We start from the raw sequence: 288358 nt of genomic DNA, 5'->3' as shown, positions 1-288358 counted from the left end.
CGACAAGAATCTGGGAATTCTGTATGGGAGAGTCGCCCGAAACCAAGGTCACAAGGAGAGAAGGCGGGACGTACACCCAAACCTTATACCTTATCATATAATGACAGCGTGCCCACTATTACATGGGGCAGACACCTTGAAGAAAATCTAAGGTCTCCTAGGGCCAATGTAAATTATTTGTTAAATGTCCCGAAATTGGCCCAAAATAGTATGGAGGACGAGGACTCCCTAAAGAATAAACTTATTTATTGGACCAGATACAAACGTCATTGCCTATCCCTAATCCGCTCAGATATTATGAGGGTGGAAAGAATGCCGGGAGAGATTGGGAAGCAAGATGTTATCATCGTGACACTAAGGGATGAAAGATTAATCGAAGGGTTGATTACTGTAGAGCAGAGAGCCAGTGCTCCCCAAAAAAATGTCATGAGATTTAGTTTGGATCCGTTTACCTGTAAGCTTATAGCTCAGAGGAGCAACCATAGAAATGGGGGGGCGCAAATGATAAAGGGAGATTCTTACCTTGAAGCAGTTGATTGACTAACTCAACCAGACCAATCATACTTGGGACTGATTAGAGATCCAATGGTAGTAGAGACCCAGGAAGAAAATAACCAACAAGTTACAGGGGTAGGGAGTATTGAGGGGCACTTGCCTGGTAGTAAGGAGCCGATTATATCTCAGAGTCCTACTACTAATGCTATGACCTCAACGGGAAAGGGACCAGTTACCATGGTCTCCTGGAACGTAGCAGGCCTAAAAAGTAAGCTTATAGACCCTGACTGGCACGATTATATTGAACAATTCCATGTTTGTCTTTTCCAAGAGACCTGGTTAAAGGACCCACCATACAACTGGGTTACAAAACTTTTTTTATTAGTGCCACCTCCGTAGCAAGAGGGAGGCCGTCTGGGGGGTTGGTTGCATGCGTGAAAATGTCCCTTAATATTGAGATAAACAAACATGATACAGGGTCTGCTGACATTTTGTGGATGGAACTAGGGGACAAAAACAAGGCGTTATTTCATTTATTCATTGTGTATATAAGGCCCAGAAGACCAAATCAGGAGTCATATGAAATAGAAATATTAGATGGCATGCTTAAGAAAATCCAGATAGGAGAAACAATCCTGATAGGGGGAGATTTTGATTGCAACTATGAACCCATAACTGGTCTTGAACACCCAGTAGAAGATGAAGATTTAGCAGGAGCAGTCCCCCTCCTATCTACTGAAGAGGCAGTCCCCGGTACGGTTGCTGCCCTGCAACTCATGGGCCTTACACTAAAGTATGAATTGAGGGCTTGTAATGGTAGAGTGCGACAATGTGGTCTTAATATGGACACTTTCCAGAGAGGTAATGCAGGTTCAAAACTGGATCATATCATGCATAGCACGATTACATGGGAGAGAATAGTGACCTTTAAAATAGATAAGAGGAAAGAAAGTGATAATTTTCTGCTAGTAATTGAATTGAGGGGCTACCTCCTAGATCTAGACTGCATGAAAAAGGATAAGGTGGAGTTTCAACCTACCCTTAGTAATAATCGTAGGGCAGTAAAATGACCAGCGATATTGGGCAACTTGGGTGTTATGACGAATATCTATAACATATACTCAGAATTGCTGGAACCCCATGCCCATAAAAATTGTATTGACATTCCCATTATAGATATTCATCAATCATTGAGCACTGCTTTGAGACCCTATCTTACTAAACAGAAACAACAAAAACACACACAGGGCAGGGAGCAAACTATTTAATCTAATCCCTGGTATACCCCTGAATGTAGAGGGAAAAACACTACTGGTAGAGGCTCTAAAACAGAAAAATCCAATAGCAGTGCAACAGGCAAGGGCCGGTTATAGGAAAATCCTGGCTGTAGCACAGAAAAACTGTGAAGACCAAAAATGGCACGACCTCTTAGAGGCAGCCAAATGCAATGATGTAGTAGCCTTTTGGAAGATGGTTACTCACGGTAGGAAAGAGGGGATACTTAACACCGAACATCATATAGATCCCTGTGCGTGAGTTAATCATTTTACAAAACTCTATTCAGATTCTTCCGAGCATGATTTACATCTTTCCCTGCATATAGAATTACCCTCCTGGGTTAGTTTACCTGACATACAATTTAGCCTGGAAGAAATGGTGACTACCATAAAAGCGAGTAAAATAGGCAAAGCCCTGTGACTGGATAAAATCCCTGGGGATCTGTTTAAACATAATATAGACGTATGGGCACCCTACGTAAATCTACTTAGCAATGCTATAGCAAGGGGAGAGCCAGTTCCTGAGACATGGGAAGGAGCGGAAATAATCCCAGTCTATAAAAAAGGATCTAGGGAGGACCCGGAGAATTACAGGCCAATCAGCCTAATTGATGTTATGCAAAAAATATACGCTAGGCAGCTGTTGAATAGATTATCTAGCTGGATAGAGGAAAATAATATTTTGACAATATACCAGGCAGGTTTCAGGCAGAAGACAAGTACAATTGACCATGCCTTCAGGCTATTATCCATAATGTGGAAATATTCAAAACTAAAGAAGGGTCATCTCTACATCGCGTTTGTGGATTTGCGCGCGGCCTTCGATTTTGTCCCAAGAGACACTCTATGGGCCGCATTAGGGAAACAGGGTATGCCGGGGAATCTTTTGCACCAGATAAAGAGGCTGCACGAAAAGGCTTATGCAAAGGTACGGTGGGGCCCAAATGGAGAGCTGACAGATCCAATACCCATTAAGAGGGGAGTAAAGTAGGGTTGTGTGCTTGCCCCAACCCTCTTCTCACTATACATCAATGATTTGGTTGAGTACCTTAAACAGAGCAATCATGACTCACCAAGATTAAATGGAGGCCCAGTTCCTGCTCTCCTTTTTGCAGATGACACCATCTTATTATCTCAAACTCCAATGGGCCTACAGACTCTTTTGGGAATGTTTAGTAAATATTGCATATTGAAGGGGCTAGAAATAAATACAAACAAGACAAAATATTTGATTGTTAAACCCCACAGAGCACTTAAAAGAAGCATCCTGATCAATGGGCATGAATTGGAACGAGTTAAAAGTTTTAATTACCTAGGGATATTGCTGGATGCCAAGTTGTCCTGGACGCCGCATTTTAACAAAGCTGTAACATCTCTGGTCCACAGCTCCACGGCGATAAGCAATAATTACAAAAACTCAAGAACTGAAATTGTCTCACCTGTGTTCGAGGTCTATAGATATAAAGCGTAGGCCGCTGCTTTATATGGCGCCGAACTCCGGGGAATTGCAAACCTAACCCCACTAGCATCCCAAGAAAACAGTTTCATGAGGGGGGTACTGGGACTGCCACCATCGACTCCATTGGTCCCTCCTTCTTACGACTTAAATATGAAGCAAATAGGTAATATGGCAGTTTTGAGGCCATTGCTTTATTGGTGTAGGCTTTGGTCAACTCCAGATTTGATTCACTATAGGCAAGCACTAATTGAGATAATGGATATTGATAAATCAGTTTCCCTTCCTTGGCTTCACCATATAAGATCCTGGTTTTATAACCTAGGGCTTAAATCCTTTTGGGACGAACCCCATACCCTTACAACACAATCTAAGATTCGGTTAAAGCAATTTTTCTGGGATTACTCCTCGATTAGTCTTTTCCATAGTAAGGATCTGGGTAGATTGACCTCGAAATTTGGGGATATTAAGCCAACACCAAGATCTGAGGAATGGCTAGATACAATTCAGCCTAGGCGAGCAAAAGCACTATTCATGAAATTTTGATATGGAATCCTCCAGATCAAGGCATTCACCACCAAATGGGGCCCCCAGAGCGAGAATATCCATGATTCTAAGTGCGGATTATGTAATATGGAGTCTACTGAAACGGTGGAACATGTTCTATTAATTTGTAAAGCCTATGATAAGCCAAGGAGAAAATGGATTCGACCTATTTGTAGGAAATTAGGAATCAGAAATTATAATGAAGCGGCAAGACTATCTTAAGGTCTAGTACTACTCCATCTATTGTTTCTGGAATAAGCCGCTTTCTCCTAGCATCATAATATATTAGGGACAGGGAGGCCCTGAGGTTCTAGTGAACCTAGATGTATTAAACACCCATAGACAAACTTAATGGTGTAACAAATGGCTAACGGGCTTCCCCTCTTGTAAGCTAATAGATCACTGGTATTTAATTTGATTAGGATGTAATTTTAGAATTTTCTAATATAAGGAATGAATATAATTATTTCCCAATTTCAGGAATTTTATTCTATACCATGTAATTGACTTGATCAAATGGCCAAATGGCCTTCTGTCTTGAAAGTTAATAGAACAGTGGTATTCCATTGGGTTTGGACTTATTTTTAGAAATTTTAAATTTTTTAGTATAAGAAATTATTATAATTGATTACTCTGTGTTGATTATAGGAGTATTACTTGTTATTTATGCAACTGAATTTAGTATCTGTAAGATTATTTGTTATTTTATGATGTTTTGATTGTATTATCCTTTATGGCTAATAGCCGAATAAAGGTTTGTTTGATGATGAAAACTGCATCCTACTGAGCCATTCGAAATCCCTTTAAGAACCAGTCCCTTGAAGACACTTAAAACGTACCCTGGCCAGTTACAAGTGAGTAAATGGTGCTTTGATTGCAAGAAGTAAATAGCCCTAATTTGAGTTGGTGGGTTGTAAAATAAAACTGGCTAGACTTGGAAATCTATAAAGTAAGTGCATGTGAAAGACAGAAGCCTCAAAAAAGATATAGATTCCACTTTGTAGTTCTGATTGTAGGGATCGCACTACCTACTGGACCCTGCATATGTAGCAGAGATTGATAGATCAATAGGAAAAATATATCTTAATGAATGAGACATTATTAAAGTAGATGGGATAATAGAGGTACTTGAGGAGTGTGTCTGGGGTGTTTGGTACTCCAACAGTAGGTTTTGTTTACAATAACACTAACCACACCCAATGCGATGATGGCAATCCCAGGACCATATGAAAATGGGTGCAGATTAAATAAACGCTTTAATGTCATACTAAAAACTGACATTGTAAAATAGAGTTTAAATCTGATGCACAGCAGTTAATTTGTAAAAATATATAAACACGTGTAAACGTCCAAACATTTTATTTGGAGCACATCACTGCAGCCAAATGCCATAGTTGGAGAATATCAATGCCACACAGTATTTATTCCCCACCTCAAGCTTTGTTCTTCCACCACCCGACACGTTATGGCCCAGATTTAAGAAGGGCCTAGTGCCACATTTGTGTCATTTTTTTATGTTAATGTGTTGTTAGGTCGGCAAAAACACTGCACCAAATTTACAAAGTGGTGTAATGCACGCACTGCGCCACTCTGTAATTCCTTGCGCCACATTATGCCTGTGTTAGGCATAATGGCCCTCATTCCGACCCTGGCGGTTTGAATCCGCCAGGGTGGAGGGCAACGGAAGCACCGCCAACAGGCTGGCGGTGCTTCCAGGGCTATTCTGACCGCAGCGGTAAAGCCGCGATCAGAAAAGGGGAACCAGCGGTTTCCCGCCAGTTTTCCCCTGGCCCAGGGAATCCTCCATGGCGGCGCTGCTTGCAGCGCCGCCATGGGGATTCCGACCCCCTTCCCGCCAGCCTGTTCCTGGCGGTAAAACCCGCCAGGAACAGGATGGCGGGAACGGGTGTCGTGGGGCCCCTGGGGGCCCCTGCACTGCCCATGACATTGGCATGGGCAGTGCAGGGGCCCCCTAACAGGGCCCAACCATGATTATAGCAGACAGTGAAAATCGCGACGGGTGCTACTGCACCCGTCGCACCCCTGCAACTCCGCCGGCTCCATTCGGAGCCGGCTTCCTCGTTGCAGGGGCTTTCCCGCTGGGCCGGCGGGCGATCTTCTGGAGATCGCCCGCCGGCCCAGCGGGAAAGTCAAAATGACCCCCGCGGTCATTTGACCGCGGTGCGGTCTTTGGGCGGTTTCACCCCGGCGGGCGGCGCCCGCCGCCCGCCGGACTCGGAATGAGCCCCAATGTGTGCAAGGTGGGTGTTCTTCCATTAGAAGGCCCAGAAAAATGGCGCAGTGGAATCTATGAGATTCTGCTGCACCATTTGTGGTACCATTTGTAATGCCCGTTCAGAGCAGGCAGTAAATTGGGACACACCATTGTTTAGAATGGGCCTTTAGATACTTTGCAGGACTAGCACCAACATTTTTTAAGCTAATCAAGCAAAGCTATTGATTCTAACGTGCGCCATGCCGTATCATTAATACGGCACACACATGGTGGCATTGTGGGGGGGCACAAGAAAAGTGGCGCTTCATGTAATGAATCGCCACTTTTCTTAAATATGGGCTAATGTCTATTAATCTCACTCGTGCATGAAGCAGGTGTTTTTGTTATCCACGCTTTCTTGTTTCCTGTTTCCTTTCGTCTTTCGTTCTCTTTGCTGCTCTGACCCATTTTTCTGAAGATGAACAAAACAAATATCGGTCCCCAGAAAAAAGTGTCTGTGCCCACTACATACAATCACCGGCACAAAATAAGCTCTATTCTGCACTTAATTCTGCGTCCCTCCAACTTCCTTCTGCAACAACTTCAAGCTAAACAAGTTTGAATGACCTCGCCAAACCTCCACGTCTGGATAATGGTATGTAGCTTATTCCAACAAACGTCAGAGGCATTTTATGGCAGGCAATTAACACTAACAAACGATACCATGGTCTCTAAACTTCCTTACAACATCCGTCTCTATATCGGAGGAACTGCTGGTGACTCATGCAGCGGTAAAGTGACTCCGTACGTGAGCGATCCAGAGTATCGTGCGTCAATAAGAGTCGTTTTTTATTCATTTATTTTGGTGCCTTGCATGGTGCCATATTCATGCACCAGGAGTCTGCAGGATGCAGGGACACATGATTCCGCAGGCAAAGCCATACTCGGATCTTCCATTGAGGTTAGATTGGAGAGAGGATGTGGCCTAACAGCTAGAGCTGCCCACGTTGGAACTAGGGAACCAGATTCGAATGTCATCCTCGCTCAACATCCTGTGATTCTGGGCAAATAACTGAATCTCCCCATGCCTACCAAAAATGAATGTGACCTTGTGTAAAGTAACTCGTGCTCATGTAAAGTGCTCCAATATCTTCGAGGTGATTTCACCCTATATAAAACAACAAAAAGAATGGGTATTTGTCGGCTGGGTGGGGTGGACTAGGCGGGACATTGATAAGAAAAGATGAATCAGCTTCTGAAAAAGACAGTCACAGAACATTCAGTGAGGTGTTTAGCAAGAGTGAGTTCAATCAAAGGCTGCCAGGCTCCCTAATTTGTTATGGAGATGGGGGTCAGCTGAGTTACTGCAGAGGATTACCACTGGCTTGTTAGGGGCTACTGTTTTTGCCCTTTTGCAGATATGGCTGTCAGTGTGATAAGGGTTGCTCACAGACAGCTATCATTTAGTGCAAATAATTACCGTAGCAAGCAAGGACCACACAGGTGTGCAATCACCTGTCTCCAAATCATAGGGGGAATATACTCAAAAGAAGGAGCACATTTTACCCATCAACCAGAACAGAGGTTTTGAATCTTAATCTCATAGTAAAATCACCAAACAGAATCCTCCACTGGTCGAATGGACCTTTGGTTGTCTATTTGAAGCATTCAGAGGGAGCTAAAATTGAAAATGCATTTCAAATACCATGAACCCAATGTGGCTTTACAGAAAACACATAGTAGATGGTATTTAACCACAAAGGTATATTGTCCAAATACTTGTCAATTCACAATCAACGAAATTGGCAATGATGAACGAAGTATATTAGTACAGCCAGAATATTAAGATGTTCAAGCACTCTAAATTTAAGTATTATAAAAATACAGAATGGTAACACTCAATATCTAAAGAATTAAGTATATCAAAATTAGGTGTTCCATAAAGAAACTTGCCCTGTCTTTTTTGAGCAATTAAAGATTCTGGGGTTTCTGAAGAGAAGGGAAGATGTCAGAATAATGTGAACCTCAGTAAAAGTTCAGATAAAACAAAAGAGTGTCTTCCATGAAGCTTTCCGCTTGAGGGAAACCCATCAGAGAGATCTGCTCTCCACGAAGTCAGAGTATCAAGTCTGCCCCAGTTAACTATGAGACACTAATTAAAACACAATTGAAGGTTCCAGAACATCCTTATCTTGCCCTCACACACTTGAGAAAATCCCATGGCAGCATTTGCCAGGAGCCGGTGCACTCCCTAAATTCCCAACCTCACACAATTAGGTACAAATCTGCTTGACCTTGAGAGTTGCATCTAGTGTACCTGCTAGCTCAGATGGTTTAATAAAAATTATTATTGAGTGTTCATGTATTTTGAATAAGGGATTTGTGTAGAAAATTTAATAATGTAGAAAAATAATGCACACATTTGAAAATGTGATTAAGAAGCGTGGCTGCCGATGTTCACGAAGTGCACTTACTAGAGAATTAATATTATGAAATCTTGAATATATGTTTGACTAATGTAGTAGTATGTCATATTAAGGGTTATACATTATGCTCCAGCTTTATTAATTATAGGCCTTAACTTAGCGAATGTCTGGGCCTACTGGCCAGGCCACATGTCAAAGCTGTATTTCTTATCGTTTAATAAAACGGCTGTTCTAGAGAGCTAAACTGTGATTTCTATTGTATTGTTTAAATGTGCTCATAACCGAAGCTTTCCCATGAGAATCGACTGCTGGAAGATGCTGTTCTCCTTAATATAACATTTTGTGTGTAATGTGTGTGAAACTGACTTTCTCAGGAGAAAAACAATGGAGATACTGACTGGAGTGGAAGCTGCAACAATATTGTTACCTGACAAGCCGAATGATGAGGACATTGCAGGACAACCAATCAATGACATGTTAACAGAGTAATAGTAGAATTCATAGATTTGGGTTTTTAGTTTTATTGGACAAAGTTTGAACATGCAATTAACTGACCAATAGCGATTTGGGAAGTAGTTTTAATATAACAACATTGCCCTGAGAGAAGACACCCATTGCCCATATGCTTGCTGGCCGTAAGGTCAATATTTTCTTGTGTGTCTTGACAAGAGACGTGATTAACTTTAATGCTTAAAGACTTTGCATTTTCTGAACTTTGATGCTGAATCCTGATGCCTTGCTGATTGACCGATGTCCTGAGGACGAAGACTGACTCTGCTTGCTGATCCACACTGAGGATAGGTATAATGCAATAGACTATTGATGATTATGCATATTTGCTTTTCTTTCTAGGTACCAACTGTATTATTTGATAGAGCCATAGTTAGATGTTTTCCAAATTTGTGTTACTAAGACTTTTTGAATGAAGCCCAACATGCTGATGCTAATCTGGTGTTAGTTAAGGATCCTCACTAATGAAATCATGCTAATAGGGATCAATGCTTGATGAATTTCTCTGCTAAACGTAATGTACGTGATTACATTGACGCAGTTGACTTTGTTACTGATTTGCACCATAACCTTAGAATGTGTTGTAGTTCAAGCTTTGATTAGATTACGTTTCTTCTGCCGCTTTGCACAGCCAGTATTGTTTCTGCATGTGTTTCATTTGATTTTCAAATTAATCAACATGACATTAGCCTTGTTAATATAGGGAAATAAATATTGTAGCTTTTACTAAAAGGTGTGGCTATTCATGACTGAAAGGTCATGGTGTGTTATAATTACTGACTCCATTGATTATTGATGTTACTGATTGCTAATGATTATTGATTGTGTATTTGTTATTGAGTATGTACTGGAGCTATGGTAAGAACATCTTAGTTGCGAGTCAAAAGGTTCATCAACCTATTCGCGTCCCCTTGTAAGTTTACTCATTAAGGTCAGAAGCGCTAACAGATGTGGTAACAGACTGATGGTTAGTCTCCTTAAGAGCTTATCATAGACGTCCAGCACAGAGTAACAGGTGTTCCGGGAGATTGTTGCAGCTTGATCAGTTGGTCCTTTGAGAGTTCATTATTGAGATTTGGATTTTTTTTTCAATGATGCTAATTGGAGAGAAAATGTTCCCTTAAGTCCAGAAATGACTTTCCCAGAATCTTGGATCCTGCTAATGGTTGTTTGAGGATGTTCTCGGCGTTCTAGTGACAGAGTGAATGAAGTAGGTTGCGCTTGCACACCTTATGCAAATTGCAGGTGAATTGTAAGGTTTGTGAGGGTTTTAGAGAGTTTGCGTACTCCAAATGAAGTTGTAAAAGGAGTGTGCGTACTCCGCAGTGTGAGAGTAGGGAAGTCGTCGAACTTCACGTGTGTGCAGCTTTGTGCTCAAATATTGTCCACATGGTTGTTGATGTACGGACCCTGCGAGGTCTCCGGAGTATATTGAAAAAGTGTATGAGACACTTGGGGGCATATTTATACTCCGTTTGCGCCGGAATTGCGTCGTTTTTTTTTCCGCAATTTCGACGCAAAACTAACTCCATATTTATACTTTGGCGTTAGACGCGTCTAGCGCCAAAGTCCATGGAGTTAGCATCATTTTTTAGCGTGGACACCTACTTTGCGTTAATTATATGCAAGGTAGGCGTTCCCATCTAAAAAATCGACTCCGAGGCATGTGCGTCGGATTTATACTCCCGGGCAAAAATCACGCCCGGGAGTGGGCGGGTCAAAAAAAATGACGTACGGACGCTTTTGCGCCGTTTTTTAGCACCTGCAAAAGGAAGGCGTTAAGGGACCTGTGGGCTCTGAAGGAGCCCAGAGGTGCCCACCCATGCCCCCAGGGACACCCCCTGTCACCCTTGCCCACCCCAGGAGGACAACCAAGGCTGGAGGGACCCATACCAGGGACATTAAGGTAAGTTCAGGTAAGTATTTTTTTTTAATTGTTTTGTGGCATAGGGGGGCCTGATTTGTGCCCCCCTACATGCCACTATGCCCAATGACCATGCCCAGGGGACAGAAGTCCCCTGGGCATGGCCATTGGGCAAGGGGGCATGACTCCTGTCTTTGCTAAGACAGGAGTCATTTCTATGGGGGTTGGGAGTCGTAAAAAATGGCGCAAATCGGGTTGAGGCGAAAAAATTGCCTCAACCTGACTTGCCCCATTTCTTGACGCCCAAGCTCCATTTTCCCCTACGCCGGCGCTGCCTGGTGTACGTCGTTTTTTTTAACGCACACCAGACGGCGCCGCCGGCTAACGCCGGCTAACGTCATTCGATAAATACGCCGCCCGCATGGAGCTTCAGAATGGCGTTAGCCGGCGCTAATTATTTTGACGCAAAACTGCGTTGGCGCAGTTTTGCGTCAAAAAGTATAAATATGGGCCTTGGTTTTATGTTGTAATCTGTTTGGTTTAGTAGGTTGATCAGGCGTGATCAACAAGTCAGAATGTGTGAGTAAAGCGAGTGAAAGAAAAATTTAGACTGAGATTTGGCGAGTCCTATGTGCACCGGGACACACCCATTGATCAGTTGAGAGTAAAATTTGTGGGTAGAATTTTGCTTGCGAATCTGGAAGACTGAGAAAGAAGGAGTAGCTGTAAATGCAGGAAGAGCCATCAGTGAAAAATCCATAAGGTTTCTGAAGTGATAGTGTTACCTTTCCTGTAGTAAACAAGCAGATTTGTTTTTGGTTAGTGCTCGCAATTTTTGCATTAGTTCGTGTGAATCTAAGTGAAGGAAGACAAGCCGCAAGACTTTGTCAGATCCAGTATGTGTGAGTGTGACGTTATTGTAGCCGCAATGGGATAGGTCGGTTAGTGAGAAGGGTCGCGCATGGATTGGCAGCCGTCCGTGAGAGGCAATTGGTTAAGAACGTAGGTGAAAGGAATCTTGGGATTAAAAGTCACTTCCTGATTTCATTTTGAACAACAAAAAGGTTGAAAATATTACATTTTTTAAAGCTTTGAAAAGTGCCCTAAGGGGAGATAAGTATATTACAACAAGTGTAGGCGAGGCTACACCGCCAGAAGGCACACCAGCTTACATTGTAATGGAAGAGAAGGGTGTTGCACCATGTCTTTGGCTAAAGCAATGGTGCAAATTGACAGAAAAGGACAGGAACTTAGCATTTCCTACAAATGGGACGTTCGATTTGAGGGTTTTGGAGCATTTAAGGATGGTGCTATATAAATCGAAGCCCCTTCCCAGACCAGCACAGTTTGAGACATTAGAGATTTGGGAGCTAGTAGCCAGACAGCACTAGCAACAGAAATTCAAGAGGAGGATGAGAAAGGCAGAAAAGACTCTAGCAGAGGCTAGATGGGATAGTATTCAGAGAGCATGGAGGATGGAGACTTTGTACGGAATTAAGCTGTTTCCGGCAATTACGCAGGACAATGAGAAGGAAGGAAGGAAAGCTACTAGGAAGACTAACAAAGGTCCATCCGAGAGTAAGGAGGGTAGAGAGTCTTCAACAGTAGAGGAGGAATCTGGCGATGATGAGTTTATTACACAGTTATTGAGAGATCGCCCACCACCATATACAGTGCATGAGAGTGTCTGATGCAGGTTAATGCTAGCCTGACACAGAATGCGATGCAGAGTGGTCTTTATGTGCCTACTACTCCTGTAGTACAAAACCAGGTGCATCCACCACAGGTTCAGAGAATTTATCCTGAAGTACCCATTATGGAAACAACTTCGAACTTAATTGTGCCTACGGAACAGGCTTACACAAAACCGATATTGGTTCAGACTGAACCAACTCCACTTTTACTGGCCCAAGTGCAGCCTCAGGTAATGCCAAGATTTACTCCAGTAACAGGGACACAGTCAGATATGACTCCAATGACAAATCAAAATATGGGAGTTACCAGTGCCAGGACAACCCCAGATGCTATATCGCTACCTATTAGTGTTGGTCCAGCGGTACCCTTATTTGCACAAAAGAAACCTACTGTAGGTGAACAGGGAGCAATGTCCCAGAATATAATAAGGGGAGGACATAATGAAAATGTTCTGGTAGACTCTACTGTGGGACAGATTTGACGGATCAAGATTATTGTTAGACCTTAGTCCATTTGTAAAACTTCCAGATACTATGGCAGGGTCAAACGCTAGTCAGAGTTTGAAATTATTGACACCTCAGAACCCAAATGTAGTTGCACAGCAGGTGCCACCAGCCAAGCAAGTAACATTTTGTTGCAAGGATTGACAGCTCAGCAGTTGACTGAATGGTTAGACAAGCTGAATACCCCACAGAGTGCTCCTAAGAGAGAGGAGTATTTGAATTGTGCTAGGCTAAGCATGGAAGTGGTGAACTCATCAAGGGAACTATGGGGGTGAATAGATTAGAATCTTACAAAGAGGCAGAGTTGAGATATTTGTGCCTGAAGGTTATGAGAGAAGTGAGCAATGTGCATCAGAAACTATCAGACTTGGCATAGAAATATGCCATAGAAATAGAGAAAATGAAGCACTTGAAAAGGAGTTACAGATTAGATTTTGAGACAAACGATTTTGAACACATGAGATCTGCCAGAATAAAGGCACACCTTAAGGAATTACTTCAAAGTGCTCAGACCTGGGGAGCATTAGACAAATGGGAAGGCAGATGGGTAAAGAAAAGAGACAAGAGAAACAAGGATTCTTTGGAGCTGACTGCAAATGTGCAACAGGAAAAAGATCCAGTGGAAATGTTACCAATGAGTGTTAGAGGACGGTTCTGACCATCAGATCTGCCCTGATTTATCGCTTTTTGACCACCTGGTTTTTGACTTTTTACTGTGAGGGAGCCTCCTATGACGGGACTCACGCACAGTAAACACATGGTAAAATGGACTGCGCATGTTTACCACTGGTGCTGCCGTGCTAAGGAAAGGCTGCTGTGACGCAGCAAGGGCAGGATTGCTGGTGTGCGCAGCCCAAGAACTGCGCTTAGGTAAGCCTGGTGCAGGAGGAACTATGCAGAGTCGGTGGTGACCTGGAGTAGGTCTCATGAGAGTGTTGTACACATGTGAGGGAGAGTCAGTGGGCTTACTGTCTTTTCACTGTAGAGACACTCAGTTAAATGCCAATGTTAGTGTGCTTAAGGTATTTGCATTGTGGGGATACTCCATTAAATGTCAATGGGAAAGGAGGGCCTAGGGTGCAACTCCTGTTTTCTGGGGTCCACCAAGACCTTAGTCACACCAAAGTACACTGTAACCTGTAAGAAAAGAATGATGCAGTAGGTCACGAGAGCATAGTTGTACAATGTATGGGTCATCCATGGATGTCATCTTTCTCTGACTCAGTTTAGGATTAGGATTAGGGCCAATTACTGCTCTGTCCAGTTGCTTGAGCAGAGCCTGACATCAATCTGCCAGCTGTAATTCCGTGCCAGGAGCAGGCTGGAGAGGCCCTGCGAGGAATGTCAGTGAGGAGGGGCTGAGACTTTCAGAGCACATGTGGCAACTAACTCCTGGAGGATGCTATTTTAAGCTATCCCAGAAGACTGTGCAAGAAGGAGGGGACGGGGGCAAGGAAGTGATGTGGCACCTCTGGATAGGCCAGAGGTGCAGACCTGCTGGACACTTCTGCCCCCACTTAAAAGGTCCTGCACAGGGGAGAGCTCTCTCTCTTGGCTGTGCTTCACTGCTGGACACTGGGACTGCAGACGGGTGTCATAGACAACTGGAAGGAAGAACCCCCTGACTGCCCCTGGGGCAGGGACTCTGCCCCTGAAGGACTCCAGGCCAGCGAGCCGAATGCCAGGGCCAGGCAAGCTGGCCCTCTTACCCTCCCAGAGGACTAGTTGGGGGAAGGACTGGGCTAGCGCAAGGAGAGCACACTGCCCAGAAGGAAAAGAGGGAACCCAGAGGAAAGGCTGGCGCAGGGAGTCAGTGGGACTGGCTTCCTATGATCTGGGACACTTCGAGGCCAGGAGGGCTAAGGAGAGTGCTCCTGGTAGCAAGGGCTTGTCACCAGGAGCGAAACACCGGAATGATGAACATCGGCCCTTGGGGGCCTGAGATATCTAGGGAAGAAGGATTGTGACCTTTGACCTTTTGAGAAGCAGCGACAAAGCGCTTGGGGCTCTGCCGCTGCTCCAGACTGTGCCCCTGGGGTGGGCCAGTGCCCGGGGGCTGCCCCAGGAGGAAGAGGAGAGAGGGGGGTGATGTCACACTCCCCCTACGAAAGGGGCCCTGGACCCCATCCCAGGGCCCCATGAAGCCTGGCCTGTTTTGATTTGATGGGGGGGGTGCCGCCGCGCACCCCCCCTACTGCAGTGGGTAGGGACCCCAGACCCCATCCCGGGGCCCCTGTGGCCGAAGAAAAGTCTGGGAGCACTGTTGCGCTCTCTGTGAAAATGGTGAAGAGGGGACCAGACCCTATCCCGGGGCCCCAGGAAGAAGGAGTCGGGGGGGGGGGTGCAGTCACGCACCCCCGCAAGATGGCAGCCGACCAAAGAAGAAGCCGGGGAGCGCCGTCGCGCTCCCCGTGAAGATGGATTCGAGGGGCCCCAGATCCAATCCTGGGGTCCCAGCCAAAGTCAAGTCAGGGCTCCAACAGGGAAAGATGGAGGCCCCGGACCCCATCCCAGGACCCCAGGCGGAGAAGGACATCTAGAATGCTGTTGCGCTCCCCGTGGAGGTGTGGAGGGACCCCCGGCCCCATCCTAGGGCCCAACAGCTGTCGTGGAGGAAGGGGGGAGTGCCGTGGCACTCCCCTAAGCGGCCAGTCTAGCCGCAAGCCTGCACGCGTCTGCCCGCTGGAGCGGGCAGACAGCACGGAGAAGGCCGCCTCCTGCGGCAGCACACGGAGGTACTGGCCGTGCGGGGAACCGGCGGGGCGGCCAGAGGTGGGCTCCTGTGGTTCTAAAAATTCTGGACCCATGTAATTTACTTTGCCACAGCAGTACGATTTTAGTATCAAAAGACCGATAATGACTAGTACACTAAGCATGAGCATTTTCGCTCAATTCCAGCAGCGTTTTCACCTCGAAATCACCCTTTTCGTCCTGCACTCGTGGCTCCCATTTTATATACGGCAGCCATTTTAAAAAGTTGCCCTCACATAGGCTTATAATACAGTCAGATTTGATTCCAAGGACACGTACACCTTGATTGACTTTTCTCTGACCTGGGCAAGCTGGAACCATTGCCTCAGGCCAAACCTTTTTGGTCAGTCCCTCTCCCAGTGGCCGAATCAGATAGCATCAAGGAACACCATGCCATAAAACCCTTATTATCGCTCACACACCCTGCCTAATCTTGCTCACACCTGCACCTGCTCTTTTCTTCTTCTTACTTTACGAGGAGGAGGTGCCCGTTTTTATTGGGGGTCAACACTTATCTGATGTAAAATACTAGGCCTTGCCGGGTAATTTATTATGGGTTGGATGACATGAAATATGAGGTTTCATCATGACACTGTTTTTTCCTTTGTAGTGAAAACATGTGAATGACCAACCAAAATGTCAAGAATGTTTGCCTGAAGCTTAAAAAACTGTATATAAGGAAACCTGACTTTGCATTGACACAGTCTCCTAAAAACATACAAACCGTGCTGTTGTACTTCTAGGACGCTTGTTACTTGGCTGCAGCCAATTAATTCGATCTTTGACTTCACCTAGAAGACTCTGAGTTTCTGTGGTCTGAATCAGGAAAGTACCCGAGGTCTTTGGGTGTACCCTGGCACCGCTGGGTTACCGGATCAGTACCGGTTCTGAAAAACCCAGTACCTCAGTTGGCGCCCAACGTGGGGCGATACCAGCGGTACCGGTCCAAGCCTGAGGTCTGTGAGGAGCCTCGTGTGAGAATTCTGGAGGAAGGCCGCCACTTCATCGACCCCTGCATGTCGACGTGGTCCGAAAGTCTTTGCTACGAGGTTCCCCGCTTCCCGACGGCTACAAAGGACTGCTGCCCTGGCTATCGCCCTGATTTGGACCCTTGATGTTTGGTAGAGCGAAACGATAAGACGAGTCTTCTGGTGACGTCATCGATATTTTCAGTTAAGTATAAGTGGAGCGTCTCCCATTCCTTAGTTGGACACTTGGTTTGGTCCTTAGTTGGACATTTGGGCCCTCATTCCGACATTGGCCGGCGTCGGTCGCCGCCGGCCTGTCGGGGGCCGCCAGAATACCGTTCCGCGGTCGAAAGACCACGGCGGTGATTCTGACTTTCCCGCTGGGCTGGCGGGCGGCCGCCTTCAGGCCGCCCGCCAGCCCAGCGGGAAAGAGGCTTCCACGATGAAGCCGGCTCGGAATCGAGCCGGCGGAGTGGAAGCTGTGCGACGGGTGCAGTTGCACCCGTCGCATATTTCACTGTCTGCGAAGCAGACAGTGAAATACATTTAGGGGCCCTCTTACGGGGGCCCCTGCAGTGCCCATGCCAGTGGCATGGGCACTGCAGGGGCCCCCAGGGGCCCCGCGACCCCCCCTACCGCCATCCGGTTCCCGGCGGGAGAACCGCCGGGAACTGGATGGCGGTAGGGGGGGTCGGAATCCCCTCGGCGGCGCAGCTAGCTGCGCCGCCTTGGAGGATTCCAATGGGCGGCGGTACACTGGCGGGAGACCGCCAGTGTTGCCGGTCCGACCGCGGCTTTACCGCCGCGGTCGGAATGCCCATTGGAGCACCGCCGGCCTGTCGGCGGTGCTCCCGCGGTCCTCCACCCTGGCGGTTTGAAACCGCCAGGGTCGGAATGAGGGCCTTGGTTTGGTATCCCTTCGGGATCACTTTGATTTGGAACTTGCAAGTACCAAAGCCGAAGGACTGTATTCACGAGACTATCGTAAACGATAATCCTTTGAAGTTTGAAGCTAGACTAGTGAGCGAAGATGCCTGGTCTTAGCAGACTTGGAAATTTGTTTTGTCTTGGTTGTAAAAGGGACTCCCGGTTGGAGGACTCATGTCCGGTTCCTCCGATTGGAACTCCAACCTATGAACTATATGTGAAGCACGGAGTAGGCCCCATCACGTTTAATAAAGTATGGGTCCGCTATTCTTGGAAATAATTGAGAAAAGTTTTCTTTTTTTTCTTGTAAATATGACTTACAACTAGGATCTGCAAACGGTTCTGTAAGTAAATTGCGACGGCGCTATTTATGAAAAATGGCTAAAGCGCGCTGTATTGTGTGTACTGAGTGTTTTCTGTTTATATCTGAAATGAGCTCAATGTGTGTTTGTGGGTCTTCTTGATGTTTACAGTTTGTTAAGTAAAATGTTGGTTAATTAATATTAAGTAGAAACTTAGAAAAAAATCCAGAAATTAACCATGTGATGTGCTAACATAGCTATATGTTGCTCTTTAATTTATAGAATGAGCAATTGTGCACATATACAAAGCTGCCGTTAAATTCTTAATAAATTAGAAAACACATTCAATAGATATAAATAGGGCCCCAAAAAAAACGAAATTATCTATTTTTGCAAAAAAAAAAAAAAAAATTACAGCATTTTTCTTAGATGCATTGTATTAGATGTTCACAGGCAAACTTTTCAGCTGCAGTATATTTGATAGGAATGTTCAATTCAGCTAGCACTTTCCCAGTTAAACACGGGTGGAATTTTGCATAACCTTCCTTTTAAATGAAAGTGGCGCAAAAATGTGACGCATTTCAAGTTAGGCTTATGCGCTTAGGCTTGTGAGTTAATGTATCCCAAATAATAGGCAAGGGATGCAGCTTGCTTTTATATGTGGAATTATCACAAAAAAAAGAATAATTGTTTTTTTTTTTTTTTAAAGAAAATGATTAATTATGGAAAAATTATTTAAAAAAAATAAGTGCCTTTCAAAATCGTTTTGTAATATTTATAAAGCTTAATACCTATACTATGACCTCCTAGCATAAAAATTTACTTTAAGTTATGTTGCACCGCTAAAATGACATTTGTATGTGCAATTTTCCCTTAGCGCAGGAGCAAACAAGCTCATTTCTATAAAGTATAAGTTAATATTTTCAATGGCTGACTCATGGATTGTGTAATAGACATTCTGGTAATGCATATTATGCAAGAAAATTGTAGGATATTGATTTTTTAATGCCTAAAATATCAAAGTCGATTTTGGGCAATAGCACTGTTTAAACTGCATTTTCTTTCATTCAGAGTACATTTTAAAGTGTCTCAGGCTTCAGTAAATGCATACATTTAGGTTTGATATATATTTGCAGGTTGTGCCTTCTTGTGATTCAATGAGTCAATGTGCCAGTACAAAGGCTTGTTTTAATATCAAGGTTGAAAATTCTAACTTCAGCTGGGCCTACTGAGACGTTCATTCATTCGAGGTTGATGAAATCTGTACCATTGCATGGGATTGCAACAAGCATTTATTCTAACAACTGGTATGTGTGTTATTAAGGTTTGTGAATTATTCACAGTAAATGTAGTTTAATAATCTGGAAATAGAGATAATTTTTTTTAGCGCCTAAAAAGGAAAAATTATTTTTTTAAATTGAGTGAATTATTGCAGGTTAGAAGGAAAATAGGAAGGCCTACTGTCTTTGACAGATTCAGAGTGGCAGAAGCTAGGAGAGCTACAGAGGCTGGCTCAAGTCACGCTGCTGAGATGCTATCTTTAGTTTTCCCATGAATGATGGAGGAGGCTGTCATGTTGACACTTGTGACCTTTTAAATTAGGGCCTTGTCTCTGTGAAATGCAGAATGACCCTACGGGCCTCTAAAAGTGGGATTTCTGGTTTCTCCAGAAGAACATCAATACAATTAAAGAACTTAATTCCAAAGGGAAAATATAAAAAAAAGGGGTTTCTTCGAAGGTCCCAACATCATGTTAAATGCTCTGCAGAACTGATACATTTGTGTCTCTGCTCTAAAAAAATAAAATGATGCCTGCTAGTTGCTTTTATTTGACAGAAAACGAAGTGTTGCATTAAGTCTTAGACAGAAAATAAGATGCAGCCCTTTTCTAAAATTTTGAAGGCTACATGCCTTAATGAGAACGATTTGACAATTAAGACTTATTTTTCACAATGGAAATTGTAGGTGCCAAATTAATATGGAGTGTCAGTGTAACAATTTTTACTTTTAGAAAGGTAAAACTAAGGTGGCTTGATGTTGCGAAGTAACTGACAAGAGGGTAACAGTTAAGTAATGGAAATTTATTTTCGTGTATTTGGTCCTATCATGAATTGTTCTTGCTGGTCCTGTATTTTAGAAGAGAAACAGTAAAGTTATATTTGACAGCAGATTTCCATTGCCTGGTGATCTACTGTCAAAAGGAGGGTAAGGATTTTAAACCTGACAAATTAAACAGGCCCAAATATTGGGTTTTGGGCTGCAGGTTTACAGTGCATAAAGTACATGACATGGTGTTGTGTGTCACCGCTTATTCACACATGCTATTGTTTTGTCTATGCTTTTTGTGCTTGATACACAGCAAGTATATCTGATGGCTTGACGTTTTGTGCGTTTTTATTATTTTTTATTTGTTTTTTGCATGTTTGTTGCTGCTTTTGATACTATTACAAGCTCCCCTGTGTTGTGAGGGGATGGTCATGACGATGCCCATCGCTACGCAACAGTTGGTTGAACTTGTTCTGGTTACTAAATTCCACAGGTAATGATATTTCATGCTGTGAATATAAGAGACAACACTTCACCAGTGCATGTCTATTTGGCTATAATGGTATTGAAGGAAAATAAAAAGAGATATACAGGATCAAAGTGCGTCACCTGCAGTTAGTCACGTTACTGCCCCTTCCCTTAAAGGAACAGGCAGCCCTACATTTATGTAGCCTTGATTGGACCTAAGGATGAAATTATAGATCTGTTACTCAAGGTGGCCTAATTTCTATATTACATTAGTTAATGATGTTCTGTTTCCTAAGTAGCATATGGCTTTTGTTTCTTAAAAGAAAACCAGGTTTTCATTTTTTCCTGAAGAAGGAACTGAAACATTAGCTAGGAGTACCGTATATGGTGTAGTCGCCAACGGTAGAGTTAAAATTTGTGTAACTTTGGCCTTTGTGTATCACCCGTACTCTCGGTGTTGTGTCACATGCCTGACTATCACCCAAATAATTTTTTGTTCTTCCTATAGATTTTTTCTTTTGTTACTTCCCCTGACCAATGTCGCATCATGCTTAGTTAAGGAGAATTTTAGCTATGTCCTAGTCTCATTTCTCTTTTTCGAATTCCTTTCACCAGTCAGCCCTTTTATTATTATTGATGTATTGTTCAGGTTCACATTTCCAGACTGCAGAGATGTACCAGGGACCCCCATGTTATGTATAATTCCCTTTGGTATGACCAGACTGGTTTTCAAGAATTTGCCTTAGGCCTGCTTCAATGTTTTCCAGCCTGACTGTCAGGGTAGCGATAGACTGGTTAACTGACTCAATATTATAGTAAGACAAGTTTTCCATCTCAATAGGAGATATCTTATGTTTACCTTTTGAACATGACAAATTTTCAATGTCTGTTTTAATTTGGTTTTCGGTTCCCTTCTGTTCCTGTTACTTTAATTTTTGGTGGGATCAGATGTGTCCTAATCATGCAAATGTCAGGACCCTCTAGTTCTTGTCTTTTTGTTTGCACATTTAACTATTAGCCTGTGTATTGCATAGTGCACCTGATGCACAGTTTTTAAAGGAAGGTTTTCTACATGTCCCTGATAATCGGTATCATGTGATTTCTCTATTGAGATGTTCTAAGATAAGGAGGAACACCTAGACTTAATCATTGAGGAAAATATGTGTTTACCCCATTAGACAATGCCACTGTGTGAGGAAATCCATTCAGATAGAATTCTCATGTAGCTATAGATGGCAGAGAATAATGGAAAGAACCCAATTAAAGATGCTAGAGACCCTGTTTTGCCCTTCTGCCTTTGTCTTTGTATTTTATGCCCATGGTGTATGGCTACTCCTTTGAAGTTTACAGACCACCTGCTTGCAGTCCCCTTGTTAAAAACCATGAACTGTTTTTGTACTAAATTGAAGGAAACTAACAACTGTGGCACATTTCCTATGTCACTAGATTCTGCGGGTATCAAGTCATAATAACCTGCAGGACATTGATTTAAGCCTAATTCCCATCAGTGACAGCTACAGATGAAAGACGGACGTCTTGGCCCTACAGTCTCAGCACCCAGAAAGTAGCAAAGCTGGACAGCGATCGCCAGCGCATGGTATCGTACTTGCTCCATCAGATGGCGTTGGACATCACAAAACCAAAGTTTCAGTGTAAAAGAGCTAAAGAGAAGGATTCCTGTTGTTGATGGCAGAGCTGTTTTGAGGTTTCATTTCTCTACCTGTCATGTGCTGGTAACCTCTGACAGTGTGCAATCCCTTGACCCCCTTGGCTTGAGTTTTGGCCACACCCCCCCTTTTCTTTGCTCCACCGGAAGAAGGGCAGTGCACCGGAGATTTCAAGTTTGCAAAAAGGCACTATATTGTGGTGCCCATGAAAGAGCAGCTTGAGCGTCCTCTGACACTAAATAATGAGTGTTGGAGTCTGAAAGTGCTGCTCAGCTTGAGCTATTTCCCAATTAATGGTGCTTGGGTCTGCACGAGATGATTTGTGCCCTTGATCAATGAAGAGCACATTGTTTGTAGTGTCTGCCACAGAGGAGAGACACTGGTGCATTGCTTTAAGACATTGAGACTTTCGAGTGAGCTGTGGGTGTTTGCCAGGAGGGCACTCCAACTAAGCAGTACTTTTCTCACGAAGAGGCCTGAATTGAGAGGCCCATGCGAAAGAAAACAACAAAAGAAAATTTGATGGACAATAGAAGCCTGCCAGAGAGGCTTTTTGAACGGACTCTGGGCATAGTTGGTTTCACAAGAGGTTTCCGTGTGATTGTATAGACTAGGTGTTAGGAGACTGATTGTTTTGCTGGCATTGTTTTAAAGTACTATTCTGTTTAGTAAAAGCAGAACAAAGTCCATTTTCTGTGGAAAGAGTACCCCTTTTCACCTTAGAGCATTGGTGAGAGTCACCACTGTTCCACCTGAACATACAAAAATTACTGAAATGCAGAGGAGCCCTAAAAATGTTACTAGATAATTTTAGGATTTGCTTTTTGGTTAGGGTTGTGAAAAACTATTATTTCATTTGTAATAGTGGTCACTACTTTCTCCCGTTGTCTACATGTTCTTAATAACGTGTTTTCTAGTGTCTTTTAAACATGACGATGTCATTTATGGGTGGGATTGTTTTTCTCTACTCAATTGACTTCTGCACCCACTTCCCAACCTATGTCTTTTCCTACTATTGTTTCTTTGCACTCTTTTCACCCTTTTCCTGAACATGAGCAGCTTAGAAGATCAGAATTCGTAAGCAATTCTTTTGTACAGCTTCTGCATCAACACTATTTAGTAGTGAACATCACTAATTGTTGGGTGTGTGATCTTATGCCACCTACTGCAGATAGAGGTATTCCTTATTTTGTCCTGCCATATGTGGCCTTTTGTGCTACTTCATGTTCGAGGAGACCTGTCCAGAAGAGAGTTACCAAGTACTAGAATTTTGCTCCAGCAACATCTCAACGACTTTAGAAACATAGACCTGGACTCAGATTAGCATGAGAATAGGTTTATTGCCTATGTAAGGGCAAAAGGAGGGTTTGTGGTTCTAAAAATTCTGGACCCATGTAATTTACTTTGCCACAGCAGTACGATTTTAGTATCAAAAGACCGATAATGACTAGTACACTAAGCATGAGCATTTTCGCTCAATTCCAGCAGCGTTTTCACCTCGAAATCACCATTTTCGTCCTGCACTCGTGGCTCCCATTTTATATACGGCAGCCATTTTAAAAAGTTGCCCTCACATAGGCTTATAATACAGTCAGATTTGATTCCAAGGACACGTACACCTTGATTGACTTTTCTCTGACCTGGGCAAGCTGGAACCATTGCCTCAGGCCAAACCTGTTTGGTCAGTCCCTCTCCCAGTGGCCGAATCAGATAGCATCAAGGCACACCATGCCATAAAACCCTTATTATCGCTCACACACCCTGCCTAATCTTGCTCACGCCTGCACCTGCTCTTTTCTTCTTCTTACTTTACGAGGGGGAGGTGCCCGTTTTTATTGGGGGTCCACACTTATCTGATGTAAAATACTAGGCCTTGCCGGGTAATTTATTATGGGTTGGATGACATGAAATATGAGGTTTCATCATGACACTGTTTTTTCCTATGTAGTGAAAACATGTGAATGACCAACCAAAATGTCAAGAATGTTTGCCTGAAGCTTAAAAAACTGTATATAAGGAAACCTGACTTTGCATTGACACAGTCTCCTGAGAACATACAAACCGTGCTGTTGTACTTCTAGGGCGCTTGTTACTTGGCTGCAGCCAATAAATTCGATCTTTGACTTCACCTAGAAGACTCTGAGTTTCTGTGGTCTGAATCAGGAAAGTACCCGAGGTCTTTGGGTGTACCCTGGCACCGCTGGGTTACCGGATCAGTACCGGTTCTGAAAAACCCAGTACCTCACTCCCTGGGCCGCCCTCCAACGAAGGGAGCACTTACCTTGTGTGGGAGTGTCCGGGTGGGACCGGGCACCCCCCTGAAAGAAGCATCAGTTTTGCCGGAACGGCGGCTCTCCCCGGCGCAGCGGGAGAGCCGCTCATTCCATATGCAGCCACCCCAGCATGCTTTGCAGGCATGAGCAGGGGTTTAGTCCCCTAAATCAGCTTGTGGTGGTCCCAAGGAGATGGGGCCACCACCAAACCCATGCCCATGGACAGGGGGAGCTGCAGGAGCAGCGCAAGCCTCCCCCCAACGCAGTTTGTGTCCCAACCCTAGGTAGATAAACCCCCCAAGGGTTCTACATGTTGTTAGAGCACAAGCTTATTTGGAATTTTGTTCTGGCTTGTGGGACTGTGCCTACTAGAGGTGTAGGCTGGTATTACCCAATGTGTTCAACTGTTATTTGATGGTCAACTTAGAGTATTTTGAAAATAATCCAAAAATAATTCTAATGGTTAAATTGCTTAAATACGGTCTTATATGTTCACTGTTGATGCTAATGTGAATAATGAGACTGAACGCCACCTCTTGGCAAGCTAGATGTACTTAATTGCAGATGTAGGTGTGTTCATTCCACATTACTGTCAAATATTCAAATGTTGCAGGGAGACACCGGGGATTGTTTTGCCAGGTGGGTTGTTGGATTATATCCTCCCTTGGAGGAGACATGAGAGATTACACAATGCCCTCCCAGAGTGATTCCATCACTTTTGTATATTTTATAGATTGTTCCATAGTATTGAGTAGTGTGTGCCTGAGTAATACATCTTCTTTTACTTTATCAAAAGAAAAAGCACAGACTGGACAATCATTTATTGAGAGTCATGCTTGTGTACTTGTGAATGGGGATTACTTGCCCACACCACCTCCCTTGAGTAAGCCTTGGCCTGCTCTGCAACGCTACCCCATGAGAGTTAAGTGCTACAATGGGGTGTTTGGTTCCCAGTGGCGGCTGTGTGCGGACTCATTAATTGTGCAGGCCACACAACTAATGACCCACCTTCCAACAATGAGAGAGATTCCAGGAGGGAATTTTGTTCATGTCCCGTGGAGCAGAAGTGACATTTTGTCATTTACAAATGATTAACCAAAACTGAGAGAAAAGCCAGTAGAGTGGTATCAGCAGACAGACAGGTTTGTGAAACTTGTGAAGTGCCTGTGGGAAGACTTGAACACATTACTAGAGATAGTGGTTCCAGCTGACTTGTGGATCGAGTGTAAGAGGAGTATAGATTGGCCAACAAGTGAACCGGAGAGAGACAAAAATACAGGAGCACTGTCTCCTGAGGTAATGAAATATTACTATAAGGTGATTGAATTTTTGAAAATGAGAATTTCACCCAAGAATATTAATTGGCAGAGGATTGACAGGACAGCACAGGAAGCAAATGAGTCGATACATGCCTATTATGAAAGATTGTTGCAGGCGTTCAAGCACTACAGTGGTATAGAAACAATCGAAGCGAAAGACGAGCTTCATTTTGTGTTCAGATTTGTTTAAGGACTGAGACCTGAAATTAGCCAGATGATTAAGTCATTTGATTTGTTGGCAAGCAAAGCAGATTGATGAGGTGTTGCAGTATGCAAAATACTGTAGTGACGAGATTGAGTTGAAGTAGAAAAAGTTGATGCTTCCTACTGATTTGCAGGGAATGGTTAAAGAGAAAGTGTGGGGTCTGACAGGAAAAAAAGTAGGTCTGATAAAGGGAGTTGAGCCAGTTAAAGTTACTGTGAAGCCGAATGCAGTTTTTCCTCAACTTCTGCAGTACCACATGCCACAGGATGTCCTTAAGAAAGTAGCCCAGATAATTGCAGACTTTGTAAAGCAAGGGGTTCTGAAGGAAGTATTGAGCAGTCCATGTAATTCACCGATAATGGGTTTGAAAAAGCCCTGTGGGAAAGTTCGAATTGTTCAGGATTTAAGGAAAAATAAATGAGATTGTGGTCAAATGTTGTCCCGTGGTGCCAAATCCAGCTGTGATAATGTTTCAGATGTCATGTGATGCTGAGTGGTCACCGTCATTTATTTGTCACAAGCCTTCTTTTCTGTGCCTCTACATGGGGATAGTCAATTTCTCTTTTGTTTCAAATTCCTGGATCGAGTTTATTGCTGGTGCAGAATTCCTCAAGGGTCTTCAGAATCCCCTTCCGTATTCAATCAGATCTTGAAAAAGAATTTGGAGTCGTTGGAATTGCCTCACTAATCGACCTTGGTGCAGTAAACTGATGATTTGCTGATTGCATCCAAAACAAGGGACGAGTGCAAGTATGATACAATTGCCCTGCTGAACCATTTGGGAAAGAATGGTCACAAAGTGTCTCCTCTTAAATTGCAGTACTTTCAGAAGGTAGTGAAATATTTGGGTCACCAGATTGAGAAAGGATCAAGAAAGATGTCCAAAGAAAGGATTACAACCATATTGCAGATAAATCCTCCGACCACACAGAGAGATGTCAAGATGTTGTTAGGGATGGTAGGCTATTGTCGACAATGGATTCCAAATTTTTCAGTCATTTCCAGACCATTGCAGAAGCTAACTCATAAGGAAGTCACTGATCCCATAGTGTTAGACCAGGCTGAAATGAAAGCATTCACTGAATTGAGAGAGAGTCTGTGCAGGGCTCCAGGGTTGGGTATGCCTGATTACACGAAACCTTTCACATTGTTTTGTCATGAGCATGATGCATCTTCTTTGTCTGTCTTGACACAGGTCCATGGAGGTGTAAACAGCCCAGTAGAATATTTTTCAGCTACTTTGGACCCAGTTGCAGCAGCCTTACCAGGTTTTTTGTGCGTAGTTGCAGCAGTTGGTCAGAGCCTTACGCAATGTGAAGGCATTGTGATGGGACATCCCCTGACTGTAATTGTCCCTCACTCTATTGAGATTTTACTTACAAGGACGAAAACCCAATATTTGACTGGTGTGAGGTGGACCAGATATGAAACAAGTATTTTGGGTCACCAAATGTGTCATTAAAAAGATATACAGTGCTGAACCCGGCAACCTTGCTACCTAATGAAAATGTCAAAATTGAAAAAGTAGAAGATGTTGAGCATGATTGTCTTGAAGTAACTGACATGAGCACACAACCAAGACCTGACATTAGAGATACCCGATTGGAAGAAAACTACCAAATTATTTTTGTTGATGGTTCTTGTCTGAGGGACAACACAGGGTCACTGAGAGCAGGATATGTGTGCACAATTACTGGTAGTTTAGAAGCTTCTTGGCTTCGAGGAGTGTATTCTGCCTAAGTAGCAGAACTAGTAGCCCTTACTAGAGAGTGCCATGATGCTGCTCAGTTGAAAGTTACAATCTATACGGATAGCCAATATGGATTTGGAATAGTCCATGATTTTTGTCAGTTGTGGTCACAGAGAGATTTCATGACCTTTTCTGGTTCACCAGTCAGAAATGGTGAGAGAATTAAAGAATTGTTACATGCTATTCAAATGCCTGAAAAGACTGCTGTGGTGAAATGCAGTGCACATCTGAAGTTGCAGGATTTTGTGCCATAGGGAAATAGATATGCGGATCAAGTCGCAAGGTTTTGAGTATTGAACTTTGAACTGTATATCATTCAAAGACAAGTGGGAAATGTTTCCCTGAAGAAGATGAAACTTGTACAAGCTATGCATTGAAAATAATTGACACTGTGGAAGATGTGAAAATGTTGCAGGATAATGTTGACAGGGAGGAAAAGTGTTCATGGAGCAAAATGAAATGTGTGCAAAGACAGGATTAATTGTGGGTTTCCGAAGAGGGTCAATTGGTTTTGCCAAATAGCCTGTTGTCTCAAATGGCGAGGTACTATCTTGGTCAAGCACATACTGGGGGGGATGCCATGATTCGTTTGCTCAAACATGATTGGTTCAACACAAAGTTTAGACAAATTGCTGAAGAAGTTTGCCATCTTTGTGTTGTTTGCCAAAACTGAACGCTGGAAAAGGGACAGTGGTTAATTTGAGCGACATTGGAAGAGCGGGAGGTCCAATCAACAGAATGCAGATGGATTTCATTGAGATGCCTGTGTGTGGAGGTTTGAGATATGTGTTGGTGATCGTTTGCATTTTTACTCACTGGATTGAAGCTTACCCTACACGAAAAAATGATAGTCTCACAGTAGCAAAACTACTGCTTAGGGAACTGATACTGCGTTCAGGGTTTCTGATCTCTTTAGAATCAGATATGGGAAGTTGTTTCAACAATGAAGTAATTAAATTATTGTGTGCAGCTATAAACATTGGGCAGAAGTTGCATTTTAGTTACCACCCTAAAGCATCAGGACTCGTGGAACAGATTAATGGTACCTTAAAGTCAAGAGTTGCAAAGATGTGTGCGTCCACAAATTTAAAAAAGGCCTGACACATTGCCTTTAGTGTTGATGTCAATGAGAAACGCACCTGACAGGAAGACAGGATTGTCGCCGCATGAGATCCTCATGGGCAGAGCAATGAGGTTGCCAAAGGTGCCTGCAAATGCACTTGTCAACATTACAGATGATATGGGGTTGGATTACTGCAAAGGTCTGGCTGATGTGGTTCACTCTTTCTCTCAGCAGGTGGAAGCCACCACACTGCCACAGATCCATGACCCAGGACACAATCTGAGAGCTGGAGACTGGGTTGTTGTCTGGAAACACGTGAGGAAGACATGTTTGGAGCCTCATTGGAAGGGACTTTATCAGGTAGTTTTGACAACTACCACAGCTGTGAAGTGTGCTGGAATTCCGAACTGGATTCATGCAAGTCACACGAAGAAAGTGGCATGTCCACTGGATCATGAAGAAGAGTTGTTGAGAGTACCAACAACAGTGAAACAAGTCTCAGATCCAGAAAGAGAGCAAAGGTGAACTGAGGCCGGATCTGAGCCCGTTGAGGATGGTTCAGTCACTCCTGTGAGAAATGAAGGAGAAGACCTCCAGGAGGGTGACGGAGAGCCTATCTCAATTGAGGCAGCAGGAGAGCCTAGCCAGAGGAGGGCCTTCCCAGAAGCAGACAATCTTGAGAGACAAACAGAGCAACTGCCGAACCCAGTGGAGAGAGGAGTTGAGGTGGATCAAAGTCACTGTGATCTGACTCCTCTTGAACCGGTTGCAGGTCAGTCGAGAGAAAACACTGCAGAACAAGGATAAGGTTCAAGTTCGACACTGAAGATAACACTGACAAAAGGTCCACTGAAAGGAGACAAGGGGCCAGAGTCACAAGTAGAAATAAGAAAAGAAGTGGTTGTTGAGACCACCATAGAAGAGGAAGTAGATACCACAAGGAGAAAAGATCTAAGTGAAGGAGAACTGGATGGTGATCGAAAAGTGAAAAGAAAGAGAATAGCAAGTCGAAGATACATAGGTCCTGAATGGGCGTATGCAATTACGAATGAATGGCAGCAAGAGTTTTTGTCTTTTTGTTTTGATAGAGATTCGGGGTCAGTATTTTGGCACTTGAAGGAAGCTGATGACCTGAACTACTGAAACAATCTGAGACATTTTTTTGAGAAAGGGACTGTTGAAAGTAACCGGAAGAAACATTGATAACCTGATTTGACTTTCGAAAACTGATTTTGACAAAGCTGCTAACCAATTTTGACAAGGGATCCTGGAAGTGAGACTGAGAGCTGTACATAACCGCTGAAAGAAAAGTTGTCTATTTTTGATTTTTCTGCAAGTTTTTCTAAATTTTCTTCTGCTTTCTGATTCTTTACAGATCATGAGTACCATTAGTCAACAGGGTAGGAATAATGGGCGCTGTCAATATATGAGAATTGGTTTGTGATTATGTGTGGGATATTGTTTGTGGTGTTCATTGTGGGTATGTCTGTTCTTGATAAGAGTGAAGCCAACAATACTTCAGCTTTTGAGATGACTACTGCACTAACAGCAATAGAGAAGTTTAGGTTGGATGAGAAATATTTGCATGAGGATACTAATGCAGAAGGAGAACTTTCTTCTAATGTTTTCTATCGCTTGTTGAGTGAGTATGTTGTGACAATGGATGCGAAGAATTGTTGTGTGTACGCAGATTCCTTCATCAGTCGAGGAAGGAGTCACCTACCATAGCTTGCCACTAAGTTATGGAATAAGTTGTAGTCTGCTACTAACAAGATTTTATAACCAGGGGTACATTCAGTGCTTTTACTTGAATTATGATGTTGTGTTTTCGTACCTATAATTAGGTGTTGGAGTAGAGTAGCTAAAGATAATGATATAGTAATAGTTACAGTTTTCTTTGAACCTACATTGACATTTGGCACAGCTTATGCACACCGCAATAATCTGATACGCTTGCTTACACCTTTAGAGAAAAGCTTCTTAGATCACACAGATGACAGGAGAAAGGCATTAAAGGAGAAATTAGAAAAAGGCTTAGAGAAAAGGACTTACAGGAATGATTATGCTTATAGTGCAATTAAAACGAAAGGGAAATTAGCTTTAGATGCACAACAGGTAGGAAAACTTTGTCTATATAGGCCTAAATCGCACACTGACAGTTTATTTATGGGAACAAGTGAATGTAGGCATGTGTTTTTGTTTCATAGTAATTGGACATTTATGTTGAATGGACAGGACCCTGCTATTCCTGGGATTTATTACATCTGTGGTCTTAATACTTATTACCCTCTTCCAAGAGGATAGTATAGGACATGTTATTTGGGGATAGTTTTCCCACAGATCTATCAAATGGAGGATTTGAAAAAGTTTCCGAAAGTGACCAAATTACATCATATGAGACAGAGGCGGGAGTCCTCTTCTGGAAGAGTGTGAGATATATTTGGACCAGTGATTCCTTCAGTGGGAGTCATTCTGAATTTGATAAAGATTTGAAAATTGTCTACTACTGTGGATAACATGATGACAAATTTTTCAGGAGCCATACTCCTGATAGATACTGAGTTAGCTGCTGATGGACCTATAACTCTTCAAAATCATCTTGCTTTAGCCATTCTTTTAGCGAAGGATGGTGGAATCTGTAGAATGATTAATTCTAGGCATTGTTGTTCTTATGTTCTTGATAATAGAAAAGAAATAAGAGGCTTAATTACTAATATGACTAATGAAAGTGCTGATTGAAAGAACCAGGGGGGTCATTATGACCCTGGCGGAAGGCGGAGAAGCGGCGGTAAGACCGCCAACAGGCTAGCGGTCTTTTTTTTGGCATTATGACCATGGCGGTCACCGCCATGGTCAACCGCCGCTTCTCCGTTCCGCCCGCCGGGCTGGAGACCTGGGTCTCCAGCCCGGCGGCCGTCGCTATACTGCCGGCGGTATTTTGACCCGGCTGACCGCCATGGATTTCATGCGGTTTGAAACCGCCATGAAATCCATGGCGGTAAGCACTATCAGTGCCAGGGAATTCCTTCCCTGGCACTGATAGGGGTCTCCCCCACCCCTCCCCCACCCCCCACCCTGACTCCCTCCCCTACACCCCCCACCACCCCTGCCACCCCCCAAAGGTGGCAGGGCCCCCCGTCCCACCCGACCCCCAACATAACATAACTCACACACACACGCACACACACCGACATACATGCTAACATCCACACACACAGTCAAACACGCATGCCCACATTCAAACATACATGCCCACATCCATACAGACATACCCACAGACATACACGCACTCATTCCCAAGACATGCAACACCCCCGCAAGCATACACGCACTCACACACACCCTCTACATACACAGACGCACACCCCCATGCACACACACAACACCCCCCGCCCCCCTCCCCTAACGGACGATCGACTTACCTGGTCTGTCGATCTGCCGGGAGGGGACAGGAGCCATGGGGGCTGCTCCGCCGACACCACACCGCCAACAGAGCACCGCCACGCCGAATCACAGGATGTGATTCGGAGGGCGGTGTTCTGTTGGCGTGGTGGTGGAGGTGGAGCAACCTCCACTTCCCCCCCACCCGCCACTATGGCTGTTGGCGGCTCTCCGTCCAAAAAAGGACGGAGAGCAGCCAACAGTCAAAATACGCTGAGCGGCAAACCGCCACTACTGGCGGTCTTCCGCACGGCGGTCCCTCGGCAGTCTTGTAAAAAGACCGCCGAGGTTGTAATGACCACCTAAGTGTTTGGGAAAAGATTGGCAAAGGTTTTGTTTCAGTGGGTAATTGGCTCAGCAACATTCGGAATAGGATTCTATTGAAAATATTGCAATGGATATACATTTTTGTGGTTTGTCTAATTGGAATATGGGGATTGGGTAAATTGTGCAAAATAATTAAATTAAAAAAGGTCAAAGATTAATCAGAGGAGGGAAGAAAAGAAAAGTGAAAAATTGTACAGAGGAAATTCAAAAAGGGAAACAAAAATATGAAGGGATTGAATTGTCAATTTTAGCTGATGCAAAAAGAAAAAATTGTGGATGGCAGTGTGATGACACATTTAGTCATCAGAGGAGGGATTGCTAGAGCAGGTGGTTTAATATAAATTATAAATGAGTGTTCATGTATTTTGAATAAGGGATTTGTGCAGAAAATGTAATAACATAAAAAAATAATGCACAGATTTGAAAATGTGATTATGAAGAGTGGCCGTCAATGTTCACAAAGTGTATTTACTAGAGAATTAATATTATGAAATGTTGAATATATGTTTGACTAATGTAGTAGTATGTCATATTAAGGGTTATACATTATGCTCTATCTTTATTAATTATAGGCCTTAACTTAGCGAATGTGGCCTACTTGCCAGGTCTCATGTCAAAGGTGCATTTCTTAGCGTTTAATAAAATGACTTTCCTAGATAGTTAAAAGGTGATTTCTATTGTATTGTTTAAATGTGCTCATAAGGGAAGCTTTCCCATGAGAATCGACTGCTAGAAGATGCTGTCTCGTTAATGTAACATTTTGTGTGCAATGTGTGTGAGATTGACTTTCTCACGAGAATAACAATGGAGATACTGACTGGAGTGGAAGCTGCAACAATATTGTTACCTGACAAGCCGAATGATGAGGAAATTGCAGGACAACCAATCAATGACATGTGAACGGAATAATAGTAGAATTCATCAATTTGGGGTTTTAGTTTTATTGGACAAAGTGTGAACATGCAATTAACTGACCAATAGGGATTTGGGAAGTAGTTTTAATATACAAACATTGTCCTGAGAGAAGACACACCCATTGCCCATTTGCTTGCTGACCGTAAGGTCAATATTTTCTTGTGTGTCTTGACAAGAGACGTGATTAACTTTAATGCTTAAAGACTTTGCATTTTCTGAACTTTGATGCTGAATCCTGATGCCTTGCTGATCGACCGATGTCCTGAGGATGAAGACTGACTCTGCTTGCTGATCCACACTGAGGATAGGTATAATGCAATAGACTGTTGATGATTATGCATATTTGCTTTTCTTTCTAGGTACCAATGGCATTGTTTGATAGAGCCATAGTTAGATGTTTTCCAAATTTGTGTTACTAAGACTTTTTGCATGAAGCCCAACATGCTGATGTTAATCTGGTGTTAGTTAAGGATCCTCACTAATGAAATCATGCTAATCGTGATTAATGCTTAATGAATTTCTCTGCTAAACTTAATGTACGTGATTACATTGGCGCAGTTGACTTTGTTACTGATTTGCACCATAACCTTAGAATGTGTTGTAGTTTAAGCTTTGATTAGATGACGTTTCTTCCGCCGCTTTGGACAGCCAGTATTGTTTCTGTATGCGTTTCATTTGATTGTGAGATTAATCTACATGACCTTAGCATTGTTAATATAGGGAAGTAAATATTCTAACTTTTACTAAAAGGTGTGGTTATTCATGACTGAAAGGTCATGGTGTGTGATAATTACTGACTCCATTGATTATTAATGTTATTGATTGCTAATGATTATTGTGTATTGGTTATTGATTATGTATTGGAGCTATGGTAAGAACATCTTAATTGTGAGTCAAAAGGTTCATCGACCTATTCGTGTCCCCTTGTAAGTTTACTTATTAAGGTCAGATGCGCTAACACGCCGGATAAGGAGGTTCCTTTCACCATCATCCCTCCTCATCTGCTGCCAGCTTTCCATTCTAAGGCCTCACTATCAGTCTAATACATAACAATAAACCTTCTCTCTAACTAAGAGGAACCTGATAATACACCTGCAGAGGAAAGAAAACGGCATACTAGCAAATTTTAAAATGGGCAGTGCTCAACTAAGGTCTAACATGAAGCTAAGTGAACTCGCAAATCAAAACAGAATTACATTACAGTGTTATTAATCATTTAAATTTGAATGATCATTTTTAAAATTTAAATAGAGTAAATGCAGTTACATAGGTATTATGCAACTCTGTACAACTATATGTGACTTCTTAACGTGCTCAAAAGTGGTAACCTACAACAATTTTTGAAGGTGAAACACAAGTTATTGAAGTTAAACACATGTTGAATACATAAATTACACACAACTGCTCAAAATGATGTATAAGTTATCATAGGTAAATACATCTTCAAACTATTATTATCAATGTAAACCTACTTTAAAATCCATAATAGAGAGCAATATTCCACATGGAAGCAGTGCATTGTGATCATCAAATAAAATAAACTACAGGTTACAGTACGTTAATACAGCTTACGACTGATTCCAAGAGTTCTTTGTGTCTGGTTGTCCACGCTACGTTAAAAAATTTGGATACTGCTATCACTACCATCAGTGAGGGATCGCTCTTACATATTCTTTAGGCAGATACTCACTCAGTTATGGCTAAGTTTTTAAAGAGGAGCACTATCCATCTTCGCCTAGGACCAGTATATCTAGGGCAAAAGAAAAGCAACTGCTCTGCTGATTCCTTCGCCAGATGACAAAGTTTGCACTTTTTGTTTCCCACTTTCAGAGAATCCCAACCTGCAGTGAAAACAGCTGTGGGCAACATACCATACCTAAATTGTAAAAATAGTGAACGTGCACGGGCAGACCTAATCACATCCAAGAACTGCTCTTTAGAAGGTTCACACTTATACTGCAGGAAATCACTAACCAGTGTGTCACTATTACCTGCCTGAAAATTTCAAAGAGAACCCATCTCCCAAGATTTCCGCTTTGTAATTTGTGCAGCATTTGGTGGTAAAGATGCAGGAGTGGCCCAAAATTCTGCGAGATCTAACATTACCCAAATGGGCCTCAGTTTCCTCAACCATTATATTTTCTTTAGCGCTCTCAGACATCTTAAAATATTACTAATACCAGCCTTTTAGTTATGCAGTTCATTCATTCTCGATATGCAAATCCAATAAAGCAGAGTTTTTAGAACTGCCACATCTGATATTGATTGTATCCCTAGATCGAATATGATGGCGGGGTCAAAGGCGTCCTCTTCCCCAACCCTGTGATGCCCCTAACGACGGTAAGAGCTAGTACATTGCTGTGTCCTCACAGCTCGGCCCGTACAGGGCTGCTACCCTCCCCTACATTTTATAGATGTCTATATCAGGGTTTTACTGGCACTTTATTTGCCATCCTAACTAATCCAGCCCCTCTGTAGCTGATGGCATGCAAGCTTTTCATTATTTGGGCTTCCCAAGCACTTGAGTCCACTAATCTTATTCCTAAATAATCAGATTCAGTGACCCTTTCTAAAGTTTCAGTATTCAAGGTCACCTTGGCATTTACTTTCCTCCTCCTAGTGTATATCGTCAGTTTGGTTTTCATTACATTTATCTCTAGTGCAAAATTCTTGCAAAATTTGCAGAAATTATCTACTTAATTCTGAAGACTCCTCCTGGTTTTAGCAAGTAGGAGAGTATCATCTGCATTAAGCAAACTTGGTATTTTTTGCCCAGTTAATGTGGGAGAGTCATTGACGAATCTAATCAAAAAGCCAATACAACTATTAATAAATAAAAGAAAGAGAATGGGTGCCAAGACATACCCATGGCGAACTCCCCTCTCTACCCTTACTGAATCAGTTTACTCCCCCATATAACCATACCTAATATGTGCAAAAGTGTCCTTATGCAGACGGATGATGAGGTCAAGCAAATCTGAAGGAACACCTGTCTCTTGTAATGTTCTCCAAAGATTCTTTCTCTGAACTGGGTCAATAGCTGCATGAAGATCTATGAAGGCCACAAACAGGTCCCCCCACCTATATCCACAGCCTTCCAATTAGTCAAGAAGAATCTAAAAACCTGATCAACAGTACTAGTCGCTGGCCTAAAGCCTGCCTGCAGGCTTGAGATGGCATCACTTTACTCAGTCTATGCCAATACCCAGTCCAAAATTTGATTACAGAAAATCTTCTGCAAACTGTCAAGCAGATTAATTAGCCGGAAGTTGGACGGGTTGCTAGGATTACCTTTTTTAAAAATCGTCACTGTTTCAGCACCCTTCCACGTAGGTGGAATCGAGCACCAGCTGCAATCGCATTACAAAAAGCATTGATGTAAGGGACCCAGATGTTTGTATTGGATTTATAAAGGTCCCCAGGTACTTTATCAAGACCTGGGGACTTACCCAATTTAGATGAGTTAATAGCTGATAAAGTCTCATCGATGGTGAATTCTAGGAGGGCCGTAGTCTCCTTCCTGGGTAAGCTGTCATTTTCAATTTGTGGCTTCTCAGAAATTGAATAAAGGGAGCTGAAATGTGACATCCATTCGCCAGTATTGAGAATCAAGAGAGGGATAGTGTAGCCTCATGACAATTGTCTACCAATTTCCAGAAATAGAGCTTCCCATTTAACTTTCCTCCTGTTATTAGTCAACTCAAGCTGCTGGGAAAAGCCATTTGGAACACCAGCATCAATGCAGGGGAAAAGATTGTGGATAGTAAGTATAAGCAGGTCCTGGTCACTCTCTTCATAGACCCTTACCTCCATATCATTCATATATTCCCACAACCGGACATCAAGAAGTATGTAATCTATATGACTCTCACAGCTCCCTCGCCGGAAAGTGGGGGCCAAATGGGCATCCGAGCGTGAGCGCCTATTACAAGCCTGGAGCCCGTGTGTCAAAGTGATGTCCACTAAATGCAACACTACTCTAGCTAGCTTGTGATTGCAGAACATGGATGGTTCAGGTATCCCCCACAATCTATCCTCGTCCACACAGAGTTCCTAGGCTACTGAATAGGGCTCTAAAGTAGTGTTAAAATCCCCTGCCACTATCAAACAATAAATTCCCTTGAACTCAGCAAGAAGATTATCTAATTTGCACAATATTTCTGATTCTCTGCTCTCCCCCCACACTTCTGTTGTATAAGTTGATCAGTAACACGGTAACCTCTTTGTTAATTACCAAAACAAGGCCCTGCAGATCGTCTGACCCCAGCTCCAATTTAGTCACAGTACATTTAAGGGACCCACTAATCCAGATTAGTAGTCCTCCAGAAGCCCTCCCAGCTACTGACCTTCCAGTAGGTACCCAATAGCTTTTGAAACCGGCCTAAAGCCCAAGTTTCCTGAAAGGTACAGATCTGATGTTTATCTAAAAAATCCCCCCATCACAGATTTGCAAGCTTCAGTTCAATCTCTGCTCCATTGCATCTAAATTGTTTACAGTTCACATATGTGTGATTGCCTGGCATTCTGGTTGGAAGAATAGTTTTTGACTCCCCACATGATAATCCCAACGACAGGGAATGAATTGACTCGGTCCGAGGCATTAGATGCGATTCCTGCACCTCAGCAGAAAATATGTCACTACTATTTTGAATCTCCAAAGGCAGCCTCCCATCAGTAGTCAGGGAAAAATGAAATAACTTGAATCCCTGTACACCCTGACTATTCACCTCTCGGCGTCAATCCACCTCTGACAGTGAGCGGCAACACCTAAGTTGACAGTTCTTTTGATGAGTATGGTTATTTTCCCTATCTCGGCATGCAGTAATCAGCCAATGACTTTGCTGGTCCCCAGGAGGCTGAATAAGACCTAACCTGGGGTGCAAAGCTGCAAGTGGTTGCAGAAACAAGCCCCTATGCCTTGGATCCATCTTGTGGCAATTAATAAAAAGCTGCTTCACTCTCAAAGGAGAATCAAAATTAATAAGGATACATTCTCCCTCACGTTGCTTTGCCATTGTGCCCACTCATTCCACCCTCCTCACCATAAGTATAGTTGGTGCCAAGTAATGTGGAGAATCTGCATTAACATGTAACAAATGGAGCACCTTGTTTTTCAATTCCAGAAATGATTCTGTTGCACTTCAATGTAAACTAGGTCCATTAACCAATACAGCCACAAAGGTACTTGCTTCTGGAGGAAAATTAGGTATATTTAGCCCTAGTTTCCTCCTGCCGTTTTCCCTGCTGCCCTTAGACTTTACACCACATCACTGGTTCATGCTTCCTAGGTTCACCTCATTCTGGCTAGAACTACATCCACTCAGGGTGCACACCCAAAGGCCTGGAACGCTCAAGTTGACATCGGGTGTGGAAACATTGAATTGAAGCTCTCCTACATTGTTAACTGTCGCCAAAGCCAGAACTAAACTTTGCAAGGGGGTACAGGGTATAAAGTTTGAACCGAATCAGTAAATGACTGAAAGGGTGTTCGGTAGGGTACAGAGTTTAACACAGGTTCATGTTCCAATACTTTGGCTAAGTTCCCCAATGACTCTTTGACGGCTGAAAGTCAATTTATAACAGGTCTCAATCTTTTCAGAAAACATTCCTAAAAGTGAGGCAAATATACCTCCAGGACAAACCTTATCAACCCCATTTATGATTTGATGTTGGTCATCTATTATACGAGGGCATTTAATCTTCATGCTTTTTTCCACCCTTTTCCTCTTTCCCCTCGTGTCCATATTGGCAGGCTGCATGTCTGTTACCTCAACCTCTTTCCCCATGAACACTTTAGGAGGGGGACCCTGTGGTGTGTTATCCAGAGTGGTAGGTTGGAACAAAGCTCCATGATTCGCCGAGAAACAGTTCCTGGGGGGGATCAGAGTAGGAGCTCAGATTGAAAGGCACCTCTCAGCCGACTCAATCTCCTTGTCCAATGCACCAACTCCCCTCTGTGGAAACCTGTCCAGCGTATTGGTAGCCGTTAGTTTATCAGCTGGTGCTCCTGGTTTATGCTTTCCCATTTTGGCCCACCAATGAACCAGACACTACAGTGTTGCAGTCTAATATATTTTTCTGCCTTGGCCAACCACAATCACAAAAGGGCAAATAAAATTCCACAGAGCTTAAGTGATGTTCAAGAATCACTTACTGCAACAGACAGGCTCAAAGCAGAGGAAAAGGGGGGGTGACCCAGCCAAGCCTCTTCCGGGTGATGACGGGCAAAGACGGGCCCGCTCTTGGCCCGGTCTTCACCCAGGCACGTCCCGAGCTGTGGGTTTGGGGTGTTTTATAGTGACCCCAGGTGCTTAGGATGTACTCTGGGCCTCCACCGCGGGAGGTGCTGGGTGTTAGAGTCCCTATCCATCACCACAAGGCAAAACAGCATCCCGCACCGCGGGTTTGGCGCATTGCTCTATAGCGCCTCCAGGCGCTCAGGATGTGCTCTGGGCCTCCAACTCGTGAGATGCTGGGGGTTGGAGTCCCTCTCCACCCCCACAAGGAAAAACAGACACAGATTTGTTGTATTTATACCATTGTTTTATATATGTCCTGATACAACTGGGGCTCAATGCACTGAATTCTTTTGGACTGACTCCTCTCTGAAGCTTGTGACTAAACTCATGGGGTGTTGGAAAGCCACATACACCCAAGAGAGCTTTGTGTTATCAGTTCAAGCAATCTCTTAAGCCGGCTTTGAAATATACTTCACATGAGCATTGGTGCAGAAATTGCCAAATCTCACCAACACCTCAGAGCATGACACTCCAGGTCTGGATCATGATTCATTTTAGGAGTATGAGCACAAAAGCTATGTAGGAGTACATAAAGTTATTTTACTTACCTGGAAAATGGATTTCATAAAACCTCTGGCCTGAGATCTCTGCGTATCTTTTCTCTATAGAAGCCTCTGTCACAGTGTTGGTGATCTCTGCACATGTATGTGTTTGATTTCATGGATTATAATAGTAAATGTGGAAAGGACATGGGGAGTGGTTAGAAAAAGGGGACTAACCTTACCGCAATATAAATGGTATGAAGGAAGTTTGAAGGAGGGGTTTAAGAAGGGACATGTTGATATAAAATGTGCACCCACATAAGAGTAAGACAATTGCAATTTACAAAATACACATTTAAACCCACAATTGCAGTAAAAGTATCCATTGTACCCGTGATCAGCAACACACACTCATAGAAATCAATGGAGTCAGGCAACATCACTAACCTATAGAGAAACATATCAAATAAATTAAATGAAATACCATTTTAAATTAAACTTTATTTAAACTAATTATTTTAAAATAAAATCATCATGGTAATATTTTAATATGCAAATATATTTTAACTGCTAATTTATTTTTTAATTGAATTATAAATAATATAATACATAACTTACATCCAAGACTGTGATCCATTCAATGGAAATTGTACTGTAACAGGTGAGGGAGGAGAAATAACATTTAATGTACTTTAATTTGATTTGATTACATTTTTAAAAACAAATTAAAAAAAAAACTAAGATGTAATAAGTTAAGTTTTAGTGCAATTGTGTTGTCCCTTGTTACTATAGCAGTTGTAGGTAGATAGAAATTTGTGAAATGTGTTTCAACATTTGCTATTTAAAAACAATATATATTTATTTGTTTAATTTAAAATTGATTTTCTTACAATTCCCTTAAATTATGCTTAGGGAAATCTCTGCCACGGTGACAGATTTCCACCCTGATTTTAGAGATCTTCACAGACAGGCCAAAGGCTACTAATAGCAACCTTTATAAATAATTTTGTAGAGGTCTACACCACTAACTTGAGAGTATGAAGATTCATAAACCTAATCCAGGTGTAAAACTATAAATGTGAATGGGGGATTCCATTGATGAGAAAATTTACACCTAGGTGTAAATGTAGATCTACAAAAGAGGATGTCTGTACTTATAAATTTACCTTTAGGAATAGGGTTCTTAGAGAGCAGATCACCTGTCCTTCAGGAAAGCAATGAGGAGGCAATGTGAGATCTGTGGAGTTGTAGTGCTCAGAGACTTGAAGATTATTCATAAGTAGGAAGATTAATCAACCAAAAATTCTGCACTCTTCTGAAAGTTGTGCCTGGTATTGTGTACTCTAAGCAGTAACGCTTTGTGAATATAAGAAATTATTATTATTACTCCTATTTTCATTATTATCCTTCTGCTGTAATGGATGGATAGTCCTCAACATAACTGCCAGACCCAAATATTTCTGTGATCCCTCTTTTTTTACATCAAAAAGTACTGTTAGAAATTGGGTCTCTATTTGACAGAGGTATGCATCCTGTCCAAGTAGGGATCACGATCCTAGTCAGGGTAAGTCACAACACAACATAAATAATCCTATGCCCACCCTTCGGTAGCTCCGCAGAGAGCAGGCAGGCTTAATTTAGAAGGCAATAGGTAAAGTATTTGTGACATAACTCCTACAGTAACACAGTGAAAATAACACAAAAAGTACTCCAAACCAGTGTAGAAAAATAGATAATATTTATCTGAATAAAACAAGATCAAAAAGACAAAGGTCTAATATACGTAGATCAAGATATCACTTTTTAGAGGTTTAAGTAGTTCTTAATCTATAGGAATCAAAGGTTGTATCTTTTTAGCACAAAGTACCAGGGCTGTGCCAAAAACAAAGATGATGCAGGCCACAGGAGAGGTGAGGCGCCAAAAGCAAACACTCATCCCCAGTCACAGATCTGGGTTTAATCCATCATTCTTTTGCTCACCATACCACCCCAGTTTGGAACCAGCCATATTCAAATCAGTCTGGACCCTCTTCCCCATTGGAACAGTCCAGCCCGAACTGCCAGGCCAGCTCCTCCCTGGACCAGAAACATTCATCCTGGGACCAGTTGCAGGGTATCACCTTTCATCAGCCAGGCTAGCTTGGATCCAGTGGCACAGTAAGCACGGTACCCACGTCTGTGCATACCCTTCCCTCTATTGGCCAACTTTATCAACACAAAAAGATGGATGGAGTGCCAAAACCTTTCAAACATTCACTCCCCCAGTCACAGTTCTTGGTTTAATCCATTGTTCTTTTGCTCACTGCTGGGGTTCAAACTAGGGTGGCATGGTGAGTAAAAGAACAATGGATTAAACCCAGATCTGTGACTGGGGGTGAGTGTTTGAAAAGTTTTAGCACTCTGTCCATCATCCATTTGTGTTGCAGACCCACTAGTAGCAATTAATTTACCGGCCCTGGGCGTATGTAGTGCACTTCACTAGGGACTTGCTTGTAAATTAAATATGCCAATTGGGTATGAACCAATGTTACCATGTATTGGGAAAGAGCAAATACACATTAGCACTGGTTAGCGGTGGAAAAGAGCCCAGAGTCCTTAAGGCAAGAAAAATAAGGTCAGAAAAAGAGGAAGAAGACAAAAAGTTTGGGGAGACCTTTCAGAGAGGGCCATTTTCCAACAAGTACTAGTGCGCAATGAAAGAACAGCAAAGCAACAATAAATATGTACAGAATTCCACCAAGGAAGACATTTAAAGTGGAGGACAAATGTCGCAGCAAATCCACAGAAATGTTAAGATGCAAGCGTATAAGTGAGTGAGTAGTATCTGTGAAGGTCAACATTGCAGTCTGACTTAGAACCACCATAGAAAGTTAAGTCACATGTGCAATTTACGTGCTCTGCCCTTTGCTCACCAGTACTAGGTACAAAAAGATTGGAGCACAATCACAACTATGTGGAAGGGTTTGCAGAAGAGCACTCTGTGCATGTCCAAATGTTTCCCCATTACTCACAGAGTTCGAGCTGGACCCTCAAACGGTGCTATTCACCATCGATTCCCCTGGCTAAAGCCAACCAATGGAGTATAAACAGACCTCTAAAATGGATTTAGGGAAGAATTCAGAAAACCTGAGCACATAGGCAGTGGCCAGCGAGGAGGCAAAGAAGGGATATGTGAGATTGAGGTCCGGCGTTGAAGCAATTCAAGTATGTTTTCAAAAATTAGTCAGGATATCTGAAGTATCTTGGTGTAGGTAATGGGCCAATAAACCTTTGCAGTAACAGATCACCTGTGTATTGGTCAAAGTAGATGCTGTCCACCAAGGCTCTTGAGTTTTACTGTAGTTTGACTCTTGCTCTAGGCAAGACTCCTGGTTTAAGGGTGACAGTACTTATGTTTGTAGGTGACTATGCCAGTCCTATAACAAGTCGCAACTGTCGTCCCAACCCTCCTGGCTCACAAGCAGCACCTCACCAAAAACCCCAACAGTAAAGAAGGTTTGTGCAAGCCTTCACGCATGGACTCAAGAGTGCAACATCTCAGAGGATGACGTGGTTTAACGGAGATTACCCCTTTCTCACATGAACAACATGTCTCAGTCAACACACAGGCAATGAAGGAGATGCAGCGAAGTTTTCAATAGGTTTTATTAACAATACTGCAATCTACGATAAATTGCATGGGCTGCAATGATTAGGATAATGAATAGTGCAAGAAACAAAATTGTGAAAACAAGAGTCATTAGTACAAAGACCTCCACCACCGTGCAATAGCATGAAATGACTTGAGATAAAATATGTCCTAATATTCTGATAAAGTGAACCTAATGCTTAACCTAAAGAGAGCTAGGTGTGATAAACCTAATCTGCCAATGCTGTGTCCATGAGAAGAGCCTCCCAACCCACGTTACCTTGGAATTAGGTTTCTAGATCAGACTCTGTGGGGACACGGAGACTGGGTCAGTGTCAAGGCGACGTGCAGCATCGATAGCAGCGATTGTATCTGGTCAGAACCTCTCTGACTATCTGTCTGTTTGAGATGCACTTATACAGATCTGATCGGACCCCTGACGTAGGTATGTTCCCAAACAATAGATAACAATACATGCTTAGGATGGCAATTTATGTAAACAATTCCCTCGAAGGCGTAAAGAGGGAAAGTACCTGATGTGAATACATACAGTTTGTTTATCTTTGTCACTTGATAGTGACGCCGTAGCACGGTGGCACTGATAACGTGAAACTAAAATGTTGGCCTAACTAGAAACAATGAGGCCATCTTGGAAAGATACCATTAAATGATTGCGCTAAAACAGAGAAAACTAAGTAGGTTAAAAGTCAGTAGGTGACATGGGCACGAGTCTACAAGCAATAAGGCTAAGCTAACTCCATTTAAAACGCGATAGGATTAACTACACTCTCCCCATTGCCGTAACAAGTATGACGCCAAAGGATGATGCCACCGAAGGTGAATGAATCCAAGCTAAAAAATGCTCTGGACTAAAATAAGCTAAAACCATTAATAACTGGCTAAAAATCACATTTAAAAACATGTTAAAAAAGCTAAAAACATACAAAGAGATATAGGGGGTCATTACAACCCCGGCGGTCGGCGATAATGTGGTGGTAAGTACCGCCAGCCACCGCCACATTATGACAATGGCAGGATGGCTGAAGCCAACCTGCCAATGTACCACTCCGACCGCCACGGCGGTAGCAGCGCCGGGCTGGAGATATCCATCTCCAGCCCGGCTGCCCCCATTGTGCCGCCTGCGGGATTATGACCCAGCCTACCGCCATGGTTTTTGTGGCGTTAAAACCATGGCGGTAGGCCATATCAGTGACAGGCAATTCCTTCCCTGTCACTGATAGGGGTCTCCCCCCTACCTCTCCAGATCCCCCCACCCTCCCTACCTCTCCAACGCCCCTAGTCCCCCTACATCCACGCCCATTCACACTAACACACACACACACTCATTCACACATACATACATGCATTCATACAGCCAATCGCAGACACATCCGCACACTTACAAACATACACGCAGACACGCATTCACATTTCACAACATTCACCCACTCACACGTCCGTTCATGTACACACGCATTCAACACTAAACACACACCCGCATACACACACACATACATGCACACACCCACACACACACACAACACCCCCCAGCCCCCTCCCCTGTCGGAGACCCGACTTACCTGGATCCAGGGGGTCTTCCAGCAGGAGACGGGACGAGGCACTACTACTGCCAGCAGTGCCCGCCAGTAGGACACTGCGAGGCCGTATTATTTCTCATAATACGGCTGGCCGCGGTCTACTGGTGTGGTGCTGCTGGTGGTAGCAGCGCCACCTTACCGCTGTTCGCCAGTATGGCCACAGCCAGATTTCTGCCATTCTTGTGGCGGAAAGCCGGCTGTGGTCATGATATGGAGGACGGATGGCAGTCATGGCGACGGTCTTTTGGCGTCCGTCGCCGCGGCGGTAGGCGGTTTTTACAGCCATTCTTAAAATGAGGGCCATAATGTCGACCATGACAAGCACAGCAGGCAAAAGTATCAAATAAAATTTTGATTTTAGTGAGATAAGCCAATCACCGAATCCATGTAACATTAATCATGATCTTGAAGAGTGTCTATGAAGTCATTAAACATAAAGGCCCTCAGAAAGGAGGCCACATCGTCTGATGTTAGATCAATGACAGGATAGGCAGATGGATCCACGGAGCAGTAGTGCGTATCAGTCCCCTGCTCATGTCCTCCGGAAGGGGCGGCATAAGTGGCCTCACGAATTAGCCATAGTCTCAAGGGGCACGACCGCGAATGAGCCCTCATCGGGAACATCAACAGCTCTGGGTCTATAGGAGGTACTGGCATAACAGCAAGGCACCCAGTAGGTAAATGTTCAAAGAGGCACCACACGCAGCGAAAGACTGTCTGCACGCACCAAAGGACTGGTCTGAAGGAAAATGACCAGTCATGCTCCAACTCTTCCAGCAACGGAGCATCAAAGAGCTGAACCATGCGTTCACAGCACTGCTGGGCTGGTGGTAGTGGCTCCATTACTCCGGTTAGCTGGAAAGGCACAACCACTGTGAATCAGAACCAAAAGCAGTATTATTGCACCTATTAATCCCAAAATTATAGGAAAGCCACCAAACACTTGAAAAGAGTGAATGGATGGCTGACAGAATGACTCCGAAGACAGTCTGGAAGATGGACATGAATCCCGACCTAACAGCCTTAAAGAAATGGACAATCACCGTTGTGCTTGAAGCATTGAAAACTCTGGATACCAGCTCACCAAAATGCTTGGGGAAGTTGGTATTTAATATGGATTGTAGCTCGGCTGATGAGCTTGCTATCTGGATAGCATACGTCTCTCTAGCCAATGTCAACGCAACTTGTTTTTGAAACAGTAGCACCTTTAGTCTGCTCAGCTTGTCATAATTTACATTAGTAGTATCAGTGTGAGGCCACATTTCTGCTACTCTTATCTCTCAAGTCGGGGGGAATAAAACATGTCCGCAACACGTAACGACCTTAGAGACTGAAATTGCATTTGCAATTCCTGGTCACATGCCACAGCAGCTTTGGTCGCTCAGCACCACATAACTTCCATTTGAAAGTACATGAAATGCTGGTAGAATCAAAGGGGCAGAAGTACCCTTCAGAAGACAGGCCAAGTTTGTGAACCCCGCACTGTAAAGGCCGTGAAGGGACACCTGTTTGCAGATCATTGAATGACTAACAGTATTCTCTCATTCGCTTCCCCTAAGAAAGACCTCTGAATCACCATTCAAACATTTATATTGAAAGGGCAACTACCACTCTTTTTTAATATAGCTATCACTTAGCCGCTCGTATCTGCCCACAGCAAAATGTTTCAGGCATTTCAAAAAACAAAAAGTGGAAATGGGCAGATTTATAATGCCATGTAGAAGCCATTTCATTGATGGACTTTTTGCAACAGTAAAAGGCAACTTTTCTAATCTTCCCATGTGAAGCATGGTGAAACTCGCTTCCCTTTTAGCCATTGTCAGTTGTTCCTCTGATAAATTAAAAGCAGCAAACAAGTCACTATCGTTAATTTAATTCCATGGAACAAGGCCATTTTTTAGTGTCTAATGTCCAACCTAACTGCATGACGGAATGCAGCTGAATTTGTCCATGGTATAGAAGGGACATGTCTGTCTGAACGATGTCAATTGCAGACAACACTATGGGGGTCGTTAATATGACGGTAAGTACTGCCAATAGGCTGGCGGTACTTACCGCCATATTATGACATTGGCGGGTTGGCTGAAGCCAACCTGCCAATGTACCACTCCGACTGCCACGGCGGTAACAGCCGCCCTGCTGGAGATATCCATCTCCAGCCCATCGGCCGTCATTGTTCCGTCTGTGGGATTATGACCCTGCCTACAGCCATGGTTTTCGTGGCTTTCTTAACTCCACGGAAACCATGGCGGTAGGCACTATCAGTGACAGGGAATTCCTTCCCTATCACGGATAGGGGTCTCACCCCCTCCCTCTCCAGTTAGCCCCACCACCTGCATATCCAAAGCCCCCCACACCACCTACATTCACACCCCCTTCACACGCATACAGACCCATTCCCACATGCATCCACACATGAATACATCCATTCACACACACATCCGCACACTTTCATACATACACGCAGACACGCATTCACATAACACAACATAAACACACTCACACCTCCATACATGCACACACGCATTCAACACAAAACACACACCCACATCCATGCACACAAACATTCACACACTCCCAACACCCCCCTCCCCTGTAGGAGACCCGACTTACCTGTGTGCCGGGGGTTTCCGGAGACGGGACAAGGCGCTGCCAGCAGAACACCGCCAGGCCGAATTATGGGTCATAAGACAGCTGGCGGCAGTCTACTGGTGTGGCGCTGCGCCTCCTTACCGCCATCCGCCAGCATGCCCACAACCGGATTTCTGCCATTCTTGTGGCGGATTTCTGCCATTCTTGTGGCGGAAATCCGGCTGTGGTCATAATACAGCAGACGGCTGGTAGCCGCGGCGACAGTCTTTTGGCCGCACTCGCCACGGCTGTAGGTGTTTTTTACCGCCAATCTAAAACTGAGGGTCTATGTCTGTTCGGGAATAAATCCTGTTGGACAGGGTGTTCATGCCATTGTGGACAACAGCCAAAACTTTTTCTAAATTTACTTTGTCTACCTTCCTTAAACATGCAGCAGCTTCTATTTGAGAAAGCTTCCAGATATCATTGCATATGGCATAGATAAATCTTTTACAGCCTGGCTTTCTTGGACCTAAGAAGAAGTCCTGCTCAGTTTGCTCACACTGTATGTTGTAACTATACCCGTGTGCTGACCCAAGACAAAGTGAGGGTCTGGCTGGCTAATTCTGAAACCCCCTGAAGAATTCACAAAATGTGCTTGACACCCATTTGTGTCTTTTGGCCATACTAACCACCCACTGGGACTGGAAAGTGAAGAGTTATAGGTACCAGCCTGAACCTTTGCATCTGGCTCTTTCTCTGTGACATTCAGGAAGGATTGCCAGTTATTACATTTTGTTCGTGTGGGGATACTGGGCACACTAATTTCCTTCATTTTTACTAATCCCAGATAGGATGTCTGTAGAATGGAGTCATTTAAAAAGATCATTTGCACTGGTATAAGGCATGCTCTAAATAAAGCTTTCCTATCCTGTATTTGCCAATCTTGTGTTCCCCATACACCTTTTACATCAATAGTGTTCTTCCAGTATTCTTTTTTTTTTAGATATATTTTATTGGTTTTATATTTCCGATATACATTACAAGTCGTAACATCATCAACCACAGGATTACAATATATCTGCTTAAAAGAAAACATGTGATAACCCTACCCCCCTCACACCCCACACGTCACGGACCACTGTTAAACCTTCAACATCATTCCTTACTGCGTTTAGCGAAGACCTTAAGCGAGTGCTAATTAGCTAATGGGTAGACCCCATATGTGGCTAGTATGGGCTTTTTGTTGCTGGGACTGTATCGCCAGACATGCGGTAATGGCTCGGAATAGGGCCTGCCGCTTCCAGAGAGTGCGGAGAGTGGGTGCTAGCCCATTATGCTGTGTTTATTCGCGTGTTTACGGGACAATAGGCAACTAGTTTGTTAGGGGGAGGGGTATGCAAGCCGTTGCGGCTTTGTATATGCGCACGTGGATTGTGCAATTTGCGGAAAGTGCGTAAATGTAGACATGCTGTCTAATCTATCATTGCATTCCCGGCTCATGGGGGTTTATCATCGTTTTTGGCCTCGAGTTTAGCTACTAGTGTCTCCCATACGGCACTTCCTGTATGCTGTTGTCCCTCTCGCGCCATCTTTTTCAATACTTGATGTTCCGTGCGGGCCCAGCGTAGTGTTAATATGCAAATTTTCTGAACGGGTGCTGTGGGAGCCTTCTAATGCATAGCTATTAATCTTTTGTACATTAAGCAGGCTAAATCTACAAATTTATGCAGGTGTCTTTGTTTTTTGGATCTCGTCCTAAGCCCCAGTAGACAGGATTTGATTTTTGTTGACAGAATTAGCCCTGTTAATTCGGAGATCTCCTGGACTACCTCCTACCATGCTTTTTGTATGTTAGGGCACTCCCAGACCATGTGATAGAAGTGAGCTAGCGGCGCTTTACATCTAGGGCAGGACGGGTCTGAGTCCGGGAACATGCGCTTGAACCTGGCTGGGGACAGATATGTTTGGTGTGTGTAATTGAACTGGGTGTATCTAAATCTGGGATTCCTTGACACTCCACGGGCGTGGTGTAGGGCGTTCCGCCACTCAGCCTGTGTGATCTGGTCGGGGAGGACGGAGTTCCATCTCTCCCTTGCTTTCTCTGCATGCGGCTCGGGAGGTTTATTCAGGATTTTATATAGGCTAGATATTTCTTTTATTTGAGCGTCATATTGTAGAATATGGTGGATTGTAGGAGAGGATTCTGGTTCACTGTTGCCCTGCCCCCATGTTTTTTTGATTGCATGGCTTATGGCATGATATGTCAGGAATTGGCCAGGATTTATCTTGGTGAGATCCTGTATTGCCTCGAACGACATGAGCCTTCCGTCTTCAAAACAGTCGCCCACTGTCTGCACCCCCGCCTCTGTCCACACTGCCGTTACTTGCACGCACGCTCCCGACCACTCCGGGAGGTGGTCCAATGGGATGTATGGAGAATAGGGGAGTACGAAACACCCTCCCTGTACATATTTGACCCAACAGGCGTGCGCAGCCTCCATCAGTGGGCTGGTGTTTCTTGACTTGGGGTGTTTGGACGCCAACCATTGTAACAAGGGGACGCCAAGTCCACATCCACGTTGCTTCTGCCATTGCCGGTCTGTGGATCCAATTCTGAACCCACTGCAGCTGTGCGGCTGCGTAGTAGCATTCAAAGTTGGGGGCCCCAAGCCCCCCCACTTCCACCGGACGCTGCAGCATGTGAAGGGCCACCCGAGCTCTGCCCCCGCCCCAAATGAGCCGCGGCAGGACTGAGTTCAAATTTCCCAAGAAGCTTTTGGGAATAATGATCGGTAGAGCCGCGAAATAGTATAATAGTCTGGGCAGGATCAGCATGTTTGCGATCAGCACCTTCCCTGGTGGGGAGAGCGGCAGTTTGTTCCAAAATTGCAACGAGCCTTTTATAGCGGCCAGCGTCCTGCCCAGGTTGCCGTCTCTGAGATCTACTGTGTCATGGTATATATTAATCCCTAGATACTTAAACGTTGTAGGGCACCATTTTAAGCGCCCGAGTAGGGGAGCCCCTTGTCTCTCGGGCGGCCACTTTGCAAGTGGGAACGCACATGACTTTTCCCAGTTCACCACTAAGCCTGACAGATCTCCGAACTTGGCTAGCAGTGATATTACTGAGGGGACAGCATCCTGCCCTTTCCGAACATATATTAATGCATCATCTGCATATAACGAGATTGGATGGTGGACCCCATTTCTAACTATCCCCCAACTGTGTGCCATGGAACGTACCCTTGCCGTAAGTGGCTCCAATGCAATTGCAAATAACAGTCGGGATAGTGGACAACCCTGTCTTGTGCCTCTTGTAATCGAAAAACTGTCGGAAATCACCCCGCCCGTCTTCACCCTGGCTTGAGGGTCCGAGTATAATGTCCGAACCCAGCGTATGTAATTGGGGCGATTCCCATGCGGCCCATTGTGGTCAGCAGGTAGTCCCACTCGAGCGTATCGAACGCCTTTTCAATATCCAGCGAGAGCACCATTTCTTCGTGTGCGTCTGGGGGGGTAACACCCATTATGTACAACAATCTACGGATATTTAAGAAGGTGTTACGCTTTGGTATAAAGCCATTTTGGTCGTCGTGTATTATAGTGTGCATGATAGGGGCTAGTCTATTTGCCAGAATTTTGCCTAATATTTTACAGTCTAAGTTTAGGAGCGATAGTGGTCTGTAGGATTTAACTTCTGTGGGGTCGCGCCCTTGTTTGGGGATCACCACTATCAAGGCTTCTCTCTGTGATGAGGGGAGGTTCTCGATTGCCCACGCTTCCTCAAACACCTTCAGCAGATGGGGTTTTAGGGAGGACGAGTAAGCCGTGTAGTATTCCAGTGGGAGGCCATCTGCGCCTGGTGCTTTATTCCTGGGCATCTGCGCTAAGGCTGATTCTATTTCTCCCAGTGTTAAGGGGGCTTCTAACAATTCCCTGTCGGTTTGTGTTAGCTGTGGTAGGGCAGAGCCCGACAGAAAGGATTCGAGTTGCGAGGGGGTGCACGAGGTGCGTTTGGTGTATAGCTGTGAGTAGTATTCTCTGAACCTTTCATTTATCTCAGCTTGTGTAGTGGCCATATCATGTGTGTCGGTTCGAATGGCCCCGATTGGGGGTTGCTGTCTATCCTCGCGTAGTAGACACGCCAGCATTCTGCTTGACCTGTCCCCTTCTGTTTGTAGACGCATTAGGTGATAGTTATAATCGTGACAACGGAGTTTGCCGTCTGCCTCATTATATTTTGTGCGCCTTGCTTTTAGGACTGTGTAAGGGATCTCACCATGTGCTACTGCTATTTCTGCCACTCTTAGCTCTTTTTCTAGTTTGCCAATTTCCATCTGTAGTGTACGTCTTACTCCCCACGTAGACGATATGCAAAAACCGCGGACCATTACCTTATGTGCATCCCACTCTATCACGCGTGACGTTGCCGTCATGGCATTTGCCTCCCAGTATTGGCTTAATGTGGATTTCAGCGTTACAGCAAATGCTTGGTCCTGCAGGGCTGCTACTTGAAATCGCCAGGTGGGAATCGCCTGCCGTGTCTTGCCCCAGTTCAGTATTATTCTCAGTGGTGCATGATCTGACAGGGTTTTTGCTAGGTATTCTGACTCCCCAAGCAATGCTCCTAAATCCTGAGTGCCCCATATTATGTCTATTCTAGTGTGGGTTTTGTGCTGGACGGAGTAGAAGGAGTATTCCCGCTATTGCGGGTGTCTCAGGCGCCATAAGTCATATAATCCCATAGTACCCGCCCATTCCTGCAAAGGACCTGGGGATTTCCTATGTATCGTGGAGCTCGCCAGTGCGTGGGATCTATCTAATGATGCATTCGGGGTACTGTTAAAGTCCCCTCCCCAAAGGGCGGGAGCCATTGGATTAGTCAATAGTGTCGGTGTGAGAGAGCCCAAGAATCCTACAATCCCGGTGTTTGGAGCATATACCCCAACCACCGCTAGCTGTCTGCCATCTAATTGGCCCTCCGCTACCACGTATCTCTCGCCTTGGTCTATCTTGTGAGCCGATACGTGGTATGGGACCCCAGGTGCGATCCAGATCAGCACCCCCCTTGCAAAGGCCGAATACGTGGTACCTATAAGCTGACCCCCCCATCTTGCGCGTAGCTCTCGCAGGTCCGGCTCTAGTATGTGCGTCTCTTGCAGTATGGCAATGTGTGCTCCCAATCGCCTAAGGCGTGCATATACTCTGGAACGTTTGGTCCGTGTACCCAGTCCCCTCACATTCCATGTTACCATAACAAGCTGGTTTATATTGTTACGCCTGTGTGGCGCCATTTGGGTGTCTGGGGTGGCACGCTGTGCTTAGGATGTGGTCTCTGTGCCTAGCCCTCTTTATCAATGCCCCTTTAGCACTGTCTTTTATTAGAGGGGTCATGCGCAGCGTTTTCCTCTGTGTTTTAAGTGAATCCGGCGTGTGTGTATATACTAAACTACTGAACCCAACCTCCCGAGAGGAATCCCCAACCCCGCTAACTATTTGTGTACAACTTCTAAACCTATAAATGTGATATACAACCCGTATCCGATTGGATTTCCGTGGAGGAGTGTACATATATTCCAGATGTGGCTCTTTTGCGGGGCTCACATCTTACCGCAGACTGAGTCTGCTAGTATCATTGGGCGTCCCCCGGTTTTGTGTGCACTCTGCGCTCCGTCCCTGCGCCCCCCTCAGGCCATCCCCTCCCGGTTGCTTATACTTTCATACCAAAGTTACTCATTGCTGGTTGTGCTTTCGCCTCCGCGCTCGTCGTCTCCCCGGAGTGGGGGGCACGCCCGGCATTGTAGAGCCTTCAGTGCTGATGCCGCCAGTCCATTAGAGCAGTTGGGTGTGTTTAGAGTTCGTCAGCTGATCTGGGGGGGATCCTCGGCCCTCCCAGCTCGCCTGTTATTGTGGATACGGAGCTTGCTGCATCCGAGTCTGTGCCCGTCTCAGGGGGTTTTCTGGCCGAAGTGAACCTACTCTGCATTAGCAGGGGGGTCTCTTTCAGTATTCTTGCTCTTTCTTCTGCCGCCTGACGGTCGTTTGGTTGGCCTCTAGTTCGCCTCTTGGTCCGTTTTCTTGAGGTGGGTGTTTGCCATTCCTCATCTCCTTCCGAGTCTTCTCTTGTTCGGGCAAGACCCTTGGCGTGCAGCCAAGTCCAGGCGTCTTCTGGTGTGGTGAATATGTGGGTGCGGTCTTCTGACACCACCCTCAGCTTCGCGGGGAATAGCAAGGTGTACTTTATATTGTGTTTCTCGTAGCCGCAGTTTAATTTTTGCATAGGAGTTCCGTTGGTTCTGTACCTCCTGCGTGAAGTCTGGGTAGGCATTAATGGTCGAGTCCTCGTACTTGTAAGGGCCTTTATTGCGGAACTGTTATAATATTGCGTCTCGGTCCCTGAAGTTGAGGAATCTGGCGATCAAAGGTCTAGGTGACTGGCCTGGGGCCGGTGGTCTGCCCGGCACTCTGTACGCCCGTTCTACCGAGAAGAACTTGGATGGGGCTCCGTTCAGCACCTCTTTGATGAACAATTTCCGCGTCAGGTTGCCGCATCGTTTCTGGAAACCCTAAAAAGCGAATGTTATTGCGGCGCGCCCTGCTCTCTGACTCTTCCGATCTTCTCCAGAGCACTTTCAGCTCTGCGTCCATGCGCTGGATCTGTTTTCGATTATCTTGGGCCATGGGGGATAGTTCGGATAGCCCTTCCTCGTTCGATTTCACTCTTTCCGCTAGATTGCGGTGATCTACTCGCAGGAGGTTCAGGTCTTGTGAAACTGCGTCTATCCTATTTTCCAATGATGATTTAGTGTCCATTACTGCCTGTAGCACTTTCTCAAACTGCGCAGAGTGCGCCACTAGAGTGTTCTCCAAAGACTGTAGGGACGGGTTGGTCTGTTGGTCGTTGGGCGTTGTGCCAGTAGTGTTGCGGTCCAGGTGTTTAGTTGATTTGGCCCTTCCAGCCATTCTGACTATCTAGGAGTTTCCTTGTAGGATGTTGTTGTGTGCGGCTTAGCACCAATTCCCCGAAGGGGGATCAGCCTCTTGACTGCTGTTCTCCAAGTGGCTTGCTCTTTTCCGCCCCCTTTGTGGCGTTGGTTAGTAGAGCCCCAGCTGGGTTTATTCTTGGCTTCCGAGTATTTCCAGTGCAGCCTGTGGAGGGGAGGACGCGCACAGTGTCAGCTGTGCCAGGCCCTTGCAGATTAAATTGCTGCTCCCGCTGCGTGGATGAGTCCGCTGTGCGCCTAGTTAAGGTTCAGCTCACCACCAGAGCTATGGGAGCATCAGGCATCAGCTGTCCCGCAGGTCGCCCCACCAGGCAATTCGACCGGTCCCGGTGGTGTCTCTTGCGGTCGCCGGCGGCCTACCGGAAGAGCAAGACTCCCACTTTATGGGAGGTTAAGTCGTGGGGGGGGCACAGGCAACTATCTTCCACCCCCACCGCGGCCCTTTCCAGGGTGCACCTCTCTGTGAGGCTGGGGCCGACGCGGCACCGCCCGTGTGTTCAGAGGTGGAGCTCCACTCCAGGTCAGGCAGCCTCATGCAGCTTGCTGGAGCCCATCATCTGCAGGCAGGGAAGCCAGGGGAGGGGGGGGCAAACAACGGTATCTCCCCTCAAACTGGGTCTTAACAACCCCAGGAGCGCACTCTCCTCACCTCAGCATCCCCCGGTGAGCGCCGCCGTCTCCCTCTCGGGCCCTCCTGGGCCTGGATCCACAACAAGTGCCTTCGGTTCCCCTGTAGAGCCGTCTTCTCTGCCGTCTCTGCACTCCCCCCGGGCCAGAAAAAGCCCCCGTGGGACCCGAGCAGAGCCCCGGCGACTCCGCCTCCACTGGGGTGGGGACGCAGATCCTTTGTTTTGCCACCCTCACGGCAGGCACCAATCGGAGGACGGGGGTGAAAGCCCACGCTTCAATTTCCCGGCTCGTACGGGCGTCCGGCTCCGCCGGCCAAAAGCTGTTGGCGTCGGGTGCCGCCCGATCGCAGCGCACTCGGCTTAGCCGCCGCGGCCGCCCCCCACGGTCCGCGTGGACAGGCCGGGGGGCGCGGCCCAGCAACCTCGTTCTTCCAGTATTCTTAACCTTCAACTGCAAGATGGGAAACAAAGGAACCTGAATAAATCAGTTTTGTGTCAGTGAGCAAAATTTTCCTAATTTTGGAAGGTGGTAAATTGAATTAATATGACTCTGAATTTTTTGTATCATGCCCAGAAAAATAAGTACATTTATCCGCAGAATGTTTTGGGCGTCCCACAGGTGGAGTAGGGCAATGTTCCCACTGTGTGTAATACTACTGATCTATGTCTAGTTGGACGGTGCAGGTAGTAATGTCCCCAGTTGTTGTAGCAGAACATTTCCCCACAATTCATTGTGTTGGTATACACATCATCACTTTCAAATACTGAATAGTCCTTCATTTCAGCTAACATAGAATCAACTGCCTGGACATTGCAATCATCAGATACAAACACCAGGTGTAATTACATCAGTCTCAGAAATGTTGAAGACATATGGAATTTGAATGACCTCACTAGGCCTGTGTGTATCAAATGGAACTTTGTCCCACATAATCCCATCAGGAATTGGTCCAACCGAAATATCTACAAGGGACGAGTCTCTTTGGACCTTATGTGAGGAATAATATGGAGTTAAGACTTCATCCACAGACTCAACAGAGGAGCGTTCAGGAAGGTAATGACCATTTATAAGCAGAAAGAAAACAGTCACAAAACCAATCCATAGAAAAAATTCAAATAATGTAAAGAATAACCAAAGATAGTTCCATGGGTGAATCAAATAGTTATTTTTAAGCCACATATACAGCTTACGTGTCTTTGAAACAGTTTCAATCGCAGGAGCAGGTGCATTACCGGTGGATGGATCCACTTCACATGGAGGTTCATAGTAGACGATGTCGTCAGTTTGTGTGGTGTTGGAATGGAAAATAGCCACATCTTGGACCGGTGATGTTGTTGAGGTGGTGACAGGAATCAGCAAGGGCTCATTTTCCACCGTCCCCATGGTCGAGGAGGTAATTGTAGCATCGTTAGATATGCATGTGTAGTCGACAGTGTTGTTTTTTCTGCTCTGTAGAGGTATGTCCTGTTGGGTAGTGAGAGGGGACCGGGAACTACCCAAGGGACTTCTGGGTATATTGTGCAGGATCGGCCAGATGGTGAAGTTTGATGTCATCAATGGAAATAAACCTATTCGCTCTGGAGCCTGCCAGATGTGGTAGAATGACAGTTCTGGCACCTTGTATTCCCAGGACTGGGACCGGTGCTCTGTAGGATGGGCCGAATTCCTTCTTCACAGCAATCTTCTCACAAATGATCCCCAACTTTAGGAATCCAGCCAATAGAAGTTGTTGGTAAATCCCTTATTGCTAAGGTGGCAGCTCTGGCGAATGAATTATCACGAGATTGCTGAAGCTCCTGTAAAACAGTGAGGCATTAATTTATATGAAAAGGTGCATCTGCTGCCACCATACCAGGGCCATCAAGATATGGGACATACATAGGTATCCCAAAGAGAATCTCATAGGGATTGCGTCCCCCATAGGACCCTGTTGGCAGATTATTCAGTGCTCTCTGGGCCCCATATAGGTGATGAAGCCAACTGCGGCCTAAACCTAATACTCTTGCTGTTACGGACTGCTTTAGATCACGATTCCTTCTCGTCACAACCAAATTTCTTTCAGGATTGTATGGTGAGGAGTAATGGAGTTCAACACCCATTGTCCCTATGGTGTTCCTGAATGCCTTGGGGGTAAAGGCAGGCCCCTGGTCCGAATAGAATGCTGCAACCGCATATGTACCGATAAAGATCAGCAAGTCTTTGGTAACAGTTTGAGCATCAGCTGACCTCTGAGGCCATACTCACAGGAATCTAGAACAACAATCTACAGCAACTAAGATGTATTTGTGTGCACCATCTGGTTGGAGTGGACCACAATGTTCCAGGTACACACATTGTAGTGGCCTGCTGGACACAAAGAGGGATGTCTGCAGTGGGAGTTTGATGTTGGAACCCCTAATTTGCTGGCAAATATCACAACAAAGGACGTATTGCTTTGTCTGTTTGTATAGACCTGGCCACGGGAAGCATTTTTATAAGAGTGTTACTGTGGCCAAGATACCAGCATGAGCAGATTGGACACACTGATGCACTGCATTGATGAGATCTAATCTCTGGTCTTGATTGGGGATCAATCGATCTCCAACCCCAGGAAACGTTGCATAAGCAACATTCTGTGCACTGATGTGATATGAGTATTTTGTAGGGTATTTTTTTGGAGAGGCTTGCCTTCAGCCGAAGCTTTTGCGTCAGTCAGAATTTCATTATCCAATCTCATCTGAGAACAAGTCACTGCAGCCAGAGAAACCATAACTACTGCAGATTTGGCTGCTTCATAAGCCAAGGTATTGCTGATAATGTGTTCTCCTACATGTCGATAGCCCAATGTATGTACTACATGGACACAAGGTAGCTTATCCTTAAGATCACCCACCCTCCCCTACAGAGTTCTGTGTTTTATGGTGTTCCTTTTGGAGTCTCTGAACCCATTCAACTTTCAATGATTAAGATAATCATTGTAGGACTGGACGCCGTAGCATGAGTCACAGACACCATGATTAAGATTATCATTGTAGGACTGGACACAGTAGTATGAGTCACAGATAATCAGAGTGAGTAGTCCTGGCTCTGTGTGTTCTAGTGCTAGAATAAGGGCTTTAAGTTCAGACAGCTGGGATGTGCAGTCCCCTACTGTATGCATGTAGGCATTGTGAGGGTGGAATACACAATCCTTCATCACTCCGCTCACTGCTGCGCAAGTGGCTGAGTATTGCTGTCTGGTACCTACAGCTGGTTGTGCTGAATCATCATTACAAATGACAATGTGATATCTGTAAGTGGCAGGTTATCTACAGGTGCGAGGTACACCTGTTCGTATTGAAAGATTCTTGTGCCTGAAGTTTTGGATCAAAGATGTAATCTACATCAATGGCAGTCAGGGAGGTTGCCCACTGAATCCAGCATGGATGCAATGCTTTAGCATTAAGAATGCTTGCTTTGGTGACAGCCTTTAAGGCTGGCACCGGAGTAACGACAATAATGAGTTTCTCTTGTGCAAGTGGCCTCTCCTTGATGACAGCCATCTGTACAGCAGTTAGAATTTTTTCTCTGGGTGCAAAATGTTGTTCTGCATTACAGTATAATTGTGATTTGTAGGTTATGGGCACTGTGTCGCCTTCGTTGAAGGTGACATAGGGGAACACAATGGCACCAGCAAATTTGTTTTGTTATCACATGTGTGAAAGTGGTTTGCTTCTGGCATGTCCTTTTGCAATTCTCTAAGGAAGCGTGTGTGTTCAACTGACCACTGTCTGCTAGAAAAATAAGGGAGTATTAAGTGGCTTGATACATTGTACATAGTTAGGAATGTATGTTCTGTCAAAGTTGAATAAACCAAGTAAAGACTGTAGTTTCTTAATTGTATTTGGGGGCTGGAGTTGAACACATTTTTCTAGAAAGTGCGAGGCCAGGCTCTTGTCCTGGTTTTCTAGCTCGTATCCCAGGAACAATAAGCTGAGAAAGGCTATTTTTGTTTTCCTCAAATTAAATCTGTAGCCTAGGGCTGCGAATCCTAGTACGATCCGATCAACCCTGGCAAGATGAATGTTTAGGTCGTCATCTGTGAGATAAATGACCTCCACATAAGACAATACCTCACAATCAATATCATGTAATATTGATGTTACACGGGCTGAGAACAGCCCTGGGCTATTCTTATAGCCTTCGTGCAAACGACAAAAGTGTTTTTGTGAGTCAAATGAGAATGCACTCAACTTCTGACTTTTGTGTGCTAAGTTTTGACAGAAAAAAAAGTTTAAGATATCCAAGGTTGTTTTGCATTTTTTATGCACTATGTTGTTAAATAGTGCTGTGCTGTGTGAATTTTGGATAGCGTATGTTCATGTATGACTACTTAAATGTCTGTAATCTAAGACTATTCTGTATGAATGATCTGGTTTTGCAACAGGGAATAACGGGTTATTCATCGCAGAGACACAGGGCTCAATTACTCCCTGTAACTCAAGCTCAATGAGGATCTCCCTCATGGGAGCTTTTGCATCATGTTTAACAGGATATTGTGGCTGAGGCTGGGGGGTAGACCTGAGAGGTATTACATGGCAAGGAGAATCATTGTCCCAACCTACATGGTTGCGGTATAACGCAGGTGCCTGCGCTAGAGCCCAGTTGACAGCGTAGGCTTGTTTTATTGCTTCTGGAACAAAATCAAAGAAGGCGGCAAAATTACATCTTCCCCATGTGGGAACTTACGGACGAGTTCAGGTGGTCAGTCCCTTTTGCCCAGTAGGATATCACTTAGGAATGCTTGCTTTGGTGACAGCCTCTAAGGCTGGCACTGGAGTAAGGACAATAATGAGTTTCCCTTGTGCAAGTGGCCTCTCCTTGATGACAGCCATCTGTACAGCAGTTAGAATTTTTTCTGTGGGTGGAAAATGTTGTTCTGCATTACAGTATAATTGTGATTTGTATGCTATGGGCACTGTGTAGCATTCGTTAAAGGTGACATAGGTGAACCCAATGGCACCAGCAAATTTGTTTTGTTATCACATGTGTAGACCTCAGAGGTATTACATGACAAGGAGAATCATTGTCCCAACCCACATGGTTGCGGTATAACGCAGGTACCTGCGCTAGAGCCTAGTTGACAGCGTAGGCTTGTTTTAACGCTTCTGGAACAAAATCAAAGAAGGCAGCAAAATTACATCTTCCCTATGTGGGAGCTTACGGACGTGCTTAGGTGGCCAGTCCCTTTTGCCCATTAGGATATCACAACTAAGTTCCTCCCAAAATATCACACAAAATATCGCTCCACTTCTCCCTTAATTTTTATTTTCAAATCATAAACCCTATCGGGTGGGAGGACGCACCCGTCCGAAGTCTCAACTGCAATGAAATCGCTAGTTGCTTTCGCATCCAGATGTTCTTTCAGACTCTGGCAACATATCGTAACCTTTGCTGCGCTGTCTAACAGTGTCACTGCCCTCGTCTTGTTCTTCAGCAATGTTCTCAAGTGTACTGGCATTTTTAATTGACAGTGCTGCCACCATTTTCTTTTTAAACTGTGACTTTTGTTGTGGGGTCTTCTTTTTTGTCTGAAGACTGTGGCAAGTCTTCCTTCTGTTTCACGTCTTCAGGACGTCGATCAAGACGGCCCCCCTCTTTCGCTATGTCTATCCGGTGCATCCTGAAAGGAACAAGAGGGATGAGAATCAGTATATCTGTCAGGAGCTTTTATATTTTGTCTATTTCTGAGATTAATGGCCCTCATAATGACCCTGATGGTAAATCCCTCTTACACCCACGCTGATGGCCGCCAACTCATCGCCGTGACAGCAGATATCCGTTCACTGTATTATGACACACACAATAATCCAACAGAATTCAGCCACAGACAAATCCGCCAGACCAAAGGTCAGTGATAAAGTGGCGGTATCAAAACCCACACCGTTATGCCAACAGAACAACGCCTACCACATTATGACCCACGAATCACCACAGCGGACATTCAACGGCGGTAAACCATTGGCAGTACATACCGACATGCTCACAATGGACACCCATAGACAAAACAACACCACATTGGACAATTCAAACAACACACACCTGACACCCATGCACACACCACACCCACACCACTATAAAACATACACCCACATTATACACAACTCCTGACCTATACAAATCATTGGCACAAGACTGACACCAAGACCACCGCCACAACTACATACTCACACCACATACACCCATACATTCCTCATGCACCCCACTTCACACACCCCAACACATTACCCAACACACCCTCACCAAAACACATCACAAGACACCCATGGCACTACAAAGGAACCCCTGTTTCACTGAGGAGAATTTAAGGGTCATGGTGGAGAAAATTGTCAGGTTAGAGCCACAGCTATTTGGAGCACAGGTGCAGCAGATATAAACAGCCAGAAAGATGGAGCTATGGTGGAGAATCCTGGACAGGGTCAACCCCGTGGGACAGCACCCCAGAACAAGGGATGACATCAGGAAGAGGTGGAATGACCTACGGGGGAAGGTACGTTCCATAGCAGCAAGACACCAGCTCGCTATACAGAGGACTGGCAGTGTGCCCCACCTCCTCCCCCACAATTCACAGCATGGGAGGAGCAAGTCTTGACAATACTGCATCCGGAGGGCCTGCCCGGAGTCAGAGGAGGACTGGACTCTGTTAAGTCAACTCTCTACTATTATCACCCTCCTACCTGAATGCCATCACATACCCTCACCCTCACTCCCATCACTCCACTACATCCCACACACTCCACCATCACATCTCCTCAATCCCAATGCCAAGCCCTGCATGCTGTACCAATGCATGGACTCCCCTCACAGCCCTGCATGGACACTCCCCACTAAAGCATGCACAGCATAGAGCACTAACAATCCCACCATACACCAACATACACAAGTAAAAGCTGGCAGGGCCACACCAACCACAGAGGGGAAGCCAGAGATGTACAATATGCCATCCACATTAACCATAACATCATTTACTTCCCCACAGGTACCCAAGCCAATGTCACTGGAGAGGAGGTTTGCCAGCACTATGTAGGCCCCCAACTGAAGAGGCCCACAGTGGTGACAGTAACTCTTGTCTTCAGGACCTGGATGATGTATCTGGCCCATCAGGGACCACTGGACAGCCGGTTACCCAAGCCCAGTCATAGACCACCACAGAGCCTCCCCATCAGGAAAGAACACCACAGCACCCACCCAGCGTCCCCAAACCTCTATCCCCAGGACACGTCAATCAGCAGTGTGCCTACCTGTACAGGGGCCTCAAGCCACACCTCGCACACAAGACAATCAGGGACCTGGGGTCAGTGGCAGTGGGCAAACAGTTCAGGGGGCAGAGGCACAGGCCAACATGGACATTGGGAGGACTGCTGTGCACCAGGGGGAGGACAGGCCCAGGGAACCGACTCTCCAGGTGGCGCTCTCTGAGATCCTGGGAGCCTAGCAACATTCCCAGGACACGATGGGCCAGATCCTAGACAAAGTGCAGGAGAACAGGTAGCTGCAGGAGGAACAGTACCAGGGGATCAGGGAGGACTTGCAGGCCATCAACAATACCCTGCTCTCCATAGCAGGAGTACTGGCAGACATGGCCAACATTATGAGGGAGGCAGTGTCACAAAAGTGAGACCCTGCCCTAGCCAAGCATCTGAACAGCCTTCCACTTCTGCTAGTGGCCAGGAAGCTCTGCCACAGGACTCACAGGCCACCAGCACCCCTCCCCCTACGGAAGGTGACCCACCCCGCAAACGTTCCTTGCGATCCAGACAGAAGCCAGAGACACTTGCCAAGGCCCCAGCCAGGAAATTAGACTCTCCTGATTGTCCCCCTTGTGCCCCACTGAGTCACCCTGTCCACCTTGAACTGCCATTGCTCCCCTTCCTATGTCCCCATGGACAATGCACCTGTGATACAAACAGACTGGGACAACACCCTGAACTTTCCTCCATCATCACCCCATCCCATTGCACTTTCCACTCTATATATTAGCACTACAATAAACACCATTTGATATAAATCTATTTTGAGTATGTCATGTATTTCAAATATGTATTGATTGAAACAGGTACAACCACTGTACATAGAATGAGCATAGAATTAATGACCTGTAGCTGGCTGTTATGATCACACCAGGAGTATTTGTCAAATCACCCATACCTGCAAAATGAATAGCCAGATGGAACAGTAAGTGGGCATAGAAGTGGGAAATACCACCATGCCAATGCCACAGAGAATACAACCAAAGTCATTGAAATGTAAAGTTGCACTGTCTCACCTGTGTGTCATTGGAAGTACTGACTGATTACAGATGTTCTGTTGTCCACATCCTCATCCTCTGCCTCCTCATCCTCACTGTCCACAGGGTCCTTTGGTGCCACAGGGGCATCTCCAGTCTCCTCCTCCTGCAGAAAAGGGACATGGCATCTGTGGGCCAGGTTGTGCAACATGCAGCAGGCCACGACTATCTGGCAGACCTTCTTGGGTGAGTAGCACAGAGATCCACCTGTTAGATGGAGGCACCAGAACCTGGCCTTCAGGAGGCCAAAGGTCCTTTCAATTATCCTTCTGGTTCACCCATGTGCCTCATTATAACGTTCTTCTGCCCTTGTCCTGGCATTCCTCACAGGGGTCAGCAGCCATGATAGGTTTGGGTAACCAGAGTCACCTGTAAATATTGAGGGACAACATTTAGCCACACACTATCCTATATGGCCAACATCATAGGCATACACAACATATACTCGGTGGAAACCAGGGCTCACCTATTAGCCACACCCTGTGCCTCTGTAGTTGGGCCATCACATTTGGGATGGTGCTATTCCTTAGGACAAAGGCATCATGCACCGACCCAGGATACTTAGCATTGACGTGGGAGATATACTGGTCCGCCAAGCACACCATCTGCACATTCATAGAGTGGAAACTCTTACGATTCCTGAACACCTGTTCATTCTGGCGGGGGAGAGGGGGACAAATGCAGTATGTGTTCCGTCAATGGCCCCTATTATATTGGGGATAAGTCACATTGCATAAAACCCGGGCTTCACAGGGGCCAAATTCTCACCCTGGGGGAATGCAATGTAGCTGCACATATGTTTAATCAGGGCAGACAACACTCTTGTCAGCACTATTGAGTACATTGGCTGTGACATTCCTGCTGCCAAGCCCACTGTCACTTGGAAAGAACCAGTTGCCAGGAAATGGGGAACTGAGAGCACTTTCACAAGAGCGGGGATCCCAGTGAGATGACGGATAGCAGATATCAGGTCAGGCTCCAATTGGGCACACAGCTCTGTGATTGTGGCCCTGTCCAGTCTATAGGTGAGTATTATGTGTCTGTCCTCCAGTGTAGCCAAGTCCACCAGCGGTCTGTACACAGGGGTATGTCTCCATCTCCTATTCATCCGCAGCTGTAGGTATCTAAGTGACAAAAGAGTGAGGAGGCTGTCACAAACTGAACAATGGAGCCACAACAGTAGTCTACAATCTGTAAACATGTTACGAGACAGTGTGATATGTCATGTATGCACCTATTTAACATGTGATGCAGCATTATTACATAGGCCTGTCCCCCCCAAAATGGTATCCGCCTGTCCTGTGTGGAGGGACAGGTGGAAGTGAGGTAATGCCGCTAACGTTCTGCGCCGTGGTGGGAGGCGGTCGGGAGCCGCCGTGCAATTCCTCATTGGTTAATATTGGGCCCTATGGGGTACAGTAGCCAATGGTGATCTATGCTGGCGGTGACGGTATGCACCGCCTCAGACGTGACTGCCATTTTCTATCTGATCCCTCACTTGTTTCCTGACCTTCCACAGCAGAGGACCTACACTGCATGTGCTGCTGTGACCTGTGTCTGGAAGCTACCATGGCCCGTGTGGCCAGGGAAAGGGCCCCAGCCTTCACTTCAGAGGAATTGGAGAGGCTGGTGAATGGGGTCCTACTCCAGTACGGACTGCTGTATGGGCCTCCTGACCAACAGGTGAGTACACTGTGGTCACGATGCATGTGGCATGAATGTATGGAGGTGTGTGTGAAGGCATCGTGTAAGGGGGGAGGGATGACCTCTTGGCTGGGTACACGTTGAGTGCTGGGCTATGTGTGTGCCAATAGTGGTGGAAACGGGTACAGTGGGTCATTCGTGTTACAGGCTTACTGTTTGACTAATTGTATTTTCTGGTGTGTATTTCCTCTGCAGGTCAGCGCCCATCAAAGGAAGGGTATATGGCATGCCATTGTCAAGGAGGTGCGGACCCTGGGGGTCTATGGCAGGTGGAGCACCCACTGTCGCAAACGTTGGGAGGACCTGAGATGCTTGGCACGGAAGACCACAGAGGCCCAGCTGAGGATGGCCTACCAATGAGGAAGGTGTGCCCGTCGAACCCTGACCCCCCTGATGGCCCGCATACTGGCGGCGCCTATCCAGAGCTGGATGAGCGCTTGAGGTAATCACAGCAGCCACAAGGGGTGAGTACAGTGGCCATCATTGAAGGAAACTGTTGAAGGAAACTGTTGGAGGGGTGGTATCCGGGTGGTGTGTGTGTGTCAGTGGGTGCCCCTAGGCCACGCCAGACAAAGCAGCGTAGGTATTCTGGTGGCTAAGGGTCTGAAGGGGCAATACTGCCTACCTAGCTTGTTAGCATCCACTACTGGTCAGTGCTGTGTGGGTCCCAGGTGTGCTGCAGTTGGCGGTGTGTGCTACTCCTCATGCCTTGGTGGCTAGCAATGCCACTGGTAGTGCAATGCATAGTGCGTAGGCCTGTTTCCTGTGTGTGAGGGTGCTGTGTGTGCCAACAGTGGAGTTGGTGCAGTCACTGAGCCAGTGTATCCTTTGTCTCTCAGTCCCACCTCTTGTTTTGTAATCCTGTCCTTATGTGCATTAGCATCATCTGGCAGAGGTGCAGAGGCACCTGCGTCAGAGGGAGCTGCATCCCACAGGACCCTGGAGGCACAGTCCACCGATACTGAGGGCACCAGTGAGACGGAGGGTGAGGGGAGCACCACGGCAGAGACTGGAGGAGACAATATAGACTGATGCCTCCTCCAATGGGAGCTCCCTGGTGGCGGCAGACACCTCTGTGACCACCCCAGCTACAGCCGCCACCCCCGTACCAGCACTGCCCTCCCAGCAGCCCCTCAGCGAGTTGCCCGTGCCCGCTCACCCAGGAGGGTTAGCATATCCTTCGCCCCAGGCACCTCAGGCCCTGCCCTAGTGAGCCCTGAGTGAGGAGGCTATTGACCTCCTGAGACCCATCTTTGTAGGGCAGTCAACCACTGTGAATGCCATCCAGGGGCTGGCAGCCCAGATGCAGCAATCTAATGCATTCCTGGAGGGCATTCACAGTGGATTGGCGGCCCAACGGAGATCGATCCAGGCTCTGGCCTCCTGTCTGATGGCAGCCATTGTCCCTGTTTCAACCGTCCGCACTCCAACTACCATGTCAACACCAGAGCAGTACGCGCTATACTGGCGATAAAAAAGCAAAAACCCAGCACTCTCAAAACAACGTAATTTATGTATTGTGCTGATATGTTGTGGTTTAACCTTTTGCATTGCAGATTTCAATCCTGAAAACTTATTTTTAATATGCTTACAAATACTGTTCCTTTGCAATGTATTGCTGCAGGTTTTCAGAGTGTGTTAGGGTGTGGCCCCTTTCCAGGGCCTTCCAGAGACTTTCCCTGCAACATGCCTGGGCGTGGTTCTGGGCTGGGCCAAGACTCTATAAAAGAGAGCCAGCCCAACTCCCAGTGCTCACTGTTCAGAGGTCCCGGTGCAGAGCAGCAGCTTTTTCCTGAGCTCCTGTCCCGGCAGCCTATTTGGATCTTCTAGACTTTTGCCCTTCATCCTTCATTGGTGATCATTGTTCCAGGCGGTAAGACGGTGGTTGGACTGTCCCGACACCGTTATTGAGAATTTTCATATTCTTGTTTTCATTCTTAAATGAGTAACAGATTACTTGCACGCTACCATTTCTTGCCATTTATATGGTAGTTTACAAATAGGCAAGACGCACAAATTATTTCATAAAGGTTTGACTTTGTTATTCATTGCGTGCTACCATTTCTTGACATTGGCATGGTGGCTTAAGAATCGGCAAGACGCGGAATTCGTTTTATGGTATTTATACCTTGTTGTCCATTGCGTGCTACTATTTCTTGTTATTTACATGATGTTTTACGAATTGGCAAGACGCACAACTCAGGATTTAACTTCGTTGTTCATTGCGCGCTACCTTTTCTTGACATTTACATGGTGGCTTAAGAATCGGCAAAAGAAGCGCGATTAGTTTCTTTGTACTTTGATCTTGTTATTTATTGTGAGCTGTTATTTCTTGACATTTACATCGTGTTTTACGAATCGGCAAGACGCACGATTCGATTAATGATTATTTGACTTTGATATTAATGGCATGCTACCATTTCTTGGTATTTTACATGGTGCCACTCGAATCGGCAAGACGCACGATTCTTTCCTCGAGTTTAATTCATGTTGTTTATTGTATGCCACTATTCTAAGATATTTATAATGTAATATTCGAGTTGACAAGTTATGTGATTTGTTTCCTGAATCCGTATTGTGTTATTCATGGTGCACAATCCTTTTATGGTATTTACTATATATATATATATATATATATATATATATATATATATATATATATATATATATCTGCAATATGAGCAATTTGTGTTGAAACATTTTAAGAGTACACAGAAGGCCAGAGTTTCTAGATGCAATATTGTATGGTCCTAGTATACATTCTCAAAACAGGATTTATATGACTGGTTTAAAATTTAGTCAGAATGTTTTTTTCTGATTCTCATGTAAAGGAAAGTACTTGAATAAGAAAGTTTTCATTTAATTAATCTTGAGTCCCCTACAGGTATCCGGCCATCTTGAAACTTAGTCATTTTAAACTTAACTCTTTGATTGTTCATGTTTTCAGAGTGACTAGGTTTAGAATCATAGTCTAGTATTGATTTTTGGAGATATAATTTTCATATTATGTGTTCTAGCCTTTTTCTTACTACAGGTCTCCTTCCCAGCTGTTCCCTTCCTAATCCCCTCTTCCCCTCTTGAACTCTCTCAGTCTCTGTGATTTATCTATCAGAGTCTTGGAGCTGTTCAGTGGTGGACGTGTTGGGAACGTGCACAGACCCCGAGGATCTGGTGACTCTGACATACCACTTCCCAGTCCCATTCTCCTCAACCCCAACCCATCCCAAGCACACAGCCAGACGAGCATGCACACAGGACAACACCCAAGAGTGTCACAGGCAAACACAAGCACAACACTTCATCCCACAGGCACTCACACAAACAGCATTCATTTGTAGGCACTACAACATTCACAGCCTCCACTGTCTCCTCCTCCTCCTCCTCCTTCACCTCCCACCCAGTTACGTCCACACTCACACCTGCATGCACTACATCAATATCCACTACTAGCATCATCACCACACCTAGCAAAACACACACCTCACTGGCAGACACCTCCACAACATCCATGCACACGTCCCCTGTGTCATCTCCCACTGTGTCCCCCCTAAAGTACAAAAACACATGCATTCAGACAACCAACAGCCATCCACCTCACAACGCCATACAACCGATGCACCTGCACCCAAATCCAGCAGACAAACACCTCCAACAACCACTCCCTCATCCTCCTCTCCCATTACTTCTCCCTCTTCCCGTCCCAATGTCCCTAAAAAGCTTTTCGTTTTTCAGATTGACCTCTTCCCTACACCCTCCCTGTCCTGCACTTATGGCCAGGGTATCAAGGACCCAGCCAAGCACCTCAGTCAAACAGTCAATGGTCCCATTTTCATCAGCACCAACTGGTGGTGTAAAGGATTCCAGGCCACAAATACTGGAGGAGAAAGAGCCTGCAAGAAGGGGAAGGAGCCTGCACCAGCCAGCAAGAAGGGGAAGCAGCCTGCACCAGCCAGCAAGAAGGGGAAAGAGCCTGCCCCAGCCAGCAAGAAGGGGAAGGAGCCTGCACCAGTAGCTGTCACAAAGCCCCCACCACCAGCCGTGGTTATGCAGCCATCAGGGAGTGCAGGGGCTGAGCAGGAGCCTCCCACAACCACCAATACAGTGCAGCCATCAGACGGTGCAGAGGCTGAGCAGGAGCCTCCCACTACCACCACCACAGTGCAGCCATCGGAGGGTGCAGGGGCTGAGAAGGAGCCTCCCACTACCACCACCACAGTGCAGCCATCAGAGGGTGCAGCGGCTGAACAGGAGCCTCCCACTACCACCACCACAGTGCAGCCATCGGAGGGTGCAGGGGCTGAGCAGGAGCCTTCCACAACCGCCACCACAGTGCAGCCATCAGAGGGTGCAGGGGCTGAGCAGGAGCCTCCCACTACCACCACCACTGTGCAGCCATCGGAGGGTGCAGGGGCTGAGCAGGAGCCTCCGACAACCACCACCACAGCGCAGCCATCGGAGTGTGCAGGGGCCAGGCAGGAGCCCCCTACTACCACCACCACAGTGCAGCCGTCACCGCCAGTGGACGTCATATGATCCAGCCTCCATGGTCTGCTGTGCAGCCTGCTACCACCAGAACCAGTGGGCAAGTCACCCACTCGAGAGACTGAGGCCTTGCACTCCCCAGGACCAAGCACAGGGCATGTTGCTCCCTCCAGAACCAGTGGTCAAGTCACCCACTCCAGAGACTGTGGCCACATCACTCCCCAGGACCAACCACAGGGCATGTTACCCCCTCCAGAACCAGTGGCAAGTCACCCAATTGAGAAACTGTGGCCTTGCACTCCCCAAGATAAAGCATGGGCACATTGCCCTCTCTAGAACCAGTGGGCAAGTCACCCACTCAAGAAACTGTGGCCCATTACTCCCCAGGACAATGCACAGGGCATGTTGCCCCCTCCAGAACCAGTGGTCTTGTTTCCGCATCCGGCTGAGGTGTCCCCCTCCCCCTGAGGTGCCTGCCTATTTGCCAACTGATGCCCCTGCAGTGTTCTCTCCGTATCGGTGCAGGGATCGAGTAGGGCCCTGGACTTTGCCCTGTGGCCATGTGGCCCCTGTGGACTGGGCAGTGTCACTTTTTTGTACATTTGTACATATCTGTTGCATTACCACATCAACTTATTATTTTTGATACAGATCTTATTACAATCACTTTAGTCAATTCCTGTTGTCCTTGCATTATTCAGCCAATTTTTGGGGATAACTTGTTTTCTTGTGCAGCTGGTTGTGTGTATGGTGTGTGTGTATGGGGTGTGTGCTGTGCGTGTGTGTGTGTCACTGTTGTTTTTCTCCCATCCTCCCTTGTGTGCTAAGCGGCTGTACTCACCGTCATCATCTTGGCCGGCGTTGGTGTTCGTGGTGGAGCATAACATAGAAGATCATCGGAAAGACTTGCAGTTCTGGTTCCATGGCGGCGTGATTCTTCCCTGCATCTCCAATGATGAGTCCTTTGACTTCTGAGCTCTGTTTGTGCCAGGTTTTTTAATGCGTTGGTATGCTGGATTGCCATATCATAATATGGTGGGCCGAACTTTGTCTTGTGCCTGGCTGTAGGCGGCTACCACCGTGGTGACTATTGTTTCCGCAGTGGTGCTCGGTGTGGTACAATGTCTGTCTTTCAGAGATATCACCCCCATGGTCATAATTTGGCAATAGTTACCGCCATCCTGTTGGCGGTATTACCACCACTTTATCACCGACCGCCAGGGTCGTAATGAGGGCCTATATCTCCGATTGGAGATCTCTGGGTTTTGAGAATCTGCTCTATGATTTTGTCTGTCTTTAAACTGTTTTTGTTTATCCCAGCGCTTTTAAGAACCCTCCTGTGCTTGTTTATTACCTTCCTTATTGGTGGTACTTTGTGTTTCAAGTTTCCTCGGCTTAGCTTCCAAACTATCCCGTCCTATACTGGTATAGGTATCGGAAATGATCTTCAGTAGCTGTTTCTCCTGGTCCAAATGTGGAATCTTTTGGAGTTGCTCGTGTATAGCCAGTGCTACTGCTTCCCCTGTAATGTTACTGAGTATTATTGAGGAGACTGCGAAGGTACGCATCAATTTCATCCCCAAATCTAGGGCTGGTGCAGCCCGTGCTCATTCAGAATTTGTTTTAACACTTCCGGTAAATTTGCAAGTGTTGGGGTACCATGTGTGGTAGTGTAAAAAGCAGCAAAGACTATATCCCATGTGGCGCAGTCATCCACTGAGGAAACCATCACGAAGGGCAAGCACATTGTGAGAATTCTATGTTTTTTCCTGTGGTCCCCTATGGGGGAAACACAGCTTCCAGCTGATTAGTTTTCTGGGCTATCCAGAACGGGATTTTCTCTCGTTCTGTTGGCACTTTACCCGTAATGGGATGTACTGTTTGTGGATTAATCCCAGTAGTAGACAATTGGTATCCAGCAGGTGCTGGTAATGCTGGAAGCGCTGATGTAGTGTTCAGAGTTCGCATTACGAACTGAACAAGTCGTCTATATAGTGTTACTAGCTCAATGTATAAGTTGCACAGATCAGCTGCCTGCATTGTCTGTATAGCTGGATGAGGTCTGTATGTGGCAAACATAGGCCACGTTGGTCCGTCATTACCTAAGGGACCTGGACTCACAGGTTGTATTACATGTGGTAGGACTCCATTAAGCTAATTTTGATGTTCTTGATATGTAATTGATATTTCAAGGTACTGGTATGCTTGGTACCGTAGCGGTATGTTCGCAATGCTGTTTGTGTGGAATGTTAATGTAGTGTTCTCTTCCTCAGGAAAGGTAACCCAAGAGTTAAGTGTTTTTGTTTGGTAAGCTTCATTAACTTCTATGATGAATGTGACATCCTCGCCCTCATCTGTGAAGCCATGCCCTATTAGATGTAATGTTAATGCATGTCTAACATTCTCAGGAATATCTATGGTGTAAGCCATATTGTGTATTGGATAAGGAGATGGAACAACAAGTGGGGAGTAAAGTCCTTTTGACAGTTTGAGCTCGAACAACCTTCAGTCTAGTCAGGTGCTCCTTTTTCAGCTGAGGAGGATTTTCCCCAAGACCACGGACGTCTCCGCATAACGGTACTTAGGGTACCTTGTGTTCGTGAGACAGTGATAATCAGGGTTTCTGTAAAAAAAAAAAAAAACACCATCGTTGGTGGCACCATGTTGTAGTTTGACTCTTGCTCTAGGCAAGACTGCTGGTTTAAGGATGACAGTACCTATGTTTGTAGGTGACTATGCCACTCCTATAACAAGTCGCAATTGTCGTCCCAACCCTCCCGGCTCACAAGCAGCACCTCACTAAATACCCAAACAGTAAAAGGTGATTTGTGGCGGGCTTTTTGCATGGACTTAAGAGTGCGACATCTCAGGAGGTGTTGTGGTTAAATGGAGATTACCCCTTTCTCACATGAACAACGTCTCAGTCAACACACAGGCAATGAAGGAGATGCAGTGAAGGTTTCAATAGGCTTTATTAACAATACTGCAATCTACTATAAATTGCATGGGCTGCAATGACAAAGATAATGGACAGTGCAAGAAACACAATTGTGAAAACGAAAGTCATTAGTACAAAGACCTCCACCAGCTTGCAATAGCATGAAATTACATGAGAGATTAAATATGTCCTAATATCCTAACAAGGTGAACCAAACCCTTAACCTAAAGAGAGCTAGGTGTGATAAACCTAATCTGCCAGTGCAGTGTCCATGAGAAGAGCCCCCCAACACCTGTTACCTTGGAATGAGGTCTCTAAATCAGACTCCGTGGAGACACGATGACTGGGTCTGCGTCAAGGCGACATGCAGCATTGATAGCAGCAATGGCATCTGGTCGGAATCCCTTTGACTACCTCTTTGAGATGTACTTATAGATCTGATCGGCCCCCTGACATAGGTCTGTTCCCAAACAATAGATAATAATACATACTTGGGACAGCAATTTATGTAAACAATTCCCTCGAAGGCATAAGGAGGAAACGTACCTAATGTGAATACCTACAGTTTGTTTATCTTTGTCACTTGATAGTGACGCCTTAGCGAGGTGGCACTGATAACGTGAAACTAAAACATTGGCCTAACTAGAAACAATGCAGCCATCTTGGAAAGATATAATTAAATAATTGTGCTAAAACAGAGCAAACTAAGTAGGGTAAAAGTCACTGGGTGACAGGGGCACGAGTCTACAAGCCGAAAGGCTAAGCTAACTTGTGCTTCCCATTTAAAACGAGACAGGATTCACTACAGTTTGTTTTGAAGTGCGGTTCTACTCTGGAGCACTAGAAGGCATGGAGAATCAGTGTAAGTTTACAGTGCATACTGAGGTTGGCGTGATATGACAATCACTTCTGGTCCACTGATACCTTAAGCTAAAAATTAAATGAAATTTTTCTTCTCACCAAGTGAACACCAATGTGCACTTTTCACTGCTTAATCAAAGAAGTCAAGACAGTTTGACTCTAGGAAACAGGTTTTTGTTACACGATTCACAGCTGCTTGGGGGGTGTTGGGCTGAAGTCCATTAGCTGCAGTCCTTTTCAGGGAGGAAATTGTATCTTTTGCCTCTGAAATGAGAGAAATGTCCTAGTGGCTTAGTGGGACAAAACCTGCTCACTTTTAGATCAGAGGCAATATTAATGCACCTTCTCCTGTCTGTGCTCATGTCTCCAGTAGGTCTTTCTGCTACTGATACTCTGAAGTCCATTGTGAAGCTGCTTTTCTCCTGCACAATACAATTGAACCACTCATACCTTTGGCAACATTTATGTCAGACCAGATTGTTCATCTGTATTAAAACCGGTCTCCATGTATGGATGATCTTTAGATGGTTGGTATGAAGGGAGATCGAGTAAGCTGCACTGCATTTATAGAGAACTGGGGCCTGCTCAACTAATGTGATGTAGAATACATTTTAAGTGGGGAAGCGCTCTTATCAGCTGGATCGGTGCATAGTATTGTCAGCTAAAGAATCCATTTCAGCGATGAATAAACATGGATGATGGGAGTTTTTTTTTTTAAAAGAGCGGTATGTGCTACACACAAGGACATTTAAAAAAATGTTCCTTTGGGGGCAACAAGAACACAGCACATTTATGCAAGAACACGAGCATTTACCTTAGGTAGGATTTTAAGTGAGATTGCAGGTTGTGTACTAACAACAAATTGAAAATATGCCCTGGTACACACAATAGAAGCAACTGATCCATCTGACATGACCTGAAAATAAAAATGAATGCACTACTAGTGCTAGATCCATCTACCACCTTTTCTAGAGTACACCATCAGGCCCCATTATCAAGACAAGAAGACCTTAACCTCCAAGGAAACATCCTAGACTAGATCTCTTCCTACCCATACAGCTAATCAAACATCATTTCACAGCCTACAGTAACTTCAGCTCTTTTCACCACCTCTGATGTACTTCAATGGTCAATCATCTTACTAAGCAAACATCCTCTACCGAGGAGCTCCTCTCTGCCTTTACTGAAGGCTGAAAGGACATAAAATGTGGTAGCAAGACAGCTTTTACAGGTTCCTTAATGCAAACACATATAACTGGTTCCCTGTGGCCAGAAGTCCACTCGAAGGCCCTCTTCATTGACCACAGAACTATCCACAGCCTGAGCCTATTCTTCTTCCAAGTAAACCTCCAAAAATAGATGTGGTACGGAATATAACAGAAAGAATAGTGAATGGTCACTATACCGCGATCAACTGGTTATGTACGGATGTGGTATACTTAACTCCACATCTACATACCATGATGATTGTTGGACTTTTTACCTTTTGCAGTGTCATCCCCAATCTTTTTGCCTCCTTCCTCGTAATTTTTCTGATCTGTTTTTGTTGGCTTTAGGACTCTGAGCACTTTACCACTGCTAACCAGTGCTAAAGTGCATATGCTCTCTGTGTAAATTGTATTGTTAATTGGCATATCTGATTTACTAGTAAGTCCCTAGTACAGTGCACTAGAGGTGCCCATGGCCTGTAAATCAAATGCTACTAGTGGGCCTGCAGCACTGGTTGTGCCACTCACATAAGTAGCCCTATAAACATGGCCCAGACCTGCCACTGCAGTGTCTGTGAGTGCAGATTTGAACTGCCAATTTGTCTTGGCAAGTGTACCCACTTGCCAGGCCTAAACCTTCCCTTTTCATACATGTAAGGCATCCCTTAGGGAGGCCCGAGGTAGCCCCATGGGCAGGGTGCAGTGTATGTTAAAGGTGGGACATGTACTTATGTGTTTTACATGTCCTAACAGTGAAATACTGCCAAATTCGGTATTCACTGTTGCAAGGCCTATCTCTCTCACAGGTTAACATGGGGACTGCCTTTAAATATTATTAAAGTGTAGATTCCTTTAGTGAGCAGATAGAAATATGGAGTTTAGGGTATCTTACCTCACAATTTAAAATTACATCTTTTAGTGAAGTTGGTTTTTAGATTGTGTGTTTGAAAATGCCACTTTTAGAAAGCAGGTATTTCCTTGCTTAAACCATTCTGTGACTCTGCCTGTTTGTGGATTCCCTGTGTGGGTCAGTTTGACAGTTGGGCTGTTTGCACCTTCCTCTAGACAGTGACACAAAGGGAGCCTGGGGTGTAGCCTGCATATCCTGATGAGCCATCTGTGCTAGGAGATAGGGGAAGAGTGGTCACTTACACCTGAAAGGGCTGTGCCTGCCCTCACACAATGCAGTCTCCAACCCCCTGGTGTGGGCCTGGCCTGGGCAAGGCAGGATCTCACAAGCAAGAGAGACTTTCCTTTGAGTAGGCCTACTTCAAAGGCAAAAAAGGATTATCAGAAGAGGACCCCAAACCCCTGAAAATTAGATCACTTCTGGAATCAAGAGGAACCTCTGCCAAGGAGAAGAGTTGAAGAGCTGAGGAGAAGTTCTGCCCTGCCTGTGACTGTGCTTTGTGGGGCTATCCTGCAGTTGCTGCTTCTGCCTGTGAAAGGGGACAAAGACTGGACTTTGTTGTGCATTCTTGCTTGTGAAGAATCTCAAAGGGCTTGAACTGAGCGTGCCTTCTGTTGTTTAAGTATCAGGGCCATCAAAGACTTCCCCTGCCAGCACCTGAACTCTCTGCTAAGACTCCTGCCCTACCAAGTGGTGCCCTGTTCAGTTCCTAGGCCCTTGAAAGGTGAAGCTGGCAGACAAAGACTGAAAATCCATGCACAGACCGCCGTGCACCTTCTGTGACGCAGCTGATAAACAATGCTCCACCGGCTTCGCGGCTGGAAGATCGGCGCAACGTTGCTGTAGAACCGACACGCAATACCCACTAACGAAGGCTGATAATGACACAAACCCCACGTAGCGCGGTTTTCAGACACTGTGCGATCGCATTTTCAACGCAACATCGCTGTGCGCGGAAAAACAACACAAAGCCTGCCCGGACCTGAGTGCCTGTCCAGATCGACGCATCGCTCTCTTGCGAGAGAGAAGAAATGACGCACACCTATCCGACCGTTTTGCTTGCAAGTGAGAAATCGATGCATTGCTGGCCGTTTTCAACGCACACCCGCCGGTCCAACTTTATTTTGACGCTACCCAGGGACCTTTTGAAATAATAGTATTCTCACTGTTTTCGAAGGATTAAGACTCTTATTCTTTGAAAATTCATAAATTGACTGGTATTTGTTGGATTTTTGTCATTTTGGTCTTGTTTTGTTTAGATAAATATTTCCTATTTGTCTAAACCTGTGCTGTGTCATTTTGTAGTGTTTTCACTGAGTTACTGCGTGTGTTGGTACAAATACTGTAAATTAAGCCTGTCTGCTCATGTCAAGCTACCAAGGGGGTGAGCGGGGGTTAACTAAGGGTGATTCTCCTTTACCCTAACTGGAGTGATATATAATATAGATGTGGAGTTACGAATAGCAAATCTATACCTCCCTATGGGCACTTATCTCATCGATATTTTGGGTTTCAATATTTGAATCACAATATTGTGGACATTTAATGTTCCTTCTGTGATATTCCAGACTACAACCCAAAATATGCATTCTTGACCAGCACCTCAGCTACTCATCCCCTCATATACAATAAGAAATGCACTGGTGAAACTAATGCTTTGGTGGAGCTACAACATTCTGGAATTTTCTCCTAACACAAGAAAAATATATTCAATATCACTTGGACTTCAGGAATAAGTAAAATCTGACTATTTCCAAACATACTGACCCATAAATAGGCCCACATATGGATATCAAATGACTCAGGATTACAGCTACCTAAGAACTAAATTGTTTTCCCTGACATAGAAGACAAGCATGGCCACACAACTATCTTTCACCCTGTTTCTTTCTACTCCGATTAGGCACAATCACAGTTACAAAAGAAGCACAATTCAATGCTTTTGAAGCACAACCCCAAAGAATTCCTGCTTTGCTACACACTCCTTAACCAGTCTTCTTCCAACCAGACACAGCAAGGATATGAAGTTCAAGCATTCTACTCTTAACTCCTCTTTGCACCACTACACACCTAAGCTCAATAACATATGTCAGGATGTGAATAGAACTCTGATCTTCACGCAAGACACCAAAACACTTCCCACATAGGGCTTGCTGCAATTTATCATTGCTTCAAATAAGCACATCCAGTGGACCTTTGTGCCACCACTGTGAAAATGTGCACCTCTCTAAGGGTAGGACACACAATATAAATGCAACTAGAATGCAGTACATTGTGCTAAAATAAAATGAAATACAATTAACGTTATAGTGGCATCAACACCTGGAGCCAGTCTTGAACATGATCATGACTAGAAAGTGCAAGTAGAGACTTTTTCAGATGCCATGAAGAAACCCCTCAAGAAGTTCTAGCTTGTGTAATCGATCTGGTGGTGACTCATAGCAAAATCTTCACTTTTTCCAGTTGCCAAGACTACAGATGTCACCCACACACTGTTAAGACTCATGGAGCCTGAAGTATATATTATTGATGGAAACTTTTTGTTGGTTTCTACAATGCCGTACAAAGGCATGACACCGAGGCACAGCAATTCTCTGTGCAGGCACATGGTTGCCCTGGCATTACAGTAATTTCCATCCAGAATAGGTGTGTGCTGAGTGGGATGGGTGGGGTGCTCTCAAAGGTGTGGCATTGATTAGAAAAGGTGACTCAACTTCTGAAAACTACACAGTCATTGAGTGGTCACAGGCTAATTCACATGACCGTTTTCAAGCAAAGATTGCCAGATTCAACTGTTTGTTTTGAGGATTAACTCAGCTGGGTCACCAGATAGAACACCAATCAGCATTTTAGTTACAATAATATGTACCTGTGTGTTAGACATGAATGTCCCCTGCATGCTACACAGGTGTGTTTCAATACTCTGCCTTCCTGGCCGTATGTTTATCTAATACCCCAGTTTTCGTTTTGGCCCAGACATTACAATATTCTAGTGTATCCGCAAAGGCCTAGGCCTACCCATGACTATCGGAGATTGTTAGAAATGGGGTCTCTAGTTGGCAGTGGTTTGCACCCTGTCCAGGTAGGGCCCCTCACTCTAGTCAGGGTACGGGAGTCACACGGATAAGATAACCTCTGCTCATCCCCTTGGTAGCTGTCTGGCTTATCAAAGAGACAATGTATAAATGAGTTACACACAGTAACCCAGTGAAAACACCACAAGAGTACTCCACACCAGCCCAACTTAGAAACATAGCCAATATTTATCTGAGTGAAACATCAAATGCATAATGAACAGGGCACTCTGGTATAGGCATCTGGCCAACATGAGTTCCTTTCTATGTCTGAGTCGGGAACCATTAGTAACCATGGAACATACCACCCACTGAGCAAAGCTGAGTCAAAATAATAACTTTAAGGAAGGACTGCAGTAGCTCAAGGTACAAAGTTAAGGAATGTCCTTAACTTAACTATGAGCATCCAGTGAAACTAGCTCACCTCACACTACAACCTGAACTCCTTAAGAAGGTTTCTGACATAATTGTGAACCATGATAGTTGGTGATTCAGGAAAACTACCTCCTCTGTGCAGGTACCATAGACAATTCACAGTATCCGATCTGCTCCTGTTCCTAAAAATTGATGACGCTCTGGGCCCTATATTTCTATTTTACTTCTTATGATGGATCTCCTAGGATGCTCGATTTGTAAAGGAGAGTTAAAATCAACCTTTTGATTCAATTGACTGCGTAACCTAATTGGTCACACATTAAAGTCCAGGAGGCAGTAGATAAGGTCTATTACAAATTAAGAGCCTAACTGAGGTAAATGAATCTCAGAAACATGCTATATAAGTACAATATCACCAAAGGTGAAGTAAAGCATTGAATTAAGTTAAATCATATAAGCATAAGGCACACAAGAATTTTAGTTGAGGCAATACAAAGGATGAGAGACAGAATCTGATGATCTGTATATAGATGTTGGTTGTCTTGTCTAATCATTGGAGAAACTAAATTAATCTAAATATCCTAAACTAAACTAAAGGGAAATTATATTTAAGTCACAAGGAATACAGGAAAGTGACAGCATGACAGAAACCTCCATAGCATTCCTGATAGGGAGGAGTTGCACAGCATAAAGTCACACAAAGGAATAAAGGATAGAGAGCTCTATACCACTGCAAATTTCAAAGGAATCTGCCCTTGCCTAACTAGGTGAATACCAATTAAACCTACAGAACCTTTGAGAAAGCCATGTCATCTATGCCAGTAGTTTTCCATCCTCCTTCCACAGTTGAAATTAGTGACTTTCCCTAAAGTTCTCATCCCACAAATCAAATATCACGAAGACCTTGAATGTTTCCAGGTGTCTGATACACAAACTGGAGTATTTTCTTCTCATTCATTAAAGCTCCTTGTCCTTGCCAAAGTATCCTCCTGTACCCCACCATCTGCAACACACAATATGTCTTTCATTAATTGTAAACTAACACAAATGCACCAGCAAAGAAAGAATATTGCAACATAAGCAAACTCCACTTTGAAGGTTAAACACAAGAGACCAAGGGCCAGATGTAGCAAGGGTTTTGCGAGTCGCAAACGGCGAAAAACGCCGTTTGCGACTCGCAAAAGCCACTTTGCTATGTTGAAATGCATTTTGCGAGTCGGATCCGACTCGCAAAATGCATTTCCGAATCGCAAATAGGAAGGGGTGTTCCCTTCCTATTTGCGATTCGCAATGGTATGCAATTCCATTTGTGACCGCGTATGCGGTCGCAAATGGAGTCGCAGTTACCATCCACTTGAAGTGGATGGTAACCCATTCGCAAACGGGAAGGGGTCCCCATGGGACCCCTTCCCCTTTGTGAATGGACCCCAAAACATTTTTTCAGGGCAGGGAGTGGTCCAAGGGACCACTCCCTGCCCTGAAAAAACCGAAACAAAAGGTTTCGGATTTTTTGAAATGCAGCTCGTTTTCCCTTAGGGAAAACGGGCTACATTTAAAAAAAAAAAAAAAACTGCTTTATTTAAAAGCAGGTCGCTAACATGGAGGCCTGCTGACTACAGCAGGCCTCCATGTTAGCGAGTGCCTATACTCGCAATGGGGTCGCAAACTGCGACCCACCTCATAAATATTTATGAGGTGGGTCTTTGCGACCCCATTGCGAGTTGCAGAAGGTGTCTGAGACACCTTTCTGCATAGCAAATTGCGACTTGCAATTTGCGAGTCGCACGGACTCGCAAATTGCAAGTCGCAATTTGCTTTCTTCCTGCATCTGGCCCCAAATGTTTCAGACCTTTAGTTATGCTAACCTAATAAAACATCCAATGCACATTCGAAAAACATGCTTATAAGTGCATCATGCAATTATAAATGAAAGAAGGAATTATAAATGAAACTTGATTATATGGCATTCAACATAGCAATATATAACAAAATGTAAGGATATAAATGTGGGTGAATACTACAATTCAGCATCTGAATGTCAAACATTAGAGCACACATACATGAACTACTAATCCTCTACTGTGAATGCTTAGCTTTATATTAGTAAGGTTTTAGAACACAAGATATGTATTGTTGATTACAATTATTATGTCACTCCTATAACGCATGATGGTACAACCACAATTATGCGGCACTAGAATCTACTCCTAAACTTCCCACACACTCCTTCAACAATCTACTTCAACCAAGAAACTTTCTGAGCTTGTCTAAAATCCTTCTGTATTTCCACCTCACTGAAACCCTAGCAGCCCATCTTATTGGTCTTAATTTCCCATCCTTTTTAGGTTAATCAGTATTTTATGTTTTGTATCGAGAAACATGCATAATAAACAATAATTAAGGCCCTGATTTAGAGTTTGATGGGCCAGTACTCTGCCATAAACATGACAGATATCCTGTCCACCTTATTATAGGTGCATTATTAGCAGTATATTATCCCCCAATGCACTTGCAATGGACAGGATATAGGTCACAGATTCCCCGTCACCTGACTCTAAATCAGGTCCTCAGTGATCTACTATTAGTAGGAAATCATTAACATTCTAAAAAATTTGCAAACCAATAAAATGTTACTCTTGCTATCCAGATGAGTGTGTAGTTGTGTCAGTTGTTGTGGTTGTTCATGTGTGGATGCAGTGTGAATAATGTGTGTGTGTTGTGTCATGGATGCATGGCAATGTGTGTTTACGGCATGTACGTGTTGTGTGGTGTTGGAATGCCAATGGGTTATAGTGTGTGTGTGGTGTAGTGTGTTGTGCAGGAGGATACATATGGCTAAGGTACAGTGTGTGTGTGAGAATTTCTTTTATTCCATTACCACTGCTTTAGTACGATGTCAATTGGGTTCATCTACGGGCCCCCTCCATCAGCAATCTGCTGCCAGTAGGACTGTAACATCTAACTAGAGTCAGCGGGAACCCGTCAGCCTGACAGCTAGGAAGAGCACTCTGTTGTGGCGGTATGTGTCTTTGCCGCGATACAATTAAATACGGCGGGCAGAACACCGTCAAATCAGGTCCTAAACCACAGCAGATTGGCAGGACTACCGCCAAGATCAAAATCAGGCCCTTATATTTTGGCGGACCGGTAACTGTCACAGCGATGGCGAACATCCCGTCCAGCAAAATCTAAATCCCATTGTTTCCTACGGGATTTAGACTTCGGCGGACAAGATATCTGTCACCGTTGTAATGGAGTAACCCCTCTGCCGAAATTTAAATTAGGCCCGAAGTGTTTACAGTGTGTGTTTTCTGCATCACTGTTTTTTAAAGAGATGGCCTTGCTGCCTGGATCTACATAGTTTATAGCCTGTCCGTTAACATTTTAGGGGACCTGTACACATAATGTAGTAGTGATTTGGCTTCGCCACTCCAAGGAATCTGCACTACTTCACACAGAGATTGTCTTTGGGAATGCAGAGTACTGTAATCTCTGTTTTCACCCACACTGATAAATTCCTCTTCTCCAATAATAGATTCTGGCACTTGGTGACGTTTCAGCATCTTTTTTCCATCTGTAGGTTGTGGTTGTTCATAAGTTGGTCCAAACGTTGAATATAAATATTGAAACAAAGGGAAATAGTTACCGGTGCAAGGGTTTACCATTCCGGACCCTATGGTGAAAATATAATTACGATTGCCTGTTGCCCTTTGCCCAGAGTCAGGAGGACTTTTCATATAATAGATATTGAGGCGTTGTTCCCTTTAGGGGCTGACGCCAAATTAGCGGTCATGAAGTAAGTTTAGTTCCCCCACGTGAATCTGTGTTTAGAGACCTCAGTTACAATATTTTGCTAGGGTAAAGGAAGTTTGATATTGTGTTTTTTTCTTAGGCATCCTCCTTGAATTAGCTGTAGGGTTTCAGAACGGAGGTACTTGTTGCACGTTTCATGCTAATAGATACTACAACATTAGAGAGCACAGCAGTCAAAATGTTTTCAATCTCAGAAAGATATGATGCCAGACACTGCACCTATAACCTGATGTGTTAGATGTTAAGATCTGAAAGGCTAATTTGCTCCTCTCTTCAATGGTTACAGTTTTGAATAAGCAAAATGCTGAGAAAATAGTGGGTAGGGCTAGTAAAGTGTTTTGATTGGTGTGGATGGTTGCTTACATTCTCTCAAAAATTCGTTATGTATGGTCAAAAGGTGACACTAACATCACACTGCCAATTGGTCTGACAAAAGGCGCTTTAGTAAGTCTCCATTGATGAGGTTAGTAAATAACGCCCTATTCACGCCGTTGGCTGCTATATGGTATCATCTGTTGCTAGGTATCCATCACTTGTTGTCTCACCTAGAGCTCAAACTGACATCATCAGCTCCCGAGTTTAAGGACTGTCTTTTTTTAGGTTGGACAGCAATAAGTTGTGACATTGGTTAGTGATTGCCTATGCCTCTTTAGTGTGACAGAGGCAGTTTTGTTCAGTGTCTTGATATGTTATTAGGGGATGTTTTTGGGAGTATTTCTAGGTCTGTGCTGTTTTGTGTGTTAAACTGTGATGTACAAGTTGTGGAAGAGGTCATTGTATAATTTCTTGAGTCTGTTGTTTTGTACGGTCAATGAGTGACAAACGAAGAAGCAGGAAAGTTATCATTGAATAGCCTGACCAAGAATGGGATCATGTGGGCTTGACCGATGTTTCAATATTGTAGGCTGGTCAGTAGGGTTGATCAATGATGTGAGTGGCATCTTTAGGCAAACTCCGGTGCTGTCATATTTTCTCAGAATTATATTGTGAGTTTGTTTTTGGGTATGGTCATTCACAGGACCTCTGACGGTAGGATGTTTTGGGCAGTTATTAGGTTGAAGAATTGCGCGCCAAAAAAATTCTAATGGTTCAGTGTGCGATCAACACTAGTGTTTACAGTGTAACAAACAGCCCCAGCTTAGAAGACCTCAAAATGCTTTGTTCTCAGTACAGGAAGGTCATTAGTAAATACCACAGCTACTCCCTCTCCACTGTATTTTTTGTAGATTAATGTGTGTTCTGAAAGAATCAGCTCAGCCACTATTAATTAAAGTGTTATCCCAAAACCAAATTTTCACCAATTTGAGAAATTGCCTCCTAGTTGCCAGCCTTTGGTAGGATCCCCCAGTAATGTTTAAGTTCAGTCAGTAGTATCTCCATCTCTGAGCACAAGAGCAAGGGATGGCAAAGACATTAGCCCTGGCTTTGATCCTGAAACCCCTGTGTCTCTGACAGTGAGTGATGGTGCCACGAGATGAGCTTAAACGTTCAGTCTGTGCGGGGCTCTTTGCTCTCTGCTGCTACCTAGGCAGTGACCCCCGTTGGCTAGACAGGCACTGAGCAATGCAGGTCAAAGGGAAAATAATGCCCAGCAGCCTAGGGATAGAAGAACTCCTTCTCTTCATCACATGCAACAAGCCAGGCAAATGTATGCCTAAGCGGAAGTGCCATCAAGGCCACTATGTAAACTTACTTGAACAGATGGGCACTTGAGACTCGGTGCTAACGTGCATGTGCTCTATTCCCTAAAATGTTGTATGATTGGCTTACACCTGTTTAGCATATTTAATTTACCTGTAAGTTCCTCGAAAAAGGGGTAAACCATATACCCAGGGCCCGTACATTAAATGCTACTAATGGGCCTACAGCACTGATTGCACCACCCACAGAAGTAACCCACCAAACCTGTCTCAGGGCTGCCACTGCAGGGCACTCATGCAGAGTTTACTGCCACATTGACTTGGCAATTCAAACTACTTGCAAGGCCTAAACTCCTCTATCAGTACACCTAAGTCACCCCTAAGGTAGGCCCTACGTAGCTCTATGGGCAGGGTGTTCTGCATGTAAAAGGTGGGACCTGTACTTTTACGTTTTGCATGTCCTGGCAGTGACAAACAGTCTATTTCGTTTTTCACTACTGTGAGGGCTGCTTCTCTCATAGGTCAGCATTGAGAATTGCTTTATATATGTCTAAGTGGTAATTTCCGATCGGGAAAGAGTAGCGTGGGCATGTTAAGTATGTTCGGATTGGAAGTGAGAAATCCTGCTTACTGGTGTAGTTGGATTTTACATTACTATTATAGAAATGTCACTTTTAGAAAGTGGGAATTTCTCTGTGCTTATAAATATGTGCTTTGCTGCCTGACTTTAATCCACAAGTAGGGCAGAGTGACAGCTACACTTTGTACATACTTTCCAGACAGTAATCACACAGGAGGGGATGGGTGCATCTGCATACTGATGGTCTTCCTGACCAGGGAGAGAAGAATGTCAATAGGCTGTGTTCCTGCATCACACAATGGGCTGATTTATCCACTACTGATTTCTGGAGCCAGGGCTCAGTTGAAAGGGGTTGTATTACACTTGAAAGGGTCCCTTTGAAGTCACCCCTGAACAAAGACATTTTGGAGTATAAGTACAGAGGTTCTTACCCCATGATGTTTAGAGCACTTTTGGAACTTGGACTGAATCTTTGTCAGAAGGACTGCTTTGCTGCACAAAGAACTCATGTGAATTGCTCTTCTGCTGTTGCCCTGCCACTTACTACTTGTTGGGTGGCCTAAAGGACACTGGATTGCTTTTCTGCTCATTGCCCTGCTGCCAGCTGTCCCATGACTCTGGCTTCATTGGCACGGCTGGACTGCCAGGTGGAACCGCCATTTTTGCTTTGATGAGCTGGCCTTCTGCACCACTACTGCCCCCATCCGAGTGTTCGTCTAGGGCTTGGTGGCCAACCCTGTGTCTTTCACCTTCTAGCGCGTGGTGAGCACTGTGTGTTGCTCCTAGCATTGTGAGAGACTGATCTCTGTACTTCTCAGCGTGGCACATGTGATGGGTTTCATTGGTACTGGTGATAGAACGAGGCGAGTCCTGCCTCATTAGAACCAATAGCGTGCATCGAGAGCTTCTCATTTGAAAAGACAGTGGCAGGTGTTTCCCCCAGGGCGGACCCTCCTGCAAAGGAAAGCACACTGTGCAGCAATCCTCGGCAGGGTTTTATGCCCGAAGCACCCGCTCCCCCTTGCTAGCACCGTCCTCATCGTCTATGCGCTCTTGCCACACAAGCAGCGCGGGCTAACCCCCCCACCCCTCTTCAGCGGTGGCCACTTCAGCAACCAGGGAAAGAGTCGGCCTGAGTCCTCGTGTGGTGGTATGCCCCCCAAGCTGCATTGTGGGTGAGCAGCTCAGCGAGGGTGGGTTTAAGGAGGTAGACCTAGCCCTTGAGGGTCACAGAAGTCTTCCCCCAGCACCGTTAAAGGGTGCCCATAAATTAGAAACATCCTCCGAGGTTGGGCATGTCCCCACGTGGAGCACAGTGGGTGAATAGGGCTCAGGGGGAACAGAAAAAATAACTGCCCACGCTCCTTCACGGGAGGCTCTAGAGAGTCATCTGAGGTCTCCTGCATGTCCCCCTGAGTTTGGGCTGTTCAGGTGGCAACACGCACTCGCGGGCCACGGCCCCCTTGTTGCATTCTGCATGCAAGGGCACTAGGAGGGTTTTCCCATGATCCTCTGCCCTGTGCGTGCCCCTCCCCTTGCAAACATAATTGGGGCACTTGCTGGATGACACCTTACAGGGGAAGTCCCCAATGGAGGCCTCAATCTTGTTTTTCCCACCCAACACCATAATTACCATATTAATGACAATAAGCCCGCAGGTGCTGCTAGGCCCCAGGGTTGGAGCCCGATTACCACCTAAAGTGTAGTAGGAGTGCAGGTACGCTGCTCCCTATATGTATAGAATGAAAATTTATGATTTACGTGTTATCTGTTGGATTCCTTGTACTCATGCGTAGGATAGGCCTCCTGGTAGAATCAGGCCAACAAGTTTGTTCGCAAGGGTCACAGTGACGCGCTTAACTCAGGCTCACTTTGGTAGTGATTCAGTCACAGCAGTGTAGTCTGCTTTGGCACATTTAAGGACAGTGCCTTGGTGCAGGCTATGGTGCAGGCCAGTTTCAGGCAAGAGATTTGACACTCCGACCCATAAGCTCACCAGTCCTCTCTCCCGAGTTCCTCTGGGCATTTGCACCTTCATGTCTGGTGCTCTCATTCTCACTTCTGTGGAAGGTCAGCCTCCAGGTGCATCAGGACAGCTCTTTCTTCCAGGTCAAACATCAGGTGATGTCCCCTCACCTATGGGAAGCTGGCTGGCAATCAGACACCAGCATTAGTTGCAAAGTCTTCCTCTGGGTACTATGGGGAGCACCTCTTTATATGGTCAAAGAAAACTTGGAATGAAACCCTGTGTGTGTCATCGGCTCCTGCACTGATACAGATGAAGTAGAGAGGGGATGTGGATTATCTGTACCTTCAGAACAGTTTGAGTTGGTCCTTCTTTCATGTGTTCTTTCCAGGATATCTTCAAAACACAACATTTGTGTAAAGTGATGCTCCTCACAGCTGACTCATCTCCAGTGTGGTGTATCCACAACAGAGACACAAGGAGGTCTCAGATTTCTGCACCAAGCTCTCAATAGCAACTAATAACTGTGATCAGGAAAAAAGTATAAAAAGAATGGCCCCTGTTGGAACAACCTTCATCTCCGCCAACTACTAAAGGCAGCACTCAGGAAGACTAGTCAGCAGCTCCTTGCAGCAAAAGGACCTAACTTAAGTTCTGAAGGGAGTCCTGAACCCTGTTTCGCCCACCTCGTTGCCTAGGTCTCCATGCTTCAGTTTCAGGAATGCCAGAAATACACTTTCACTATCTGAGAAAAGAATCTCACCTCCATCCTGTGCACATGGACAGGCCAGGAGCTTCCAGAATGGAACCACTGCCTCCATTAATTTGGTTCATTCATACACACGATGTGTGATCACATAGGCTACACAAGCAAACATGCACTGGGATGTTAGCACTAGGTCCTGGGTGATGTATAGCTGTGGAACTTTATGAGTGGGCCAATAGGCCTCAACTCATGTGACAATGATAAAAAAAAATGGTATGGTCATAACCACTGATTCATAAAACATGGTGCACTGCTAGTACCAGTCTACTTGATATACCCATTACAGGAGTGGTCGGCCACTGTTAAATAAAGCAGAGTACGTTTTCTGCCCCTTCCAGGTCCAGTACCTCAGTCATGTCAAGGCCCAGGCCTAGACTCTCACAAAACTATATTAGAAGAAACCTAGGGCCTAAATTGAAAACCCGAATACTAGATACTCACAGTTGGACACTCAGGGCAGGGAAGTGTGATTGTACTCCATGCAGGAGATATTCCCATCCCAACATCCTTGTTAACGCCTGGTTCAAGGAGGCATTTGTTATGCAAAGCCTGGTCTGGCTTTCCCAATAGCTCAGACTCAGCATCAGAATCTACAGGTGTTTGCACCATCTGCCAAAGTAACACTCTAGTAAACCCTCTTGATGCAAAATGATAAAAAGTAGCCCAAATCGCTTTTTGCACTGAGAAAATGGCATCTTTCCATAGCAAAACTCCTTTTGCTCTGGAAAGGAAATACCAATGAGTCACTCTGCAATAAATCAAAGTATTAATAAACCTGGGCCCCCGAGCTTCCAATCAAAGTCATCAGCATATGGCCTTGCCCACATTTTCTAGAAAATACAAGGTAAACCCAGTGTAAGATTTGACAGCTGTCCAATGAAAGCAATAAACCCCAGACATATCAGGAAGAGACAGAAGCATCTAGCTACTCATTAAATTAGTAGGTTGTGCTACTTGACAATAAAATGGCTGCAGTGCAAATAATTTGGAGAATATGTCAGATAGCATATTTTACAATTACAGATTGGGCAAAAGGAGTCTAGTGCGCAAATTTACCTTTTTTATTTTCCCCTACCTTTCACGTTTCGAGAGATCCTTTTCCCATCTCACACTTGCACAGAAGACATTCTGTCTATTTGATGGAGTTCCACACACGTAGACTGTGGAATTACTCAGCCGTTTCATCGTTAACCCCTGTCAGGGATCTTTCTGTGGATTCCTGATATTCATAAATCATTACTTATTTTACTGTAAAACATAGGCCATAAATGTCTTTCCCAATCCGGTCTCATGTGTCTAATTTGTTTTGACAACTATGCATTACACTACTTACTGAAATGTATGTGCATGTATGCACATATATATATTTTTATGCCATGGCAGTGAAACTAAAGGTCGCCAATAACACGTCATTTAAAGCAAATGTTCTAAAAGACACAAGTTCATGTATTTATTGCTATATTGCAAAGGTCAGAGTCAACTTTATTAGACACAGTATGGCAAAAGCGAAACAAGAATTACAGTTTTAGGGCCTCAAGGATTTTGCAGGTAACAATACATCATCACTACTCAGGCAGGGGAAGGACATCATTACCCACTCCACACACTCATATATTACCTAGTGGCCGTCGACACAAGGAAGTTTATTTTTTATTTGTGTTCATTCGGTCTAGAAACGTAGACCATTAAAATTCAAAAATAACAGTCTTACATGGTGAATTTGAGCCGTTAAAATTCATAATAACAGTCATACATAATACTGATAAAACCCAATAGCCAGCAAACGGGTAAAATGTTATGGGGGAATCCTTAGAACTTAAGCTATGATCATACTTAAAATACAATAAAAGGGACATACAAAAATAAAAGAACTTTGATAAAACACTTGTGTCCATCATACAAATATATACAGCTATTACCTTCCATGGAACTTTACTCAGTATCTTAGCTAATTTATAAGCAAATAAAATTCAGTGTCATATATAAAATGTTTTATCAAGTGTCGTGGCAAATTTTGGGTGGAAGTTCATCTCTATAAATTTATGGGGTCTCTACTACTCATATAAGAGACCATGAGTTCCTAATAAGGGGCCAGATGTAGCAAAGGGTTTTTCCCATTCTGTGTCAATGGGAAAATGTGTTCGTACATATGGCCCTAGATTCCTAAAAAGACCACATAGAAGTTGAAAATTTTTTTTTTTTTTAAAAATTCACCTCAATATCAAATTGCATGACACATCTAAAAGATAAAAAACAGAGAAAAAGATGTCTTGTTAAAGTCTCCTTCTGTAGGCAGGAGAGGTGCCTAACCGACTCAAGGACCCTTGGCTGAGATATACCTACGGCGGATAAACCAGGCTTCAGATAGATATTTGGTGACTGAACAAACTACCAGTGTAGATGTATTGTGTTTGCATATTCTGATAGCGTTGGCTCTGTCCTGCAGTAGTACATTTTTACAGAGGGGAATGATCCACCTCCCTCTGGGGCTCTTGTATAAGGGGCAGAAAAACAGCATATGCTCAGTTGTTTCCTAACAATGGTGGCAAAGTATACATCTATCAGTTGAAGAGTTGCTTGGGGACCAGCGAGCCATGAAGCTGTTAATAGGCAGGGTGCCATATCTTAGCTGGAGATATAAGGCATGGGCATATGGAGGCATAGGGAGATTCATGAAGTTCTCGGGCCAGCGTTCATGTTTGAGTTGAAGAAATTCTATTGTTAGCCTGCCCGCCCTATTGTGATGCAGGGAATCTTCATTGATTTTCTCCCAATATCTTCTTTTGACAAGTTGCCTTGCATTGTTAGGGATCAGTTCAGGGTGTTTCCAGTAATGGGGAAATCCTATTTTGTCCCAGGCAGATTTCATCTCCTTCAGCCAAAGGATTTTTTCCGGTCCCTGGGGAGATGCTATGAGTTCTCTTATCGCCACCCTGAATGGTTCAAGTTCGACAGTTTTCCATAGACGGATCCAGTAAGAGTGGTCTCAGGCCAGCTATAGACACTAGGAAGTTATAGTTAGGACTCAGTTTCTATAGAAAAAACGTTTTTGTTTTGCTAATAACTTTGGCTCGGTTTGATGAATGTTCAAAATATTTTACAAACAAATATGATGCTCACTTTAGCGTCTGTCTGGAAAGGTTCAGGGTGATCTGTCAAGCGGGGGCCGAGAAAAAGGAGGGGAGCCCAAAATGCTTTTTGCCGAGGCATTTTTCCATAGGGATTTTGAACAGGAATAATGCCCGAACGGTTGGACACATTACACCAAATTCGTCCGTAAGATAGTTCTTGGTCCAGAAAGCGACCTTTTTGTTATTTGGTGTAAAATTGTTCAGTAGTTTTGAGTAATTAATGAAAAAATGAATTTGTATATATAAGGACCCAAAGGCTCCATGAACCCTCCCAATCTTGTGCTGAGCTCTGACTGGCTGCCAACACTTCCTGGTTGAAGACTTTTGGAATAGGCTTCAGCTGAGTCCCAGAGAAAAAGATTGAAAGACCCCTTAGCTGTGGTCCCAGAAAGAACACCGTCACACACACCCTGAGCACAAATACATCATTTTAAAAAAAATTGGCAGGCGTTGCAGTAGATCCACGGATCTAACCAAAGGTTACAGGGACATTATAGTTAGGCTCACATTTTAAATGTACAAAACCACAGAAATTCGCCTGTAATAGTAGTTAGAGTTATCTCAAGTAACTATAACTCGTGCCCTAAGGTAATGATGCAGAGGGGGCCTATTACAAGGTGAGCTGGTGGTTCTTTGATGTAGTCTAGGATAAAATATGGAATAGAAGCAAAAATGAAACAATAGCTACTAGCTAGCTATACATTTTCTACAGCTGCAGTTAAGAGTAGTTAAGATCAATGATGAATGTCTCAGGTTCACTCTCCAGAAAGGTATCCTCTCTTATTTGCACTAGTGATAGAACCTATTTCTATAAAATTTTGATCCTGAGACGCACTTAACGAAATACCATTAGCAGACGAAGAGCACAAGCTGTGCCTGATCACTGATATCATATCACTAACTGACCCAAAGGGATCACTTCCAGCAGTTCTGGAAGAGTGTACTCTGCTTGAAAAGGTGTCAGGATTCCAAGTCAACATACAGAAATCTGTTATAGTGAATGTAGGAAGCTGCTTCTCTATATAGTGCACTAAAATGAAGTATACTGTGCACAAGGGTCCAGTGGATCCCCAATTGGTATTGCAGAGGTAATAGTAGATAGGACTAATGCTATATTTGTGGTAGTGCGGGCGAGCAGTTAGGCTTATCAGAGGTAGTGCCAAGCATTGTTGTACTCACAGAGGCAATAAGAGACACACAATCAAAGAATAAATCTGAGATCAATTTAGAAAAATAAAATTTCTGTTTATATATGTTTCAAACCCAAAAACTTCATAATCAGGTAAGTAGATTTTCAACCATAAGTACTTTGGACTTTCAAAGTATTCACTTAGTTACATTTTTCAGTTCAACAATGTTAACCTATGGGAGGTAAACAAGAATGCAGTTCTGCCTGTAAGTATATGACTTACAAATCCAGTCTTTGGGGTTTTAGGTCAACATCAGACAAGGATCAAATAAGTACCAAGAGTGCACCCTCAGTGGCACAGGGGTATCTGGGTGCAGAGGTCAAATTTGGAGGCGGATGCCCAATGTTAACCAATTGAGACTGGGGGTACACGAAGATGTGCTGCTCATGGGTGAGTAAAGCGGCATCAGAGGTCGATCTCCTGGGGTTGAGGTAAGCTTAAGGGGGGCCACAAGGCAGCACCAAACTTACACCCTCAGCAGCACTGGGGAAGCTGGGTTCAGAGTGCCAACACAGCATCAGGCGCCCAATGTTAACCATTTGAGACTGGGGGTAACCAACCAAAGACGTGTTCCTACCAGTGAGTAAAGCGATGTCAGGGGTCGGTTTCCTGGGGTTGAGGTAAGCAGGGGGGGCACAAAGCAGCACCAATATTACGCCCTCAAGGGCACAGGGGTGGCCAGGTGCAGAGTGTCAACCACGCATCGAGCGCTTAATGTAAGTCAATGGGGGAGATCAGTTTTGAAAAAAGGCTGCAGGCTCAGGCCAGGAGGCTGAAGGAAGAAAACCCAGAGCTGGTCAGGTAAGGTCTGATACTAGGGGACATAGGGACATTGACGGCCCAGCTTCCCAAGGCCCAGGGGTTCCCACTACAGGGGTGTCTTTTGGTGTTGGGAACCGCTTAACAGGCAGGTTGTGGCTAGGGGGAGTCATGGTTTGAGGTTGCAGCATTTGAGGCAGAGTCCGGCAGGGGTCAACCCATGGTGGACTTAATCACTGGGGAACCTTCACAGAACTGGTGGGCCACTTGGACTTGGACGTCGGGTGCAGAGGTGGATCTAGAGGCGGTTTTGTTGTTCCTCAGGGCAAAGTTTTACTAATGAAGTTGGTTTCTTCTTGAACAGGTCCGCAGTTCTCGAGAGATCTAGATCTTTGTCAAAGGCAGGCATGCCTCTCAAAGCTTTAGAGGTCGTTGGGCTGCAGGGAAGGTCATCTTTTGGTGCACAATCATTGAGGGCTGCCGACAGGCCGGTAGGACAGGGGCCAAGTCAGTTGGTGTCTGTAATCTTCTCTGCTGGTGCGAATCTGTAGTGTCCAGCTCTTCTTAGGTAGTCTGGAATCCGAGTTCTATGGTTCAGGGGTGCTACCTAAATACTGCGTTTAGGGGCACTACAGGAAGTGCCAAGTGGTAGCTAATGGGCTACTCACCTTTAGGGCGATTACACCCTTTTTAGACCACTTCTTTTGGGAAGTGGGCATAACTCTGACCCTAGTGGCCCAATTTCTTCCAAACAAGATGGAGGAACTTAAAAATTTGTGTCCACTTCAAGCTCGTCCACCTTTAAGGTGGGACTGGCATGAAGTGGGCACTCATTCTAATTTAACAAATTTTCCCACCTGTGCTGGTGCCAAAAGTGGGGTCAGGACAGGGGGGTTGGTCATCTCCAACATCTGGAGAGACCTGGGCTGCATTACAAAGGTGGCAAGGCCTTTGAGGCTCCCCGCCCTGGAATGTCCATCTTGCCTGGGACAGGAAGTCACACCTCTGCCCAGAGCAGGCCTTTGTTCAGAGCCCTTGATAGCGTTAGCTCTCACTTCAGGGGGCCAGAACTCTGTCTAAGGTGGCTGCACTGGTTTTCACCTGCCCATGTTGACGGTAGTAGGTGGTAGGTCTTCAGGGGACACCTCCAAGGTGCCCTCTGAGTGCATGTATAAATAAATCCATCACTGGATTCAGTGAGGCATTATTAATACAAAATGTTTGGTACCAAACATCCCTATCTCCAGTGAAGCCATCATGTAGCTGGGGAACTCCTAATGACCAGTGCCCAGCACATGTACTTAAAATGGCTTCCCTGTTCACTTACTATGTCTGAGAACTGACAAAGACATAGCAGGGGGATATCTGCTCATGCAGGTAAGCCCTCATATGCAATATAAGGCACCCTGCCTTTAGGGCTGGAAGACCTACTGGAGGGGTGACTTACATATTTTGCATGCAGTATAAAGGGGACAGGGCACACAGACTAGGTGCCATGTCATGTTTTCATTATAGTTCTTCACAAAGACACGCAGCCTTTGAAAGCAGCACTGTGTGCACTTAGTGAGAGGGCCCCTGAGGGTAGCACAATTTATTCTCCAGCCCTCTGGGGCCTTCCGTTAGTACCCCATGCCCTAGGTACCAGGGGTATCATTTATTAGGGTCTTAGTGTAGCTGAAGGTTTGCCAATTGGGACACAATTACTGCAGTTTTTGGGGAAGAGAGATCTAGCACTGGGGGCCTGTTTAGCAGACACCCAGTGCACTTTCAGTCAAAATTGCACCAGACACCAGGCAAAAAGTGGGTGGGTGACCATGTCAAAAGAGGCACTTTTCTACAACGAAAGAGGATGAAACTAACCCTTCCCAGGAAAGTCTTCATCTTCTAAGAGGGTGAACCTGGAATGACCATCGGCATTGGCATGGTCAGTCCCAGGTCTGTGTTCCACTGTAAATTCCATTCTCTGTAGGGTGATGAACCACCTTAACCATTTGGGGTTTTCACCTTTCATTTGCATCAGCTATCTGAGAGGCCTGTGGTCAGTCTGAACTAGGAATGATAACCAAACAAGTATGGTCTCAGTTTCTTCAGGGACCAAACCACAGTGAAGGCTACCCTCTCAATGGCACTCCAACGCTGCTCTCAGGGAGTTAACCTCCTGCTAATGAAAGAAACAGGTTGGTCATGGCCATCATCAATTTGGGACTGGACAGCTCCTATCCCATGTCCAGAGGCATCTGTCTGCACAATGGACTGTTTAGAGTTATGGGGTGTTTTTAGAACAGATGCTAAGGGCATTGCTTCTTTCAGGGTGTCAAAGGCCTTTTGACAGCTGACTGTCCAGTTTACCTTTTTGGGCATCTTCTTGGATGTGAGTTCTGTGAGGGATGCCACAATGGTGCCATAGCCCTTCACAAATCATCTGTAATACCCAGTCAAGCCAAGGAATGCCCAGACTTGGGTCTGGGTTATTGGAGATTCCCAGTCCAGAAATGTCTGGATCTTGGGATGAAGTGGTTGAATGTGGCCCTACCTACTAGGTGTCCCAAGTATATAACCTTACCCTGCCCTATCTTGCACATGCTTTCTCGATAGTGAGGCTTGCACTTTTCTAAGCATCGAGGATCTTTCTGAGGTGAACCAGGTGATCCCGCCAGGTAGAGCTGGAGACAGCAATATCATCTAGATATGCTGCACTAATGTCTTCTAACCCAGCAAAGACTTTATTCACCAGCCTCTGGAAGGGGCAGGGGCATTCTTGAGACCAACGGGGGGCATAACAGTGAACTGATAATGCCCATCAGGAGGAGAGAATGCAGACCTTTATTTTGCTCGTGTAGTCAGGTCAATCTGCCAGCACCCTGATGTGAGATCAAAAGTACTCAGTTACTTGGCTGCTTCCAATCTGTCAGTAAGTTCATCTGCTCTTGAAATTGGGTGGGCATCTGTTTTGGTCACTTCATTGAGATCCCTATAGTGCACAGAGAATGCCATCTCTTTCTTTCGACCCTGGGACCGAGGTTTGGGGAAGGCATGACTGAGATGGCCCAGGTGCTCTCTGAGTGCTCAGTGACTCCCAATTCCAGTATCTTGCTGACCTCAGCTTTGATGCTAACCTTGATATGGTCAGATTGTCTGTAGATCTTGGTTTTGACACGTAAACTGTCTCCAGTGTCCACATCATGGGTAAACCAGGTAGTTCTGCCAGGGGTCAAGGAGAAGAGTTCAGCAAATTAGTACAAGTCCTGCCTGCAGTCAGTCTGCTGCTGGTCAGAGAGGGTGTCTGAAAAGACTACTCCCTCAACTAAGCCATCCCTGGGATTGCAGGAGCGGAGACCAGGGAAAGGCTCACTCTCAATTCCCTGCCCCTCATTTGTTACCATGAGCATGGTCATTTCAACTTGGTCATGATAGGTTTCCAGGCGGTTTGCATGGATTACCATCTTGAGATTCCTGCAACAGCCAAAGTCCACCAGATAGGTGACTTCCCCTTTCTTCTCTAGGATGGGGTAGAGTCCACTTCACTTGCCTTGGAGGGCCCTAAGGGCCACAGGCTCTACCACCCACACCTTCTGCCCACGTTGGTATACAACCAGTGCAGCTTTTTGGTCAAACCAGAGCTTCTTGAGCTCTTGGCTGGCATCAAGGTTTTTTTTAATGTACTCAGCCATACTTGAACGAAGGCCAAGCACATAATCCACTATGTCCTGGTTGAGCTATCTGGGAGGTCTCTCCCATCCTTCCTTTACAAGGCAAAGTGGTCCCCTAACAGGATTCCCACACAAAAGTTCAAATGGGGAGACACCTGCTTCATTCTGTGATACTCTCCTGTAAGCAAAAAGCAGGCATGAATGTAAGACATCCCATCTCTTTCTGAGTTTTTCAAGGAGCCTATCAACCATGCATTTGAGAGTCTTGTTAAATCTCCCAACAAGACTATTGCACTGGGGGTGATGTGAAGTTGTGAACTTATAGGTTGCACAACATTCAGACCACATGTTCTTCAGGTAGCCAGACATGAAGTAGGAACCTCTGTCTGACATCACTTATTTAGGAAAGCTCACTATGGTAATAATACATATGAGGCCCTAGCTAATGCAGAGGCAGTAGTAGTCCTTAGGGAGGTTTCTTCGGGGTACCTGGTGGCATGATCTACTTCCACCAGTATAAATCTGTTTCCTGATGCTGTGGGAGAGTCAAGAGACCAACAATGTTGATCCCAACCATTTGAAATGGAACCCCAACCACTGAAAGTGAAATTAAGGGGCCCTTGATTGTCCATCTGTCTTGCCACTGGCCTGACAGGTGGTACAGGAGTTACAAAACTCCTTTATTTTCTGGGACACTTCTGGCCAGTAGAAGTGGTTGACCAACCAACTCCATGTTTTTGTCTGGCCAAGATGCCTGTAAGGAAATGCCTCCTTGGCATGGTTACCCCCTGGCTTTTTGCCTTTTGCTGATGCCAAGTTAGGATTGAAAGTGTGCTGGGACCCTCCTAACCAGGCCCCAGCACCAGTGTTCTTTCCCTAAACTGTACCTTTGCTTCCACAATTGGCACAGCCCTGGCGCTCAGATATGTCCCTTGTAAATGGTACCCCTGGTACCAAGGGCCCTGATGCTAGGGAAGGTCTCTAAGGGCTGCAGCATGTCTTATGTCACCCTGGGGACCCCTTCACTCAGCACATGCACACTGCCTCACAGCTTGTGTGTGCTGCTGAGGAGAAAATGGCTAGGTTGACATGGCACTGCCCTCAGAGTGCCATGCCAACCTCACACTGCTTGTGGCATAGGTAAGTCACCCCTCTAGCAGGCCTTACAGCCCTAAGGCAGGGTGCACTATACCACAGGCGAGGGCATATGGCATGAGCACTATGCCCCTACAGTGTCTAAGCAAAACCTTAGACATTGTAAGTGCAGGGTAGCCATAAGAGTATATGGTCTGGGAGTTTGTCAAACACGAACTCCACAGTTCCATAAGGGCTACACTGAAATCTGGGAAGTGTGGTATCAAACTTCTCAGCACAATAAATGCACACTGATGCCAGTGTGGAATTTATTTTAGAATGCACCCAGAGGGCATCTTAGAGATGCCCCCTGAATACCAATCCGACTTCTAGTGTTAGGCTGACCAGTTTCTGCCAGCCTTCCACACCAGACGAGTTGCTGGCCACATGGGGAGAGTGCATTTGTCACTCTGTGGCCAGGACCAAAGCCTGTACTGGGTGGAGGTGCTTCTCACCTCCCCCTGCAAGAACTGTAACACCTGGCAGTGACTCTCAAAGGTTCACCCCCTTTGTTACAGCACCACAGGGCATCCCAGCTAGTGGAGATGCCCACCCCTCCGGCCACTGCCCCCACATTTGGCGGCAAGGCTGGAGGAGATAATTGGAAAAACAAGGAGGAGTCACCCACCAGTCAGGACAGCCCCTAAGGTGCCCTGAGCTGAGGTGACCCCTGCCTTTAAATATCTTCCATCTTAAGTTTGGAGGATTCCCCCAATAGGATTAGGGATGTGCCCCCTTCGCCTCAGGGAGGAGGCACAAAGAGGGTGTAGCCACCCACCAGGACAGTAGCCATTGGCTACTGCCCTCCCAGACCCAAACAAACCCCTAAATTTAGTATTTAGGGGCACCCAAGAACCCAGGAAATCAGATTCCTGCAACCTGAAACAAGAAGAAGGACTGATGATCTGTAAGCCCTGCAGAGACAACGGAAGACGACAACTGCTTTGGCCCCAGCCCTACCGGCCTGTCTCCTGACTCGAAAAACTGCAACAGTAACGCATCCAACAGGGACCAGCAACCTCTGAAGCCTCAGAGGACTGCTCTGAAGCTAAGGACCAAGAAACTCCCGAGAGCAGTGGCTCTACTCAACAACAAGCAACAACTTTACAACTTTCTTGCAACTTCTAAAGACTTCACTCTTCCCACCGGAAGCGTGAGACTTCACCCTCTGCACTCGACACCCCCAGATAGAGATCCAGATAACAAAAACCACAGGGAGGACTCCCAGGCTACTTCGACCCCGCGAGTAGCCCGAGACGACCCCCCTGGACCCCCACAACGACGCCTGCAGAGAGAACCCAGAGGCTCCCCCTGACCGTGACTACCTGTAACAAGGGACCCGCGCCTGGACCAAGCACTGCACCCGCAGCCCCCAGGACCAGAAGGAACCGAACCTCAGTGCAGGAGTGACCCCCAGGTGACCCTCTGCCTAGCCCAGGTGGTGGCTGGCCGGAGAAGCCCCCCTGTGCCCTGCCTGCACCGCTAGAGTGACCCCCGGGTCCCTCATTGAATCCAATACAAAACCCGATGTCTGCTTTGCACACTGCACCCGGCCGCCCCTGTGCCGCTGAGGGTGTGTTTTGTGTGCCTACTTGTGTCCCTAGTGCTCTACAAAACCCCACTCGTCTGCCACCCGAGGACGCAGGTACTTACCTGCTAGCAGACTGGAACCGGAGCACCCCTGTTCTTCATAGGCACCTATGTGTTTTGGGGACCTCTTTGACCTCTGCACCTGACCGGCCCTGATCTGCTGGTGTGGTAACTTTGGGGTTGCCTTGAATCCCCAATGGTGGGCTGCCTATGCCCAGGAACTGAGACTTGTAAGTGTCTTACTTACCTCACAATCTAACCAATACTTAACTCCCCCAGGAACTGTTGATTTTTGCACTTTTAAGTGTCTACTTTTAAAATAGCTTATTGTCATTTTAAGAAAAACTGTATATGTTATTGCTCTAATTCAAAGCTCCTAACCTACCTGTGTGGAGTACCTTGCATTTTATGTATTTACTTCAAATCTTGAACTTGTGGTTCTAAAAATAAATTAAGAAAATATATTTTTCCATATAAAAACTATTGGCCTGGAGTTAAGTCGTTGAGTGTGTGTTCCTCACTTATTGCCTGTGTGTGTACAACAAATGCTTAACACTACCTTCTGTTAAGCCTACTGCTCGACCACACTACAACAAAATAGAGCATTAGAATTATCTAATTTTGCCACTGTCCTACCTCTAAGGGGAACCCTTGGACTCTATGCACACTATCTCTTACTTTGAGATAGTATATACAGAGCCAACTGCCTACAATGCCCAACTAAGGGGATGTCATGGGCCAAAGTTAGGAGAAGCTCTCTGCATTGCAGAGGCACTACCAGTCTCTTGGTGGCACCAGGTCTAAGGTCTCTGGCCTTAGTATACAGGAGCCCCTTCTCCTAATAGGTCCTCTGGATACCACTAACATCACCTTTTTCCTGCGCAGCAGCCTGCTGCCTCAGGCCTTTAATAGTGGGACAGGTTTGTTGTCTGTGGCTCAGATCGTCCATAGAGTGCCCCTCTGGTCCTAGGAGGTGTGTAAGTCACCCCTCTGGAAATGAAACATCTATGCACTAGAAACATGGTATCAAATAGCTCAAGAGGGGTCTTATGACATCCCCATCTTAACACACTTCAATGAATCGCAATCTGTATTTTATTCCTGCTTTTAAAGATAATACATTTCACAGATGCTAAGAGGGAGACTACAGAAACCTGGCAAATCATTTTCACCAGGTGAAGATTAGGTCATTTACAAAATGTAAATCAAACTTTAGAATCTTGGAAAAAGTAAAGCTTCAATATTGTCAGCTTAGGCACTTGGCTTTATAGCAGTCCAGTGAAATGGCAATTTCACAGACCTTACCCAATTTGAGAAGCTAGTGCAAAACACCAGTGCCACATTATGCCTGCGCCAAGCATAATGTGTGCAAGGGGGGGCGTTTGCAGCATTAGGAGGCCCACAAAAATTGTTGGCGTCATTTTCAACACCTGCTCAAAGCAGGCATTAAAAGGAAGCACCCATTGAAATTAATTGGCCTCCTTGCACTTTGCTGCACTAGCATCAAACTTTTTGATGCTAGCGCAGCAAAGCGCCCCAGTAGCGTCAAAAATTGATGCTATCAGCCTAACGTGCCCCATGGTGCACGATACTGTAAATATGGTGCACCCACTGTGTTAGGTGGTCTGGGGGAGGGGGGGAGGGAGTGAAAGAAATCTGGCACATCAACTGATGCACCAGATCCTTCTAAATCTGGGCCAAAGAGTCTCAACAACATATAAACCACTGTAGGTAAGTAGCCAGAGACATTAATGACGCTGTCAAGATAGTGGGAGGGAGACATATATGAGGACATCTTGAAAGAAGAGCGAGAGACCCCCTGGTCAGATATTCTGAGTGCATTGAAAAAGATTCCACACAGGAAAACAGCATCTAAGATAATGTACCCAAGTTGTGTGATCCCCAAAGTAATTACAACTCATCTATTCCGTAACATGAAACCTTGGTGGAGGTGTTTGAAAAACAAGGAAACTTTCCTGGACGGAAGTCATTAGCCATATCAGGAGGTGTTGGGTTATCCGGTCCCAGTGAATCCACCAATTACCATATTGGGTTTATGACCTGACGCCCTTGAGGGAATGACCCACCATTAATGATTATTAGTGCTAAAAAAAAGAGGGTGGCGCCACTCATTGCTCACAGGTTCACCAGACTCTGTCACATGTTGGTGATGGAAAAAATAACAAGGAACATTAACCAATCTGAACAAACATGCTTCTCTCCGTGGGCTTCATTTAAACAATATTTCTTCAAGTTGAAATATTTAGGTGTCTCACCTCAGCACTATGAGCTATTCAGTTTTTTGATGAAGAGCACATACAAATTAAGGAGCTTATTTACAAGCCCCTTGCGCCAACAAAGCATCACTTTTTGCTACGCTCCAGTGGTGCTGTGCCTTGCACCACATATATAAGGTGGTGTTAAGCCACTTTTCGTGGCTTAACGTGGCCTTGTTTATATGGGCTGCCCGGTGCAATTTTCTGCAGCAAAGGGGTGTGCAATGGGTGTTGCTGTGGGCGTGCCCACGCATAACCCTTTGCTTTTTGGCACTGTCCCAGATTTATGAGAAATCGTACACCTTAGGCAGCGCCAAAAACTAGCAACACCAAAAACAATTACCCATGCAACACAGGAACCCACCTCTTTACATCTAAGACAAGCATCATCTGTTACAACAAAAAATCTGTTAATTCTGGCTGGAGAGAGATAGGGTCTATATAGGATATAGAAACTGATTAATTTGAAAGTTGCATTGCTAGACAAATTGGGGATGTGCTCCAGGATGGTTTCCCAAGCCTTTTCTAGAATCTGTGTCCCTATATCTGTCTCCCAGTGAGTTTGGAGCACTTCCAAAGGGCGTAGAGAATTGGCTTGCAAGGAGGAGTGTAAGCATGTCACAGCTTTGTAAGAGCCCATGGATAACACCACATAGCGACAGCAAAGGTGTTCCTTGGGTTCCGAGCCTCCCGACCTCCGATTTCTATGGAAGGTCGCTGTGACCAACCTGTGTAGTAAATAGGGGCCGTGCGTCAGATCAAAGACCTCTTGGAAATCTTCAAATGGGAGTAGGGTCGAGTCTCAGAACAGGTCTCCCACCTTCCAGGTATGTAACCTCATCCAGTTTCCCCCATGTGAGAGCAGTGTCAACTGCAGGCATCACCAACATTTCTGAATAGTCACATAATCCAGTGTGTCTGCAGTGGTTGGACAGTTCACTTTAAGAAGTGTTTTAACCACGTCCTCAAAGGGTGGAGCGAAGGAACTCACAAGTCCCCCCGGAGACTGCCTGCTGGCCTTTCACTGTGTGAACCATTGGAGTTGGGCTGCGAAGTAGTATGATTCAAAATCTGGGACTGCCACTGCCCCCTGGGATGACGGACACCGCAGGGTGGACAAAGCCACCCACCGGTGCCCGTGCCCTAGAATGAAGGCCATTATTATAGTGTCGAGTCCCAAAAAAAAAGGATCTGGGGATCAAGAGGGGGAGTGTCTCAAATAAATACAGAAAGCACAGCAGTACTACCATCTTAAGGATGGCTATGCGGACCACTACTGAAATCAGGAGTGTTTTCCAGTCAATATGGGGCTTCAAGTTTCAGACCACCAATCCAAAACTCCCATTGAAAATATCAGAGTAAGTATGGTAAACAATCACTCCTAAGTATGAGAGATATCTAGGCTCCCACTGGAGCCCGTCTGCAAGATCTGGAGCCTCACTGTCACTTCCGGTAGGAAATAACCTGTTTTTTTGCCAATCCACTCTAAGCCCCAATAGTGTGCCAAAGGTCTGCAAGAGGGTTCTGGCACCCAGTAGATCATCCCCTCTGGTATTAAAAAAGAAGTAGGAGATCATCAGCGTATAGGGCTATCTACTGGGCTGTTCCACCCTCTCGGATGGCACTATATTGAGAACCCTTCCGGGCCAGCATCGCCAGGGGTTCCATTGTGATGGCAAACAGCGAGGGTGAGAGAGAACAGCCCTGCCGGGTGCCCAGCTCAATGTCGTAGCTGTCAGAGATGCTATGCCTATACGTACTCGGGCTGTGAGATTAATGTAAGGTACACATGTCCAGTTCACAAAGTCAAAGCCCAATCCCATGCGAATCATAACGTCATATAAATAGTGCCACTCCAGGCTGTCAAAGGCCTTCTCAATGTCCACAGCTAAAACCACTGCCCTCACTTTGTCATATGTGGTGTTCTCCAGAAGTGTCAACAGTCAATGTACATTAATTGCAGTGCTGTGCCTCGAGTGGAACCTTGTCTGTTTGGGATGAATCAACTTTGTTATGAGCAGCAGTCGACGAGAGGACAATCTCTCACTCAAGATTTTATAATCTACGTTTAGCATAGAAAGAGCCTTAACAACATTCATGGGTTTCCCAGGTTTTAGTAAAAAGACCAGAAGTGCCCCTCTGGAAGTCCGTGGCAGCCCTGCAGTGCTTTTCACATTATTATAGAGCTGCACTACTTTAGGGGCCAATTCTACAGCAAAAGTAGCATAGAACTCTGCTGACAGCCCATCAGAGCCTGGAGGTTTACCATACGCTAGTTCCTTGATCACCCCTAGGACCTCCAGAAGGGTAATGTCAGCAGCCAAGCCCCCCACCTCCTATGCTGCAGTGCGTGGGAGAGCAGCTGCTGATAGGAGCAGAGCCTGAGCTGTATCGTCGAGCAGAGTGATACTTGTGTAAAGGGCACAATAGTACGACATGAAGCAGGCATTGATATCTGCCTGTGAGTGGAGAGCATCTCCAGCAGGGGAAGTTAGCTCCACTATTGACATTCCTCTTCCGTTCGGGTTAGCTAACCATGCCAGTAGGTGACCAGTATATTCGTGTTCAGCACGGGAACTCTTCATATAAGCACTGTAGTCAAAAAAGCGGAGGCGCTCAGTGAGCACAGCCACTTTAGCGTCTAACAGTTTTTGCTGTAGGTCCGGGCACACCGGGCGCCTCAAATCCACTGCCCTGAGCACTGACTCCGCAGTGGCAATAACCCGCAGGAGTGTGGAATGAACTCCCATCGATTCCACTAAACCGTAGCCATGAATAACTACTTTAAATGTGTCCCACTCTACCTTTGGAGATGTAGCCATCCCCTTCATTGGCAGTAAAGTAGGCTCAGCTGGAAATCATGGGGGCGGTCTATACCAATTCAGGTGGAGCAGGACTGGATTGTGATCCAAGATGGTACGGGAAAGATATTCCACCTCCTTTACTTGGGAATGGGTGGTAGCAGAACATAGAAAAGTGTCTAAGCTGACGTAGTTTATGAAGAGGGAGAAAAGGGAGTAGTCTGTAGCGTAGGAGTTAGTGCAACGCCAAAAATCTCAGAGGCCCGAGTTTTCCTGCCAGTCCCTGAATGCTTGAGCCAAGTGCTTCATGGGGGAGTCACGTAGTGGGGGTTGGGAACAGTCCAGTTCAGGAGCAGCAATTCAATGGAAGTCAGTCCCAATAATAACGTTAAGAGAGGAGACAATTGTGTTGACAGTCTGATCAGGAACGCACGTTGGTCAGCGTTTGGGCCACAATAGTTTATGACGGTGATGTCCCTCCCATTTAGTCTGCCAGTCACTGTTACATATCTACCTTCCAGGTCAACAACTGATTTCACATGCTGGAAGGGGAGTTCCTCTTTACACCATATAAGGACCTCTCCCTAGTGAACGCAGAGTAAGTTGTATAGTAAACTTGACCCCTCCATCGATGCCGAAGGGCAGCCCCTTCTTTGGCCGTTAGGTGTGTTTCCTGCAGCAGGGCTATATTCACTGCCCTCCTATTCAAGAAGGAGAATACATTGTAGCGCTTAGTCATGGTATGACTACCCCACATATTCGAGGCTATTAACTTATAGTCAGCTGTGTATGCCATGGTGATAATCTAGTAAGACTCCTACAGGCAGCACCTCCAAGCAGGGACCTTAATGCCCCAGAGTCACTAGGTGAGTGCAATATGAGTAGCATTGTCAACGTTTTCTGGCTGAGTGAGAATCCCCTTATGTCCCCAAAATAGTTAAAAGAAACATGTCTCAAATCCTGCACCTTAGGACGGGGAGTTAAAGCCTTAACATACAAACTTTGTGTTAACACCGAACACTCAAGAAAGTTTCTGGGAAAGATAGTCTAGCTGTTTCCAAGGCCAATCACTCAGGCCCCCATCCAAGCAAACAAGGGTAAATCAAACATCTTAAGTATTAGAGTCTACAGGTTATGACATGTAGTAGCCTAAAACACTCATGAGGAGCAAGTTAAATTTACCCCCTCCCCCTCCCTCAGGCTCCCAGCCAGGATGCAATTTTCAGAAGAGTTCATCTGCTGTTCTGGGAGTAACTTCAGGCAAAATTATGCTTGAGAGGTCAGAGGCACACGAGTCGGAGTCCAACCCCCCTCCCCCAGTTCTTGGGGCACAGAGGGTGACCAGATGCAAAACCACAGAGGGACGCCACCACCTCCACCACTTTGAGCCGCTCCGGTTGCTCCTCCACCTCAGTTGGGGACATGGAGCCTCCCAGATTCCTCCATTATCGGGTTCACAGGTGCTGCCCCTTCTGCCTTTCCTGGGGCATTACGCTTGGCCCAGCCTAAGATTGCTGCTCTATCTGTGCTCATGTTTACTGAGGCGTATGGAAGAACTGCGCCCCTCCAGTTGTCACCACTCATAGCCGGACTAGGAACAGCATTGAATAGGTAATGCCAAGGTATCTAAGTTTCTTCTTCACTTCAGTGAAGGCAGTGCGTTGGCAATGGACCTCCCAGGAGAATTCCAGGAATACCATTACCCTGTTGTTTTCCATAGTGAGGTGGCTTCTCTGTCTAGGCTGCCACAGGATACGGTCCCTGTCCTTAAAATAAAGTAAGCACGCCACAACAGACCTCGGAGGGGTCCCCAGGGAAGGGCCGGGGATGGTACTTTTTTTGCACATCACAAAACTAAGAAGGTGGATAAGCCTTCTGGAGCCACCTCCGTGAAGAGCCATTTCTCAAAACACTCACCATGTCCAAGTTTCAACCTTTTCTGGAAGTCCCACTATTCAGATATTATTATGGTGTGACCTTTTTCTGCATCCTCAACCCGGGCCTCCAGAGTCTTAAAGCAGGATTCCATGGTGGTGAATTGACCAAAGCCAGTGCAAGGGCAGGAGCACCCTCTGAGACGTCCCTCTCAACAGTGGTGACTCGTTCAGCAAGCCACCTGTGATCATGCAGTAGTAGGCCTAAGTCATTGCGCAGTGTATCAATTTTAATTTCCAGGGCCTCCCGCAATTATGTAATCTCTTGCAAGATATCCTGTAACATGGGAGTTAAGTTCCTGACATCTGATCAGATCATAGGCAGGTCATGTCCTAGTCCTGGGCGATCCTTCGCATCCGTGTCTCACTTCTGCGTACTGTTACCCAAAGCGAGCAGGTGTGCAGTAGAGGATGAGTGTCAAGGATCCACAGGCAGCCAATAGAGGGCGGAGCAGGATATTGGTTGTGGTGTGAGAGTAGGCAGCACCAGGGAGAGGTCCCCAACTCTCAGAGGAAGCCGTGGAAAAGGGCTATGGGCCATACTGAGTAGCCAAAATGTTCCTTATATGTTCACGCAGACTGGGTGATGGGGCCTCTCGAGTCCACGAGAGAGGGAGTCAGGTCCAGCGCTGCTACCCATCCCTACTGCCCGCCTGTCTCATTTCCAGCTGGGCATTCATGGGAAGTTTCTGAGGGTCAACCCTCCCTGTCAAGGGTCCCAAGCTACTTAGCCACTCCGGTCAGCCCCGTCGCTCAACAGTCGCAATAGGAGACAGAGTACATTGCACCTGGGGCTTAAACAGCCACTGGGGGTGGTCCAAGTCTCCAGCCCCTGCGGGTCACCCCTTGATGGGTACACTACAGCTGATCATGGCCCGTGGGCCCACCTCCAGGTGCCTAAATCCCGCACAGTGAAGTGATCTGGGGGAGGAGGGTGTAGATGCAAGCACTTACCACCAGTCACAGCCTGTGGGATCCCTGTTGCCTCATACTACTCTATCAGACAGGTCCCATTCAGCCGCGCTGCTCCCCCCTCACAGCCTCCTCACCTTTCATCTCTGGTTCCAGTACGCTGTAAGCCAGGAGCAGTAGCTTTGTCCGGCGAGGCCCCCAGGCACAGGATACTGCCCCTAGGCAGGCCACTGCTTAATGACCCACCTTCTCAACAGCAGAAAGGGAGGTTGCTCAGTGGAAGCCTCTGCCACACCTCTACAAAAGGGCCCCCAACCCAGAGAGCCCTCTGGGTGCCAGAACCACAAAAGGTAGAGCAGGGGGATCCTGGGTAACAGAGGGCCCACTCCGGCATGCCCCAGTGGGTCCTCCGGCGCCTAGGGGACCAGGCAGTCACTGGTGGATCAGGTATGTATCAGGTGAGGCGACCCGTCCCTGATCCCCAGTCCTCCAGGCCCAGTTGATCCTTCTTCAATGGCAGGTCGGGTCACTTTCCCAGGTCAGCAGGCCCTGGTGCAGGATATACACATGGACGGAGATGCCAAGTCACTACAAGGGGGCTACGCCACTCAGCAGGGTTGGAGTCACCCTCTCACAATCCCCAGCCAGGGCAACTCCACTTTCAGTGCCCAGCCCAACACAACAGGCCGTTAAGTCCTTCCGACAACAGTACAGGTGCTTCCTCACTGGGTGGGCTCCATTTTGGGGGTGTGCTGGCAGTAGGTCTGCCAGATTCAAGGTCCGATCATTGTGCACCACTGTGCTGGCAAACATGTGGGGCCTTTATGTGTGTCTGGGGGTGCAAGGTGCTGGCCCCTGTCCTACTCCTTGAAGATCTTGTTCAGGATAGGGTCAGAGGGGTCCTGGCGAGCCGGAACTGTTGGGATTTTTTCTCACTCCATTGCCCACTAGCCACGCCCCCTGTGTTTCCAGACATGATGTTGCCAGTCTATCTATCAAAACAACACCCAAGGAAATCAGAATTTCCTCTCAATTTCCATGAGGAAAGACTGCAGCATTTGGATTCAGGGTCAGCGAGCAACCACAGAACCTTATCAACCCTGGTTATTTATGAAACCTAGCGGTAATGTAGAGTGGTGTGACTTATGTGGATCCATGCACGTTTTTGTAACAAGAATGCCCCAAGAATGTCAAAGTATGGCCACTAAACACTATTTTTCAGATATTTATGAAACAGAAAACTTGGCACTTCCGGCCACTGGCCAAAGTCTCAACAAGTTGCATTCCCACACTTCTCCCATTGAAACGCTGCCCCCCCCCCCATGTGCAGGTGGGCACAAATTTTAGCGACAGACCCAAACTGTAATCATGTGAGCACTTCACTGACACACACAGACTTCACATGTTCCAAAATTAGAACAGTTCTTCTTGCAGGTGGCAGACTCACCCACACAAGTGAGGTCTGTTTATATCTCAAGTGTGGGAATACATGGTGGTTGTACTTTTGTAGACCCCTGCAGATTCCAGAAGTTTGATATCTGCAGGGCATTCTGGTCAAGAAAAAAAGTGTTAGGATCCACAAAAGCTCCACTACCTTGGCCTCCCAACAGGGCTAATTTTCATTAATGTCTGGGAATGTAAGGTTTCCCAGGGTGCAATTTGACTCTGGGCCCAAATACCACAGCTACCCACATCACCAGAACAACTGAAATTCTAAAAATAAATATTAATGGCTCCACATTGCCCTTAGGGGGGCCACTCCTTCCGCAGGTAATTGGCCCAGCTGCACAAGTTCGGGGCTGCTTGTGTTTCCATCTAGTGGCGAATTGGCATGGTAGTGCAGGCAGGACTGATCGTATTGGACCAGGACCAAGACTGATTTGCATAAGGTAGGTCTCTGTCTAGAGTGGCACAGCGGTCGAAAAATAATAGTCTGGAACGCAGCTCTGAGCAATCACCAGGGGCTAAGATTAAAATAAGCATTCCTTTCCATCACCTTGTTGTTTTTGCAGAAGCCCTAAGTTGACAGGTATGCCCAGATATGGGCCCTGTGCCCACTGTACCATGGAACTCAAGCTATACTTCACTGGTGAGACATAAGTAGGATGAAACTAGTTTGGGATTTCTTGTGTTCCCATCTGGAGGGGATGTGGCCTGGAAGTTCAAGCTCGACTGGTTCTACTGAGCAGGACCAAGGCTAATTTGCATAGGGTAGGTCTCTGTCAAGAGAGACACAGAGGTCATAAAACAATGGTCTAGAATGTGAACTGGCATTATTGCCGGTGGCTAATTCTTTCTATCATTTTGTTATTTTTGCACTAGACATTCTAAGTGCGACAGGTATGCCCAGATGTGGGTCCCGTGCTCACTGTGACATACTAGCTATACTTCACTGATGAGACCTAAGTAGGTCAAAAACAGTCTGTGGTTGCTTGTGATCCTATCAGGAGGGGCATTGTCCTTGCAGTTCAGTCTGGACTGTTCCTATTGGAATGCAGCCACAAGCAAAACAGCAGTGGCTGAGATTAATTCAAGTATTTCTTCCATCATCTTGTTGTTCTTGCAGTACCAGGCACACAAATGGCATACCGTTTTTATTGTGATGTCTGTGGGTGCTGTGTGGTAGGGCATTTCTGGATGCCCGCAGGAACTTTTCTTCTCAGAAATGTAGGGAAAAGCTGTAACTTTAACCAAAGTTTGATGTTGGCAGGTTTTCTATGTATGTAAAAGTGGAGGATTTGGGGTGTGTGACAGGGACACGCAACATGGCGGCTGCATAAGAGAGGAGTTCCTGGCACCAATCTTTCTGTCCGCCACAATCCTCAGACTTTAGGCAGTCCGACCTTTGGAAATCCAGTATGGGGATCAGTGGAAGCCATAGAGTGCACCCCTGTGGAGAACACAAAAGTTGGGGGGCTCCACCACACACACCATGAGCAGCAATCAGAGGCCTGGCATGGGAGAGCCGTGCCCACCTGAGGGGATGATTGCCGATATCAGGAACCCCTAATGGAGAGTAAGAGGCAAAGGGGGTCCCCGGCAGCACCAGGAGTGCAAGGGAGAACTGCAGATGGTGGGGATTGGGCTGTGGTGGACAAAGCCCCCCAGATATAAAACAGCAGCACGTGCTGCCCGGAGCGCAGCAGAAGGCCCAGTCTTGGTGGCAGTGGCTGGGGACTTGACTCATCTTGGCCTGACCGGGCCATCAGGGGGAAACTGTGGCCCATGCACGGTCTAGAACAGGACCCAACCTGTGACATAGAAGAACATCCCACACTTACAGGTGACCCTACATGGAAAGGGGGTCCCCACTGGCCTTCTAGAACTGCTGAGCCAGCCCTATTGGGAACCCACAACAGAGGGAAGCCTAGGGGGACTGACTGGCCTCCATCCCCTGTGACATTGTCTGGGTCCTCACATGGAACTTTTCCGTGGAAGTCTGGGGCCCTTGGCCTTGAGCGGGCCCTTGAGGTTATTTCTTCACCACTACCCGCAGGCCAGAGGGCGCCCTGTACGGAGTGACACCAAAGGAGATAAACCACTCTTCCCTCCATCACTACCTGGATTTATAAAGACTGCTCATGCTGCCCCACAGTGGAATAGAGATGGCAGAATAAGCAAGTCCATCTTTGTGAAACCTCCCCCTCATGGCAACTCAACTCCCCATACATCACCATGTTGCTTCCCTCTCCCCCCTGGTGGAAGGGGGGAAACAGGGAAGCCCAAGAGACAAAATTACAATCATGAATGATGAAATAGGGCTCCTGAACATTACTTCCACCTGCACAATCCCTGTACTGGGACCACAGGACACTCAATGTCCCTGATGACCATATAGACTGGATGCCATCCAGGCAGTGATTTAAAACTTCACAGATTAGCCTAGAGACAAAAGTAGACATGGTTGCAGAAGATATCAACCTCCTCTCGCAAGACCACAGAAAGCTGGCGGAATAGGTCACCCTCAAGGAGCACTGTGACCTCCAACCTCAGGTGTCAGACCTTCAAAAGCAGGTGTGGGACCTGGAAGAGTGGGTGCAAATCTTGAAGACGAGAGCTGACTATGCAGAGGAAACAGCTTGATGCAGAAACATACACATTATTGGCCTACCGGACAGCAGTGAAGGCTCTAATATGAGAGCCCACCTAGAACAAGGAACTGGTACCCACCGAGGATCTCATCATACTCTTCTCCACCAAACAGGTATACTGAGCTACTCACTGAGGACCTCATCATACTCTTCTCCACCAAACAGGCACACTGAGTCCCCTATGGGGCACTCTCCCCCAGGGGCCATTCCACGACCATTCATCAGCAAGCTTCTACATTTTAAGGATGTGGATGCAATTCTTTGAGTGGGTCACCAGTCCCCTCCAATCCTCCAGGACAACCACCATACCCAATTACACGCTGGTGGTCCAGCACCAAAGAGACTCTTTCTTGGGAATCAAACGCAAACTGATATTTGGGCCTGAAATGTGCTTTGCTCTTCCCTTCCAGACTCAAACTCATTTGAGGCAACAAAATCTTCTTCTTCCAAGAACTATCGGAGGCTTGGGACTGGGCAGAAGCCACAATGCCCAATTCAGCAGCCCCAGCGAATCAAGGGGAACCACCCAGCAAGCAGGCCATACATCACCCTGGAAGTGGCTTACCAGGTCAGATCCTAGTCCCGGGTATGCCCTCCCCCAAGCAGGTACAAGACAGCTGCTTATCCAACGTGAAGGGAGCAGAAACCTTTTGGGACACTCAAGTTGACCATTGGGATACATCATAAGCCATCTCCGAAACTGGAAGCTCCCAGGCTCCCTCCATATCACACATTGGCTCACCCCCACCAGTGACCCCACAAACTACTGATGACATCATCTAACCAGGAGGAAGCCCCCATGCTTTATACTACCCCCTGAACAGCAGCATGAGTAATCTGGCAAATCAGAGGGTCTGGACTCCGTCCTGCATTAAACTTAGGCCTCCCCTTTCAACTTGTTCACCTCTTCAGACATTTGGATTCCAGACAGTTGCGGACAGTCATACTCTTGTGCCGCCCCTTCCACAGGATAGTCTGGTTATTCAGCTTGGGTGGCAGGCCTTTGCCATGCTGTCCACAGTACTGTTATACTCCGTTTAGTTTTTTCCAGTTGCAGTATGTTCACTGGTTGTCCATGAATGCATGCCTGCACTACTCCCCACACACCTGCTCGTCCCCATGCCTCACTTCTTGGATTGCCGCCATGGGAGGCTAAGGGGGTGGACAGATTCCGGGCCCATGACATACCAGAAGTATATCTTATCCTGGAATATTTGTAGCATGCATACCCCGGTCTAACGGAAGAGAATACATATTGCACTATTGCAAGAGTCTCATATCACACAGGGTGAGGTGGTTAAACGCCAGAAAAAATGGAGAAGTCAAGTCTTCAACACTAAGGGGAATATTTATACTCTCTTTGCGCCGAATTTGCGTCAACATTTTTGATGCACATTCGGCGCAAACACTGCCCCATATTTATACTTTGACGTCCGACCCCGGGGGGGGTCAAAGTTCCACCATGTGCGTCATTTTTTAGAAGGGGGAACTAGCCTTGCGTTAATTATATGCAAGGTAGGCGTTCCCTTCCAAAAAATGACTTTAAGGCCTGTGCCCCATATTTATACTGTGACGTCATTTTGACGCACAGGAGGGGGCAGGCCTTAAAAAACGGCGCCCAGCCTGATGGGCGCCGTTTTTTAACGCCTGGGTCAGGGCAGGCGTTAAGGGACCTGTGGGCTCAGAAGGAGCCCAGAGGTGCCCTCCCATGCCCCCAGGGACAGCCCCTGCCACCCTTGCCCACCCCAGGAGGACACCCAAGGATGGAGGGACCCATCCCAGGGAAGTTAAGGTAAGTTCAGGTAAGTATTTTTTTTCGTATTTTTTTTGTGGCATAGGGGGGCCTGATTTGTGCCCCCCCTACATGCCACTATGCCCAATGACCATGCCCAGGGGACATAAGTCCCCTGGGCATCGCCATTGGGCAAGGGGGCATGACTCCTGTCTTTGCTAAGACAGGAGTCATTTCAATGGGGGATGGACGTAAAAAAAAATGGCGCAAATCGGGTTGAGGCCAAAATTTTGCCTCAGACCTGACTTGCCCCATTTTTTGACACCCAAGCTCCATTTTCCCCTACGCCGGCGCTGCCTGGTGTGAGTCATTTTTTTTGACGCACACCAGTCAGCTGCGCCGGCTCACGTCATTCAATAAATAAGGCGCCCGCATGGCGCTTTGGAATGTCGTTAGCCGGCGTTAAACTTTTTGACGCACAACTGCGTTGGCGCAGTTGTGCGTCAAAAAGTATAAATATGGGCCTAAGTTTTCAACATATGCAAAGGGAGCTCTCATCTGGGTACAGGCAGGGACCCCTCTCGAAATCCTGAATCAGGAGTTGGGCATAGATGGCAGATACGTCCGTCTGAAAGACTGCCTAAATAGCAACCACATTCTGATAGGCTGTCTATATGCCCCTAACACTGACCCACCTAAACACAGTTACTAACAGTGGGAAACTGCAAGCATGGCTACAACAATGGGTACTGTCAGATGGCATACGATCTCATAGCCGGGGCATCAGACTCTACTTCTTTTACTCCCCAGTACACAGGGTCTATGTGTACATGGATCATATAGGCGGTCATTCTGACCCTGGCGGTCAAAGACCGCCAGGGCGGAGGACCGCGGGAGCACCGCCGACAGGCCGGCGGTGCTCCAATGGGGATTCCGACCGCGGCGGTAAAGCCGCGGTCGGACCGGCACCACTGGCGGGCTCCCGCCAGTGTACCGCCGCCCCAATGAATCCTCCACGGCGGCGCAGCTTGCTGCGCCGCCGAGGGGATTCCGACCCTCCCTACCGCCATCCAGATCCCGGCGGTCCGACCGCCGGGATCCGGATAGCGGTAGGGGGGGTCGCCGGGCCCCTGGGGGCCCCTGCAGTGCCCATGCCACTGGCATGGGCATTGCAGGGGCCCCCGTAAGAGGGCCCCTAAATGTATTTCACTGTCTGCTGCGCAGACAGTGAAATACGCGACGGGTGCAACTGCACCCGTCGCACAGCTTCCACTCCGCCGGCTCGATTCCGAGCCGGCTTCATCGTGGAAGCCTCTTTCCCGCTGGGCTGGCGGGCGGCCTGAAGGCGACCGCCCGCCAGCCCAGCGGGAAAGTCAGAATTACCGCCGCGGTCTTTCGACCGCGGAATGGTAAGCTGACGGCGGGACTTTGGCGGGCGGCCTCCGCCGCCCGCCAAGGTCAGAATGAGGGCCCTAGTCTGCTACCAATCCCTTTATCTCTCAGTCACTTCACCTGACCATCTGAGCAAACAACTGTCTGACCACAACCTATTCATACTTGAGTCTTCGTTGGTATATGATACCCTCTCTCATACCCACATTGCGGCTCTCGCCCTCCGCCCTTGAGGATCTTCCATTCTATTGTATTTGAATACTTTTTCGGTTTTCAAATATAAGCTAGTATGAGATAAAGAACACAGTTTGAAAAGTGCCCTCTGATATTAAGAGTAACCCCAAATTCATAGTTTTTACATTATCATTATCTTAAACTACAGGCCAGATTTACAAGGCTCTAGCGCTTCCTTGCACCACTTAAGCATCATTTTATTTTACGCAAATGTGGATCATCAAGGAAACAGTCGCCGTGCCATATTTACAAAGTGGCGCGATGCGTGCACTGCGCCACTTTGCAACCCCTTGTGCCACATTATAGCTGCGCCAGCCATAATGTATGAAAGGCATGCGTTCTGCCGTTAGAGGGCCTGCAAAAATGGCACAATGAAATCTACATGATTTCAATGTGCGACTTTTGGCGTCTTTTTTTAACGCCTGCTCAAAGCATTGAAATCAATGGCCTCCTTGCACTTTGCTGCACTAGCATCAAAATTTTTGACGCTAGTGCAGCAAAGCACCACAATAGCATCAACATTTTTGACACTATTGCCTAACTTCCACCCATGGTGTCGTTAGGTGGCGGTGAGGGGCGCAAGAAATCTGGTGCATCAGTACTGATGCGCCAGATTCTTGTAAATCTGGGCCTAAGATTCTTGGGTACATTTAAAAAAAAATAACAGCTTTCTTCATACCCATTTTTCATTCATTGGATTTTACCTGATAAAATGATGCATGGCCAGAATACAATGAAAAATAATTATAAGCTGAATCGCAGTTGTTGTCTCCAAGGGTCGCATGTTTTTAGACAACGAACAAGCACCTTATTTCCCGGTGACTGGAAGAATCTGATTGACATAATTTAATGTTTTTGTAAATCGGCCACCAGGGTAAAAAATTATTTAAAAAATTATAGATATAAATACCATTACCTATTTCTACTTTTTCCTTATTGCTGTCATTGTTTTGTATTACAATGATTAGTTTCTTTGAGCAAATATGAGCAATCTAAGTAAATGGCCCCTTGCTAAATTTAAAATGTTGTCTTTGTTTCAGAAAAGTACAACTTTCTGGGTTCACCAATTAATTTCACACCTCCTATTTCCCACAATCTGCAGCTAGGTATAAACCACAAAAACAGACAATAATGACTACCACTTAGAAAATTGCAAAAACTGCAGTGAAAACAATTATTTCTTTTACAAATCTGACTTTCCTTAAAGCTGATAAAAGGGTGAGAATAACATAGCAAACCTGTTGCTGATGCAATTTTAGGAAAAATGGATAGATACACAGCACATTTTTCCCAATTTTATTTTTAAAACCTGCTATATTGTGGCTATTTTCTTGTAATTCACAAACTGGCTATTTGTAGAATCCCCAACATTTGGGAAAAAAGGGCACAAAGTTGACCTGGTTACATTTTTCTGTAAAAAATGGTTAAAGGCTTCAGCACAAACTTATTCAAGCATCAAAGAAGGTCTCAGCTTTAAGATCAGTGTAGGGTATTTCGCACTTCATAGATTAGTTTGTGTTTTGAGTTTCTGTATAAATTCTTTTGTTCAGTTTTATGTATTTTATGTACATTTGGAACTTCCGATGTCATGTTTTATTTACTTTCTGAAAAGACAACATTGATTGACTAACTGCTCCATTTCTTTTCTAGTCAAGTTCCAAAGACATGTTGGAAACATTTTAGTTGTTGAAAGATTTGAGTGTGTGATGTGAATGTAAAACCTACTTATGTATAGGCAACTGTTGTCACTTTAAGAATATGGTAGCTACTTGAGTGAATACTTGCTTGTAGAAGTCTTTGCTGGGTCATCATTAAACCGAGCAGGATTATTTACACCATGGAGGTATTGTATTACGTTCTGTGTGTGCCTTTCACATGGGGTCCTAAGAACAAATGGCAGCTGGAAAAGGGAGTGGCAAGGGCATGAGTCTAAAACTCATTTGGCTATTGATTCAGGTGATGAACCTAGAGCAGCCATTGTTGGGGTTGGCCTACTTGGACGAAGAGGCAGTACAATTCTGGGAGGTGGTCCCATTCCATACTAAGGAAAGATGTAGGGTAGAGAAAATGTGAATATGCCACTGGCAATGTATGTTAAGACCTGGCAATGTGTATAAATATGATTTAACCCCCACAATGTTGTTGCATCACATGTAGTCATAGAAGTGTGCATGAACACCTGAGCAGAGGTATGAGAATTGCCCATATTTATGGAGCTGGTCAGGTTGGTTTCCATCATTCACACCATACTGTAGACGAAGACAAGGGTGCTAGACATTTCATTTGTTTTGTAGCCTTGCCAGTGCAACTGAACAGATATTGGTCCAGGGTGGAGAAACGTATTCTCTATTGTCATTATGCCTGTGGTGTACTCAGTGGTGGCCGGCAGCTTTGGGAGGGGGGTGGGCGGGGCACACACACACACACACACAGACTCATTCTTTCACACACAGACATGCACGCACGCACGCTCATCCATTAACAACACTCAGTCCATTCAAACATGCACGCATGCACCAAACATTCATTTTAAAAGATCACACACATTCATTCTTGCACACACACACGCACGCACGCACATACATTAACAACACTCACTCCATTCAAATATGCACGCACGCACCAAACATTCATTTTACAAGATCACACACATTCATTCTTGCACACACGCACGCACGCACATCCATTAACAACACTCATAACACTCAAACATGCACGCGCGCACCAAACATTCAATGTAAAACTTAACACACAAACATACACACTCACACACACACTTACCTTTAGCCTCCAGGTCCCAGGAGGGTTGGGACTGCTGCCTTCCCTCATTGGCTGACCTGAGATCAGCCAATGAGGGAAGGCAGCAGTCCCAGCCTCGTCACAGAGTGGGATGGGGTCAGTGAGACTGCTGACCCCACCCCACTCTGTGACGAAGTGTCACTGATTGACACTCGCCCTGGGCGCTTCAGGGCTTAAACCTGAAGCGCCCAGGGAGAGTGTCAATGGGTGACGCTTTCCTCGTCACCCAGGGGAGGGCCTCGAGGCACCTTTGCTGGGCCGAGGAGGTCACGCCCATAGGAGCTGTGATCTCCTCAGCCCAGCAAAGTTCAGCTCAGGCAGCCAGGAGCCTGCTCAAATCGCGCATGTCTGCTCCTGGCTGTCTGACCTGAACATGAGGAGTGTCTGACAGGCTGACCTTTGTTCAGCCTGACAGACACTCTTCATGGGGTGGGGGGCGTGGCCCCTCCGCCCTAAAGGACGAGCCGCCACTGGGTGTACTACAACACCCATGGAGCTCTCCTCTGCCGCTGAAGATGATGATGAGGGGGAATCGAATCTTCACCATCATCTCTTTTTGTGAGTGAAGGAGAGATGTTCATGTCCTCTCTTCGCAGAGCAGTTTCAACTCAATCCAGTAGCACCTAATACTCATTCAGGGCCACCAATTTGGCTGAAAAATAGATTATGCCTTTTTATTTTTCGTTTTATGGGTGTGTGTGTGCGTGTCAGTTTTAGTGCTCTCAACTATCTCTTTGTTTGCATGCCAGATGACATTGTGCTCGCAAATATATGGCAATCTAGAAATGGTCTCACATGCCCACTGGACAATCACATTTGGCTCATATATTCAATATCTCCAAAAGAGCTCAACAGATTTTCACCAGATCAAGACAGGGCTTTGAGTGACCAAGAGACTGTCATGCCATTACACTTTGGTGATCATTCGTTAGGTGTTTTCCATGTTATTTGCATGGACAAATTAATAGAAATCTGTTGACACTGTGGGCAAGTGACAAAAACATTTCATACCATAATTATAACACCTGAACTGTTTGAATGATCTGCACAAAATCTGACATGCTCTAAGATGTCCCACAAAATATTTGCTTTTTTTTCTCCAATGTTTTTTTGCAAATTGGTCAAGAAGAACCACAGTTAAGGATCCGAAAATCAGATTAACTATTGAGAGAGGTGTGAAACCTTAACTACCAAGACACAACTTCACCTCATAGGAGTCAACCATAAGTTTTCTTTTGTGTATGCCTAAACACAACTGATGAGTTTCAGTGATTTTTGCATGTTTGAGGTTCAAACATAACCCACTATTTGACTATGTTTTTATGTGATTGTAATTATTTTTTCTATGTTTCTCTTTTTTTCATCCCTGCTGCGCACCTCCCTCTGATACACAAGCCCACCATGCCTGCCCACGGTGTGTAGCCAACCTACTATGGAAACCCAAGTCACACTGCACATGGCCTTCAGCCAAGTGCAACCGGAGTTGGCTGCAGGGCCTGGCCTATGAACAAGCCCTGCTCTCATCCACCTGTATTTGCCTGTCCACTCCTTCCTGCCCTTCGTTCTCTGTGTGCATGCCACAGCCACTCCCTCCTGCCCTCCATGTTCTGTTGTCCTGTCCCTGCCCATGGAGGTCTTTCCTCTGTCATCAGCTTGCTGCACCCACCCCCTTCTTTCTGCTCTCTGCCCTCCATTGTCTGAGTCCATGCCCAGCCCCATCCCTCCTGATCTGCCTGGTCTTTTGTGCTGCCACTGCCCATCCTGCTTGCTATCTGTGCTTGCCTGACTGCCTCTACCCATTGCCTCTCGACCTTCTATTGTCTATGTGCAGGCCCTTGCCCTCTCCCTCCTGCCCTACATCGTCCATTGTTCTGCCAGTGCCCCTACTGCCTGCCCAGCATGGTCAGCTTGCTGCCCTTGCCACTCACCTTTGCTGTCCGTGTGCATGCCTCTATCCCCTTCCTGTTGATCTTCATTGTTCATTGAGTAGCCACTGCCACCACACTTGCCCTTCATGATTTGTTGTGTTGCACTCCCCTGCACTTCATTTTTCTGTACACCTACTCTCTTCCTCCTGCCCTCCAAGTCCTTTGTGTTGTCACTGCCCCTCCCTCTTGCCCTCCATAAGACGCAGTACTGCCACAACCCCCTGCTTGCCCTGCATGGTCTGTTGTGCTGCGATTGCCTCTCCTGACTGCCCTGCGTGGTCAGCTTGCTCTTTGCCTTCTTCCCCCATCCTATGTTGTCCATGTGCATGTCCCTGCTTCCTCCCTTCTGCTTTCCATGGTCCGTTGTGCTGACCCTGCTACTCTCCCCTGCATGGTCAGCTTGAGTCCCTTGTAGAAATCAGGTTTCAGCTAATATTTGTCATTTGGTTATCACCAAATAAAGTCTCTTGCTTTGTTTTGATCCATTTAAAATCTTTGTATCCTTCGCACTTCAGAATTACAAAAAAGTGCTTTGTTTGTTCTTTCCTAACTGCTAATGTATTCTGAAATATTTGTACAGTTCATAAAGTATTAACATTTTGTTGTGTATTACAAAGAATGATATCCTGCAGCCTTGCTTTCACACCAGCAAGATTGTCACACAGTTCATTTAACAAAATCCTCACGCTTTCTAGTCAGAGAAAGAAATGTAAGCACCACTCTCCATGTTAATAGAATAAGCAACAATTTGTCAAAAGACATAGCCTGAAATTTGACCTTTGTCTTTGAAAGCACATCAAATGTGACAACATCATGACAAAATTTGCAGGAATTTGTTGTTCATTCACTTTTGAAACTCCAGCATGTTGATATCGCGTGTGCGGCATCACCCACACACATCCCTACTTTCAGCACCTACTAGAGATCACATCAGGGTCTCCTGGTTTCGAATTGCACAACAGTGGTGAACTCCAATAAAGCATGGTGAGTTCAGTTCATTACCAAACACACAAGCAAAATAGGGACATATGAGGAGGCACTAGAGCAATGGCAGTGCAGACGCACCACCAATATGGTATTAGAAGTCAAGTAAATTTGTGCATATTTGGGGCCCATAAATCTAACGAATCGAAGATTGCAATTGGGGCTGGTCATCAACTCAATACATTGAAATAATGTGAATCACATTAGGCTCCACAAAGAAGACAAAGAAGACAGCCAATAATGACATTTTCAAATTATAAAGGTTAAAATGTTTACAAAGGCAAAATCATCAAGTTATGATCAATCAATAATTAACATATAGATGCATTTGTTAATATGAAGCTCAAATCAAAGTCATATAAGTAAGAGGATGACCTGACATGGAGTTGCCTAAAAGGAAAGGTTTAAGTAAAAACAGTTCTCCCGTAAAGAATCTACCCTACTCTGCTATAAGCTTGAAAGTGGACAAAGTGCTTCCCTCTATGCATTCTAAGTCTGAAAAAACATCTGACGAATTATCTACATTGCACTAGCTTAAATCACACAATTCTAGCAGGTGCTACGCCTACATATAGTTCCAATAAAATGATCCAATCAGGTTAGAGTGAAAAATTACAGTCTTGAGCTTATTAGTTTATCAGGATCCTCCACAATACAACTTCTCTAAGCAGCCTTCAAACTTACAATTATATACAACAAAACAAAATGCATTGGACCAGCCTGTACTCTCAAGCTGCTATCCATATTTGATACCAATTAAAACATATTGCAATTCTTACAAGAAAAACAAAAATGTATTCTCCTGAGAAAGTAAGACATAAAACAAAGGGGGTGATTCTTACATTGGCGGGCGGCGGAGGCCGCCCGCCAAAGTAACCCCGTCAGAACACCGCACCGCGGTTGAAAGACCGCTGCGGTGATTCTGAGATTTGCCCTGGGCTGGCGGGCGGCCGCCAAAAGGCCGCCCGCCAGCCCAGGGCAAATCAACCTTCCCACTAGGATGCCGGCTCCGAATGGAGCCGGCGGAGTGGGAAGGTGCGACGGGTGCAGTTGCACCCGTCGCGTATTTCAGTGTCTGCAAAGCACTTTGAAATACTCTTACGGGGGGCCCTGCAGTGCCCATGCCATTGGCGGTAGGGGGTGTCTGAATCCCCATGGAGGATTCAATGGGGCAGCGGTAAACCGGCGGGAGACCGCCGGTTTACCCTTTCTGACCGCGGCTGAACCGCCGCGGTCAGAATGCCCTTGGGAGCACCGCCAGCCTGTTGGCGGTGCTCCCGTGGTCGGTGACCCTGGCGGTCACCGGCCGCCAGGGTCAGAATGACCCCCAAAGTGTTTGACAGCACTGAAATTAAGCTTGTCTAGAGATATAAGTTAATGTGTCATGAAGGAAGATGGCAATCAAGGTTAGCCATTTTAAACATGGTCCAACATTACATGACATCATGGTCAATCTAAACATGAACAATACCCAGTGAATATGTGAGTGATTTAAATGGTAATGTTGCTGAAGAGCGCCACATGAGAAAATGTATTCAGCCTATGAAGCCACATACTACCCAGAAAACGAGGATGGTGTACTCTGCACAAAGAGCAACAAAATCAGGAATCACAAAGAAGTGTGTGATGGAGCCTCTGTACAGAGATGAAAGCAGTGAATCAGAAGTGCCTTGGGTGAGGAGCACTTGGAAAAAACATATAAAAGGTGGCATTTGCATGTCACAAGCAGCAAAGTGCTCAAACAAAAGCTAAGAAAGATTAGTTGATTTCTGCAACTCCGGTGAAGGCTTGATGAATGACGTGGTGACCAAAGAGACCAAAGCATTCACAAACGAAAGTCTTTCCTATATGGCAGAATTCAAACAATACTTTGAGAAAACAATGACAGTGGAATGAAAGCAAGGATATATCTACCAAAAAACAGATGTTCGTGCCATGGATCAGAGTCTTCAATCAGTAGGGAATCAATTGAAAATGACTGCAGGCAGCAGCAGACGAATGCCTGCATATGACTGTTTACTTGGAAAGTCAAACAGCCTTTCATGACAAATGTGAAGAATTAAAGAGCAGATCCCATAGAGACAGCATTAGGGTGCCAAGCTTTAAGGAAAAAGCTAAAAGGACAGGATGTAACAAATCAGAAGAACAAAGACGAGAACGAACAGAAAGACACAAAAAAAATGATAGCCTAGGTTCAGAATACAAACAAATTAGTTGTCACAAATATTTACTGAGTATCATAACCTTCCTCAACTTGATGGTTCTGAGATGGAGGTCTTTGGGAAAAGGAAGGAGAAGAATATCACAATTAGTGAGGAGACACGTTGGGAAGAGGAATAGAAAGGGCTATTCATGAATGGGGTGAGGTGGCATGTAACTTCGCAAAGGAGAAAGTAGAGTCAAATACCATTATCTTGTTAATTCGGGGACAGCAGAAGATTTTCCAGCTGTCAAGATGCACAGTGGAGCACCCTTCAGAAGGTTTGGTTTGGGCCTGCGTGGCCAAATAATGGTTAACGCGAAGGGACCCTGGAGATCTGGGGGGTTTTGCACAGCATGGACAGTTGTGCAGGGAAATCATTGCGCTAGGACCCGCTCGGTAGGTAATGTTGAATGGCCACTCAATCTCATATAGTTTAAAGTGAAGGATCTAAACTTTCCTAATAAGAGGGAGAGTTTTTGGAAGTATGTTTCCCTTTATGCAGAATTGCCTTTTCTAAAGGAAATTCAGTTATATCACCTCAGACCTAGCCACATGACTTTCACTTGTGCTGGGTGTTATGTACCGAATTTCGAGGACATAACTCACCTAAAAATCCTTGAGTTAAATTTAGTAGAGCCTCCCTCACTTAGTTTGATTAGGGAAGACTAATACACTTTTTAACAAAGAACTCCACAGGCCCACTAAGCAAGAATTTATACAGACCCCAAAGGTTAGAAGCACATTAAAAAACATTCTCCAGGACCTTGATGACTGGCATAAGAAAGCAGGATCTCAAAGAATGTATACATTTTATAGGTAAAAATATGGACACCAATCTATACGTAATTAGTTATTTTTTAATAATACTTTGTCTGACAAAATAAGAGATACCATGAGTATTTCAGCGCATATCTCAGACCATTCTGCAGTTTTTATGTTGCTCGAATTTCCTGAAGTCAGGGAACAACATAGATAGACTATAAAACTTACATTGCTTATAGACCCTGAAATTACTCATGCCCTCCTTAGAGATAGCCGGGAATTCTTCATATTCAATACACGGACATCCTCCTCGGATATGGTTTGGAAAGCGTATAAGGAATTCAAAGGAGAGGTTCTACACAAATATTCTTTGTTTAAACCTAAAAGAGCGTGCGAGCAGGAGCAGGCCTCAGAACAAGAAACTGGCCTTGGCAGGGTAACAATTTAAGGCTCTTTAAATACGGAAAAAAGGAAATCCTTGTTAGCACGGAATTCAATCAATCAATCGGTATTTGTAAAGCGCGGCTACTCACCAGTGAGGGTCTCAAGGCGTTGCCCAGAAATCATATTGAAAAAAACAAGTAGATTAATTTGGCAAAATGACAAGTAATTTAAATGAGCTAGAAGAATGTATACTTAAAACATTTAGCTCTGTAAATACAGAAAGAAGCTACCCAGACCTCCCCAGACTGACAAGCTAGCTCCAAGATAGACAACTGCTAGTCTTCCCTGGGGAAGAAAGACAAGGACTATCAGATTAAACCACAGAAGAGGAAGACATCTACATGCAATGAAAAACAGCCAGGAATGGGGGATAATTAGTACTGGATAGTATCCTCAAGAACTATGTAACAAACTTCTATCTGGAAAAGATTATACAATTCAATTTATCTGAACAATGGCTAGATACGAGATACAAGGAGAAAATCAATAATAGTCTTGATATTAAAAACCAACGAGGACCCAAGTGGAGCTGATTCCTATGCACCTATCTCAGTATTAATTAGCGCATATAAGATCTTTGCTAGCATTCTAGCCAAATACAGGATCTACCAGAAATATTAGTGACCGTACTGCAGAAGATGTAGAAGAACAAATGCTGCCACAAATAAATGTATGCAACCTGCCCACCACTCAAGCTGTTGTGGGAACACCTACGTACTATCATATCCAAAATCCTAATAGTGGATGTCAAGGTAACCCGCAATCTGATTTATTTTTTTATTTTTTAGAATGGATAACAATGTAAACTGTCACATTCAACTCTTACAGAGAAGGCTTCTTTTCTACATGATTCCTTCAGCCAGAAGGGAAATATGTATTATATGGCTCTATCCAAATCCACCCTCAGTTAGCAGGTGGCTAAAGTCGATAAAACGTACCTATAAAGAAGATATTGACTGTCAAAACCGCAAAACGACCTTTGCAGATACCTTGTCGTCATGGTATATGTCAAGGTATACCAGCTGGCACAGCAATATAAAAAATGAGTGCACGTCCCATTATTACATGAAACTTTGCTCATTTTACCGATAGTAAGCTTGCTGTAGATCAGACATTCGGCAACATAAGATGGAAAGGTTTTAGACTAGCTCCTGATAGAACACAAGCGCATCTGAAGTGACAGGTATGGCAATTAATGTTCCATGTTCTGTGAAGGGATGAGGAAGGGGCTGGGGGAAAGGAGTTTTTTTTGTCTTTTAAAGTCTATGAACACACAACAATGTACATGTGCCCTGCTGTAAGTATTATATTCATCAAATGTTTTGATCAGTGGTAGTAAGTGGAATACAGGATGATACTGCTTGGTTGTCCTCAAAGAAAGAGAACGATACCTAATGATGTAGTTAAAAAGTCGAATTTTATTAAAATAAACACTCTGTTGTTAGCATATTCTTTTTGGAGATTAGATTGACCGTAGAAGCTGTTCTCTAGAGGGAGCAGCTAGCAACCCACATTATCTCGAATACGAATGCCTAGGCATTATTCACCTTTTATGAACAGATTGTTGATGAAACAATTGGCGCTGGACAAGGACAGTGAGAACATACACTTGGCTGTGAGGTTTACCACATATTTTCAAACAAAAATTCTTTTTGTGGCTCAAATGGTGCCAAAATAATATGTCAAGGAAAATGCTGCATCTAGCCTCGCAATTTTCGTGTTCTTGCTGCATAAATTAGATAACTGAACCACATAATTCGGCCCTTTTTTGCCGCATAATCCTAGTGCTCCTGGCATTGGTAAAATTATGCAGATTGGTTTGGGCGTGGCCATAATGATAAAAACATATGCTATACGCAGATAAGCAGAGTGTAATATGCTGTTTATTATTTTTGTTGAATCTAAGGAGTGTCCATGGTCATCAGCTCCACACACTACACTCCAGAAATCTGAGCTTCTTTTTTCCTACTTGGAAACATTTCTTTACCAGGTCTGCAGTCCACAAACATACAATGGCCAGAATTTTAATTCACACCACGGTGGGGATCTCTGTAAAATAACAGAGGAAGCATACATGGTGCACGTTAAGAGTGACAGGAATCTTTCTAGCAGCAACAGTGAGCGAAAATGAAGCCTCAATGTGGTGGCGTCTAAAACAATGGGGAAAAACTCAAGTATCTGTTCAGCTGAGGCCAGAAGGAAGAGACAGGGTACACAAAATGCCTGTTTGTATGCAGCTCATCTACGAAGTCCCCAGTACCTTGCTTGGAAGTCGCTGGTTTATCTTCTGCTCCAATATTGGGTCCCATATCTTCAGGAAATGTGGGACTGAAAGTAATGGGTAAAACGTTCTCTTCCAGGCGGCTGCCGTTATCATTTCTTACAAGTGATAGCACTGTTGGGTGCTCTTGTCATTTTCCAGTGCTTCAGGATTCAGATCTTAGCAACAGCCAAGGGCGTAGTGATCAACCTCTTCCAATGTTTTGCCATTTCTGTAATGTTCCAGGGATTAGGTAATCAACCCAGCACTGACTTTCTTCTAAAACCATGGCAACTAAAAAACATCGGTTTTCTCCGAAGCTTCATTCGAATTGGTTTCTCTTTTTGCAACGTTTTAAGGAATGTCAGTTTTGTTGGCAGCTTCTACAGAGACTTGAATCTGTTTGAAAATGCATCCTAAACTAGTGCACTGGAGACTGTTATAAATTATGCAGAGTTTTAAAATTGCTGAATTTCAGTCAAGCTTGCTGGGGCATATATCATGGTCAGAAGGAAGAGCATCACATTTATCTGCAGTGATTTCTCTTTTTAGTGGGCTCTGCTACATTTGAAGCAACGGTGCTGAAGTGAGCGTGGAAGAATGGGATCAGAACCCACACGGCCGTTTCACCAGGCCGCTGCAGAGGACCAAACTCTGAAGAACAGTACAGCTCGCTGAGAAATCCCTTTTATTAAGTTAGATTTTTAATTTGTCAGTCAGGCAATGTTTCAACTGCATTTATCTTCATGGTTGTGTGAAGCCAATTTAAAAATGTGTTCTGCGTCTTCTGGCAAACTGGCAATTCCCATTCTTTCACCATATTACCTTTTTGACATACACTCTTGGCCACCAACTGTTGCCAGTGTATATGTGTTTGCTAGCGTGTAGCATGAATGCATCTGCGTGGTGAAATCAGCAAATGTTCAGTTTGAGGGATTTAGGGAGCCCTACATCTAACCTCAAGCATCATCTAGCACTGAGGAAGGATACGGTTATTGATTAACAATGCATCCAGTGGTGTGAAGGGCATCTAGTGATTCTTTTACAAACAGAAAACCGTTCTTTATTCTTGCTTCTTTATTCATGCTTCACTGTGGCCTTCTCCTAGCCTTCGGAAATTGGTGTGCCGTTTGCGTTTGATAATAAAGCCTTCAATATGTGTCCATGCACAGCTGCTTGATGCGGTAGCAGGGTGGAGGGTTGCCTCTTAAGGCTTGGTTTAGCGATTACCCACATGTAAGATCTGGTGCACGAGTCAATGTGTGTCAGAATATTTTGTGGTAGAGGTTGTGAAAGCATCTGAAAATTTTAGTTAAATCTAGGCACCATCACTGTTTTTATCATCTGTCTTCTGTCTCAAAGCAAGAGGTGTAACATCACCAAGTGGGCCACAACATTAGTGATTATTTCTTTATCAGTGAAACTGGGTGGTTGCTTCTACAATCCAGGGAATTTTTCCTGGTTTGGGGATCAGACAAATGGACACAGGGCCAAATGTCAAAAATGCAATTTTGCATTTCTTAAATAGCGACTTCATAAAAACTGATTTTTAAGAAATGCAAAATGCAATGTACTAAGATACCTATGAAAATAGCTATTGAGAAATCCCTTGCACTTGAGTCATTGGGCCGGTTTGGCATTTCCTAAATTCTTATTAAAAAAATCGCTATTTAGGAAATGCAAAACCAAGGATAGCAATGGGCAAAAGGCACCCCTTGGTGCACCCCGAAAAAAGGGGTGCACCTGTAGATCAGACATATGCCTAAGGGGCATGTCTGTGCTCTAATGCAATTTAAAAAAAGCACTTTGGGGTGCTTTTTTTAAATTGCACCTAGTTACCATCGACTTCAGGTTGATGGTAATTGCATCTCAAATACCTAAGTCGCATTGAGGAAATGTATGGTACATCAGAATACGAGTCTCAAATAAGAAACCCCCATTTGTGATGTCCTATTCTGGGAATCGCAAATTGTGATTTCTACAGGGTAGATATCACAATTTGCGATTCTTTAAATGGCTTTGTACATAATAAAATCCCAGTTTGCATTTCTTAACGGCCCAAAATAGCATAGCAATTCAGACCATTAAGAAATGCAAACTGGCTTCGTACATCTAGCCCATAGTGTTGACTTCATACTTTTTATTTTATTTGTGTCCCACATCTTAAGCGGTTTAGCAGGGTGCTCGACCTGTATTTAGGTCATTTATCCCCTTTCTAATCGCTTCTTCTGTTATGTTTACATACAAAGCTGATATACTTCGGTAAATCATTACTTCAATCTCACAGTACCCAGGAAATCTGTCTCTCTCTCTCTCCCTCTATCTTAGTATTAACCCCATGCTTTGAATTACCCATCTGTTTGAAGTAATTAACAACTGACTACAAAATCCCATGGCGTTTGTTAGTAGCTGACCCTTATCCTTTCGAAAAGCAACAATATTTCATGAGGTCTCTTTTTTCTTCAGCAGGCTAGCCAAGAACCCCTAGCCTTCTCCTTTATTGATCGTGTCAGAGATGATGAGGGGGTTGAGTTCATGTCTTGCAAAGATAATTTAATTTAACAAAGCCTTGGAGATTTGGCTCAGGTATTTCCCAATCTTTTTATTTTATTGTTTTTTCTTTGCACAGGTAGTCTCACTGATTATTTTTCCCTCATGAATTTCCTCCATGCTGCTCAAATATATTGGCTACACTGTACTGACCTCTTGTTGATTTTTAATACGACTCTATAATCAAAGTTGTTGCTGGTCTTCAGGATTCTTGAAGGTGGAGGGGTTCACCCACTATCTTTGTACGTTTGTGCTGATGATCCCCATATCCAGACAATCTCACAGGTGAGTGACCCTCCAGGATACTATGGTCAGTGACTTTATCCAAAATGACCCTGAAGCTCACAAATTTGATTCTAATGCCGGCCCATGTACGCATGGGGCAAATATATTGTCACTGGTTGAGGAATATATTGGACTATAAGGTTTCAAAGATGTGTTGCCTTGCAAGAGGTCTTTCCAAATGGTGATGCCATTATTGTTGTCAGTGTCTGGCAAGCCTGATCTACTTAAGATGATGCACATTGTAGACATCCTAAAAAATTCAGTTTGTGAGGAGGGGTCGATGGCTTGGAGATGCTGGGTCTCGTGCTGAGAACTACCTAAGTGGCACTTCTGCCCTTCCGTACCATAAAAAGAAAAAACAAAGCTTGCTAAGGCTGGTGACAGTGTTTTGGGATGTTTTCACACCTGTTAATGGGCATTGGCTAGTCAAAGGCTTCAAAGGTGAGCTCGAAATGCACTCTTTGCAGTGGTTTACAGCTCATTTTCCCTGCCACCCGGTGATGTCAGCTCCTGACTGGGTGGCCATGTGAAAGGAGCCGACATCGCATGACACACTGAGCCAATATCATGTCTCTCACTGAGGCACTTTCTGTGTTTGCTGGTCTGAAATTGTCATAATCCAGTCCTCAACTATGTCAATATAGGACTGTGTACTTCTGTAAGTATTCTAGAGAGGGTTTCAAAAAAGTTCAACATGCCCTGGTGCGGATGTACAAGTAGCTCAAGACCAACACGTTGCCCTCTATGCTAAATTTAGAAAATACAAAAAGACCCTCTTCATCTGTCAATATACATTCAACACTGTGTGTATGGGCATTTTGTGAAACACAACTGCCACTCTGCAGAACTCTTTTCCGGAAATGTCCATCTGGTACGAATGCTACTCATCACTTTACCCAACCAGCCTCATTCACATTCGGTCTCTTGTATAATTGGTACGATTTCCACAGCCAGATTGGCAAATGGTTTTCTTCTACTTAATGTAATTGTTCATCCAATTTCCATTTAGTGAGAGGAGACAGAGTACAGATAATGTGCTGGCAGACAGGTCGGTAAATAGTGCAGAACTTGGGCCTCAACAATGCATACCTCTGGTCAGTGGAGCAGAACGGACAGAAATATTTAGTTTCCCTGTGGAAGCCAATGAAAAGTCAACATCCAGGGCAATGATGTACTGTGGGTGCGGGATCGAGGGGCATGAGAGGATGGAGTGAACAGGTATGTGTAAGAGAAACATCTGATTAGAGAGCAACAGTGAGTTTCCTCAAGTGGATGAACACTCCTGATATCTGTTGCTGGTGTCCTAAATTTTATCTGGTGGAGTTAACATTCACCCTTAGCAGCCCCCTCCTCAAATTGATAACTGGATAATTTATTGTCATACTGGTGAGTATAAGAACAGGTACAGAAAACAATATTGGTAATGAACCACGTCAAACCTAAAAGACAGGGCCTTAGTGATAGAGTTAATATATCCATTTATGATGACGTGGTTGAACGCACACAACACTTAGAGGAGGTAGGAACTGGGCCAAGAGTCTAAAAGAGGAAAGAACATTTTGACCAAACGCATGGTTCGGGGTTATATGCATTGTTCAGCAATGCTCATGATTCCATCACATTCAGAGTGGACCTAGATTTGTTGCTATCCTTTAGTCTGGGCTCATCATCTGTCAATTCACAATGATTCTGCTGTCTGAGGGTGTGCTTTCTGCATTGTTCTCTTGCCCACAATCACTCTTGCATATGTGGGTTTTGCATATATGTGCCTAATGCAATTTATGAGCAGGAACCCTCACTGAATCAATAAATTATCCAATTGGCCAGGATCAGCAAATTCCCTGGCTGCGTCATCCATCACGTGTCACGACCTACTCGTAATCTGTGTCTGTGATCCACAGGAAGTGTGGCAGGCTTCTTGTTCTTGTAAGTTCTCCCTTGGCCCAAATAGGGGCGACCCCTTCTTGTAGCCACAGTGCTGCTGACGGAGGGAACACCAAAGACAGTCCGTGCCATCCAGAAGGAATCCCCGAGGGAAAAAAACCCAAAAGGGGAAAAATCTCTGCAAGAGGGAACTCCTGAAACAAACAAGAGTAAAAGAAAATCATAACAAAAGGAAAAAATGACCAGGAAAAAGGCTGGAACAAAATCAGAGTTTCAATGGCAGAAGCAGAGAAACAGGAGCGAAGATCACCACCAAACAGGAAGTGTTGCAGCGCAAAGATAACAAGAATCACACACCTTATATACCCCAGGAACAGGAAGTAACCGACAGGAAGTAAAAAGGTGCCATCTTGAATTGGAATCCAGTGTTAGAATGCTATAGAAAAAATACCATAGTGAATAGGGAACCAGTGCATGCAGTGAAAAAAGGAAGCATGCTGGGAAAAGAGAAAGAAACATGGGAAAGATAGTAAGTATATAAGGAGCTTTAAACAAGGGCAACAGGAAAGAAAATAAGAAAGGAGGTGAGGTGGGGGGAGCAGGATCTACTGGGGAAGCACCGCACTGAAGAGAAAACGAGGCCCCATGCCCAATTTGGGGCCTCGATAAACATATGCAAGGCTCGGGGCACGGCGCGTCCTGCTGCAGCGCGCCGCGTCCCGAGCCAAACTTTCAGCTTGCGGAGCGTCACGCGGCGCAACATCATGATGAGAACTCGACTAGGCACTAGCAATCAGAAGTTTATGCCCCATTTGCGCAGGGAAAGCCACAGCATTAAAACCCTCTTCCTTTCCATAATCCGCTTCAGTCCTTTCCCACAGTACAACCCAAGTTCTTTAATGCTGAGACCTGTCACACCTGTTGGTTTGATCTTATCCAGTGTACATTTTGGTACTGGGAAAGGGGACAAGCAGATATGCAGGAACAATCTCAGTAGACCTGTCAAGAGGCCAGTGGCATCACCCTTTCTTCCTTGTCCGTGATGACAAAGAATTATAGTTTATTGTAGCTTCTCTTGCCCACCAATGCAGAGATGATTGTGTGTAGGTTATGTGACTCCAGTCAACAGTTAGGGGTGTGATGCAGCTGGTTTCCTACCACTTTAATTATCCTTTCAGCTGTGTCCATTCTTTTGCAAAGTTCAATAGGTCCGCCATGATAGGCTTTCATTTCAGATGTTTTATCCTCCACACAACTAATAGGTGCCTCTTCAGCAATAAGTATCTTAATGAGTGTTTCTAACTTGATTACTGCCATGTTTGATGCATAGAAAGACCTGTCCTCCAGTTCCTACCGCTACATTACCTGCTAAACAGAGCAGCTTTCTAGAGCTTTGGCTGACTGGCATTAGGTTGATTCACCATAGGCTAGATACAACAGGTGTGTTACATAAAGTACACAGCTAATCAGGTACATTCCCATATATTGCCTCTGCATGCATAAAGACCTCTCCATTAACGTGTCCCACCTTAGGAATGCATGAACGTTGTTAGCAACAACATTATAAACATTGGCCATTCCACAGGCTGAATTGGTGTGTGGGCCCAGCTTGTTCGCAAAGTAGAAGGGTGGAAGGCAGATGCCAGGACTCAAGCAGCAGACAGATCAACAGCAGCCAAAAGGCAGTTCAAAGAGCCCTGAGTCAGTTGTGCCACAAAGAATTATCCAAGAGGGTCCCCACTGAGGAAAAGATATTGCAACTACAAAAATGCTATGTCAATCAGGGCCAACAAGCCTTATGCAGTGTACCTAAATAGAACAAGGTGACGTAGCATACTGAAGCATGTCATATATGATGTGACTCATTTCATAGCGAGTTGCTGAAGCCCTCCTACAATGCCAAAGATGAGAGTAACAGAGCAGTGAGTTGTGGCTAATGCTATGTGGTTCTTCAGGGACAGATGCACAGCAAGAGAGATGCATGATAGGTGATTGCTCAGCAGAGGTCAGACAGTGTTCACTGAGATTCAGCAAGAACACATTGGTCATATCCCATCATTCTATATGGATACAACATGGCCTCTCCCAACAACTTCAGTGGAAGTTTGAAAACTTGGTCTTGTGTCCTTGGGATGAGTCCCTGTACCATGCTGCTTCACGGTCGCCGTTTCAGAACTCACATCCTGGGTATTCAGGCTGACAAGATAAGATAAGTATGTGCAGGTAGCTCAGTGAATGGCTTCTGTCATTTTCCACTGGCAAACGTGGCTTGAGCAGACGTGTGTGGGTCTTAGCTTGGCAGGCAGATTGGAAGTACTGCGGGTGACTGGACAGAGAAGGACATGGTAGTGGGGCCAGATGAAGTAGTGCTGGTTCTGCAGCATACACTGCTGTGCTTCTACGATGGCAGAGCTACATGACAGGAAGGATTCAGTGCATAGCGTGCAACGGCTAACGGCCTTCAAAATGAGAATGGTCTTTTCCGCTCATGTCCAACCTCTCACCCACATATGTCAGAGAACAGAAAATTACAGTTACAAGACAGTTTGGAATTTAATACAGGGAGGTTTTTAGAAGTCATCCCTCGAGTACTACTTTATACTTCTACCAGCAGGAATCTAAGACTTTGCAGGCAGAGCACAGGAGTCAGTGTCTGAATGAAGGGGTTCAGCTTTCTGGGTGTTTTTGGCAGCTCACGCCCCCTAATAAATGAATACTTATGTTTAAAGTCGGGTCGAGGGAGCCACAGTCGGGTCTGCCAGTGTCTTACAAGTTTCACATGGGATGAGCAGCAGGGTGTGGCTTCCCCATTAATGGTACATGCTCTGGGTGCCAATGAAAACTCGCTAGGGTTCCTACAGAAGGAAACATTGTTCGGCCCGGGTTTATGGCGCTGCTGGGGTGTATTCATATTAGCACATGCTCACAATACAAGATTAGGTCTGCAGGAGTGTGAACCCTGAAGGGTAGGGTATGCATCTAGGCCATAAAGACAGTGGAGGAACAAGGCATGTTTCGGGACGACTGAATATTGTCAGTGGAAGGATAACACCAACTAATGAAGAGAGATACTGAGGGGCATAATGTATGTAAAGGGGGGGATGACCCCTTTGCATACATTATGCCTGGTGCAGGCATAATGTAGCACCAAGGGTTACAAAGTAGGGCAATGCATGCATAGAGCCACTTTGTAAATTTGGCATGGGAAAAAAGGTCCCCTTAGCGCCGCCTTAGCGTAAAAAAAATTATGCTAAAGTGGCGTTTATGCCCTCCTAAATCAGGGACTGAGTACCTTATAACTCCTTGCTAATGACAAGCAGATTTTTGTAGGTATTGATAGTGCATTGATGTATTTCTGAAATCTAACGATTTCTGAATTTCACATTGTTATACCGCATAAATGGGTTTAAAAAGATATTGAGACTGAAAAAGGTAATGCATTCTTGCCTGATTTTCCTTTGCATGCTCAAGATGAAAGTTAGGTTTTGCGTGCAATAGGGTCCAAGATGCATTACCAACCAAAAAACAAACACACACATTCTCTCTCTGCCACACAGACACACACACACGCACACTTGTGCAGGAGATGTATTGAAGAAACCAATGGTCTCTAGATTATATAAAGAACAGAGCAGGAGGTCCTCTTCTTCCTGAGCTGTCGAGAGCCTGTAACTTGCATGGGGCACAGTTCCTAAGGCATATACTCAACAGATCGATCTGTTTATAGCCAAACTTTCTCAAAGTCCTTTTACACACCACATAGATCTTAGGTAGATGCTTTGATAAATAGGAGGGGTTTCAAGAATGCTGTGTGTTTTCAGGATAATATATGACATCTCTAAGGCCCCCCCTGAAGTCTCTATCTTCTCGAAAATCTTCACCACGATTCACCCCTCCCAAAGCTCCACTTGTTCATTGTGTCATCTGTTTTAGTTAGGTTTGCTACTGGTTTTTGGGCAATCTTAAACTCAGAATTGTAGGGAAACCTGCAAAATCTCACAATCTGACAAGCAAAACTACGCCTCTGTCCAAATAGTCTCTGGGATAAGGGGCCGAATAGGGGAACTTTACTGAGGAAAAAAAGCAGTGTGACTCTACTGTTAGGATCAGCTGTGGCCCTTAGTACAGCGGTTTACAACAACAAGCCTTAGAACAGGTGGGGCGTAACGAAACTTAAGGGCCCCCCCTGCAAAGTACATGAAGGCCCCCCCCCAAGCCCAGACCCAGTTAGGAGCTCGCTGTGCCACCCATGCACAGTGTGGGAGGGGGTCCCTTGGATTAAGGTGACCACCAATCCATAATTTTCACAGACTGGTCATATGATGAAAGGCTTAATGGATAGCATTTGTTCATAATTTTAGCCTTTCACCTAAAGAACAAAATGTAATTAGGACAGATCAGTTTCCCCAGCTGGCCGGAAAGGCAGGGAGCCTCCTGTGGTCTAGAGGAAGGGAGGGGCAGACAGATAAGAAAAGGCCTTCTTGCAAGGGTGTCTCCCTAAATAAATGTGAATGTACATAACTGGTAAATCTGCAAATGTAAAGGGGCTTGGAAACCTGCATTGCCTTTAATCAACGGAGTCACTTGAAGCTTTCTGCTGACAAAGATATTTTCTTTTAAATAGGTACTTTAAGGGTGTTCCAAGGTGAGCTGTGAAGTGTGTGGTTTTATTTGACTGTTATAAAAAAAAATGTTAGTACTAGTAATAAACTGTATATTATTCAAATCTGTATTTTAGAATTACTTTTTTTATTTAACCGAACTTTATTTGCGCATTTTGTAGCAGTGGTGTAGAGTACAATGGTGCAGAGTAAAGGGCAGTGGCATACAGTGCAGTTGTTTAGAGTGCAGTGGCATAGAGTGGCATGGGACAGAGTAGAGTGGCATAGAGAACAGTTAAGTAGAGTGACATACAATAGAGAGGCAGAGAGTGCATTAGTGTAGAGTGGTGCAGTGGCATATAGTGCAGAGTAGACTCGAGTGGCATAGAGTGCAGTGGCATACAGCAGTGCAGAGTGGAGTAGTGTAGCATGGTGCAGTGCAGAGCAGAGTGCGGTGGAATAGAGTGCATTGGTGCAGAATGCAATATAAGAGTAGAGTGGTGTAGAGTATAGTAGCGGCCAGTGCAGTGTTGCAGAGAAGAGTGTCAGACTGCAGTGGCGTATAATGCAGTTGTTTAGAGTGCATTGGCGTAGAGTGCATTGAAACAGAGTGCAGTGGTTTAGAGGACAGTGGAGCAGAGTGGCATAGAGTGCAGTGGCGTAGAATAAATTGTTGCAGAGTAGAGTGCAATGGCATACAGTGGAGAGGTGTAGGGTAGAGTGCAGTGGCAAATAATGCAGTGGCGCAGAGTGCAGCAGCGTAAAGTAGATTGTTTCACAGTAGAGTGAAGTGACGTAGAGTGGCGAGGTGCAGGTTAGAGTGGAGTTGCATAGAGTGGAATAGAGTGTGATGGCATAGAGTAAAGTAGTGTGGAGTGCAGTGGCAGAGTAGATAAGAGTGACATACAGTGTATTGATGTAGAGTGCAGGGGCATAGAGTTGAGTGTTACAAAGTAAAGTGCACTACCATAGAGTGTATTAGCATAGAGTGCAGTGGCATACAGTGCAGTGTTGCAGAGTGGCACAGAGTGGAATTGTGCGGACTAGCTTGGTGTTGCCTAGACTGGAGTGGTATAGAATGCAGAGGCGCAGAGCGCAGTGGTGTAGAGAGGCGTAAAGTGCATTGGCATAGAGCAGAGTGGTACAGAGTAGAGTAGAGAGGCATAGTGGGAAAGTAGCATAGAGTGTAGCGGCGTGGAGAAGAGTGCAGTGTCCCACGGTGCAGTGGCATGGAGTGATGTAAAGTGGAGTGCTGCAGAGTAGGGTGCAGTGGTGTGGAGGGGTGCAGAGCTGAATGGAGTGTATGCATGGTGTGTATTAACACACTGCCATTACAGACAATACATTTTTGATTGAAATGACCATTACATTGCTCAGACACAGTTTTTCAAATAAAACTATACAGTGCACTGACGATGTTTTGAAATTGCATCAATGATTTTTTTTAATCATATAAAGGTATTTGTTTCTAGCATAGTTTGGACTTTTAAAAAATGTGGTTCATTTGTACTCCTAATTCTGAAGTTTATTTAAATGTTGTCATGTGATAGAAAATGCTCTTTCCTAACCCAGTATCCAGCAAGATTGTCACATAAATCCTCTCACTTTGAAATGAGAAAAAGGAAAAGTAAACACTAAGGGGGTCATTTTGACCCCGGCGGGAAGCGATAATGTGGCGGTAGTACCACCAACAAGCTGGCGGTACTTACTGCCACATTATGACCATGACCGTCCCACAACGGTAATACCGCTGATACCTCCCAGCTGCTGCCAGCCTGCAGCCTTGCAGTACCGGCAGTTGGAATCCGCCAGGGCAGCGCTGCAAGCAGCACTGCCCTGGGGATTACGAGTCCCCATCCGTCAGCCTGTCGAGGGCGGTAAACACCGCCATGGAAAGGCTGGAGGTATAGGTGACTCGGGGGCCCCTGCAGTGCCCATGCACTTGGCATGGGCACTGCAGTGCCCCCATGCACAGCCCCATTGCGCATTCCACTGCCCGAATTACAGGCAGTGGACTGCGCAACGGGTGCTGCTACACCCGACGCCCCTTAACATTGCCGCCGGCTCCATTACGAGTCAGCTTCAATGTTGTGATGACTTTTCCACTGGGCCAGCGGGCGGAAACGCTGTTTCCATCTGCTGGCCCAGCAGCAATGTCATAATATGGTGTCAAACATACTGCCAGCACTAGCGGTATGTTGGTGCACGTGGCCTCGGCGGTCTTTTCAGAAGACCACCAAGGTCGTAATGAGGGCCAAAGTTACCACCGGAGACAGAGCCTGACATTTGACCTAGTTCTTTGAATACACAGCAAATGTGATAAGATAAGAACAAGATTTACATGCTTGTTTACAGAAAGGGAGCACTCGCAAGGATACTGTTAGGGCAGAAATAAGGTTAGGGCAAGGGAAGGGATGAACTCAAACTGCATAGTCTAAAACAAATAAAGCCAGCAAATGGAAAACAACGAAATGTGAGTTACAAACCACAAAGCCAATGGCAAGCAATGGGCGGAATACATTCTCAAGGAAGCTCTATGAATGTAATTAAAGTAATAGCTGTGGGATACTTTGTGGGGAAAGTCCGGTATTTTAGTCCAGTCCTTATCTTGCAGAGGTTTGGCCACATCAATCAAGGTAGCATGACAAGAAGACCTGGAGTGGTCTCAATGTTGCAGGAAAGGTCTGTACACCCATTTTATCACTTTGACACCGGTTCCTTTGGTGTAGAGCTTCTGGCACACTTCATGTAGGGTTAGTGCTAGGTGGCAGACATGAAATAGGGCAGTTAATGATTGTTTAAGGTGATTGTAAGTAAGGAGTTGACCAGGGGTGAAGATGGTACTCTGCCACCAGGGTTTGGAAATTTAGTAGCTCGCTGTCCAGAAACAAATCCCCCAATTTTAAGACACCTGCAGCATGCCACTGATGTAGTTGTTCTAAGCACAGCTGTCCTGCGAGAGTGGGAAGGCTTCACAAAGGTAGTGCAGGAGCACAAGGTTTCTTTGTGTCAGTGAGTTAACAGGCAAGAGAAAACTGTGCATGATAACCTCAGATGGTGATCTGTAGAATGGTCAGTAGGAATCAATGAGCAGTGCAGTAAGCCCTCCTTAAGTCTTTACGGATAAACCACATCTCATGCAGGGGGGCGGGCAGAAAGCCAGCGAGCCCCCCACTGGACCTGTGCAGCTGAATAATAGTGTTTTAAGGCCAGAAGGCCTAAAAACACTATTGTTCGTGCAACTGTAGAGTGGGAATCTGTAGAGTGGAAAGAGCTACCTGATGGCACCCCAGCGACCAGATCAGATGTGTGGCATGTCTGAAGAAGGAAAGAAGAACGAGCAGGGCAAGGTTTGCAAAATAATACTATAATTGGGGTAGCACACCATCTTCACTAGTGCCACAAGGCACACTACAGAAAGCAGAAGAGAAGACCAAAAAGCAAACTGGACTTGGAGGGTCTATGACACTCTGCCAAGATTTCCATCCTGCAAATCATTGGGAGAATGGTAGATATTAATCACTAGGTATCGAAAGGTAACTGGTTCCAAGTTTAATCTGAGGTCTAATTGCATATAAAGGGGAAAACAGTGCCATATGTTAAAGAAACACTAATTACATTTTTAAATGTTTACATTTTGTTTGTGCAATTTACATCCTAAATATTTTGAAGATTCTATATGTACTTGACACTTAGGGATAACCCAGATCACTAGTTTGGCTTTTGCTCAATTTCAAAGCCATTTTAAGACATGGACAAAGCAGGGAATTGCCATGCACAACCTTGCAAGGGTCTGGCCCCTGCTCACCCTTCACAAGCACGAACAGTGGACCATTGCACCAGAAGAGTTTGCCAATGTGAGTGGGTGCAGCTTGTTTAACCACTTGATAGTGCCTCTTCTGTTTCTCTCCTGTCTGTAGAGATAACTCCCCAGGTACCTAATACCGTCTGATAGTCTTGGTGGACCCATCTTGTCTGATTTTAGATATTGTCCCACCTTGTTCTTCTCTTCCTTATTTATCCAGTTCTTAGCAACAACCTCCCATTTGATCTAAATTTCATCCTCCTTTTTTATTATCTTTGAATGGTAGTCCGTGCTTCCATTTCTGAGATAAATGAGAGTCCCAGACATACACTCTAGTGCTGTGAGACTACAGACAAGTTGTGGGTAGCTCACATCCTGACATTAGGTGTGGGACTGTTGCCGACACCATCTGCCTGCCTCATTAAAAAAAAAATAGGTTGAAAGTCCATGGGCAGTTTTGGGTGAGCCAGATGTTTTTGTTCAATTTGTTTAAACTAACATAAGATTATTTACCTTAATGTTTCCCAAACTGTTTGCCAGGAGTTTTAAAATGTTCAGAAACATAATCAAAGTGTTGTTACTTTCTCTAAGGAAGACTGAGTAGAGGTGATGGCCTTGACAGTGCTGAAGGGCATTAATTTACTAATGAACAAGGACGTAATGGGACACCTGAATGTAGCATACCAGGAGGCAAGCACAAAAAGACCACAGTGAATCAACAAAGCTATGTTTAAAAAAGAGTAAATAAATGCACTTCTAACATAATTAGGCATGGCCCCTCTTGGGTGTGTCTGTAAATCTGACGTTTGTTCTTCAATTTTTGTCCAGAATTTTGATCCTTCCTCCTGAATATGTGTCCTGAATGTTGACCCGTTGTCCTACATTTTTTACAGTCCTTTCCACAATTTGCCTCTAAGGGCACTTGAAGTGCGAAGCCTCGTAATGACATGAATAAACCCACGTACAGAACAATATTCACAGATTATAAGGGTAAGCGAGAAACATAGGATGTAACACACAGTCTCCCACTAAAGCCAAAAAAAAAGCACAGCTTGCTGTTCCAGATATGAGATTACTGATCACGTGTACTGTGCCAGTGCTTGACGCAATGATACTTCCATGGCTGCTAGCAGCTCACAGTTTAGCTCAGGGTAATTGTAACCCAACATTTACAAGGCGCAGATAAAATGTAAGGTAACAGCATGCGAAGGAAAAGTAGGATTGTGGGGGAAGTTAAACTGTATTTTAGTTAAGCGTGTGCTTTAAAAATTCACAGTATACTCACACCTGACAAAGCATAACTTAACTGAGGTTCATGTGTCCTGGTGCGCATGTCCCTATGTCAAGACCTTTGATTCCATCCTGCATTTTGCTCAAAGGGCTGGGACCCTTGAAGGTCGGTTCTGGGGGCACTTTTCCCAGATCCCCTGCTATTTGCAGCAGGCATGGGAGGCTTCCAGAGGGAGTGAAAGAGAGGGAGGGCGGGGGGAGAGCGTAGAGAGAAGGTGATCAGAGAAGGAGACAAGATAGATAAGAGAAGGAGAGGGGGGAAATGGATGGATGAAAAAAGAAAATGCGCGAGAAAACCGAGGGAGCCGTGCTGGTTTAGATTATTTAAAAAGGGCTGCTTTTGGTTCTCCACTCCGGCCCAAAAAGGGCAAGGCATGCAAGGGCGGGGCATCCAGACTCAGCTAGATGTAGCAGGAACACAATCACAGCCTTCCTTTCACCTCTCAGCTCTCTGAGCAAAGTTTAAAGTTTATTTTTACATTGGTTTTCACACCCAGTAGATCAACACAGTAGCCAGGTTGTGCCTACGCCTTTTTTTATTTTCAGATCTCTGCCCCTGCCTCCCCGCTCCCCTTTAGTTTCATTTTTGTGTTTTGCAGCATTGAAGAGCGCAATGAACCTGAGTCCTTATAAAGCTAAATGAGGTTAGTTTAGACCAGTATTCTGTAGAATAATTTTCTCTGACGCATGTAAAAATGAAAACAATTACAGCTTCAATGTAAATGCCCTCAGTAGCTGATGTCCCTGCTGCACAACTCTGTGTATAACCCAGATCATGGGTTCTAAGAGGGCTTGCTCGAGCTGATCCTTATTAAAGCTGCACGGTTCTGGCAGGGTGCAAACTCAGTATCCATATTTCCCAGTAGCATACATACAGTCAGTGTGCCAGTCCCTTGCAATTACGACTTAATCCCCATGAACTGGAGAATAATTGAAGACCTGGTGCTCCCAGACATACAACTGAGCATAACTCCCAATTCTATAGGGGTTAACTGCTCAGAGCAGGTGGTAAATCAGAGCATGGAGTTCTGTGTATGGTAGAGGTGGTGGGCAGAGCAGGGGAGGGTAAGAGGCGTTTGGAAGAAGTGTCCTGGCAGGAAAAAGTGGCCAGGTGAGCCTGCGGGAGGCCGCCTGGCTTCTTTGCATGCATCTCTTGGAATGGGGTGGGGGCATTGTTTGCCTTCCCTTGCCAGAAAAGTAGATTGGGCCGGGCCATGTGAGGCAGAAAGTGATTTTATCAGTGTTTCGTCCGGTGTCAGTCAGGTCCGGTGTTGCTGCGCCCCCGAAAACCCGGTGCAAAAACACAGGGCCATGCATGACCGAGCAGAGCAGAATTTAATACAATTCAGCGCTGTCCGACTCAGGCCCATGAAGGGACCTGCCTGCATGAGTTAGAGATTACCTCCTGGCAATGCCTGCATGGTTTCGCGATTACCTCCTGCCGATTCAGGTTTTTGTTTGATACCTGAACCTTTCTAACCATGAAAAATATTTCATATGGCATCTGTCATGCTACAGACTCCTCAGCCCTTGATGTCTTCACCCTCGCAGCTGAGCTCTGCAGTTTGTGACATGACAGATCAAACATTTTGAATGTTTTGCCTGCAGGATGAATCATTCTCTTATAACCCAGAAAGTTGTGATTGTACACTTTTCACAAAAATAGACTGCTTTAGCTATAACAATAACCATCAATTGAGTGATTTATTCAGATAGATGCCAACAAGACAGAGAAAACGAGGATGTGCTTTAAGCTATGAATCCAAGCTGGAGATCCTGCGGGTAAATATGTAATTTATGTTCCCTTTATACAGCAATTAGTGTCACCATAACTATGGGGCATCAAATGTATCTCCGGCTACCTCATTGTACTATAGACTCGTGGCATGAATACCTACTTTACCGATAATAAGGAGCTATGTCTCGCTCAGACCCATTAGTATTGACTGTCACTATCGTAAGAGAATTTACTTTCTTCTAGCAGCTTATTGATCTCTCCAGTTACCATGGCAGAGCCCAGTGGCATAGATGCCGACATATAATCCAGATGTGTGAACATCAGGCTGTCTAGCAATACAGATGAATATGAAGAAAAAAGATCTTACGTGGAATCATGAGGTGGAAAGCTTGACTTAATTAACATCTGGCCAACAAATGTATGTTGTATTTAACTCCCTGATCCCATTACCCTGGTTACCTGATGCCTTGGATTAGTTGTACAGTGGGAAAGAACTCATAAGGCCCCATCTGGCCTCACTGCCCTCAGCCCTCCTGCCCTGGAGGTAAGGTGTGAGGTGGTGGGTGTCAAAACCGGACCAACTTGTAACCTTGGAAAAGCGACATGGGGCTCCTATGATTGCCATCCAGGACCAACTGTGCTCTTGCTTCTAAGTCCAGGATTCTCACTTGAGGCCAAGCAGAGGTAAGGAAATTAGGACATTGGATTATAGAAATCTGTCATTAGGGTCCTTATGGATTTGGAGGTTATCAAAAGTGTTATTGATCTTTGGGAACAGCACGAATAATGCAAAACTTGACTTCCGAATAATGGCAATAACACACTAGAAGGTAGCTCTGACAACCTAGCACATCTGCTCACAGAAGTTAGGACATATGTCTTGGAGATATTTTGCAGAATCAAGATTCCTCTGTAATCAACCTTTGCTGTGACAGTATATGAACGTTTCAGTTAATCCACAATGTTCTCTCTCTAAATATTAGGTGCTCAAAATGTGAGAGGTTAAATTCTTCATAAAGACCATTGTAATGGAGTCTCCCTCAGTGGTGTTCCACATAAGGCAATAGTAGGGCTTAGAGGAAGAAATAATGTAGGCCAGTATTTAGGCTTTGTTTTATTTTTATAGGTGCGTATTTTAATCATGAATTTGATGCAGAATATGATTTTAATTGAGATTAAGGTGCAAAAAGAATAATCACTGGATGAGGAGCTGCCAAGGCGATCTCTTCAAGTGGCACTGGAGGTCCCAAGAATAAAGTGGCCTGAGATAAAGACCAACAGGCCTTTTCTCATAAACACTCAAAGCAAAACAAAGTGAGTTCAAATGCCCTGGGCATGGTGTTTTTATACAACGCACAAGATGGCAACCGAGATCTTGCGAAGCTCTTGCATTGATCATGGGATCTGGTGGGGTTTGGTGGAAATCATCTAGCGCTAATTGAGAATCAGAAGGCAGTGGAGGAATATCCCCAGAGCCAGCAGTTGCTGCAGAGCACATTTACTCTGGCAGAAATGTCATTGATGTCACATACTAACTAGAACATTCAAGCTGCCTATTTACGATGCTTGCCCACAAATATATCAATATTGTTCATGTTCTTTTACATAGTCGGAAGCATGAGGATATTGAAACCTGAATGGAAGACCCTCTCCCACTCCAGGTCGCTTCATGAGAGGGAACACATTCAGTCTTAGCAGAAATCATGACCCTGGTGATGGGCTTGGTAAAGATAGAGAGACAGTATATAGATGTACATCTTCCAACTTCTCGCACCGAATCCTACACAGGAATATTTAATTACCCAAAGAAAGAGTTATTGACTTTGATTCAAATGCAGTGATTACTAAGCACACTAGAGGCCCAGCTCTTTTTGCCTTAACTGCTCTGTTCTATCGAATACAGGACTTAAACCTTTGTTTGCACTCCTCGAACAAAATGTTCAAAATCGATCTAGCAAAAATGTGGATTTCTTATTGAATATCTTGGCTGGTAACAACTCTAAGATATGTTGTGCAGTTTTTAGAGGCTTAGAGGAGCCCTAAGGAGAAGATACTATGGACCAGGTTCGGTGCAAGGGTATACACTACACGCAGAGGTTCCCAATCTGTGCGCCGTGGCACCCTGGTGCGCCTCCAAAACTACCCAGGGGCGCCACGACGTGAATCCTCAATATTCCGAGTGCAATTTATTTCGTTTTTCAAGCTGGCTTTCAAGCATGTTTTGCTAAGATGAAACTCCCTCTAGTACCACTAGATGGCAGTGCGACCTGCAAAATAGCACAGGAATTGCTCCTATCTGTCAGAACAGTTAACACAAATTTTGAGCAATGCAGAAATAAAAACAGAGGCACGTTTTGGACTTTAGTATGTACAATGTCACTTTTAAGGAAATTGTGGTGTTGTTTTAATAATATATTTTATTTAATCCTGAAGGGCACTGTTTTTAGTCTTGTTAATGTTAGTTGGTGGGAAAACGTTTTAACATCTCTTGTAATGTATGAATACGTTCTTATAACTATGATAGTATGGAACATGTTTCATGCATAAATGTGTTTTTACTTTTTTGATATGGTGTTATGTGGACCTCCATCAGAGTTTTGTACCATAATAAAAACTGAATTGACACGAACTGTGACACACGACTATAGTGAGAAGGAATCAGAGACTGCAGACAAATACTGAGGTCTGAGACAGGAGAGTGCAATGACCCCATCAGACGCTAGAAGAGACAGAATCAGAGTTAAGATAATGGTGGCTGCTGGAACATTTAGTAAAGTACTTGAAAGTGAAATATAGTAGAGCTGATTAGTAGAGCTGCATTCTTATATATCAAAAGTAGCTCCTTGATTACTAGAATGACTTGAAAGAGAGCTCCCTGTGCTGGAGGCAATTTTTAAGGAACAAAACATAGTTTTAAAGAAGATCATTATGCAGACCACTATGCTGAAGAGCATTGTTTCTGTCTTAACCAATGAAAGTTTTTTTTTTAATTAAACAACTATTATATTTTTATTTTATTTTGCTACATCTATGATTATAATACCTTCATAGTTCCTACCAAGTATTTTTGAGGAAACAAAATGGAAGAACTCCATAGGCCGGGCTTACAAGCCCCCTGCCCCTCTCGCCAAAACAAAAATAACACAGTGGGGAGCTGCAGCCAAATGCCAATAGGTCAAGGGAGCCACGGGTCGAAAAAGTTTGGGGACCACTGCACTACAGTGATAGCTTCTTGTGACTGAAGCAAGAGAGGTAGGATATTAAGGAGACAAAGCCTCCAGATGCAAAACTCAATTAAAAGTTGATATAGCTAGACGTTAGGCTAGAAGGAGGTGTGATTGTCAGGAGGCAGTGTTATGGACTGTCTTCTGTGCGGATGTTGCGATACGGTTGATAAATCTAAATATTCAACATTGATTGAGCAGTATATGTTCCTCTTGACTAGACATTTCTTTAAGCATTAAATCCTTGCTGGTTGACTCTTCATCTTCAACATTTTTCTTTCTTTTTTTTTTTTTTTTTTTTACTTCCTAACCCATATCTGAGAAAGAGAACATCACACAGCCTAATTTAAGAAAAGCTTCCACTATACAGTGGTTAAACTTAGAACCTCTTTCCAAGTTCCCCAATAACCTGATGGAGCTGGAAAGAAGAGCCGCTGTAAATGCCAGAGATCTGATATGTTTCACCTAGATGCATGGCTACTTAAAGTAATTGAAATGTCCAGTTGAAACTCTACGGGAAACGAGAAATTAACAGGGGAATCAGGTGTAGTATTGCTGATTTTCCCAGTAATCCCTCCTTCTGGAGGTGATTCTCAGGGTACACTTTGGGATCCCTGGCAAGCGCCTCTAAAATGAATGATGACCCCAGTATCTGTCACTCCAGGGTAAATATCGGCAGGTACTGCGCTATTCCACATTCACTACCTAGCAGACCTAGAGATTAATAGACAGCTACCACCATACAACAGAGAAGTCACTCTACCAAGGTTAAAAATCTATATCAGATCCGTGACATTTATTTGTGCATTCATGTCCATGTCTTTGCCGGAGACTTGTGAGGGGACCTTTGGCACCCATAAGTACTCTGCCTAACCCGTGCTTTGCACGTTTACAAAATTGCCCCTGAGCACTCTCAAATTATTACAGAAAGGTCAACAATAAAGTCTGATAATATTCTTGTTTTTTTTTTAATTTCAGTCTCTGAATCAAATCCACAGGCTTCTTGCAATCCATAAACCCACGTCTCTTGACATCCGTACAAGTCAACACCTGTATTGTCACTATGGCATATTCACCTCCGACATCATCATGGCTATAAACAAATATATCACATATAAAATATTTGTTTCATAACCAAATACTAGTAATACTTCTGAGAGAGCGTAGTTTAAATATTACATATTATAGACGTGAAATGCTTATGTTTTAACAATACCGCATTAACGATATTATTCATCTAAAACGTATTAAACGTGGAGAATTGTTCACATGTATAAACTAATGTCAACTATAAGAAATAATCGTTTATATTATGCCTAACTGAGCACATTAAAACGTATAAAACTGCATTCATTAGAATTCGTATATCTTAAGTTAGCATGAGTCAAGAACTAGCTGTGTAACTCTCATATTAAAGCGTATTTTTCTGTTTCTCCAGTGTGCTGACTTGCAAAAGACCATGACCCAGCAATTGTTCTTTTCCTTACTTGTTTGCAACAATGCTAGATTTTCTCATCCGCATGCTAGCAGCTTTTAGTATAAAATTATGAACTTCGAAACAGATATGGAAACTTTCAAGGACATTAAAGCGTGGAGAAGAGAACTTTTGACCTGATGTGTGCCAAGGAAATGAAGTGCCACCTACGAAAAACGTCAATTATGAAGACCAATTAGAAACTCGGGATATATCATGAAATGACAAATCCATTACTTAATGTATAATTTGATAGGTTACCGATAGTGGGGTGTAGTGACTGTCCAATAGAATTTTGGGGGAATGTATTACGAAAAAGGGATAAAAACCCATGACACAAGAGACAAAGCGCATTAGGTAGGGAATGATATCGATTGCATCCAGAAACTCTGTCACTCTATTTGGTGATTTGAGACTTAGACAAACCATCCTTGCCCATAGACTGCCCCATTACACTTTCCTCCTTATGAGGAAAGTGTCCCTTGCCTTTAACTTAGATAGACTGACGGTGATCTAACTGATGTCCTGAAGACGAAGACTGATCCTGTATGCTGACCTATTCTGAGGAGGGTAATTATTGCTAATGGAAATACATTTATTTGCCTTTTCTTTCTAGGTACCAACTGCTGTGTGTTTTTGATTAGAGACCTTATTTAGATGTTTTCTAAATTGATGTTCTAAATTGTTTTGCATGAAGCCCAACATGCTAATGCTAATTTGAGGTTAGATGAGGTATTCATTACGACTGACGAAACTGACGTGACTGACGTAGTGCTATGCTGAACTAAGACCTTTAGGAGGTTCTATGTATCGCGATCTGCTTATATTCACATGATTATCTTATGCTTCTGATCTTTGCATTATTGAAAGCTTAACATGGTTGTCGTCTTGTGATTATGTTCATTTGCCTCTTGGTTTGAGATTAATACATTTGCTATTAGATTGTAATCAATAGGGAATAAAATTCACAAAACTCCATTAAGGTGTGGTTATTCATGACTGAAAGGTCATGGTTGCGCCGAAGGTTTATTGATGCCTAAAGTGAAATACATTGTGGTGCTATATGTTGACAATGTTATTGACATATTGATAGATATATTAATCAGTTATCTCGTCTTACGGTGTCTCACCACTGGGTCCAAAGATTCATCGGCCTAAAACGAGTCCTGATGTGTATAAATTAACATAGACGGACGCGTTAACAGTTCTGGTAGCAGAGCGACGGTTAGGCCCTTGGGGGCCCTAGGACGGAGTTTCATTGTTTAATTTGTTTTTCTGTGATAATGCAATTTAGAGAGATGATGAGTTGCTAGGTTCGCCATGGCTTTCCCGGGATCTCGGAGCCTGCCTAAATGAGTTGGGAATGTTCTCGGCGCCACAGTATGCGTGGTTAGGGTCTTTGCGCTTATTAAATCTTATGCATCTTGCAGGTGGTTGTGAACATTTGCGTGTGTCTAGGCCAAATTAAGTGTTGTTTAGACGGAGTGGGCGTACTCCATAGTATGAGAGAAGGGAAGTCGGCGTACTTCATGTGAATGCAGCGCTTATTGCTCAAAATTATCCACGTGGTTGGTTGTTGTATACGGACCTATTGAGGTCTAAGACTCCGGAGTATGATGATGAATGTGGTTTATGTTGTAATCTGTGTGGTTTAATAGGTCAATTGGGCGTGGTTGACAAGTCGAGTTTCGAGTTATGATGTATGTGTGAAACCTTCGATGGAGATTTGACGAGTTCTAAAGTGCACTAGAAGGAGTCATTGACAAGTCGAGAGTAGGATTTGCAGGTCGAATTCTGCTTGCGTATGTGGGAATTGAGAAGGAGAGAGTAGCGGCCGAGGCTTCAAGTGAAATCTCTGTAAAGTTCTGAAGCAAATGTGTTACCCTTCCTGTAGTAAACCAACAGATTTGTGTTGTCATTTTAAGGTGCTCGCAATAATTCGCATTAGTTTGTATGAGTTGTAAGGGGTCAGTAAAGAGTGGACGAGCCGCAAGACTTTGTCAGCTGCAGTGTGTGTGAGTGTGACGTCACTGGTGCCGCGCTGAGATAGGTCAGATGCTGAGAGGGGTCGCGCACGGATTGGCTGCCATCCGTGAGAGGCAATAGGTTGAGAAAGGGTAGGTGAAGAGCGTCCTGGGAACTAAGCCATTTTTCTGATTAAATTCGAAATAAAGAATTGCAAAAATGAATTTTGTCAAGGCATTCAAAAGCGCTTTAAAGGGAGATGTATATATTGTTGCAACTGATGGGGAACCTACACCACCTGAGGGTACTCCAGCTTATACAGTTATGGAGGAAAAGGGTGTTGCACCTTGTTTATGGATGAAACAATGGCGCAAATTAACAGAGAAAGAGGGGTGTCTAGCGTTTCCAGAACATGGGACATTCAATCCAAAGGTGTTAGAAAATTTGAGGTGGATGTTAAGTGTACAGAAACCACCTCCGAGACCGGCACAATACGAGGCTTTGGCTATTTGGGACCTGATGGCTCTTAAACATAGGCAAGAAAGGTTTCACAGAAGATTGACAAGAGCAGAAAAATCCTATGCAGAGGCTAGATGGGACAATGAAAACAAAATGTGGAGACGAGGAATAGTAGATGGGTTGAAGCTGTTCCCAGCAATAACACAGGGAGAAGAGACACAGGGAAAGAAAGCTTCTTGCAAAACCGACAAAGATTCAGGCAAAACCAAAGAAAATAAAAGGTCCTGGGAAGGGGAAGATGATTCGGATGATGAGGCGTTTATGGATAGATTGTTACATGATCGTCCGCCACCGTATGCGGTGAGCGACAGTGCTCCAAGTACTAGCTTGGATCCTGGGAACCAGACGAAGGAAAAGGGAGTTACTGATACGGTACAGACTAGCGATACAGCCTCGATACAGAATGGTGTCAGTGTACCCACTGCACCAGACTTGCCGATACAGTTGCAGCCTCTACCGCAGATAAAAATAATTTACCCTGATGTCCCAGTGCTTGAGACTACTACGAACTTGGTGGTGCCGCCAGACCCGATATATACAAAGCCAAGGTTAATACAGATTGAGTCAACTCCAAAGTTGGTGTCTCAACCGCCACAGCTGATACCTGGGTATAACCCCGTAGCGGGTCCACTGATAGAACCTGTACCAGGTACATTAGAGCAGACTTATGGTGTTGAAGCTCCAAGAAGCTTGGGACCAGGTCAGACACCTGCCGCTATATCATTACCTATTACTGTTGGTCCCCCGGTGTCGTTATATGCACAGGAGAAAACAAGGACATGTGAACAGGGAGTTATGACTCATGAAGTGATAAGAGGAGGGCCTATTAGAACTCCACAATTAATGGCTCAGGGAGAACAGGTATGCGAACAACCGAGACCCTTGATGGACCTTAGTCCAATAGGGGCATCTCTTGAAGCAATGCGTCAAGCAGGGTTGGGAGTCTTGACTCCCCAAACCATGAATACGAATACCTCCCACACTCCAATGATACATGCAGGGAACATTTCACTGCAGGGTTTTACAGTACAACAGTTAAATGAGTGGTTAGAGAAAACTTGTACTTCACAAAAGACTACAGTAACCACAGTTGAACCTGAAAAAGAAAAACAAGATGAATACTTGAATCTTGTACGACTAGGAGCAGAAGCTGCTGAGTTGGTGGAAGAAACAATGGGAGTGAATAGGTTGGAATCATACACTGAGGCAGAATTGAGATACTTGTGCCACAAGATTACCAAAGAGGTAGGCAAAGTACACCAGAGATTAACGAATTTGGCAGACAAATACAATGTCGATATTGGAAACACTAAACATTTGAAAAGGAGCTACAGATTAGATTTTGACACTAAAGATTTTGAGCACATGAGATCTGCAGGCATGAAGGCACACCTGAAAGAGCTGTTGCAAAGTGCACAAATTTGGGGTGCACTAGAGAAATGGGAAGGTAGATGGGCAAAGAAAAGAGATAAAGGAAAAAGAGATAGCTCAGGGTCTAATAAAGTACCGACCACACCCAATCTAGACACGGTGAAAATCCTACCTATGAGAGAAACAGCTGGTGGTGTCTTAGTGCATGTGCCTTGGTCTAGGGTAGACATTTGATCCTTTACGAATGATTATCCTAGGTTAAGAGAAAAGCCGATTGAGTGGTATCAACAGAGAGATAGGTTTGTGAAGCTTACGAATTGTCTCTGGGAAGACTTGAATACTTTGTTTGAGATCATTGTTCCGCCAGATTTGTGGCTCGAGTGCAAGAGAGGGGTAGATTGGCCCATGAAGGAGCCGGCAAGGGATAAGGTGACTGGAGCACCTTCTGAAGAGGTGATGAAATATTATCATAAAGTAATTGAGTTTTTGAAGCAAAAGGTGTCGCCGAAGGTGACCGATTGGCAGAAAATCGACCGGACCTCTCAAGAGGTTAAAGAGTCAATACATGCGTATTATGAGAGATTGTTGAAAGCGTTCAAACACTACAGTGAGACTATCGAACCGAAGGACATGAATCATCTTGTGTTTAGGTTCGTCGAAGGGCTGAGACCGGAGGTCAGCCAGATGATTAAGAATCATTTGATTTGTTGGCAAGCTAAACCGATTGATGAAGTGTTACAGTATGCGAAATACTGTAGTGATGAAATTGAATTGAAGCAGAAAAAGTTGAAGGAGAAAGTGATGGTGATGCAGATAAGGGCTGCACAAGCTGGAATACAGGGAAATGGCGTTCAGCAAATGATACAGCAACAACCGCAAATGAATGGTGTGTTTCAGGCACAGCCGAGAGGCAGAGGTCGAGGTTTTGTGAACCGTAATTCGGATATGAATAATGCTGTTATTCAAAATGACGGTCAGGGAATGAAAAGGATGTCACCATGTCACGTGTGCGGGGGCATGGGGCATTGGAAACGGGATTGTCCGAATATGGTGCAGGATGGTGCAGTTCAGCAGAGCATTAATGTCGGCACATTACAAAATTCATGCGGTCCAAAAATGAGACACCAGAACCCGAATTTTCAGAATAATTTGGTGCAAATGCCAGGGATACAACCCATGCAGCAGATGCAAATGCCACGTTTCCAAACAGTGTCAGTGCAACCAATGCAGCAGCAGATTCCTATGGTGCCTAGACAGCAAATGCAGTTACCCATAGCTCCGATGGGACAGCAACAGGTGACGCTTCCTCAGCAGGTCACAGGCCAGGTAACAAACCAAAACAACACTGTACAACAATTCCCATTACGAGGTGAAAGTGACATGAATGGGGATTGGTCAGATGACAGCTCAGACAGTGAAGAGTGCAGACTGGCAGCATCTTTAGAGGTAGATCAGAGAGGCCCATATGTAGAGGGAAAGGTAATGGGCTATAAGGTTTCATTTTTAGTTGACACGGGAGCTACACGCTCTACAGTTTGAAGTGCAGAAGTACCGAGATTACCTCTTTCAGGGCGCACCATACGAGTGGTCGGTGTGGCAAATTAGTACCTGACTAACCCAATTACTGACCCAGTACAGGTGGAAATTGGAAATTTCCAAGGCCTGCATAGATTTGTTGTATGCGATTCAAGCCCAGTGTCCTTGTTAGGGAGAGACTTATTATGTAAGACCAAATGTTCGATTACCTGTTCCAATGATGGAATAGAAGTACGGACAAACAGTGACGATGAGGGAGATGAGGGTCAATTCATAGAAGAAGGAGGAGAGACGAATGAAGACTACCCTCTAATTACTCTATTCCCAGTGTTTACCTTGATCGATCTACCTTCTGATCTACAAGGGTCTGTAACAGAGAAAGTGTGGGATTTGACTGGAAAAGAGGTTGGATTAATCAAGGGAGTAGGACCAGTCAAGGTACAGATAAAGCCAAATGCAGTGTTCCCACAAGTGCCACAATACCACATCACTCAGGATGTCCTCATTGAAGTAACACAGATAATTGCAGATTTTCTCAGACAGGGCGTTCTGAAAGAAGTTTTGAGCAGTCCGTGTAACTCTCCTATTATGGGTTTGAAGAAGCCCTGTGGAAAGGTTCGAATTGTGCAGGACTTGAGAAAAATAAACAAAATTGTGATAAAATGCTGCCCTGTGGTACCTAATACAGCAGTAATAATGTTTCAGGTTCCATGTGATGCTGAATGGTTTACCGTGGTAGACCTATCACAAGCATTTTTCTCGATACCTCTTCACGAAGACAGCCAATTTTTGTTCAGTTTCAAATTCCTGGATAAGGTGTACAGTTGGTGCAGAATTCCTCAGGGGTTTTCTGAGTCACCATCCATCTTCAATCAGATATTGAAGAAGGATTTGGAACCTCTTGTGCTGCCTTTCAATTCGACTCTTGTGCAGTACATTGATGATTTGTTGATTGCATCTAAAACAAGAGACAGCTGTAAATATGATACCATTGCATTGTTGAATCATTTGGGAAAGAATGGACACAAGGTGTCACCTAAGAAGTTGCAATACTGTCAAAAAGAAGTGAAATAATTGGGACATCTGATTGAAAAAGGGTCCCGAAGAATATAAAAAGAGAGAATAACAGCTGTTTTGCAAATGAATCCCCCAACAACAAAGAGAGATGTCAGGATGTTTCTGGGAATGGTGGGCTACTGTCGCCAGTGGATACCCAACTTCTCGATTATTTCAAAACCCTTAATAAAATTTACAGGAAAAGAGGTCAAGGACAAACCATACACAATCACTTTGACAAAAGAGGAGCTTGAATCATTTCTAGAGTTGAAGTAGTGCATGTGCAGGGCTCCAGCATTAGGAATGCCTGATTATGAGAAACCTTTTCTGTTGTTCTGTCATGAACGTGATGCTTGTTCTTTATCTGTTTTAACACAGGTCCACGGAGATGCAAATCGCCCTGTAGCATATTTTTCAGCTACTTTGGACCCTGTCGCAGCAGCCTTACCGGGTTGTTTGTGAGCAGTCGCAGCAGTTGGTCAAAGCCTTTCACAATGTGAAGGCATAGTCATGGGATACCCTCTGACAGTAATGGTTCCACATTCTGTCGAAATTCTGTTGACACGAACTAAGACGCAACACATGACAAATGCACGACTTACCAAATATGAGACGATTATTCTGGGGTCACCAAATGTTACATTAAAGAGATGCACTGTGCTAAACCCGGCAACTCTACTTCCCAATGAGAATACAGAAATCAAAGATGGGGAAGAATTTGAGCATGATTGTCTTGAGGTGACCGAGCTCTGTACCAAACCTCGCCCAGACATACAGGATACCCAGTTAAAAGAAAACGATTGCATTATGTTCGTTGATGGGTTCGATTAAGAGATTCAGCCGGAACATTGAGAGCTGGTTACGCAGTATGTACCATAACTGGCATAGTCGAAGCCTCCTGGCTCGAGAAAGTGTTTTCTGCTCAGGTGGCAGAATTAATAGCTCTTACAAAAGCCTGCCACGCTGCTGTAGATTTGAAAGTCACTATCTATACTGACAGCAGATATGGATTTGTGCATGATTTTGGCCAACTCTGGTCACAGAGGGGTTTCATGACCTCCTCTGGTTCACCTGTGAAAAATGGAGAACAAATAAGAGATTTGTTACATGCGATTCAGTTACCTCTTGAAATTGCCGTGGTGAAGTGCAGTGCTCACACCAGATCACAAGATTTTGTATCAATGGGGAATGGTTATGCAGACCAAGTTGCAAGATTTTGTGCATTGAACTGTATATCATTTAAAGAGCAGTGGGAGTTGTTACCACAATCTGAAAATGACACGAGCTTAAGCCTAGCATTACGAGTGGTTGATACCTTAGACAAACTAAAGACATTACAAAGCCATGCTAGCAAAGAAGAAAAACGTTCCTGGCAGAAAATGCAGTGTGTACAAAGAGCAGATGATATGTGGGTTTCAGAAGAGGGAAAATTGGTTCTGCCAAATAGTCTTCTGTCACAATTTGACCGATTATATCATGGGCAGGCACATTTAGGAAGAGATGCCATGATCAGATCCTTTAAGATTGATTGGTTCAATCCAAAATTCAGACATGCCGCAGAAATTACTTGTCACAGGTGTGTCATCTGTCAACAGATGAACGCTGGAAAAGGAACTGTGGTAACTTTGAGCCACATTGGGAGAGCTGGAGGTCCATTTAACAAAATGCAAATGGATTTTATCGAAATGCCTGTTTGTGGAGGATTGAAGTACGTGTTGGTGATTGTGTGTGTTTTCAGTCATTGGATTGAGGCATATCCCACACGAAGGAATGACAATCTTACAGTTGCAAAACTACTACTCAGAGAATTAATACCAAGATTTGGGTTTCCGGTTTCTATAGAATCAGATAGGGGAAGACACTTCGACAATGAGGTGATTAAACTTCTGTGTGCCGCACTCAACATTGAACAAAAGTTGCATTGTAGCTATCGCCCTGAAGCATTAGGACTAGTTGAACAGATGAATGGTACCTTAAAATCAAGAATAGCAAAAATGTGTGCAGCAACAAACATGAAGTGGCCAGACGCATTACCTCTAGCACTGATGTCTATGAGAAACACCCTAGATAAGAAAACGGGACTGTTCCCCCATGAAATCCTCATGGGCAGAGCAATGAGGTTACCGGCGGTACCTGCAAATGCCCTAGTGAATATTACAGATGATATGGTGTTGGATTACTGCAAAGGTTTGGCTGACGTGATTCGCTTTCTCTCTCACCAGGTGGAAGCTAACACGTTGCCACCAATCGGCAAACCAGGACACTCTCTGAAAGCTGGAGATTGGGTGGTTGTCAAGAAGCACGTGAGGGAAATCGTGTCTTGAGCCGTGCTGGAAGGGGCCATATCAAGTAATATTGATAACCACCACTGCTGTGAAGTGTGCCGGGGTTCCCAACTGGATACATGCCAGTCACACAAAAAGAGTAACATGTCCTGTTGAAGAGGAACTTGAAGATTCCGGTACAGCAACTTCAGGAAGAGAACTCTCAGAGTCAGAGATCAGTCAAGAAGGAACTGAGACTTCCAGAGAGCCCACTGAGAACAGCCTTGTCCCTCAAGCAGTCAATGAGTTCGAGAGAGGTGACAGAGTGCCTATCTCAGTTGAGGCAGCAGGAGAACTAAGTCAAGGAGAAGTTCTCCCAGAAGCAGACGAATACGATTTAGAGCCTGAACTCAGCTTAGAACAGGAAGACGAAAGAGAAGGAGAAATTGTAAACACAAATCGAAACGAGTCAGAGTCTCCTGAACCAGTTGCAGGTCTGTCAAGAGAAAACCCCATATCACAAGAGGAGGGTGCTGTCCAACGTCCTGAAGGGAAACACCGAAACAAGACGCATAGAGGCGATAATTGGCCAGACAACTCACATCCTAGAATAAGAGAGGTACCGAATGAGACAATAATTGAAGAAAGTGATACTTCACAAGCAGATGATCTGAGTGAAGGAGAACAACAAGGTGAACGAAGGCTAAAAAGAAAGAGAATAGCAAACAGAAGATATACAGGTCCTGAATGGGCATATGCTACAACCTCTGAATGGCAACAAGAATTCTTAGCATTCTGTTTTGATCGAGAAGTACCAGGCCAATACTACGGTACCTGAAGATATTCAACAAGAAAGTTCGGATAAAATTGAATTCGTGAAAGCTGAAAAGAGAAAGAGTCTTTAGAAACTACCGGAAAGTGACACTAAACCTGGATTTGACTTTAAGAAACTTGATTACGACAAGCTGCTAACCTGAATTGACGAAAAGGGTCCTGGAGTGAGTGAAGACGCTGTAAAATACGCAGAAAGAGTTTTTGCCTTCTTAAGTTGATTGTTGATCTGCTATTCTGATTCTATACAAACATGGCTTATAGTAGCAAAGGAAGTAAGGTGTGTGGTTGGTTAGGTCTTATGATAGGTGTTGTATGTGCAATAATGATTATGGGAGTGATTGTGGGAATGCCATGGAGAGAGAAAGAAACTATTAATGCAACTTTGAAACCTGAAACTACCACTACTAAACTATCACCGTGGGAGAGATTTGAGCAAGACGCAAGACATATGCATGAGGGAACTAATGCAAAAGGGGAGCTTTCTACTAATGTCTTCTATCGCTTACTAAATGAGTATGTGGAAACTATGGATGCGAAAGACTGTTATGTGTGTACTAAAATTCCTTCATCTGTGCAGGAGGGAGTTACTTATCATAGCCTCCCTCTTACTTATGGAATTAGTTGCAGCTTGCTATTAACAAGATTCTATGATCAAGAGCATGTGCAATACTTTTATTCAAATTTGGATGTTGTGTTTTCTTTTGTGCCTGTGATTGAATTCTTAAATAAGTTAGCTAAAGAGCATGATATTAAAATAGTTAGAGGATTCTTTGAGCCAACACTTACATTTGGAACTGCTTATGCACATCGCAATAATTTGACTTGCTTACTGTCTCCTGTAGAGAAAAGTTTTTTTAGATCACACAGATGATAGACGCAAAGCACTGAAAGAAAGGTTAGAAAAAGGCTTAGAAAAACGTACTTATGCAAATGATTATGCTTACACAGCAATTAAAACACAAGGCAAATTAGCTATAGATGCATTACACGTAGGTAGACTCTGTATATATAGACCGAAATCTGATCAAGACAATTTGTTTGTAGGTACGAGTGAATGTAGGCATGTGTTTTTGTTTCAGAGTAAATGAATGGACAAGATACAGCGATTCCTAGAATCTACTATATTTGTGGATTGAACGCATATTACCGTCTCCCTAAGGGATGGTACGGGACATGTTATTTGGGAATAGTATTCCCAAAGATATACCAGATTGATGACTTAAAACAAATACCTAAAACGTCTGAATTGCAACATACTAGACAAAAGGAGAATCAGTGGCGACTGTCATTGGTGACATATTTGGAGCTATAATCCCATCAGTAGGGGTTATCTTAAATTCTATGAAAATTCAAAAGTTGTCTACTATTGTGGATAACATGCTGACAAATTTTACAGGAGCTATACTTCTGATGGATACTGAACTTGCTGCAGAAAGAGCTATGACTCTTCAAAATCGGCTTGCTTTAGACATTCTTTTAGCAAAGAGTGGAGGTGTGTGCAAAATGCTTAAAGAACGTCATTGTTGTTCATTTATTCCAGATAACAGTAAGAAAATTAGAAGCATGCTTACTAACCTTACTAGAGATAGTATGGATTTGAAGGATCTAAAAGAACCTGGTGTTTGGGAGAAATTTGGGAAAGGAATTGCCCGAGTGGGAAGCTGGTTTACCACCATTTGGAATGGGGTACTTGCAAAAATTATGATGGGTCTATTAATTGTTTTGATTTGTCTATTAGGATTATGGGGGGTATGCAAAATTAATGACAAAGTAAAAAGAAATTGGTCTAAAAGAGCCCGACAAAATGAAGAAAGTGAAAGAGAGAAAATGTTCAACGAAATATGGGAAAGCTCACATAAAGGACAAGATGTTGAAATGCGTATCATGCGCAAGGTGAAAAATTAAGATCAAAAGATTGTGTGATGACGAGCGTCATCAGAGGAGGGACTGAGAGAGCGTAGTTTAAATATTACATATTATAGACGTGAAATGCTTATGTTTTAACAATACCGCATTAACGATATTATTCATCTAAAACGTATTAAACGTGGAGAATTGTTCACATGTATAAACTAATGTCAACTATAAGAAATAATCGTTTATATTATGCCGAACTGAGCACATTAAAACGTATAAAACTGCATTCATTAGAATTCGTATATCTTAAGTTAGCATGAGTCAAGAACTAGCTGTGTAACTCTCATATTAAAGCGTATTTTTCTGTTTCTCCAGTGTGCTGACTTGCAAAAGACCATGACCCAGCAATTGTTCTTTTCCTTACTTGTTTGCAACAATGCTAGATTTTCTCATCCGCATGCTAGCAGCTTTTAGTATAAAATTATGAACTTCGAAACAGATATGGAAACTTTCAAGGACATTAAAGCGTGGAGAAGAGAACTTTTGACCTGATAAGTGCCAAGGAAATGAAGTAACCCCGGATGTGCCACCTACGAAAAACGTCAATTATGAAGACCAATTAGAAACTCGGGATATATCATGAAATGACAAATGCATTACTTAATGTATAATTTGATAGGTTACCGATAGTGGGGTGTAGTGACTGTCCAATAGAATTTTGGGGGAATGTATTACGAAAAAGGGATAAAAACCCATGACGCAAGAGACAAAGCGCATTAGGTAGGGAATGATATCGATTGCATCCAGAAACTCTGTTACTCTATTTGGTGATTTGAGACTTAGACAAACCATCCTTGCCCATAGACTGCCCCATTACACTTTCCTCCTTATGAGGAAAGTGTCCCTTGCCTTTAACTTAGATAGACTGACGGTGATCTAACTGATGTCCTGAAGACGAAGACTGATCCTGTATGCTGACCTATTCTGAGGAGGGTAATTATTGCTAATGGAAATACATTTATTTGCCTTTTCTTTCTAGGTACCAACTGCTGTGTGTTTTTGATTAGAGACCTTATTTAGATGTTTTCTAAATTGATGTTCTAAATTGTTTTGCATGAAGCCCAACATGCTAATGCTAATTTGAGGTTAGATGAGGTATTCATTACGACTGACGAAACTGACGTGACTGACGTAGTGCTATGCTGAACTAAGACCTTTAGGAGGTTCTATGTATCGCGATCTGCTTATATTCACATGATTATCTTATGCTTCTGATCTTTGCATTATTGAAAGCTTAACATGGTTGTCGTCTTGTGATTATGTTCATTTGCCTCTTGGTTTGAGATTAATACATTTGCTATTAGATTGTAATCAATAGGGAATAAAATTCACAAAACTCCATTAAGGTGTGGTTATTCATGACTGAAAGGTCATGGTTGCGCCGAAGGTTTATTGATGCCTAAAGTGAAATACATTGTGGTGCTATATGTTGACAATATTATTGACATATTGATAGATATATTAATCAGTTATCTCGTCTTACGGTGTCTCACCACTGGGTCCAAAGATTCATCGGCCTAAAACGAGTCCTGATGTGTATAAATTAACATAGACGGACGCGTTAACACTTCCACTAACTCAAATAGTGTATTGAACATAATAACTTAGTGAAACAATCACTATGTATGCATTTTATAATAGTAAATACAGGCCAGCCCCAACTACATAAATAAAAAAAGTAAATCCTCTATGTCAAATATAACTCAATTTTTCCACTATGGTTGTTTTTTTACATGTTATAATAATACCAAAGTATGTCACCATTGTGTTCCAATCCATTCATTCTCCTAAAAAATTAGTCACACAACCACATGTATAAAGTGCATGTGCCTAAATAAAAAGGAGACTACCTGATAAAATGATTTATGCTAGTCCAGTAGCCATATCCCACCTAAAGATATAGAATTGTTATTGGTCCAACCATTCAACAAAATCACAAAATTAAAATTAAGAGCACTATACCTAATCCTGCTATCAATAATCAGTTGATTTTCACTTCAGATGCAATAGAGGCAATGGTGTTCCAATAAAACCAGTAAATCTTATAATCACATAAACACCATTAGTCTTTTGGAGCGCCACATTATACTATCTTTAAAGGGGCAGATTAATCACACCCAGTCACAGATTGCACGAATAAAGGCCCAGTGCCATTTTATATACTACAATATGTAAAATAAGGTTCCTACATATGTCTCAATGCTCAACAACACATCATAACTATTCATATTAGTTATCTATATAAACGTTGGCTCAAGGTTAGTGCCCTGTAACTCCACACATTAGAGTTAAGTGCCACCATAACGTAATAACCTGTCATGTCCTTACCTATTCCTATCACTAATACAAGTAAATAATCAAGTAAACTTTAAAGAACGACATATTAAAATTAAGTACCCTCAAAATTGCAATACCCTTCTATATCAAGGACCGACTGCAGAGTACTCCATTCCAGTGTGCAGATGTAGCATTCTAGCCGGGCGCCATGTTGAAATTTATTTTATATACCAGCATTAGGCATCGAAACAGGCTTAACTACCAAAGTAGATTATACGGCGGCCATTTCAACAGTCCTGAGTCTCAAACCGAACATAGATACTTTTATGAGAGTTTACTTAGTATATATATATATATATATATATATATATAGTTTGGATATGAACATTATAGCTGATTTGGATATCTTGTTTATATTTTGAGAATATGGTGAACGTAAAGACTCAGAAAATAGAAAGATCGGTGTGAGAGTCAGGACTGTTGATTATTTGCTTCTGAAACAAATATTTTATGTGTGATATATTTATTTATAGGTCTGATGAACTTTGAGACGAATATGCCATAGTGACGAAATATGTGTTGGCTTGTGTGCATTTCAAAAGACCTAGACATAAGGATTGCAAAAAGCCTGTGGATTTGATTCTGATACTGAAATTAAAAAAAAAACCTCCAGAATATTATCAGACATTATTGTTGACCTCTCTAATAATTTGAGAGTGCTTGAATCTTTACGAGTTAGTACCTTTTAGAATTTATTTGGGTACATGGAGGTGTTCAACTCCAATGCCTGACCACCCTGTATTTGATTGCTGTGCTTTGTATGGACGGCACCTGTCCACGAGGCCAGTAGGCTGGCACGTATGTTACTGCTGTCGACAATATGGAAGTTATGCTAATTCCATTGCCCCAGATAAAGCAGGGATAAGAGCAACATATGTATCTGTCCAGTGTACTGGTGAAAATTCTATGCCAGCCTGTATCACTCCAGTCCCAAACCACAGACCGGAGTAAACCTGTCTGCAGGAGAGCTCACTGGATGGGCTACAGTTCTAGGGAAGGCCCTGCTCTTAAGGAGGACCACAGAATTGCTAGACCGTGTCTGAAGCTGGGCAGGGACAGTGAAGGATCACTGGTTACCTGCTCTGGATTGATCTCAAGAGTTATATGGCCTAGTAAACTCAAATAATTATTCCAGAACAGAGGTGACTCAGTCAACTCTAGTTCTTTGGTCGGTTAATCTCTAATATTGCTGAAAGTTTGTAAAGTTGGCCTTTCACTGGCACTGGCTATTGCTTCCGGCAATTATTCCTAAGAGGGGACCTACGTGAAGACCATGATTCCAAGAACTCTTCTCCTGCTGCTGCACCATGATTAAAGAGTTGTTGAGGTCAACTAATACAGTGCCTTCAAGGTGTGACTTTGCCTGACAATGTACAGTGCCCCCATAGTCAAGGGAATAACCCTTAGGGCAACAAACCTTTTAGAGAAGCACATTCCTTTACTCAACTACTTACCTCTGTACTGAGAACACAAAGATCACCTTTTCCACCATTTACATGCGTACCAATAGCAATCACTGACTGCACCGTCTGAGGAGACGTCTGTGGCTGGGACATTCAGGTCAACTGTTATGTCTATTGGCCTGTAACCAGTAAAAGTGCAGGAGTAATCCTTAAAACACATCCCTCATCTCCAGCAGATGGATAATTCACCCAGATGAACTTACCCAGACACATTTGAATAGTGCTGCAAATAACTTTTCAAGATGTTTCCCCCTCTCTAACCTTCTTACTCATGGCTCCCAATCACCCTGTCATAAAATGTCCAATTCAAATACACTCTTTTCTCTGGCAGCCTTACTGTTCATGGTTGTGCCTGTTTCTGCAAAAAGAATAGATGATCAATGGATTGTGGATCTGGGTTTAATCCAGCATTTCTTTTGCTTGCCATGCCATTCTAGTTTCGACCCAGCCATATGCAAATCAGTCTTGATCCTGCTCCCCGTGGGAATAGTCCAGCAAGCACTGCCAGGCCAGGTCCTCCCTGGACCAGAAACTGCACCTTGAATGATCCACAATCCTTCAACAGCATTTGCCTGACCTTCAATCTACAATGTCCTGATCCACCAGACTCACCATAGCTGAACTTTGTGACTGGACTAATGACCAGTCTGTTCTTTTCACCTATCCCAGCCTTCCATGTATGCAGAATGTGTTGGCTCCTTTAAATATGCCTCATTGATTCTTGGGAATCCCTTTTAGACTTCAACATAGTTTACTGCAAAGTTGCACCAACGTAAATATTGCTATAATTGGAGAAAATAAGCACAGTTTGCTTTGTGCCCATATGCTTTCTCTATTTGGTTCGTTCTACAGTAATGGACCTTGCAGGTATTATCTTTCCTTTATGGGGACTGCTGACATACTTGGGCCTAGGTTCTCAGCTCGCCTTAGAACCACTGGCTTTACAGTGGAGACACAGTCATAGAAACCTGGGATAGAAACCTGTACAGACTCCCACTGAGACATTATGCTAGCTGTTCCTTCCTCTTGACAACTTGAGATGAATTCCCTTCATTGCCCTCAGGTTATCCAGTGAGGAAAGCAAGTCTCATCTCCCAGAAACCTGCAGAAACCACCTGACACCTACAGTATTTAACTTTGGAGCTTGCTTGTGTGTAGTATCAATCACTCAGAGGGCAAAATGAGATACGTGTACAATAGCATTGGCCTGACTCTTAGGTTAACCAAGCATACGCTTTTCTTGACTCAAGGTTTGTATTGACCCCTCGATTACCTCCCTGGTCAAAACGGTGGTGTATTTCAGGAATGTCTGGTTGCTCTGTGATGGGACTGCAGGTTGTATTTGCTTGGCCCACCATCACAGCTTGTTCTTCATAGTGTAGAGTATGTCTAAGTAAATGCCTGGTAACCTATGTTCCCACTACGGTGCATGCCTGCGCAGCCACCCACCCTGCCTTATAATCACTGCACCCAGAGAAGCTGGGATCACGCGCACCCTGACTCTGGGAACTGCATCTGCAGTGATTGGAAACCCATTCAAATAACGGGTTTATGAGCCCTGCACTTTAACAGCAACTGTGCACAAGGGGACTGCCATTCCATCAGCTGTCTCTCGGAGAACGCTTTTCACAGCCCAGCACTTAGAACATGCGATGCATGAAGTGCCTGTGATAGTGTCAGTATTTACATGGTAAGTATGAGATAAGAGCTGTAAACACAGCACACCTCTATACTGTTTCGTATTTAGGGCTCCTTACAGACAGCTTTAGTTGTCTACATTGACCTCATCTCCACTACACCCCCTCTAACAGACAAAACACAACATGCGCAAAGATACACAAACATATGCATACCCTTAAATGCACAATGAGTAGCTTTGTGTCACCCCTCTTCATCCGTTGGCTTGTTTCGGTGAAGCCCAATCCGGCATTGGCTCAGAGGGGCTTGATGTTATGCTAAAAACCAACCCACGGCTGTGCACGGATGCATGCATCCTAAACAAACAGTGCTTCTCGTCTCAGTCTTGCAGACACATACATTGGTACTTTTCCTTTGATTCTGTTAGCACTGGGAGTACTGCCAAGTTTCCCCGATTCATGAATGATGTGCTGCTCCAGTCAGAATTGTTTTCTTTGATTTGATATACATACTTTGATCCGATTGGAACTCAGGCATTTTTACACATGCACTGTCAGACCAGTAGTTGAGATGTAATTTGCCACACAAGGCTTTCCCCTTCTCCCGTGCTTTTTTACTGCAACCTCTGCTCTCCGCTTTTAAACCTGTGCCCTAGTTTGGTCCCTTATTTGCAGATCACATACAAATGTCGGCAGCAGCAAACATAGTACATGCATTTAAATGTATATGAAAATGCAAACTTACAATAATATTGACGTTTTAAAGCTTTTGAGTGTTGGCAGGATTTAAGAAAAAATGTTAAAGCGCGTTAACTTTGATCAGCTGCCCGAGACACTTCTTGTACTGTGCAAGTGGTAGTGTTTATTTCACTGAGAGCTGTTCTGGTATGCAACATGAAATATTCAACCAGTTATGGCTGCTTCCTCACCTCACCAGACTTGCTTCAAAGTGATGCCTAGAAATGCTTCGTGGGGCTATATTATTAATGTGGCACACTGTCCCACTCTGCACTGCAATCCACACCTCAGGATGTGCACGGCACAGCGTGAAAGAGTGTGCCATATCCCCGCAGGTGTGCTGTACGCAATGCAAATGCATATTCGGGAACAGTGCATTAGAGAAAGACGACTGGCTGTTTGAATTTCTCAGTCTCCCTTTCACTGTATAGGGTGCAAAGGAGCCAGCATTTCAAAAGGGGCAGAGAGTCTCTCATTAATTAGGTCAGTAAGTGACTGCAAACGGCTGTATGGGGATGTCTGGGGGGTCCGTGCACCCAATTCCCTCCCTTTCAAGGGTTGGTCCTCGAGGGATGCACTGATTGTCACCCACCCCAATGTGGTGCACCGACATTGCTCCTTCTGACGGCCCCTTTGCCTCCGCTCCCACATCTTCATCAAGGTGCAGTTGTGTACTACAGAAGCAGCCACGCAATAGTGCTCCTTCTGTAATACCAAAGCCCATTCATGAACTGTGACCTAGGGGCACTTAGTATGATATTGCATAGATGACAGGTGACAGCAGTGACCATGCAAGAGCAACCGTATTGCATTTAGCACCCACCACTGCATCATTTTGATAGAGATTTACCCAGCACAGTACATTGTAATCAACTTTGCACTGGATTTTATACATTATTCAGCATTAAGCTGCACCAGTTCTGCACCCTAATGGTTGCCACTTTTTCCAGAGAAAAAGACTAACCATTTTGTCACATTTTGAGATTCGGAATACACCCTGACATAATACTGAGATACAACTTGATATGAAATCATCGGTATTCATTTTTGATATGGTCTTTCTGTCTTTGTTTACATTACTTAGTAGTCGGGGATCACTAAGGCAGCTCTAGAACAAATTTTTGAAGTGCATTCTTCTGATATGTACTTTTTAAAATATGTAAAGATAAGGAGAAGCAGGAGAAAAAGGAGAAGAAATACCGGATTTATGCGATTTTTCTCATTTTTGTACCAGCAGGGATATTAAAATCCCAATCATGTTGGTAAAAAAACTGACCAGATGGCAAACCTACCAAAAGCAACCAATAGAAGAAAACTAAACTCATCACTACTTGTAGCACTGCATCTAAAATTCAAGCATGCTCTTCATCCATTGCTCCACTGAGCTAGAACTACTGCACATAGTGCACTCTTCAATCACAAGTGAAGACATACATGCACATAGGCTTTCCTAAAGATGTAACAAAAATCTGGCCCTTAATCAAAAGTATTTACTATATATATTTTCAGTGCATACCCTTAGCTTCACCACTCCCAGTCCAAACACAATCTTCTGATTCATTATCATAAACCTCGTTTTGGGGGTGCAGCTTAATGAATGCATTCTGTTCAGCAAAAGGAACTTACTTCTAGCTTCCATATGGTTGTAACCCAAAATGTTACTTCGTTTTGAAATTTTCTTTCTATGGTACATCATCTAACAAAAAGCTAGACCTATTAGCTTTGTCAATAATAGTTAAGTTATGCTAATAGGATGTAATGTGGACACCTACCGTGAAGATGCTCTTAAGCAGCAGGAAATGAGCCTTTGCTCCAATCAAGACTAGGGACTAGACTACAATACTCCTAGGTTAGACATGAGAATAGCTTTTTAGTCAAAAATAATACTTAACCTTCCACATACATGAATGATCATAACCTCGAGTGCCTGATAGAGAGCACTTTGTCTATCTCGCAGATCATTTGTTTGTATACTAGTATTATAGCTCAGAGGGTAATGTGTTTATTGATTCTAGTCAGTGCTTAATTTGTAAATAAAGAGGTGCCGGTGCTCAAAGCCCTTCTCTTAAACACGAGCCTGCTGTAATTAAATCTGCCAGCTCCTCCTGCAACTTTCTCCTTCTATGACGCTTTTTAGTTTTTTCTTCTTCCGTCTTTCCGATATGTGTCTTTGGCTCGCAGCAAATGCTCGAGACAGAAGAATAAGCCCTGGCCCTCACAAATAAGAGCCAGTGCCCAGCACCGGAAACAACAAGTACAAATGAAGCACTGATTCTAGTTTAACATAAAAAAACACATTGCTATCAAGATATAATGGTTCGGCCGGTTTTGTGCCTATTGTAAACAGCCACTTATAACCTGAAAAGACATGAGTTTGAATACTTTCCAGTTTTGACTCAACTTTTGTTTCGCAAAACTGATAAAATTGTCTCAATTGAGAAGTGTAGTATCAACCATCAATAAAGGGTAAAAAAAAAACAATGTTGTATTTTGTGCTGTATAATTATATCACTAGAATAATCACCCACGGAGGCACCCATGTCTTAGCTGCATAGCTAAAGAAATCAAAAAGCTTCATATTTCATTTTATTTGTTGACCAGAAAGAAGAGAATCTCTGATGAGCTACTGAATCTGGAGACGGTGCGTGAGCTTAACTAGCTAAATCCCCTTGATTTCTCGATACAAATTGGGCAAAAAGGGTGCCTGAGAGAAGGGGTTGGACTCCTCTGCCTGCTGCGGCATGGCAATAGATAGCCTCCCAATCACCCAGGCGTGGCATGTCAAGCTGCGCTCTGAATGTGGGCACACACTACACAACAGTGCTTCATCTGAGCTGGTAGTTGCCAGTGAAGGACAGCAGCACTCTATTTTTGGACCGGCATTTATTTATCCTCATCAGATATTTCTCAAGACCATGAAAAGGAAACACATATAGAGAAAAGAAGAGGGGAGAGCAAGACAGAAAGCCCATCACAAAGGGGAAAGCAGGGACTGCAGGAGTAAGATAAAATAGCAGGGAGTGTCTGGTAGTGTTTAAAGAGGCTTGAGGTGGATTGAACACTAGGCAACCTTGATGTTTGGTGAGCTGACATTTCACAGCACCAGCCACGGGCTTCTGAGCAGAGCTCTGGGCACCAGCACTCATGATTTTACAAATTAGGCACTGTTACAGGGGACACAATTGGGAGGATTCAATGGAATCCTAACAGAGGTTCACACGTTTTCATGCCACTTCATAATCTTCTAATATGGACACCTGTGATGCTTGTTAATACTACAGGAAATTACATCTAATTGCAAAATAGGGCACTTCAGATTCCACATGGAACATCTAATATTCGTTGGAACCTACTGAATAATTTGCACACCAAGCATCAAATCCACAGAGAAATACCAGTGTGCGCTCCTTTAAACGTCCTCTGGTGGATCACTGTTAGTTTTAAACCCAGGAAGGTATAAATGCATAGATTCAGGTGCTTCACACTGAGAAAAACTAGTAGAAGAATCATTAACGATAGCTGACCGTTGGAGACAGGAGAGACAGTGAGTGGGGCATGCCCAGTGGCGTAATGCACAATGTGATGAGGGGCCACTTAGTCTTGTATATCTTAGAACAGTGGCTCTAAACCTTTTGACTCCTGAGTCTCCCACTGAATCACTACTGGAAGCCGGTGACCACCAAGCAATTTGTACAAATTAAATTTTGAACAGTAACACAGTAATTCACAAAAAATGCACAAACAAGTACACACCAAACAAAAACTGTAATTACTAGAGATGTTATTATTTTATATTGAAAAAGTATGAACAAATCTAAAAATGTTAATGGCAAGGTTAATGCTGCATCTCAGAGACTAACTTTTCAATGTTTGGTTTTATTTCGGAAAGTTGAATCCTCTGGTCAGATTCTGCATTTCTCACATGATTTCTGTATTTATTACTTAGGTAAGATGGAGAGAGGATGTGGTGTAATGGCCAGTGCTGCCAACCTTGGAGCTGGGAAGCCAGGTTCAAGTCTTGGCGTCTGCTCATCATCCTGTGATTCTGGGCAAATCACTTAAGGCCTGATTATAATCTTGGCAGATGGGATACTCCATCACAAACGTGATGGATATCCCACCTGCTGTATTACTAGTCCCATAGGATATAATGGGTCTTGTAATATGGTGGACATCTTTGTGACGGAGTACACCAAATGCCAAAATTGTAATCAGGCCCTTAATCTCCCTTTGTCTACCAAAAACGAATATGTCTTTGTGCAGCACTCCAGTACCTTTGGGTTAATTTCACGCTATGTAAAACTGCAAAAAAAGGTCTGAGAAAGCTTCTTCACATAAATATGTGGTGGGGAAAGGAAGTAAAACCTTAAGTGCCTCTCATCTCTCCATAGCTCCTCTCTGATATGTGTTTCATTTGTTTTATAGCACCTTCCATACCAGTGTAGAGTGTTGGAGCACTTTAAGTCACACACATACAGGGACAATGAATCATATGTGTGTATATCAGTGTAGAGAAAATCTTACATAAGACAAAGGGGCCTACAAGGCATAGGACTCACCTGTCATACATACTGGTAGGCATTTACTAAGAATGCTTGGTCTGGAGAAGCACAAACTCAGGATTCAAACAAAGCACAGTGGTTAGTATTGACTTCAATAATAAGAAATATTTCTATGCAAACCTTTTTTAGCAGCATCAGGATAATGAAAAACTTGGGAAAACCTACATTTCTAACTTGTTCCATGCAGTTTGCATGCAGCTCTTTGATGGCAGTTCATAGTTCACAGTGCTAGATTATGATTGCAATTTATGAATTGCTTAATAACAAAAATAAATTCTCTGTTTAAGTCTGAACCCGTCATTTGGGCGTGGTACATTAATACTTTATCAAATGCCATCGCGGCAGGTAGCCCCATTCCGGACTCGTGGCTCGGAGCCGAAATTATTCCTATTCACAAAAAAGGAGATGTGGGTCTGCCAGCCAATTATCACCCAATTAGCCTCATTGACAATCTTCAAAAGATTTTCTCTAAGCAAGTTCTTGATAGGTTAATGGACTGGGTCCAAGCTAACCAGGTTCTTTCCCCCCTTCAGGCTGGGTTTCGTCTAAAAATTAGCACTATGGACCAAGTCTTTAGATTCTTTTTGTTACTTTGGAAATACGCTACCCTGGCCAAACAAAATTTGTATGTTGCTTTTGTTGACCTTAAGTCCGCGTTTGATCTTGTTCCAAGGCAAAAATTGTGGGAAGTCCTAAAGAAAACTAGCTTCCCGCTGAACCTGGTGCATCTAATCCAAAGATTACACAAGAACACCTATGCTCGAGTAAGATGGGGCAGCCAGGGGGAACTCACTGATCGTATTAACATCAGGCGGGGAGTACGCCAGGGCTGTATCCTGGCTCCTACCCTCTTCTCGTTGTTTATTAATGAAGTAGTGCAAGTTGTAACTGACTGTCAAAACGACGCCCCTACTTTGAATAATACAAAAGTTCCAATCCTTTTATTTGCAGATGACTCCCTCCTGATCTCTAAAACTCCTATGGGCCTCCAGGCCCTCCTGGATAGGTTTAGTGTGTTTTGTGCAGATCATGGATTGGAACTTAACTCCAGCAAAACAAAATTTATGATCTTTGGCCCTGGTAGCTCAAAGCGATGCAACATTTTGTATAATAAGGTTCCCTTGAGTAAGGTATGCTCTATCGATTACTTAGGGGTAAGAATCAGTAATGATATGAACTGGCAGGCCCAGGTAGGGAAAAGCTCAGCCCTCTTAGCACATAGGGCAGGGGCAATTTTGCGTTTTCAAATGTCTAACATTGAGAAAGTTGTTTCCCCTGCTATTAAAATTTATTTAGCTAAGGCTCAGAGTGCCGCGGTCTATGGTGCTGAGGTCTGGGGTTGCTCTAAATCCAGTAAGTTGTCCGTGGGGGAAAATAATTTTGCAAGATCACTCTTGGCATGTCCTCGTAGTACGCCCCTGGTCCCAGTGTTTTTGGATCTAGGGTTCCCTCGCATTTCCGATGTAACAGCCTTAAGGCCTTTAATTTTTTGGGTTCGTATTTGGACTACCCCCGAACTAGACACTTACAAGGAATCCTTGCAAGACTTACTGGACAGACCAAATGTACTCTCTATCCCCTGGTTCAAGCACATTTCAGAATGGTTCCATACTTTGGGACTCAGTCACTTTTGGAGCCAGCCCAATAAGTTAAGGAGGGCTCACAAGGACCACCTGAAATCTGCTTACTGGTCCCATGTTAGGGAAAAATATTTGCTCTGCACTTCCCATGGTAGTCTGACATAACTCTTCCTCGAATACAAGTGGTTTCCCCAGTTCGAACCCTTTCTGGAGCTAATTACTGATCAACTAAGCAAAAGTTTGTTTGTTCGACTTAGGTATGGATGTCTCCCTCTGAAGTCTTTTTCCAGTTCATGGAGCTCCAGCCCGCTATCCGACAAATGTCCATGTTGTAATGAATCTGTGGAAACAGTAGTGCATTTTTTGTTCATTTGTCCTGCCTATGGAACTCCCCGGCGGAAATGGCTTCGTCCCGTTTGTAGAAATATGGGGTTGAGAAAATGTAAAGACGCCCTTAGGCTGATGTTGAGAGATTGCTCCTCTCCTTTAATTTGTGCGGTCAGCAAGTTCCTTGCGTCCGCTTGGTATATACGTACATACTTTTAAAAATAAAATAGGACTATAAGTGATTTGTTATTAATTGTTTTCTGATTTTACCTTATCTTACTTATTTGTTTTATAAATGTACTTTTTATAAATTACCGTTGTGGAAGTTAAAAGCAGTCAATCAAAGGATCTTTTACATTTCCCTTTTATCTACATGCCGGGGCATATATGTGAAGATATACCTGACTTCTTTTTCTCTTTGTATACTCGCAGATTCCTCATTTTCCATTATTCTTATCTCTCTTTTATCACCTATTTTTTAACTTTGGTGTTATATATTTATTATGTATAGATCTTGATTTTACTGTTGTAAATTATTGCTTTGATGGTTATTTATACCGAATAAAGCTTGTTTTGTTGATGAAATTCTCTGTCAAAAGCACATGTGCTATGCACATAAAATACTGTTCTTTGATATGCATTGTATACATTCTTTGCAGCAGACATAATAACCAACTGCGCTACCTTAAATGAGTTAAAACTGCCACTAGACAAATTGCACATCTCTCTCCAGCAGGTACTTTAACCACCAGAGCTATCTTGACACTTATTTTTGTCGGAAAACTTCTGGATATACAAGGAACTTTGCATTGCTTTTAAAACTGCTACACAAATAAAGTAATCAATATCATAACACTCACGACTTTCTTTCCAGAGGTCCCAGCTGGAGACGTGCCTCCCTGTCGACCAAGGGATGCCTGTGGACCCCCTAGGAATGTTTCACACCCCCGGGGGTCCGCAGACCACAGGTGGGAACCTATTCTTTGACCTTTAGTTGATTATGGGGCCCCCTTAAAGGGTTGTCCCCACATCCCCCAGAAATTTGCACCCTGCTGCCAGGGAAAGGGCTGCAGGGCCAGAGTTTCGCTCTTGGGCACATGCCAAGTCATGTTCATTAAGGCAAATGTTTGCAGCTATTAGCGGAAAATTTCCAAATCAAATGTGTAGAAACAGTGGAAAACCAGGAGAATGGAAAACCAGGAGAGGACAATGTATTGGAGAGGAATGCTTGCTCTTTCATGCAGTACAAACGGGCAAAAATGCAATGCTCAAAAATTCCCATCAGGTGGCACTGCCACATCATCAACCTTTAGTCATCGTCAATATAAAACGTATCAAGGTTTATAAATTCACACCAGCAATCCATGGCATTTCGCAACGTTAGAACTCGTAATATAATGGTACCCTAGGCATTCCCCTATCCAACTAAGCCCCCCTCGCCCCCTTATTCCCAAGCTCATAAGCCCGCACTTCTAAAGATCTTGTAGCTGACTGTCCAATTCCGCAAGCAGCTAAAATCAAACCACCTTGATTCAGACATGTTTTCCCTCGAGGAAGACCAGGGTTTAGGTGAATTTCCCCGCCCCAACGGCAGAGGTCAAACTATGTATCAGTGGCCTCCACGTTTCCTCGAAGGCCTTTGTGGTTTGTTCAACATAATGTGTGAGCGTTTGTAGAGCTATAGTTCGCCAGAAGTCTGCTAGCCATAATGCCACTGAGGGGGGTGGCTTTTTTCAGCAGTGATTCCTCTATAGGAGCGCCCCCCACCCCCACACAGCTGCGCAAATAATGTGAAAAATAAAATGGCACTAAAATCATTTTATTGCCAGTTTATTTTTTACTGCAGAGTGTGTGGACAGTATCAGTGCATCGCTGCTGCTAGATGGCTGCAGTGAAGAGTGGCCACTTTAGTTTGAAGTGCGTATGTTGGTTTAGCCGGCTACCTTGCTATGGCCAAACTGACATGTGCAATTTAAACGACTCCAGCCCAGCTGTCTTACACAACTGGGTTGGAGAGCAGGCACAGGCCTCTGGTGCTTTTTGGAGCGCTGAGGCAGCCCTCTCCAGCCAATCCAGAAGCTTCACTCATGCTGCTTAACAGCATGAGAGCAGCATCTTGATTGGATAAAGGAGTTGACTGTGGGACCTTGCGATCCGACTGGAATCAGGAGCCAGCAACACAACATCCAGGACGTGCTGCTGAACATCGGGGAAGTGCTGCCAGCAAAGAAAGGCCTTTTGCACCCCTCCGTTTAAATATTGCACCAACCTCCACTGTTTTTTTCAAAATACTGCTATTAATCATTTGTACTCACCTAACATGTGGAAAACCAAAGCATCGCGGATCTTAACTACTCTTAATGTGGCTGCTGAGCCGCTATATAAGAGGATATATTCCGGATTCGGCAAATCTGAACCCTCAATGTAATCCATGTGACTCTACATCTCCTAAAATAGATGTGTATCATTTTCCCTCTTCACTATTGCATCACCAACATTTATCTGACACATTCGAATAAGTGCAGTGCAGTCTTTGTGGTGTGAGACACAATCTCATCCGGATTTAATTTTCAGTTTTCCTATGCTGTAAACTCTGAAATACCTAAATTTAGAAGCTTTTACCCGACTGTACATTTGAAATTACTTTTCCGCAGCTCCGACTCCCACTGCAATTTGTAACTCCATTTTTTGAAGTTCCTCCCATTATTGAGAATGACATACAGGGTTGAAACGAGGCCTCTTGTGGACTTGCACCTGCTCAGAATTTTTTCAAAAGTGATAAGCTGTCTTGTATCCAGAGTTTTCTGACCTGGTTGGAGCGCCCAAAGCTGCAACTGAGTATACCGCAGTTTGTCCTGTTCTGTCATTTTAACAGGCGGGTGCCAGTCGACAAAGGACTGCAAACATCTGTGGACAAACATGAGGCACAATGCTGTGACGGAACTTTGGAGTAAGTGTGGCGATGTGATCCAAACACCTGTAACCTTTATGGGGCAATTCCCATATTTACATCCTAAACCGGGAGGTACCCGTCCAAGAGTGTTCATTTTTTAATTGAGTTAATGCATAAATCTATGTGTGATTAAGACTATAAAAGGAAACAATGTCAGAGACATTGAGTCCGTTTAGCGGATCTGACTAGCAATCTTGTAGGTTGCGAAGAAAAGCGACCCGCTGGCAAGTAAAGGCCAGCTGGAACAGGTAGATCTTAAAACGGATGTTGGAGAACTAATCTTCACTATGAATATGTATCCTTGTTTATAACCTGCCAAAGATCCCATTGAAATAAAGAAGCAGAAAAGACATTTATCTGTAGCCAATTTTAAATCTCTTATCGGGATATCTGAATAGGATAGCATAATGCTCCCTTCAAGAGTTAAGTTTAGCCTGCCCAGTGGTATTAAAATTCCCGGCTTAAGACTTGATGAGGAAGCATGTCATAGGATTAATGTGGTAGAGAGTTACTTTAAAAATATATTATATCTTCTTTGAGGTGGGAATAGGCACCTCTACGCCCTATGGAATAATAAGTGACTTCCATTTTTAATAAGCTGTTTGTGATTCTTGGGAAGATGAATTAGCCTGCTCAAATAAACTTCTCACTCCCCAATATTTCATTTGTTATAAAAGGTTTAAGATATATAAAAAGGCTATCTGGCCGTGAGAGTTTCCCAGGAATTGCCTTAATAATGGGACTCTCTGATGCAAACATTGTCTCAAATTAAGTCTTATAAAAATGTAGATGGACCCTCACCCACTATCGTAGATGGCATGCTTCATCACTGGATTGTCTCACCACTACATAGTTGTGTAGGGGAAGTGGATGGACTCGCTGATGGGTCACTGAGCACTTGGTCATTATTGGGTGAATCCCGCTGGAACACGAGATAAGGGATCCTAGGAGTGGCGATTAAAAATCCCTTTCAATAAACCTATATGTTGCATTTATTCTTGGTTTATAGAGAGATATTACAAATGTTTAAAAATTATGGGATAGTGTGGATAGCTATTTCTCCCCCATCCTACTGGTCAACATGTTTAAGCCAGACATTATGGACTCCTTGTGGGTCCACAGTTTTCTTCAGGACAGTGAGCTCTATTAGTGGTGATCTCGAATGCACACCATGTACATACACACACCGATGTTCAGTGAATGTAGATACTCGCTTTAGACAATGCATTTCTGTTGGGAGTACCTGTTTAAATATCAAACACATAAGGCACACAAAACAAATAAAAAGCCCAAGGATGCAGGGAACCTACCCGACCTTAATGCTGTATCTTGGTGCCTTAAAGTTATTCTGAAAGCATGCATAGTAGGTTATACGATGTGCAGGTTGTTTGTAGCACTACAATAGTATGCAAAAATACAAGTCACTGATAATAACGGCAAAACACTCAAACTCGAAATAATCACATAAGGGGGAGCTATCCTGTGCAACCCCTCCTCTAATCTTTCTCTTTTGTTTTTGAGATGTGAAGGTTTTAACACTGCCCCTCAGAAATATAACTGTTAGCGTAAAACACTCCCCCAATCTCCATCTCTCAAATGTTTTGCCATCTAGGGCTGGTAAAAAGACAGGATTTAAGTGCAGCTGGGTAAATGCGACAAGAAGATATTGAGGCCCCCTCTAATTGCTACTTTGTCTCATATTTGGAGGGTTGTTCTTGTTACTGCCAGGATGTAGAGGTTAGAGGGTCTGTGTTCTTTGAGTATCTATTGAATGACCCACAGCAGTTTTCCGGCCAGGCCTGCTCCCGGTGCAGTCATTATTTGTCTGACGCACGACCACTCAAAGATGATTACTACATGAGCTGCATAGTAATATTTTTATATGTAGCCCTCCTGTATCGCGTTGCACCATAAGTGTTTTCGTAGCTATTCTAGTTGATCCTTGAATGAAGTTAATATTGCTTTCTGCAGGGAGTGTTGATTTGGTATTGATATGGCAGTGGGCATCATCTGAAATAAATAATGAAGACCAGGCACTGTATTCATTTTATTAACACTGATCTGCCCCTTCATGATAGAGTCCTTGCCATAAAACCAAGCTAGATACAATTTGTGCTTTCAAAACTAGCCAATTATGTTTGGGCGATGAAGGCCGCAAAACACACATGCACACTGAGGGGAGAGCACAGTGCACTCCCCTCCTCCCCATCATCCCCAATGCCCCACCCCTTTAACAGCTAAAGGATAGTAAACTTAGGCCCATATTTATACTTTTTTAGCGCCGTATTTGAGCCGCTTTTGAGGCAAAAAATGACGCAAATGCGGCGCTAAAAAAGTATAAATATGGGCCTTAGTTTGTTATCCTTTCGGTGTTAAAGGATTTTGCAGCGGCTGCTGCTGGCAGGGGGAGGGGCTTCTCCACCACAGCAGAGGAGTCTCCACTGCTCAGACCTACAAAATAGTACTACTTCTTGACCTCAGCAATGCATTCTGTTCCATTGCAACCAGGTGGCGCTGCGATGATGTAAAATGTTTGGTTTTCAGCAAAAATCATAAACGTACATACATAAAAATACATATAAAAATCAAAAAGACGCAGGGAAAAACTCAACACAGACATTTTCCTTATAGCCCCACTTGTTAAACAAGCAACGCGGCAAAAAATATTTTCATTAGGAAGCAACTGCTGATAGTGCAGGGCTGGCCTAACTTGGGTAAAGTTCAAACCCCTAAGTAAAAAAAACTATAGATTTGGAACGTAACTCATCATATAGAACACAAAACATTATAAAACGCATGGTGTTTTGATCCGAGAACAAATTGCAACAACACGATTTCAGGTCTTTTACCGAGTGCCATCCGTTCAGCCTAGCTAAAATATAATGGACTGAATCTGATTAACAAATACCAATGGTTTATATTTGTTACAAAAGATAAGTACGTTTCCATAAAAATGTGTTTTTTCAGAATAGTTTGCGCATACATCAATGGTTTCTCCAGTTCATTCCCTTCTCTATTAACCCGAGTAAAAAGCTTAAATTCTGTCTTTGTCCAATTTATATCAGCTTTATCAATAAACTTAGAAGAATCAAATAATTTGGGGTATCCCAGGTTAGTAAATATGCACTTAAAATACTGCAGCCAAAGGATGCATAAACCACCATCAATACTTTAACAGTCGCGAAGGATGGGGTGATTTAATTTCGCCTCCTTCGCCAGAATGTAAGCATGCTCAATAAAGGGTGCAGGGTAAGAGTGGCTAGTGATGTAACCCAGGGCCAGTTTTTCTTGAACAATAAAGATTGAAACACATTGGGGTAAATACATTTATTTTCCACCACTTTACGTTTTGAAATGTACACATACCCTCCTATGTCCCTTCCATAGGATGTTGCAGAGATACATTGCACCTGATAGTTTTGAAATAAGGGGTTTAGATGTCTATTACCAAGTCTCGATGCAAAGTCAAAGAAGCCAGAAATTAGTCTAGACATCAAGGGGGTGATTCTAACTTCGGCGGGCGGCGGAGGCCGCCCGCCGAAATTCCCCCACCAAAATACCGCTCCGCGGTCGAAAGACCGCTGAGGGTATTTTGGGATTTGCCCTGGGCTGGCGGGCGGCCGCCAAAAGGCCGCCCGCCAGCCCAGGGCAAATCAACCTTCCCACTAAGATGCCGGCTCAGAATTGAGCCGGCGGAGTGGGAAGGTGCGACAGGTGCAGTTGCACCCGTCGCGTATTTCAGTGTCTGCTAGGCAGACACTGGAATACTTTGTGGGGCCCTCTTACGGGGGCCCCTGCCGTGCCCATGCCATTGGCATGGACACCGCAGGGGCCCCCAGGGGCCCCGCGGCACCCCCTTCCGCCATCCTGTTCCTGGCGGGCGAACCGCCAGGAACAGGATGGCGGTAGGGGGTGTCAGAATCCCCCATGGCGGCGCAGCAAGCTGCGCCGCCATGGAGGAGTATAAGGGCAGCGGTAAACCGGCGGGAGACCGCCGGTTTACCCTTTCTGACCGCGGCCAAACCGCCGCGGTCAGAATGCCAAGCGGGGCACCGCCGGTCTGTCGGCAGTGCTCCCGCCGACCCTGGCCCCGGCGGTCTGAGACCGCCGGGGTTAGAATGAGGGCCCAAGGTCCTCATTTACAAGGAACTGGCGCATCGGCTCTGATGCACCAGTTTCCTTGCATCGCCCTGCACCCCCCTAACAACACCATGGCAGTGCTGTATTTATATGCTTTTTGGAGCTTAACCCCGTCAACATTTTTGATGCAGTTGTGGCGCTTTGCTGGACTAGCGTGACGCTAGTCCAGCAAAGCTCAGTGAGGGCCACTGAAAAGAACCTAGTGTCAGTTTGACTCCTGCCGTGGGCAGGTGGTAAAAAATGATACTAGAATTGCGCAGTGAAATCTTGACTGCGCCATTTTTTGGGCCTTCCTGCAATGCAATGCCTCCCTTGCATGCATTATAATTGGCGCAGGTATAATGTGGCGCAAGGGTTTACAAACTGGTGCAATGCTGACATTGAACCAGTGTGTAACTACAGCGTGGGGTGGAGGACTGTTTTGCGCTGCTGTAGAGTAAAATAAAAAGGCGTTCCGGCGGTGCAAGAGGCTTGTAAATGAGCCCCCAAGTTCCTTTTACTAACTACAAGTGGAGATCAGGTACCATTGCAATCAAAAAAGACCCCCAAAATAAGGGAATGCTTCAACATTGGTGATCTCATTGCCTTGAATACAATTTTTCCAAGTTTTTGTTGATCTGGCTCTCACAAACATGATATGGGATTTCTTATGGCTAGTACTTAGATCTAATGAATTTGATGAAATCCTCAAAGGACTTTAATGCTCATTGTAAACCGAGGGAGGTTCTAGCGAGAAAAACAGTATCATCGGTGTACAGGAGGGCCAGAATAGATCTAAGTCTAACCTGTGGCATATCATAACCCTCCTTTTTTAAAGAAACCTCCAAACGTTTAAAGTAGAGGGTAAATAGGAAAGGGGCACAAATTAACCCTTGCCTTAGTACCTGTTTGACCATAAAAGAATCAGAACTTCTTCATTCCACACTATATCTACCGTTTTTAAACAACCGCCCGCCAAACACCCTCTTCGTGCCTGCCTCTCGAATCCACCGAGGTAGTAGTATCTTTATTGTTTAGTTAATAAAAACCATAACAATCAGCTCATAATATGCCATATAAAATTCTCTTAAAATTCCATAAGCTCCTTTACCATAAAAAACCTGTCGTAAAATCAGTTTTTATAGGCTAAAGTGCAGAGTGCCAACTTTCAGTTTTAAAAGAATTAAGATTCATTAATCAAGATTGTGTCCCAGGGAGCTGATTCACATCTTTGGTATGTACAGTCAGAAATTTGATAAATCTGCATATTGACTGTACATCACAAGGGTCAAACATTGACATCACTGCTGGCCGACAGGAGCGAGTCCCATTTCTCATAAAGAGTGGTTTTAATAGTTGTTGGCGGGCTTCTTTTAAGACCGGACAAATACAAATCAGTTGGACCATATCTTCCTTAGGGCCATTACATAACCTGCAGGAAATTTCTCCTCCGTTCTTCCACGATGGTTGGTTCGCTCTGTCTAGTAAATCTCCTAAGCGAAGTGCCAGGAAACGATGCTTGATATGAGATGCGAAAGTTGCGGACAGATAATGTGATGGCGCCAAGATGGTATAGGTATGCATTACCGACCAAGCGTGTGAGCGCTGTGCAATTTTAACTTTATCATCTAAAAATGATTGGAAGCCTATTTCCTTTTTTAATGCTTGACACAAAAGAGGATATGAAATGTTGGAATCCCATAGGTACTTTGTTTGTGTTTCTTGCAAGGAGTTATACAAGTACCTGTTGTATACTGAGGTTACATTGTTATTCACTGAATTCCATAGCACCATGATTACCAAGTATTTATTGTATGGGCTTTCCTGTCAAACTGCTGTTGTGTTAGTCCAATTTCCAACCTAATCTGTGCTGGAGAAGCAGAACGAGGAAGATTGAAAACTTGCTTATAGATTTTTATTGGTTGCCGATCCAATAGAAAAGCATCTTTCCCATGTAGAGCCGCACTTCCATATGTAGTGGCTGGGAGGAACTTGGCCGACATAACAGACAGTAATGGTCTGTACGATGGACCTTTTAGTCTCTTAGCTAAGGTGCAGAAAGCAACCGCCAAGGATTTGCACTTCTGTGCAATATACTGCTTTTGTGGTACAAGACTGGTCTTATTGTCTATAGTAAAACCAAGGTATTTGTAACTGCAAATCGTGTCAAGTGCAATACCGGTCAACTTTATTTTGTTTGCAGAATTCAAAGGGCATCCTATGGACATAATTTTAGTTTTTGAAATATTAACTTCTAGCTTATTTGTCTTTGCAAAATCGCCCAAGGTACTAACCAGCCGTTGCAGCCCTATTTTTGTGTGGCTTAACAGAACAATATCATCCGCATATGATAGATGCGTTATGGACAGACTTCCCACCCTGGGAGAATGCGAGTTGGTTGCATCCAGCATAGCTGAAAGATCAGCCACAAAGAGGTTAAAAAGATGGGGGGATAGGACGCAGCCTTGCTTTAGTCCTGTATTTGTTGATATTCTCTGAGAAATGTTTGAGCCGTCTGCTACCTTGACCTGCACCCAGGTTTTGTCATACAATAATTCAATACACCTCAGAATACGTTCATGCAAGCCCCAGCTTCGCAGTTTACTCCAGAGCATTGCTCTGTCCACTCGATCAAACGCACTTTTGAAGTCCACAAAGCATAGATATAGATTTTTCTTTAAGCACTTCACACGATTGGCAATATCACCTAGCGTGAGAATGTTGATCACTGTGCCGTAGCCCTTCCGGAACCCAGTTTGGTTCATGGGGACCAGGTTGTTTAGATTGGACCAGTTATGCAGGTCTGCTAAAATTAAGGAGGCGAAGTATTTGGCCTCACTGTCAATTAGCGCTATCAGTCTGTAACTGGCTGGGTTGGCTCAACTACCCCCTTTATATTTCGGATTAATGATGGATCCTTCCCAAGTGTCTGAAATGATTCTGTTTCGCTCAACTTCGGTATATAATATTGACAGTGTTGCTGACCAATAATCCGGATCCGCCTTGAATATGGCTTGCGGGAGGCCATGAGAGCTGGGCGCCCCGTCCCTACGGCCCCTTCTGCCTCTGTAAGCCTAAAGTCTGTGGATTTTACCGCAACCTTTAGTTGCTGGTTTTCCTCAGGAGAGAGTGGCTTGAAGAAGATGTCAGTCAAGTGATCTACCCATTTGTCTTCTGGAATTGATGTACAATTTATTATCTTTACCTTTCGGCCAATCTCGTTCACTGACGCCCAAAATGCTCTAGAGTTGGCCTTTCTTGAATTGGCAAGTAATTTGAGCCAGAATTCATCCTCCTTTTTTGTTTCTCCTCTCCAGACTACATCCTCCTGGGAGATCTAATCTTCCACCTGGAGAACAACAATGACGCCAACACCGCATCACTGACCACCAACCTCTCCAACCTCGGACTCCGTCAACTGGTCTACACTCCCACCCACATCGCCGGACACACCCTTGACCCACTCTTCACTTCAAGCAACCACATCTCATTCAGCCACACCTCCGAACTCCACTGGACCGACCATCACTGCGTACATTTCACCTTCAAGAAAAACACCGAACACCATCGCACCTCTCTACCGCCTCACCGCCGCTGGGGAAAAGTCACCGAAGATCAACTAGCCAGCACCCTCGCCAAAAACCCACCACCCGACCCCACCGACCCGGACTCCGCCGCCAGCAACCTCCATCAATGGATCCTCAACTGCGCCAACATCCTAGCTCCACTCAAGAGACCCACCGGCAACCAAGAAAAGAAAAAACCAGCCTGGTTCACAGACGAACTGACCACCTCCAAACGCACCTGCCAGAAACTCAAGAAAAAATGGATCCTCGAGCGCACACCCGACAACCTTGCTACCCTCAAGGAAGCCAACCGCGAACACCATCAACTGATCCGACTCGCCAAGCGCTCCCACTTCACAGAACGCCTCAACAATAACGCTCACGACTGCAAAGAACTCTTCTGCATAGTGAAGGAACTTTCCAACCCCAACGACGTCCCTCCTTCCCAGGAACTCTGCGACGATCTCTCCACCTTCTTCTACCAGAAAATCGCAGCCATCCATGACAGCTTCAACACCTCACCTCCGCCAGACCCCACCCCCAACAACTCATTCCACGCCTACCGCATCACCTCCTGGACTCAAGTAGACGACGCCGAAACCCGAAAGACCATGAACTCCATTCACTCAGGATCTCCCGCTGACCCCTGCCCACATCACGTATTCAACAAAGCCGACGCCACCATCGCCCCCAAACTCCGCAAGATCGTCAACCTCTCCTTCAACACCGCTACCTTCCCGGACAGCTGGAAGCACGCAGAAATCCAACCACTCCTCAAGAAACCTAAGGCTGACCTCAACGATCTCAAAAACTTCCGACCGATCTCCCTCCTCCCTCTCCCAGCGAAAGTCATCGAGAAGATCGGCAACGCACAGCTCGCCCACTTCCTAGAAGACAACTCCATCCTAGACCCCTCTCAATCTGGTTTAAGACGAAACCACAGCACTGAGACCGCACTCCTCGCCGTCACAGATGACATCAGACAACAAATGGACAACAGCGAAACCTCAGCCCTGATCCTCTTAGTCCTATCAGCCGCTTTCGATACAGTCTGCCACCGCACCCTACTAACCCGTCTTCACGAAGCCGGCATCCAAGACAAAGCCCTCAACTGGATCTCATCCTTTCTCTCCGGCAGAACCCAGAGAGTCCGACTCTCACCTTTCCGCACCAAAGCCACCAACCTCATCTGCGGCGTCCCCCAAGGCTCCTCACTTAGCCCAACGTTGTTCAACGTCTACATGGCCCTCCTCACACAACTGGCCCGCCAACACAACCTCAGCATCATCTCCTACGCCGACGACACCCAGCTCGTCCTCTCCCTGACCAAAGATCCTCTCACCGCCAAAACCAACCTCCACGAGGGACTGAAATCCATCGCCGAGTGGATGAGCAACAGCCGCCTGAAACTTAACTCCAACAAGACGGAAGTCCTCATCCTCGGGCGCACCCCATCGGCCTGGAACGACTCTTGGTGGCCTACCACCCTCGGCCCCCCACCCACCCCAGCCAGCCACGCACGAAACCTCGGCTTCATCCTCGACTCCGCTCTCACCATGTCCAAACAGGTCAACACTGTCTCCTCTTCCTGTTTTAACACCCTCCGCATGCTCCGCAGGATCTTCAAGTGGATTCCAACAGGAACCAGAAAGACAGTGACCCAAGCCCTCGTCAGTAGCAGACTCGACTACGGCAACGCACTCTACACAGGCATCCCAACAAAAGACATCAAACGACTCCAACGCATCGAGAACGCATCCGCCTGCCTGATCCTCGACATACCCCGCCGGTGTCACATCTCCCCCCACCTGAAGGACCTCCACTGGCTCCCCGTGGACAAGAGGATCACCTTTAAACTCCTCACCCACGCACACAAGGCACTACACAACACCAGACCCACCTACCTGAACTCCAGACTCAACTTCTACGTTCCCTCACGTCAACTACGCTCTGCCAACCTTGCCCTCGCCATCGTCCCCCAAATCCAGCGCAAGACCTCTGGCGGCAGATCCTTCTCCTACCTCGCCGCCAAGACCTGGAACTCTCTCCCCACCTCACTACGCCAGACCCAGGACCTCCTCACCTTCAGGAGACTCCTCAAGACATGGCTCTTCGAACGATAGCAGCAGCACCCCCCCCCCCAGCGCCTCGAAACCCTAACGGGTACATAGCGCGCTTTACAAATCTATTGATTGATTGATTGATTTGTATTTACCATACCTGTTTCTTATAGTTTTTTCGTAAGGTTTTTATTTGTGCGCATAAAGATTCCGTAAGAGGTCTATATTTTATAGATCTAAGGTTGCGCCTTCGTTCTATTCTTAATTCTAGGATTTCTGATGGCATGCTCAGCGACTTCCGATTATTATTTGGAGCATGACGCCTGGCTGCGCCAAGTGAAGGTATTGACCGTAGAAAGCTAGCCCACACGTCCATGGTTGACTGATCTTGACACGATATTGATTGAAGCAGAGTTTTTATATTTTTGCACAACCGTGGTAGTGAGGTCTCCGTCCAGATCAGACGATTTAGGTTGACGGAGGTTACTGTTCCCAATTCATTTATAGCTGAAAGAAAGCATGGAGCATTCCAAACCAATTCTATGTGTTGAAATGAATGGTCACTGTGGAGAGTCGGTTTGATTTCGAATTTACTGACATGTGCTAGCAGGGGAAGAGAGTCGACCGTGTGATCTATTGTGGTCGCTGATTTTGCACTGTAATAAGTGGGCTTTGGCGGAAGATCTTCTGTCACCCTGCTATTTAATACTCTCATGCTCAGATGCTCTAGGGCCTCTACCAGTTGTTTGCCCCTTATATCTAGTCTCGTCTGTGCAGATGGAAACTGCGGCAACACTGACCATATAGCGTTTTCAGCTGCCAGTTGGTCGTCTGGTTCTGCAGTATATACCAGGTTGGTGTTAAAATCGCCTGTCACTAAAATGTCCCATGTTGGATTGACACATCTTATCTCTTCTACCTTCTGGAGTAGTTGTTCAAAGAGAAGTGCTTTCCGATACTTCCGCGGATGAGCATAGACATTGAAGATGATCAACGGAACGTGATGGCTATTACTAAAATTGATTTTTATAGCCTGTAGGTCTGTCGTAGAGAAGGCTAGCTACTCTGTTGTGGCATGAAGTGCCATAGAGATATATGTGGCTAAGCCACCGCTTTGTCTGCCCAATTTATTTGATTTTACAGCTTTGATGTGATGTGGAGAGTAGCCTCCTAGTTCTATTGGATCTACCAGCCATGTTTCTTGGAGTACTATTATTGAATAATTACAACTGGTCATTACTTTAAATCCATCTGAAACAATTGCTTTTGCTCCCGCGATGTTCCAAGACATAATGGTGACTGCCAGCCTTTGGTCTATATCTACTACATTACGTGTGCTAGGTCAATTACTTCTCCTCGGGTTTAAGGTATGCGCCATCCATCTACATTCATCCTGTACTCCAATCCCTACAGATAGCCAGCCAGTTGAAGTTTCTGAAACATTTTCCTCCCTCTTAGATTGGCGCTGTCCGACTTCCCCCAAATCTGGACTCCATCCAGGTTCGTGGGCCTGTGGCTCTGGTTTTTGGATTACTTTTCCTCTTAAATTTGCCAGTAGGGTAAGAGGATATCGCAGTCTAGTTGATTGAGATAACCGTGTACCCCAGTTTTCAAATTGCTGCTTGACTGCCATAATTGATGTACAATTTCACTTGTTCTCCACATTGTCAATGTTTGTTCTGGGTCGTTCAACGAACTGCTGAGGAGGAAACACTATGAGGGTCATTCTGACCCTGGCGGCCGGTGGCCACCAGGGCCACCGACCACGGGAGCACCGCCAACAGGCTGGGGGTGCTCCAATGAGCATTCTGACCGCGGCGGTTCAGCCGCGGTCAGAAGCGGAAAGTCAGCGGTCTCCCGCTGACTTTCCGCTGCTCTTTGGAATCCTCCATGGCTGCGGAGCGCGCTCCGCAGCCATGAGGATTCTGACCCCCCCTACCGCCATCCAGTTCATGGCGGGAAAGCCGCCATGAACAGGATGGCGGTAGGGGGGGTCGCGGGGCCCCTGGGGGCCCCTGCCGTGCCCATGCCAATGGCATGGGCACGGCAGGGGCCCCCGTAAGAGGGCCCCGAAATGTATTTCAGTGTCTGCCATGCAGACACTGAAATACGCGACGGGTGCCACTGCACCCGTCGCACCTTCCCACTCCGCCGGCTCGATTACGAGCCGGCATCCTCGTGGGAAGGTCGTTTTCCCCTGGGCTGGCGGGCGGTTTTACTGGAACAGCCCGCCAGCCCAGGGGAAAACTCGTAATACCCGCCGCGGTCTTTTGACCGCGGCGCAGTAATTTGGAGGGCGGGATCCTGGCGGGCGGCCTCCGCCGCCCGCCAGGGTCATAATGAGGCCCCAAATCTGATTATCGCTGAGATGTCCCTTGCAAATCACAGAGGAAGCATACAATATCTGCCTCAATCCCCAGACCAAGCTTATCCCTATTGACCTTGTCGAAGGCAGATGTTTAATTCATAGAGGCCATATGGAGGAAGTCATTATTTGCCATAGTATATTTACAGTAATTAGGTATAGGTTTCAGAACTGATCTAACTTGTCTAAACCTGATCTAAAATCATTCTACAGATAAGATAAACTACTCTTATCTTTAGCCAAGACGTCAGCTTTGAAAGCCACCCTCCCTATGACCTTAGATAGACCGATAATATTCAGGGTCATCCTTATTCCTCTCTTAAAGACGAGTACTATTATGGATGTGGATCAAGAGGCTGGAATAGCATCTCTAGCAGCGGCACTAATGGAGTTGGTCAAAATATATCAAGAGGTCTATTGCATATAGGTAGCTGGGTACAACATCTGGGCCCGGGACTTTATTAGTCGAAAGGCAACCAATAGCTTTGGTGACTTCCTAGAGACAGAACTTGACTCTAGACAAGCCCTGCATAACCTCAAGGGCAGCACTCAATGACTCGCTTCCAGCCAGCCCACAGATCCCCTCAAAGTGCTCAATCCAATGCTCTGGAGTAATATGTAAGCTAGCATCATCACTGCTATTTGGAACAAACATAGGACTGTTTCCTATACCCCAAAAAAGGGAACTGTTCTTAACTTTGCTTGCATGGAATAGCTGTTGGGTGGGCAGCACACGCCTGAGGTGTGGCCCCTTTAAGGGTGGAGCATGTCAGCTTTAAGGCTGGGTGCTGCACCCTGATGATTGCTCGTCATCAGAGTTCTCTTCCGTAGTCACCTGTTGTTGTACACAGTCTTGTCGTTAACCACCGACTTCCACCTTCCAATCGCTCGCCGTCCTAGTATAGGGTTGTGGCGGATCTCTCCTCCGCATTGGAAGCATCGGGTTCCTGGCTTCTGCATGTCAGTTTCTTCGGTTTTCTTGCAAAAGATAAACAAAGACATTATTCAAACCGCAATCTAGAAAACTGGTAACATTTACAAATTGTATACAAATCAAAGGATAAAATACTTATCTTGTAGAGTCTGTGAACGGACTGGTGAGGTTAACCATTTTCTGGTATTTTCTACAAAAGGAGAATATATATATATATATATATATATATATATATATATATATATATATATATATATATATATATAAATATATATATTACAATTTCTGTACACGTAAGCAAACAGAGACATATTATGGTCATTATAACTTGCACATGATATTTGATTATTATTATTTCTTATGTTACAGGAGATAAACGCTGACTTAAGCGTATGAACCTTATATGAACCTTGATTCTTTATCTAAAGGACTTATGTTATTGTCTACTATATTCAAAGAGTTTATACATTTAGGTAGGTGTTAGAGAAAAACATATAATAGAATACATATATGTGAACAGTATCTCTTGAGATTCTAATCTTGAGTTCTGTGTTCTAGACATATAACATAGCAAAGTCCAACCAACAGAATGCAGCACCTAAAAGGGAAACAGGACATTAGGTAATTCAAAGTGGGACACATACATAGAAAGGAATCACCAGGTATATGGTTAATGTTCTAAGGTTTGTTCCTATGTTTTTTAGAAACTGTTAAGATGACCTACATCCCACACAGTGGAAACTTTGTGCTGGCCTTGGTCAAGATCCGTCCCTTCGTCCAGGTGGGTCAGACGTGACTTCTTTGGAGTCTGTTTTGGTTCGCAAGGAAGTAGGGAACTACGTCATGTCCATTTCACTCCTACAAAAAAGGCATTATGCCTGACAATAACTGGTCGTAGGCCTACTGTTTTAATTCCGTTCTCTCTGCTTTCATAGCTGCTTTAAAAATCTTGGTGGTCGGTTGCAACCTCAGGTAATGATCTAGGGTATTCCTTAAGAGCCTTAAGAAGAGCACGATGCATCTGGGAGCACCTCCTATGAAACCATCTGTATTGTGGTTTACAGCTATGTATGCCAAAGGCAGTTAAATGAACCAAGGCCTGGGTGCAGATCCTCATAAAAGAGTCCATGGTGCAGTGCTTAATTTGCGCTTGTTGTTTCTGGTGCTGAGCACCGGCACTTATGTTTGAGGGCCGGGGCTTATTCTTCGGGCTCAAGCATTTGCTGCAAGCAAGACACATATGGGAAAGACGGATGAAGGGAGAAATGAAAAAGCGTGACAAAGGGAGAAAGTAGAAAGCTGCAAGAGTGAGCAGAAGGGGCAGGGAGTGGCTGTAAATGGATAGAAGAGGCCTGAGAAGGCTTCAGGATTACGCCGCCTCAGTATTCCATGTTCACACATTTAATTGTAGGAGCTGCATGTTTAAGAGGAGGGCTTTAAGCACCGGCACCTTTTTATTTACAAATTAAGCCCTGCCAAGGTGGCAGATGAACTTGAAGTTTCAGAGAGGCATGTAACAATATCCAAATCACAGGATTCAATTAAGTCAGTTAAACATGTTTTGCGGGGCTACTTTGGCCCATTGATATATAGCCCTGACCATGTTAACAATGAACACATTATTTCAAATATCTATGTAAGCAAGGTCTAAAGGCAAACTGATAATTAATGAATTGTGGTCACTATGATGGGATCATGAAATCTGAATGAATTACCAAAATACAAAGAAAAGCTGGAATGAAAACAAAATCAAATAATTGTACTTGCCTCCCCCCTTTCAGTGAAGAATGGGATTGTGGAAAATAAAGCCCCTTCCCGATCTTGACCCATTTTATGGATCAAAGTAAAATCCAAAAAGATTGAATTGAGCCTTTCCCCATGTGTTGGTGTTCTCTATGCAACTTGTGTGCCGAGTTATTACCCTTCATATGATTGAAGACACAAAAGGGTAAATCGCACATATGTATATGAAAATCACATAAAAGAACAATAGGCATGGAAGAGAAGGCCCCTTCCCTGCAGCGCTCAAGGAAACACTTTAGGGTATGAAATAGCCAGAATTACTTTCTGTGGAAGGAGAATTATAAAACTGAACCAGAATGATTTCAGTGATGCGTTTAAAAACAATCTCATAGTGAATGGGGAGACCCACCTGCCAATAGGATGGTTCTACAGTTTAAATCCAAAGAAATCAAAATAGGAAGGCCACTCCTTACTCTATCACAGAGAAGGGAAAGAATAACCACCCCACCCCCCACAAAACCATCTTTCATTATTTCCCAGGGGGCTGGAGTGAGGTCACTCCCCCGATTGAAAACAGGGGCCCTTAGATTAGCATTTGGTGAACTGTGCTACTCAAGAGTCCTCTTGAGGGCCACACGCCAACAAAAAACACACTGCCTGTATGTAAACTGCCCCCGCAGGATAAACCACAGAGTCGCTTTTTCTCCCATGTGTAAGCTAGTAGTCAAAGTCGGGAGACCTTGTTCTATTGCGGAGAGTCTACTATTACAGGAGTCCAATAATTCCTCAACCAAGATTTACATTTTTTTAAAGAATTGATTTAACAAAGATTCTAGCTGGCCGAGTCCATCCACACTGCTAAAGGCCCTACTTTTCACCCAGCCCATGGTTAACCAAAGACCACCACCCCATCCTCCAGATCCAGCAAGAGGCCCCTCAGAATCTACCATGTCCTTGTTTTTCAGGGCTGGGTCTTTTTCTCGCATTTGTTGACCGGGGTTCCGAGCAGATAGTTGTTCGAAAACACAGCTATGGATCTTGACCATCACAATCGGAGAACGGGAAGTCCTTGGGGGCATGCAGGATCTATTATCCAGTGGCCACTGTGAAGTGTCATTTACAGCCAAAGCACCATGGTGCCCACACCCCAGCAAGGTCCCTGCCCCTGGACCAGTGCTTTCTCCTAATCCCAATTCTTCGTTCACCCAGGGTATCTACTCGATTAGGACATCCACAGCATAGGTTAAAAAGTAAATATTAGAAAAGTTTTTACTGCTGTCCTTTCGAATATTAGGGTTAGTAGGGAATGGGAATATTCCACTTACCCATAACGTCCTTTAATAGCCTTAATGTCAGAAACCAGACAAAAGCGATATGGCCCAGCTGAGCCTCATCTTGACTCTGACATGCGCAGACAGGCCAACATGTCCCACACTTCAGCTGCTTTAAAGATGCCTTTGGCAATGGAAGCGAGTGTGCTCTTCAAATTCCCCTGTCAAAGTTGTTCAAGGGAGATTTGTTCTTATTAAAGAAGTTCAGAGGTTAAGCTAAAGATGTCGGTAGGCGCATATCCTTTGGAGAGGTTGGTTAAGATGTCAAGAGCTAAAATGTCTTTGTGACACTAAAGGTAGGATTAACAGCTTGTTGCTCCGAATCTTCTTTACAATAAATTACAGAATGAAAATATTTATATTTTTGCGGTATATTTAATTACAGATCAAACATCTCGAGAAACCAATGGACTTGGACTGTATCAGCTCAGAGAGTGGTGCAACGCTATTACTTACAGGACGGTACATATACAGGAGCCGAAACGCGTATAATGAAATACCCTTTTCTGGAAATGTAAACAATATCAATGCACTAACTGGCATGGACATTCCGGCATTTTAAGTGCCAATTTAATTTCGTTCCCACAACACAACCACGTTTCTCATGTAACAGAAAGAGAAGTTACAAATTTGTTGCAGAAATTAAAGAAAAGTTGGAGTAACTACTGACAGGACCTCTCAAAAAGTAAAGGCTATCTGCTCCAAAATATATTTCCATGAGCAGGTGAGATGACTAACAAACAAATATGAAACCACAGGCAGTGCCCATAAATCAAAACTCCAGAAACTCCTTAAAAATAACAGTGAACTAATTATAAACCAGGAACTTAGATACGCATTAAATGGTAAAACAGTTTAATCACTGAATAAGAAAAATCTTGGATCAAGAGTACTCTTACATACCACAGTTGGGAAATTAAAAAATCTAAAGCAAAGTAAATTCTGGATAATGGACAGTACTTTTTAGAGCATGTTCGCCCACCCCTTCAGTAAACTAACACTATGCATGGCTAATTGTTAGGTGGCACTTTCCCATTTTTGTACACCCTCTTCCCCAACAAAGTTACACAGATCGACAAAGAACTATTAAACATAAAGTATTAATTGAAAAATAAGTGAAAGGAACAATAATCATAATAAACATATATTTCCTATCAGAGAAGTACAGGGACATTATTTTCACTTCACTGAAGCAATGTAGACCAACATTCAAAGTAATAAATTACACATAGAATACTTTTAAAACAGGGACTAAAGTACAGTTTAAAACAAAAGTGTGCATTAGATTTCCTGCGAGAGTCAATGGTCTCAGACTATTTTGAAAACTTACTTAAAACACCATGCTAATAAAATAACAAAATGTTGATTGAATCTCTTAATTACTTTGAAAATCTGCAGATGGAGTCACCACATTGGGCTGGTTGAAGGGACTCAATTTTCTCCCTAAAAGTTTGCAAATATCTCAAACCTACAGAAGACGAGCATTATGCTGCCTTTTAGCTCTAAGACAGGTATTTTAAGTCACTGAATAAACCTACTTTAGTTTAGTTTATTAATTTGACATGTAAATAAATTACAGTGCTATACTTACCCTTTTAAGAATTGTGGTTAATTTTAGTATATTAAGAAATATCTTTGGTATATCTCTCCTACCCATCATTACTTATGAAGAACTATTGGAACGGAAAGGTTCTCTTAATGGTTAAAGGCATGTACCTCTGCTTTGAGTGCCCAGCTATGCTGTTATCTGGATCCCTAATGCTGATTTTCTTTAGACATAGACAAACACAGTTCATGAGTGTGTGCCATGACATAGGCCTGTGTCTTATCCAGGTGACTTGTTGACACCTGTTCGGTATAAGTCAATAAGGACGCTCAATGAAGGACCACACGCCAATTATGAATACAATTTAGCTTTACTAGAATTTCAGGTAAATGTATGCATTTAGCACATCAACAATGGTAGAATAAAAATAGCAATGAAAAGCATCTATTTATATATGAGTACACTACAAAAGAGCATCTATGCATATATATAAGCAAAGAGTTAATTGACAGATATAAGCTTTGATTAACTGTATACCAAAACGCATCATACTACGAAGTTCAGGAAGCAAAATATAAATGAGTTGAATACTTCAGATAAGCTTTGATTTACTGCAATCCAAAATGCATGTTTCGGTTACTGCAGCAGGCTCACACTACTATGTTCAGAAAGCAAAATATAAACGAGCTGAATACTTCAGATTAGAAACACAGTGCAAGCATAATAATCAATCATAATAATAGAGCAGAGAAACAAAGGCTTTTCATCCCTGGGTGGAACTTAACTTAGTTCACGAAATGCTGGGAAGCCCTCTACCGCCCGCTTGGACCTCTCCCCCTCTCAAGCATCACGGTCTCTGAACAGCAAAGAGGGAGGCAGCACTGGGTCTGGAGATGGCAGCTTTCACAACCCCATCTGCGAGCATCAAATCCCTCACCCGCACTTCAGTGCTTAAATAACTCAAGGCTTGGATTCTATCCCCTTCTGGCATTTTCTAGCTATGTTATCAGCACTTGTCTCTTGGCTGCTCTGCCCTTCCCCAGCCATTGTTTTTATTCCATCTTCTCCCTGTACTCACGTTCTCAAGGTTAAGACGGAGTCTCCTACACAAACAAGCTTGAAACTAATATTGTGAACTTTTCCACGTTGTTCGGGTTTCAGCAGGCATCACGCTCATCTACACTGCTCAAGCTAATTAACCCTTCGCGTCACAATGTCTTCCGCACCTTTCCCTATACTGATCAGCCTGTCTCACGGACTGCTGTTTTGTTGGACGAGGAGTGGCACCCAAAGCGCTACCCTTATAGTAGTGAAAGGCTACTGTCTTCACCAAGAGCTAAGCAGTGCAAGTGCTGTGGTGGGAGCATACGGTATAGTGATCAGTAGTTGTGGAAAGGAGCTTTGCACCCTGTGTCACTGGAGCGAGGCCTACAGGCTCACTCACCTTTCTAAAAGTTTTGCTGCTATGTGCTTTACTCACCCTTGGCCTACATCATGTATATGTGGAGTGCTGGGCAACACAGGAGTAATCACGCTGCGCTTGATATATTTATGCCTGGAAAGGGTACAGCACAGGGTTAGAGCAATGCTGTGTAGTATATGTGTGGTTAGTGCATGCATGGGATGTATGTAAGCCTGTGTGAAATACATTACATGAGAGATGTAGTGCTGTGCAGTGTGTGTGCAATTAAAGCATGTACTAGGTGTATGTGTAGTTATGTGAAGTACAACACATGAAGAGTGAACTGTTGTGCAGCGAACACAGTGAGTTTGTGTGCTGGCAACATGTTTGTAAATAGCACACCCTGGTACACACAGAGAAGATACAGTACTGAGCAGTGTGCGCAGCTTGAATGTGTATTCTGTAGGCATGCATGGCTATATTCAAAGTGCATGGAGGTAACAGCACTGGAGGGTTAGTGTGCTGGGACTGTATACTGAGTAGTTGGGCCTGAAATAGTATATTACATGGAGGGCACTAGGCTCCATTTTAAAAATCCCAGGCCTGGAGGAATGGCACCAGGCAGATATGTGTATTCCTGAATTCTTGTGAGCTGGTGGAACACAATGGAGGAAGGGAGGAAGGTATACCTTCCTTTATAAATTAAAAGGCTTCTCTTTGTATCAGTGATGGAGCAGAAGGAAGGGGTCTGGACACATCTCAGGAAAAGAGATGGGGCTGATTAGGGAGTCATAAACAGCAGGGCAAGGAGCCAGGAATTAACCTTTTTAAATCACATATCACTGTGGGTGACATCAAGGTGTGAACTCTGGTGACTCCCATGAATTGTGTTGTGGATCAATCAGCACAGAGTCACTCCTGCTTTGACAGCCTGTCAAGGGGAAAGAAGAAAAGAGGAAGTGGGCACTTCAAATGAAATAAAACTCTACCATAAAACATCAAAGACTCAGACCATAAGGCACATTTTAGTGTCTGTAAAAGTACCATAGGAAGGGGAGGATGAGACATCAAAATTTGACATCTGCCAAACAACTAGGCGGACAGTATGGGGTTGTGACGCTCTGCTAGAGTTCTGCCTGTGACCAGGACTGGGGCAAAGGCCTGCTAGTCTCCCTGCTGGGTGAGGGGACATCACCCAAAAAAACTATGACCACCGCCCCTGGAGGCTGGATCACCGGCACCTGCCTCCTTGCCAAGACTAGTGTGCCCTGTGAGGAAAAGGAGAGCGTTAGAGGAAGCATCGGCCAGTATGAAGCCCTGCTTTGCAGGGTGTGAGGATTCATCTGTGCACTGATGGGGACATATTCCTTGCGCAAGAGTGTCAGTTGGGGACGCCTGTGTGCTAGGAGAGGGCTGCCTTTGTCTGAGCACTGTACAAGACTGGACTATCCCAAACCACACGCTGCAGTGACCCTGTATGCCAGAGGGGGCCACCAGTAAAGTTACTACTGTGAGAAGCACTGAGACTCATAACTGTCTTGGTGATGGTGCAGGTACCTGAGAAGCCTATGCTCGAACCATCCAGTAACTGTGGCAACCCCATTTGCCAGGAAGTCTGTCAATACCAATTTTGCTGAAGGATTTAGGCCACTGCCCGAAGGATAGACTGAGGCTACGTTTGGCGGGTTGGACCCACACTACAATGTAGCTGCCCCTCACTGACAACTGAGGACTGCAGAGACCACCATGGTCGACATAGCACCCTCCCTGGGCTCCAGTTGGGAGCTGAAGAAAGGATTTCCCAAGCGCTTGGTAAAGGCAACTTGCCACTTTCTTTGAAAGCTGCTCCAACAACTTAGAGAACTCGAGCAGCGCCATTCAGGAGAGACATTCTGTGCCAACCAGGTGCTGGCACTTGGCCCATGGACATCCCAACTTTGAGCAGAGTAGGACTCGAAAGTGCTCATACAGAGGGCACCCGCAGCACCTTTGAACACTTTCGCGCAGCAAGAGTGGGTAAAAGGTGAAATGGGCCGGTTGAGCCTTGGGGTACTCGCTGCTAAATCTACTGCAGCACCACAGACACTTTTGACTCAATCCTGAAGAGTCAAAGGGGAACTCTAGTGAGCATTCCTTGGATGCAGCCACAAGTGAATTGGGAATAACCCTGAACACATTACCCAAAGGAGGGTGGTACAGAAATCTGCCTTAATCACAGACAATATATTGGTAACCAAAATATTGTGTTGACAGAATATCATGTACAAAATATTGAGGTAAGTAGATATACTATTCTTAACGCCACATCTGCGTACCTTGATGATATATCCATTGTCAAGGTACATATATGTTGAGTTATATGTTGCAAAACTTTGCTTATCTTAGAAACTTATCTTCACAATACTTTTGTCCTCGCTATTGTTGACACAATATTTTGTCCACATAATATTTTTTAACCAACGTTTTGTCTAAATACCAATTTGCCTGACAACTACTAGAGCCATGACCTCAAGGGGATTGTATTTTGTGCATGCATATCTGTATTCCTTTATACGCGTAGAGTTAGAAATAAAATAGTTATTTTTCTTTTAAAAGCAGGTATTTGACTGGACATTAATTTATTGTTCGTACTGTCTGCACAATGAGTTATGAGTCATTATCACTGACCTGTATCTACACTCCTCTCTGAGGGAGCCTTTACTACTCTACCATAGCTAACACTGACAGCCAAGTGCAAAAGAGGTACTTGGCCCAGTTGCTCAGAATCCATTATAGGTGAGACCCTGGAACATGAGAAGTAAAAAGCCCCAAACCCCAGTATCCCCTGCATGCCCCGTGGCCCTCTGAAAGGGGTTCTGACAAATATGCTACATATTTTATATGTTAATGTATTTACCATTTAAGTTTATGTAAAGTAAGCAATGTTTATTTAATACCACCTTTTTTTTCTTTTCATGATTTAATTGATTTTAAGTGATATTTTTTCAGTGTAATAGTTTTTCTATTACTATGCTTCCATTAATTTTCAATTTCACTTTAAATGTATTTGCCTTAATGTGTATTTCCTCTGTGAAAATAAAAACAACACATTGGGTAGCCAGAAGTCTAACGTGCTTTTAATGCAAATATACTAAGCAGCACAGCAAATAATCAAGAGACAATTATCATTTCAAGTTACCAGAAGTCTTGCCTCAAAATGCTAAAAATAAACATAAATGTTAATAGTTTATATACATCATTTCCACAATTCAACTCTGTGGAGCACAACCAAGTGACAGAAACGTGTTACCTTTAGTAAAATGCATCTAATGATCAGGTTGCAGGACCTTGTCATTACGAAAATGGGAGACTTTCCTGAAAACCAGATACACTACATGAAACAAATTGATGACTTCATTCAGTTCTTAAAATCATGCTTTGGATTGCCAGTATCGAAAGCGATACTACGCTTTAGTACAAGATGCAACAAATTTGCAAACATACTAACTCAAAGTTAGGCTTCTAGGCTTACCAGAGTCGTGAAACTTAACCGCATTTAGACTAAAGGACACATCAAATTAATAATTGAACCACTTCCGTACTTAATTATAAAATATATCAACGTCCATTGCGATACACAGGTGCAAAAGGACTTTGAAATCAAAGTAATAGGAATACAAATGTATGTTTTCATACCTCCTTATAGTTTTTCAGTTATTTGGTCTCCTTTGACGTGGTTTCTCAGCATTGGATTTTCTATTAATTCACGTACTGCAATCCAAAATGGTTTCCAAGAAACCTTGTTCTCTGAAAAGGAGACAACTATTACAAGACAAGGACAACAAATGAGGAAAAGATAGTTTGACTCTGTGCACTCTCCTTTTGTACCATCTTTACTTTGAATCCTAGTAAATTGTTTATATTTTGTGTTTAGGGAATGTAGACATTATTTTACCATATCCCTATGTAGTGTTTTTAATCATGTCAGGGGTATAAATATCAGAATAAAAGGCTAATTTTTACCCCTAGCCATTTTTAACTTTTTCTATACCAATCCTTTCTTTCACGACTTGACCGGCTTCACACCATTTGTCAAAAGATCTCCGGCAAAGAGCCCCTTTGTGGGGCCCGTCAGGCATTGCAGTGCCGGCCTGACGAGGAGCATAGCCCCATGATGAAGCATGTCACCGGAAGGGGAGTGAGGGCTCTTGCTTTGAGCATATTGCTTCCCCCTTTTTTGGAAACCTTGGCCTAGTAAACCACAACCCTCTCCTTTTTTAGTTCTTTTTTCTCGTTTTGGAACTGTGTGTATATATTGTTTGGATATATTATTGGGAGACATACACACTGGACCAGGAGTTACTTTTTCTCCGAATCTCCCACTCTGCCCCTCCTTTATGAATTTGATGATATCCATAGTTATTACCTAAAGGGGATTTGGGGTACAGCTTTAGGCAACCTAGTTATTTTTTTAATGAAATAATTGTGTAGGATCTGTAAAGAGTCAAATTTCTCTAAGCCCATCGCTCATCACTCATCATAATTCAGAGCACTTTACTCCACCTTTGCCTGATAAGTATCTAGAAGTACTTCAGAGGACCAACCCCATGGGAATTGAATCTCAATACTACATAAATAAATTTGCAAACATTCTTAAGGTTCTTCCATTTAAACATTTTTGGGGGGGATATAAGAGTTAGCTATTACTGTTATTCTCCATTTATTCGATTTTGGGTTGAAATGTTTCACTTGTATCAAAATCCTGTTCAAGCTTGTGTAGTGTGGGCTGACTGTGATTAACATAAATGAATGATCATTTATAAAGATGGTTGTGTTCACTATAAAGCTTTCTTTTCTATACCCATTTGTTTATATCAAACCCTTGCACAGTCTCCATTGTTAAGAATTGAAATTGTTTCAATTATTATTTCCAGAACAGACAAAGCTTCCAAAGACAACCTCAAAATTGCCTTTTTGATAACCATTAAAGGATGTTTCAAAGTTGAGAAAAGCTATCTGTGAAACAAAATACTTCCAAATAAGCACGAGTAGCTCAAATCCTTGTTTGATTGTACCTACAGCCTGCCTAAAACATACTTTGGTATCAGATTCTTATTGGAAAGCTGGTAGCCTGTCTCTAAGTTATCTCCTTTCTTATAATCAATACTACTATAGTTTTTCTCCCCAAATCAGGCACTATAAAGGTTTTTAAAGGTTTTTAAAATGTGATTAGAAAGATAAGTCAAAATGGTCTATCCACAATGGTGAGACATGGAGAAAGAAATCTAGTAGAACTAAATCAGAATCCTTGGCTTTATCTCTTTTTTGTGCTTGGAACTCTTATTAAATGTCATCCTTATCAAATGATCTAAAGTCTTCCAGCCGTGCAAGAATTAGAGGGTCTTGTTCTTGTGCATCAACTATTGAATATTTTTAGGGAACTGACTAAAGAACTGAAAACAACTATTATGGAGCATTTAGTCAATATGTGATACTCTAGGATATACTGAGAGCACCTTATCCCTTTAGCTTAAGTTATCTAAAAGCTGGCAATTTTTTCTGGTTGAAGCTGTTGTTAATGATTTCCAAATGTCTTCTGTGTATTCATTCCACTGCCTTTTAATCAGTCTCTTATATTCAGTCCTTTATTTGTGCAAAGAAGGGGTTCACGGAGCACTGATGTTTCCTTGCTATTTTAATTAATGCTTCCCATGCAGTCCCACAATTTTGTTGTACCTGTCCCGCTTTTGTTTTTCATATTTGTTCTGAGAATGCAAGTAAGCTCTAAGTCTACCATTTCTAGTAGGATGATAAACTGGTTCACACATTTCAGTGAAGGTCCAGCAGAATAGTTTTGCAATAGATCAAATTAAGGGAGAAGTTTGCTGTATATGAATGGATAGCTCTCTTTTGGCCTATACCTTATCCCAGAGGACCTTACCACATTGTTCCTTACTGTTGGGTTTCTAATGTACTGGATTGGGCAAATCATTGTCTGACTTCCATTTATCATTAACAAAATGGAAGGTTGCAATTACTGCATCATGATTACTCTAAGTATATGCCTACATTTGCAGGTCCTGTATACCTTTCCAGTCACTTACATCTATCATGTAATCCAGATATGACTGAGATGTACTTCTACGAAGGTTGTGTATGGTGAAACTCCAGCACTAAGGTCCAAATGTGTGTTTAACACTGTTAACGATTCGCAGTGGGTCGCAAATGCACCTGCATCATCAGTATTCATTAGGCAGGTCACAATTTCGACCCATTGTGAATGACTACAATCACAGCGATGGTGGCTTGCTGGGGTCAACAGACCACTATGTCTGTGACTGCTTTTTAAACAAAGCTTTTCTTTTTAGTAATGCAGCCTGTTTCCTTAAAGGAAACCGGGATGCATTACTAAAAGAAAGCTAAAAAGTTTTCTTTTCATTTTTTTAAGAGTATGCAGTGGTCCCTGGGACCACTGTCTGCTCTTCAAAAATGTTTGCACCTCCATTCGCAAAGGGAAAGGGGTGCCTGGGGGACCCCTTCCTGTTTGCGAATGGGTTAGTTACCACCAACTTGAAGTAAGTGGTAACTGCGATTGTTTTGCGACTGCATTCCCAGTCACAAAGCAATCATACATGGCCCTTTGAGGTGCTATTAGGAAGAGACGCCCTTGGTACGCCCCTTCCTAATAGCAAGTTACAATCCCTATTTTGTGAGTCGGTAACAGGTTAACAACACGCAAAATAGGGATGGTACATGGCACGTACATACATTTATAGGAGCTTCATACATCTGGCCCTAAGTCGCCATTGAGAACCGCACGGAAAAGGTGACATATATTCTGTAAGGACATAGCAAACTCACCAAAATGTATTTCAGCTGGGTGACTCAGTTTTTTCCTGGAAAAACAAATAACATCTAGAATCTTTTCTATTCGGTATAGAGTAGCTGCTTTCTTATCTGTGTGATTAGGCCAATTGTATATATTATGAAAAATATAACATTGATCCATAGAATCCAGTGAATGTACTACTTGCATTCCATTACTCGTACTGTTTAGTTAATCAAAAGAACTAATTCGTTTTGTTCAATAAAGACTGTAGTCCAACTGAGATTCCATTAAGTGTTCATCACTGAAACTAGTAGAAGAACCCTAATTATGAAACCAGGTGGCTCTGAGGTCTCTTGAAAGCAAATGATTTCAAACTTAGAAATGTGCAAAATCCATACTTCATGGATTTTCGCCTCCAAACCACCAATACTCCATGTTAAAATTAAGCCTAAGCCCCTCCTATCAGTTAATATTAGAGGAGGGCCTTCCAAGTTGATTGAATCATGTGAACCTTTAGCTATTGGGCTAGAGCAATAGGGCAAAGCAAATGAAGAATATGGCCGTGATTCAACATTTTCACTGCAAAAAGCTACAGATGAAATGGACCCTCATTCCGAGCACAATTCCACTGAGAAACAGAATCAGAAACCAAAGAATGTTCAGCTGCTGGTTGTATGGAGGCTGAGATCAAGGAATTCAAGGGCCGCTATTCATGTCAGTTCATTTTTTTCTTTTTTCTTTTTTAGTTTATTCGGTCTAAAATTAGGCCATTAAAAAGGATAAAACAAACCATACATACAAGATAAAACAAGGATCATAACCATCACAGAGGAGAAAAGAGAGGAGAAAAAAAACCAAATACAATTTAATACACTCCTTGTCCAACAGACCAAATGTTAAATGATACTCCTTAGTTGATACCTCCTAGCTTATTGGATACCATTTGTCAAAACAGTTTAAAAGGGAAACAGATAGTATACTAAATCTTTTCTGATGTTATAAAACTGTTCTAATGCAAATTATGCATAAAAAGTGGTTCATGGTACTTCATAAAATAGTTTGTGCTTGCAATAATTAAAACATTAAAAAGGGTACCATAGGGTTAACCTAATTTCTTGAATAAATAATTCATGGGAATTAAATCTTGCCATTTGCAAAATGCTATATGCTACGATACTATGAGTCAATTAAATGGGAAGACCCAATAAAAAACACAGACAAGAATAAAATCTAATATCAGAGGTAAAACAACGCAGATAATCATATTTAAGTTCCCTAACCGTCTGAAATCCTCATCCACTAGCTGCTGGACCTCTCTTCAGCCAGTAGACTAGGATCTAAAATAGTCCTACTACGAATTGTCCATGCTGCTGACAGATATTTGGAAACAGAGCTTACTATCAACGTGGAGGTATCATATTTGCATAATCTGTAAGCACTAGCTCGATCATGCAATAGCAATACCTTGCACAAGGGGATAATCCACTTTCCTCTAGGACATTTATACAAGGGGCAGAAAAATAAAACATGGTCAGGAGTTTCTTTACATAAATGGCAGTTTATGCATTTATCAGACGTGGGACTGTTGGTCGACCAACGGGCAGTAAATCTATTAACTGCTAATGTTCCGTATCTGAGCTGAAGGAATAAGGCTCGGGCACGTGCTGGTATGGGGAGATCCAGGAAATTCTCAGGCCGGGGTTCGTGTTTGACCAGCAGGAACTCTGCTGTCAGCCGCCCTGGCCCTTTACAGTGAAATGACTCATTGTAAGTTTTTCCCCAATATCACTCTTTGATCAGCATTCTAGCGTTCGCAGGAATCATCTCTGGATTCTCCCAATAATGGGAGAAGCCCAGATTAACCCAGGCTGATTTCATCTCCCTCAACCAACGAACGTTTTCCCATCCCTGGAAAGGTGGTATAAGGTCTTTGATTGCTGACCTAAAGGGCACGAGTTCTTCCGTTTTCCATAGTCGGACCCAATATAGAAGTGGCCTTAAGCTTGCTGTGTCTTTAATACTATTTATGCCCAGGTCTAATCTTAGGGGAATCATCGGCGTGCCCTTCCCAAGCCTAAATATGTGTCTGAAATATTTTTTTTCTTTGGTTTGGAGGGTATCCAATTGTCTGTATGAACCCCAGAGTTCCGCTCCGTACAAGGCAGCAGCACGGATTTGGACTTTATAGATTTTGGAAAAATAGGGATCAGAGGGGGGCTTACTATAGTATTAGCCTTTCGTTCTAGCACTCCACCTCTTTGGCTAATAATAAGTGCCCCTTTTCTTATAGCTGCATCCCAACTGCCCTTATCCGATAATCTGATACCCAGATAATCGTACTCCGTTACCCTCTCCAAAAGGACTGAATCCATCACTTGCTTTTGTTTTCTTATTCGGGGTGCTATATATAATAAGTTTTGTTTTCTTAGCATTGATATCCAGCCCGTAATCTCTGCAAAATACACAAAACTGATTGACCAAATTTTAAATTCCCATGGAAGTTTTGGCCAGCAGGATAGTGTCATCCGCATAAAGCAGGCATGGCATTTTATTCCCGGCCAACTTAGGGGAGTCATTGGTACAGTTTGCTAGGTAATTGATGCAATTGTTTATATATAGGAGGAAAAGGGTAGGGGCTAGGACACAACCCTGTCTGACTCCTCTTTCAGGGGCAACTGGATCTGTTAAATCGCCATCCTTACCACTCCTGATTTGTGCATAGGTGTTCTCATGTAGTCGGACCATAAGTTTCAGAAGACCTTTGGGGATGCCCATGTCGGCTAATGTCAGCCATAGCTGGTTCCAAGGGACCAGATCAAATGCGGCTCTAAGGTCAATGAAGACCACATACAGGTTACCCCCTCCTACTTCCACAGTCTTCCCTTTCATTGTTAGAAATCTTAAGACTTGATCTATGGTACTAACAGCTTGCCTAATCCCTGCTTGCAAATTAGAGATGGCATTGGTTTCTAGAATCCATTCTTCGAGATGAAACAGGACTTGCTTTGCAAAAAGTTTTTGAAAATTGTCAAGCAAGGAAATTGGACGATAATTGGCAGGGTCCGAGGGGCTGCCTTTTTTAAAAATACGAACTATCTCCACTCCCTTCCAGGAGCTCGGGACAGGCGCTCCTGCACCAACTACATTAGAAACCAAGTTCAGGTATGGGGCCCATATATCCGGACTTGTTTTGTACAGGTCACCTGGGATTTTATCAAGGCCTGGGGCCTTTCCCCATTTCAGTGAAACAATTGCAGCCTTGGTTTCTGCCAGGGTGAATTTGCTTGTAGGGGCCTCCAGGGTCATAATATGGTTCAGTTCCCAGGAAGTAACATCTGTGGGCCCTGAATATAATCGGCAAAAGTGATCTGTCCACTCTATAGGGAGTATAGAGGCACCAGGGAGACGGTTAGGTTCCCCACTAGCGTCGGCAACCAGTTTCCAGAATCTTGAAGTATCATTAACTTTTGCAGACTCCAGAAGGGAAGCCCATCTAGACTCATCCCATCTCCTATGGGCCCTGCTAAGTTCCTGTTTATAGTCTTTCCTTGCTTGCTTTATATGCTCTGTCTGGCCCCCTCATAGAGCTCTCAGTAGTTTGTGCTGTGCTTCCCTGCGTGCGGCACTAAACCACCTTGCGTTACACTTCTTTTTTGCTTTACTAGCAATCTCTTTGGTAAAAATGTGTTTTAAAGAATTGAATAAATGTGTATGGGCTGCTATAAGCCCTTCACCATCTTCTGAAAGCAGGGACATGCGCTCCATTTGGTCAGCCAACAGGGTATACAAAGATGTCATAGAACCTAAGTCAGTGCTCACAGATTCCCATTTGACATTTCGTCTATTATTTGTCAGTACGAGCTGTTGATCATAGATCTTAGGACAAGGAGCTTCAAGTAGAGGTAATAGACCCCTAACTGATAAAATCAGTGGCTCATGATCACTTTCCTCATGTTCTGAAATCTTCATGTCAGCCAAATGACCGCACAACCGAACGTCAAGCAAAATATAATCTATCTGGCTCATCTGGGCTCCACGCCTGAATGTAGGATGAAGATTAACGTCCGAACGGGAACAACCGTTACAGGCCCGAAGACCATGTGCCAGTGTGATGTCCACGACTTGGTGTGTCAATCTGTTCCTTCTCGGTCTTTTGCTCAACACCAATTGAGGGATACCCCAATATGCGTCCTCTTCTTTATATAGTTCCTGGGCCAACGAGTAGGGCTCAAAGGTAACATTAAAATCCCCTGCAATAAGAATAAAGTGGGAGGAGGTTTTGCAGGAGAGGAAACTATCCAAAATAGTCAAAGGTCTGACTCATATTTGCTGCCCAGGCTCCTGTTGTAGATGTTAATTATTAGGAGCGGTTTCTGCTTAAGGGATGGTATTGTTAGACCCATCAGATCAGGACAGCCCATATCTACTGCTTCAACCCGACATTTGAGGGAGCATCTGAGCCACATGAGCATCCCGCCTGTAGGTCTCCCGGAGGTCGCCTTGCGTGCTGGGACCCAATAGCTTTTGAAACCAATTCTATATTTGGGCTCCATTGTCCACGTTTCTTGAAAAAGACATATTTTGTGTTCATCTATAAATTTGCCCCATTCAGGGATACCCATTTTGTTCTCCAGCCCTGTGATGTTCCAGCTAAGAACTGTGTTTAAACCATCTGTTCTACCTTGGAGAGTTTTAACCGTAAAGTACCCTCTAGCAAATGAAGTGCCCTGGGGGGGTTTGGTACCCCTTTCAATCATAGCTAGACTATCCTTGGTTAGATTTTCCATTACATTGTCCCCCGAAGTGTTACTCGCCCCATTTAGGACGGGGCCTGGCATGGTTGATTCAAGTACCCGGAGAGATGGGGTAGACCCACGGTTGTTGGAACCTATTGATTCCGGGGCTGGGTTACTCTCATGAGCCTCGCCCTCTTTGCTAGCTCCCCAAGTACAGATCTCCCTACTCTGACCACAAAGGGAAGGAGGGAGGCTATTTTCCATCCTGGAGAATTCTGTCTGGGCTGGTGAGAGGATTAGTGTGTGGCCTCTGATGTCTACAGTAAGAGTCTGATCAGCCTCAGGACTACCTATTCCTGTTCCTTGTGTTCCAATAGTTCTGGATACAAGATAATTCTTATCCCAATTTCTAGTTCCTTGAGGCTTAGGTGGGCCATACGCAGGACTAACTTTTAGTCAATCAACTTCAGAAAGAGAGGGTGAAAGGGAGCTACATCCTATCTGGGGGGCAAGCTGCGTCTGATAACTATTTCATCTTTTTTAGGGCATCCAACGGGATCCTGATTTGGATTAGTATGAAAGTGATCATCTCTCCCAGGACTCTGTGCTCTAAAGGCATACCATTTCCTCATTTACCAGCGCCAAGACACCCTCTAGTAATCGGGTAGTTTGAAAGTATATTAGCATTAACATTTGGATATTAGTTTTAATCTCCAAAATATAACTTGATTCCAAGTTACTTAGAATTTGTGGCACATCCTGATTAGCCAATTCAACTGTGATGTCACTCTTTCAGTGCAATCCTGTTAAATTGTTATTTAGTAAATTGAAATTATATTCTCTCTGACTGTTGAGAAGCAAGCCCTAAAACACAAAGCAAGTAGATTGCTCTGTTTAACAAAGTCTCTTTATACGAATGATCCCCTGACAGTCGAAAGCTATGACTCCTTCAAAATATAGGCCCAAATTTAAGAAGGGCCTAGCATAACTATTGCCATTTTAAGCTAATGTGGCGATAGTGTGGCAAAAATGCCACGCCATTTTTACAAAGCGGTGCAATGCACGTATTGCGCCACTTTGTAAACCCTTGCGCCACATTATTCCTGTGTCAGACATAATGTATGCAAGAGGGGCATTCCCCCACTAGGTGGCCGACAAAAATGATGCAGTGGAATCTATGAGATTCCACTGCGCCATTTTTAGCGGCATTTTTAATGCCTGCACAGAGCCGGGGTTTAAAGGAGACACATCATTATTTTTAATGGGGCTCTATATACTTTGCAGGATTAGCGCCACATTTTTGGGGCTTATCCTGCAAAGTACAACAATAGCATCAAAAATTATGACGCTATTGTCCTTCACCTGTGCTATGGTGAGCTGTATGTTAAATAAGGCGCACAAATGGTGGAATTAGGGGGGGGGCGAAATGGGACACAAGAAAAATGGCCCCTAATGACATGAAGCGCCACTTTTCTTAAATTTGGGCCATAGTATTACCTCCCAAATCTCTCTCAAAAATACATTGTTTCCTATTTAGTTAAGGTAAAGACCCTCTTGCCAATCTAAAATATGTGATCTTTGAATTGTACATCCCTTGTTCTTGCCCCACTATTTAGTGATTTCTCCCCTAGAAATTGTAAGCAAAATAATTTGGGAGTAAGTAGAATAGTGTATATAATGCAAATCACCACATATGATTCCTTCTGATGTGGAATGAGAAGCAAGGGGGTAGGCAGGAAGTATATGGTCACAAAGGAAGAGTCACAAAGGAGAGTGCAAAGCTAGCAGAAAACACTTTGCGGGCACTCTAGGAAAGTAAGAACATGTGTCACAAGCTGCACACTTCCTGGCATTGTCTTTACTCACCAAGTCCCTCCCCTGATAGGAATCAGGATTTGGCAGTGGGATGTGATCACCTAGTGCTTCCACTAGGTTCTAGGGATTTTGGTGGTCATGTGATGGGGATGGTCTAAAGTGCATGGCTTGGTCCCCACCAATGAAAAGGCATCATTTTTGGTGGGGCGCCTTTCAACAGAACAGATCAAACCAAGGTCAATGGGAGCCCTTGCAAGGAGGCTCTCATTGACTTCGGTTTGATCTGTTCCTGTTATGGGAACTAGGCTCAAACACACAAGTAGCACAGGCCCTCATTCTGACCTTGGCGGGCGGCGGAGGCCGCCCGCCAAAGTCCCGCCGTCAGGTTACCGTTCCGCGGTCGAAAGACCGCGGCGGTAATTCTGACTTTCCCGCTGGGCTGGCGGGCGGTCGCCTTCAGACCGCCAGCCAGCCCAGCGGGAAAGAGGCTTCCACGATGAAGCCGGCTCGGAATCGAGCCGGCGGAGTGGAAGCTGTGCGACGGGTGCAGTTGCACCCGTCGCGTATTTCACTGTCTGCGCAGCAGACAGTGAAATACATGTAGGGGCCCTCTTACGGGGGCCCCTGCAATGCCCATGCCAGTGGCATGGGCACTGCAGGGGCCCCCAGGGGCCCCGCGACCCCCCCTACCGCCATCCGGATCTCGGCGGTCCGACCGCCGGGATCTGGATGGCGGTAGGGGGGGTCGGAATCCCCGCGGCGGTGCAGCAAGCTGCGCCGCCGCGGAGGATTCAATGGGGCCGCGGTACACTGGCGGGACCCCGCCAGTGGTGCCGGTCCGACCGCGGCTTTACCGCCGCGGTCGGAATCCCCATTGGAGCACCGCCGGCCTGTCGGCGGTGCTCCCGCGGTCCTCCGCCCTGGCGGTCAAAGACCGCCAGGGTCAGAATGACCACCACAATGTGTTTATTGACACAAGTTGGGCAATGCTGGGTGCTAGGAATTTTGTTGTTCCTTACGGATTCTGGAAGTTTCCTTCACAGAAATGACATAAAATTGCATGATTTCAGGCAACGTGTGGGGTGAGGGTTTCAGGGTACTATGAGTAAGAAAAGCTTGTAGGAGCCATGCAAGCCACACCACCTGAGAATCCGAATCCCCTGGTTGTCTAGTTTTCAAAAATGTCTGTGGTTAGTAGGTTTCCATGGGTGGTGGCTGAGAACGGCCTCAAATCCCACAGCTTCCTCGATTGCCAATCTCTCCATGTACAACTTTAGGAACTTTTGTGTCAAGATCTCTTGGCCCACCCACACAAGTGAGGTACCATTTTTATCAGTAGACTTTTTGGAGTGCTGTGTGATAGGAAATTTGTGCCTCCTCACAGATTCCAGATGCATTCCTCACAGAAATGTGAGGAAAATGTGTGTTTTAGTCATAGTTTGAGGTTTGCAGAGCATTTTGGGTAAGAAAATTGTGTGGAATGCATGCGAAGCACACCACCCTGGACTTCCCCAGATGTCTAGTTTTCAGAACTATCTGGGTATGGTAGTTTTTTCAGGTGGCAGCCTACCCAAATCCAAAAAGTGCAGCCGTTCACCTTAGCAAGTGGGACAATAGTGTGAATTAGTCACATTCTTGTGGCTCAGATATGAAAACAACACCCAAAAGAATCAAATGTCCTCGGATGCTTTAGTGAACAGGGGAGCAGAAAGACTCTTGAGGTTTTAGGAGTGAGGATGGGGCCTGATGTTAGGATGGGTACAACCCACCCTATTATTTTATTTATATATATATATATATATATATATATATATATATATATATATATATATTTCTGTCATACAATGGGTTTTGTGCCCCCCCAAGGGGCAAACTGGGGGCACACCTCCTGTCTGACCCTGGGGGGGCAGGTTTGTTCCTTTTGGGGTTGGGTGGGTTGTGGCCAGTGCCAGAGAGCAACACTTGCACCACTTTCTTTTGCCCCAAAGGCAAAATCCCTTGTGTCAGGTGGATTTTTACCCCCCTGGGGGAAAGTCTGGGGAAACCTCCCCAACTGGCAAAGGTCTCCTATCTTCTCCAGTGGGGCAGAAAGATGCAATTGACCCCTCTGGGTAAAGGGCATATCTCGATGCCAGGATAAGCCGCCCCATTCTTTTGTTTATTTTAGCACCATTTTGAAATCCCTGGTGTGTAGTGGGGTTTCTGCCCCCTGGGACGGGGGTAACAGATTGGGGTGAATACTCTGTCCACCCACAAGGAGGAGCAGAAAGTCTATTTGGTCCTGGGATGTGGGGGAGCATGGGCCCATTCCCAAGGGATCCACTCCCCCAAAAACATACTGCATGAATTCAGTCCCTAGTGTCTAATGGGCTTTAAGCCAAGGGTGGGAGATCAGGGGAAATTAACACTATCTGCCCCTTTGGGCAGAAAGACTGTTGTCACATTTAGTTGGGATGGGGAGAATAGCCACACCCATGGTTGGCATCCCCCACCCCTATTTTTCTATGAAAAAAAATCCCAGTTGTCTAGTGGGCTATCTGATTCCCCAGGGGGCAAACTGGGGATACTTACCCCCATCTGCCACCTCGCGGACGTAGTAAGACTGTTGCCCCATTTATTTTGGGTGGGGGCATGGCCATATCCATGCTGGGCAGTGTGCACTGCTATTTAAAAAAAATAAAACCACTCCTGAGTGTCTAGTGGTCTTTCTGTCCCCTGGGTGACAGATCAGGTGTAGATACCCCATCTGCTATTTAGTTGCAGTGGGGGCATAGCCATGCCCATGGTGGACAGCCTCAACCCTTCTATTTTTTTAAAAAACGTTCCCTGGTGTCTAGTGGGGTTTCTGCGCCCTGGGGTGGCAGATCAGGGTAATTACCCAATTCACTCCCCAAGAGGGGCATGAAGACTGTTGCCTGGGGTGGGGGGAATGGCCATGCTCATGCTCGGCAGCCTCTACCCTTATATTTTCATTAAAATAATAAATACATGTCTGTTGGGTTTTGTGTTCCACCCTCCCGGGTGGCAGATCAGGCTAATTATCCCTGAACTGCCCCCCTATTTCAATAAAAAGAAAAAATCCCTGGTGGCTATAGGGATTTCTGCCCCACAGCGGCACAGATTGAGGTATTCACCCAATCTGAACCCCTGGGGGGCTAGAAAGACTGTTGCCATATCCATTATGAATCGGGGAATGGGTTGGGCAGAACCCACCCCTATATTTTTACTATGGTGTCTAGGGAGTTCTCAGCCCCCTCAGGGGACAGATTGGGGGTAATTATCCCCACTGCCCCCCAGATGGATAGAAATATTGACAATTTCAAGGAGGAGTTGGGGGAGCACAAGCCCTGGCATAAAAGCTGCTCCCCTATCCCTGGGGTCCGGTGGGTTGATCACTTCTTGGTGATCACTCTCCTGCGGCAATTCCCAAGTAGGGATCCACTGGGCAGAGGTACCATTGGAAAGGGGAGACTCTCCTCTTTCCAGCAATACCTTTCCTGAGAGAATCAGTGCTTGGGGGGGACTGAGATATGACCCCAAGCACTGATTTAATGAAAGTAAAAAGAGCTCATTGACACATTAGCGCTCCCTGATCGTCCTTACAAGTAAACAAAAAACACCCAGGATGCTTGGAAAACTCCTCCCAAGCAAACTGAGCTGCAGAAGAAAAGGAGGAAACCAGTGGCAGCTGGCAGCAAAATAAATTGGAGGGGGCGCAAAAATCTACAACAACATACACACATAACACAACACAACATACACACATAACATACATTACATACACAAATGCCATAACTTACACACATAACATATATAACATACACCCATAACATGCACACCAATATAAATATTAAAAAAACACTTACCTTACTTGATATCCTACACAACATCCTCGTTCTGCAGCACATCCTCGGAGCGCGAAGCCCACAGCCAACTCCCTCATCCAATCATGACACTAATTTCATGCTGCAAAGCAGCATGAAAACGTGTCTTGATTGGCTGAAGCGGCTGGCTCCACGCTCCAAAAGGCACTGTATGCCAGTGCCTTGTATCCAACCCAGCTGTCCAAGACAGCCAGGTTGTAGAGATTGGAAATGCGCATGTTGGCTTGGCCATAGCAAGGTAGCTGGTCAAAACTATGTGCGCACTTCAAACAAAGGGGCCACTCCTCACTGCTGGCAATAATTGGCAGCAGTGATGCCCTGGCCCCGCCCTGCCCTCACACTTTATTTGCTGGCAGAAAAGATCAAAAATAAAATTGTAATAAAATAATTTCATTACCATTTTATTTTTTATGTTTTCTGCACAGCAGTGCTCCTACAGAGGAACCTCCACTCGAGGAAACCCTCTAGCGCAAAGCACAAGAGGGCCCTTTCTAACCCTCCCCAGTGTCGGCCAATGGCCGACACTGACACTGGGGACGGACTGCTACCATCGGCCATTGGCAGACAGCTGCATTTGTGGGGTAATATGTGTTTTAAGCCGAACCTGAAAAACAGTGACAGAGCATGATGTTGTAATGTATGTATGTATTGAAAGTAGAATGTCACAGTAAGGTTTGGTGTTCTTGAATGCTGTAGAGTTCTCTCAACAGTCAGTTGGCAGATGACAGCTGGCTGGAGAGGGAGCACTGCCGGTGTCAATACTGGTACGCGAATGAATCAGTACAAAGAATACCACCACGAGGAAGGTATCTTTATTTGTAACACTGCTGACCAGCTCCAGCCTTGGAAAGAAACATTGACGGAAGAAAAAAGTCAGTGCAAGGACCCAAGAGGAAACTGATGAAGAGACCGAGCAAATAAAATGACATAGGCACTAAGGCAAGTGACGCTATGACGTGCTGACTGCATATTAATCAAGCAATAAAGGGTAGGTCTCACTTAAATAAACTGAAGGATCATACTTGCGGTCGGGAGCCTAATGCATGCAATTGCTGTGTGGTGCGGACACCGCTGGCATGAGAGAGAGCTGAGAGCACGAGCGAGCGTGAGCACAAAGACCTCTGGGAGGAAACAAGCTCAAATTCCTCTTGAAAGGCACGTAAAGAGACGCAGTGATGGCCATCTTAACCCCTTCGCTGCCAGGCCTTTTCCCCCTCCTGTGCCGAGCCTTTTTTTGGCTATTTGGAGCAGTTCGCGCTTAGGCCCTCATAACTTTTTGTTCACATAAGCTACCCATGCCAAATTTGCGTCCTTTTTTTCCAACATCCTAGGGATTCTAGAGGTACCCAGACTTTGTGGGTTCCCCAGAAGGAGGCCAAGAAATTAGCCAAAAAAGAGTGAAAATTTCATTTTTTTTAAAAATAATTGAAAAATTGGCTGCAGAAGAAGGCTTGTGGTTTTTTCCCTGAAAAGGGCATCAACAAAGGGTTTGCGGTGATAAAATCACCAGCTTCCCAGCTTTCAGGAACAGGCAGACTTGAATCAGAAAACCCAATTTTTCAACCCAATTTTGGCATTTTACTGGGACATACCCCATTTTTACGATTTTTTGTGCTTTCAGCCTCCTTCCAGTCAGTGACAGAAATGGGCATGAAACCAACGCTGGATCCCATAAACCGCAACATTTCTGAAAAGTAGACAAAATTCTGAATTCAGCAAGGGGTAATTTGTGTAGATCCTACAAGGGTTTCCTACAGAAAATAGCAACTGAAAAAGAAAAATATTGAAATTGAGGTGAAAAAAACATCAATTTTTCTCTAAGTTTTACTCTGTAACTTTTTCCTGCAATGTCAGATTTTCGAAAGCAATATACCGTTACGTCTGCTGGACTCTTCTGGTTGCGGGGATATATAGGGCTTGTAGGTTCATCAAGAACTCTAGGTACCCAGAGCCAATAAATGACCTGCACCCTGCAGTGGGTTTTCATTCTATGCCCGGTATACAGCAATTCATTTGCTGAAATATAAAGAGTAAAAAATAGCTATCAAGAAAACCTTTGTATTTCCAAAATGGGCACAAGATAAGGTGTTGAGAAGCAGTGGTTATTTGCACATCTCTGAATTCCGGGGTGCCCATACTAGCATGTGAATTACAGGGCATTTCTCAAATAGACGTCTTTTTTACACACTGTCTTACATTTGGAAGGGAAAAATGTAGAGAAAGACAAGGGGCAATAACACTTGTTTTGCTATTCTATGTTCCCCCAAGTCTCCCGATAAAAATGATACCTCACTTGTGTGGGTAGGCCTAGCGCCCGCGACAGGAAACGCACCAAAGCGCAACGTGGACACATCACAGAAAACAGACCTGTTTTTAGCAAAGTGCCTACCTGTAGATTTTGGCCTCTAGCTCAGCCGCCACCTAGGGAAACCTACCAAACCTGTGCATTTCTGAAAACTAGAGACCTAGGGGAATCCAAGATGGGGTGATTTGTGTGGCTCGGACCAGGTTCTGTTACCCAGAATCCTTTGCAAACCTCAAAATTTGGCTAAAAAAACACATGTTCCTCACATTTCTGTGGCAGAAAGTTCTGGAATCTGAGAGGAGCCACAAATTTCCTTCCACCCAGCGTTCCCCCACGTCTCCCGATAAAAATGATACCTCACTTGTGTGGGTAGGCCTAGCGCCCGCGACAGGAAACACCCCAAAGCGCAATGTGGACACATCACAGAAAACAGACCTGTTTTTAGCAAAGTGCCTACCTGTAGATTTTGGCCTCTAGCTCAGCCGCCACCTAGGGAAACCTACCAAACCTGTGCATTTCTGAAAACTAGAGACCTAGGGGAATCCAAGATGGGGTGATTTGTGTGGCTCGGACCAGGTTCTGTTACCCAGAATCCTTTGCAAAGCTCAAAAATTGGCTAAAAAAACACATGTTCCTCACATTTCTGTGGCAGAAAGTGCTGGAATCTGAGAGGAGCCACAAATGTCCTTCCACCCACCGTTCCCCCACGTCTCCCGATAAAAATGATACCTCACTTGTGTGGGTAGGCCTAGCGCCCGCGACAGGAAACGCCCCAAAGCGCAACGTGGACACATCACAGAAAACAGACCTGTTTTTAGCAAAGTGCCTACCTGTAGATTTTGGCCTCTAGCTCAGCCGCCACCTAGGGAAACCTACCAAACCTGTGCATTTCTGAAAACTAGAGACCTAGGGGAATCCAAGATGGGGTGATTTGTGTGGCTCGGACCAGGTTCTGTTACCCAGAATCCTTTGCAAACCTCAAAATTTGGCTAAAAAAACACATGTTCCTCACATTTCTGTGGCAGAAAGTTCTGGAATCTGAGAGGAGCCACAAATTTCCTTCCACCCAGCGTTCCCCCACGTCTCCCGATAAAAATGATACCTCACTTGTGTGGGTAGGCCTAGCGCCCGCGACAGGAAACACCCCAAAGCGCAATGTGGACACATCACAGAAAACAGACCTGTTTTTAGCAAAGTGCCTACCTGTAGATTTTGGCCTCTAGCTCAGCCGCCACCTAGGGAAACCTACCAAACCTGTGCATTTCTGAAAACTAGAGACCTAGGGGAATCCAAGATGGGGTGATTTGTGTGGCTCGGACCAGGTTCTGTTACCCAGAATCCTTTGCAAACCTCAAAATTTGGCTAAAAAAACACATGTTCCTCACATTTCTGTGGCAGAAAGTTCTGGAATCTGAGAGCAGCCACAAATTTCCTTCCACCCAGCGTTCCCCCATGTCTCCCGATAAAAATGATACCTCACTTGTGTGGGTAGGCCTAGCGCCCGCGACAGGAAACACCCCAAAGCGCAATGTGGACACATCACAGAAAACAGACCTGTTTTTAGCAAAGTGCCTACCTGTAGATTTTGGCCTCTAGCTCAGCCGCCACCTAGGGAAACCTACCAAACCTGTGCATTTCTGAAAACTAGAGACCTAGGGGAATCCAAGATGGGGTGATTTGTGTGGCTCGGACCAGGTTCTGTTACCCAGAATCCTTTGCAAACCTCAAAATTTGGCTAAAAAAACACATGTTCGTCACATTTCTGTGGCAGAAAGTTCTGGAATCTGAGAGGAGCCACAAATTTCCTTCCACCCAGCGTTCCCCCACGTCTCCCGATAAAAATGATACCTCACTTGTGTGGGTAGGCCTAGCGCCCGCGACAGGAAACGCCCCAAAGCGCAACGTGGACACCACCAAAATTTTGGAAGAAAACAGAGGTGTTTTTTGCGAAGTGACTACCTGTAGATTTTGGCCTCTAGCTCAGCCGCCACCTAGGGAAACCTACCAAACCTGTACATTTCTGAAAACTAGAGACCTAGGGGAATCCAAGGAGGGGTGACTGGCGGGGCTCGGACCAGGTTCTGTTACCCAGAATCCTTTGCAAAGCTCAAAAATTGGCTAAAAAAACACATGTTCCTCACATTTCTGTGGCAGAAAGTTCTGGAATCTGGGAGGAGCCACAAATTTCCTTCCACCCAGCGTTCCCCCAAGTCTCCCGATAAAAATGATACCTCACTTGCGTGGGTAGGCCTAGCGCCCGCGACAGGAAACGCCCCAAAGCGCAACGTGGACACCACCAAAATTTTGGAAGAAAACAGAGGTGTTTTTTGCGAAGTGACTACCTGTAGATTTTGGCCTGTAGCTCAGCCGGCACCTAGGGAAACCTACCAAACCTGTACATTTCGGAAAACTAGAGACCTAGGGGAATCCAAGGAGGGGTGACTGGCGGGGCTCGGACCAGGTTCTGTTACCCAGAATCCTTTGCAAAGCTCAAAAATTGGCTAAAAAAACACATGTTCCTCACATTTCTGTGGCAGAAAGTTCTGGAATCCGAGAGGAGCCACAAATTTCCTTCCACCCAGCGTTCCCCCACGTCTCCCGATAAAAATGATACCTCACTTGTGTGGGTAGGCCTAGCGCCCGCGACAGGAAACGCCCCAAAGCGCAACGTGGACACATCACAGAAAACAGACCTGTTTTTAGCAAAGTGCCTACCTGTAGATTTTGGCCTCTAGCTCAGCCGCCACCTAGGGAAACCTACCAAACCTGTGCATTTCTGAAAACTAGAGACCTAGGGGAATCCAAGGAGGGGTGACTGGCGGGGCTCGGACCAGGTTCTGTTACCCAGAATCCTTTGCAAAGCTCAAAAATTGGCTAAAAAAACACATGTTCCTCACATTTCTGTGGCAGAAAGTTCTGGAATCTGGGAGGAGCCACAAATTTCCTTCCACCCAGCGTTCCCCCAAGTCTCCCGATAAAAATGATACCTCACTTGCGTGGGTAGGCCTAGCGCCCGCGACAGGAAACGCCCCAAAGCGCAACGTGGACACCACCAAAATTTTGGAAGAAAACAGACCTGTTTTTAGCGAAGTGCCTACCTGTAGATTTTGGCCTGTAGCTCAGCCGCCACCTAGGGAAACCTACCAAACCTGTGCATTTCTGAAAACTAGAGACCTAGGGGAATCCAAGGAGGGGTGACTGGCGGGGCTCGGACCAGGTTCTGTTACCCAGAATCCTTTGCAAAGCTCAAAAATTGGCTAAAAAAACACATGTTCCTCACATTTCTGTGGCAGAAAGTTCTGGAATCTGAGAGGAGCCACAAATTTCCTTCCACCCAGCGTTCCCCCACGTCTCCCGATAAAAATGATACCTCACTTGTGTGGGTAGGCCTAGCGCCCGCGACAGGAAACGCCCCAAAGCGCAACGTGGACACATCACAGAAAACAGACCTGTTTTTAGCAAAGTGCCTACCTGTAGATTTTGGCCTGTAGCTCAGCCGCCACCTAGGGAAACCTACCAAACCTGTGCATTTCTGAAAACTAGAGACCTAGGGGAATCCGAGATGGGGTGATTTGTGTGGCTCGGACCAGGTTCTGTTACCCAGAATCCTTTGCAAAGCTCAAAAATTGGCTAAAAAAACACATGTTCCTCACATTTCTGTGGCAGAAAGTTCTGGAATCTGGGAGGAGCCACAAATTTCCTTCCACCCAGCGTTCCCCCAAGTCTCCCGATAAAAATGATACCTCACTTGCGTGGGTAGGCCTAGCGCCCGCGACAGGAAACGCCCCAAAGCGCAACGTGGACAGCACCAAAATTTTGGAAGAAAACAGACCTGTTTTTAGCGAAGTGCCTACCTGTAGATTTTGGCCTGTAGCTCAGCTGCCACCTAGGGAAACCTACCAAACCTGTGCATTTCTGAAAACTAGAGACCTAGGGGAATCCAAGGAGGGGTGACTGGCGGGGCTCGGACCAGGTTCTGTTACCCAGAATCCTTTGCAAAGCTCAAAAATTGGCTAAAAAAACACATGTTCCTCACATTTCTGTGGCAGAAAGTTCTGGAATCTGGGAGGAGCCACAAATTTCCTTCCACCCAGCGTTCCCCCAAGTCTCCCGATAAAAATGATACCTCACTTGCGTGGGTAGGCCTAGCGCCCGCGACAGGAAACGCCCCAAAGCGCAACGTGGACACCACCAAAATTTTGGAAGAAAACAGACATGTTTTTAGCGAAGTGCCTACCTGTAGATTTTGGCCTGTAGCTCAGCCGCCACCTAGGGAAACCTACCAAACTTGTGCATTTCTGAAAACTAGAGACCTAGGGGAATCCAAGGAGGGGTGACTGGCGGGGCTCGGACCAGGTTCTGTTACCCAGAATCCTTTGCAAAGCTCAAAAATTGGCTAAAAAAACACATGTTCCTCACATTTCTGTGGCAGAAAGTTCTGGAATCTGGGAGGAGCCACAAATTTCCTTCCACCCAGCGTTCCCCCAAGTCTCCCGATAAAAATGATACCTCACTTGCGTGGGTAGGCCTAGCGCCCGCGACAGGAAACGCCCCAAAGCGCAACGTGGACACCACCAAAATTTTGGAAGAAAACAGACCTGTTTTTAGCGAAGTGCCTACCTGTAGATTTTGGCCTGTAGCTCAGCCGCCACCTAGGGAAACCTACCAAACCTGTGCATTTCTGAAAACTAGAGACCTAGGGGAATCCAAGGAGGGGTGACTGGCGGGGCTCGGACCAGGTTCTGTTACCCAGAATCCTTTGCAAAGCTCAAAAATTGGCTAAAAAAACACATGTTCCTCACATTTCTGTGGCAGAAAGTTCTGGAATCTGAGAGGAGCCACAAATTTCCTTCCACCCAGCGTTCCCCCACGTCTCCCGATAAAAATGATACCTCACTTGTGTGGGTAGGCCTAGCGCCCGCGACAGGAAACGCCCCAAAGCGCAACGTGGACACATCACAGAAAACAGACCTGTTTTTAGCAAAGTGCCTACCTGTAGATTTTGGCCTGTAGCTCAGCCGCCACCTAGGGAAACCTACCAAACCTGTGCATTTCTGAAAACTAGAGACCTAGGGGAATCCAAGATGGGGTGATTTGTGTGGCTCGGACCAGGTTCTGTTACCCAGAATCCTTTGCAAAGCTCAAAAATTGGCTAAAAAAACACATGTTCCTCACATTTCTGTGGCAGAAAGTTCTGGAATCTGGGAGGAGCCACAAATTTCCTTCCACCCAGCGTTCCCCCAAGTCTCCCGATAAAAATGATACCTCACTTGCGTGGGTAGGCCTAGCGCCCGCGACAGGAAACGCCCCAAAGCGCAACGTGGACAGCACCAAAATTTTGGAAGAAAACAGACCTGTTTTTAGCGAAGTGCCTACCTGTAGATTTTGGCCTGTAGCTCAGCTGCCACCTAGGGAAACCTACCAAACCTGTGCATTTCTGAAAACTAGAGACCTAGGGGAATCCAAGGAGGGGTGACTGGCGGGGCTCGGACCAGGTTCTGTTACCCAGAATCCTTTGCAAAGCTCAAAAATTGGCTAAAAAAACACATGTTCCTCACATTTCTGTGGCAGAAAGTTCTGGAATCTGGGAGGAGCCACAAATTTCCTTCCACCCAGCGTTCCCCCAAGTCTCCCGATAAAAATGATACCTCACTTGCGTGGGTAGGCCTAGCGCCCGCGACAGGAAACGCCCCAAAGCGCAACGTGGACACCACCAAAATTTTGGAAGAAAACAGACCTGTTTTTAGCGAAGTGCCTACCTGTAGATTTTGGCCTGTAGCTCAGCCGCCACCTAGGGAAACCTACCAAACCTGTGCATTTCTGAAAACTAGAGACCTAGGGGAATCCAAGGAGGGGTGACTGGCGGGGCTCGGACCAGGTTCTGTTACCCAGAATCCTTTGCAAAGCTCAAAAATTGGCTAAAAAAACACATGTTCCTCACATTTCTGTGGCAGAAAGTTCTGGAATCTGGGAGGAGCCACAAATTTCCTTCCACCCAGCGTTCCCCCAAGTCTCCCGATAAAAATGATACCTCACTTGCGTGGGTAGGCCTAGCGCCCGCGACAGGAAACGCCCCAAAGCGCAACGTGGACACCACCAAAATTTTGGAAGAAAACAGAGGTGTTTTTTGCGAAGTGACTACCTGTAGATTTTGGCCTCTAGCTCAGCCGGCACCTAGGGAAACCTACCAAACCTGTACATTTCTGAAAACTAGAGACCTAGGGGAATCCAAGGAGGGGTGACTGGCGGGGCTCGGACCAGGTTCTGTTACCCAGAATCCTTTGCAAAGCTCAAAAATTGGCTAAAAAAACACATGTTCCTCACATTTCTGTGGCAGAAAGTTCTGGAATCTGAGAGGAGCCACAAATTTCCTTCCACCCAGCGTTCCCCCACGTCTCCCGATAAAAATGATACCTCACTTGTGTGGGTAGGCCTAGCGCCCGCGACAGGAAACGCCCCAGAGCGCAACGTGGACACATCACAGAAAACAGACCTGTTTTTAGCAAAGTGCCTACCTGTAGATTTTGGCCTGTAGCTCAGCCGCCACCTAGGGAAACCTACCAAACCTGTGCATTTCTGAAAACTAGAGACCTAGGGGAATCCAAGATGGGGTGATTTGTGTGGCTCGGACCAGGTTCTGTTACCCAGAATCCTTTGCAAACCTCAAAATTTGGCTAAAAAAACACATGTTCCTCACATTTCTGTGGCAGAAAGTTCTGGAATCTGAGAGGGGCCACAAATTTCCTTCCACCCAGCGTTCCCCCACGTCTCCCGATAAAAATGATACCTCACTTGTGTGGGTAGGCCTAGCGCCCGCGACAGGAAACGCCCCAAAGCGCAGCGTGGACACATCACATTTTTTCATTGAAAACAGTGCCTACCTGTAGTTTTTGGCCTGTAGCTCAGCCAGCACCTAGGGAAACCTACCAAACCTGTGCATTTCTGAAAACTAGAGACCTAGGGGAATCCAAGATGGGGTGACTTGAGGGGCTCTGACCAGGTTCTGTTACCCAGAATCCTTTCCAAACCTCAAATATTGGCTAAAAAAACGCATTTTTCACACATTTCGGTGACAGAAAGTTCTGGAATCTGAGTGGAGCCACAAATTTCCTTCCACCCAGCGTTCCCCCAAGTCTCCCGATAAAAATGATACCTCAGTTGTGTGGGTGGGCCAGGTGCCTCCAACAGAATAAGGCCCAAAACTTGTAGAGATACAGGGGGTAGTACTGCGAGTTTATAAGGACATATTCTTTTATACATCTTTAGACTGACTCTGCTTTGGGGACCCACATACGTGAGGTGTCATTTTATTTGGGAGACTGAGGGGAACACTGGGGAGTAGGAATTTTGTGCTGGAGTGGTGATCGTACGAAGAAAAGTCAGGAAAATATGCTTTTTTTAAGCACATTTTGAGGTTTACAGAGGAGTCTGGGTAAGAAAATGTTGGGGGATCCACGCAAGCCACTCCTCCCTAGACTCCTTGGGGTGTCTAGTTTTAAAAAATGTCTGGGTTTGGTAGGTTTCCCTAGATGAAGGCCGCACACAGGACCAAAAACATAGGTGCCCTCTCCCCCCCCAAACACAGGTAGTTTTGTAATATATCGTTTTGATGTGCCCACATACGTCCGTGATGTGCCAAACACTAAAATTTTGAAAAGAAACACACTTAGGTTATGTGAAAAAGACCCCTCACCCACCAACCAAGTTGGTGGCATGCTTCATCATCGGGGTCCCACCTGAGGCACCTAGCGTGTCATAGGTGTGCTGCGACGCCTGATTACAGCGGAGCAGGTTTGGTCATTTTTACCACACATACTGGTTGGATTTGGCACGAGGGTGAGTGATGGTTCAGTGGATCAAATTTTACTAACAAGAGCTTTCACAAAAATGAAAAGCACTGTTAGTAACTGAAAGGCAAAAAACTGAACCAATGACTCACAGCTCGTGAGCTGTAAAGCCGCGACAAGGCACCAACCGCTTTACAGTCCATTCACACAACTTTCATACATGACACACACAAGGCCATTCACACCGCCAGCCACGGGCCCAGCACATTACAACACTCACATCGACAGACAGCGCCACTCAAGGGCCCATCACTTACATACGCCCACATGCCTGATACAACAATCACACCAGCTGATGGGAGTGTGTGGACTGGTGTTTGGCTTGCAGTGTGTTGCAGTAGCCAACATCAAGTCAATATGTACAGTCTCAGCCAAGCCCCACTCCACACACAATGGCATCATATTTTTTTTTTTTTTAACAGAGGAACCCCTAACTAAGTAGAAAGAATTACAAAACAACAAACACAAAAGCTCTAACTAACAACATGACAGAAATGCTAACCATGAAACTAAACACATGAAAATACAAAACAGACATGAGTTTACACTCATGGTTGTTCCCAGAAATTGTTCTGGGTGTGGTAATTCTTAAAACAAGCACCGACACACAGCCCAGGCTTTGAAGGACAATCTGGGCAGTACATTCGAGTCTCCCTCCGGATACCTCTTCGAAAACACACTCTACATTTCTTAGCTGGAAAGTCTTTTTTGGGTGTGGGAGGAATGTGCTCAGCAAAGTGGCGATCTTTCAATCTAGCCACATCCTCCACCACTGCTTCTCTAGGAACTCTGGCCTGTTCCACCACAATAAGGCTCTCTATCACTGACTCCTGAAATTTCACAAATGTCATCTTTGAGTCTGGAGACCTATCCCTAAACACAATAAAAGCATTGAAGGTTGCTAAGTGGAAGAGGTGAAGTGCTAACTTCTTATACCAAACATAAGACTTACGAATAGCAGTATAAGGTTCCAACCTCTGGTCAACTCTATCTACACCTCCCATGTGCTTATTATAATCTAAAATGCACACAGGTTTGCGCACTTCAGCAACCTGGCCCCAAACAGTCACAGGGGAAGTACTCTCATCATGGATGGTACTTAGCATGTAGACATCCCTCTTGTCTGAAAATTTCAAAGCTAGCAGCTCCTCGTTCCGCAAGGCACAGCACTGTCCCCTCTCAAGTTTTTTATAGACAAGCTCCCTTGGATAGCCTTTCCGGTTCGAACGGATTGTGCCACAAGCAACTGTGTCCACTCTAAACAATTCCTTGAACAACTGCACACCAGTGTAGAAGTTATCTACATACAAATGGTGACCTTTGTTGAACAGTCGTCTACCAAGATCCCACACTATTTTCTCAGTAACTCCAAAAGTGGGAGGACAACCAGGGGGGTCAATATTGGAATCCCTACCAGTGTACACACGGAAACTATACACATATCCTGTCCTACTTTCAGACAGCATATACAATTTAATTCCATATCGTGCCCTTTTGCTAGGAATGTACTGCCTAAAAACCAAACGACCCTTGAAGAGGACCAAAGACTCGTCCACACTTATCTCTTTGCCTGGAACATAGACCTCCGAAAACCGATCTACAAAATGATCAAGGACAGGCCTAATCTTAAAAAGACGGTCAGAATCTGGGTGATCTTGTGGCAAGGCTAATGCATTGTCAACAAAATGCAGCATCCTAAGAAGAAGCAAATACCGATTACGACTCATGGTAGCTGGAAATATAGCTGTTGCCATCAAGGGACTAGTAGACCAATAAGAAGCCAGTGACGGCTTCCTTATCAACCCCATCAAAAAAGTCAAACCCAAAAACTTTTTTAGCTCCTCCAAATTTGTGGGAATCCACTGGGCAGCTCTAGAGTGTGGCCTAAGTCTAGCAGCGTTGTCCCTCAAATGCTGCTCCGCATACAAATTAGTCTGCTCAACAATCTCTTCCAAAAACACATCATCCATGAATAACTCAAAGAAATTGATAGGCATAAAGTTCTCTGTATTGGCGTTACACCCCGGGAGACCAGTAAAGGCAGGCAACTCTGGCTGCTCCATGTTTGGGGCAACCCAGACATCAGGTCTTCTAACGGGAAACCTTTCAGCCCCAGGTTGCTGCACTATTGGCACATCAATGTCCTCCTCTAAAACAGAACCTTCATCTGCACTGAGTGTGGCTTCATCATCAGAAGATTCCCCTCCAACAGAAACATCACTGCCAGAATCTCTGACTTCCTCCTCTGCCTCAGATGCAGAGTCCGTCTCATAGTCATGATCAGACTGTGACTCAAAAAGCATACCAACCACCTGCTGAGCGGTCATCCTGCGGCTAGCCATGATCTCTCCTGCTAAAATTAACTGGACAAATTCACCACCAACAACCAGCACTGTGTAAGACAAGTAACAAAGTGTAGCTTTGTTAGTAAGAGTTACAAACTCAAAAACTATACCGCTCACTTGCCTGAAAAAGCTTGATTCACCAGCAACTACACAGCAATCACCAATGATATCCCACTAAAAAGAAAGAAAGAAAGGCAAATTAGAAATAAGACAAAACAAATATCATTGTGCACAAACCTAAGGACAATTTCACACACAATCCTGCATTTAGTACACCCCCTACAAACATGTCATTCATGCATGGCAACAATACTCCTTTGGAGTAAATTGTTTTTACTTACCTAAAACATGCAACTGTGCAAACTGCAGGTCAACCACCGCCAAAACCGCAAGGAGCCACAGCAAATAAAGCAAAAGCTTTGAACTAGAACAAAAAGGAGGACATTTTTTTTTATCACAAATGCAAAGACTTCTTCAGTTGACAAACACCCCACCATCAAACATTTTAGAAATTGGTGCCTAAGTGGATTCTGTCATAGGGGCAGATGGGCCTACTAAAAAAATAGGCCTGTCTGCCCCAAGGAAGCCAGAAAATACCTTTAGTACTGTGTCCCCATGGAGAGCGACCCTTGCCAAAGGGGACAGCCCTCAAACAAAAAAAAACAAAAAAAACACACACAACACTATCCCTGGTGCCTAAGTGGCTTCTGCCCCCTTGGGGGCAGGTGGGCCTAAGAAAATAGGCCCATCTGCCCCCAGGGGGTGTAGAAATGGCCAACAGGTCAATGCCCCCCTTGGGGGGGCGCCCCGTGACCAAGGGGACGCCCCCCCACAAAAATAAACAAATAAAAAAAAATCCCTGGCGTTCTAGTGGTTTCTGCCCCCCTTGGGGGCAGATCAGCCTAAAAATAATAGGCTGATCTGTCTCCAAGGGGTGCAGAAATGGCCTGGGTACATGTGCCCCCAAAGTGGGGGGCGACCCTTGCCCAAGCCCCCCCCCATCCACTAACACACACACACACTATCCCTGGTGTCTACGTGGCTTCTGCCCCCATTGGGGGCAGGTGGGTCTAGAAAAATAGGCCCATCTGCCCCCAGGGGGGGCATAAATGGCCAACAGGTCAATGCCCCCCTTGGGGGGGGCGCCCCGTGCCCGAGGGGACGCCCCCCCACAAAAATAAACACATAAAAAAAAATCCCTGGCGTTCTAGTGGTTTCTGCCCCCCTTGGGGGCAGATCAGCCTAAAAATAATAGGCTGATCTGTCTCCAAGGGGTGCAGAAATGGCCTGGGTACATGTGCCCCCAAAGTGGGGGGCGACCCTTGCCCAAGCCCCCCCCCATCCACTAACACACACACACACACACACTATCCCTGGTGTCTACGTGGCTTCTGCCCCCCTTGGGGGCAGGTGGGTCTAGAAAAATAGGCCCATCTGCCCCCAGGGGGGGCAGAAATGGCCAACAGGTCAATGCCCCCCTTGGGGGGGCGCCCCGTGCCCGAGGGGACGCCCCCCCACAAAAATAAACACATAAAAAAAAATCCCTGGCGTTCTAGTGGTTTCTGCCCCCCTTGGGGGCAGATCAGCCTAAAAATAATAGGCTGATCTGTCTCCAAGGGGTGCAAAAATGGCCTGGGTACATGTGCCCCCAAAGCGGGGGGCGACCCTTGCCCAAGCCCCCCCCCATCCACTAACACACACACACACACACACACTATCCCTGGTGTCTACGTGGCTTCTGCCCCCCTTGGGGGCAGGTGGGTCTAGAAAAATAGGCCCATCTGCCCCCAGGGGGGGCAGAAATGGCCAACAGGTCAATGCCCCCCTTGGGGGGGCGCCCCGTGCCCAAGGGGACGCCCCCCCCCACAAAAATAAACACATAAAAAAAAAACCCTGGCGTTCTAGTGGTTTCTGCCCCCCTTGGGGGCAGATCAGCCTAAAAATAATAGGCTGATCTGTCTCCAAGGGGTGCAGAAATGGCCTGGGTACATGTGCCCCCAAAGTGGGGGGCGACCCTTGCCCAAGCCCCCCCCCATCCACTAACACACACACACACACACACACACTATCCCTGGTGTCTACGTGGCTTCTGCCCCCCTTGGGGGCAGGTGGGTCTAGAAAAATAGGCCCATCTGCCCCCAGGGGGGGCAGAAATGGCCAACAGGTCAATGCCCCCCTTGGGGGGGCGCCCCGTGCCCAAGGGGACACCCCCCCACAAAAATAAACACATAAAAAAAAATCCCTGGCGTTCTAGTGGTTTCTGCCCCCCTTGGGGGCAGATCAGCCTAAAAATAATAGGCTGATCTGTCTCCAAGGGGTGCAGAAATGGCCTGGGTACATGTGCCCCCAAAGTGGGGGGCGACCCTTGCCCAAGCCCCCCCCCATCCACTAACACACACACACACACACACTATCCCTGGTGTCTACGTGGCTTCTGCCCCCCTTGGGGGCAGGTGGGTCTAGAAAAATAGGCCCATCTGCCCCCAGGGGGGGCAGAAATGGCCAACAGGTCAATGCCCCCCTTGGGGGGGCGCCCCGTGCCCAAGGGGACGCCCCCCCACAAAAATAAACACATAAAAATACATCCCTGGCGTTCTAGTGGTTTCTGCCCCCCTTGGGGCAGATCAACCTAAGAATAATAGGCTGATCTGCCCTCAAGGGGGGCAGAAATGGCCCTAAAAGACATGCCCCCCAAAGGGGAGCGACCGTTGCCCAAGGGGGCGCCCCCCCATCCACTACACACACAATCCCTGGTGCCTAAGTGGCTTCTGCCCCCCTTGGGGGCAGATGGACCTAAAAAAAATAGGCCGATCTGCCCCCAAGGGGGGCAGAAATGGCCAACAGTTCTCTGCCCCCTTGGGGGGGGCGCCCCTTGCCCAAGGGGGCACCCCCTCCCAACATACCTGCACAGAAAATATAAATCCCTGGTGATCCAGTGGTTTCTGCCCCCCTTGGGGGCAGATCCGCCTAAAAAGTAGGCCAATCTGCCCCCAAGGGGGGCAGAAATGGCCGTAACTAATTGCCCCCACAAGGGGAGCGACCCTTGCCCAAGGGGCCGCTCCCCGCCAGCAAGAAACACGAGCAAACAACAAAAAAAAAAAATCCCTGGTGTCTAGTGGGCATTCCTGCTGCCCGATCGCAATGCGATCGGGCAGCAGGAATGCTCAAAGAGACACCGGGGGAAAGGAAAAGCCTTTCCTTTCCCCCGGTGCCTCTTTAGCCCAAACCCCCCACCCACCGGGAAGAGGAACTCACCTCTTTCCTCGTCGCCGCACAGGAAGCAAATGGCTTCCTGTGCGGCGAAATCCCCATAATGAAGTCAGCGCGCGATCGCGCGCTGACGTCATTATGGGGGGGGTGGGGGGGTGGGGGGGTCGGGGGTGGAAGGGGAAGGGCTTCCCCTTCCATCCCTGACTTTGGGGGGGTGGGGGGAAGCACACAGAGGGAGCGAGAGCGCTCCCTCTGGGCTGTGTGCCGAGGACGTAGTGGTTACGTCCTCGGCACAGCAGCACTGTGCCGCGGGACGTAACCACTACGTCCGCGGCACAGAAGGGGTTAACAGACTGGCGAAACAAGATCTCTGAGAGTAAACAAGCTCGAATTTCTCTTGGAAGGCACACAAAGTGATGCGGCGGTGGTCCATCTTAACAGAATGGGGCAAGCTATTCTGTACTTCATTTAGTGTACAACGTACGTGTGATCAGTGGCACACTGGCAAAAAAAGACTTGTTGGTCAACACGGAAAAGGACACACAGAGGAAGCACAACAGGAACCACAGTGATGCATACACCAAACGGAGAGCTTAACTCATGTCACAGTTAAACATAATTCTGGAGGTATGCAAATGTAAATTACTATGTAAAAATAATATAAATAATAAGTAGCCATATTACAATGCCCACAGTTTTGGGAAGTAAAAGGATGTCATGGAAGGAGCTATTATTCCCCCACCAGTATTTTTATCTCAACCAGGAACTCCACAAATTTAATTGGAAGAGTGGTTAGAGATATTAGAGAATTATATAGAGGCTTTAGATGGGAGGCCATGGGTTTCGCCCATCAAGGAAAAAAGCATTGTTATTAAGTACATTAGGTAAGGAAGGCCAACATGTGTTTAAGTACTTACCTGTAGTGTTGGGTGATGATAGTCAACCAGTAGCAGATGTATATGTGGAAGCTAATGCACAATTAGAAAAACATTTTGTGAAAGACAAAAAGGTTGTAATGTGCAGATATAAATTTTACACTCAGCCACAGAAAAGTGATGAAACTATAGACCAATTTGTGACGAAATTAAAGGAATTATCATTAAGATGTCAATTTTGAAGTATGAGAGATGAGATGATACGGGACCTGTTGATAGTTCAATGTAAAAATAAAAAAATGCAAGAAAGACTATGGGCTGCAAAAAACCCTCATTACAGGATGTTATAGAAATAGCAAAGGTGGTCGAACAATCCGAACAGTGTATGAGGGAGATGGAACGGAAATCATGCGACATTAACGTATCGTACACAGACCAAGAAAAGAAAGAAGTTTTAGGCATCAGCTAAAGTTATGACACAAACACGAAGAGAAACATTGCTTACAGGAAGGGAAGCAACTATAACATGAAAACAGAAAAAAATCTGCACGAAATATGGAAGTAATTATCATACTTCTGAATCCAAGAACTGTTTCACTAGGCAAAGACTGTTAACTGTGTGGGTGAAGAAGGCACTTTGTATGTATGTGTAAGTCAAATAACAAGTCAAAGATAGCAACAGTTGAAGAAGATGGAGAAGAAAGGGACATAAGTGAAGAATGGATTTTATGTGTGTCAGATGGTCAAGTGGAGAATGGGAGGTGGAACAGACCAAAAGCTATGTTTATGGTCAAAATCAAAAAGGTTCAACTGATGGTGGAATCAGTATCCTTATACACAATTGTACCTAAAGACTTCTTTAAGTTACAATGGCCTGAAGTACGCTTACTTCAGAAAGATATCAATCCAAGAGGGTATCAGGGAGAGAAAATAAACAGAGGACGATACATGTTAGCTAGGATTGAGTACCAAGACAGGTGGGTACAGGGAAAGGCGTATGTAGCAGAAAGTAGACCCCCAATACTAGGATGGGAACATCAGTACGACCTTCACTTAATAATTAACCCTTGGTCACCTGGTCAAGTTATGATAGTTGATGAAATCACGGTAGCACAAATCCTAGAAGGGACAAGTTAAGAGTTTTCTGAAGAAATTGGAGAGCTCAAAGGTTATGTACACAAAAAAAGCTTAAACCTTCGGCAACACAATGTGCAGAAGGTTCGAATAATAGCTAGACAAGAGGTCAAAAGAATGCGAGGAGGTGAAAGACCAAAATATAATTCAACCTATATATACTTCGAGCTGGATTTCCCAAGTGGTCAGAACAAGGGAATCCAATGGAACTTTCAGATTTTGTGTGTACTTATGCACATTAAATGTAAACATGGTGACTGCCAACTTTCCTCTTCCCAATATAAATGAGTTAATATTGAAGTTGAAAGGGGGAAAGTACTTTTCCAAATTAGACCTAAGGAGCGCGTACCATGCCATTTGGATTATCAGCAGCAGCTGGGTATTTCAAAGGATGATAAGCCAAATATTGAAGGTAATTGATAGGGTAGTCTATTTCCAAGTTTACATTTTGGTCTTTGCAGACACCATCGAAAATCATAACATGGGTGGTCATTATGAACGTGGTGGTAAACAACAGGCTGGCGGTTCGGACCGCCAAATAATGAAGCCAGTGAGAAACAAGAAGTGGTTCATCCACAGTACCATCTTTGTAGTCCTGACGAGGATGGAGGAGGCCACCTACAGGCCGGTGGAAAGGTCCTACCCCCCCCCCACCAAATAATGAAACACAAGATCGCCATCAATTCTGGGGCGGGAACCACCACCAGGCAAAGCTTAGCGGAAATGAACAATATAAAAGAATGTATTCACCGGAGGCCCACACAACAGGCTGACGCAGACATGGAGAGAGAGTTGGAAATAATGCCAGTGCTGCTACCTGCCATATACCTCCACGACCGTGACCGCCGATGAAGACGACGACGACGGTAAGTACTGCAACCTAGTACACATGGAAAGAAAGGGCACAGTTACACACCCACCCCATCCACCCTGCAAAGCAATTCCAACCCCTTCCACATCCCAAGCCAAACATACCAAAAAAAGACGTACTTACCAGACACAAGGCAACAAAGACCTGCACCAAAGTACACACATATACACAACACCCCCCCTCCACAGTGAAACGCTGAACAACGTCACTATATTGTGCTAACAGCGCTACTGGGCACTAAAAGTTTATTAGCACGAAAAAATATATTGTCCAAATAAGGCCATTAGACAGTCCATTGTAAATACCCTGAAGGGCCAAAATAGGCCGAACTTGACTCCCACATGTGCAAAGGCTATTCCACTTGAAAGGGGCATCAATGGAGTAGCCAGGCACCTCAGGGAACAGGGGCAAGGGGTGGCAGGGGTGGGGTCTTATATCTGGAAGGGGGACTTGGCTTAGGTTTTGGAGGTGGAGGGGGTTTGGCCTTGCCCTTGGAAGGAGGGGGAGTGGGCTTGGACCGGGGGGTGGCAGAGGGACCTGGGCCAACACAGGGCTTCTTCCTCCCTAGGGAAGGGGCACGCGAATGGGAAGGGTGGACTGGGGTGGACTTAGACGTGTAAGGAGTGGACTGGGCATGGAGATGGGCACGTTTAGGTATGAGACGGGTTGGGCCAGTGGGTTCGAACAGGTCAATACAGGAGAGGAAAAGCTTCTTAGGGGCAGTTGGAGGGGATTTGGAGGCAGGTCTGGGAGTGGAGGTAGAGGGAGTGTTTGCATCAGGTGTAGATGTGCCGGACATGGATGCAGGTGCCTGTAAAGTATGCTGATGTGTGGTGGATGTGTGTGGTGTGGATGTCTGCAAATGTTTGAGTTTTTTGGGAGGAGGTGGGGTGGACACAGTGGGAGAAGACTGGCTGCCAGTGTACATGGATGTTGTCTGGGTGTCTGTAGGTCTGGTAGGTTTGCTGCAAGTGTCTGTCAATGTAGTTGTTGTGAGTGCAGGTGTGGTGTCTGGGGTGCATGTCTGGATGTCAGTTGTTGTGGTGACTGCACAAATGGGGGCAGCAGCAGTGACTGAGGGTGCTGTGCATGTGGGTGTGCATGGTGAGGTGAAGAGGGAGGATGACACCCTGGGGGAAGGGGAGGTTGTTGTGTGTGCTTTGGTATGTTGGGTGTGTGCCTGCCTGTGGTGGGAAGTGTGGTGCTTGTGTTTGTCTGTGTGCTTCTTGTGTGTTGACATGTATGAATGGCTGTCTGTACGTGTGCTTGGGAAGGGTGAAGGGAGTGGGGTGCTGGAAGGGGTAGAGGTGGTGGAGGGGGGACGGAAAGACCAGGGACACTGGCTGCCGTCGTAGAGGAGGCCAGAGCCTGAAAAGATCTCTGTAGGCCAGACATGGCACAGTGAATGCCTTCCAGGTATGCATTGCATTGCTGCATCTGGATGGCATTCATGTTGGTTGTCTGCCCTACAGAGATGATCCTCAGGAGGTCAATAGCCTCCTCCGTGAGGTCAGCAGGGCTGACTGGGGCAGGGGATGAGGTGCCTGGGGCGAAGGAGACCGACTGGGTGAGTGGGCATGGGCAACTCGGTGGGTAGCAACTGGGAGGGCATGATGGCATGGGGTGGCGGAAGATGGCATAGAATGGGTGTGCCCAGTAAGGTCCGCCACCACCAGGGAGCTCCCACCATAGGAGGTATCAGAGTCACTACCTCCAATGGTAGTTGCCTCTCCCGTGGTACTCCCCTCGCCCTCCAACCCACTGGTCCCCTTTGCGTCGCTCGACTCTGCCTCCTTGGAACCGTGGGCTGCTGCATCCCCACTCACCAGTGCCACTGCTTCCTCGCCAGATTATGCTGATGTACATAAAGGACACAAGAGCACAGGGGTGGAGAGACAAAACAAGAAAGAAATGTGTCAAAAATAGGATATGTGTACATCTCAGGCCCACACACACTCCCATCCAGGTCACACACCTACATGCAGCACCTACAATATACTAGTGGCCATCACCCCAGAATACACCACATTACCCACAGAAACACGGACCTGATACACTGTGTGGAGTACACCCATGAGAGACCATGCCCAGCCAATGCATGTTCAAGTCCATGAGGCCACAAAGCATACCAGATGACAGAAAGGTGACCCCCCCATGGGCCTATGGAGACTGCCCAAACTAGCCCTCACACCATTCCAGGGACTTTGAGGGAGCAGGACTGCAGAAACACACCTGTCCAAGCGCCTGGCACTAGAATGCATACATACCACAGCACCAACATACATCCATCAAAGCAGTTTCACAACAGTGTTGGTACTCACCCCCTTGTGGCTGCTGTTCTGCCATCAAACACCCATCCAAATCCGGATAGGCCACTTCCAGAATGTGGGCCATTAGGGGGGTCTGGGTCCGATGGGCACCCTTTCCTCGTTGGGAGGCCTTCCCCAGCTGGGCCTCTCCAGTCTTCCTGGCCCAGTGCCTCAGGTCCTCCCACCTCTTCCTGCAGTGGGTGCTCCACCGGTTGTAGACCCCCAGGGTCCGCACTTCCTTGGCGATGGCTTGCCACAGTCCTTTCTTTTGATGGGCACTGACCTGAATGGGACACACAGAGCAAAGAAACAGACGTCATTATGTGAGCACCGAAAACAAATGACATGTCGTTCCCTATGGAACGGCCATTTTTGAAAGCCATGTTATCAACTCACATACAGTACATGCCAGACAGTCTACAGCTGGGCAGTTACACATCGAACCCACATGCATATAGGTATCTGCCACAATCACACACATCTAAGGATGACAGACTCCAACTCACCTGCTCCTCTGGTCGCCAATACAACTTGGCATACAGGGGTAAGACCCCGTCCACCAGCTTTTCCAGCTCCTCTGCGGTGAAGGCTGCGGCCCGTTCCCCTGTGACCCGTGCATCTCAGGGACCAGAGTCAGGACACAGCAGCACACACAGTGGAGTACTACCCTGCACGAGAATTAGGAGTCTAGTGTCAAGGGTCTGATGAAATGGCACAAGTACCACGGCGGTGTGCTCCGTCATCGCCGGCGGCGATCATGATTGGCCCAGGTTCCCCATTGACAACCATGTAATCCAAAGATCGGGTGCACGGCAGTGATCACCGCCTTCCGCCATGACGACTAACGCCAGCGGAATAAAGTCACTTCCACGCCCTCATCCCTGGATGGCAGGAGGCTGCCATTTTGCTCCCCCATAGGTACAGACCAATGTGGCGAGGGAGGACTTACAGACCTCTGGTTGATTTGGAAACTATGGAGGAATGTCACATCATTGTCACCTACAGACTCAGTAGAGCTACTGTCCATGACCTCTGTGCATTATTGGATCCTGTACTGAAACCGGCTAATCGGAATCAGTATGCCATCCCTACAACTGTGCAAGTGCTATCTGTACTCCATTTTTTGCCTACAGTCTCATATCAGGTGACAGTGGGCATGGGTGCAGGGGTCTCACAGCCAATGTTCAGCCTCATCCTGTCAAAATTCCTGGGTGCATTTGTCCAGCACCTGCAAACATATGTCCAGTTTCCCCAAAGGGCTGAACTTCCTGCCATCAAATCTGGATTTTATGCCTTTGCTAACATCCCACATGTGATTGGTGCCATTGATGGAACACACTTAGGGCCAGATGTAGCAAAGTTTTGCGAGTCGCAAATGGCCCGATTCGCAATTTGCGACACTGCAAAATCGGAAATGGGATGCAAAAATCCCATTTCCGTAGTGCAAATTGCGATGCGAGCCATTACCGACTCACAAAATTTGCGACCTGATTTTGCGACCCGCAAATAGGAAGTGGCAATTTGTGAGTCACAAACCATATGAAAAAGCCACTCGCAAATTGCAACTAGTCGCAAAAAAACCATTTTGCACACCCAAATTACCACTAAGTCAGAGCAGGTGGTAACCAGAACTAAAGTATAAAAGGAGACCCAGAAGGCATCTAGGTTACTCAAAATGGCTGAAATATATGTGATAGCAAGGAGGAGGAGAGTCCACGCCGCCTAGCAGAGGAGGAGGAGGAGCCAGAGACAGGAGAGGATATACAGAACCAGGCAGACACTTTTCCAACAAACTGAGGAAGAGATTTATGACAAATACAGACTCAGCAGTGCAGCAATATTAGAATTAATTGATCTGCTCAATCCGCAGCTTCAACGCCAGACTGTGCACGGCAGCGCCATCCCCACACATGTGCAAGTGCTGTGCTCACTGCACCTCTTGGCCTCAGGTAGCTATCAGGGGGTGATTGCAGTGGCAGGTGGGGTATCCCAAAGTGCACTCTCACGGTTCTTCAGATGTTTCCTAGATGCCATACTCACACACATGTCCAGATACATATACCTACCCAGGAATGATGCAGAAATTAACAGCACCAAGTTGGAATTCTACAGAATTGACAACTTCCCTCATGTAATAGGGTGTGTGGACGGGAAACATATACAAATTTGCCCTCCTGCAAATCTGGAATATCTGTTCCGCAATAGGAAATGTACCCACTCACTGAACATCCAGGTGGTATGTGACGCCCATAATGTCATCACTGACATTGTAGCCAAATTTCCAGGGAGTACACATGACTCATACATATTAAGGCACAGTGGGATACACCAAGGCCTAGAACGGTGGGGAGTTTGGAGACGGGTATCTATTAGGTATTGCTGAATACACCCTGAAGCCATACACACAGGTCACAGTAGAAACCATCCATGCCCTGCAAACATTGCTTTATTTTTGCCAAACAGGTGACAGGGCATATGCACTACGACCATGGATACTAACCCCGTACCTAACACCTGGCAATGAGAATGAGAGGCGATATAACAGTGCACATCGGAGGACCAGAAATGTCGTATAAAGGACCTTTGGACTGTTAAAGGCAAGATTCCGATGCCTCCACAAAAGTGGAGGTGCGCTCCAGTATGCCCCAATAACAGCATTGAAGATCGTTGGCACATGCGCAATACTACACAACATTGCCACCAGACGTGGGCTACATCTCACCCCTGAAGACCCAGATTCGGAGGATCAGAAGCAAGAGCTACCACATCGCCAGCCTGGAGATAGAAGCATTGCAAATCAAGGCAGACAGAGACGGGACCACATTGCAACCCAATACTTTGGAAGGTACGTGGCAACTGTCACCACACTCACTAATGTCACAAAAAAAGAGCCCAGTTGTGTAGTGGAACAAACAAAACCTTATAATTTGTGAACAAAATGTTGCAAGAATATAACTGTCCGTAAGGGGCTGCACATGTCCACTCTTTCTGAGGACACATTAATTTCATGTGCCTCATGAGTCCTGCTGTGTTATGGCCTACACCCTCCTCCTGGTTCAGCCAGCATGGCTCATTCCAGGTGGGTCTGCTGACCCCTGCCGTGCACTTCCACTCCTCAGTACACGTGTGTCAGTTGCAGATACACTGCTGATAGTGGACCCCTCCTCACTGTCCTGAGGGGTCTCACCTGTGCCCCTTGCCGCCTGCCTGGCCTCCAACATGTCCACTGCGTGGCTAATGTGGCCCAGTCCACGTGCCACATCCCCTGCAAAGTGGCCAAGTTCGACCTGCAGACTCCCGGTCCATCATGACAGGCCTGTAGTGTTCATGGCAAGACGGCCAATGGATGCTGCCATGCGGTCAAATCTAGTAACTAGGTGGTGCTCCCGGCACCTTGCACTGTGTCTCTCAGCCACCAGTTCCATCACTAGTTGGCGGATTGACTGTGTAAGTTCGCTCACATTGTCATTTAGTCTTGTGAACTGTGAGGTCACATCAGCCAGACCATGTGTCATATTATGTTCCAGTCTGTGCATAGCACCTGATATTATCCGTAATTGCCTTGTTTGCAGGCGCTGACCGGTTAGGAGAGATGCCTCGACTGCAGAAATTGCTGCCTCCCCTATCTCCTCCTTGGGCACCGCCTGGACTTGGCATCTGCGTCTCCGACGCGGTTGTGCTGCTGGCTCTGGATATCTCACTGTGTGGCTGGGGCCAGGGGTCGTGTTTTCTTCCTCCATGTCCTGTACTTCTTCTGGAGGGGACTGTGGTGGTGTCGTGCTGGGCCCTGGAATGTCTGCTGCAGCCTCCTGCACTGCCTGTGGCCTGCTGTCTTCTCCCTGGATGGTGTGGCTGGTGGGGTTGTCGTGTGGGAGACCTGTGGGACATAGGCAACTCACTGTCAGTCTCTAACATCTGTTGTATGCCTCATAATAAACATTTGCCTATATGCTGACTACTGTACTACATTGCCCATAATGCACCATTCTGGTGGTTGCTATTCTGAAATGGAGCTAGTCTGGTTGTGCCTGCTGCTGTGTACTGGGAGTGTGTGGATACTGCATTTGTAGGTGTACATGCATATTTCATGATACTCACTTTTGGATGTCCCTTGCGCAGAAGTATACAATGCTCCAATCCCTGGCACAGCCTCAGGCTCCAGTGTCTGCTCCACCAATTCCTCCATGGCTGTGGGTGGTGGGATGGTGGATGTGCCTCCTCATGTGCCCCTCATTTCCCTGAGGCGCTCTGCCACCCTCTCCTTTGTTCTGGAGCGCATGTCGTACCACCTTTTTTTTATTTCATCCAGGGTTCGGTGGCTCACTCCTATGGCATTGATCCTGTCCTGGATTTCCATCCAGATCTTCCTCTTCTCAGTGTCTAGGACACTCAGGGCTGCCTTTCCAAAAAGTTGGTCATGGTGCTGGCAGCATTCTTCTGTTAGCACCTCAAGTTCTTTTTCAGAAAACTTGAGTTTCCTTTTCCTTCCTGCACTGCCTGTGTCTTCCATGGTAGCAGCAGCTCCTCTCTCCAGGTTTTTGCACAGAAGTTTGAAAAGGGTGTGGTCCTCTCCCCTCCCAGGTGTATTTGATGACTTCCTGGTTCTGATGTCATCAGCAAGAGCCAGGAAGTGTTTTTCCAACTGTTATGCTGCACCTGCATGCAACTTGCGGGCCAGTCGCAATTTGCGACACCCAACTCGCAAATTGCGAGTTTGCTTTTAGCGAGGTAGCAAAATGCGACCTCGCTAAAAGGGACTCGCAAACTGCGGTGCTACATAATTTGCGAGTCGCAATTTGATGTCGCTTTTTTTTCTTGGATCCCATTTTGAGAGTCGAAAATTGCGATTCGCATTGACTCGCAATTTCTGACTCGCAAAATTTTACCTACGCACATCTGGCCCATAGCTCTCATACCCCCAAGAGTGAATGAACAGGTGTACAGGAATCGGAAGAACTATCACTCCATGAATATACAATTGCTGTGTACTGCTGACCAGTGCATTTCACATGTCAATGCCAGGTTCCTAGGCTCAGTCCATGATTCCTTTGTCCTGAGAAATAGCAGTGTACCGCACTTGATAGAACAACTACAAGGGGACAGAGGATGGCTCATAGGTGAGTGTGTAGGACACTGGATCTGTACATAGCTGCCAGCCAGCCAATGTGAATGTAAAGTCAGTTTATGAAAGTCCTGTTTTGCCCACTTTTGAAGGTGATTCAGTGCAGTGGCAAGTCAACAAGGGAGCACAGTGGCACACAAGGGAGACAGTTCAGGGCACAGTCACTTCCTAGCGGTGGGCTTGGTCTTGGCTGGTGTTTCAGTGGCATTTCTGGGTCTGAGGGTTCGTTTGCATGGCTCGAGCTGGCCTGCAGATGTAGGGGTGCTGGTTTCCTATGTGTCCTCTGGTAGTGCCACCAGTCCAGTAGCTGCTGCAGATGTAGATGGCAGGGCAGTGTCCTGGCTAGTGGTAGGGGCTTGCAGGCGGGTGGAGGTCTCAGACTGGCCGTGGTACTGGTGCTGCAGCACCCCTGTAATGGTGGCCATGGTGGCATTGAGCTGTTTCCATTGCTCCATGGCCTCCTGGTGGTGTGGTATCTGTAGCCTCTGATTCTGCTTCAAGGTAACCAGGAACTGGCCCATCCTGTCCTGGGTATGGTGGTATGCTCCAGGACCTCAGATGTCACCTCCTGGGCTGCTTCATCCATCCTTTGGCCACCCCCCTGGGCCATTGATGTCCTCCCACTGGGCCTAGCCCCCTGTGCCTGTGTCCCCTGCACAGGTCTGGCAGTCTCACTTGCACTGGGCCCTTCATCATCCTGCCTGTTGGTGGGTGGAGACTGTGGCCTCTGTACATGTGGGCCGCCAGTCTGTGGCCGGGAGACACTGGTGTGGGGTCGTTTGGCCAGAGCTGATGATGGTGTCTGGGTGGTAGGGCTGTCAGTGGTATCCTGGGTGGGGCTGCTGGAGGGTGAATGTCCAGGACTGTGTGATGGGCCAGGATATTCCTCAGTTTTGTTACATCCCTCTGCACTCTCCTGAGTGGGGCCTCTGTGTTTGTGTGGGGTCACTGGCACTCCTTGGCGTTTCCGTCTGAGTGGCATGGGTGGTGGTGCCTGTGGGGAGGCGGGGATTGACATGTGGGTGTCAGATACTTTTTCGGCAATTGATGCACTGCTCTGCCCTATTTTGTGCTTATGTTCCCTGTTGTGGCATGCAAGGTCCCTTTGTATACATATCTTTGCATTTCATGTAGAGGGTGGAGGTGCATTGTGGGTGCTGTAGTGCCACTGGGAATCCATGCAGGGGTAGATGACTGTGTACAGGGGGCATGATGGAGGACTGTTTGTGGGATAGAGGACATGCAGGGAAGTTGGATCTGGGTGTTGTCGACTGGGTGGAGATGGGGTGGTAGTGAGAGGGGTGGGGTGATACATGCATTATAGGTGGGGTGACTGTTAAGGTATTGTATTTGACTTACCTGAGTCCAGTCCTCCAGTGAGTCCAGTGAGGCCCTCCGGGTGCAGGATAGCCAGGACCTTCTCCTACCAATCAGTGTAATCAGGGGGTGTAGGTGGTGGACCGCCACCAGTCTTTTGTACGGTGATGTTGTGCCTGGACGCCATTGACCGAACCTTCCCGCACAGGTTGTTCCATCTCTTCCGGATGTCATCCCTTGTGCGTGGATGGTTTCCCACTGTGTTGACTTTGTTGACAATCATCTGCCAAAGCTCCATCTACCTGGCCATGGGTGCCTGCTGCACCTGTGCCCCGAATAGTTGTGGCTCGACCCTGAGTATTTCGTCCACCATGGTCCTCAGCTCCCTATCTGTGAAGCGGGGTGCTTAGGGGATACCATGGTGTGTGTTGTAAGTGGTGTGTTGTGGGTGTATTGGTGAGGGTGCTGTTGTGAAGTTGTGTGTGTGGCTTATTAAGGTGTTTAGGGTCTGTATGTGTTTTGGTGGAGGGTGACTTGTGTTATGTTGTGTTCAGTGTATGCGTGTTGTGTTGTGAATCTCAGTCGTGCTATTGGCGAGGCAAAGGATTGAGGGGTGTGTGTATATGTGTGTTTTACAGTGTTGTGTATGTGTGTCAGGTATGTGGGTTTCAAGGTTGTCAGTGTGTGCATTTGATGTTGGTGGGTTTCATTGCTGGCCGTGGCGATCTGTATCGCCAATGGTCGCTCGGCATCCACTATCCGCCACGCTGATTTGTGCTTCATCATTGGATGGGCGGAGGATTTGTCTGCATGGCGGTGGCAGGGTGGGTTGTACTGCCTTTCCGCCGTTGTAGGCCCTGGCGGTGGCTGGAGGTTGCAGGATTTTTGGAGGTTTGTCTTTTTGGCATTATAATTCGGCGGTGTCCAGTCTACCGCCACTGGCGGTCTTCTGTTCACCGTCGCCACAGCGGTCTTCGGTGATTGCCGCCAAGTTCATAATGAGGGCCCATGGTCCTTAAAAGAGTGGTAGATAAAGTAATAGAAGCAGGACTGACACTTAAAAAAGAGAAATGTAATTTGTGTGTTGAAGAGGTGGAATACCTTGGGTATACGTTGTCATCGTCTGGGGTTAGGCCAAAGAGGGATTTAATAGAGGTAATAAGGAGAGAACCCTGTCCTTTCGACAAGGACCAGCTGAGATCCTTTCTTGGTCTCAATGAGTTTTATTCAAAGTTTGTAAGGAACTTAGCAAAAAAAACTGAGAGTATAAAGAGATTGTTATGGAAGGGGTATAAATATGAGTGGATGGAAGACCAACAGAAAGCTTTTGATGATATAAAGAAAGAAATTTGTTCAGCAGGAGTATTAATTCAGTTTGATACAAAACTCAAACCCATAATAACAGTGGATGCAAGTGCAGTAGGATTGGGAGCTGTCTTGACACAAAAGCATGGAGATGAAGAGAAAACAGAAGCATTTGCTTTGCGCTCTTTGACTCACACAGAGTGCAACTAATCGTCATGGAAAGAGAGGCACTGGCAGTGGTATGGGCAGTAGGATATTACAGGACATACTTGTGGGGGTCACCAATCTAAATACGTATTGATGACAAACCATTACTGAAAGTTTTAGTACAGGGTGGAGCTGGGAAAGTGTCAGCAAGGTTGGCAGCACGATTGCAGGAATACCAGTACACTGTGGAATACATTCCAGGTTGGAAGAATGTCCAAGCGGATGGTTTGTCTAGATCATCCTTACTGTGGTATGACCTCCCTACATACATGCATACATGCACACAGACACCCACACATGCACCCATTCACCTACACTTACATACACGCATTCACTTACACGCATCCATACACAAATTAACTTCAACATTCATACGTGCATTCAAGCATGCATACTCACACCCATCCAAACATGCATACTCACACGCAGACAAACACGCATTCACCACAACACTGACACTTGCATACACACAACCATACACACTTCCATGCAGACACTCACTCACTTCCACATTCAGACATGCATACAACCACCTATACACACATACATGCACACATGCAGACACCACATACTCAAATGCACACACACAACACCTCCCACCCTCCCACACCTTCCCCTGTGAAATGATCACCTTACCTGGTCGGGGGAGAAGGTTGTCCGGCAGGGAATGGGATGTGGCGCTTCCACCACCGCCAGCGCTCTCCCAGCAGGACACCGCCAGGCCGTTTTATTGCCCATAATATGGCTGGTGGAGTCCTACAGGCAGGTGGGGCCGGTGGTGGAACTGCCCAAGCGCCTCTGCCCGCCAGCATGACTACTGCTGGATTTCCGCCCAAAGTGTGGGGAAACTCCGGCAGTGCCCGTGATATGGTGGGCTGAAGACCACCAGCACTGGTGGTCTTCTGGCGCCTGCGGCTTTGGTGGTCTTCTGTGAAGACCGCCAAAGTCGTAATGAGGGCCAATGTATGTTAACTATATCATATATGTAGAAATTCATGTCAAATATGGATGTATATCAGTATAGGAACTAGAATAAGGTTTAATACTAGTAGATATATGGTAAGGTTGCTAAAAGATGTTATAATGTACTCATATAGAGATACAGGGAAAAATGGGATGTGGTAATGTATTTATATGGTGATACAGGGAAAAATGCATTTACTGTTGTAAAGGGGGAAAATATGTTGTAATGTCTGTATGCCTTTAAAGTAGAATGTTACAGTAAGGTTCAGTGTTCTAGGATGCTGTAGAGTTCTCTCAACAGGCAGTTAACAGTTGACAGCTGGCTGCAGAGAGAGCACTGACGGCGTCAATACTAGTACGCTAATAAATCAATGCAAAGAATACCACCACTAGGAAGGTGTCTTTATTTGTAAAACATGACTAATTGTTTTGGTTGCTAGTGGTGTCTCTGGCAGAAGGCATTCTCGTAAGTGTAACGAGTTCCTATGTCACAGTGCTCACCTCTCATTGTTATAACCTTCATTAGATCTGGAGTCTGGATCTGTTCAGTGACGACCGCTAGGTGCTGCACTGTAGTAGGGCAAAACCTCTGTGATGTCTAGGCCACTGTCTAACCTAGATTTACAGACATACTGACTCTGGGTATGACATTCTTCTTCATATAGGAGCTGACTACTGCAGTCTGGCATCACAAAATCTGTTAGGAATTGTGTGCTGAACATTCTGCATTATATAAATCATCCTGGGAAGCTTGGTCATCTTCATCAGGACAACTCTTCCCTTTAGCAAAGAGGCAAGGGGCAATCAGTGTTGCATAGCTTTTCTAATTTGTTCCATCAAGAGGGAGTTTTTTCCAACCCAGTAAAAGGCTTGGACTCCAGACACATGTACTTGGGGGTATTTATTTTCTGCTGTTACTACATTCAACCATGACTGAGTGGCTTTTTCGTTCCCAGAAGCATTGTAACCACTGGATAGGCATTGTGCTTACTCCACTTAACACAGAGCCAATTACAGGATTTGTCTTGCCTGCATCAACCTTGGTTAGGGCCCTGCTGGGGTGGGACTATGTCCCTCTGCACACCCTGTAGAGCAGAGGAGGGACCGAGGACACTGATGTGTGCTTAAGTGCCTGATACAGCCTGCAACATAGGACGCCCTTACAGGCTTTGCCTTGCCTTCATCAACCTTGTTTGTGGCACTGCTGGTGTGGGACTATGTCCCCCGGCACACCCTGTAGAGCGGAGAAAGGGCTTGAGGACACTGATGCACTCTTAAGTGTCCAATACAGCCTGTAGCGGGTGCCCGGACGAAGACCGGGCCAAGACGGACCCATCTTAGCCCATCATAGACTGGCAGGGACGGGACTGGGCCCAACTTTTTGGCTTCAGCTCTGCTGCCCTTTGTTGCCCAACGATTTCTCAAGTTTTATGTTTTTTTGAGTGTTTTTTTAATGATTTTGTCTCTCTCTGGTTACTTACACTATTTGAGTCTGCTCTGTCATTATAATGGGCAAGAGGAAGGCTTTGCCCGGGTGCCTTGTGACTTCCCAATTGCCATCACCACACCCCCACTCTAATATTGAAAAGCTTCGAACGAGGATGGTGGACTTGGTTGCCAATGAGATTAATTTAGTAGAGCATTGGCTGTCACTAACAATTGAAGACTTTTTAAAAATCTCAATCATTTATGGTAGCTCATCTAGCGCACGCCTGTATGATGGTTCTTCTGCCCTTATGGAGCAATCAGTCACCCTGTTGAATTCATCTGAAAGGGGCAGTCCTAGAGTATGTATTCAGGATAAGGGGGATGCTCATGTTTACTCTGGCCCACTGGATGAGGGTGATGGGCCAGGTTTAATAGATGGAAATGTGTCAAACTCTTGCCCTCTAGATATAGTCCCAGACCAAGATTCAGACCATGAGCCAATGGCCAAACGCAGGAAAGGGGACTTGAAAGCAAAGCCGGCGGATCACCTTGCTAAATCGGCTGTATACAGGTCAGATAATTTTGCAAAGGTGTCTGCAGCAACTAGGAATAGCATAAGTGTACGCTTAAGCGATCTATTGCATGCTCAATTATGCCCGTTCTTTGCTCAGCTTGACACTATTGAGGCCAAACTGGATACCTTAGGGCTGGCTCTACCTCATAGTTTACAGTCAAATTCAACCACTTGACTTAACCTCCCACTAAGAACCTCAACACCAACTCTGCATCCTTCAGTCTGCAATTGAGGGGGCAGTGGCGCTGACACTAGCATGGAACTCGTGGCCAAAGATTCAGGAACTGTTCCTTCCATATTACAACAGAGCCTTGCTGCTCAGGCTTCCTCAGATTCTCTTGTTAAAGAGGTTGTCACTAGACATTCAAGGATGGGACCTCTTCCTGTGATACATCTGCCTCCCACCCCTATATTATCGTGTTAGCAGATGTTCCTGGCTGCATGCTGATCAATTTGAATCTACAAGGGCCCTTATGAACAAAGTAAGCCACTGTTTGAACTCTTATGTGTGTGGTCATTGGCACCTTTGTAATGAGATTCTTTTTGCACGGCGGGGGGGGGATTGGTCATCTGTGAAAGCATTTTAACGGAGACACAATGGGGCATATTTACAATCACCTAGCGCCACCAGAGCATCACTTTTTGTGTTGCTCCGGTAGTGCTGTGCACTGTGCTATATTTAGAAAGCAGTGTTAAGCCACTTTTTGTGGCTTAACGCCACCTTATAAATACAGCAATGTAATACGCAGCACTTTCCATGTAAGGGGCGTGTAATGGGTGTTGATGTGGGTGTTCCACAGCAACACCCATTGCATTTTGATGCTGTCTCAAATTTACGAGATTTTATAAACCTGAGGCAGCGCCAAAATCTAACGGCACCACAAGAGTGGTGTTAGCATAGCGCAACGAGCAGAAATGCTTCATTTGGGGCCAATAATAGTCTGCACAGTGCTTTAAAGCAAGTTCCTAGAGATCTGAGTACCATTTCAGCTTGTAGAAAGGCTTATGATTTGGCATTGAAAAAACTGAATGCAAGCTGTTAAAGCAGAGAAATGGGAGGCTATTTTTGTTGCTTGCCCTGAAAAAGACCCACAGTCTCTCCGAAAGGTGGTGCAAGCCTGCTTATTCCCCATACCATCTACAGATAAAGTTACTGTTCACATTACTGCCGAGGCATGGATAGATCACTTCTCCACAGTTTATTCAACCAATGACGAGGTATCATTTGATGAGGGGCAGTGTGATTACTCCATATGCGGTAACCTTACTTTTGATGTTGATGAAGTTGGCAAAGCCATTGACAATTGCCCTTGAAAAAAGGCTGTAGACCCACACAGAGTACCCCTTGATTTGCTTGATTTGCTTAAAGAGGACTTTGGTCTCCTGTGCTCACCAGCTTTTTGAATGCAGTTTGTCGGGAGGGGCCCTCGCCATCATGGCGCACGCCAATTGTCGTTCCTATTTTCAAAAAGGGTAATGCCAGTGATCCCAAGTGTTACTGCCCCATATCTTTACTCGACTCTACAACTAAGGTAATTGGTAGACTAATTCTGGATCGACTTCTTTTTTGGGTTAAGGAGAGAAACAATATGGCCTTAGGAAGCGTCTGGGGACAATTGAACAGTGCCTCAACCTACATCTTATAGTGGCCTAAAACAAGTTTGCTAAAAGTGCCCCTATTCATATGCATTTATGGACCTGTTGAGTGTATTTAATTGTGTTAACATGTCCAAATTATGGACCATCCTTGTATCCATGGACCTTGAGGAGGGGTTGGTTTATTTCCTTAGACTCCTTCATCAGGATCTCTCAGCTTCTGTTAGGTTTTGGAAAGCTGGGAGTATACTCCACCATTTATAGTTAAACGTGGAGTATACCAAGGATGTGTACTTTGCTTTATACCAATGGTCCAGGAAATGTGTTGGTAAATGATGGGGCTGATGCGCCATATATCGGGAAAAAGGCAGTGCCCCTTTATTAAAAGCAGACAGCGCGGTTCTTCTCGCCAGGACAGCCAATGTTTTTAAAACGTTAATTTCCAGTTTTGTGACTTTTATGAAGGAGCTTAGGTTAAAGACAAAGGGGGTGATTCTGATCTTGGCGGGCGGCAGGAGCCGCCCGCCAAGCGGGAACCGCCAGAATACCGCTGCGCGGTCAAAAGACCGCCGCGGTTATTCTGAGTTTCCCGCTGGGCGGGTGGGCGACCGCCAGAAGGACGCCCGCCCGCCCAGCGGGAAACCCCTTCCCATGAGGATGCCGGCTCCGAATGGAGCCGGCAGAGTGGGAAGGGTGCGACGGGTGCAGTTGCACCCGTCGCGATTTTCAGTGTCTGCTATGCAGACACTGAAAATCTTAGTGGGGCCCTGTTAGGGGGCCCCACGACACCCGTTACCGCCATCCTGTTCCTGGCGGTGAAAACCGCCAGGAACAGGATGGCGGTAAGGGGGTCGGAATCCCCATGGCGGCGCTGCTTGGAGCGCCGCCGTGGAGGATTCCCTAGGGCAGCGGGAAACCGGCGGGACACCGCCGGTTTCCCGTTTCTGACCGCGGCTGTACCGCCGCGGTCAGAATGCCCATGGATGCACCGCCAGCCTGTTGGCGGTGCATCCGCGGCACTCTGCCCTGGCGGTAGTCAACCGACAGGGTCAGAATCAGGCCCAAAGTTCACTAAAACCTTCACAATGATATGTGGAACTAATACCATCAAAACCAGAACTCTAAATATAGGAGGAAGGAAATTGGATAGGGTGAGTTCCTTCCCATATCTCAGCTTGGATTTTGATGATGCATGTTCTAGATCTTCCTGCCTTAGAAGCAGGATAGCAGGTTTTTCTCTCTCTGCTGGTATCACCTTTTCCCTTGCTGCCTGTATTGGAGGGGGGAGCGTTGGGTGTATGTGTTTGGTGTGTGCGTGTATGTGTGCGAATGTGGGTGCATGTGTGCAAGTCTGCGAGTGAGTGGGGGTGCATGTCTGCAAGTCTGCGAGTGAGTGGGAGTGCATGTGTGCAAGTCTGTTTATACGGAGGGGGTAATGTGTAAATGTCTGCGTGCGTGGGGGGGGGTGAATAATTGTTCGATGGGGTGGTGAGGGGTGGTTTGTGGATGCTTGTGTGTGTGTGTGTGTGCATGTGTTTGTGTGAGTGAACATGGAGAGAAAGTGAGTGTATGAATGTGAGGTAGAGGAAGGTGTGAATGTTAGAGGAGGGGGTGCGAATGTGTGAGTGGAGATAGATGTATGGATGGATGTGTATGGTTGGGGTGTTTGAATGAGTGTGGAGGGGTGGAAGGAGTTTGTGAGTGTGGGGACAGGTGGGGGGTGCTGTGAGAAAGTAGCCTCTTTCTAGCCTTGTTACCCCCACTTTTGGCCTGTTTGTGAGTGTATGTCAGGGTGTTTTCACTGTCTCACTGGGATCCTGCTAGCCAGGGCCCAGTGCTCATAGTGAAAACCCTAGGTTTGCAGTATGTTTGTTATGTGTCACTGGGACCCTGCTAGTCAGGACCCCAGTGCTCATAAGTTTGTGGCCTATATGTATGTGTTCCCTGTGTGGTGCCTAACTGTCTCACTGAGGCTCTGCTAACCAGAACCTCAGTGGTTATGTTCTCTCTGTACAAATTGTCACTAACAGGCTAGTGACCAATTTCACTAATTTACATTGGCATACTGGAACACCCTTATAATCCCCTAGTATATGGTACTGAGGTACCCAGGGTATTGGGGTTCCAGGAGATCCCTATGGGCTGGAGCATTTCTTTTGCCACCCATAGGGAGCTCTGACAATCCTTACACAGGCCTGCCACTGCAGCCTGAGTGAAATAATGCACACATTATTTCACAGCCATTTTCACTGCACTTAAGTAACTTATAAGTCACCTATATGTCTAACCTTTACCTGGTAAAGGTTAGGTGCAAAGTTACTTAGTGTGTGGGCACCCTGGCACTAGCCAAGGTGCCCCCACATTGTTCAGGGCAAATTCCCCGGACTTTGTGAGTGCGGGGACACCATTACACGCGTGCACTACACATAGGTCAATACCTATGTGTAGCTTCACAAGGGTAACTCCGAATATGGCCATGTAACATGTCTAAGATCATGGAATTGCCCCCTCTATGCCATCCTGGCATTGTTGGCACAATCCCATGACCCCACGGGTCTGTAGCACAGACCTGGGTACTGCCAAACTGCCTTTTCAGGGGTTTCACTGCAGCTGCTGCTGCTGCCAACCCCTCAGACAGGTTTCTGCCCTCCTGGGGTCCAGCCAGGCTTGGCCCAGGATGGCAGAACAAAGGACTTCCTCTGAGAGAGGGTGTTACACCCTCTCCCTTTGCACTTCCGGCGGAAATCCTTTGTGCACAGCCAAGCCTGGGTCCACAGCACTCTAACCTGCATTGCACGACTTTCTAAGTTGTCCTCCGGCGACGTGGGACTCCTTTGTGCGACTTCGGGGAGCACTGTTTCACTCCTCTTCGTAGTGCCTGTTCCGGCACTTCTGCGGGTGCTGCCTGCTTCTGAGAGGGCTCCTTGTCTTGCTCGACGCCCCCTCTGTCCCCAGACGCAACTGGCGACATCCTGGTCCCTCCTGGGCCCCAGCAGCATCCAAAAACGCTAACCGCACAACTTGCAGCTAGCAAGGCTTGTTGGCATTCTTTCTTCAGGAAAACACTTCTGCACGACTCTCCACGGCGTGAGGGATCTGTCCTCCAAAGGGGAAGTTCCTAGCCCTTGTCGTTCCTGCAGAATCCTCAGCTTCTACTGTCCAGTAGCAGCTTCTTTGCACCCACAGCTTGCATTTCCTTGGCATCTGCCCATCTCCGACTTGCTTGTGACTTTTGGACTTGGTCCCCTTGTTCCACAGGTACCCTCGACTGGAAATCCATTGTTGTTGCATTGCTGGTTTGTGTCTTTCCTGCAGAATTCCCCTATCACGACTTCTATGTCCTTTGGGGGAACTTTAGTGCACTTTGCACTCACTTTTCAGGGTCTTGGGGTGGGCTATTTTTCTAACCCTCACTGGTTTCTTACAGTCCCAGCGACCCTCTACAAGGTCACATAGGTTTGGGGTCCATTCGTGGTTCGCATTCCACTTTTGGAGTATATGGTTTGTGTTGCCCCTATCCCTATGTGTCCCCATTGCATCCTATTGTAACTATACATTGGTTGTGCAGTGGTGGGATAAGTGCTTGCAACTACTTACCACTTTTGTCATTGTACTTTTCATAAGAGAAAAATATACAAAACAAGTTCAGTGTATGTACACCTAACCAAAATGTTTTGCATTTCCTTTCTCACTTCTTTTCTAAAGTGCTGAAAAGTACCTCTAAACTTTCAAAAAGTTCTTAAAAAGTGTAAAAAGTTTTTTTCTGTCTTTCTAAAAGTTCTGACAAACTTTTTGTTCCTTTTTCTATCACTTTAACTCTTTCTAAAATGTCTGGCACAGGCCAAACTGTTGATCTGTCCAAACTTGCTTATGATCACCTTAGCTGGAAAGGAGCAAGGAGTCTCTGCATAGAAAGAGGTATAAGTGTAGGTAAGAATCCCCCCAGAGAACTGTTGGTTAACATGCTTATAGAACAGGATAAGGCCAGAGGTGCCCCTTCTGTTGAAAAAGTAGCTAATGGTTCCCAATCTGATCCAGGGACTCCCCTAGAAAAAGATTCAGGAAAAAACTTCCTAGCCTGCCCATTACAAGACAGCCTAGCATAGTTGGTACTGATGTAGAGTCACACCATACTGATAGTGTTGTCTCACATCATAGCAAGAGTATTCCTTCACATCATAGTAGAAGTGATGTTTCTGTTAACCAAGCTGTTAGGATGCCCTCTGTAAGGGATGGCTCTCCTTCTGTACATTCTCACCATACTTCTGTTTCAAGGAATGTCCCACCCACCCACCCTGATGACAGAGTGTTAGAAAGGGAGCTCAATAGATTGAGAGTGGAACAAACCAGACTGAAGCTCAAGAAGCAACAGCTGGATTTGGATAGACAGTCCTTAGAAGTGGAGAGGGAAAGACAGAAATTGGGTTTAGAAACCCATGGTGGCAGCAGCAGTATTCCCCATAGTCATCCTGCAAAAGAGCATGATTCTAGGAATCTGCATAAGATAGTTCCCCCTTATAAGGAGGGGGATGACATTAACAAGTGGTTTGCTGCACTTGAGAGGGCCTGTGTTGTACAGGATGTCCCTCAAAGGCAGTGGGCTGCTATCCTATGGCTATCATTTAGTGGAAAGGGTAGGGATAGGCTCCTTACTGTGAAAGAAAGTGATGCCAAAACTTTTACAGTTCTTAAGATTGCACTCCTGGATGGTTATGGCTTAACCACTGAACAGTACAGGATGAAGTTCAGAGAGACGAAAAAGGAGTCTTCACAAGACTGGGTTGATTTTGTTGACCATTCAGTGAAGGCCTTGGAGGGGTGGTTACACGGCAGTAACGTTACTGATTATGAAAGCCTGTATAACTTGATCCTGAGAGAGCATATTCTTAATAATTGTGTGTCTGATTTGTTGCACCAGTACTTGGTGGACTCTGATCTGACCTCTCCCCAAGAATTGGGAAAGAAGGCAGACAAATGGGTCAGAACAAGAGTGAACAGAAAGGTTCATACAGGTGGTGACAAGGATGGCAAGAAGAAAGATGGTGAAAAATCTCAAGATAAGCATGGGGATAAGGGTAAAACCAAAGATCCCACTTCAAATCTTAAACACTCTTCAGAGGGTGGGGATAAAACAAATTCTTCCGATTCTTCACAACCTGCACACATTAAAAAGCCTTGGTGCTTTGTGTGTAAAAACAGAGGCCATAGGCCAGGGGATAAGTCCTGTCCAGGTAAACCCCCTGAGCCTACCACCACTAATACATCAAGCTCTAGTGCCCCTAGCAGTAGTGGTACTAGTGGTGGGACTGCTGGCAACAGTCAAATTAAGGGTGTAGTTGGGTTCACTTATGGGTCCATAATAGAAACTGGGGTAGTCAGTCCCAAGACAGTTTCTGTCACACCTACTGTAGTGGCATGGGCCTTGCCACACTGGCTGCTTGTCCCCTTACAATGGATAAGTACAGGCAGACAGTTTCAATAAATGGTGTTGAGGCCTTGGCCTACAGGGACACAGGTGCCAGTATCACTTTAGTGACTGAAAACCTAGTGGCTCCTGAACAACACATCATTGGACAACAGTATAAGATTATTAATGTCCATAACTCCACTAAGTTTCTTCCCTTAGCTATAATTCAGTTTAGTTGGGGTGGAGTTACTGGCCCTAGGCAGGTGGTAGTATCACCTAGCTTACCTGTAGACTGTCTCTTAGGTAATGACCTAGAGGCCTCAGGTTGGGCTGATGTAGAGTTTTATGCCCATGCAGCCATGCTGGGCATCCCAGAGGAATTGTTCCCTCTCATTTCTACTGAAATGAAAAAGCAAAGGAGAGAAGGCCTGAAAACTCAGGATCCCTCTCCATCAACAGGTAAAAAGGGTATCACAGTATCCCCTAACCACCCTGCCATTCAGGATACCATTCCTGTGGTGGGAGAAACCTCTCCTGGGGTGGCACCTGTTCCAAGGGAAGCATCAGCTGGCAAAGCTGTACTCCCTGAGGTAAAAGTACCTCTCTGTGGGATAACTAACTTGGTGAGAAAAAGAGCACCATTTTAGTTATCATGGAGCATCCCTCCAACCCTCCCAGAGAAACTTTAGTGCAGAAACTCTGCACTGCCTCACAACACTTAGGACAGCATCCCTGCCCTAGTGTGGAGCTCATAGGACAGCATCCCTGCCCTGCTCCAACTCAAGAGAAACAGCATCCCTGTTCTCTCTTCCAGCAATATGGACAAAGTTTTTGCCCAGCCATGGCTTTTCTGAGACAGCATCCATGTCTGGCATTTCCATCACTACAAATAGGTTCAGTGGACAATTCCCACTGCTCTAAACTAAAACTTACTGATAGAAACTAAAAATACATCTTCACATTGTTGCTTAGCTAAAAAACTTCAAACAGGGTGGTTTACATCCCCACAGGGAAGTAACCATATAGTGGATGATAAAGGGAGTAACCAGTCTATTGCAGAGCTACTCTCTACTTATCACCACTTAGACAATAAAGTCTCAACTGGCCAAGGTTAGCCTTATTGTCCTTCGTTTGGGGGGGGGGGGTTGTGTGAGAAAGTAGCCTCTTTCTAGCCTTGTTACCCCCACTTTTGGCCTGTTTGTGAGTGTATGTCAGGGTGTTTTCACTGTCTCACTGGGATCCTGCTAGCCAGGGCCCAGTGCTCATAGTGAAAACCCTAGGTTTGCAGTATGTTTGTTATGTGTCACTGGGACCCTGCTAGTCAGGACCCCAGTGCTCATAAGTTTGTGGCCTATATGTATGTGTTCCCTGTGTGGTGCCTCACTGAGGCTCTGCTAACCAGAACCTCAGTGGTTATGCTCTCTCTGTACAAATTGTCACTAACAGGCTAGTGACCAATTTCACCAATTTACATTGGCATACTGGAACACCCTTATAATCCCCTGGTATATGGTACTGAGGTACCCAGGGTATTGGGGTTCCAGGAGATCCCTATGGGCTGCAGCATTTCTTTTGCCACCCATAGGGAGCTCTGACAATCCTTACACAGGCCTGCCACTGCAGCCTGAGTGAAATAATGCCCACATTATTTCACAGCCATTTTCACTGCATTTAAGTAACTTATAACTCACCTATATGTCTAACCTTTACCTGGTAACGGTTAGGTGCAAAGTTACTTAGTGTGTGGGCACCCTGGCACTAGCCAAGGTGCCCCCACATTGTTCAGGGCAAATTCCCCGGATTTTGTGAGTGCGGGGACACCATTACACACGTGCACTACACATAGGTCAATACCTATGTGTAGCTTCACAAGGGTAACTCCGAATATGGCCATGTAACATGTCTAAGATCATGGAATTGCCCCCTCTATGCCATCCTGGCATTGTTGGCACAATCCCATGATCCCACGGGTCTGTAGCACAGACCTGGGTACTGCCAAACTGCCTTTTCAGGGGTTTCACTGCAGCTGCTGCTGCTGCCAACCCCTCAGACAGGTTTCTGCCCTCCTGGGGTCCAGCCAGGCTTGGCCCAGGATGGCAGAACAAAGGACTTCCTCTGAGAGAGGGTGTTACACCCTCTCCCTTTGGAAAATGGTGTGAAGGCAGGGGAGGAGTAGCCTCCCCCAGCCTCTGGAAATGCTTTCATGGGCACACATGGTGCCCATTTCTGCATAAGCCAGTCTACACCGGTTCAGGGACCCCTCAGCCCTGCTCTGGCGCGAAACTGGACAAAGGGAAGGGGAGTGACCACTCCCCTGACCTGCACCTCCCCTGGGAGGTGCCCAGAGCTCCTCCAGTGTGCTCCAGACCTCTGCCATCTTGGAAACAGAGGTGCTGCTGGCACACTGGACTGCTCTGAGTGGCCAGGGCCAGCAGGTGACGTCAGAGACTCCTTCTGATAGGCTCCTCCAGGTGTTGCTAGCCTATCTTCTCTCCTAAGTAGCCAAACCCTCTTTTCTGGCTATTTAGGGTCTCTGCTTTGGGGGTTTCCTTAGATAACGAATGCAAGAGCTCATCCGAGTTCCTCTGCATCTCTCTCTTCACCTTCTGCCAAGGAATCGACTGCTGACCGCGCTGGAAGCCTGCAAAACTGCAACAAAGTAGCGAAGAGGACTACTGCAACTCTGTAACGCTGATCCTGCCGCCTTGTCGACTGCTTTCCTGGTGGTGCATGCTGTGGGGGTAGTCTGCCTCCTCTCTGCACTAGAAGCTCCGAAGAAATCTCCCGTGGGTCGACGGAATCGTCCCCCTGCTACCGCAGGCACCAAAGAACTGCATCACCGGTACCCTGAGTCTCCTCTCAGCACGACGAGCGAGGTCCCTTGAATCCAGCAACTCTGTCCAAGTGACTCCCACAGTCCAGTGACTCTTCAGTCCCAGTTTGGTGGAGGTAAGTCCTTGCCTCCCCACGCCAGACTGCATTGCTGGAACCGCGACTTTTGCAGCTACTCCGGCCTCTGTGCACTTCCGGCGGAAATCCTTTGTGCACAGCCAAGCCTGGGTCCACGACACTCTAACCTGCATTGCACAACTTTCTAAGTTGTCCTCCGGCGACGTGGGACTCCTTTGTGCGACTTCGGGTGAGCACCGTTTCACTCCTCTTCGTAGTGCCTGTTCCGGCACTTCTGCGGGTGCTGCCTGCTTCTGAGAGGGCTCTTTGTCTTGCTCGACGCCCCCTCTGTCCCCAGACGCAATTGGCGACATCCTGGTCCCTCCTGGGCCCCAGCAGCATCCAAAAACGGTAACCGCACGACTTGCAGCTAGCAAGGCTTGTTGGCGTTCTTTCTTCAGGAAAACACTTCTGCACGACTCTCCACGGCGTGAGGGATCCGTCCTCCAAAGGGGAAGTTCCTAGCCCTTGTCGTTCCTGCAGAATCCTCAGCTTCTACTGTCCAGTAGCAGCTTCTTTGCACCCACAGCTGGCATTTCCTGGGCATCTGCCCATCTCCGACTTGCTTGTGACTTTTGGACTTGGTCCCCTTGTTCCACAGGTACCCTCGACTGGAAATCCATTGTTGTTGCATTGCTGGTTTGTGTCTTTCCTGCAGAATTCCCCTATCACGACTTCTATGTCCTTTGGGGAACTTTAGTGCACTTTGCACTCACTTTTCAGGGTCTTGGGGTGGGCTATTTTTCTAACCCTCACTGGTTTCTTACAGTCCCAGCGACCCTCTACAAGGTCACATAGGTTTGGGGTCCATTTGTGGTTCGCATTCCACTTTTGGAGTATATGGTTTGTGTTGCCCCTATCCCTATGTGTCCCCATTGCATCCTATTGTAACTATACATTGTTTGCACTGTTTTCTAATACTATACTGCATATTTTTGGTATTGTGTACATATATCTTGTGTATATTTGCTATCCTCATATTGAGGGTACTCACTGAGATACTTTTGGCATATTGTCATAAAAATAAAGTACCTTTATTTTTAGTATATCTGTGTATTGTGTTTTCTTATGATATTGTGCATATGACACTAGTGGTACTGTATGAGCTTCACACGTCTCCTAGTTCAGCCTAAGCTGCTCTGCTAAGCTACCATTATCTATCAGCCTAAGCTGCTAGACACCCTATACCCTAATAAGGGATAACTGGGCCTGGTGCAAGGTGCAAGTACCCCTAGGTACTCACTACAAGCCAGTCCAGCCTCCTACAGGTGCATGGATGTGTGGGGACATGTGTGCTTGTGTGTGTCTGCGACAGGAATGGGGATTCCTGTCGCCGGGCGCATTAGCGCCCGGGTTTTCGTGGTGCGGTGACTGCCACGGAAAGCCTGCCGGTCTGCATCCCAGTAATCCGGCCAGCAGGCTGAGGCCTGCTGCTGGGTTGGTGGTGCTCACCGCCGGCCGCCTGGGTGCAACCGCACTTTTGGGAATGCACCTGTCCCTCTGGCCATGAGTGCTTTATTGGGGTCTCTCTGCTGAGACCAATTTAATATTGCTGCCTATCTGTTGGATCTGATCTAGGTTTTTCTGTTTGTGTGTTTGGCTGTTGGCTAAGTGTTTCCCCACCTGCTTTCTGTCAGTCATTTATTTTCAGGCCTTGTTAGCAGATCCTGCCTAATCACGTACCTATGTGCTGGGGTTGATGGAGCGTTCATGACGGGGGAATCTAACAGTGGTGTTGCAGCTTCGTTCTGTATAAAAATGTATTGTTCGTGTATAAAAATGTATTGTGGTTGTGTGCATTGTTATTGAATAATCCAATATTAATATTGTTTTCCCTAGGTCACGAACAAGGCCAAACCCAAATATGCAGCTACCAATGTCACCAAAATGAGTCAGCTTTCAAGAGAAAAACTTGATATCTCTACAGTGTGTTTTGGGCATTTACTTGTCACTTGTGATGGGTCTGGTCACACAAGTGGTGTTCCGTTTTTATCAGAAGTGTGAAAATGCTGAGTGGTAAGAATTTTGTGGATTCCTACAGATTCTGGAACTTTCCCTCACAGAGATGTAAGAATAAGATGTAATTTCAACTAAAGTATGATATTTGATCCATGTTAGTCACATCACCTTGGACTTTGGTTATCTAGTTTTCAAAAATGTCTAGGTCTGATCGAGGTGACCAGGTGGTGACCCAAATAAAGCACTACATACACAGCCAAAACAGAGCCATTTCTGAGTCAAAAGCATGAATTTTCTACATTCCCTGCTGAGGTCTTTCTTGTTGCAGGCAATAGACACGGATGCATAAGTAGGCTACTGGCTTTATTAAAAGAAGTCTGGAAATGCTGAGTGAACACAGAAATGTGAGGACAATGCATGATTTTAGGCCAAATTTCAGGTTTGCAGGATATTCTGGGTGAGATAGGTATACAGGTAAGTCACACGACCATAGTTTGCTCTGGGTGTGTAGTATTTAGAAATGTTCCATTTTAGTAGGTTTCCCTGGGTAGCGGCTGAGCTTGGGACCAAATACTGGTGAGACCCTCATCATCAAAATGGATTTGTTTTCAGGTAGAAACCTTGATTTCTCTCCTTTCAGGTTTGGGTCCTTTTCTTTCAAGGCCATTAAACCCAGCAACACAAGTGGGCTATAGTTTTTATCTGGGTTAGTGTGGAAATGCTGGGTGGTGGGAATTTTGTGGATCCACGCAGGTTTAGAAACTTCCCCTCACAGAAATGGGAGGAAACAGCATAATTGTTGCCAAATATCTGAAATGTGCATCTCATTCTGGGTAAGAAAATGTATTTGCCCCAAGCACACTACCCTGGTCTCCCCTGTCAGTCTTGTTTTCAGAACTGTCTGGATTTGGAAGGTTTCCCTGGGGGTGGTGGGTAAACCTAGGCCCAAATGCTGCAGGTACACATATCCCAAAAATTGTACATTTTTTGTGCAAAAACTTGAGGCCATATTTATACTTTATGATGCAAAACTGCCCCGGCGCAGTTTTGCGCTAAAAATATTACCGCCGGCTAATGCCATTTTGGTGCGCTGTGTGGGCGTCAAAGTTATACTTTGACGCACAGCTGCGCAAACCACAGGTGGGAGTCATTATTTTTGACGCACACCGCAGCGTCATGTCGTAAAGCAAAACGACGTTAACGCAGCGGAAATGACTGTGGCCCTCATTCTGACCTTGGCGGTCGGCGGAGAGGCGGCGGTCGGACCGCGAACAGACCGGCGGTCAGAAAAATGGCATTCTGACCGCGGCGGTCACCGCCGCGATCAACCGCCACTTCCCCACTCCGACCGCCACGGCGGTCATGACCGCCGGGCTGGAGTTTGCGCACTCCGGCCCGGCGGTCGTCCCAAGACCGCCAACGGTATCATGACCCTGCCTACCGCCGCGGTTTCTGGCGGTCGGGAACCGCCATGCGAACCATGGCGGTAAGCACTATCGGGGCCAGGGAATTCCTTCCCTGGCACTGATAGGGGTCTCCCCCACCCCCCACTTCCCACCCGAGTCCTCCCCCCACACCCTCCACCCCCCTGCCACCCCCCAGAGGTGGTACGAACCCCCTCCCCACCCCCACCCCGACATGCACATACATGCACCCCGACATGCACACACCCCCAACATGCACATATACACACCCCCTACACACACATACACAACGGGGACACATACCCGCACACATACATGCAGACATGCGCACCTGCCGAACAGCACACATTACCCATAGACACAGCAGCACCCCCCGCCCGCATACACGCACTCACACACCCCCTCTACACACTCACACGCACACCCCCATGCACGCCCACATCACACAACACCCCCCCTCCCCCTCCCCTCCCGGACGGTCAACTTACCTTGTGCGTTGGTCCTCCGGGAGGCGACGGGAGCCATGGGGAGGTGACCGCCTACAGAACACCGCCAACAGAAGACCGCCACACAGATATGTGGGTCGTAATTCTGTGGGCGGTGTTCTGCTGGCGTGGCGGTGGAGGTTGACCAGTCTCCACTTTTCCGCCGACCGCCAGTGTGGCTGCTGGCGGTTTCCCGGCGGAACGCTCCCAGCGGTCGGAATGCGCACAGCGGCATACCGCCGCGGTCGGCGGTCTTCACCGCGGCGGTAACTCGGCGGTCTCGCGAAAAGACCGCCAAGGTCAGAATGAGGGCCTGTGGGTCGATGTATGACCCCGCAAACCGGATATGCGCCGTTTTTGGACCCAATAGCGTAGAAAAAACCCGCCATTTCACCAGAGGAGAGCCAAAATGGATCCCAGATGCCACTACAGACCCCAGGAAGATGACAACAGACCAGGAACCAGCCAGGAGGACCCACACAAGAACCAGGACACTTATAAGAAGAAAAGAAAGTGTTGCTTCAGTGCAGAGGAGCAGGTGAAAGAGGTGACGGGACACCAGCACCAACTGTTTGTCACTTCAAAGTTGCCAATCAGTAGGAGAGAGGCTATATGGCAACAAATTGTCAACAAGATTAACAGTGTGGCTGAAGTACGCAGAACTGTCATTGAGTGCAAGAAACGCTGGTATGACTGCAAGCGCAGGACCAAGGAAAAGATGGCCAGGAACAGGAAGGCAGCACTGCAGACTGGAGGTGGGAGTCCAGCACACCAGGAGGCCCTGGACCACGTGGAGGAGATGGTCGCAGCCGTCATCCCTGAGGAGACCGTCACAGTGATTCAAGGACAGGACAGCGCAGACTATCAGGAGACAATGCACATGCAGGGTAAGTCGCATGGGGAATGGAAATACACTAATGTCAACTGTAACCGGGGGGGAATACCTACTATACATTGCATGTAAGTCATTATATACCTGGAGTGGCATGGGTAAAGGGGCACGGCATGGCCTGCACAAACAGAAGCTGGGGCACACCATTACACTACACCAACAACAGTCCCATGGGGGCATGCTGTCATGCCAACGATGGAGCAAAGGGGAAGCCACGCCAGGAGGGAAGGGCACAACGTCAAACTGACATCCCGGCACACGTCAGCCACCATACCCCCTACATTAACTAGGGCTCAATTAACAACCCCTAGCCATACCGACAATTGGAATGTAACTGCGACAACAGTTGCCACTACCACCTCCGCTCTGTGTGCAGCTCAAGTAGCCAATGGCAGTAACCTCCCCACGGATCATACACACCTAAATTAGGGGGTGAGGATGACAACTTTAACAATTCCCAGAAACAAGACAAAGGCCCCAGTACTGTCAAATGTCAATGCCCATAGTTGTCGCAAACATCAGCCAATGTAAACATCAATAGGAGCTACACAGCACTAAGGACACGCCCATGCTGCATATGTCAGGGTCCATCCTGTGCCTGGGTAACAATGCAACATCCCAAATGTCATACTGATCAGACAACAGCATTGAGGGGGGCACATGTAACTGGTCACTGACATACACCTGCACAGTCAGAGGAGGAAATAGGACACTGATACGATTATCAGGGCAATCCAATGTAACACACATTCCCCAACATCAGCTGTACACATTACCAATGCCAACATCCATATTGTGTCATAATATTGCTATGCATAGGATATGCCACATGTCAAATACATTTAAGTGGATGTGAAAGATCAGAGATTGGGGCAGGTCCAGATTGTTAAGTGTGCTGCCAGGGCCATCAGAACACCCACAGCCAGTGAAAGGTCTCACCACGAGAATGGATGTAGATGGAGGCTTGAGTAGGACAAGAAGGTGGCAAATCACTATTTGGCCTACAACAAGACTAGAGGAGATGATGCTGAGAAGTCTAATAACTCAATAACATACATGTGACATGCAGGTGGGCCATAGGCCTGTAAGATTGCCCATATGAAGAACTGGAGCAATGAACACGAAACAAGATCACAAAGTGAATTCATCACAAGGCAGGAATGTCACATCAAAATTGCCACAACACAGACACACTAATTGTACCCTGTTTCATTGCAGAGGAAGAAGGATCTCCTGCGGATATGCCTGTCCCAGATTACCCTGATGACATAGATGACGAGCCGATAAACATTCCCCAGGAGACTATCCAAAAGGTCCTTGAAACCCTCCAGACCCCACCTTCAGTCACAAGGAGGAGCACAGAATAAGCAGCCATCACAGATGATCCACCCACCACCCCAATTGTAAGACCTGCCAGCTCCAATCCAGCTGAGGACTCTGACGACACTGGCACCAGCTTTGAGAGAACTGTAGTCGGAGTACAGCGGGAGCTGGCGAAGGAGGTGCGGTGGGGATGCAAAATATGGCAGCCAGCCTTGAGGGGGTGCATTTGTGCATGATGTCATCTGCAGATCAGGCAGCAGCTATGCAAGCCCTAACATCTATCTTGCAGGAACAGCAAAAAACCCAGAAGGAAATCAGCACAGCTGTAATACAGTTGATCCAACACCTACAATGGCAATCCTGTCAACGCGTGCACAAATGCAACATTGAACCCCTCAGCGCCGACCTGGCTGCCTACCATCGTGATGTGGCTGCTATTCTCATGAACCAGCAGATCCTCCTTGCTGCACTACTGCCCTTAAGACCTTCACAGGGAGCAGCGACCGGGATGTCTGACTCCACGTCTTCAAACACTGAGGTGTGTGTTGCCCCTTCACAACCAACAACAAGGACAGAGGAGGCAACACACACATGAGAAGAAGAAGACATGGAACAGATCACATTCACAAGGAAAAGTACCCGGAAGCACTAGTCCCTGCCACATGGCCAACTATTACCAAGGTCCTGCACTTTTGTAACTTGCCAGTCCTGAAACAACTGTACTCAAGCACTGTTCTGCAAACCACTGTATATCTTGTCACCCAGCCCAGTGATTGTCTCTCTCCTACTCATTGGCAAATTCTGTCCCTCCGCACTGTCTGAAACATCAACCCCAGCATGTCAAAAGCATTTTGGTAAACCCTTGTGTAGGATCACAATGTAAGATGTCACTATAATGGACACACAATCATGGACAATGTACAGATAGCACTACAGCACTTTTCAATAAATAGCACTTACACAACAAATCTGTCTCTGGGGAATGTGACATATCAACTGTGCAGCAGATAACTGAACTGTGCCTACTATCAAATTACGTAGCTTGTCAATACAACTGTCCTGATATTATGTAGTCAGATAAATCAGCACAGTGCCCATGATTGCATCATACTCTGCCCTTCCTGAGGGTAAGATCTGATGAAGTGAGAACCATACACCATCATGCTGTGTTGGACAGAAGAATGCTTCCTCAAGGGCTATCTAAGTCATCAAATAGTGGCAGCAAAATATTGCCACCATGCAATAATAACACAAATAACAGTGCACACTAATCTAAGCAAACACTACAAAAACTGCATAAATGAAGGTGTCTGAGTTTACATACAAATAGGTAATCATGCTGAACTGTGTCACAAATGACGTATGAGAGTCATGAAGACAAGAATACAAGAGTGCCAATGAGAACTCATCTTATAAGGGTGTCCTTGATCATCACACTGCAGTCAGACCTAAAACTGTTCCCTCAATACCAAGTCTGGAAGCACTGTTTGTGACTTTGAAAAAACACTTATCAACAGAAACACATTGTCATCCATATTAACTGTGATTGGTGGTTGCAACGAAGAGTGGACACTTTGCAAGGTAGCCCTGGGCTAGCTGCCAATCGTACAGCTCAGTTGGGATTTGTTTGTAGCATAGCACACAAATGTAATAGTACACTAAATCCAAACTCAGGATCAAGTACCATTTAACACATACTGTTATGGGTTAACCAAATATTTATTAATTGCTAATCACAGAAGAAGAAACTGAGGGAAAAATCTTACCTACCCTAATCTACCCTGACTACTCATTACCCACAACTGTCCCTAACTAACCTAAGCTACACTCACATGTAACAAAACATTCTAAACCTCTACCCCCCACCCCCCTTATGAGACGAGACACGTGGAGGACAACACATACTAAACTAAACACATACTATACTATCCTAATCAAATATCTATTTTTTTGTATTTTTTTTTAAACACACAAGAACCCCAACATAGCCCCCCACCCACCCACCCACACACTTAATAAGTAAAAATAGAAAGAATCAGGACCCCCCACCCACTAACACTTACTAAACTAACAGCCTATACTAACCTAACTCTAATACCCCTAAGCCCACTAACTGTAAGAACAAGGAAAGAGGAGGGAGGGAATCATTTCCATATCAAATACAGTCTAGAGGCTGGCCCTGTGGAGTGTCCTCTTGATTGACTTAACACGCCGGTTAATGTGGCACATTCCCGGCTCAGGTGGCTCAACTTGCGCAGCTCATGGTCCATCTTTCGCTCCATGTTGTAGAAGGTTGCAGGGTCAACAGATGGGCAGTCTGGGTACCGGTGGAGGAGGTCTGTGTGTGTGTGGTGCCAGGCCCAGTGGGCTGTCCTGCACCTGTAGCAATGCTGGGGCCAGGAAGTCCAGCAGATGTAGGCACAACAGTCCCAGCTGTGGGTGGGGCCACCTGGCTTGAAGTGGTGGTTGTGCTGGTGGTGGGCAAAGTAGGCCCACCCTGTGGGAAGGCTCTCCATGCCCCGGAGGCCCGTTCATGGCGATATCGCCGGGCCATCCTCCTGAACCCCGACTTCACCAGCAGGATGTGCTGGTATCTCACGGCCCGGCGCTGGAATTCACGGACCTGGTCTGGAGTCATGTTTGCAGCTGTGAAGACAAATGCAAATATTCTACATTAGTAACTGCAGTGTGTGAAATGGCACAAGAAGTTAATGAGATTATACCGCTACAGTACTTGTAACAGCTCATATCACAATACAGATCATTGAATGTCCCTGAGGAAGTACATGGCAGGCCAGCCTACAAAGGTCACATCACACATAGCACCTCCATAACCTACAAGATGGGTAACAACTGGCTTTGACTTGCCATCTGAGTTCTGCCTGTTATCAGCTAAGAATCATGCTGCATATCCTCCGCCAAGACCTGGGCTACAAATGTCAGTTTACGGAATGCAAAACTAAAGCCACATGGTCTGCAATTTGTAACTGGACTTGCCAGTATAGTACCAAGTGCCATACCTGAGTGTGTATACAAGGGTCCTACCAAACAGTCACTTATTCACATGTATGTGTAACATACTGGTAGCATCAGTACTAGGTACCCCATTCACAAACCCATGCCCGTGTTTGAGGATGGGGGGTGGATAACAACTATCAATTTCAAACAACATGTACACCGAGGAGTGTATAGAAAACTCCACACATGTTTGGCTCTACACACACACCACAGGTAAGGTCTATCAACAATTAGGAGTCAGCAAACCCTAGACCAATCATAGGGCCACACATGTCAGGAAATGTAGAACTTGGTACACAACATATACTTCCAGTAAGGCCTGACTTACATCAGACACAGAGTTGCAAGAACACCCATGATCATGATTAGCATGCACACCTAGGCCATTGCACTCAAGTTCCACATACTTGTAGCACTACAAGTGGAAGTACATGCTGCTAGGAGGTTCTACCTACAGTTTCATAAGTACGTTGGTAAATAGGGAAGCAGAAGTCTATTGGAAAGCAATTTGCTGTACCAATATTGGAGAATGTGGGTCTGACAGGCTGACTAAATCTGAGCTGACTTCCAGTGCGACTCTTGTTGATACAAGTGTCATCAACATGACTAACCCCAGTACTCACAGTAGGGCCTACAGGAATGGCCTACAATCCCTAGATAATACCATTGGATAGGCATTGGCCAACTCTAAACATTTGAGAAACTGAAATCCCACTCATGGAACAAGATAAATGATTGCCCAACGCATCACACCTTGCTATGCGTTCAACACACATGAGTCCATAACCAGCAAACACAACACATAACAGACATATCAACACTTACTGGAGTGGTCGGGGTCCTCAAATGTCACCACCTCTCCCACAGAGTAGGGTGCCGTTCCACCTGTAAGGCATGGAAGGAAGAAACGTGCTCAAAATCTGTGCACAGAGCAACAATTTCATCAACATATACAGTGTGTAGGCTGAATAAGGAAATGGCAGCCATTCAGACATGATGATACTGCATCTGATATATCACGGCCAACTTGTACATAGCATGGGTCTCCTGTGACAGTTACACACATATCTGCACACATACATTGGCCCTAACTATCATGTGGTTGCAAACATGCCCCCTAATTGGTGACCTGAACAAAAATATGGAGTGTAATCGTCTCATAATGTGCATCCAAGAGGGACATCCAAAGCCTGGTTACTTGAGGACTGCATTACCAGTCAAACATGCCTTGTGGCCATGACACATTTATTACACATAGGTACAATGTACAGAGGGAGGGGCAGGGACTTTTGTGAGCCCTCCTGTTGTTACATTTGATTCAATTGATGTGGCCCAGCTATGGTGATTTGCACCAACCATGGAGATGTGAAGCCATGTATATACCTTTGGACTGTCATCCATATTTGGAATGTGGCACAACTAACTCCAACAAACATTCTAAGATGTTAGCTGAGGGCACCTTACACCTTTTCACGATGTTTTCAAATCCAGATCTGACATGTATCCAAAAAGATCAAGGAACACAATAATCCCAAACATTCATAGTACTTCCGTGAAAGATTTCCTTCCACACTCACCAGACTCACATGAGACATATGTCTGAGCCACTTTGCTATCATCAATTGACGTGAAGGCAGCACTCATTTTCTGCATCATGTAGTGATTCTAAAGTCAGTCTAGATAATCCGTCAACAAAGTTAGCCAATATGTTGGTACATCTTTACTTCTCTGTCAATAGTACCCTATATAGACATGATTGGCTCCTATTTTGTTTGGTTGTCTGACACAAAGGCCGCACCAATTTACTTAATGGAAAAGTATCCTGTAAGTTTGCTGAGCACGTGCTACCTGACAGCTAGCAATTGTGATCCTTACCATAGTACATCAATTATCCCTGTATGTTTCCCCAGCATTACACACAGTCAGCAAGTTAGCTGGCAGACATAGTACAAATCCTCTTATGTCACTACAGAGCATTTAATCGTGCACATTTACATGATTAGTACTCACCAACAGTGCCACCAATCACGATTCCCAGGGGGTCCAAGAGATCCTGCTCCCTGGTGATGAGGTCAGCCCACCAGTGCTTCAGCTGGTGGTCACTCCTCTGGCTAGCATACACACGCTGCAGGTGATGCAGCACCTTTCCCCACCGGATTCTGTGCGCCTCTGTTGGATACCCCTGTATCACCCTGCCCCCTGCCTCGATCATGAGTGGCAAGAAATGGCACACAAGCCATATGAACCCCCCCAACTCCTCTTCACCCATCCTGCCAAGAGGTGGCCTACCAGACATAGTGGAAATGTGAAAGGGAATAGGGGTAAAAGAAATAGAAAGGGGAAAAGGGGGAAAGTAGGGGTACATATACAAATGCAAAGTAAACTTAACCACTAAAAGAGCCCAACTATCCCCAAACTAACACTACCCACAACAGACTCCCACAGACAACAAAAACACTAGAATACTGGACAAATGTAGAAAAACACAGTAGTACAGTATACACCAACGATATTTATTTCACAAATTGACAATACAGATAGCACACAGGACAAAAAAGCACAAAATCTCAGGACACCACTCTCTACACAGCCACACAGCCACACAGTCTAGAAGAATCATAGACTGCAAAGTGAAAGTGAAAGTACACCCACTGTACATGATCTGTAAACAGGATATCCTATTACATCACTTCCTGTATGAAATGTCTGCCTTTTTTCACGTTATGCCTCATTTTTTGTCCACCAAAACTGTATTTGCGTCATATTCTTTTGACGCACAGGAGTGAAAATTAGCCTGCATCCAAATAATAGTACATGGCCTGTACAAATATCTGGATCTGGGCTAATTTTCACTCCTGTGCGTCAAAAAAAATGACGCAAATACAGTATTGGTGGGCAAGAAAATGATGCATAACGCTAGGAACGTCATCATTTCAGTGCATTAACTGGTTTTGGTCAATTTTCTTGTTTTTTTGTTATGTTACATTTGGGGCACATCAGAGATAGGCTGATTGAACACACTATGGTGTTGATGGTGTATGTTCACATGTGTGACATCATACTGCAGCGGACCATGATCCGCTACTCCCTTCACAGTATTTTTACAGTTGGCTGACGCAATAGATGGTCATAAGTGTGGCCTACATATATGTGTTGCACAAATTGGGCATGTTTGGCATAAGGAGAGGATAGCAATGTGACGCACATATGTACAATACCTAAATGCCTTTGTCTCAAAGTGTGTGCTTTGGCAACTAATGTATTTGTTGACCAAGTTTGTGTGTATCACATGAAGCATTATTGCACATATGCTTGTATGAATGTGACGTCCATGTGTCCAATCATTAGATGCAAGTCATTGTGGAAGTGAGAGAGGGCATGTGTTAGTCATGCATGTAGCAACATCCGTAATGTGTACTTCCAAGATTTAGGGTAACATAGACACCACATGTGACAAAGCATGCACCAGATAAATGGCATACGCTTGTTCATGTCAATGGTCCACATTTTCAACATCCTATGTCCTAGAGTTTTGGTAACAGCTTCCTAGGCACTAGTTGGTGAATCCCAAAGTGAGTCATACACATGCATTGAGGAAGTGGGTACCATGTTGTTTGCCAAGACAGACAAAGGTGAATCTCAAATGTATGATGACACCACAGTTGAGGCCATAGAAGTGTGCCCCAACTATCAAGTGGCTGTGGTGGACCAACATACAAGACAGCACATGTCCACATATTTCCAGTGATCAATTGCAGATAGGTGTCTTGTTCTTGTGTGTGGTCCAATTATGATCCAGTATATAGTTTGGGGTGTAATTTGTCACAGTTCGGTCCAGGACTCATCATGAGTCAGTGGCAGCTATTCCTGTATCTACTGAGTATCCTTGGTTGATCAATGTGAGTAAAGTGGATGAGGACATGTGAACCTACATGGGGATGGTCCCACCCTGTCACTAAAGACGTGTAATGAGACAGTCAATAGGGCAACCTTGGTGTGCTGAGTGAGATAATGTCTCAGGTGTCATGTTCCGGCAGGTGTCATTACAACATTTGTACACAGGTTAGCCTCTGCAATTCCCACTGCATCTGGGAACATCATAGCCTCTGTGCTGATTATTCTCGCAGCTATTAACCACACATGGCCCATCAATATGTTGTGAGCACTGTGATTCTGTGTGTGAACTGTCATGGCCCTGACGTGTGTGTAGTTTTCATGGACATTATCAGAGGTTGCTGGTTCTGCTGAAGGCCCCGTACCCAATCCGTGCCTACGGACCTGGGACACTGTCACACTTTGTCATTCATGCATTAATGAGACCTAGACAAGGGATGGGCCATGAATTTTGTTTCTCCCAGAGGATTTTACTCAAATGGTACAGTTAAAAGGCAGATGATGCTATACACTGTATTTGGGTATGCATTGAAGAAGCACATGCCCAAATACCCCCTGATGAATGAGAGGTTTTCTAACACAAGTGTGGTACATATGTAGACAGGGATACTTTAGTGTGACGCACAGACAGATGCCAGTCAGGCTGACAGAATGCAGGGTGATTCAGGATCCAGCAATTTGACAAGTTACATAATCAGTGGTCTGACTCAGACTGTTTGGAGGACGAACTAGACAGTTGACATGTCAAACTGTGTATGTCCTGTGTTTTGAAGGTGACAAATGAACCCAAGGGCTGTGTTACACAGCTTAATTAGTATCAATGCTTAACGGTGTATTTGACAAAATGGCAACTCCTATGCTGTTCCAGGCATCAGCAGGGGCAGTGCTTTTTTAAATGGGTGGTGTGCATGGAGGTGATCACAGGTGTGGGCTGCATCTGTTTCTCACCAGTCCTGTAGGTGAGATTGCATTCTAAGGGCCAACAGACATTTTCACACGGGAAGCAATCTACAGGTGCTAACAATGCTTTGAAACTAGAAGACAGTGTATAAATCAACCTGACGTCCATGCAGCCAGATGCTCTATGACAATGGCATACCATAGGAAAGGGTGTAGCACACTGGATTGCTATTGTTAGTCTGTGTGTGTAGAGGAGGTAATATCAGGGTGCACATCTTAGTATTCCAGGGACCTCTTCAGACAGGTGGGTTGTGACCAGGTGCATGGGTGTGTTAGGAGTTAGGAAATGGGCTGACATGTACATGGAATGTCATGTGTGCAATGCTGCTCATATGTGTGGCACTAGCGCTGTCTATGTTCTGCTTCTATGGAACTCTGGTCACAGATAGTCCTTGCAAATATTGGATGCAGTTGGACTTACCGCTGTCAAGGGTCTGGTCGAACATTCCTGTTACTGATGCTAAAGCACATCGACTGCCTCATGTATGAGGCTTGTTTTTCCCTTATTGAGTGATGGTGTCTTAGTTGTGTGCCATATGCTGCGTTGGACCTTGATTTCAACATGTATGTGTGAAATAGGTGTGGTCCTCTGCTATTGGCCTTCAAAGGAGAAATGTACATGATATATGTCATTTACAGTGTGTGTGTATGTGACCATTGTATGTTACGCATCACACTAGCTCTGGGATTTTCAGTGTCCTAATCAGTATCTCAGCAATGCTCCATGAGGCAACACTCTTATTCTGATAAGTAGAGATGAAGGTGTGCAAAAATGAATAGCCAGACCATGATATGGTGATTATTATAGGTGTTTATTTAAATTAGCTAACTAAAGTGGTGAAGGTCATTATATTTAAAAGAAATTGTTGACGATATGTTGCCGCCTGCGTATACCAGCGGCCGTGTTCTGTAGTTCCCCCTCATGTTGCAGGCCAGCATCCTCCTATTCCTCCTCTTCAGGCATGTGTGGCTCTGGTTCCAGGAGGGGAATGTTCCTTTTGATGCAAATGTTGTGCAATATTGCACATGTTAGGATGATCTTACAGACCATCTCCGGGGAATATAGGAGGCTACCACCAGTGATGTCGAGGCACCGGAACCTTGACTTGAGGATGCCGAAGGTCCTCTCGACTATGATGTGTGTCCTCCTATGTGCGTCGTTGTAGGCACGCTCTGCAGCAGTACTCGGGTTGCCAATAGGTGTCATAATCCATGACTGGATGCCATACCCCCTGATCAGCTGATGTAGCTGGCCCTTTTGAAATGACCTTGCATGGCAGTAGTTGTCTTGTGTTGTCTGTGACTCTTTTGTGTTATAATGTAGCATCCTAATCTTGTAGGATGTACCATCTGCATTGTGTTGTTTCCTTGGCTGAACAAGCGTTTGGCTGCTGACCGTTTGTCAGCAGTATGTTTTGGGATTTGCAGTACAGTGTGCCCTCCCTAGCATTGTGACTTGTGACACAGGTGTCCCTGTGTCTTCACTGGGGGCAAGAGGATAGTTCCATACACAGGTTAAAGTTGACAGTGTTGTTAACACGTTCTAATCAATGTACCCTGGACATCCCATACCTTTAGACTTATGCAATGGATTAATGTAAACGTCATTGGGACACTTACAATTTGCAAGGTGACATTTAGGCAACCCACTCCAAACGTTGTGATCTTTGACATCTTAACATTAGGCTGTACAGTAATTTTAGATGTGTGACAGGTTCACTGCAGACCTAAGAAACATGGCTAGCGATGTCACGACCTCAGTGTGTTCCTGTTCACATGTTGCTGTTGTGGTGTATGTGTTGTGTGTCCTAGAGGGTTGCTGTGCAGTGTGTATATAAGTAGGTTTTTCTACTTACCAACAAGTAGTCCATTGCCATACCGTCCATCCTGGAAGTGTTCATTGATGGTGCAGTGACGGAGGATGAATGAGTCATGTACACTCCCAGGATATTTAGCCACGATGTTGGTGATCAATCCCTGGTGATCGACAATGGCCTGCACGTTGATGGAATGTGTGTGCTTCCTGTTGCTGTAGAGGTGTTCAGTTGCAGCAGGTGGCACAAGGCGTACATGTGTGCAGTTGATTGCACCAAGGACATGTGGGAAGCCACTAATGAGGTAGAACCCTTGATTTGTTTCCTGCTGCTTCTGCAGTGTAGTAGGGAAGCAGATGTGGTGGGGTGTAAGTCCAATGATGGCATCCAGTACTTTGGGCAACAAGGCGGAGAATGATGGTTGTGATATTCCGGCAACCAGGGCACCAGTTGTTTGAAAAAGAGCCACTTGCCAGCATGTGAAGTACGGCAAGCAGCTTGGTTTCTGTTGGGATGGTGCGGGGTGTCAGCAAAGTGGGTGCCAACTGCGGTTCAATGTTGCGCAGCAACTGCTGAAAAGCCTGCCAGTTCAACATGTACCTCTGGATGATGTTGTGTTCCCTGAGGCCATGAAGGGTTGTTCTGGGGCGGAATATCCTCTCCTGCCTTCTGCGCTGCCTTTGGGGTCCCTGCTGGTGTTGTTGTAGCTGCTGTTGTTGCTGCTGGGCTCTGCGTCTGCGTGCACGCTGGATCAGAATCACCTCCATGTCTCCCTGTTGCTGCTCTGCTGCTCTGCTGTTGCTTCTGTGTGTTCTGATTAAATACAGGTGTGTTTGCCCCATTTTAACGCCTGCCCTGACCCAGGTGTTAATTTTTTACGCAAATCGGGGTGTGCGTCATTTTCTGGCTCCGCCTCCGGGCTGCGCGTCATTTTTGCCCGAAAGCATAAATATGACGTACAGCCGTTTAAGTCATTTTTTGGACGGGAACACCTACCTTGCATATGATTAACGCAAGGCGGGTTGCCGCATCCAAAAAATGGTGCACACGGTGGAATTTTGACATCCGCGGGCTCAGGCGTCAAAGTTTAAATACGGGGCAACGCTTGCGCTGAATGTGTGTCAAAAATGTTGACGCACATTCGGCGCAGACAGAGTATAAATATGCCCCTTGATGTCTCTATGTTGCATTTTTGGGCCTTTCCCGGCACAAGCGATAGGACCAGCCACACAAGTCGGATACTGTTTTTATTGGGAGAGTCTGGGAGTACAGATAGTAAACCATGTGTTATTATCAACTGAAGTTCTCTCCAGTTTTGGCAGTATGCATTTTGAATCACATGATAGTGTAGATATGCCCAAATATAGAGCAGAGCAAATAACCACTATTCCAGTGGCATAACAAAGGCCCCTGCAGCTTCTGTGGTGCTAGGGGGTATCTCAACAGCCCCTTCAGCACACTACTCTGACTTGAGAGCTCTTCAGGTTTTGTTACACCACTGCATTTTTCATAAACTCTGTATCTTGAGCACATTTAAAAAAATGCATGTATTCTACTATGCCAACTTTTCAATCATTACATTTTACCATAGGAACTGTTGCATAGTATATAAAAAATGAAATAGCATTATAAGCTGCAGGTCAGTTTCTGGCTAGGGTAGTGAGTGTTTTTGAACAATCAACAAACACTACGGCCCAGATTTAAGAAAAGAAAAACTTTTCTTGAGGGCCAAAGTGCCCCCCTAATGCCACCATATGTGTGCCGTATTTAACATACAACGCACAATGGCACAGGACAATAGTGTCATAATTATTGACGCTATTGTTGTACTTTGCATGATTAGCGCCCAAAACTTTGGTGCTCATCCTGCAAAGTACATAGAGGCCCATTAAAAATAATGGTGTGCCTCCTTTTAATGCCTGCTCTGATAAGGTAATAAAAATGCTACTAAAAATCTCATAGATTCCACTGCACCATTTTTCCAGGCCCCCTAACAGTGGAACGTCCCCCTTGCATACATTATGCCTGGCGCAGACATAATGTGGTGCAAGGTTTTACAAAGTGGTGCAATGCGTGTAGTGAACTACTTTGTAAATATTATGCAGTGTCTTTGCCACACTATCGTCACATTAGAGTAAAAAAATGATGCAAATGTGGCGATAGTTGGCTCAAGGCCCTTCTTAAATTTGGGCCTATGTATATTTCTGTACCAGAATGGTTTAACACACATAATGGTATATTATTGTTCTAAATCAACTATGGGGGGGAAATATTACAGTTGAAACAGTTGTCACCTATTTTTTCCTCTTTTTACATTGTTTAATATTTCAGTGATTAGTTTCTTTCAGAAGACCATGTGAAATCTTCGCAAATTATGCCTTGCTGTGTTTCACAAATGTATAGCTTTCTGGTTTCACCCATGGGTTGATCCTCTGTTTCCACTACAATCTACAAGCGGTTTCACCCATGGGTTGATCCTCTGTTTCCACTACAATCTACAAGCGGTTAGAAACCAAAAAAAAGACAACAAGCATTGGCAAAGCCAATCGGTCTTGCCTATACAAGAGCTATTGTCTTGGCAATGCATTTTTGCCATGTTGAACACCACTGTGGCTGCTAGAAAAGCGAGGAGAAGACAGGAGCAAGAGCGATGCAGCAGCACAGAGAGAGCTGGGCCTGAGACCTTCTCAATGGGATGGCATTTCACCCATCAACAAGAAGGTCCTGAGTGGAGGGAGGGAAGCTGAAAGGTGGTGGGCCGGGCTATGCAGGAGGCAGGAAATAACAGGCGGCAGGTGGGAGCAGCAATGAGGGAAAAAGCAAGGTGAAAGCAGTGAAAACGAGGGAGAAGCTAGTAGAAGCCACACAAAAAAAACTGGAAAAAAACTAAAAGAAAGCAATGAAAACGAGGGAAAAGCAAGGAGAAGACACACAAAAAAGGGGAAAAAGCAAGAAGAAAGCAGTGAAAACTAGGGAAAAGCAAGCAAGGAGAAGACACACAAAAATGGGGAAAAGCAAGGAGAAAGCAGTGAGAATGGGGGAAAAGTAAGGAGAAGTCACACAAAAGACGGCACAAAAAGCAAGCAGAAAGCAGCGGAAGCAAGGAAAAAGCAGGAAGAAGGCACACAAAAAAGGAGGGAAAGCAAGGAGAAAGCAGAAATCAGTAACAATGAGGGAAAAGCAAGAGGTGGGCACACATACAAAGGGGGAAAAACAAGGAGAGTGCAGTGAGAATGAGGGAAAAGCAAGGAGAATGTATCAAAAAACAAGGTAAAAAGCAAGAAGAAGGCACTCAAAAGACAGGGGAAAAGCAATGAGTAAAAGCAATGAAGAGTAGTGAAAATGAGGAAAGCGGTGAAAATGAGGGGAAAGCAAGGAGAAGGCACACAAAAAATGGGGGGAAAGCAAGGAGAAAGCAATGAGAATGAGGAAAAACAAAGGAAATGGCACTCAAAAATGGGGGAAAAAGCAAAGAGAAGAACGAGCAAGAGTGATGCAGCAGCACAGGGAGAGCCAGACCTGGGACCAACTCAATTAAGGTGTGCTGGGGCCTCCATTCAGTAGGTCTTGGGAGGAGGGAGTGCTGAGAGACAGTGGGCAGGGCTAAGCAAGAAGCAGGAAATAACAGGTGGCAGGCGGGAGCAGCAGCAAGGGAAAAAGCAAGGAGAAAGCAATAAAAACGAGGGAAAAGCAAGAAAAAGGCACACAAAAAATGAGGGGAAAGCAAGGAGAAAGCAGTTAAAATGAGGGGAAAGCAAGAAGAAGGCACACAAAAAAGTGTAAAGCAAGGAGAAAGCAGAAAGTAGTAAAAACAAAGCAAGAGAAAAGGGCAGGCACACAAAGAATGGGGGGAAAAGCAAGGAGAATGCAGTGAGAACAAGGAAAAAAGTAAGGATAAGGCACTCAAAAAACAAGAGAAAAAGCAAGACGACAGGAGCAAGATCGATGCAGCAGCACAGGTAGAGCTGGGCACGGGACCTGCTCAATGGGCTCCATTAAGTAGGTCCTGGGAGGAGGGAGGGGTACTGGGAGGTGGTGGGCAGGGTTAGGCGGGAGGAGGGAAATAATGGGTGGCAGGTGGGAGTGGCAATGAGGGGAAAAGCAAAGAGAAATCAGTGGCAGAATGTGTTGTAGAGTGGAGAGATGTGGAGTAGATTGTAGTGAGAGGAATGGGGGAGTGGGTTGGAATGGATTAGGCAATCTGGTGAATTGGATTTGAGTGGGTTGGATTGGGTGGAGTGGGGTGGATTGGAGTGGATGGACTGAATGGGGTGGACTAGAGTGTGTGGATTGAAATTGGGTGAGGTGGATTGGAGTGGGGTAGATTAGATTCAATTGGGATGGGTGGATTGGATTGGAGTGATAGGACTGGGTGGATTGGATTGGGGTGGATTGAATTGGAATGGTGTTGTTTGGAGTGGAGTGGAGTAGATTAGATTGGACTACATTGGGGTGAATTAGATTGAACTAGATTGGGTGGATTAGATTGGACTGGAATGGGGTGGGGTTGGGTCAGATTGGAGTGGGATTGATTGGTTTAATTGGATTGGAGTGCGGTGGATTAGACAGGAGTGGGATGGATTGGACTAGAGAGGGGTGGATTAAAGTCGGGTGGATTATGTTGTATTGGAGTGTATAAGATTGGGGCGGGTGGGCTGGATGGATTGGACTGGAGTGGGGTGTACTGAACTGGGGTGGAGTGGATTGGATTGGGTTAGGGTGGGTGGATTGGAGTAGATTGGATTGCAGTGGGGTGGGGTGAATTGGAGTGGGGTGGACTGGAGTGGGTGGAGTGGATTGAGTGGGGTAGATTGAAATGAGGTGGAGGTTATTGGAATAGGGTGGGATGGATAGGGTGAGGTAGACTGGAGTGGTTGGATTAGATTGGAGTGGGTGGGTTTGATTAGGGTGGATTAGATTGGGGTGAGTGAATTGGAGTGGGGTGGATTGGAATGGGGTAGATGGGAGTGCATGGATTGGATTGGGTAGGTTAGATTAGGGTGGAGTAAATTGGGAATGGGTACGGTGGGCTGGGGTGGATGTGGTTGGGTGATTGGACTGGCGTGGTCTGCAGTGGGATTGATTTTTGGAGTGGGGTGGATTGGAATGGGGCAGATGGGGTGGGGTGGATCGGAGTGGAGTGGTGCAGATTAATTTTTGCAGTGGGGTGGATTGGAGTGGGGTGGATCAGAATGGGTGGACTAGGTTGAATTTGGGTGGACTGGATTTGAGTGAGTGGACTGTGGTAGACTGGACTGGAGTAGAGTGGGTGAGTTGGATTGGTGGGGGGTGGGTAGGACTGAAGCGGGTGGAATAAGGTGATTGGGGTGGACTTGATTGGGGTGGGGTGGATTAAGGTGGAGCAGATTGTTTTGGATTGAGTGAGGGAGATGGGAGTGTGATAAATTGGAGTGGGGCAGATTGTTTTTAATTGGAGTGGGGCAGGTTGGAGTGGGGCAATTTGGAGTTCGGCAGATTGTTTTTGATTGGAGTGGGGCAGATTGGAGAAGGGCAGATTGGTTTGAGTTGGAGAGGGGTAGATTGGAGTGGGCAGATTGTTTTGGATTGAAGTGGAAAATATGCTTTTGGACTGGAGTGGGACAGATTGGAGTGAAGCAGATTGTTTTGGATTGAATGGGGCAGATTGGAGTGGGAAATCTGTTTTGGATTGATGTGGGGCAGATTGTTTGGGATTGGAGTGGGACAAATTGGAGTGGGGCAGATTGTTTCGAATAGGAGTGGGACAGACTAGATTGGGCAGATTAGATTGGAACTGGTTGTTTTGAGTTGGAGTGGTGCAGACTGGAGTGAGGCAGATTGTTTTGCAGATTGGAGTTGGACAGATTGTTAGATTAGAGTAGGGCAGATCATTGTGGATTGGTGAGGGGCAGGTTGGGATGGGAGTGGGGCAGATTATTTTGGATTGGAGTGAGGCAGATTGTTTTTTTATTGCAATGGGTCTGATTGTTTTGATTGGAGTGGGACAGACTATTTTTTACTGGAATGAGTCAGATTGTTTTAATTGGATCAGAGCAGATAGGGCAGATTGGAGTGGGGTAGATTAGAGTGGGATGGATTGGCTTGGTCTGGGGTCAAATGGATTGAGTGGGGTGGATTGGTGTGGGGTGAGGTGCAGTGGAGTGGATTGGCGTGGAATGGAGTGGACTAGATTGGAGTGGGGTGGATTGGAGTGTGTTAAATCATAATTTCAGAAATTACACATAAGAAAGAAAAAATGTTGCTCTTCCATATTTAGGACAAGATAATCGTCATCTTTTTAGAACAGTGCCCATAAGCAAAACAAAGCAAAACATGAGCGCAAAGTGAGAAAAGTAGACTTGGCCAAAGAAAAGAGTTAACTGTAGAAAAAAACTTTGCAATTGTGTTTTTCCTGCTGGACACATTTTTGCCAATCACACCTTCTGTGTTCAGGGTTCTAAAATTTAAAAAGAAGCAACTCGATCATGTTGAGAGCAGTGGACGGGCACAGATTAAGTAGAATCAATCAGTGCTTGGGCCCTGCTTCACAGACAGGAGTGGATATGATGCTTGACCTACAGTGACGAATTACAAGGCTGTAAAAAAGAGTGCCAGGCAAGCAAACAAATGGTAAGAAACGGACAGGCTCTAAACCCTATTTAGTCAACAACAGAGTCTCACATGCGAGACATATGCACTAGCACAAGCTATTGCGGGCTTGGCCGTAAAAATGGACTAACATTTAGAAAATGCAAAAAACTGTGGTAAATATTGATATTTTTTACAGCTCTGGTTGTTTTTGACTGCACAATAGATGATGATCTTAGTATAGCAATTTTTTTGTTGATACCATTTTTAGGAAAAATCATGCTTTCTTGCAGAGCACCTTTTCCTATGTTCCCAAAAAATACAAATACTTGCTATATTTTGTCTATTTTCTTGGTTTCCTAGAGGGAAATCCACAAACCCTAGGTAATGTTTGAATTCCTAACATGTAGGAAAAAAGGGACTAGAATTCTGTCCTAGATACATATGCTGAATAAAAAGTCATGAAAGCTTTTAACATTAACCGCTCCAAACATACCAAAAAAGTGCTCAGCAACAGTGGGGAAAGGGCTAGCAGCTAAGTGGGTAAACAACTTAACAATTTTGATTCCTGCCAAGGCCAACTAAGCTGTTTATTTTTCTGAGGTTGATACATTTAACACCATTATTTTGGTTGATAATAGCACCTGTAATTTATAGCATTTAGCAATAACAAAACTGCAGTATTAAGAGCTATTATCGATATTATCAATTAGTTGGGCGTTCTTCTCATTGTACAATGTGTATTGAGATTAAACTGCACCAAGCCACAACAACATCACCTATTTATTGTTTGTTCGCTCGAGTGCCAACTTGAGGCAGAAATGGAGAATCTGGACCTGGAAGTGAAACAGATTGAAGCCGAACCTTAAGCGTGTTGTGTTTTATATTCCAAATACAGAGATATTTAGAAATCCCCTGGGTGGATCACATGTATGCTCTACCACTATACCGAGGAAAATCACCCACCGTCATAGAAGTTGATAAAATTCTTCTCAAAGACCGTAGTGCTCTATCTACTAAAGGTTTGCAACCCCTAAACTTCCTTACAAGATGTACAAAACCCTTTTACAAGGCAGTTTGTGACAAGGCTTGAATCGCAGATAGGAGGGGGTGCGAAGGAGGCGTTTCCCTCCTCTTACAAGGGTATATAGCCACGTTTTGTGTCCTCAATTGAAGTCACAAACCTTTGCAAAGTTACGACATATCAAGGTAAGGTATTAACTCATTTGCAGAGGGGAAGCTGTCCCACAGGAACCCCTTTCTCTTTGGGAAATGTGTTGGGGGAAAACAAACAGTTTTTCCTCTGGCCAAAATGTTGGAAGGCTTGGCTGGGAGGAAATAAAAAGGTGCCAAGAACCACTGCATGCTTCACTGATGTAGCCCCAAATTGTAAACACATTTTTCAGGCACTGTCACTTTAATGGATACGGTCAGCTCTTTAACAATATTTTCCATTTGGAAAAGCAAATGCAGGGATGGTGGTTGTTGTCGTGTCCCTTGTAGACTTCCATCCTTGTGTTTAAGAGTGCTGTAAAATGCGACCTCCTCAATTAAGACTCACTAGGCGGTATTTTAGTAGCTCCAATTTGCAATGCAACCTATTGCCATAAAAGTCGGTGTGCAATTTGATTTGCGGACAGGGAAAATATTTCTTGCGCTTATCATCTTATGCCTGGTTCGTGTGTTCCTTAATTCTGCTTCAGCCCGCCCTTCCAAGAAAGGGAGCCTGATCTGACCTAGACGTCCTACACTCAACCGTTCTCTCCAACACTCTGCCATCTAAATAAGAGGAAGGTCAATGACAAAGCTTGATTCAATTCTCGCAATGTTCCTTTCTGTGAACAAATTGGAGAAGAATCTACCCCTTCCCTTAAAAGAGTGTCCATGCTTGTGCCTACAACAGCAGCATCCCTTGAGGACTCTGGATACATTGATAGCTCTCAGCCCAAGAACAGGGCACATTTTAGTGTCCTGCTCCCTTCTTCTGGTACACTCTGTAGGAGGCTGGCCTGGTTTGTAGTGGGTGCCTTGGGTACTTACACCTTAAACCAGGTCCAGTTACCCCTTATTAGTGAAATGTAGTAGTGTTCTAGCAGCTTAGGCTGAAAGAGGTAGCTATAGCAGAGCAGCTTAAGCTGAACTGGGAGACATGCAAAGCTCCTGCAATACCACTTATAGTTACACAGTACTTATACACAAGTAAAGACAATACTCAGTGTTACCAAAAATAAAGGTAGTTTATTTGGGTGACACAGTACCAAAAATATCTTGGAGGCAATACTCCTTCTGGAGGTAAGTATTATACACAATATATACACTAGACACCAAAATAAGGTAAGTAATTAGACATTGGATAATGCAAACAATAAGAAATGCTATAGAATGCAATGGGAGAAAATAGGTCTAGGGGCAACACAAACCATATATTAAGAAAATGGAATGAGAATCACAAACTCCACCCTAGACAAGCGTATTGTGTAGAGAATCGCTGGGAGAGTAGGAATACAGCAAAGGTAAGTAAATTACCCCAGAGTCCAGGAAAACAGGACTAAAGTACTGCAAGTTTCCTTAGGACACACTACAAGTCTTGATTAGAGTTATTGCAAGAACCAAGCAAGACTGCAAACATCAAATGGTAGATTCCTGGTCCTGAAGACATGCAAAGGAAAAAGGCCAAGTCCAGAAGTCGAAAGAAGTTCCAGGAAGGAGCCATGTGTCTATTAGGAAATGCCAATTGTGCCATTTCTACGGAACATAGAAAATCCCTCCTGCTGCGCATAGACCCAAAACTGACTGAGTTGGCACCATCCGATGCAGGGTCTTCAGCTAATGGACTCCTGTTTGGAGATTTGTCAAGGATTTTGCCAAATATGTAGCCACCTTCTCGGCACGAGACAAGGTTCAGACGTCCATCAAAAAGGCTTTCAATAGTGGCCTTTTTCACAAGGCCGGGCGTTTTGGAGGTCGGACGTCAGGCCGGTTCAGTCCCCAGACTTCCAGACTATACTACAGAGACAGAGGTTCCTCTGGATATCAAGCCAATGCCAACTTCTACCCGACGAGAGTTCGTGGATATAGAGGAAGTAATCCCAGGGGACCTCACAGAGGAGGACAATATAATCAAGCCTCCACTCAACCAGGTAACTCTTCTTCCTTCTCGGGAAGTGGTTCTGGGGGGCAGAGTGGGCCTGTTTGTACGCAACTGGTCCCGCATCACTCAAGATGCTTTGGTATTAGAAACCATTCAGGGTTATCATCTAGAGTTCTCTTCAAATCCAGAACAGGTCTCCATTACCCCTCCTCTGCTTTTACCCCAACAAGAGAGTTCTTTCATAGACAAGAGGTCGAAGCCTTGCTTCAGAAGGGGGCGATTTCTCCTTCTCTTCCCCATCCCAAGGGCTTCATCAGCACCATCTTTTTGGTTCAAAAGAAGGGAGGGGTTTCTCGATTAGTTCTCAATCTTCGACACTTCAATTCTTGGATTGTCTATTTGACATTGACATTTCAAGATGGAAGGCATTCATCTCCTTCAGGACCTTTTGCTCGAAGGGGATTAGATGGTCCGGTTGGATATCAAGGACGCTCATCTGACCATTCCCATTTTTGCTCCTCATCGACGTTTCCTTCAGGTCTTATGGAGAACAAGGTGTTACGAGTTTTCAGCTCTCCCCTTTGGGCTATCTTCAGCCCCCTGGTGTTTCACCAAGGTAATGCGTCCAGTCGTTCAATGGCTTCAAGAGAAGGGTGTCCAGCTTAGCATTTATCTAGACGACATTTTAATCATGGCGCAAGAAGAAAGTCTAGTACTTCATCTCTCATGGACAGTTCAATTACTTCAGGATCTGGGGATTATCATAAATGGGGAGAAATCCCAGTTGGTCCCGGCCCAACAGATAGATTTCTTGGGGTTCAGGATAGATTTGGTTTCAGCTCAATTGAAACTCCCCTTGACAAAGAGATTGGCCATCAAGAAGGAATTGAGGATAGCGTTGTCTGCTTGATTTCCTTGAGGGCTCTTGCCCGATTGGTGGGCCTCCTAGCATCATCTATTCAGGCCATTTTTCCAGGCCCCCTACATTAACGATCCCTTCAGAGAATGAAGATTTTACATCTTCAAAAGGGTCTCTCATATTCAGAGCAAGTGATGCTGTCCCAGGAAGCCCGGACAGAGATTCAATGGTGGTTGACTCATACGGATGCCTGGAAGGGCAGAGCAATATTTGCATTGGTTCCAGACGTAGTCATAGAGTCAGATGCCAGCAGATGGGGCTGGGGAGCAAGATGTGGACAGACGGAGACAGGGGGGCGGTGGTCCCCCGGAGGAACTACGGATGCACATCAATTACCTGGAGCTTCTACCAGGCTCTTTTGCAGTGAAGACATTGTCCCCTGTCAAAGCTCAGTGTTCTTTTGAAAATGGACAACATTTCCGCTGTCAGATACATAAACAAACTGGGGGGAACCCGATCCAAGATTTTAGCGGAGATTGCGAAGGACTTTTGCCACTTTTGTCTAGCCCATTAGATATCTGTCACAGCAGAATATATTCCGGGCACAGTGAATGTGATAGCAGATTGGAATTCCCAATACCTTTGGGATGTCAGCGACTGGAGGTTGCACCCCATGGTATTTCCATTTCTCAATTAACTGTAGGGTCCTTTTTCAATAGACATGTTTGTGTCTCGTCTGAATGCGCATCTTCCGCGGTTTTACAGCTGGAGACCAGATCCGCAAGCTCTCAGCGTCAGCAAGACATTTTTTGATTCAAGACATCAGACTTTTAAAATAAAAGAGATGCAAGGTGTAGAATTCTTCCAAAGCATGAGTGCCTGACTCAAATATTCAATCAGGTGTAGCTTAGAGAACGGTGTTTGATGTAAACACTTTTGGTGAATAGTAAAACAAGAAAATAAAACACATTAACTATAAAGAAGGAATCATATTCTTTTAATCTAGAATGAATTACCATTAGGTTTTTTGTTTTCTGATGCAGACAAAAGCGCCTTCACCAGTTGGAGGTGTCTATACTGTTGGGGCAAAATGGCAGCAGAATGTCTGAATACAGAAAGAAGAACTGAAAAGAACTGAAAAGGAGACCAGTTACTTTTTGCAGAGTGTCAGGTGTAGTGTTGCACCCCATGTGCAATTAGATGTATGAAGTAGAAACAGTTTTTGTTATTATCTGTAAATTGTGCAATTTGTGTTGGATTATCTGGCAAGTGCAAGAAATTCAATTTACACAGAAAAATTGCAGCTTTGGACTCATATGTAATTTCACATGACCTATTATTTTTCGTACATGTATACAGTATATTTCTTCCTCTCTACATTCCATTTGTTTTCATTTTCAATCCTTTCACTTCCAAAGTGATTCACACTCATATTTAAAACGGACTAGGTGGGAAAATTAAAAACATTCAAATGAGATAATGTTGAAATATATACAGGGGAGTGAGAGAGGCTATGTAGACTGAGTGAACAAATGTCTCTTCACCTTACTTAAACTTTAAAGGTTTCAAAGTCTTACACCATTCTTGGAGGCTCTTGTGTTTGCCGGCAGACATAATAATAATTTCGAAAGGCTTTATCAGTATAGATCATGAAATACTTTCAAGCGAGGCATTGAATAAACAGCCATTGCAGCGAGTGTCATCTAGCACCAACAAACAACATGAGCATTATGGTTCCCAAGCTCAGCATGACTTTTCAGTCAAATATCATATTTATACGCATTTTACTAGTACAACATTTGTATCTGCGTGTCCATTTCTAAAAAGAAAAAACATTTGGCTATCAAACATCCAATTGTATTATTGTTAATTAATAAATAATTTTTTCCCTAACAAAGGCTTAGCATTTAAAAGAAAATTAATTATTCTTGTCCTGAAATACCAGCGTTCATGTTAAATAAAACATAATTTTCATTTTATTTTATTTTGTCTATTACAATGTGTGATGAGTTATATACATAATGTGATTATATGCGTATGGGTCTCTATTTTTTTTTATCTATCACAATATGTACATATAATTACATTTGTATCTATAACTGCTTCACTATAGAAACATTGGGGAAAATATAAAATAAATAAATATAGCTAAATAAACAAACATACCATTACCAAAAAATAAAAATAATTAATTAAATTAGCTTTATGTACAGCAACATTTGAAAGTATGAGTTTCTAAATATTTATCCATACATGTACATATGGGATTTTACATGATCCACATTTATATCTCTTAATTATTTTCCATTAATATGTATACCTTTTTATGTAATTATGTATTTTTATATTTATTACTTTACTCCCACTGTAGAAAAACCCTTCAACTCTCTCCTGTTCACTAGTTCAATATATCCTCTACCTCTACTCTCTGACTCATTCCAGACCTCATTTTACTACTATGATCTCCCAAATAACCCTTTATAGACCCTTCCCTCCTCTATCCCTCCTTTTACTCATCCCAACCCTCATTTTACTACTATGATCTCCCAAATGCCACCTTCTGGACTCTTCCCTAGTCTATCCTGCCTTTATCCTATTCAACCCAACTAACAGACTGACATTTCCACTGCTCCAATGAACAACTTGTATTTCCCTATACTAATATATCACTAATCTACCTTGGGTTCGTGAGTAGTGTGCTACTCGCTGAAAAAGGCTTAAATGCCCCATCAGAGTAGTAAGTGCCATATAAATACAATTATAATTACTTTTAAAATTTAGCATCCAACTATCAGGTTTTAGCTTTCATTAAGTACTTACATGTGCTATTGCTATGCAAGGACCGCTTCTGCCGTACATGCTTGTATACCACAGTCACATAGGCGGAACTGCAATCATATACCAGGAATTGCAGCAATATGTGAGAGATAAATGGAACTGTCAGTTTGGACACCATCTTACTATGGATGTCTATAATTTGCCAAGGATGGTCAGTATTACATTGAAGGTGAAAACCAAAATGTATTTGTAAGTAAATGGGTTCTGTCAATCAAAACAGTCCAGATTTTTTTGTTTTGTGACCACCTGGTCTTTATACCTTTTTACTGTGGATGAGCTTCACAACAGGTGACTCACCCTCTGTAACCTCATGTTAAATGGGCTGTGCGTGTTACCACCAGTGTCCGCATGTGAACACAGGTGCGCATGCATGTGTACACATGTGAGGGCTGCATGTGAGAGACTCCTCACATACGCAGCCCGGTAACTATGCACTAGTGGCCTGGTGCAGAAGGGACTCAGCAGGATTGGACATTGACCTGGGTAGGCCTCATAATGCTAGTGTACACTCATGTGGGAAGACAGTGTGGTCAATAGTCTTGTTTGCAGTGCACTGACTTAGAGTGCACCTTTACTTACCTTTAGTCTACAGAGACCAGTGACATATCGAATTGGAGCGTAACCTGTATGGGAAAATCTATTCTGGAAGTTCCATAAAGAAATCTGTACAGCTAATGGATTATCCAGGGTTGTCATATTTATCATGCTCAGCTCAGGGTCAGTACCCATGCCTTTTGTCACCCTGCTGTACCAAGTTAATTACATTTCACTTCAGTAGCAGGAACAAAGGCCTCCTAGCACAAAGGGAACAATTAACAGTACTTGACTCACCTCCTGAGGAGCAAATAGATGGGGATAAAGGATCTGCATCAATCACTCATCTGTCACACTGTACCAAGGATGGGCCAGCCCAAGCTCACTGAAAAAAGGAGGGAGCCCAGACCTCTGGAGCAAACACAGATTGCTTTGAAGATTTGATGAGAGAGGACCTGCCATTCAGGTCAGTGAGGGGCGGAGCTTAGGTTCCCAGAGAAGATGTAACTAGTGACTCCTTGGTGACACCAAATCTCCCAGCAAGCTGTGCAGGAGGGTTGGGACAGGGAGGGGCAGAGAGGTGATGTGACACCCCAGGATAGGCAAGAGGTGCCTCACTTCTGGAACCTTTTGCCCCCAACTTTAAAGGTCTTGCACAACAGCGAGAGCTCTCTTTGTTGTGATTTGCTGCTGGAGACTGGGACTGGGGGAGGCAGCTATGTACAACTGGAAGGAAGACAACCCTGACATCCATCTGGACCCAGGACTCCGACTACAGTTGCCCCCAGAACCAGTGGGGCTCTCCCTAGGACTAGGGAAACTGATCCCCTTAGACTCCCTGAGAACTAGTTGGGAAAAGATTGGGCTTCTTCAGCAAGGTGAAGAGAAGCCACAGAGGAAAACAAGGACAAAGACTGGTGCAGGAAACAATTGAAACCAGCTCCCTGGAAAGTTCATCAACTTAGAGGGTAGGCCGTCTAAGGAAAGTGCTCCAGGTGTCTAGGGCTCGTCACCCAATGCTAAATTAGACCATAAGCATGCAAAGTGGCTGAACGGGGCCTGAGATAGCATCAGGAGAAGGATTAGACCTTTGACATCCCAGCAAGGCCCGGAGCATGTGGAGCTCTACCGCCCAAGCACTTCAAACCCCCCTCAGTGGGCCAGGGTCTAGGGGTCATCATGAGGAATTATTAAAGCTATAGCCCTAGGCGAGGGCATGCATGGAGCTGCACCCTGAGAAACCGGGAGGCCCGGGGACCCCAACATCTAGGCCACACCACAGATAGGGGAATGGGACCCCATCCATGGACCCGTGACAATGAAGGAATTTGGAGGGGAGCCATCATGCCCGACTGGATGAAAAGGGACCCATGACCCTATCCTTGGGCCCTGACCAGGCAGGTGCAGGGGGAGCACCTCCACGCTTCCCCCGTAATGGCCCCGCCACCCTGCTTCCCAAGGTCATGTCTGGGTGGAGCGGGAGGCTGCCACAACAACCAGGTCCTTGCCTACAGGAACGAGCAGGCAGAGGAGACCTTCAAGCTCCCGCAACAGCTTGGAAGGGGCTGTGCGTGCAGGGAGCCAGCGGGGGCAGCCAGGTTTGAGCTGCCTGTGATGCCCCGATCATGGGTGGTGTGCAGGGTCCCCTGGTGGGACCTAATCAAAAGATTTGGCCGTATGGCAAAAAAAGAAAAGAAGGGCAGTGACTCTCCCCAAAGCAGCAGAAGAGCTAGTCATCAAATATTCATGTTCCCAGGAAGGGCAGCCCCATAATGCCCTACGGGCCTCTATCATTTGGCATATTTTCCCCACTCAATGTGGTCCCAAAATGGCGGAACCAACACCAATGAGCTAAAAAGGAGACAGGGAAGCTGCAGAACCACAGTCTCGTCCCCAGGAGGCCCAAAGATGTTTTTGTGACGTACTGGCCCTAAGTGCAAAAGGTCGCACCCAGAAGGAAGAACCCAGGATTTCCTTTAAATTTTAAGCACGCCCCACGTTAGATCATGTGCTCTTCAGCAGGGAGTGCTATGCCTTTAGGGTCTAAGCTCATGGTCACTGTCAGTGCGGCCCGAAGATGTCTAAAATGATGTACAGATTGTACAAGACACTCCAGGGATGACGTTTATGGTTGCATGTTTGTGATCAAAATGTGATGCCCTGTTAAGATTGTTTTTATAAATGGTTTCAATGGTTGAAAGCATATAAAAAGAATACAGACCCATGAGAAGTTCCTTTTGTAATTGCTTTATTGAAATAACAATGTGGATAATGACTACAGATCAACTTTATTATCATTAAGTGCATACATGGTTTTTTGTGCTTCATGCATTTTCTCCTAAAATTATGATGTTTTGAAGTGGTTTGTTGACCTTGAACTTTTGACCAAGTCAAGGTACTTCCCTAATGTGGTTGTATGACCCTTTATGGGCTCAGAGTTGATTACGCAATGTCATCAAAGTTTTTCCACCAGACTTATGTATATTTGTACATTGCTGCGTTGTATTGAGTAGCGTGTGTGTCAAATAAAAGTACTTTTCCTTTTGCAAAAGAAATAGCACAGACTAGACAATCATTTATAGAGTGATATTGTGTGCCAGTTAATGGTTATTATAGCCCACACCACCTTCCTTGACTTGGCCTTGGATTGCTCTGCACTGCTACCCTGACAGAGTCACGTGCTACAATGGGGGGTGGTTCCCAGTAGATTGCAAATGTGGGCCCATTACTTGTGCAGGCCACTCAACTTCTGGCCCATTTCCTAACAGTATTTATTTTACATTTGTCTTAGTTGCATTTATTTTTAATTTCATAATTGTATTTTGTATTCAGCAATTAGATCATGAGAAAAGGCACTTGGATCAAGACCGCTATTTTCATTGCCTGCCTTGTTTCTGATCCAGGTTTTGCCCTGAGAACATTTCCACACTTGTTTTAATTCTACCATCTGACTATTTTAATGGCTGCACAAGAACGATAACAATGTGTAACAAAAAGACTGACCCCCCCTCCCTTGTAAGTGGTTCTGTGCTCCATCCTGGCAGCTTGAGTGTGATGTGCTTACCTTTGAAGTTCCATGCCATATGAATATATATGCACAAGTAATCAAAGGCAGTATAATTTACTATTCTAAATCCAGTCCTTGAATATTTGGGGAAAGTGTAATACTGTATATTCCCCAGATCAATGTGTGACTAGTTGATCTAGTCCAGTTTTTTTATTTGGCTTCCAGGACTTGCTGTGATGTTCCTACCGTTACAACAACCAAGATTACAAGGACCCAAAATGCATAGGAAAAACTAGATTAATCATGCATGAGCTAGGGAAACTTGGCATCTGTGTATTTTCTTGAGTTCTAGCACTAGCTTTGACACTAAAATTGGTCTATTAGTGTACAAGCGTCAAACAAGTCTGCATGCTCAGTGGTGGGCATATGACATTAAAATGCATCCGACTCCAGACATGCCCACTGAGCCATGTCTAGCAATGAATCAAGTAGGAAGATAATCCATGTCTACTATAGAACTACAGTGCTGACTTCTGCACCCAGCCCTCATTTACTCCATCTAGCAGGAGTAATCTTCCTGTATTAAACTATTAAACCAACTGTCTGGCAAAAGACGGACAAAAACAGGATGAATAAAGCTGCAGTGGCCTTTAATAAGGGGAGAAATTGAAAAAGAACTAAAATCAAGAGCAGAATGCCTTCCTGGGGCAAGGACACACCTACGTGTGACGCAATGACGTAGATGAGGTAACACGTAAGGTTACCGTATGACTCCATGTGACTGGACTGACTTGTGCAGAAGGGAGTTATCAGTTACGAAACATAGGAGGTGCAGTGTTGCTCTAGTTTAATTGGGCAATTAGACTAGTGTACCTGGAATTAATGACTCCTGAAAAGTTTCCTAAATCCACGCGTGACCAGCTGTTCTAGCCCAGATATTTTCTTGGTATTCTGGTACTCTTAGTCGTGTTCATACCGTTATAAAATCCAGACTACATACAAGGCACGAAATGCAAAGGAAAAAAGATGGAGGAGCGTAGCTAGGCACGCGTGGGACTGGAAAACGAGGCCGCTATGCATTAATCTGTAAAATGAGAGCCCAAAGTTTGAAAAGTTACGTTCTGGGCATGTTTAGTTATCTTGCCCGCCAGCAATAAAGATATAGAGATCCCAGATTGATCCATGCCCGGTGTGTGGTCTGGTCATCTGGATCTGTGCTTTTATTTTATTTTTGCTACTGGTATTTTTAAAATGAAACAAAAGCGTAATAACTGATTGAACTAGCCAAGGTTACCTGGGACAGCTTGCAATTTCTGGTTACTGGTTACTCACAAGAATAGGGCAGATGAAAAGCTACAGTTGTTGGGGCTGGCATGGCTGACTGCCAGAGCCACGTAGGAGCTGTGGAGAGAGACCGCTGTTTTAGAAGCTTCTCAATTTCCCTCTATGCCTAGCAGGCTGATCGTTCCCAGCAGAAGGCTGAGAGACCTTTAGAAACAGAGATTAGTGCCACCCAGAAAGCGGCCCAATCGCATGTTATTTTGTTTATAAAGACATAAGTGATTTCATGACTCCCACAATCTGGTAATTGGTTAAAGACCCTGGATTTGGGTCTCAATCGGTTTAGAATATCTGGATCTTGAAGGTGAGGCAGCTCAGGTTTCCTACAACAGGGCAGACCACATAAAAAGCAATCACTTTAATTGAAAGCTGGATGAAACATTTTATCCCTGCCTCCAGTCGGTCATTGCTGTGCGTTGTCGAAAGCAGTGGCGGACTCTAGTCAGAAAATGTTAGGAAAGAAGGATTCAAGGGTGTCTGACTGTATCCTCCAAAGTTAAGCTAAAATAGTTGCACATTTGATTAGAAGTAAGGCGGAACTCTCAAGTTGCCCATGCATGAGAAGCCTATCTATGCCAGGTTTCTGCTTTGCTTTCTAAGACAGGATGTCTTGGTTTCTGGGTTCTGAAGTCAGGAGTACAAGCCCAAAACGTACATAAAAAATTTGGATTGGTTGATATAGTCATGCGTGGCACCTGGTCCTATGTTGTGTGTGATGCCTTCTGCCAGTTCGGGTACTTTAGCCAACAGAGGGACATCTAGGGCTCAAAACATCTTAAGTTTGTGTAGCTGCTCACAAGGTGGAAAGTGACACAAAACATTGAATTAATTTACTTACCATAAAAAGGTGTACTTGTGCAGTGCAAACTTTTGCAGTGCTATGCAATCCTTAGGAAATCTAGGTTCTATAATACAACATCGGAGGTTGAATATAAAGAAACCTTATTTGGTTAAATCCTGAAATGTTGTGCTTGGAGCATAAAAGGGTGAAAGACAGTAATGACAATGGCAGATATATTCTCTTGAAGACAAAACACACCACTCTGGTAAACCACAGCACAGTGCACTACTTGTTGCTCTTCACTCCCCTTCCCTGAAGCAGGAAACTTTGATTTAAAGCACCACTTTTTTGATGGGGGTTGTTTGTGAGACACTTGTATACAAAAAAGGGCTTCGAGCCCACCCATTGAATACCATTTGTTGGCTTGTGTGGCACTCTTCTTTAAAGCCTCGTAATTCGTCACTGCAGGTCCAGCATCATTTCAGTTCCTCTCTGTGGAGCAGAGATCAAGCCTGATCGATTTAATTTAATCAGTGCCCTTCCGCTGCTCCCTACATGATTGAGGTACTATTTTGATCTTTTTAATTTTTAGTGCCATGCAAACAGTGGGCGTGTGAGTGGCAAAAACATGCCCAGCAGGACAAACAAGATTGAAAGGATTTATTTTCCATAGTAAACTTTCTTTTATTTTGCAAAGTCTTCTTTTCTCACTTTGCACTCATGTTTTATTTTGTTTTGCTCATGAGCCCTGTTCTCAAAAGATGAGGGTTATCTTGTTCTAAATATTGCAAAGCAACATTGTTTCTATCTTATGTGTAGATTTTGAAATGTTGCATTAACACACAATTGTGCAGTACACCCCGTATCCAATCTGTCCCACTCCAATCGACCCTACATCACCCCACACCAATCCACACCACTCAATCCAATCCACATCAGACCAATCCAATCCACCCACCCTGAATCCGTCCACTCCAATCCACCACACTCCACTCCTCCCAAGCCACCCCACCTCAACCTGCCCCAGTCCAGTCCAAAACAGTCTGCACCACTCCAATCCAAAACAATCTGCCCAACTTCAATCTTCCGCCACTCTCCAATCCAAAATTAATCTGCCCCCCTCCATTCTAAACAAT

General features: G+C 45.2%; 1 long non-coding RNA gene across 1 annotated transcript; it reads right to left on the bottom strand.

The window, feature by feature from the left end:
* Positions 1–73076: 73076 nt before the first annotated feature.
* Positions 73077–211776, bottom strand: LOC138259843 (uncharacterized). Its single transcript, XR_011198765.1, has 4 exons — positions 211694–211776; positions 197104–197214; positions 187308–187450; positions 73077–80484 (listed from the first exon to the last, which is right to left on the bottom strand). It is a non-coding gene; the product is annotated as an uncharacterized lncRNA (long non-coding RNA).
* Positions 211777–288358: the final 76582 nt, after the last annotated feature.

This window comes from Pleurodeles waltl, chromosome 9 (assembly GCF_031143425.1).
Source record: "Pleurodeles waltl isolate 20211129_DDA chromosome 9, aPleWal1.hap1.20221129, whole genome shotgun sequence".
NCBI classification, from domain to species: Eukaryota; Metazoa; Chordata; class Amphibia; order Caudata; family Salamandridae; genus Pleurodeles; species Pleurodeles waltl.
This window is presented reverse-complemented; position numbering and strand designations above follow the sequence as displayed.